Source organism: Hyla sarda, chromosome 5 (genome assembly GCF_029499605.1).
Source record: "Hyla sarda isolate aHylSar1 chromosome 5, aHylSar1.hap1, whole genome shotgun sequence".
Classification (NCBI taxonomy): domain Eukaryota; kingdom Metazoa; phylum Chordata; class Amphibia; order Anura; family Hylidae; genus Hyla; species Hyla sarda.
The window spans coordinates 82787879-83069022 of NC_079193.1; the positions used below are offsets into that span (position 1 = coordinate 82787879).

The 281144-nt window shown below is 42.8% G+C and overlaps 1 protein-coding gene and 1 long non-coding RNA gene across 8 annotated transcripts; one reads left to right on the forward strand and one right to left on the reverse strand.

The window, feature by feature from the left end:
- Positions 1-13482: 13482 nt before the first annotated feature.
- PALS2 (protein associated with LIN7 2, MAGUK p55 family member) lies at positions 13483-205513 on the forward strand. 7 transcript variants are annotated; one of them, XM_056519816.1, is made up of 12 exons: positions 13484-13765; positions 79824-79942; positions 97683-97835; positions 99245-99394; positions 112686-112913; positions 113369-113500; positions 134413-134512; positions 140882-140950; positions 148891-149052; positions 150436-150638; positions 174116-174244; positions 202959-205511. In XM_056519816.1, the coding sequence occupies exons 2-12, from the start codon at positions 79826-79828 to the stop codon at positions 203133-203135; spliced, it is 1620 nt and encodes a 539-aa protein (XP_056375791.1). In that variant the 5' UTR covers positions 13484-13765; positions 79824-79825; the 3' UTR covers positions 203136-205511. The 7 variants fall into 7 exon arrangements, with proteins under 7 accessions (XP_056375797.1, XP_056375791.1, XP_056375794.1 ...); XM_056519819.1 differs by having other exon boundaries at positions 79824-79924; XM_056519815.1 differs by having other exon boundaries at positions 13484-13748.
- LOC130273292 (uncharacterized) lies at positions 31426-110116 on the reverse strand. The gene is made up of 3 exons (XR_008843950.1): positions 109996-110116; positions 70419-70509; positions 31426-31865 (listed from the first exon to the last, which is right to left on the reverse strand). It is a non-coding gene; the product is annotated as an uncharacterized LOC130273292 (long non-coding RNA).
- Positions 205514-281144: the final 75631 nt, after the last annotated feature.

The following is a 281144-nucleotide window of genomic DNA, read 5'->3' on the forward strand; positions in this document are numbered from 1 at the left end:
CCCCCACAATATAGCATGCGGCACCCACCTGTTTCTGGTCCGGAAGAGCTGGAGGGTCTGGGTCCCGACCTCGGGAACGGAAGTTCGTGACGTCACGACTCCGCCCCCGTGTGATGTCCCGCCCCGTCCCCTCAATGCAAGTCTATGGGAGGGGGCGTGACGGTGGAGTACCCCTTTAAGAAAGCAGACATGTTTTTCTAATTCTGTACAACCTATGAAAATATGGCTCATCTCCACTTGTATTATATCTCTGAAAAGAACAATGTTCAAATAAAAGAAAGAATGTTAAGCTGTTGACCAAAATATTTGACAGTATAAGATGCATGAAATTTAGATCTTAAAAAGCCAATCACTGGAAAATAAGACATTCCGAAGAAAGGTAGGGGCTCATCAGTACAGATCTATAGGCATGCCCATCAGCAAGACAGTGTTAATCAATAATCCCATGTTTTCTCCTCTGTTTTCTTCCACAGGGGCCAGACTTCTGTAGCTACTGTGAGAGCCAGAAGCAATGGTGCAGTCTAGAAATGATGACTCTCTTTCTGAAGCAAAGAGAAAAAGTCTGGGCTGATTATTTTGTCAGCTTTATAGCAAAGTTGCTTTATCTGCATGTGCCTGAGGCAGCGGGCTCTATGGGAAAGAGAACGAACAAGGAATCATAGATCACTTATACTTTTTACACCTGCAAAACTATTTCTGGTTTTTTTTATTATCTCCATCAGCAGGGTATATTGGCAAATCATTGCATTCCATTATAATTAGAGAAAATTAATAGCAGCAGGATAAATAGGTGCAGCTATAGCAAGGTTTGTTACCCATTACACCTCCAGCTGCTTTATAACTAAAAGTCCACACTAAGCAGACATAATAGTCTGTATACCAGTTACCAGCTTTGATTCCCTGGTTAACATACGTATTTAAAATTGCATTTGTAACAGATAAAGGTATATATATATATATATATATATATATGTGTGTGTGTGTGGTGTCCCGGTACCGTATGGTATACCGTACCTTGTATGGTGGTCCCCAAAGTCAGAGTTACTGTCACGATGCCGGCTGGCAGGTAGTGGACCCTCTGTGCCAGAGAGGGATTGGCGTGGACCGTGCTAGTGGACCGGTTCTAAGCCACTACTGGTTTTCACCAGAGCCCGCCGCAAAGCGGGATGGTCTTGCTGCGGCGGTAGTGACCAGGTCGTATCCACTAGCAACGGCTCACCTCTCTGGCTGCTGAAGATAGGCGCGGTACAAGGGAGTAGGCAGAAGCAAGGTCGGACGTAGCAGAAGGTCGGGGCAGGCAGCAAGGATCGTAGTCAGGGGCAACGGCAGAAGGTCTGGAAACACAGGCAAGGAACACACAAGGAACGCTTTCACTGGCACTAAGGCAACAAGATCCGGCAAGGGAGTGCAAGGGAAGTGAGGTAATATAGGGAAGTGCACAGGTGAAAACCCTAATTGGAACCACTGCGCCAATCAGCGGCGCAGTGGCCCTTTAAATCGCAGAGACCCGGCGCGCGCGCGCCCTAGGGAGCGGGGCCGCGCGCGCCGGGACAGAACAGACGGGGAGCGAGTCAGGTAGGGGAGCCGGGGTGCGCATCGCGAGCGGGCGCTACCCGCATCGCGAATCGCATCCCGGCTGGCAGCAGGATCGCAGCGCCCCGGGTCAGAGGACGTGACCGGAGCGCTGCAGCGGAGGGAGTGAAGCGAGCGCTCCGGGGAGGAGCGGGGACCCGGAGCGCTCGGCGTAACAGTACCCCCCCCCTTGGGTCTCCCCCTCTTCTTGGAGCCTGAGAACCTGAGGAGCAGACTTTTGTCAAGGATGTTGTCCTCAGGTTCCCAGGATCTCTCTTCAGGACCACAACCCTCCCAGTCTACTAAAAAAAAATTTTTCCCTCTGACCTTTTTGGCAGCCAAAATTTCCTTGACCGAGAAGACGTCCGAGGAGCCGGAAACAGGAGTGGGAGGAACAGATTTGGGAGAAAAACGGTTGAGGATGAGTGGTTTGAGAAGAGAGACGTGAAAGGCATTAGGGATACGAAGAGAAGGAGGAAGAAGAAGTTTATAAGAGACAGGATTAATTTGACACAAAATTTTGAAAGGACCAAGATAGCGTGGTCCCAACTTGTAGCTAGGGACACGGAAGCGGACATATTTAGCGGAGAGCCATACCTTGTCTCCAGGGGAAAAAACGGGGGGAGCTCTTCTTTTCTTATCCGCGAACCTCTTCATGCGTGAAGAAGCCTGTAAGAGAGAATTTTGGGTCTCTCTCCATATAATGGAAAGGTCACGAGAAATTTCATCCACAGCGGGCAGACCAGAGGGCAAGGGGGTAGGGAGGGGGGGAAGAGGGTGACGGCCGTACACCACGAAAAATGGGGATTTGGAGGAAGATTCAGAGACCCTGAAGTTATACGAAAATTCGGCCCATGGAAGGAGATCTGCCCAGTCATCCTGGCGGGAGGAAACAAAATGTCGCAAATAATCACCCAGGATCTGGTTAATTCTTTCTACTTGTCCATTGGACTGGGGATGATATGCAGAGGAAAAATTTAATTTAATCTTGAGTTGTTTACAGAGAGCCCTCCAGAATTTAGACACGAATTGGACCCCTCTATCCGAGACAATCTGCGTAGGCAACCCGTGAAGACGAAAAATGTGTACAAAAAATTGTTTAGCCAACTGAGGCGCAGAAGGAAGACCAGGAAGAGGGATGAAATGTGCCATTTTGGAGAATCGATCAACGACCACCCAAATAACGGTGTTGCCACGGGAAGGGGGTAAATCAGTAATAAAATCCATACCAATCAGAGACCAAGGCTGTTCGGGGACAGGCAGAGGATGAAGAAAACCAGCGGGCTTCTGGCGAGGAGTCTTATCCCGGGCACAGATAGTGCAGGCTCGCACAAAGTCCCCAACATCCGTCTCCAGAGTCGGCCACCAATAGAAGCGGGAGATGAGTTGCACAGATTTCTTGATGCCCGCATGACCTGCGAGATGGGAGGAGTGACCCCATTTGAGGATTCCGAGGCGTTGGCGTGGAGAAACAAAGGTCTTTCCTGGAGGAGTCTGCCTGATGGAGGCAGGAGAAGTGGAGATCAGGCAGTCAGGTGGAATGATGTGTTGCGGAGGGAGATCAACTTCTGAGGCATCCGAGGAACGAGAGAGAGCATCGGCCCTAATGTTCTTATCGGCAGGACGAAAGTGAATCTCAAAATTAAATCGGGCAAAGAACAGAGACCACCGGGCCTGGCGAGGATTCAGCCGTTGGGCCGACTGGAGGTAGGAGAGGTTCTTGTGGTCGGTGTAGATAATAACAGGAAATCTTGATCCCTCCAGCAGATGCCTCCATTCCTCAAGTGCTAATTTAATGGCTAGAAGCTCTCGATCCCCGATGGAGTAGTTCCTCTCCGCTGGAGAGAAGGTCCTAGAGAAAAAACCACAAGTGACAGCATGCCCGGAAGGATTTTTTTGTAGAAGAACAGCTCCAGCTCCTACTGAGGAGGCATCAACCTCCAATAGGAAGGGTTTGGAAGGGTCAGGTCTGGAGAGCACGGGAGCCGAAGAAAAGGCAGACTTGAGTCGTTTAAAGGAGTCTTCTGCTTGAGGAGGCCAGGACTTGGGATCAGCATTTTTCTTGGTTAAAGCCACGATAGGAGCCACAATGGTAGAAAAATGTGGAATAAATTGCCTGTAATAATTGGCGAACCCCAAAAAGCGTTGGATAGCACGGAGTCCGGAGGGGCGTGGCCAATTTAAGACGGCAGAGAGTTTGTCTGGATCCATCTGTAGTCCCTGGCCAGAGACCAAATATCCTAGAAAAGGAAGAGATTGGCATTCAAACAGACATTTCTCAATTTTGGCATAGAGTTGGTTGTCACGAAGTCTCTGAAGAACCATACGGACATGCTGGCGGTGTTCTTCTAGATTGGCAGAAAAAATTAGGATATCGTCCAGATATACCACAACACAGGAGTATAACAGATCACGAAAAATTTCATTGACAAAGTCTTGGAAGACGGCAGGGGCATTGCACAGTCCAAAGGGCATGACCAGATACTCAAAGTGTCCATCTCTGGTGTTAAATGCCGTTTTCCACTCGTCCCCCTCTCTGATGCGGATGAGGTTATAGGCGCCTCTTAAGTCCAATTTAGTGAAGATGTGGGCACCTTGGAGGCGATCAAAGAGTTCAGAGATGAGGGGTAAGGGGTAGCGGTTCTTAACCGTGATTTTATTAAGACCGCGGTAGTCAATGCAAGGACGTAGGGAGCCATCTTTTTTGGACACAAAGAAAAATCCGGCTCCGGCAGGAGAGGAGGATTTACGGATAAAGCCCTTTTTTAGATTCTCCTGGACGTATTCGGACATGGCAAGAGTCTCTGGGGCAGAGAGAGGATAAATTCTGCCCCGGGGTGGAGTAGTACCCGGGAGGAGGTCGATAGGGCAATCATAAGGCCTGTGAGGAGGTAGAGTCTCAGCTTGTTTTTTGCAGAAAACATCCGCGAAGTCCATATAGGCCTTAGGGAGACCGGTTACTGGAGGAACCACAGAGTTACGGCAAGGGTTACTGGGAACCGGTTTTAGACAGTTCTTGGAACAAGAGGACCCCCAACTCTTGATCTCCCCAGTGGACCAATCCAGGGTTGGGGAATGAAGTTGAAGCCAGGGAAGTCCAAGGAGAATCTCCGAGGTGCAATTGGGGAGGACCAAAAGTTCAATCCTCTCATGATGAGATCCGATGCTCATAAGAAGGGGCTCCGTGCGGAAACGTATGGTACAGTCCAATCTTTCATTATTTACACAATTGATGTAGAGGGGTCTGGCGAGACTGGTCACTGGGATGTTGAACCTGTTGACGAGAGAGGCCAAAATAAAATTTCCTGCAGATCCAGAGTCCAAGAAGGCCACTGTAGAGAAGGAGAAGGCAGAGGCAGACATCCGCACAGGCACAGTAAGACGTGGAGAAGCAGAGTAGACATCAAGGACTGTCTCACCTTTGTGCGGAGTCAGCGTACGTCTTTCCAGGCGGGGAGGACGGATAGGACAATCCCTCAGGAAGTGTTCGGTACTAGCACAGTACAGGCAGAGGTTCTCCATACGGCGTCGTGTCCTCTCTTGAGGTGTCAGGCGAGACCGGTCGACCTGCATAGCCTCCACGGCGGGAGGCACAGGAACAGATTGCAGGGGACCAGAGGAGAGAGGAGCCGAGGAGACGAAACGCCTCGTGCGAACAGAGTCCATATCTTGGCGGAGTTCCTGACGCCTTTCAGAAAAACGCATGTCAATGCGAGTGGCTAGGTGAATAAGTTCATGTAGATTAGCAGGAATTTCTCGTGCGGCCAGAACATCTTTAATGTTGCTGGATAGGCCTTTTTTGAAGGTCGCGCAGAGGGCCTCATTATTCCAGGACAATTCTGAAGCAAGTGTACGGAATTGTACGGCGTACTCGCCAACGGAAGAATTACCCTGGACCAGGTTCAACAGGGCAGTCTCAGCAGAAGAGGCTCGGGCAGGTTCCTCAAAGACACTTCGGATTTCCGAGAAGAAGGAGTGTACAGAGGCAGTGACGGGGTCATTGCGGTCCCAGAGCGGTGTGGCCCAAGACAGGGCTTTTCCGGACAGAAGACTGACTACGAAAGCCACCTTAGACCTTTCAGTGGGAAACAGGTCCGACATCATCTCCAGATGCAGGGAACATTGGGAAAGAAAGCCACGGCAAAACTTAGAGTCCCCATCAAATTTATCCGGCAAGGATAAGCGTATCCCAGGAGCGGCCACTCGCTGCGGAGGAGGTGCAGGAGCTGGCGGAGGAGATGACTGCTGAAGCTGTGGTAGCAACTGTTGTAGCATAACGGTCAGTTGAGACAGCTGTTGGCCTTGTTGCGCTATCTGTTGTGACTGCTGGGCGACCACCGTGGTGAGGTCAGCGACAACTGGCAGAGGAACTTCAGCGGGATCCATGGCCGGATCTACTGTCACGATGCCGGCTGGCAGGTAGTGGACCCTCTGTGCCAGAGAGGGATTGGCGTGGACCGTGCTAGTGGACCGGTTCTAAGCCACTACTGGTTTTCACCAGAGCCCGCCGCAAAGCGGGATGGTCTTGCTGCGGCGGTAGTGACCAGGTCGTATCCACTAGCAACGGCTCACCTCTCTGGCTGCTGAAGATAGGCGCGGTACAAGGGAGTAGGCAGAAGCAAGGTCGGACGTAGCAGAAGGTCGGGGCAGGCAGCAAGGATCGTAGTCAGGGGCAACGGCAGAAGGTCTGGAAACACAGGCAAGGAACACACAAGGAACGCTTTCACTGGCACTAAGGCAACAAGATCCGGCAAGGGAGTGCAAGGGAAGTGAGGTAATATAGGGAAGTGCACAGGTGAAAACCCTAATTGGAACCACTGCGCCAATCAGCGGCGCAGTGGCCCTTTAAATCGCAGAGACCCGGCGCGCGCGCGCCCTAGGGAGCGGGGCCGCGCGCGCCGGGACAGAACAGACGGGGAGCGAGTCAGGTAGGGGAGCCGGGGTGCGCATCGCGAGCGGGCGCTACCCGCATCGCGAATCGCATCCCGGCTGGCAGCAGGATCGCAGCGCCCCGGGTCAGAGGACGAGACCGGAGCGCTGCAGCGGAGGGAGTGAAGCGAGCGCTCCGGGGAGGAGCGGGGACCCGGAGCGCTCGGCGTAACAGTTACTTCGTTCCAGTAGCATCCTCCTGATGGGATAGCCCCTAGTCACCTCTTCCTTCTTTAATTTTATGATGTTTACATGTATATGTAATTATATATTTAATGTTGAATATAGTGTCGCAGGACCTTCCTAGGTCACGTGTATGGTCACATGTTTAGACCATAATTCCTTGTAAAGTGAATGACAGATGGTATGGACCAATGAGCTCAAGCCAGCCCCTGCCCATATAAGGGAGCTGCCAGCCAATCCTCACTTTCTTGGGTTCCGGACTAGCAGAGAGTAGAGATCCATGCAACTTTCAAAGACAAGACCAGGCCGAAGCCTGATAATACTAAACTGTGAGTTATAATACAACTCCCTGCTAAAGTCCGCGTGACTGCTGGACCTAAACTTAATCCCCTAAATCCAGCGGAACAGCACATATAAATCTCCTGAGCTTAAAACTCACAAGGTCCCAACCAACTGTCAGGATCCTCATAGACTCTGATTGTACAAAGACAGTTCCTGTTTGTTTCTGCATAAAACCTGCAGTAAAAGTTCTGACAGTTTTCTGAAACCTCCGGTTGTGGACAATCATTTATTATTCCTCCCAATCGCTCTTGGGACGGGTGGCGATAGGACACGAATATACAGAGTAGCCCTCACCCTGGCATCACAACAGTTAAGGGTTAAACCAGCACCCTTTCACCACTGCACAGCTATACCCCATATACCCTACACCCCCACAAGCTATATATCTCAAATAAAATATATCAAATAAAAGCTACACATTTTTCCAGTATACTTTCTGATTCAATTTATTGTGTTTTGTTAAAGGGGCACTGTCAGATATAAAAACTTTTGATATGTTGTAAAGCATGTATAACCAATAGGTTTTGCAGTTGCTTTCTTAAAAAAATTTCAGTATTTAATACTGAAAAAGCCAGTCAAAGAACTGCCCCCACTGCCTCCTGGGATACATACTAGTCCGGCTGTGTCCACGTGTCATCACCTACGTCATGGACACACTTCATGATTGATAGGTCTGCAGGTCACTTTGCAATCACTCCAAGTAAATAAAGTGAATTCTAAAGAGAAATATTGGTCATAGACACATAAAGATTACATGTACATGATCAGGATGAGATACTGAGCAACATATAACAGTTTTTTTTTTAGGGGGGGTGATTTGACAGATACGCTTTAAGATCTGCACCTGCAGTACTTCAGTAGCAAGCTTAATTATTTAGTTCAGCGCAGTGGTCTCCAAACTGTGGCCCTCCAGATGTTGCAAAACTACAACTCCCAGCATGCCTGGACAGCTGTTGGAAGATAATCACTCCCTGAAACCTTTGGTGCGGACTTATCTCCCCAAGATAGGAACAGAGGATGTTCAAACACAACATACCTTACTCTTTTCTTCCTCTTCAAGGGAGAATTGGGAGTCCACCATACACAAGAGATGCTTGGCTGATTTCCTCAGAGTCAGCAGGTTCACATGACTTTAATTTAAAGGGAACCTGTCATCAATTTCATATAATCTCTACCACATGTCATTGGGGTCTTTCCTAATGGCTTTTCCCCACCTCGACAATCTAGATTTGATAGCTCTCTTCCTATTTTGGGTATAAGGAGAGATCAGGGGACCATCCTGATGACTTGTAGTTTAGGCAGCCTGAAAGGGATGACTAGGTGATCATAAAATATGTCGGGCAAGCTTAACCACTTAAGGACCCAGGGCGTACCTGCGTCTAAAGGGTTAATAGCGCGCGGCATCACCCTTTAGACGCAGCGTTCAAAGTTGATCGCCACCTCTAAAGTGAAACTACTCCTGGCTAGCTCAGTGGGCTGTTTGAGCACTGCCGCGGCAAAATTGTGGTGTGTCCTGAACAGCTGGAGAGCAATAAAATGGAGGAAAAAAGCGGAGGTAGCGCTGGGTGCGGTGTAGGTCTTTATCCGGTATAGGTGGGTACCAAGGTGGGGGTAGCATTTTCCTTACCGGTGATGGTAGATTGGTATGCAGGTCAGCAGCGTGAGGACGGAGCCCAGAGGAGAGTCCGTAGAGTAATGTAGAAGTATTGGAGAGAAAAAGCTGCATTGGCGCTCCCAAGGAAGTAACCCAAGTCATGGGCATTGATGCAAAATAATTTATACTTACAGCATAAGAAATCAAAGAAAATAATAAATATAAAGCAAGACGCGTTTCAGGAGTCACAGCTCCCTTTTTCAATTGATACAGCAACCACCTGCAATTGAAAAAGGGAGCTGTGACTCCCGAAACGCGTCTTGCTTTATATTTATTATTTTATTTGATTTCTTATGCTGTAAGAATAAATTATTTTGCATCAATAACCTTGACTTGGGTTACTTCCTTGGGAGCGCCAACGCAGCTTTTTCTCTCCAATACTTCTACTGAACAGCTGGAGAACACAAGGAGGGTCCCTACCTTCTTCCTGTGTGTCCGATCGCCGAATGACTGCTCTGTGCCTGAGATCCAGGCATGAGCAGTCAAGTGGCAGACTCATTGATCTACGCTATCCTATGGGATAACAATGATCAATATAAAAGTTCAGTGTGTGCAGTGTTATAGCCCCCTATGGGGGCTATAACATTGCAAAAAAAAGTGGAAAAAAAAAAGTTAAAGATCATTTAATCCCTCCCCTAATAAAAGTTTGAATCAGTCTGATCAATACAAAAATGGTACCCCTAAAAAATTCAAATCACGGCGCAAAAAATCAGCTCTGATACCGCCCTGTATGCGGAAAAATAAAAAAAATAAAAACTATTTTAAACGTATTAATTTTCCTGCATGAAGTTATGATTTTTTCCAGAAGTACGACAAAATCAAACCTATATAAGTAGGGTATCATTTTAATCGTATGGACCTACAGAATAAAGAGAAGGTGTCATTTTTACCGAAAAATGTACTGTGTAGAAACGGAAGCCTCCAAAATTTACAAAATGGTGTTTTTCTTCAATTTTGTCGCACAAAGATTTTTGTTTCCGTTTCGCTGTAAATGATGTCATTACAAAGTAGAATTGGTGGCACAAAAAATAAGCCATAATATGGATTTTTAGGTGCAAAATTTTAAGAATTATGATTTTTTGGAGGAGGAAAAAATGAAAGTGCAAAAATGGAAAAACCTTGGGTCCTTAAAGGGGTATTCCAGGCAAAACCTTTTTTTAAATAAATCAACTGGCTCTGGAAAGTTAAACAGATTTGTAAATTACTTCTATTAAAAAATCTTAAAGGGGTATTCCAGGAAAAAAACTTTTTTTATATATATATCAACTGGTTCCAGAAAGTTAAACAGATTTGTAAATTACTTCTATTAAAAAAATCTTAATCCTTTCAGTACTTATGAGCTTCTGAAGTTAAGGTTGTTCTTTTCTGTCTAAGTAATCTCTGATGACACGTGTCTCGGGAAACGCCCAGTTTAGAAGCAAATTCCCATAGCAAACCTCTTCTAAACTGGGCGGTTCCCGAGACACGTGTCATCAGAGATTACTTAGACAGAAAAGAACAACCTAAACTTCAGAAGCTCATAAGTACTGAAAGGATTAAGATTTTTTAATAGAAGTAATTTACAAATCTGTTTAACTTTCTGGAGCCAGTTGATATATAAAAAAAAGGTTTTTCCTGGATAACCCCTTTAAGGGGATAATACTAACAATTCCTTAAAGGGGTACTTCACTACTATAAAATGTATCACATATTTCTGAGGCCAGACCACCGCAATTTTTTAGAATGGGGCCTCTACCTGTCCATAGTGCTCCTTGCATTCTTGATGGGGGTGGTAGACATACACAAGCGCAGTACTCAGGTATCTCCAGGGGCTCCCATATACAGTACATGGAGAGTGTGCCAACATGTCGCTCCATGCACTGGAAGAGAAGGGGCCTATTCTGAGCCCCCGCGTCAGACACATCCCCAATTTTGCAGATGGGGATACGTTTTAAAGTAGTGTGCAGTAGTATCCCTTTAAAAATGTATTCCCATCTAGAACATTTATGACATAAATGTCCTCTAGATGCATGCCGGTCCTAACTCTGGGACCTGAACCTAACTTGAGACTGAGCGCTTACAATGCCCTCCAACCTGCTCATGGCTGCTTGAAGTGCTTGGGAAGCCAAAAACAGCCAAGGTGGACGTTTTAGACTTTTTTGGCAGTTGTGTAAACATTGTAGCACTGCAGGATATGGCACTATGATTTCTTCATAGCAGATGCAGGATATAGGGGCAGCAGAAGATGCACTATTGGAATAAGGCACAATTGTGTGGGCAGCAGCAGGCAACATTGTACAGTGATCCCTCACCTTACAATGGCCTCAACATACAATAGGTTCAACATACAATGGTCTTTTCTGGACCTTTGTAACTTGAAACCAGACTCAACATACAATGCTACAGACAGTCCAGATCTGTGAGACATGTCACAACTGGAGGAACTGACCAATCAGAATGGGCATTTTACTGGTAAATCACGTCTATTACTGAAGTACAAACACTGAATCACTGTCTGGTAGCGCCCCCTACAGTACAGGGAGGAACTACAAGTTCTGTACTACTCCTTACCTGTGCCAGGTTTAGCTGCTCCTTTGGACACCAAGTAAGGGCGGCTCCATTTGGGACACTGTGTGTACTGTACAGGACCCTGAAGAAGCTCCTGTCCTCTACATAAACCATTGTTTCACAACCAGGGTGCCTCCAGCTGTTGCAAAACTACAACTCCCAGCATGCCCGGACAGCCGTTGGCTGTCCGGGCATGCTGGGAGTTGTAGTTATGCAACAGCTGGAGGCACCCTGGTTGGGAAACACTGACATAGATAGTGATTTACAGCTCCCAGCAGATCTTTCTTACTTTTATATGTAAGGATTTGCTTTATCTGTATTAGTTATCTACTTATTTTTTCTTTAATACTCACTTTTTCCTATTTTTGGATGACATTTTGGTGGCTTCAGAACCAATTACCAGGTTTCCATAGAGTTCTGGTCTCAACATACAATGGTTTCAACATACAATGGTCGTCCTGGAACCGATTAATATTGTAACTTGAGGGACCACTGTATGGGCAGCAGAGAAAGTTAGGACTATCTGAATAAGTTATAAGCAACAATAACAAAAAATTTTTTTAAATACCCTTTAATTCCTTTAACCCCTTAACGACGCAGGACGTATATTTACGTCCTGCGCCGGCTCCCGCGATATGAAGCGGGATCGCGCCGCGATCCCGCATCATATCGCGTCGGTCCCGACGCTAATCAACGGCCGGGACCCGCGGCTAATACCACACATCGCCGATCGCGGCGATGTGCGGTATTAACCCTTTAGAAGCGGACCGCCGCTTCTAAAGTGAAACTAAAAGTATCCCGGCTGCTCAGTCGGGCTGTTCGGGACCGCCGCGGTGAAATCGCGGCGTCCCGAACAGCTGATCGGACACCGGGAGGGCTCTTACCTGCCTCCTCGGTGTCCGATCGACGAATGACTGCTCCGTGCCTGAGATCCAGGCAGGAGCAGTCAAGCGCCGATAATGCTCATCACAGGCGTGTTAATACACGCCTGTGATCAGGATGAGAGATCAGTGTGTGCAGTGTTATAGGTCCCTATGGGACCTATAACACTGCAAAAAAAAAGTTAAAAAAAAGTGTTAATAAAGGTCATTTAACCCCTTCCCTAATAAAAGTTTGAATCACCCCCCTTTTCCCATAAAAAAATAAAACAGTGTAAAAAAATAAATAAATAAACATATGTGGTATCGCCGCGTGCGTAAATGTCCGAACTATAAAAATATATCATTAATTAAGCTGTGCGGTCAATGACGTACGCGCAAAAAAATTCCAAAGTCCAAAAAAGCGTATTTTGGTCATTTTTTATAACATTAAAAAATGAATAAAAAGTGATCAAAAAGTCCGATCAAAACAAAAATCATACCGATAAAACTTCAGATCACGGCGCAAAAAATGAGTCCTCATACCGCCCCGTACGTGGAAAAATAAAAAAGTTATAGGGGTCAGAAGATGACATTTTTAAACGTATAAATTTTCCTGCATGTAGTTATGATTTTTTCCAGAAGTGCGACAAAATCAAACCTATATAAGTAGGGTATCATTTTAACCGTATGGACCTACAGAATAATGATAAGGTGTAATTTTTACCGAAATATGCACTGCGTAGAAACGGAAGCCCCCAAAAGTTACAAAATGGCGTTTTTTTTCGATTTTGTCGCACAATGATTTTTTTTTCCGTTTCGCCGTGCATTTTTGGGTAAAATGACTAATGTCACTGCAGAGTAGAATTGGCGACGCAAAAAATAAGCCATAATATGGATTTTTAGGTGGAAAATTGAAAGGGTTATGATTTTTAAAAGGTAAGGAGGAAAAAACGAAAGTGCAAAAACGGAAAAACCCTGAGTCCTTAAGGGGTTAAAGGGAGACATTAGGATGCACATTGGTGCCAATTTTACTGAGACTTGTAGTGATCAATTGTGGCCCTGGTGGAAAATTGCTTTGCCCACTGCATTTATTATGACCTGGAACAAGTGACATGAGTGAGAAGTATCCCCTCCTCTCTATGACTGGATTATGGTTATTACATATATTATTCCCATTAACATTTCCCTATCTGTGTGGATAACCTGATACATTCAGCTTATATCTGAGTTTTCCTACAGCGCAGCGCCCCCAGCCGGCGTGCACACACAAGTCCCCGGTAATGAGCTGTCAATCACACGCAGGGAGGCGGGGTGAAGCCGCCTGCTCATTGAATTCTGCACGACGTAGCTTTAGCCGCAGCTTACGGGCTCCCGAACGTGACGTCAGCCGAGCCTCAGGTGCGCGCTCGCGTAGATTGCGCGCCCTCGCGCAGGCTCTTCCCCGCTCGCTCGGAGGCGCGCTGCTGCTCGTTCACGGTTAGCGCTGACGCCGGCTGTGCTCACGGAGAGTTCGTGAGGGAAAAAGAAGGCTCGCGGGTCACATGTGAGCCGGTATTACCTCCTGTCTGCCCGTCATCCAGTGCTCCGGAGCTCTGAACACGGCTCACCCCGGCTCTCCTCGTTATCCACCTCTGTTCTGACAGACAGCGCGCCCGGGAGAGGTGAGTGGCTGTCACCGGTCAGTAGCGCTGTGATTTGTGTCCAGTGAGGAGCGGCTGCATGTCCTCCTCGTGTGCTCAGCGGCCGCCCCGTTACGTTGTGTCAGTGCACTTGTGTGGGGACGGTTGTGCTTCATACGTGACATGTGGCTGTAACGTGTGTCATGTGCACAGTATAGCGCCCCATAGACGTGGTGTAGTATGGAGTGTCAGTGGAGTGTCCTTACCCCGTGACCTGCCTGTGCTGCACTGGCTGAAGTGGCTGCCGGGGAGGCTTTCTCATCAATGGCCCGGCATAAGGACGTGAGGGGGGCTCACTACTGCTGCCCTCTCCATAGTCCTCCAAGGGGGAGGAGGGGGCCGCAGTGTGCTACAAATATCAATGAATTCCTGCATGGACCAATGTTATGGATACATATGAGAAGACTATTTGTGCATTTATAATTGTAAAGATTGTTATATATTGTGTATATATGATTGTAAATATTGTTATATAGTGTGTGTGTGTGTGTATATATATATATATATATATGTGTGTATATATATATATATATATATATATATGTGTGTGTGTATATATATATATGAGTGTGTATGTATATATAATTTTTATTTTTTGTGTGTGTAAAATTTATATATAAATATATATATATATATATATATATATATATATATATATATATATATATATATAATCTATCCCAATTGAAGCAGCACCTCCAAATAACTGCTTTGAGTGGGTGACAGTCCTTAAACCTCGGTGATCTGGTCTGTTTTTCAATAAAGATAAATGTAGGCAGCACATCAGGATTCGTGCAAAATTAAAGTGCTTTTATTCTAAGGAATAAGATGACGTTTTGGTGATCTCACCCCCCCCCCCCCACCCATTTTCAAGTCTTGAAAATGGCGGTGTGAGATCGCTGAAACGTCGTCTTATTCCTTGGAATAAAAGCACTTTAATTTTGCACGAATCCTGGTGTGCTGCCTATATATAATATATAATTACACACACACACACTCGGGTCCATAAATATTGGGACATCAACACAATTCTAACACTTGGCTCTATACACCACCACAATTGATTTTCTTAATGAGACAAACAAGATGTGCTTTAACTGCAGACTGTCAGCTTTAATGTGAGGATATTTACATCCAAATCAGATGAACAATGTAAGAATTGCAACAGTTTGCATATGTGTCTCCCACTTGTTAAGGGACCAAAAGTAATGGGACAATTGGCTTCTCAGCTGTTCCGTGGCCAGGTGTGTATTATTCCCTCATTATCCTACAATGAGCAGATAAAAGGTCCAGAGTTAATTTCAAGTGTGCTATTTGCATTTGGAATCTGTTGCTGTCAACTCTTGATGAGATGCAAAGAGCTGTCACTATCAGTGAAGCAAGCCATCATTAAGCTGAAAAAAAAAAAGAGTGCCAAAACATTAGGTGTGGCCAAAACAACTGTTTGGAACATTCTTAAAAAGAAGGAGCACATCTGAGAGCTCAGCAACACCAAAAGACCCGGAGGATGGCTGAAGAAATCTTTCCCTGGTGAAGAAAACCCCCTTCACAACAGTTGTCCAGATGAAGAACACACTCCAGGAGGTAGGTGTATAAATGTCAAAGTCAACAATCAAGAGAAGACTTCACCAGAGTGAATACAGAGGGTTCCCCACAAGATGGAAACCATTGGTGAGCCTCAAAAACAGGAAGGACAGATTAGAGTTTACAAACGACATCTAAAAAAGCCTTCACAGTTCTGGGACAACATCCTATGGACAGAGGAGACCAAGATCAACTTGTACCAGAGTGATGGGAAGAGAAGAGTATGGAGAGGGAAAGGAACATGATCCTAAGCATGCCACCTCATCAGTGAAGCATGGTGGTGGTAGTGTCATGGCATAGTGGGCATGTATGGTGCCAATGGAACTGGTTGTTTTGTATTCTTTGATGTGACTGCTGACAAAAGCAGCAGGATGAATTCTGAAGTGTTTCGGGCAATATTATCTACTCATATCCAGCAAAATGCTTCAGAACTCATTGGACGGCGCTTCACAGTGCAGATGGACAATGACCCAAAGCATACTGCAAAAACAACCAAAGAGTTTTTTTAAAGGGGCACTCCGCCCCTGGCATCTTATCCCCTATCCAAATGATAGGGGATAAGATGTTAGATCGCCGCGGTCCCGCTGCGGGGGACCCCGGGGATCGCCGCTGCCACACCCCGCCATCATTACTGCACAGAGCGAGTTCGCTCTGTGCGTAATGACGGGTGATACAGGGCCCGTAGCAGCATGACGTCATGGCTCCGCCCCTCATGACATCATGGCCCATCCCCTTAATGCAAGTCTATGACAGGGGGCTTGACGACCGCCACGCCCCCTCCCATAGAATTTCATAAATATATATAATCTATATCTCTCATGAATTTTTACCCTCTGGAGATATAGGCTGGGCACAGCACAGGTTGCTATGTTGGGGGAGTTATCTGATCCTGTATGAAGCAAATACCCCCCCCCTCTTATGGGATACAGTGGGCTGGAGCTGAATACGCCTGGTAACTCCTGGCACATTACTGCTTTGTAGTAATTTGTATTATAAGAAATAGATCACTGTTCTAGAGCAGTGAAGGTTGTCGGGTCATGATGGCAGTCCCAGCTTGATAGCCACAGGTTGGGAAATACTGTTCTAAAGCAATAGTCTTCAACCCAGTGTTTCCCAACCAGGGCACCTCCAGCTGTTGTTAAACTACAACTCCCAGCATGCCCGAACAACCAACAGCTGTCCAGGCATGCTGGAAGTTGTAGTTTTGCAACAGCTGGAGGCACCTTGATTGGGGAAACATTGCTCCAACTAGGGCTGCACGATATATGGCAATCGACTCGCGATTTTTGCGATATAGCGATACGGCCCCCCGGGAAAACATGCGATTATCTGCTCCCGTGGCGGGGCCAGCCAGAGCAGGTAAAAACTAATTCAAATACAAAGTCAGTGTTTCCCAACCAGGGGGCCTCCAGTTGTTGTCAAATGTGACAAGGTGGGGGGGAAGAATGTGACAAGGGGATATGTGAAATAGGCGGTGGGCATAAAATGGGTAGGTGTGAAATGGAGGCGATTGGACATGAAATGGGGGATTTCACCTTTTTTAATTAATTTTTTAGTATATCGCATCGCATATCGAAATCGCAATATTTAGGCACAAAATCGCAATCGCACATTTTCCCCATATCGAGCAGCCCTAGCTCCAACCAATGGCTCTCTAAAAGGCTGCCAGGGCATGATGAGAGTTGTAGTGTCACAGGGTCAGGCAATCTCCTGAAATAGAGATTGCAGAGGCCCCCAGAATGGAGGAGGAGACATGGATGGTGCTTCAATGTAACAAACTGATCTGACAGTGCATCTTTTTCAATCAGAACAGTGTTATAGGGAATCTGTCACCACTTTCATACTGCCCGAACCACAAGTTAAAAAGGTGGTCCCCAGCAGTTTATTCCCATAAGCCATGATTGATCTCTCTTCCTGTTTCCTTACAAGAAGAGCTCTATCAAAAAGGCACCAATGGGACAGGCAGAAATCGCCAGGGACTATCCCAATATCTCGTGATTCAGCAGGATGAAAAATATGACAGGTTCCCTTTAAGAACAATGGCAGCAGAAGGCTGGTGGAAGTGGTAAACTGTAGCCAATACTCCAATGTGCCAGTCTATTAAGTGGGTTTAATAGAAACAGGTGGCCTTTTTAGGAATGAAGTTCAGGAAGGGTAACCCATTTGGGCTCCATGGTAAACGCACTACAGCAATGTTGATATTGTTGATATTGGCAGTCTATTATAAGAAATAGAGCAGTGTTCCCTAACCTGAGCATGGGAGTTGTAGTTTTACAACAGCTGGAGAGCCACAGGTTGAGGATCACTGAAATAGAGAAGCCAGAGCATCCCTCCATTACTGAAGTTAAAGGAGTAGTCCAGTGTAGAGCTACTTATCCCCTATCCTAAGGATAGGGGATAAGTTCTAGATCGCGAGGGGTCTGACCGCTGGGACCCCCGCGATCTCCCGTACAGGGCCCTGGCTCGCTGGCCAGAGAGCACGTGTCGACCAACGCACAAACTGGCAGCCGACACACCCCATCAATACAGCGCTATGGCAGAGCCGGACTGCTGCCTTCGGCAATCTCCAGTTCTGCCACAGCGCTGTATTGAGGGGGGGTGTTGGCACGCGCTCTCTGGCCAGCGGTCGGACCCCCCAGATCTGAATCTTATCCTCTATCCTTCAGAAAGGGAATAAGTTGTTCTACACTGGAGTACTCATTTAACCCCTTAAGAACCGGGGTTTTTTCCGTTTTTGCATTTTCGTTTTTTGCTCCTTGCCTTTAAAAAATCATAACTTTCAATTTTGCAACTAAAAATCCATATGATGGCTTATTTTTTGCGCCATCAATTCTACTTTGTAATGACGTCAGTAATTTTGCCCAAAAATCTACGATGAAACAGAAAAAAATCATTGAGACAAAATTGGAAAAAATAAAACGCAGTTTTGTAAATTTGGGGGCTTCTGTTTCCACACAGTACATTTTTCGGTAAAAATTACACCTTATCATTATTCTGTAGGTCCATACGATTAAAATGATATCCTCCTTATATAGGTTTGATTTTGTCGTACTTCTGGAAAAATCATAACTTAATGCAGGAAAATTAATATGTTTAAAATTGTCATCTTCTGACCCCTATTACTTTTATTTTTCCGTGTATGGGGCGTATGAGGGCTAATTTTTTGCGCTGTGATCTGAAGTTTTTATCGGTACCATTTTTGTATTGATAGGACTTATTGATCGCTTTTTATAAAAAAATTTTCATGACCAAAAATGCGCTATTTTGGACTTTGGAATTTTTTGGCTCGTACGCCATTGACCGTGCGGTTTAACTAACAATATCTTTTTATAATTTGGACATTTCCGCACTTTTTATGGGAAAAGTGGGGTGATTCGAACTTTTAATAGGGGAGGGGATAAATGATCTTTTTTTTTTCCACTTTTTTTTTTATTTTTTTTTTTGCAGTGTTATAGCTCCCATAGGGACCTATAACACTGCACACACTGATCTTTTACATTGATCACTGGTTTCTCATAAGAAACCAGTGATTGATGATTCTGCTGCTTGACTGCTCATGCCTGGATCTCAGGCACTGAGCAGTCAATCGGCGATCGGACAGCGAGGAGGCAGGTAGGGACCCTCCAGCTGTCCTGTAAGCTGTTCGGGATGCCACGATTTCGCCGCGGCTATCCCGAACAGCCCACTGAGCTAACCGGCATGGTTTCACTTTAGACGCGGCGTTCAACTTTGAACGCCGCGTCTAAAGGGTTAATAGCGCGCTGCACCGCGATCAATGCCGTGCGCTATTAGCCACGGGTCCCGACCGTTGTTAGAGGCCGAGCCCGACCCGCTATGACACGGGACCATGCCGTTCCAGTACGTCATGTGTCCTTAAGGGGGTTAAAAGGGTACTTCGGTGGAAAACTTTTTGTGCCAGAAAGTTAAACAGATTTGTAAATTACCTCTATTAAAAAAAAATCTTAATCCTTCCAGTACTTATTAGCTGCTGAATACTACAGAGGAAATTCTTATATTTTTGGAAAACAAAGCTCTCTGGTGACATCACGAGAACAGTGCTCTCTGCTGTCCAGAGTAAGAGAAAATCCCCATAGCAAACATATGCTGCTTTGGTCAGTTCCTAAAATGGACAGAGGTGTCAGTAGAGAGCACTGTGGTCATGATGTCAGCAGAGAGCTCTGTGTTCCAAAGAGAAAATAATTTCCTCTGTAGTATTCAGCAGCTAATAGGTACTGGAAGGATTAAGATTTTTTTAATAGAAGTAATTTACAAATCTGTTTAACTTTCTGTCACCAGTTGATTTAAAAAAAAGTTTTCCACAGGGAGTACGCATTTAAGGGGTGCTGCTGAAATAGCTGTGTGGATGGTGCTCCAGTAGCACAGATCTATGTGACAGCAGATATTATCGGTTTAGGAACATGGGCAGTGGAAGTGACTAAAAGTATCTTTGTATGTAGTAGTGCAGTGCCATTCCATTGAAGTGAATGAAGCGAAGTTGTAATATCGCACACAACCTGAGGACAGGTGTGGTGCTGTTTTTGAAAGACTTTAGCTCTGTTTTTCTGTTCCTTAATGTGGATAACACCTTTAAATTCAGCCTGTTTATTCTCTAATGAGCACTTTGCAGATATCCTATGTATGAAGGTGTTTGTATGGGATTAGGAAACCATGACATTGTTTTCTGTCAAAAGCAGCAATACATCTGTCTACAGGTTTTGTATGTGACTGCAGCTTTGTCCCAGTCACTTTGGTAGCGATTAGTTCCAGTACCAGACACTGGAGCTGGTCGGTATGACCAAATGTGTATCACAGTATTTTTGTAACTTATGGCGGTTCCACAGTATTTCTTTCAACCCCCCACCCCAAATCATGTGACCCGCGACCACTTTTCTGTTACCCGCCAGCGTTGTTCTGCTCCCCACCCCCCCAATTAATTATCAGCCCAGTGGGGTACTACTCACATATGTCACCCGCAAGCACTGCCCTCCTCTTTGTTGGGGGCCGGCGGTGCTGGAACTCGCTGTATGCCAGTGGTCTCAAACCTGCGGACCTCCAGCTGTTGCAAAACTACAACTCCCAGCATGCCCGGACAGCCAACGGCTGTCCGGGCATGCTGGGAGTTGTAGTTTTGCAACAGCTGGAGGTCCGCAGGTTTGAGACCACTGCTGTACACTGTATCACTATGCCCGGGCTGCAAAAGATGAAGAAAATAAACTTTATCTTGCCTACGTCGGCCTTACACTGGGGACTGGAACGTCGGACAGCCGTCAGCCTATCAGGGGCCGGAGCGATGTCCCGCGCCTGCCAGTGATAGGTTAAATGCACTGTCATGTAAGAAGCCGGCTTCTTATGACCGTGGGCTCAGCCTATCATTGGCCGGAGCGGGACACTGGCACTCCTCTAGTGTCTACCCAACCCTTTATGGAAATTGTTCCAGAGGTCTTTATTAAAGCGTTGACTCTCAGCAGTGTCATCAGGGGATGTACAGGATCAGAAAACCATAGTTGCTTTCTATGGCTTTCTGATCCTGTACATCACCTGATGACACTGCTGAGAGTCAACGCTTTAATAAAGACCTCTGGAACAATTTCCATAAAGGGTTTAGTAGACACTAGAGGAGTGCCAGTGTCTTACAGACACCATCTACACATCATTTTTGGTACAACATATGAAAGAACAGCGGCCCCTGATTTCACAGAACACCCATTGTAGAAATAAAGACCAATGCTTTAGTGCTGCCCCCTGGAGGAGTGTCACTTCAGGTGAAACGCTCAATTCATAGATTGGGCACAACACTGTCTGAGAGGATAATAAATCTGCCAGGTAGGATTGTATTAATTCTAAAACATCTAACATTATATATGTCTCTGCATCTTACTGTAAAGATGTCTCCGATTCAGACGTGACCTCGGATCACACCTGTTTAGAGCTTTTACGTTCTCCCTATCTTTGCTTTACATATTCTGGTTTCTCCCACACTCCATAGCACTGATCTGACCATCAGCTTTGTGTGAAATTGGCTGTAATGTGCGTCCTAGTATAGGGGGGCCTGTAAGCTGAAAAGACAATGGGGGAGATTTATCAAGCTGTTCCCGTTTTTATTTTAATTTTTTCTGTAAAAAGGCGCATCGTTGCACAATTTTTGGGATTTGCACATTTTTTTTGCACCTTTTGCTTATATGCCATTTTAACATAAATGACTGCGAGAAGCAGAATTCCATTTTGACTTAGGCCATGGAAGATATTTACTATATGCATCTTTTTTTAACTTAAGCACATCAATTGGCGCATATCATTCAAAAAATGTGCAAATATAGACCAGGGTGGAGGCAATCTTTAGAAAACGTCGGCAGAACCCTTGTACAGTTTAGTCCATTGTTATACTGCTCTAATTACATAAGGTTGTGTTATAACACTGGGTCATGTTTGGGTATGTCCTCTTTCAAATATAGTAAATTATTATTTATTTATTTTTAATTTAACTAAACTTGTTTACTTTTTAGTTTTTTCCTTTTTATTTACCTCTTTCATTTTCAAAAATTATGATGTACTGATGTACATGTTTTAAATGTACATTCTTTTTTCTTTCAAAATATATTTAGGGATAAATGTCCATATTTATTACCAACCGTTATTTATTTACCCCATACTGTATCCATGTTTAAATTATTTAACCAATTTAATGTACCAAATCTCATATCTGTCTAATGTACAATTTCTGCCTTTTTGCTATTGAACAGTTTTTCTTTAATATCTCCACCTGCCCGCAGCTGTTAGAATTGTGTATATTTTGTCATGTATAAAAAAAGGGTTTGTATTTTTTTTTTTTTATTTATTTATTTTATTTCCAAGTTTGCGTTTCTCTTATGTTCTGTAAATAGCACAGTGTGGTTAAATTATTTAACCCTTTGACAATGAAAAATTGCTGTGTTTTTGGTTACTTTAGATTGTGGTGTCTTGTTAAAATAGAAAATTACCAGTATGATTTTGGCTTGTGTCCAAGCCATTTATCCTCAGGTCAAAATTGGCTAAATAACTCTCACCTAGCTGAGTATACTGTTTCATAAGGCAAACTGCTTTTGGTGGCTTCCAGTGTGTTCTAAGGTAATTAAAAAAACGCAATATTTATCAAGTTTGTGTGCCTTTTTGATAAATAAGGCGCACGGCAGTCATAAATAACGCATAAAAAAAACACATAAAAAAATGCTTCTCACAGACAACATTGATACATCTCCCCCTATGTACAGTGCTGTAGAATATATCAGGGCTATAATGGGCACCTGCAGTATTTTATACCATAGTTTATACTTCTGTGCCTTTGTGATAAGCAATGATTTTGTTCCCGTAATCTTTTTAAATGTATAGTCATGTTGTACAGTCATACATAAGTCCGTGGCACTGACAAGAATTTTTACAGCTCTTTATTTTTCTCTCTTTATTTTTCTCTCTCTATTTGATAGTGGTTTTATCTTGCAGCTGCATATGTAGTCTGAATATACACAGTGCTCATTGGGGGTACAGGCAGGTTGAAGCTCCTGGCTGAGTCGAAGTTCCTAATCTATAATAAGTCTGGATGGTCGTTGCTGTTGTCTACATTGGAAGAGTGGCCTGGAGCCTTTAGATCTCTGATTTACATGTGCATAAATTATGTATAGGTGCGTTGGAGCCTTTGTAAATTTCACCTCCTCAATGTATGTTTACCTTGATGCCAGCTACCATGGAAAGCAGCAGGTCCCTGCCAAAAGAGAAGTAATGCCTGTTCTATGGCTGTTACAACATAGATCTTGCCTTATATAAATTTCCTGTGTCTCCTGTTTGTCTACTCTTTCTAAAGTTATTCATTTTAATGTTGTTCAGTAAAGCAGATGTCCTTGGTGTGTGATTGGTCTGTAGGAAAAAGCGCAATACCACTATTACAGTAGGATGATATAGCAGCTGTCACATGTTGATACAGTCTTGCACTTTACTCCATTGTTCTGTCTTATCTTTTACCCTGCAGCAGCCTGTTGACTGAGCTTGTAGAGCTGATTGTGGGTGCTGCTTCTTGGAATCCTCATTGTCTTAGGCCCCTTTCACACTACCGTTGTCCTCCTGTAAAAACCTCCGTCATGAACACCCGTCAGAAAGTCCAGAAAGCGGATTTATTGTTGGGTTTCCCCTTTTTTTGTGTGTTGCAAATAATTGCACATTGGGTGAAAAGTCGCAAAAAAATTGTTCAAGAAAACAAATTAAATGTAGTGTGGCCTGATTGGCTTTTTGCAGTGGTCAGTGATTTTATCGTTTTTAATTTGAAGCAAAATTCAATTTTGTGCAATCTCACAACTGCAGAAATATACACTTTTCATGGTGTGTGTATACACACATACACACACATACACACATACACATACACACACACATACACACACACATACACACACACATACACACACACATACACACACACATACACACACACATACACACACACATACACACACACACATACACACACACACATACACACACACACATACACACACACACATACACACACACACACATACACACACACACACACACACACATACACACACACACACACACACACACATACACACACACACACATACACACACACACACATACACACACATACACACACACACACATACACACACACACACATACACACACACACACATACACACACACACACATACACACACACACATACACACACACTCATTTTTTGTGCCATAATCTGTTTTTTGTATCAGTACCATTTTGATATTGATCTGAATTTTTAATAGCTTTTGAACTTTTATTTTTCTGGGATATTATAAAAATTGCAATTCTGCGTTTTTAATTTAAATTTTTTTTTTTTTTACGTTGCTTACCTTATGGGATACATAGTTATATTTTAATAGTTCGTACAATTGCGCACACACAGTGAAAATTATGATTATGTTTACATGTTTTTATATAGGAAAAGGGGGTGATTTGAACTTTTAACATGGAAGGGGTTAATGTGTGTCTTAAACTTTTGATAAAACTTTTTTTTTTTAATTTACATTTTTCTTACACTTTATTAGACTTTTAGGAGAAAACATTAGATTCCTCATACGAATCAATAGAGTTCTATTGAACTCCATTGATCTGTGCGCTCTGCGATCCATTGATAGAGCCTGGTCCAGCCAGGAAACTACACCCCTCACGGAACGTGACAAGGGGTATAGTGAGCCTTAACTAGGTGTTTGAAGAATTTTCTAGGTGTTTGAAGAATTTTCGATGAAAATTAAAAATCTTTGTTTTTCACTAAAATGCTGGTGTTATCCAAAATTACCCCACAGGTGTTTGATGAATTTTAATTAAAGTTGGATTTGAAAATGAAGACAAATTTTTTTTTCACTAAAATTATGTTGTTACCCTAAATTTTTCATTTTCACAAGGGAAAATAGGAAAAAAGCCCCCCAAAATGTGTAACCCCATTTCTTCTGAGTAAGAAAATACCCCATATGTGGATGTAAAGTGCTCTGCGGGCGAACTACAATGCTCAGAAGAGAAGGAGCGCCATTGGGCTTTTGAAGAGAAAATTTGTCCGGAAATAAAGGCCACGTGTGTTTACAAACCCCCCCCCCCCCCATAGTGTCAGAACAATGGACCCCCCCACATGTGACCCCATTTTGGAAACTACACCCCTCAAGTAATGTAACAAGGAGTACAGTGAGCATTTACAGGTGTCTTACAGATTTTTGGAACAGTGGTCTGTGAAAATGAAACATTTTATTTTTCATTTGCGCAGCCAACTGTTCCAAAGATCTGTCAAACACCAGTGGGGTGTAAATACTCACTGCACCCCTTATTAAATTCTGTTAGGGGTGTAGTTTCCAAAATGGGGTCACATGTGGGGGGGGGGGTCCACTGTTCTGGCACCACGGGGGGGGGGGGGGGGGGCTTTGTAAACACACATGGCTCCTGACTTCCATTCCAAATAAATTCTCTTTTCAAAAGCTCCATGGCGCTCCTCCTCTTCGGAGCATTGTAGTGCGCCAGCAGAGCACTTGACGTCCACACATGGGGTATTTCCATAATAAATGGGGTTACAAGTTTTGGGGGTCATTTTCTCCTATTACCCCTTGTAAAAATGTAAAATTTAGGGGGGGGGGGGAACTGCATTTTAGTGAGAATTTTTTTTTTTTTTTTAATTTACACATCCAACTATAACAAAAAGTTGTCAAACACCTGTGAGGTTTTAAGGCTCGCTGTACCACTTGTTACGTTCCTTAACCTCTTAAGGACCCAGGGCGTATGGATACGCCCTCACACCCTGGGCCTTAAGTACCCAGGGCGTATCCATACGCCCTGGCGTTTTCCGGTCTCTGCCGCGCCGGGCAGAGATCGGAACTGGATGCCTGCTGAAATCCTTCAGCAGGCATCCAGGGCAAACGCCGAGGGGGGCCATGTAGGCCCCCCATGTCAGCGATCGCCGCAAATTGCAAGGGAAATCGCCCTTGCGATCTGCGGCGATACCGGGCTGATCGGGTCTCTGGGACCCGACCGCCCGGTAATTTTGCATGATCCCGGCTGTCACAGACAGCCAGGACCGTGCTAAAGTATAGGAGCGAGGTGGCAAACCGGCCACCTCCTCCTATACCCTGCGATTCTTCGGTTAGTTAACCGACCAATCGCAGGAGGGGGGGGCGGTTACTTCCTCCCGCCCTGCCCGGCCCCTGGAAGTCCGGAGAGGACTGGAGGAAGACCGGAGGACGAGGCGGGGGACAGGAGAGTGCTGGGGCCCGGCGATGAAGACGGCGGCGGCGACAGGTGAGTTGATCTTCAGCCGCGGTCGGGCCCTTTACAGCAATGCACGTCGCCGTAAAGCGACGTGCATTGCTGTAATGGGACCCTGTAAACTACAACTCCCAGCATGCCCAGACAGCCCTTGGCGTCTGGGCATGCTGGGAGTTGCAGTTTTGCAACATATAGAGGTCCACAGTTTGGAGACCACTGTGCCCTTCCAGATGTTGCAAAACTACACATCCTCAGCATGCCCTTACTGTCCAGGCATGCTGGGAGTTGTAGTTCTGTAACATCTGGCCCTTCAGATGTTGCAGAACTACAACTCCCAGCATGCCTGGACAGTTTTGGCATACTGGGAGTTGTAGTTTTGCAACATCTGGAAGGGCACAGATTGGGGACCACTGTATTAGTGGTCTGCAAACTGTAGTCCTCCAGATGTTGCAAAACTACAACTCCAAGCATGCTGGGAATTGTAGTCCGGCAACACCTGGCTCTAAAGATGTTGCCGAACTACTACTCCCAGCAGGCCTGAGAATGTTTGGGAGTTGTGGTTTTGCAACAGCTGGAGGCACACTGGTTGGGAAACATTGTCTGTTTCCTAACTCGGTGTTTCCCAACCCGTGTGCCTCCAGCTGTTGCAAAACTATAACTACCAGCATGCACTGATAGACTGTGCATGCTGGGAGTTGTAGTTTTGCAACAGCTGGAGGTCCCCCCCTGTGAATGTACAGGGTACATTCACATGGGCAGGGGCTTGCAGTGAGTATCAGGCTGCAAGTTTGCGATGCAGCAAATTTTGCGCGGCAGCTCAAACTCGCAGCGGGAAACTCGCTGTAACCCCCCGCCCATGTGACTGTACCCTAAAAACACTACACTAACACAAAATAAAATAAAAAGTAAAAAACACTACATATACACATACCCCTACACAGCCCCCCTCCCCTCCCCAATAAAAATGAAAAACGTCTGGTACGCCACTGTTTTCAAAATGGAGCCTCCAGCTGTTGCAAAACAACACCTCCCAGTATTGCTGGACAGCCGTTGACTGTCCAAGCATGCTAAGAGTTTTGCAACAGCTGGAGGCAGCCTGTTTGGAAATCACTGGCGTAGGATACCCCTATGTCCACCCCTATGCAAATCCCTAATTTAGGCCTCAAATGCGCATGGCACTCTCACTTTGGAGCCCTGTCGTATTTCAAGGCAACAGTTTAGGGTCACACATGGGGTATCGCCGTACTCGGGAGAAATTGCCTAACAAATTTTGGGGGGGCTTTTTCTCCTTTCACCCCTTATGAAAATGTGAAGTTGGGGTCTACACCAGCATGTTAGTGTAAAAAAATAAATTGTTTACACTAACATGCTGGTGTTGCCCTATACTTTTCATTTTGACAAGAGGTAAAAGGGGAAAAAAGCCCCTCAAAATTTGTAATGCAATTTCTCCCGACTACGGAGATACCCCATATGTGGGTGCAAAGTGCTCTTGGGGCGCACAACAAGGCCCAGAAGGGAGAGTGCGCCATGTACATTTGAGTGATTTGCACAGGGGTGGCTGATTGTTACAGCGGTTTTGACAAACGCAAAAAAAAAAAAACACGTGACCCCATTTCGGAAACTACACCCCTCACGGAATGTAATGAGGGGTGCAGTGAGAATTTACCCCCCATTGGTGTCTGACAGATCTTTGGAACAGTGGGCTGTGCAAATTAAAAATGTTGTACAGACCACTGTTCCAAAGATCTGACACACCAGTGGGGGTAAATGCTCACTGTACCCCTTGTTACGTTCCTCAAGGGGTCTAGTTTCCAAAATGGTATGCCATGTGGGGGTTATTTTGCTGTCCTGGCACCATAGGGGCTTCCTAAATGCGACATGCGCCCGAGCAAAATTTGCTCCCAAAAAGCCAAATATGACACCTTCTCTTCTGAGCATTGTAGTTCGCCCGTAGTGCACTTCAGGTCAACTTATGGGGTACCTCCATACTCAGAAGAGATGGGGTTTCAAATTTTGGGGGGTATTTTTTGCTATTAACCCTTTGCAAAAATGTGAAATTTGGGGGGAAACACACATTTTAGTGAATTTTTTATTATATTTTTTTACATATGCAAAAGTCGTGAAACACATGTGGGGTATTAAGGCTCACTTTATTCCTTGTTACGTTCCTCAAGGGGTCTTGTTTCCAAAATGGTATGGCATGTGGCTTTTTTTTTTTTTTTTTTTTTTTTTTTTGCTGTTCTGGCACCATAGGGGCTTCCTAAATGCAACATGCCCCCCAAAAACCATTTCAGAAGAACGTACTCTCCAAAATCCCCTTGTCACTCCTTCGGTTCTGAGCCCTCTACTGCGCCCGCCAAACACTTTACATAGACATATGAGGTTTGTGCTTACTCGAGAGAAATTGGGCTACAAATATAAGTATACATTTTCTCCTTTTACCCCTCGTAAAAATAAAAAAATTGGGTCTACAAGAACATGCGAGTGTAAAAAATTAAGATTGTGAATTTTCTCCTTCACTTTCCTGCTATTCCTGTGAAACACCTAAAGGGTTAAAAGGCTTACCGAATATCATTTTGTATACTTTGGGGGTGCAGTTTTTATAATGGGGTCATTTGTGGGGTATTTCTAAGATGAAGACCCTTCAAATCAACTTTAAACCTGAACTGGTCCCTGAAATTTTGTGAAAAATTGGAAAATTGCTGCTGAACTTTGAAGCCCTCTGGTGTCTTCCAAAAGTAAAAACTTGTCAATTTTATGATGGAAACATAAAGTAGACATATTGTATATGTGAAAAAAAAATTAAAATATTTTGAATATCCATTTCCCTTACAAACAGAGAGGTTCAAAGTTAGAAAAATGCTAAATTTTCAAAATTTTCATAAAATTTTCAAATTTTTCACCAAGAAAGGATGCAAGTTACAATTTTTTTTTTACCACTATGTTAAAGTAGAATATGTCACGAAAAAACAATCTCGGAATCAGAATGATAACTAAAAGCATTCCAGAGTTATTAATGTTTAAAGTGACAGTGGTCAGATGTTAAAAAAAAAAATGGCCGGGTCCTTAGGTGTAAAATGGCTGGGTCCTTAAGAGGTTAAGGCGTGTAGTTTCCAGAATAATATGCCATGTGTTTTTTTTATTTTTTTTGTTTTTTTTTTTATTTTGCTGTTCTGGCACCACAGGTGCTTCCTAAATGTGACATGCCCCCAAAAATCATTTCAGCAAAATTTGCTTTCTAAAAGCCAAATGTGACTCCTTCTCTTCTGAGCATTGTAGTATGCCCACAGAACATTTTACGTCCTAACATGGGGTATTTCCATACTCAGAGATGGGGCTACAAATTTTGCGGGGCATTTTCTCCCATTACCCTTTGTTAAAAATGGTAAATTTGGGGGGGGGGGGGGGGGGAATGCACTATAGTGAAGAAAAAATTTCACTTACACATCTGATTTTTAACGAAAAGCCGTCAAACACCTGTGGGGTGTTAAGGCTCACTGGACCCCTTGTTACGTGCCTTGAGGGGTGTAGTTTCCAAAATGGTATGCCAAGTGTTTTTTTTTTTTTTTTTGCTGTTCTGGCACCATAGGTGCTTCCTAAATGTGACATACCCCCCCCCCCCCCCAAAAAACCATTTCAGAAAAACTCACTCTCCAAAATCCCATTGTCGCTCCTTCCCTTCTGAGCCTTGTAGTGCACCCACAGAGCACTTGACATCCACATATGAGGTATTTCCTTACTCGAGAGAAATTGGGTTACAAATTCCGGGGGGGGGCTTTTTCTCCTATTACCACTTGTAAAAATTCAAAAACTGTCTACAAGAACATGCTAGTGTAAAAAATGAAGACTTTGAATTTGCTCCTTCACTTTGCTGCTATTCCTGTGAAACACCTAAAGGGTTAACACACTTACTGAATGTCCTTTTGGATACTTTGAAGGGTGCAGTTTTTATAATGGGGTCATTTGTGGGGTATTTCTAAAATATGAAGGCCCTTCAAATCCACTTAAAACCTGAACTGGATCGAGAAAAATTTTGTGAAAAATTTGAAAATTGCTGCTGAACTTTGAAGCCCTCTCAAATGCGCTTGTGCAAAGTAAAAACATATACGTTTTTCCCGTATGGAACCTTATACATGTGCGTTTCCCATTGACGTCCATGTTAAAAAAAACAAAACAAAAAAAAACAACTTATGCGGTTGCAGTATGGTTTTTAAACCGTGGTTGACCACGATTTTGTCTCCGGTTTAAAAACCGTACTGCAACCGCATAAGTTTTTTTTTTTTTTTTTTTAACATGGACGTCAATGGGAAACGCACATGTATACGGTTCCATACGGGAAAAACGTATACGTTTTTACTTTGCACATGCGCATTTGAGTCCTAAAGACCCCTCCCATTAAAAATGGACAAAATTTTCATAAAGTATGGTTTTTTTTTTTCCTATAAAAACTGATGGAACTGTATGCACTTTTAAAAACGCATACGGCTTACTTTTTTCCATACTGTTCCATCTGTTTTTTTGCCATACGGTTTTCTTTAGAAAAACTGATTGAAAACAGTATGGCAAAAACGTAGTGTGAACCCAGCCTTATTTATACAGGTTCTTCAGTTCCCATTCGTGCAAACACTCAGTCTTGCAAAAAAGCTTTGGCTGCTTGGGCATGCTGGGAGTTGTAGTTTTGCATCAGCTTAAGCATAGTGATTGGGAAACACTTTTAGGCACAGAAAATTGACATTGCTTACATTTTTTCTTTCTTTTTTTTTTCTTTCTTTTGTGTACAGAACTAAAACGGTTTCCTATTGAAGTCTGTGAGAGCTGGTGTTCATGCTGAAAAGAAATTCAGATTCGGTGCCCAAATTGTCTGGATTCACACGGTGTAAAATTGAAGCCAATTTTCTCAAATTTATTTTTTAATTTTTAGTTTTCTAGCTTGCTCAAATCCTTTTTTAATGTGCATTTGAAGAGTGTAGGTTTTATAGGTAAAAGAAGCATTTTTCCCCCTATTGATTTCAGTAGAAGCATAATACAAAGAATGGCTATGTTGCTGTTTCTTTTTAATTTTTTTTTTTCCTGCTGAAAACGCACCAAATAAAAACGGGAACAATGGTCCTTATTTTCCAGGAGAAATCAATGGTGTATGGTTTGGAGTTTTACACTTTGTAAATCAGGCCTTATTTGTTTTAAAACCTTTAAATGGCCACGCAAACAAAGAATGTCGTCCAGCTCTCGGGATGCGGTTAAAAGAAATATTCTTTATTGAAGGAACATCAGACAAAATTCACTTGCAGAAAGAGAGAAGCGTCTAACGTGTTTCGCACTGAACGTGCTTAATCGTAAACTGGCTTCACAACCTAACACACAAGTTAAAATACATGTAGAAAGGGTCATGTGACCCATTACGGCACTAAATCTGATTAAATACAAGGCAATGTAGAAGAGCTGGAGCATTTTAAAAGTGTGGAGATGATCTCTGTGTCCTGGTGGGTGGCTTCCCCAATAAGAAATCCACATTTTAGTGTTTTCTTTTCCATATATGAATGATCTCCAGTGACTCTTCTCCAAAAGACACAAATAAGATGAAATAGCATTGGCAATGGCAGTTTCCTCATTCTTGACTTCTGTTGGTCTATCTGGATTCTATAACATCTTTGCTTCTTCTGTGTTGCTACGGGTAACCACCCAGGGACTCCAGAGGTCCCCTCCAGCTCTTGAGTACCAGAATGAGGTACTTCCATGATTTAACTAAGAATCCAAGAGATAGACAAAGGCAGGATTAATAAGATTGATATGTACGTATATACACAGGCCAATCAAAATATGTATATTCCATTGTATTGTAAAAATTAAAGATATAAATACATCCCACCTAAAAGTAAAATATAGTAATACGAATGTACAAGTAACAACCACATCTAGTCTTTTGTTAAGTCCCCTAGGCTGTCTAGTATCTAGCAGAAACATCCAATGTGTTTCCCTATTGTATAATTTTCTTCTAAGATCTCCACCTCTGGGACCAAGCCGGACTCTTTCTATCCGTGAAACCTTCAGATGTCGGAGGTCACCCGCATGGATGTCTCTAAAATGCCTGGACAGCATTGATATGCCAACCGTATTGTTCCCCACATCTGACGCATGTTGCCTAAATCTAGTTTTTAACGTGTTACTCGTACAGCCCACGTATTGAATATTGCATGCCACACAGGTAGCCACATACACCACATATTTAGAGTTACAATTTATGTAATCGCTTATTTTGTGGGTGGCACCAGTGTGGCATGAAGTGACCAGTTTGGAGACATCCATATAATGGCCACGGTCAGAATCAAAAACTTTTTATATGTTGTAATTCTTGGAAAAACATTAAAGGAGAACTCCAACCAAAACTTATACCCCATCCACAGGATAGGGGATAAAAAGCTGATCGTGGGGACCTGGCTGTCAGTGAGGAGTGCTTGCTGCAGACAAAATGCGTTCCGTTCAGTTCTGTGGGCGTGCAAAAGAAACAACACTCGGGCATCTCCGGCGACCCAAAAAAAATGAATGGAGCGTGTGGCGTCTACAAGTAGACGACACATGCTCCTCACTGGCAGTCAGGGTCTCGTTCCAGATATCATGGGGGTTCCAACGATCGGACCCGCGCAATCAGCTACTTGTCCCCTATCCTGTGGGTAGGGGATAAGTTTTGGGTGGAGTTCTCATTTACCTTTCTAATATACACTTTATTAAAAAAAAAAATTCTCCTTTTTTATTAAAATAATTGCTTCTAAAAAAAGACCACATGGGGACCCTATACAATCCAGAACATAATCCTGTCCGGCTGCAGCATCATCTCTGTCCCTGCTGAAGCACAGGCATGGACAAAGTCCAGTAATTGAGGGCAGGACTAGCACTCCTCTGTGCTCACTCCTGTCCTGTCTTTGAGACTTATGCCTGAAAACAGAGTAGGGGGTTACAGAGCAGCCAGTTGTGACTGGATGAAGAGACCCAGCATAGCAGACTCAGGGAGGAAATGAATGAATGAATGATGAGTGAGTGCGGGCTCAGTGCTTGCCTCAGACACACTCCTTCCTAAGCAGTGGATGTCAGAATAAGTGAGCAGCAGAACAGAAGGGTTTGTAAGCCAAATACAGAAGCCAGACATGTAAAGCATCTGTATGACCTAGTGAGGAACATACGGAAGCAATTTTTTGTGATATGACATGTACACTTCAAACATGCACCAATCAACGAGAGGCAAACCCATTAAGTGTCTTAAGACTTGTTCACACCGAAGTAAAAATGACTGAAAAACGCCACAAAGAAATACTAAACTGAAAAAGGCGTAAAATAATGCAATACTCTAGAACAAAACAAATAATGAATCTTTAAAAAAAAAAAAAAAAAAAAAAAAAGACAGCTGTTCTGTAATGCTCTGTGAATTCGTAGAACATATGTGAACGGGACCATTTAGGTATGCTTCTTCAAGCCTTGTAATTTCCTGCCAGTAAATAAGCCAAATTGTGCTTTATTTATGCTCCTTTCTGCCTCGTGCCCTGTGATTTTCTAGCATCTCTAAGGGAATTTGGGAAGTTTCCTAAATGTACTTGTGGAGTTATCCAAGTCGAGCATATGAGTTTGGTGATTAAGCGGATTGTTTTGATTGTGTGGTAATTAATACCCTGTAGCTCGAGCAGTATGAATCGCTGGCACGGGTATTAATGGTCATACAGTCTTCAGACGTCGGCTGCTGACTCATTTTTTTTGTTTGAAAAGCAATTATCACAACATATTTGTTTTCACCCGGAGACCACGGTTCCAGCAGGAGCTCTGTTATTAGCTGAAGCTGCAATGTGACCGTCCAACTGGTGGATGCACGTAGATTTCCTTGGGATTGCTGCCATTGTAGTTTATGCTAAAGATCTGTATAAACTGCTTTTGCTCTCAAACTAATTTACGAACAATAATGTAACTTTTATTAAAAAAAGTAAAAAAAAATTATAGTAATTTTATTGATCATGCAAAAGTTTACTGTTGAAAACCACAATATGTGACTAAAATTCTAATTTCTGCCATAACGCTATAAACCACTGTTAAGTGGTTGTCCAGAATTTAGCAAAACGGGGCCACCAAATTCTGAAGCATGTAGTCTGTAAAAAATGACTATCTTTTGTTTATAGAAAACCCTGTCATGATATTGATACATTTTTGAATCCTCCCAGTAGAGCTGGGCGGTATGACCAAAAATGTTTATCACGGTATTTTTGGAAGTTATCGTTGTTTCACGGTATTTAACGGTATTTCACCCCCCCCCCCCCCAATGAGTTATCATCCCAGCGCTGCGCTGTCCCCCTCCTTGGCCGTTGATAGGCTGAGCCCACTGTCATTTAAGGAGCAGGCTGTCTTCTTACATGACCATGCGCTCAGCCTATCACCGACCGAGGCGGGTCATCGCTGCGCCCGGAGACGTTCCCATCTCCAGGACCGCAATGGAGGGACCGTGAGGCCAGTAATGGGGAAGGTGAGTTAAAGTTTATTTTGTTAGTTTTTGCAGCCCAGGCGCAGGATAGTACAGTACAGCGCAGTGGCTAATAATTATTTGCGGGGAGAGAAGGCTGACACCCCATCATGATAAACCACCACCTGCCTTTATTTATTTATTTTTTTTCTATTTGTTTTCTGCCCTGATATTGTGCTTTGTATTATGCTCAGTCTGTCAGCTCCGCAGACTGTGAAGGGGTGTTTCCCAGCAGGCATGACATCATCTGACAACGTCCTCCCTTAGGCTATGTTCACACGGCAGAATTTCTGTGGGGAATTCCGCATTGAAAGTTCTCAGACGCCTATTGATTCGCTTTCTGCTTTTCTGTGCCCGTAAAGTGGTTGTGATGACCTGGAAGGATACCCCCCCTCCCCCGTTGTCTTGTTGGCTGGCTCTGGTCAACAGGTATGTCCCGTTATACCAGACTCTTTATGTGAGTTGTAGGTGTCCAAAGAAATTCAACAAGGTATGGACCCCCTGGCTTCTGCTTGAAATGTCGGCGGACCTTATTGGGGGGGGGGGGGACAGGGTTACCGGGATGCGTGTTTGTGTGTGAGTGTGTTAGTATGTGTTGGGCTTTCTCTGGTTGGGTCTCCGGATATGCTCTTATGTTTTCCTGAGCAATTCCTTGTATGTCCTCTTGTATGGTCTCTGGGTTCTCCGGATTGCATTTGTGTTTTGTTCCACCGTGGGTGGTGATTATTATTTTAATTACAAGATTTAAATATTTAAAGAAAGGGAAAAGGAATTCCGCATTTAAATTTCACACGAAGATTCCGCAGCAGAGTCCCATTGATTTATGGAACAGTCTTCCTCAGGAACTGGTCACAGCAGAAACAGTTGAAAACTTTAAAACCGGGTTAGATGCATTCCTAGAACAAAACATTAACCCCTTAAGGACACAGCCCATTTTTCACCTTAAGGACCAGAGCGTTTTTTGCACATCTGACCACTGTCACTTTAAGCATTAATAACTCTGGGATGCTTTTACTTATGAATTTGATTCCGAGATTATTTTTTCATGACCTATTCTACTTTAACATAGTGGTAAATTTTCATCGATACTTGCATCATTTCTTGGTGAAAAATTCCAAAATTACATGAAAAATTAGAAAATGTTGCATTTTTCTAACTTTGAAGCTCTCTGCTTGTAAGGAAAATAGACATAACAAATTATATATTGATTCACATATACAATATGTCTACTTTGTTTGCATCATAAAGTTGAATTTTTTTTACTTTTGGAAGACATCAGAGGGCTTCAAAGTTCAGAAACAATTTTTCACAAAACTTTCAAAATCCAAATTTTTCAGGGACCAATTCAGTTTTGAAGTGGATTTGAAGGGCTTTCATATTAGAAATACTGCATAAATGACCCCATTATAAAAACTGCATCCCTCAAAGTACCCGTATTTATCGGGGTATACCACACACCGCCCTATAACACGCACCCTCATTTTACCAAGGATATTTGGGTAAAGTTTTTTTTTTTACCCAAGTATCCATGGTAAAATGAGGGTGCATGTGTATACCCTGATACACTGTTTCTGACCCATGAGAAGCCCCCAGGAAAGGCAGGGGGAGAGAGGCCGTTGCTGCCCGCTTCTCTCCAACTGCCTTTCCTGGGGTCTAGAGCCCTGCTGCCGCCGCTTCTCTCCCCCTGGCTATCTGTGCCGCTGCCCCATTGCTGGCACCGATAGCCAGGGGGAGAGAAGCGGCGCCGGCAATGGGGCAGCGGCGCCGATAGCCAGGGGGAGAGAAGAGGAAGCGGCACCCATTGCTGGCGCCGCTGCCCCGTTGCCTCCCCCATCCCCAGTTGTATAATTACCTGTTGCCAGGGTCGGGTCCGCGCTGCTTCTGGCCTCCAGTCGTTGCTATGCGCTGCGCGGTGCAATGACGAGTGATGTCACATGGCATAGCAACGACTCAGGGGACGCCACACCGGAGGCCTGAAGCAGCGTGGTGAGAGAGCACCATGTGCATTTGAGGCCTAAATAAGGGATTTGCATTAGGGATCGACCAATTATCGGTATGGCCGATATTATCGGCCGATAATCACGATTTTGGGCATTATCGGTATCGGCAATTATCTTGCCGATAATGCACCGCCCGCACCGCGACCGCCACCCCCTCGACCCGCCGCACTACACCCCCGACCCACCGCACCGCGTCGCACCCCCCACCGTGATGCTAGGCGGTATACCGGTATGGATTTTTTCCCATACCGCTATACCGGTCGGCCCCTCCCCCCCCACCCTCCGAGTCAATAAAAAAATTAAACTTACCCGTAATGGGGGTGGTCCAGGCCATCCTTCCTTCATGTAATGTCCGGGGGCGTTCCGGGTGGAGAGTGGTCCGGTCCGGGCTGTCCTTCTTCTCCCACGGCCTTCTTCTCCACTCCGGGCAGGCTCCGGCCTAGTACGCTGCATAGACGCCGCTATGCCGTGACGTCACGTGCGTCGCTGCGCACGGGCGTCACTGCGCAGCGACGTCTATGCAGCGTACTAGGCCGGAGCCTGGCCGGAGTGGAGAAGATGACCGCCGGAGAAGGACAGCCCGGACCGGACCACCCTCCACCCGGAACGCCCCCGGACACTACATGAACGATGGATGGATGGCCCGGACCACCCGGACAGGTAGGGGGAGAGAAGCGGGTGGTGGCGGCGGCCTATGGCCCCGCAAAAGCCACTGCAGATCATTGATTTAAAGCGCCCGCTTTAAATCAATGATCTGCAGCGGTGTCGCAGGGGGTTAAATAGCCGATATTTTATACCGGAATATCGGTATAAGTTATCGGCTATCGGCCCTAACCTGCAGCGATTATCGGTATCTGCCCTAAAAAACCGATATCGGTCGATCCCTAATTTGCATAGGGACGGACCCGGATGCAAAAATTAGACTTGCCTCTGATACCAAAAATGCCCTACGGCAGTGTTTCCCAAACAGGGTGCCTCCAGCTGTTGCAAAACTTCCAGCATGCCGGGACAGTCAATGGCTGTCCGGCAATACTGAGAGTTGTTTTGCAACAGCTGGAGGCTCTGTTTTGGAAATAGTGTTATACGAGACATTTTTTTATTTGCCGGGTGGGGGAGGGGGGGTCTATGTAGGGGTATGTGTATATGTAGTGTTTTACTTTTTATTTTGTGTAAGTGTAGTGTTTTTAGGGTACAATCAGTTTCCCGCTGGGAGTTTGAGCTGCAGCGGAAAATTTTCTGCATCTCAAACTTGCAGCGAGAATCTAGTTGTAAACCTCCACCCTGTACATTCAGATGGGGGGGCTGTTGCAAAACTCCTCAGTATAGTGTCAGCTGGTCGGGGGTCAGGCCGCCCGGTAACTCTCATCCATTTTTCCGCAGTTCTGTTTGAGTTTCCCGTGTCCGCTCGGAAGTCGCGTGCCTGCCAGGAGTTGTAGTCCCCTCCCAGCTCCAGAGTCAGTTCAGTGCGGCTCGGACTACACTTCCCAGAGACGCTTTGTGGCCGGATGTTTCTCTACCCCATCATGCATTGGAGTTGGTTGCTATGGAAACTGTATTGCGGGAAAAACACATCGGTATTCGGTATGAACTGGTATACCGCCCAGCACTAATCCCGCCCACTCCTGCTAAAATGTTTGTCCAATCCTGCCCGCTCAGGCTAACATAGGAATGTACATACACTAGAGTGCAATGCTCAGTACATACTCCCCATGTATAGGAATGTACTACACACATCCCTATACATAGGGAGTATGTGCACAGCAGTGCACTCTCTAGTGTATGTACAGATGTGAATAGCAGTGACTGCAGACTCGGAGGCCCTGGGTCTCCGAACGATGCAATGCTCTGCACATACCTGTATGAGGGCTCATTTTTTGCGCCGTGGTCTGTACTTTTTATCGGTACCATTTTGTTTTTTATGGGACTTTTTATTTTTTTTATGGCATATGAAGTGACCAAAAATACGCAATTTTGGACTTGTTTTTTTTTTTTTATGTGTACACCATTGACTGTGCAATTTTATTAGCATTAGGTTTAATATTTCAGACATTCACACATGGCGATACCACATTTTTAAAAATTTTTTATCATTATTTTAGTTAAAAAAAAAATATGAGAAAGGGGGGATTTAAGCTTTTATTATGGAAGGCATAAATGGGAAGGAGTGAAAAAATATATATAAAAAAAAAGAAAAAAATATAAAAATATATATATTAACACCTTTTTAAAAAAAAACTTTTTGTTATAGCTCTCATAGGGTGTGTGCAGACTGCAGAGCATTGCACCCTAGGGTCTGTAGAAGACCCTACGGTGCAATAGTCTGCACAAATATGCACATGGGGGTATGTACTCTTATACAGGTGGGGGGAGTCTGAAGTACAGACTAGGGTTCAATGCTCTGCAAATAACCCCACCTGTATAGGAATTTACACACACACTGCTATACACATGGGAGGGTATGTGCAGACTGCAGAGCATTGCACCATAAGGTATGTAAAAGACACTAGGGTGCAATGCTCTGTCTGCAGTCTTCTCTGCACATACCCCCCTATGTGCAGAGCAGACTGCAGACACAGATGCGAGGATCGCTGACCGCTGAGGCCGCAGCATAGCGCACAGCGAGTGTGTGCTCTAGAAGACTTTCATTTTTATCTATTGAAAGTCACCCGAGCGGGCAGCGGCTGAAGATGGCAGCCCAGGGCAGGCTGAGCGGGGGAAGGGGATGGCGGCACTACGGCGGTGGGAGGAGACAGGAGGAGCAGCAGCCCCCTCCCTGGTGGGTGAGTGGTGAATGTACTCCGAGGGTGGGGCTGTCACTGAGTCTGCTGCTGCGGCCGAGTCTGTGGCTGCTGCGGGATTTGTGGGACCCGCATGCATAGCGCCTGACCGCAGCCTCCTCACCGGTATTGCGGTATATGAAAAATTCTGCTGTGCGGTATTCGGTATGAACCGGTATACCGCCCAGCACTACTTTACAGTGTCCTCCAGACTGCATTTCCTGATTTTGAGCTTCTGCCAGGTCAGCAGGAGTCCAAAGTATGTGCAAAAGATGGGGAGAAATGTGCTCTGGACAAGTAGGGAGACACCTAGGAGCAGCTTTTTTTAAACACAAATAAAACATATAAAACTTTATTTTTTATTTTATTTTTTAAAACAAAGTACTGTACATTAGAAAGATTTTTTAATTTACCATGTCTGCTGCCGTTTACAACTCAAGAGCTATAAAGGTATGGGGGAACGTTCTCCTGTACTTTTTTGCCATCTGTTGCTTATATTTTGTGATGCAAGGAACTTAGATTAGGTCCCCCCACCCCCCCCCCCCCCCCCCCCCCCAAAATGTCAGAAACCTGACATTTACCAGAAAAAAAAAAAAAGTATACTCAAAGCTGAACTACCCAGGGAACTCTAAAAGAAAGGCCAGCATTTTCTTGACGAAAAAAAGTGGTACATTTTCTGGTGCAATAATCACTTTAAAACTGCTAGAAAAAGATTTGGCACAGGGAAAAGTTAAAGGGGTATTCCAGGCCAAAACTTTTTTTTATATATCAACTGGCTCCGGAAAGTTACAGATCTGTAAATTACTTCTATTAAAAAATCTTAATCCTTCCAATAGTTATTAGCTTCTGAAGTTTTCTGTCTAACTGCTCAATGATGATGTCACGTCCCTGGAGCTGTGCAGTTCCTATGGGGATATTCTCCCATCATGCACAGCTCCCGGGACATGACATCATCATTGAGCAGTTAGACGGAAAACTTCAGACTATTGGAAGGATTAAGATTTTTTAATAGAAGTAATTTACAGATCTGTAACTTTCCGGAGCCAGTTGATATATATAAAAAAAAGTTTTTGCCTGGAATACCCCTTTAAGAACGCCAAATTAATGACAGTGTGCACCACTTAAAAAAAAAAAAAAACAACTGTAGGGAATAGAAGAAAGCACAAGCAGACTTTACAAGACTGCTTGTGACATGGGCGGGTTTCCTGTGGATTTTCACAGGAATTTGCTGCAGAAAATCTGCACAGGATTTTGCTTCAATTGACTTTAACTGCAATAGTGGCAGATTTTCTGACATTCTATGGACCTATTGAAGTCAATGATAGCATAATCCACTGCGGAAAAGCTGTAGGAAATCCCTGCCTGTGTGAATGGAACCTTAACATGACAGGACTTTTTGCTGCTATATTTAAGGGAATTCTGGTTACTAAACACTGGTGTGGGTAAACTGGGGGATGGGGAGGGGAGTGGACAGAAAAATAAAATTTGGAAATGTAAGAAAATAAAGCAATATTTCCTGACACCTTGGTAGAAGTTATTCCCAGTTTTTCTCAGCAGAGCACACTGCCACTTGCGTCCTATGCTATTAATGCTTTTCTTAATGTTCTTCTACGATGCTGCCCTCCAAATGCTTCCAAAATAAGTGGCATAACTATAATGTCCTTTTTAAATCATACCATTAGTATTGTGTAGCAGAAGAGAATTAAACCATAAAAATATGGTTACAGGCATAATACACTCAAAACTAATATATTGATACACACAGCGGTAGTGAATATCTAAAGTAAGCACAAATACCAATCGTAGTGCCTTTGAAATAATAGGGGCCGCAAACTTCCAAATGATGGTGTGTTCCAAAATCATAATCATGTAAGGAAAAGTGATAATGTACACAGAAAAATAATGCAGCAAGGAGCTGTTTGAATGAAATGGATCTGTGTATATGTGAATGCAATTGTGATGTATGTAAGAGATTACAATGTTCTAGACATAGGATCGCTTTATTAGGGAATTGAAAGCAGGCTCTAGTACCCTGTAGGGCCACCTGTAGCCTGGATACAAAATGAGTTTTGTCATGGAGGTATACAGGTTCCTAATGGCATCCTGTGGCACATTTTGCAGGATGTCCTGCACATATCCCTGAGCTGTTGTCCCTCCTATCACTAATAGAAGTGACTTACTGTGTTATGCGATGGCTACAGAGATTCTCACCAGCACTTGGGGGCGATGTGGTGTTCCAAAGTAAGGGCAGACGTGAAGTGCTTATCACGAGGCCTTCATGCTAGAACCAGACTGTCCCCAAATCCAAAACAGAATCTGGATTGTTTTTTAACCCCTTAAGGACCCAGCCCATTTTGACCTTAAGGACGCAGTCGTTTTTTTGCAAATCTGACCTTTCACTTTATACATTAATAACTCTGGAATGCTTTAACTTATGAATTTGATTTCAAGATTTTTTTTTTTTTGTGTGTGACATATTCTACTTTATTAGTGGTAAATTTTGGCGATGTGCAGACTGTCAATAGATACTCCTCGGTCTTGGATAGGGATGTCCCGATACCGATACTAGTATCTGTATCGGGGCAGATACTGGCCATTTCCATGGTATCAGGGACTCTTTCAATGTCCCCGAAACCTGCTGCCGCTCCGCTGCCCCTTTCTCCTGTCTGCATCATTGCGTTCTATGGAAGAGCATGTGCCATACACGTCACTCCTCCTCCCCTGCGCCTAGCGTAACGCTACGGAGGAAGCAAAGTGACATGTATGTCACATGCTCCTCCATAGAACGCAATGATGCGGACGGGAGGACGGAGCAGTGAAGCAGCAGCCCCCGACAGGACAGCTGCAGGTGAGCTGTCCACAAGGGTGAGGGCTGTGGTCTACGGGGGAGCCCTGCTGTTGTCTAAAGGGGGGGGAGCCCTGCTGTTGTCTAAAGGGGGGGGAGCCCTGCTGTTGTCTAAAGGGGGGGGAGCCCTGCTGTTGTCTAAAGGGGGGGAGCCCTGCTGTTGTCTAAAGGGGGGGCGCCCTGCTGTTGTCTAAAGGGGGGGCGCCCTGCTGTTGTCTAAAGGGGGGGCGCCCTGCTGTTGTCTAAAGGGGGGGCGCCCTGCTGTTGTCTAAAGGGGGATACTCCCTACTATTATAGGCAATCTTGCAGCAGAGTCACCTGCACTAACTTGAATTTATATGTAGATAGTGCAGGTGACCCGGTTTCTACCGCTGCTCACCATGTGAACGTCAGCGCAATCTCTCCGGAGACATCGATTTTGCCGCCAATGCAAATTCCCTGTTCTGCCCAATGGAGAAGAGAGAAATCATGGCTCATACTACAGCAGCCGCCTCCATTGTACACAACAAGGAATCACATATCAGCACGGTAAACAGCGCCAGAAACCGCATCGGATGCTGTCGGATTCCCTTTAAAATAAAAGTACTCGTACTTGGTATCGGCGAGTACTAGAATTTAAAGTATCGGTACTCGTACTCTCTCTTTAAAAAAAAAAAAAATGGTATCGGGACATTCCTAGTCTTGGACAATGCACAGTCCTGCAGAATGCTTCGGGTTAGCAGGTGCCCGTACACCCTATCCAAGGTGCTCAATCCTTAGGAGTACAACAGCATCCAACAATAGTGAAGAGATGATCAGGAGTCACTTACGCATATGGTGAAACGGGCTTCTTTGTCAGTGCTTGCAGGCAAAACAGTAGCGGGACGCCATCACAGTAACGCACAAGTGTAATGACAATTGTTTCTCGCCCCTTCCAGGCGTTTCTTCAGACTGCTTCCACTTCACAGTCACGGCAGGTAAATGCACCTCCCATTGTGACGTATGGAGTGGAGGGCGTAACTACAAATGAATTAAAAACAAGCACGGTCTGTAGATAAAAAGCAGACATTTCAATGATGTACAAAGACAAGGTAATTACAGGAAAACGCTGAGAGCCAACCTATCGTTCAGGCCCATGTTACCCTGGGCATTAGTTTCCAGGATAATCTTGGCTTCACGTTGTAAGAGTAACTTATGCCTGTCTGTACCCTCCCTGGCATTAACTCTTTCCAGGCCAAGGAAGGATAGACAGCCGGTATCTCCACGATGCTCATCTCTAACATGTGAGATGAGCCTTGGGAAACCCTTGCCAGACTTCACTGAATATGTTCCCTAAATCGCACATTCAGTGCTCGTATGGTACAACCAATATAGAAACGCCTGCATCTACACACTATAGTGTAAACTACATAACTAGTACGACAGCACATTATATCTTTTGAAGCAAAAATGTTTGCCCCCAGTAGATACATATTTATTTAGGCAGATGAAATTACAACAATTGCACGTGTTACATCTAGAATTTCCAGGTGACATGGTCCTATTTAACCAATTGGTGTCCGTCTCCAACCGACGAAACCCAACTCTGTACCAGCTAATCTCTCAAGTTTCTACACTTTCTAAAGGAAATTAGTTTTTTCTTTAACATAGTCTGATAGACTTGTCGCTCTGAACCAGAAACCAATTATCATATATGATTTTTCTAATTTTCTCTGCCATAGGACTGAAGCGAACGTCCTTATAAATCTTTTGCCTGTATCATGAAGTCATCACGCAGTCATAGTAGGGTAAATACCCGGGATGATGCCTTCATGACACAGGCAACGTTTTGCCATTAGGGGTTATCTGGAAAAAGTACTAGACCAAGCCCTAAACAGAGCAATGAAACAGAATAGGTCAACCCTTTTAAGAGGTAGAAGAAACTACAGAAAGGATGAGATTCAATTTAGCCATTAGAGTAAAGATGCTGGCTTTTCATTTTCTTTTTCATTTTTCAAAAATTAGAAAAATCATACATGATGATTGGTTTTTGGTTCAGAGCGACACAAGTCTATCAGACTATGTTAAAGAAAAAAAACAATTTCCTTTTAGAAAATGTAGAAACTTGAGAGATGAGCTGGTACAGAGTTGGGTTTTGTCGCTCGGAGACAGACACCAATTGGTTAAATAGGACCATGTCACCTGGAAATTCTAGATGTAACACCTGCAATTGGTGTAATTTCATCTGCCAAGATAAATATGTATCTACTGGGGGCAAAAATGTTTGCATCAAAGATAAAATGTGCTGTCGTACTAGTTACGTAGTTTACGCTATAGTGTGTACATGCAGGTGTTTCTATATTGGTTGCACCATACGGGCACTAAATGTGCGATTTAGGGAACATATTAATTCAATGAAGTCTGGCAAGGGTTTCCCAAGGCTCATCTCACATGTTACAGAAAGATACCGGCTGTCTGCCCTTCCTTGGCCTGGAAAGAGTTAATGCCAGGGAGGGTACAGACAGGCATAAGTTACTCTTACAACGTGAAGCCAAGATTATCCTGGAAACTAATGCCCAGGGTAACATGGGCCTGAACGATCGGTTGGATCTCAGCGTTTTCCTGTAATTTACCTTGTCTTTGTACATCATTGAAATGTCTGCTTTGGGAGATTTATCAAAACCTGTCCAGAGGAAAAGTGGCCCATAGCAACCAATCAGCTTGCTTCTTTCATTTTTAAAGAGGCCTATGATAGAAACAATCTGGTTGCTGTGGGCAACTGTTCCACTCTTCCTCTGCACAGGTTTTGATAATGTGTTTTTAATTCACTTGTAGTTATGCCCTCCACTCCATAAGTCACAATGGGAGGTGTATTTACCTGCCGTGACACTGGAGTGGAGGCAGTCTGAAGAAACGCCCAGAAGGGGCATGGAACAATTGTCATTTCACCTGTGTGTTACTGTGATGGCATCCCGCTATTGTTTTGCCTGCACGCATTGAAAATAAGGAAGCAATTTCAACAGAAACGTGAGTGCCTCCTGATTTTCTCTTCATAAAAATGTTTGTCGATACTTGCATAATTTCTTGGTGAAAAATTCAAAAATTTCATGAAAAATGTAAAAAGTTTGCATTTTTTCAAACTTTGAAACTCGGTTTCTAAAGGAAAATGGACATATATATTGATTCACATATACAATATGTCTACTTTATGTTGGCATCATAAAGTTGACATGTTTTTACTTTTTGAATCTTCTTTTTGAATTTTCCAAATTTTCACTAAAAATACAAAATTGAAATTTTTCAAGGGCCAGTTCAGTTTTAAGTGGGTTTGAGGGGCCTTTCTGTGAGAAATACCACATAAATGACCCCATTATAGAAACTGCACCCCTCAAAGTATTCAAAATGACATTCGAGAAGTTTAACCCTTTAGTTGTTTCACAGGAATAGCAGCAAAGTAAATTAGAAAACTCAAAATCTCAATTTAAAAGCTCCTCAAAATTTGTAACAATTTCCCTCTAGTAAGGAAATACCTCATATGTGGGTGTAAAGGGCTCAGAAGGGAAGGAGCGACAATGGGCTTTTGGAGAGCAAATTTTGCCGAAATGGTTTTTGGGGGGCATGTCGCATATAGGAAGCCCCCAGGGTGCCAGAACAGCAAAAACCTCCCCACATGGCACACTATTTTGGAAACTACACCCTTTAAGGAATGTAACAAGGGGTACAATGAGCCTTAACACCCCACAGGTGCTTGACGAATTTTCATTAAAGTGGGATGTGAAAATGAAAAATTAGTTTATCATTAAAATGCTGGTGTTACCCCCAATATCATTTTCACAAGGGGTAATAGGAGAAAATGCCCCCCAAAATAATGAGTATATAAATACCCCATATGTGGACATAAAGTGCCCTGCAAGCGCACTACAATGCTTGGAAGAGAAGGAACTAAATTTTGGCTTTTGGAGAGAGAATTTAGCTGAAACGATATTTGGGGGGCATGTCGCATTTAGGAAGCCCCCATGGTGCAAGAACAGCAAAAAAAAAAAAAAAAAACACATGGCACAGTGTTTTGGAAACACCCCACAAGGAACGTTTCAAGAGATAGTGAGCCTTAACACCCCACACATGTTTCACAAATTTTAGTTAAAGCTGGATGTGAAAATGAAAAAATCGATTTTTCTCTAAAATGCTAATGTTACCCCAATTTTTTTTCCACAAGGGGTAATAGGAGAAAGTCTCCCAAAATTTGGAACCCCAATTCAGAGTATGGAAATACCCCATATGTGGACGTAAATAGGGATCGACCGATTATCGGTATGGTCGATATTATCGGCCGATAATCACGATTTTGGGCATTATCGGTATCGGCAATTACCTTGAGAACCAGAGAAGGACAGCCCGGACCGGTTCACCCTCCACCCGGAATGCTGCCGGACACTACAGGAAGGATGGATGGCCCGGACCACCCTGACAGGTAGGGGGAGAGAAGCGGGTGGTGGCGGCAGCGGCCTATGGCACAGCAAAAGCCACTGCAGTGCATTGATTTAAAGCGCCCGCTTTAAATCAATGATCTGCAGCGGTGTCGAGGGGGGATAAATAGCCGATAACTTATACCGGAATATCGCCGATAACTTATACCGGAATATTGGTATAAGTTATCGGCTATCGGCCCTAACCTCCACCGATTATCGGTATCGGCCCTAAAAAACTATATCGGTCGATCCCTAGACGTAAAGTTCTCTGCAAGTGCACTACAGGGCTCAGAACAGAAGTAGCAAAATTTGGCTTTTGGAGAGAGAATTTTGCTGAAATGGTTTTTGGGGGGCATGTCTCATTTAGGAAGCCCCAGTGGTGCCAGAACAGCAAAACCCCACATGGTGCACTATTTGGGAAACTATACCCCCCATGGAATGTAACAAGGGGTGCAGTGAGCCTTAATACCCCACAGGTGTTTGACGAAATTTCATTGGACGTGAAAATGAATTTTTTTTTTTTCACTAAATTACTGGGGTTACCCCAAATTTTTCACTTTCAAAAGTGGTAATAGGAAAAAAGCCCCCCAAAATAGTATGGAAATATCCTATATGTTGACATAAAGTTCTCTGCAGGCGCACTACAGGGCTCATAAGAGAAGGAGCGCAATTGGGCTTTTGGGGAGAGAATTTGGCTGGAATTGAAGTTGGGGGGCCATGTGCGTTTACAAAGCCCCCCATGGTGCAAGAACAGTTGAACACCCCCCCCCCCTACCCGTGATCCCATTTTAGAAACTACACCCCTCACGGAATGTAACAAGGGGTGCAGTGAGCATTTAAACCTTCTGGCGTTTGACAGACTTTTGGAACAGTGGACTGCGCAAATGAAAAATTAAATTTTTCATTTTCATGGACCACTGTTCCAAAAATGTCAGACACCTGTGGGGTGTAAGTGCTTACTGCACCCCTTCTTGCGTTCCTTGAGGGGTGTAGTTTTCCCAATGGGGGTCACATGTATGTGGGTGGTTTTTTAATTTGAGAGTTTATTTTTGAGCCGGTAAGAGATCGCTGACATCTGCTCTCGCCCTCCGTATTAGGGGCGGAGCGGGTGCTGTTAGGACTGCCCAGCAGCTGTCGTGATTCGTTGGCCAGCACCAGTGCCGCCTCATTCCTACTGGGCAAGGGTGTTTGGCGCTGTCTACGGGTGTTTGTGCGCCAAGTATCTCTTAGCAGCGCCGTACATTTACGGTGCTCATCCTTAAGGGGTTAAAACAATACACTTCTTCAAGTCTGTAGACTGGTTTCTCAGGATGGAACGATCCACTGTAGAGGTAGCCGGAGGTGTTACCTCTTGTTCCCTGGTGTCCATGGCTCTGTCATTGATAGCGCCTGGCTGGATCAGGCTTTATCAGTGGAGCGCAGAGCATACAGATAAATGGAGTTCAATAGAACTGCATTGATCTGTGTAAGTAATCCTAATGATTCCTCCTAAAAGTCCCCTAAGGGACTAATAAAATGTAAAAAAAAAAAAAAAAAAAAGTTTTAGTAAAAGTTTTTAAGAGAAACATTAACTCTTTACATATAAGTAGTTCAAATCACCCCCTTTTCCTATATAAAAACATAAACATAATAAAAAATAAACAACCTATTTGGTATTGCCCCAGAATTGCATATATTTTTTTTTAGAACATCGTATACCAAAAAAAAAATGTAAAAAGTGATTAAAAAGTCAGATCAATACCAAAATGGTACCAATACAAACAGAATACGGAGCAATTAATGAGCCATGAAGTCAGAAAATGGCAGTTAAAACAAAAATAATTCTAAAGGTCAGGATTTTTTATTTTATTTAGTAAAACATGACAAACAAACTATACAAATTTGACTGTACAGGACTCCACTGCGCTGAGGCCGCTTCCTGTGTACACCCGGAAGCAGCCCCAGCGCAGTGGAGTCCTGTACAGAGTGGGGAAGAGAGGGAAAGGGGGAGGGAGGGGATGAATATTCATAAGCCGGACAGTGCTGCAGACGAGCGGCCCTGACATCACAATGCCAGAAGGAGGCTTGTAACCCCGCCCATGCCAGTTAGAAGATCACTTGCATATCAAGAATAATTAAGATAATGGACAAATGGTAGGCAGCATATTGATCAGCGTCCCCCACACTACCAGCCAGTACCTCTGGTTAGTGAGCTAGGAGTTTAATGGCAGTTTTCCTTTAAAAAATTTCCACACCCCTGAGACAACAGCCACCTGTCTGGATGGTGGACAAAGAAATTGTGGGAGTTGCTCTTGTTGGATCAAGTCATCAGTCTACTTGTTGTCTGCCTGGGCCGTCTAAAGCCTGTTTGCCTTGTGTGCGCTCTCATGTAACCACCTCTTCCAGTAACTTCCAGCTTGATCAGAACAGTCTAATTGATGGGCACTTCATCAAAACAACCTCACTGCTTTTCTCAGTCCAGTGATGCGATCAGTCTTAGGGTATGTTCACACTGCGGAACTGTAGCTGAATCTCTGCTCACGGAATTCAGCTAGTGGAGATTCAGCCTGGCAGCCGGCGGCGGCTGTAGGACCGTGCGTCACTGCGCCGTCACCATTGACGGCTATGCAGTGCTTGCGGACTTCCGCGCAAAGAATGAACATGTTCTTTCTTTGCGCGGAACAATTTCAGCCGCTGAAATTCCGCAGTGTGAACGGGTCTCGCGGAAGACCCATTCACACAGATGCTAATGTTCACTGTGCGGCATTCTGCAGTGTGAACATACCCTTAATTAGGGATCGACCGATATCGTTTTTTTTAGGGCCGATACCGATAATCGGTGCAGGTTAGGGCCGATAGCCGATAACTTATACCGATATTCCGGTATAAGTTATCGGCTATTTAACCCCCTGCGACACCGCTACAGATCATTGATTTAAAGCGGGCGCTTTAAATCAATCATTTGCAGTGGCTTTTGCGGGGCCATAGGCCGCCGCCGCCACCCGCTTCTCTCCCCCTACCTGTCAGGGTGGTCCGGGCCATCCGTCCTGTAGTGTCCGGGGGCGTTCCGGGTGAAGAGTGAACCGGTCCGGGCTGTCCTTCTTCTCCGGCGGTCATCTTCTCCACTCCGGGCAGGCTCCGGCCTAGTACGCTGCAGTGACGCCCATGCTCAGCGACGCACATGACGTCACGGCGTAGCGGCGTCTATGCAGCGTACTAGGCCGGAGCCTGCCCGGAGTGGAGAAGATGACCGTCGGAGAAGGACAGCCCGGACCGGTTCACTCTTCACCCGGAACGCCCCCGGACACTACAGGAAGGAAGGACCACCCCCATAACAGGTAAGTTTAATTTTTTTATTGACTCAGAGGGTGGGGGAGGGGCCTGACCGGTATAGCGGTATGGGCAAAAATCCATACCGGTATACCGTCCAGCATCACGGTGGGGGGTGCGACGCGGTGGGTCGGGGGTGCGGTGCGGCGGGTCAGGGGGTGGCGGTGCGGGGGGGGGGGGGGGGGGCATTATCGGCTTATCGGCAAGGTAATTGCCGATACCGATAATGCCCAAAATCGTGATTATCGGCCGATAATATCGGCCATACCGATAATCGGTCGATCCCTACCCTTAATGTCTGTCAACTGGGCAAAATGCCTTTAAGTGTATTGTCTAGTAGTGAAAGATATATCACTAAACGGTACACTACCCAAAAGTAGCCTCTGGGAGCCTTTTTTGAGACATGACTACAAGCTGAGTTATGCAGCAATCAAACACTTCTATCTGGGTGATTATTTTATCATATCAATGAGTATTAACCTGATGCTCTTCTGCCTCTGTGGCCTGATGCACACTGTATCACTTAGAAGTAATGTTAGGGCATGTTTATTTAAGAGTTGCTGCTTTATGTGCATGTTCTACATTTGTCGTATGTATTTTGGCACCCTATGCATTCTGGCAAGATGACATTATTGCATCATGCCAGCCTGTGCTTGGCATTGAGAACAGCAGGGCAAAATGCCTAGGATTGCATTTTTTTTTAAGGATTTTGCAACATATTTTTCGAGCATGAGGTGATTAATAATTAACAATAGCCACGCGTTACTGTCTATAGAGGTGCAATATTCGGAATGGCCTTGGTATATTGTACAAGGTTAAGGAGGATGTGACCCACTCAAACATTGGTCCAGGAAACTGAGATGTGATCAGCTGTCTGGCATTATCGCGCATACCGTAATATTTCCCTTTTTAGTTTCTGCACCAACCACATCTAAAGAACAGTTACATTGTGTAACAAACAGCTGTGGAAATTCAACATTGTAAAGATATATCTGATAGCAAAACTGTATGGAGAAATGGGAAATATGACCAGACGGTATAACAGAGCAACGTCCTAGACTGGCAAGCCGGAATTCAGGATTATGCCAGTATGGGTTCATGGACATGGTTATCCTTGTGTGCTACACACTAGGGAGACACAATTATAAAATATTGTCACCATACAATGCTGTCAAACTGCTCACACAATATATGCCACTGTATTGTGTATATAAATAATTCAGCCATAATTTACAAATAATGCTGTCCGGTAGAACACAGATAAAAAAACGTATAATGAAAAGCAGAATGTTGTAAGGAAATTTGCCTTCAGATTATTCCCAATAATTCTAACATAATTTATTATAATGTTTATTCAGAGAGTAATGTACACAATTGTGCCGGTATAAAGGGTATCTTCTAAGTAACCTAGTGTGGTCATGTTCATCACCAAGCTATGGGTTTTGTTTATATAAATAGATCCAAAATGCTGAGCTGATAACTTGCATGGCCCATATTTATCAATCTGTTCGAGACAAACTGATTTCCCACAGAAACCAATCACAGCTCAGCTTTCATATCTTAGGCTGCATTCACATCTCGTTTTGTACATACGGGTGCCGGATCTGGCTGGGGGAGAGGAAATACGGGCGCTCCCGTACCCCAGCCGGATCAGCCCGTAAGTCCTTTTACTTTAATGAGCCACCCGTAGCCGACTGGAGTCAAACAGTGACTCCGGTCGGCTCAGTTTTGACTCGTATGCGGTTTCCTGACCGGACCTCAAACCGTAGTATACTACGGTTTTAGGTCAGGTCCAAAACCGCGTACGGGTCAAAACTGAGCCGACCGGAGTCACTGTTTGACTCTGGTCAGCTCATTAAAGTAAATGGAGTTACGGGCTGATCCAGCACCCGTATGTACAAAACGAGATGTGAATGCAGCCTTAACAAGCTCTGGTTTAAATAAAAAAAAAATTAAAAAAAACAACAAAACAAAAAGCTAAGCTGTGATTTGTTGCTATAGGCAAATCGCTTCAGTTTGTCTCCGAGAGATTGGTAAAGCTGGGGCTATATCTTTAGAAGTGTAAGAAATCTTTAAGTGTCAAACTATAAAATTCTGACTGCAGCTACTACTAGTTCACTGCTTATAGATATTCTTGTCCCTAGGAAAGGCTCCACCAGCGATTGCCCCTGCCCTTATAAATGTATCTTCATTCTTAGGGTATGTTCACACTGAGTAATTAGCCCAGAATTGCGTGTTGGAATTCCGCGGTGTAAACTCCTAACATTAGTGTGAATGGGTCTTCCGCGGACCCGTTCACACTGTGGTATTTCAGCGGTGGACAATTCCACCGCTGAAATTGATCCGTGCAAAGAAAGAACGTGTTCATTCTTTGCGCGGAAGTCAACGAGCACTGCATAGCTGTCAATGGTGTTGGCGCAGTTCCCTGCGGTCCTACCGCCGAAGTACTTCGGCAGCGGCTGCCAGATGGAATTCTGCGAGCGGAGATTCTGTTTACATTACGCAGAACCCTTAGGCTATGTGCACACAAAGTGTGTGTGTTGGGGGGGGGGGGGGGGCGGCTATGACTTCTACGCCAGTTTTCTGCTGTACAAAAGTTGCAACCTTTTGCGCAAGCCTCATTTTGCACAAAAAATGTTGCATCTTGTTACCTTTGTGTGCTGCTGTCATCAATTTGTGTACTTTTTGCTTATTTGCATATGATTTGTGAGGTAAGTTGTACTGTCCATGGCTTCATAAGTACAATGATCAGGCACCCAAGGGTGCTAGAGATGTGTAATCCGGTAAAGGAAATGTAAGAATGCAGGAATGGGCAGAATTAATATAATCAACTTTGAGACCCTAAATCTCAGCTGCATAAAGACTCGTTATAACAGGTCAAAAGTTTTTATCAATCAGGGACTAAGGACACTTATTAAAATTGTCTGTACGATGCCGTTTTTCCTGACAGAATTTGTTGAGCCTATTTTGGCTGTCCTGTATCAAATTTACTATAAAGGTGCATGACCTTAATAAATATAGCAGCTTTTGGTTTTAACCTTCTGATTTCGCTGGCTCCAGCCACAATGAAAAAGTTGCCTCAACATGGAATTAATTTGTGGCTTAAGGACAATGCGTCTTTTTATGCACCCTTTCGCCAAAAGGCGCAAATAATAATTGTCCACCACTTCGGAAAGTTCACACAGCTGGATTTCATAGTCCGTTTAATAAAAAAAAAAAAAAAAAAAGGGCATATATCAAAAAGTCGCATTAACACACTGCGCTCAAAGATGCGTCCTTTTGCCGCCACAAAATCTGCATAAATGCAAAAGTAAATGTCCCCCTTGGTGTTCAAACCTAGATTGATCACTAGAATATACCATGTGGCCGAAACAGACTTACAATGGAAGTCTGTGGGACAGAGTCAGTTGCTGGCACAGAGCGGAGAGAAAAGCACCCAGATGATTCCAAATAATGTAGTTGGGGAGAAGGAATCCTTTATCAGAGTGTTGTGCTGAGTTTTGTGTCAGTGAAGACTTCAGAAGAGGAGGAATGAGAGGTAGTGATCTTTTACAGTCTCAAACAGGGCTTGCCAAGCTTGTCCCCGCTGGTTCTAATGATCGGTGGGGGTCTCGACACCCAGACCCCCACCAAACTTCTGACCTGTCTCTATGTCAAAAGTTTTTGGAACGACGGTTACATTTTAACTGAATAGTTAGGATTTGCTATTTAACATACCGTATGTATCAGTATTGTAATGCTTGGAATGCTGTGAAATGCCTGTGTGTGTACATATATTATGAGGTCCTTGACCAAAGTAGGTTTTGTTCCTTAATACATTTTACAATGATTATTTTTATTTTTTTAATCAGTGTCCAGGAGAGCGAATCCTTTTTGATTTTCTTTATGTGGATTATGTTATAAAATGCTTGAGGATGGATTTGCAGCTGCATTTTATGTGAGGATTATACTGAACCTTTCCAAGATCCTCTTAAAAGGCAGATGCACTGGTCCAGTTGGCATCTTTTCAAGCCTGACACACCTTAGCGTGCTTCATCTATACCTACACATTTTGTATTTTGTGTGTGTAGAGATAATATAGTGCATGTGTGTGTGTGTGTGTGTGTGTGTGTATATATGTGTGTCCCTCTTATTTTTTTTTTTTTTTTTTATTTGACTATGCTACAGGGGCTGTAAAGTTAGTTCATAATATAGTCTGTACCTGGTGTGACGGTTTTCTCACAGTTCTTCTGTGATTTTTCACCCCAATATTTACAACATACAAAATTATTCTGGGATATCCGGTCTCCGGATATCCCAGGTTGCAGTGTTTCGAGACCTGACATCACTATTCAAGTAGTCTGTTTTGCTTCAAAGGGTGGAGCGCAACAACTGGTGACACCCTGATTAGAAAACACTGGTCTTCTGAATGGAATGCAACTCAGTTGTGTTTCAGTGGGTGGGGTGGCTGATGTGTGGGAGGGAGGAAAGTGACCTCACACTTACAAACTATGGGACTTGTAGTTTGAGAACGACGTACAACAGGAAATAGCCAGTTCACAAAAAGATAGCCACAGCCTTATGGTAATCTTAAAACATAGCCATTTAGCCCCAAGACAAGTGCAGATTCTTCCCAAGTATGTCCGTTACTGTCTGGCAGGTACGTACCAAAATCACGTTATGGTGGATAACCCCTTAAAGTATCTATCCCGAAGCATCTCGTATCTTCTATAATCTTTTGGGCATGGCTAAACTTTAGAATTGACTGTTGATTTTATAAAATACGAGTGTTCATAGATAAGTCATGAGGTGTCATATGTATATCTAGTATAATCTAATATTTAGCAATAGCTTTTTACATAATTAGTTCAATAGACTTGTTGCAAAAACAGACACATCTGTAAAAACAGCTACTAAATCCGCACCAGTTGGGGTGCGTGCGTGTGTGTGCATGCGTATACCCCATTAGACTGTTTCTGACCCCGCAGAAGCCCCCAGGAAAGGCAGGGGAAGAGAGGCCGTCGCTGCCCGCTTCTCTCCCCCTGCCTTTCCTGGGGTTTAGAGCCCTGCTGCCGCCGCTTCTTTCCCGCTGGCTATCTGCGCCGCTGCCCGTTCTCTCCCCTGACTATCGGTGCCGGCGCCCCATTGCCGGCGCCGATAGCCAGGGGGAGAGAAGCGGCACAGATAGCCAGCGAGAGAGAAGGTGCAGCAGCACCCATTGCCAGCACCGTTGCCCCGTTGCCTCCCCTATCCCCGGTTGTATAATTACCTGTTGCCGTGGTCGCGTCCGCACTGCTTCAGACCTCCGGTGTGCGTCCCCTGCGTCGTTGCTATGCGCTGCATGGCGCGGCGCAATGACGAGTGACGTCATTGCATCTCTCAGCGCATGGCAACGACGCAGGGGACGCACACCGGAGGCCTGAAGCAGCACGGACCCGACCCCGGCAACAGGTAATTATACAACCGGGGATGGGGGAGGCAACGGGGCAGCGGCGTCGGCAATGGGTGCCGCTGCCGCTTCTCTCCCCGTCTGTCGGTGCCGCCTCTCTCCCCCTGGCTATCGGCGCCGGCAATGGGGCGGCAGCAGCACCAATAGCCAGGGGGAGAGAACAGGCAGCGGCACCAATAGCCAGGGGTAGAGAACCGGTAGCGGCACCGATAGCCAGGGGGAGAGAAGGGGCAGCGGTGCCGGCAATGGGTGCCGCTGCCCCTTCTCTTCCCCTGGCTATCTGCGCCGCTTCCCCATTGCCGGCGCCGCCTCTCTCCCCCTGGCTATCGGTGCCGGCAATGGTGCAGCGATAGCCAGGGGGAGAGAAGCGGCGGCAGCAGGGCTCTAGACCCCAGGACAGGCAGGGGCAGAGAAGCAGGCAGCGACGGCAGGTCTCTGCACCTGCAAAGCCACTGCAGTTCATTGATTTAAAGCGCCCGCTTTAAATCATTGAACTGCAGCGGATTATCGGCATATAACACACAGGTAGACTTTAGGCAAAAAATTTTAGCCTAAAAAGTGCTTGTTATACGCCGATAAATACGCTGCTTCTATAAAAAAAAATCTTAATCCTTCCAGCACTTATTAGTTGACGAATTCTACAGCGGAAATTCTTTTCTTTTTGAAACACAGAGCTGTCTGCTGACATCATGAGCACAGTGCTCTCTGCTGACATCTCTGTCCATTTTAGGAACTGTCCAGAGCAGCATATGTTTGCTATGGGGATTTTCTCCTACTCTGGACAGTTCTAAAAATGGACAGAGATGTCAGCAGAGAGAACTGTGCTCATGATGTCAGCAGAGAGCTATGTGTTTCAAGCGGAAAAGCATTTCCACTGTAGTATTCAGCAGCTAATAAGTATTGGAAGGATTAAGATTTTTTAATTTACAATTCTGTTTAACTTTCTGGCACCAGTTGATTAAAAAAAAAAAAATGTTTGGGGCGTGGTCTGGCCGCTGAACGGAATGGCCGCGTAGAGGAAGAGCTCCTGCTAAGCACCACTGAACTCACAGCTTTTACTGCCGCCAGCGACTAACCAGCCCTACGGGGACCTAGCTGATGACAATGGCTACCTTTGGCAGAAAACGCAACTCCAAAACGGGGCGCTACAAACCGATGCAGCAGTTTTTCCAGGTCGGCTCCAAGAAGATGTCCGAGACCAAAGATGGCGCCGAGGAGCGCACAGTGCGGGAGCCTCACACGCGCGAAGCCTCTAAAAGAACCAACTCGCAGAGAGGCGGCGCTGCATGGAACCCTTCCCGAAATGGCTCTAATGGAGAGGGACAGCCTCGCAGACTACACTATGACCTACCGACTCATGGAGGGGACCTGGGGATGTCTTCCCGCCGCCGATATGGTGAGTCCACTCCTAACGACTCCCGAAGCTCGGCCCCGGGAGAGCCCGCGGCCCCCGCCGGAGCCCTGCCAGGCCCGGTGGATATAGATGTACCCTCTGTGTCCCCTCAAATCAGCCCGCTCAAGCAACGCCCCAGGCTTCAAGCCCCGGAGGGCCTGTTAGTCCCCTCTAACCCAGATGACACCCTTCCACTGCCGGAACCGGACTTATTTAACACTTACCCCACCTCAGACTCAGTGGTCTCGGACACTACCCTGAAGGATATGCTGCTGGCATTCCGCAGCACCCTGCACAAAGACTTTAGCCAACTGCTTAGACCTGTCCAGGCATCTATCCACCAGCTGGACTGCAAAATGGCTCACACTGAAACTAGCCTGACTAACTTTGCGGAAGCACATAATGAGTTGGCTGATTCACATGATGACTTGAAAGACAAAGTGGCAGCCTTACAATCAAAAATAGTGGATGCCGAAGACAGAAATAGGCGCAATAATGTGAAATTTAGGGGCATCCCAGAGGATATAGCGCCATCTCAGCTCATGCCTTATATTCAAGAGCTAGCCCGTACCCTATTGCCTAACATGGAAGCCTACTTCTACAGCATTGACAGAGCTCACAGGGTGCAGAAACCTCGCTCACTACCGGAGGAGGTCCCCAGAGACGTTCTGGCACGTTTTACATTCTTCCAGACCAAAGATAAACTGCTCCAATTTTCTAGGAAGCATTCCAAGCTCCCAGCCCCGTATGATGGACTTAAAATGTATGCGGACTTGTCGGCCGCCACTTTACAGGCCAGAAGAGATTTTAGTCAGCTGACTGGACTTCTCCGTGACCTTGATATGCCATACAGGTGGGGATACCCGACTAAACTACTACTACAACGTCAAGGCCGGACCTTTGTCTTCTCCTCAGTGGATGAGGGAATGGACGCTCTCCATGCCTGGGGCCTCCTCGCAGATGAAGATCCACGTGAGCGTTCCACGCCTTCCGATGACCCGCCAGCTAGAGACTCTGACCTGCCCAGACCTATTGATGCTACTAGCCCTGGTTAACTGAAGGTGCAAGGCAGACCTTTATATGTGATTATTGAATTTCTCCACGCTTCCCCTAGCGCTGGTATTACTGAATGTAACATACCGCCTGGTTCAAGCTTATTGCATGTTTTCTCTTTCTCTCCCTCTCACCTCCCTAGTTCCTCACCTGTTGTGATTTTTGTTTATAATTTCTACTTAGACAGTCTCTGTCGCAGTGTGACATCCCTGTCTAGGTGTCAGAAGACACCAGTCAGGTTTTTAACTAAAACTACAGTAACCTTTCCTACCACATCTTACCTAACCCATTGGTGTACCCTGTTTTAAGCAGACTCTAGATACTTGGTAGAACTGTGTGTAACGTACCATCTGGTGCGAACTGTATTACGCCTTTCCCTACTTCTCTCCCTTTCCTTTCTAGCTTTCCATTTATTATAGTGCCTATTCGGCTGTATATCCGGACAGTATCTGTTGCAGTGTGACATCCCTGTCTAGGTGTCATAGACGCCAGTCAGGTTTTTAAACTCTCCTCCAGCAATCCTTCTTAGCGCAATATATCTAGCTCATAGATACGCCCTACTTTGAGCAAAATTTTCATATCCTGTTTAACCACTAAAGTGTTGTGTGACATCCCTGTCTAGGTGTCAGGAGACACCAGTCAGGTTTTTAATCCCCCTCATACTCCGCAACTCCTCGACAGGAGTGGTGTGTGTGGAGTGGCATAGTACTTAGCACAGTTTCTTATCCCACTGTATTCTGGTGTGGCGCGACACCCTCGCACGGGTACTGGGTGCTCCCGGCCGGAGTACTACAGCACTCTGAGCATACCTTGCCGCAACCCTCCCTGACCCCTCCACAGCCCGGTGCTCCAATATGGGCATCAACATTGTCTCGCTCAATGTTAATGGCCTGAATAGTCCATTTAAAAGGCAACTCCTATGGAGGGAACTAGAACGCAGACATGCGACGGTGGCCTGTATACAGGAGACCCACCTTTCAGCTACTAACACCCCATCCATTCGCCATAGATGTTTCCCCCATGTATTCTACTCCACATATCGGTCCAAAAAGAGGGGCGTCCTGATTGCAGTGAGAGACAATGTTGATTTCCACATCACAGAACAGATTGTTGACCCCAATAGTAGATACCTAATATTACTCTGCTCCATTGATGGGACTGCTTATACGATTGTTAACCTATATGCTCCCAACTCCCACCAGCTTAGATTTTTTGGGAAAGTATGGAAAGTGATCAACAAACACAAACAGGGGAACTTACTGATATGTGGAGATTTTAACACAGTCTCCGACCACAACCTTGACACCTCTCATCCAACAATCAGACGAAGGCCCTCACTGACGGACACTCTGAGAGACCTTGATCTCTTCGACATGTGGAGACTGCACCACACTTCGGAACGCGACTACTCCTACTTTTCCCCCAGATACCACACATACTCCAGAATCGACATGATACTTACCAGCAGATCGCTTATAGATAGAATTGAATCCACAGCTATTGGGGAAATCACTTGGAGCGACCACGCTCCTGTCCTCATGACTATCTCAGACAAACTGCCGACTCATAGCGATTTTGTGTGGCGAGCAAACACACACATTATTGCCCACTCTGACCACTCGCAAATCATCGCCAACACTCTATCTGACTACTTCCAACAAAACTGCACACCAGAAGTGACCGCCCCCATAATTTGGCTCGCCCACAAAGCGGTCATAAGAGGTAAATTCATACAATTAGGGGCGTATCTTAAAAAACAGCGTACTCTACACACTGATGAAGCACTAGCACGAATCGCCACGTTGGAAGCCATCCAAAAATGTAAACCCTCACCGGAGACGGCCTCAGAACTAATGAGAGAAAGGGTACAACTGCGCAGGCTGCTGCTTTATCAGTGTGAGAAGAGCTTTAAAAAAACTAGATTAAAATATTACTCTCAAGACAACAAAACTAGTGCCTTACTGGCGAAAAAAATTGAAACCGGCCTACATTAAACAAAAGATCCCACATCTGGTCCACCCGTTTACTGGTAAAACGGAATTGGCACCTAGAGCTATTGCAAATGCCTTTCGGGACTATTATGATGCCCTGTACAACCTCAATAGAGACCCCGCGGTTCCCCAACCTATGGCTCCTCAAATCTCTACTTTCCTTGCCTCTTTAAACCTACCAAAACTCTCAGACACAGCCCTAGACTCCTTGAACCGACCGATCACATCTCAGGAGATCCTAGATGCGATTTCTTCGCTCCCAAACAACAAAGCGCCAGGCCCAGATGGTCTGCCTAATGAATACTACTCTAAATTTAGCACTATTTTAGTGCCTCACTTACTGAGGGTGTTCGGGGGGGCCATGGAGTCAGGTAGCTTCCCACAAGAAATGTTATCGGCATTGATCACCACTATTCCCAAACCTGGGAAATCGACTAACAATACGGCCCACTTTCGCCCCATATCATTACTAAATAGTGACGTTAAAATATATGCCAAAATACTCTCTACTCGCCTAGGCCCTTTTATGCCCCAACTACTTCATAAAGATCAGGTGGGGTTTACCTACGGAAGGCAGGCCCCTGACAATACCAGGAAGGTAATCTCCTTGCTACAACACTCGGAACACCTTAAAATCCCCACAGCATTCCTTACCTTAGACGCAGAAAAAGCCTTTGACAGGGTGAACTGGCAGTACGCGTTCTCAGCCCTTGAAGCATTTGGCTTCTCTGGACCTATTATTGGGGCGATCAGGGCTCTTTATTCCAACCCTGCTGCTCGTGTCTTTACCAATGGTGTATTATCTGACCAGTTCACCCTGTCGAACGGTACGAGACAGGGCTGCCCTTTCCCCCCCCTTCTTTTTAATCTCTCCATCGAACCCTTAGCTCAAGCTATCCGAATGCACCCAGGCATCAAAGGCATCCAAGTAGGCTCCCACGAACACAAATTAGCGTTATTTGCTGACGATATCCTGCTGTCCCTGACTGAAGTAGAAACGTCCCTACCCAACCTGTTTGATGTGATAGCCAAATTCAGTTCTATCTCCTACTACAAATTGAATACCTCTAAATCCCAACTCCTCCCCTTCCACCTACCTAACAATGTGCTCCTTTCCCTCCAATCCAAATTCCCTTTAGACTGGCAGGATCACGATGTCTCCTATCTAGGTATACAACTTACCAACCCCACTTCCCATCTATTCAAGTCCAACTTCTTACCTATGTCTAGCTTACTTTCCACTTCCATGACTGCATACTCTAAAATCATTCCATCTTGGTTCGGGCGTATAGCTGCATTTAAGATGATGCTTCTCCCGAAGATACTGTATCTTTTTCGCACCATTCCCATAACTATCCCACAGTCATACTTTCGCTCCCTGCAGAGACAAGTGTCCCAATTTGTGTGGGCCTCCAGAAAACCCAGGGTATCTAAACATATAATGACTGCACACAGGTTGGGCGGAGGCCTTGGTCTCCCCCAAATGGAAGACTACTATATTGCAAGCTTACTTGACCAAGCACAACACTGGTGGTCCCTTCACCCAGACAAGTTGTGGATTGACATGGAGACTACCTATTCCTATCCCTGTTCTCTAAAATCCCGCATACTGCTACTTACAAGAAACCTCAGTCCACCTAAATCGCATATCACAGCACTTACGTCTACTGACAGAGCGTGGAAATATGCCCTCAAGACATTCTCTCTAGACTCCACGTGTTCACTCTCGGACCTGCCCCTAGACTATATAGAATTCCTCATCCCTGACTTAGACCTTACACTATGGGGAACACATGGCATTTATTCAGCCAAAGACCTACTCAGCCCTGTGGGCGACGTCAATTTTTCTTATTTAAGAGACACGTACCATCTGCCGCACAAAGAATTCTACAAATCTCTACAACTTAGGAGCTTAGTGACGGATAGTTTTGCAACTGAACACAAAATGCCTACTAGCTGCCGTAGATACTTAAACAGCGACTCACATGCAGACAGAGGTATCACCTTTTTTTACAACCTGTTACATGAAAAAAAAAACATAACTAAACAACACTATATGGAAAAATGGGAAAAAGACATTGGCCGGGAATTCACCATTGACCAATGGACAAGCACCTTCAACTACATGCGTACCCTATTTAGAGCCACTAACCACCAAGAGGCGGTCGCTAAGACCATTTACAGATGGTACTTTACCCCCTCCAGAATACACCTGATGAACCCGACGTGCTCTAATCTGTGTTGGAGATATTGTGGAGAGGTAGGGAGTCTTATCCACTTATTGTGGAGCTGTCCTAAAATTGCACACTTATGGAAGGGGATAGAGCTGTTGGCCCACAGACTGACACTGATCAAACACCCCCTGAAACCTGAAACGGCTCTCTTACTGATTGACCTACATACGTTCTCCCCTGATGTGAGGATGCCCCTTGCTCAACTTTTCATGTCCACTAAACTACTACTCACTAGACAGTGGAAGTCAAACCAAGTACCCCACCTGTGTGAGGTCATTAATTTGGTCAATCTCACCTGTGCCTACGAGAGAGCGTTCGCATTTGCACACAACACCGTCCCCAAGTACCGAAAACAATGGGGAGTTTGGCTATCTAGTCCTCACTGTCCTCTCAGATTTAGTGACGAGGTTACTTGAAAGATTGTTACCTGCTTATTGTACTTTCTCTGAATAAATGTGCCATAGCCCATGTTCCTTAGGGCCACATTCCTCTCTTGTTCTAATGTTCAGAGTGTTTTTATACTGTATTAACGCTTCTATGCTTGTATACATTGTCATTGTAGATTTTATGTTGATCTCTGAAATACTTCAAAATAAAACAATTTTTGAATGAAAAAAAAAAAAAAAAAATGTTTCACTGGAGTACCCGTTTAAGCCCCCGTAGAATGAGCAATTTTGAAAGCGACATCAGGAACCAGAGAAAAGTCATCATAGGCCTAGGATAGACATATGGCAGGTACCCAGTAGGCCTAGGCAATGTTTATACCTCTTGTAGTGTGTAATTTTATGAAGATCTTTGTGTAATATTTTACAAAGAGAAAAACATTTGCTAAACAAGCTTCAAATATACAGTGCAACAATATTCTGATTGCAAGTGACCTGATTGCATGAAAGCTAGGCAGCACTACTCAGTGTCTAGGAGCAGCTGCAAATACAAGTGAGATTTTGGACATACCATCAGTCCCAGTTTTGTATGAACTATTCCGCAAACTGGATCACAAAAGTGATAGAATATACACTTGGCGTTTGCACCTAAGGGCATTCCTGGGGTGCAACTTAGGGTCTTAAATTTGACAATGTAAACATATTTTTTAAGATGATAAATGACGTATTGGTCCCCTGTGAAAGATAACCCCTGTAGAGCAGGGCACTATTATATCCTGTAGAGCAGGGCACTATTATATCCTGTAGAGCAGGGCACTATTATATCCTGTAGAGCAGGGCACTATTATATCCTGTAGAGCAGGGCACTATTATATCCTGTAGAGCAGTGGCACTATTATATCCTGTAGAGCAGGGCACTATTATATCCTGTAGAGCAGGGCACTATTATATCCTGTAGAGCAGGGCCCTATTATATCCTGTAGAGCAGGGCACTATTATATCCTGTAGAGCAGGGCACTATTATATCCTGTAGAGCAGGGCACTATTATATCCTGTAGAGCAGGGCACTATTATATCCTGTAGAGCAGGGCACTATTATATCCTGTAGAGCAGTGGCACTATTATATCCTGTAGAGCAGGGCACTATTATATCCTGTAGAGCAGTGGCACTATTATATCCTGTAGAGCAGGGCACTATTATATCCTGTAGAGCAGTGGCACTATTATATCCTGTAGAGCAGGGCACTATTATATCCTGTAGAGCAGGGCACTATTATATCCTGTAGAGCAGGGCACTATTATATCCTGTAGAGCAGGGCACTATTATATCCTGTAGAGCAGGGCACTATTATATCCTGTAGAGCAGGGCACTATTATATCCTGTAGAGCAGGGCACTATTATATCCTGTAGAGCAGTGGCACTATTATATCCTGTAGAGCAGTGGCACTATTATATCCTGTAGAGCAGTGGCACTATTATATCCTGTAGAGCAGGGCACTATTATATCCTGTAGAGCAGGGCACTATTATATCCTGTAGAGCAGTGGCACCATTATAGATTGCGGCATGTAGAGGGTGAGCCGACAGGTGCTGCACCAATGGGTAACTGAGGCATTTGAAGGCCTAATGAAGACCTTTGTGCCTGCCCAGTAAACTCTACTTATACAGTCTGCATAAGGCAGGGCGCCAATTTTAATGATCAGTAATATGCAATAGCATTGCATTGATCAGCGTAAATTTTTTTTTTATCTGAAGGTTTTCAGCCTGAAAAGAGAGGCTTTGTAACCTGTGTGAGTAACACATTTGTTGTCTTTCTTGTTGGATGGCTGATAGTAAGCCACCCACTTGTATAGAAAGGGAAAAAAATCTGTATAAGTTAGTGCTGGACAAGCAGGGTGTGTGTTTGTATGTATGTATGTATGTGTGATATATATATATATATATATATATATATATATATATATATATATATATATATATATATATATATATATATTAATATATATATTAATATATATATATATATATATATATATATATATATATATATATATTAATATATATATATTAATATATATATATTAATATATATATATTAATATATATATATTAATATATATATATTAATATATATTAATATATATATATATATATATATATATATATATATATATATATATATAATATAATATTTACTAAAAGGAAAAACTGAACAGCGGACACACCTCCCTATTCACACTTTGTTCCACAGCATTTCATGCATCAAGGTATTCACACTTACTTCACCGAGGGGAGTCTTTAACTAATCAGAACTCCCCTCGTGCCTGCAAGCTTATCGTCCCACTCCGAGGCTCCAGCAGTTTCAAGCAGGTGAGTATCTTGGTATATCCTCTGTCCACAGGCTGTGTTGTCTTTACTGCTACCGTGTAACGAATTAAGAAAACTGCAATTTCTCAATAGTTACATATAAGAGATTACATTTATTGGAACAAGACATTTAAAACGTAAAAAGTTTTGACGCGTTGCAGAGGGACTCCTCCTTCCTCAGGGAATACTAAACACATGAGCTCCTCTTCATTATAAAACCCACCCTCCATACATATCAAGTTTACACATAAAAGAGTATATAAAAACACCTAAAAATTATACCCTCTCTATCATTTCATTAAAACCTTTTGGAGACTGTCATCTACGTGCTGGAGTGCCCATGCTGCATCCAGTACGTAGGGAGAACAACACAGCAACTGAAAAAAAGAATGACCTCCCATAGATTTAACATTAGACATCGCTACCCAAAACATAGCGTGTCCCGACATTTTGCTCAGGTACATAATGGGAATCCGGACCTATTAAAAGAAACGCCGATAGAACAGGTTGAATCCGGGCTAAGAAGATTTTCCACATTGTGTAAAAGAGTTTTTACATTTTTAAACTTGATACTTTGTCTCCAAAAGGTTTTAATGAAATGATAGAGAGGGTATAATTTGTGTTTTTATATACTTTATGTGTAAACTTGATATGTATGGAGGGTGGGTTTTATAATGTGATGTAACTTCCGGGTTTGAAGGGGTTAATAGGAAGAGGAGCTCATGTGTTTAGTATCCCTGAGGAAGGAGGAGTCCCTCCACAACGGTTGAAACTTTTTTATGTTTTAAATGTCTTGTTCCAATAAATGTAATCTCTTATATGTAACTATTGAGAAATTGCAGTTTTCTTAATTCATTACACGGAAGCAGTAAAGACAACACAGCCTGTGGACGGAGGATATACCAACTGCTTGAAACTGCTGGAGCCTCGGAGTGGGACGATAAGCTTGCCGGCACGAGGGGAGTTCTGATTAGTTAAAGACTCCCCTCGGTGAAGTAAGTGTGAATACCTTAATGCATGAAATGCTGTGGAACAAAGTGTGAATAGGGAGGTGTGTCTGCTGTTCAGTTTTTCTTTTCTTTTTAGTTCATATTGTCATGTGGAGGTTTTTTGGATTCCCCAGGAGAGAGATAGTGGATACATTCTAACCTCCAGAGAGATACGCCTGATTTTCTTAGTGAGTGGTCAGTGAATGTTGGCCACTCACAAAGTGTAAGTGTTCTCATCTGAAAACGTGTATATATAAAATATGAACATGTCTGTTTTGGATTAGAGACTGCTCCCAAAGTTTTTTTCTTCTTCGTATATATATATTAATAAAATTTTTTTGTTAAAGGACATCTGCAACAAAAAACAAATTAAGGGCTCATTTTTTGCGCCGTGATCTGAAGTTTTTATCGGTACCATTTTTGATTGGACTTTTTGATCGTTTTTTTTTTTAATGGTATAAAAAGTGACCAAAAATACACCATTGACCGTGCGGTTTTAACTATATATTTTTATGGTTCGGACATTTACGCACGCGGCGATGCCACGTATGTATGTTTTAATTTTTATTTACACTTTTTTTTTTTTTTTATGGGGAAAATCACATTAACTTTTATTTTTTTTTTTTTTTTTTACTTTATGCAGTGTTATAGCCCCCTCTTGGGGCTATAATACAGCATACACTGATTGCAGGCACTGTTCAATGCATTGCCATAGGAATTAGGGATCGACCGATATCGTTTTTTAGGGCCGATACCGATAATCGGTGCAGGTTAGGGCCGATAGCCGATAACTTATACCGATATTCCGGTATAAGTTATCGGCTATTTAACCCCCTGCGACACCGCTGCAGATCATTGATTTAAAGCGGGCGCTTTAAATCAATGATTTGCAGTGGCTTTTGCGGGGCCATAGGCCGCCGCCGCCACCCGCTTCTCTCCCCTTACCTGTCAGGGTGGTCCGGGCCATCCATCGTTCCTGTAGTGTCCGGGGGCGTTCCGGGTGGAGGGTGTACCGGTCCGGGCTGTCCTTCTCCGGGGTCCTTTTCTCCACTCCGGGCAGGCTCCGGCCTAGTAGGCTGCATAGACGCCACTGCGCAGTGACGCCCGTGCGCAGCGACTCACCTGACGTCACGGCGTAACGACGTCTCTGCAGCGTACTAGGCCGGAGCCTGCCCGGAGTGGAGAAGAGGACCCCCGGAGAAGGACAGCCCAGACCGGTTCACTCTTCACCCGGAACGCCCCCGGACACTACAGGAAGGATGGATGGCCCGGACCACCCCCATTACGGGTAAGTTTAAATTTTTTATTGACTCGGAGGGTGGGGGAGGGGCCCGACCGGTATAGCGGTATGGGCAAAAATCCATACCGGTATACCGCCCAGCATCACGGTGGGGGGGTGCGACGCGGTGCGGTGGGTCGGGGGTGCGGCGGGTCGGGGGGGTGGCGGTCGCGGTGTGGTGGGGGCGGTGGTGGGGGCGGGGCATTATCGGCTTATCGGCAAGATAATTGCCGATACCGATAATGCCCAAAATTGTGATTATCGGACGATAATATCGGCCATACCGAAAATGGGTCGATCCCTAATAGGAATGTATTGATCAGTGTGTTCTGCGCTTGATTGCTCAAGCCTGGATTTCAGGCTTGGAGCAATCAAACGCTGATCGGACAGCCGAGAAGGTAAGACACTTCCTGCTGTCCTCTCAGCTGTTCAGGATGCTGCGATTTCACTACGGCTGTCCCGAACAGCTCCATTGTGCTAACCGGCAGTGTATTCTCGCGTTTTAGATACTGCGATCAACTTTGATTGCAGCTATAAAGGGTTAATACCGGATATCGGCCTGATCGGCGATGTCTGGTATTAACCGGGACCCCGCAGATACGAAGCGTGCTCAGCTTCTGAGCACGCCTCAAGGATCGGGAGCCAGCCACGGACGTAGATATGTCCGTGGTCGTTAAAGGGTTAACTTTGGCATTTTCGCAGGCTGTTTTTATTCTTTTTTTGGACTTTAGCAATCCAAAAAGACAGAGCTTTTTTTTTTTTTTTTTTTTATTAACATTTCATAGGGTACCATTAAAAAAAATACCATACAGTAGGCATGAGAAAAATTGTATTTAACAATTTATATTTTTTATAACCTTTTTATTCATATTTAAACAAAGATTGATTTGTGGATATGCAGGGAACTAAAAATGTATCTGACAATAATAAAAATGTAGAAAGGGGCCATTTAAATGTAAAAAAAATGTTTTATTAATTTTGTAAAAATTTTTTAGTAATGTAATTTAATAATGCATTTAAAGTGTGTGCATTTTTAACTTTTTTTTTTCTTTAAATTTTATTTTTTAGGTAGTACTACTACTACCAGCATAGAACAGACTTTTCAATGATGGGAGTAGTAGTAGATCGCCCCGGGTGTCACTTCTGACATTGGGATCCTCCTGTATAATGTATAGAAGTGGGCGGCACTGCCACTCTTCTCTGGTCTCCTGCGCGGTGTCTGCGATGTAAAGTTCTTTAAATCACTGATTCATATTTCCCGCAGAGAGCCAATCACAACTGTCTGCGGGAAATTTGAAAAATATAAAAAATAGGTGTGTGTGTGTATGTGTATATATGTATATATATATATATGTATATATATATATATATATATATATATATATATATATATATATATATATATATATATATATAATATTACGCCATATACAGTGCAGGGGAGCAGAGAAGAGCGGTCGTGCCGCCTGCATCTATACATTATACAAGACGATCACAACGGGTGTCAGAAGTGATACCCACTGCGATCTGTCTATTAATGCAGGTACTACAGCTACCAGCATGGAGCAGAGTCTACCTGCAGTTAAGGACAGGTCACAGCAGGTGTCACTCCTGACACGTGCTGAAATCATCCTTCATCCCTGAGATGCGGAGCGGCTTTCTCCTGCACTCGTATCTCTGCACTATACTTCGGCCGGCCAGTGATGTGACTAGAATTCACATCATTTATTCATATTTCCCGCTGAGAGTAGTGATTGGCTGGATGGTGGCAGCCAGCCACCACTCTGGGCGGAAAATATGAATTGGTGATGTGAATTCTATGCAATTTCCACTGCAGATCTACCCCACTGGACCACCAGGGAGTGTTTTTTAATGTCCCTTTTGACACCGTGGTGATCTAAAGGGTTAATAGCCAGCCACGGCAACTGCCAAATGTCTGCTATAAACGGTAGCCCCAAGCTACAGGAATCAGCTGGGGGCTGGCCGGTAAGGTTGCGAGCTTGAATCAGGAGCCCGTGCCATACACTGGTTGCCGTCGGTAACAGTCTAATGGCTATTCGGCTGCTGAAGCAATCGGTGCTGCCAGATAGCCGTTGGGTAGCCGTTTTAGCGATCGCCCAGACATAAACAGCAGTATCGTATGTTGATGCTGCTTTCAACATACAATGGGCTCTGAGAGGTCATCGTATGTGGAAACTATCGTATGTTGGGCCATCGTATGTCGGGGGACCACTGGAGTTAGTTTGTCTGACCACAGTGCTCTCTGACACCTCTGTCCATGTCAGGAACTGTCGGGAGCAGGAGAGGTTTGCTATTAAGATTTGCTCAGTTCCTGACAGACAGAGGTGTCAGTAGAGAGCACTGTGGTCAGACAGAAAGAACAAGTCAACTTCCTCTGTAGTATACAGCAGCTGATAAGTACTGGAAGGATTAAGATTTTTTAATAAAAGTAAATAGGGATAAGATGTCTGATCGTAAAGGGTCCCGCCGCTTGGACCCCTGCAATCTCTGTGCAGCACCCGGCGTTCGTTTAGAACGCGGTGTGTGTCGCCGGGGGCTTGTGACATCACGGCTATGCCCCCTCACGAGACCCCGGCTCCGCACCCAGCATTCTAAACGAACGCCTGGTGCTGCACAGAGATCACAGGGTCCCAGCGGGCCGGACCCCCGTGATCAGAGATAGGGGATAAAATGTCTAGGGGCGGAGTATTCCTTTAAGCTGCTTTGAAGCAAGTGCAGGAGTTGCGCTTGCTTCAGAACAGTGACTGTCGGCTACTATCAGTATCCAGACACTCACTGTTAATGACAGGCAGTGGCGATTCTGCCATAACAACCAATCACAGCTCAGCTTTTACTTTTATCAGGGCTTGTTAGGATATAAAAGCTGTGTTGTGATTGGTTGCTGTGGGAAAATCTCTCCAGCCTTTTTCTCAGTTTTATAAATTTGGGCTATTGGGTATTTTTTATTACTTTTATTATAAAAGCTATTAAATGAAAGCTACGGTTACAAGACACAGGTTTGGTATAGACCCCTCCAGAAGTTGTAAAACTTCAACTTACAGTATGGCCGGATAAAATTCAAATGCTAAGTCAGTGTTTCCCAATCAGGATGCCTCCAGCTTTGCAAAACCACAACTCCCAGCAAGCCCAGACAGCTTTTGGCTGTCCAGGCATGCTGGGAGTTTATAAGTTTTGCAACATGTGGAGGGCCACAGGTATAGACAGACCGCTTGGTACATGAAGGAACTGCAGCTGAGGACTACCAGAGGTAAAACGTGATAAAATGACTACTGGAATTACCGCCAATACATAGAACAGGGACATACCTCGCCTGAACAGCCTCTGGGGTGGCCAAATGTACCTGAACTCTGTATCGGCGAGGGTCCCAGCAGTCACACCTCCATTGATTTTGTCTTACTGTTTAAAAAAACACAAAAAAAAAACAGATTGCAACATTACACTTTCTTTTTATGTCATACACAGTAGCGTAGAGTTGACTACATTTTTGTATATAGCAAAATTTAAAGGGACTGTAACTAAAATCCCTTAGTTCTTATCCCAACCACGAATAGTCTTGAAGCATTCCTGTCATTTAATGAAAGTTTTGACACGTCATAAAGCCCCATAGAGTCTTTACACAATGTTGTTCTTCTGTTACAGTAACTCCAATATCATTATTGACTAAGGCTACTTTCACACTACCGTTGCGCACCATCAAGATTGGCTGTTAATCTGGACGGGGCACCAACGGGTCCCGTTGGATAGCATTATAGTCAATTGGCTCTGTTGGGCGCCATTGTTTTGTAATGGGAGAAAATGATGGCGCTTGTAGTATTTTTTCTCCTGCTATTCTCCCCAGGTTCCCCCGACGCCCGTCACGGTAGTGTGAAAGGGGCCTAGGCTGTGAATATGCCATGAACAGTGGATAGGAATACAGTGGTCCCTCAACATATGATGGTAATCTGTTCCAAATGGACCATCGTTTGCTGAAACCATCGTATGTTGAGGGATCCGTGCAATGTAAAGTATAGGACAGTGGTCTTCAACCTGCAGACCTCCAGATGTTGCAAAACTAGAACACCCAGCATGCCCGGACAGCCAACGGCTGCCCTGGCATGCTGGGAGTTGTAGTTTTGCAACATCTGGAGGTCTGCAGGTTGAAGACTACTAGTATTGGAGGTTATACTCATGTGTCCCCGCCGCACCTGACTGTCACCGCTGCCCTGGATATCTCCTTCCATCGCTGTCGCCGCGTCCCCAGGGTGTCCCCGACGTTCCGGCAAGGCCTCTGCTTCCCCGGCATCCTTGCTCTGCGTCGCCGCCATCACGTCGCTACGCACGCCGCTCCTATTGGATGACGGGACAGTGTGCGCAGCGACGTGATAACGATGATGGAGAGCGCCGACGATGCAGGGGTTCCCAAAGAGGACGCCCCGAGGACAGGTAAGTTATAGTCAGCGGACCACACGGGGCACGGTAAATGGCTATCCGGTGGCAGCTGAAGCAGTCTGTACTGCCGGATAGCCGTTTATGCGATGGCCCCGACATACAAAAGCATCGTATGTTGATGCTGCCTTCAACATGCGATGGCCTCTGAGAGTGATCGTATGCTGAAATGATCGTATGTCGGGGCCATCGTAGGTCGGGGGGTCACTATACTCATTTAACCCCTTCCCTACTTTTGATGCATCATTATGTCATGATGATGGGAAGGTTATAAGGAACAGTCTGACTTTGTACATGGCAGGAGCCGGTTGTGTATTACGGCTGACTCCAATCCCAGCTGTTAATCCTCTAGATGTCACTGGCACTTTACACCCTAGATAAGCTTTCAAACAGCTTTGTTGATGGATAAATAAAAAAGTTATAGCTCTTAGAAAGCAATGAGGTAAAAAGGAACAAAATTGCTGACAACACAAATCACTGCAGCCAGAAGGGGTTAAAGGCATCCAGGACACTTGAGATGCGTTGCACTGGAGTTTTGGTGTTATGTGCGCCTTAGTTTTATTTAAACCATGTGCCATAGACCTGATGTAGTAATGTTATAATGAGGGATAAACAATATCTAGAGGGCAGTATGAAAGCAGCAGGTGATTGACATGCTTAAGCCTTTGAGCGGCTTTCAAATGCTGGACTTATGAGGATAATGTAATTTTAATGCCGTGCATTTGGACTACGTACTTGCGTATTTATAACTGGTGATCATTGACTTTAAACTCTGTCACTTTCCACACACCGCTGCCAGCAACACTGTTAATGCATTCTCTCCATAGTACATACCAGTGCCTTTCTAACACTCTGGATTTAAAGGGGTACTCCGCTCCTAGACATCTTATCCCCTGCCCAAAGGATCTCTCTGCTGCGGCGCCCCAGACATCCGGTGCATGGGGCGAACTTTGCTCCGTACCAGATGACTGGCGATGTGAGGCTGAGGCTCGTGATGTCACGGCCATGCCCCCTCAATGCAAGTCTATGGGACTTGGAGTAATATTTTGTTACTTGTATGGGTTGTGAGGTGACAACCTGGTCTTTGTTCTACTGCCCTATCTCTGCTATGTTTACCAAAGAGTTGTGCTGGAGACGTTTAGTGTAAGTGTATTTGTCTCATTAAAAAAAAAAATCCCATAGACCGTTTGTCTATATTAGCCCCCTCTTCTTCCGACTCGTTCTAGTGATCCATCCAAATTCAGGCACTCTGAACCCGACGAATCAAAACTTTTAATGTCACTACAGCAAGTAAAACGTTTTTTTAAAGTGAGAGTGCCTATTTAAATGAAAGAGAATGGGTCATGGTAGGACAACCTCATTAGTCGATGACATGTCTTTCCATGGCTGGAGTTTTCCTGTGCTCATTGTGACTGAAGGCCAGGTCTGAAGTTTCATTCAAATGGCAAATTCAAAATTTGCATCATGATGTGCCACAAAGTCACATTGCATCGTTTTTCTTTAGTTACATGTCTCTGTGTATTTTTTTTTCCTAGTGAGATCTATGCATAAAAACATTGACAGAGCATTCTACAGTTTAAATAAACATAAAAAAAAAAAAAAAAAACTTGACATTGAGCTTGTTTCCATTATGTTTGTATGTAAAGGTTTGTTTTCACTGCTTAGTTCAGCAAGGAAAAATTCCTAGCTGACTTCTGTGCCCTTTCTGCTCCATGGTAAATGGAGCAGAGATGAGGCTGAATTTATGCTTATTTTCCATTAAATAGTGTGCTTTTACAGCCTAAGGCTGGGTCCACACTACGTTTTGTCCCATACGGGAGCGCATACGGCAGGGGGGAGCTAAAAGCTCGCGCTCCCGTATGTTACCGTATGCGCTCCCGTATGCCATTAATTTCAATGAGCCGACCGGAGTGAAACGTTCGGTCCGGTCGGCTCATTTTTGCGCCGTATGCGCTTTTACAACCGGACCTAAAACTGTGGTCAACCACGGTTTGAGGTCCGGTTGTAAAAGCGCATACGGCGCAAAAATGAGCCGACCGGCCCGAACGTTTCACTCCGGTCGGCTCATTGAAATGAATGGCATACGGGAGCGCATACGGTCACATACGGGAGCGCGAGCTTTTAGCTCCCCCCTGCCGTATGCGCTCCCGTATGGGACAAAACGTAGTGTGGACCCAGCCTTAGTCTGGTAGAGGATTAAAGGGGAACTCCAGTGAAAACAAGTAGAAAACAAATGTTTTCAAATCAACTGGTGCCTGAAAGTTAAACAGATTTGTAAATTATTTCTATTAAAAAATCTTATTCCTTCCAGTACTTATTAGCTGCTGTATAATACAGACATTTGTGAATTTCTTTTCTATCTGACAACAGTGCTCTCTGCTGAAACCCCTGTCCGTGTCAGGAACTGTCCAGATTAGAATCATATCCCCATAGAAAACCTCATGTGCTCAGGATAGTTCCTGACACGGACAGAGGTGTCTGTGGTCAGACTGGAAATAACTTCACAAATGTATCTGTAGTAGGGATGTAAGAAAAAATCGATTTGCGCAATTATTGCGATTTTTTGTTCTGCGATACTGAATCGATTTTAAAATTCGGAGAATCGATTTTTTTTTTATAAATTATTATAATTAACATTTACTGTATTTCACTCACTGAGTCACAGTCCTATTTGTCTGTCTTATTTTTTTTATAACGCTTAAACTCCTGACCACTAGTTGGCAGTGTACCTGTTATCATCAGCTCTGTCCCACTCGCAGGCTGCTACCGCAAGACTACAGACTCAGAACAAACAGGAAGGAGAACGTACGCAGTCTACGCACTCACAGGACAACTCTCGCGGGATCTTGTTCTTTCTCAGCTGCGAGTCGCAGCAGAGAAAGAACAAGATCCCGCGAGAGTTGTCCTGTGAGTGCTTACGTTCTCCTTCCTGTTTGGTCTGAGTCTGTAGTCTCGCGGTGAACGCTGCATCAACATGGCTGGCAATAAAAAAGATATCCGGGATGCTCCGTGGAGTTATAAGGCGGGCATTTGGACTCATTTTGGATTCTACAATAAACCAGGGAGTAAGGAGTATGACAAGAGCCACGCAGTGTGCAAAATATGTCACGCCAGAATCAAATACTGCGGGAATACGACAAACCTATGTGCCCACATGGCACATGCCTTGGTATTTTATTTATGTTATACAGAATTGTATTTATTTGTGAAATCTAGAATCAAACCTCAGCTAAGCTGTCAAAAAGTATTAGGTTTGTTATAAAAAAAAAAAATCCTGCAAGCACAAGAGTTTGTTGCTTAAACACTTGTTTGACGTTGTAAGTCCTCATTGTTCTTAAGAAAAAATAAATGTATATTTAATACAGTACATCTTTGTGTGAATGTAGTATTGATGTGTAGAATAAGTTTTCCCAAGCTTTTAATAGGGAATATCACGATATATCGCCAACTAGACAGTATCGCGATATATCGTGATATATCGAATCGCCACCCTGGTATCGCGATTCGAATCACACCCCTAATCTGTAGTATACAGCAGCTGACAAGTACTAGAAGAGTTAAGATTTTTTTTATAGAAGCAAATTACAAATCTGTTTAACTTTCTTGCACCAGTTGATTTGAAGAGAAATTTTTTTTTATTTCCACTGGAGTTTCCCCTTTAAGTGCCATGTACTACTTTTGGACTGTTTATATAATATTTTACCTGTAAATTGGTGTGTGAACATAGCTTTAGGCAGCAGACACCATGTGTTTTTAGAGAAATTTATTGAAGACATAAAAATAAAACTTAGTTACCCAGAGCGACCAATCACATCTGAATTTAATTTTAAACAAGCTTTTCAAAACCTGTGCAGAGGAGTAAAGTGGAGCAGTTGCCCATAGCAACCAGATAGCTTCTCTAATTAAAAAAGGCTATTGAAGCTGGTTGCGCTGGGCAACTGCTCCATTTTTCCTCTGCACAAGTTTTTATAAGTCCCCTCTATATAAATTAAAAAGCTGTGCTTTGATTGGTTGCTATTGATGCTAGTTCCTTATGTAGATTTTATTTCCCCAGTTCTGCATAGGAAGAGGTCTGGATCTGAGGCATGGCCACTCTGACGTCAGTGCCGCTGGCAGCAGCGCTGCCCAGCTAATCAATATTCCTCCCCTCTTGTCATTACAGAGCGGGGAGAGAGGGAGAGGCGGAGGGAGGGGAGGGATATTGATGAGCTGGGCGGCGCTGCGGCCAGCGGCACTGACGTCAGAGTGGCAGTTAGCACGGCCGGTGCCGAAAATAGAAGATTACGGCCGGACAGCGCGGCGGATCCGGGCACGATAAGGATCAAACTGATCAGCGTCCCCCGTACTATAAGCCAGTACTGCTGGTTAGTGAGGGGGGAGAAAGCTGACAGTTTTCCTTTTAATGTCCCGTGCCGTATTTGGTGCTGTGCATTTTCATACCCATTTAAGTCAATAGCAAATTCAGCTGCAGAAAATACAGAGCAAAATACGGCATGTGTATCAGGTAGGAAAGTACAGTGGGGCAAAAAAGTATTGTCAGCCACCAATTGTGCAAGTTCTCCCACTTAAAAAGGTGAGAGACATAATGAGAGAAAAATCCCAAAAATCACATTGTCTGATTTTTTAAAGAATTTATTTGCAAATTATGGTAGAAAATAAGTATTTGGTCACATACAAGCAAGCAAGTTTTCTGGCTCTCACAGACCTTTAACTTCGAGTCTCCTCTGTCCTCCACTCGTTACCTGTACTAATGGCACCTGTTTGAACTTATGAAAGACCTGTCCACAACCTCAAACAGTCACAGTCCAAACTCCACTATGGCCAAGACTAAAGCTGTCGAAGGACGCCAGAAACAAAATTGTAGACCTGCACCAAGCCGGGAAGACTGAATCTGCAATAGGCAAGCAGCTTGGTATGAAGAAATCAACTGTGGGAACAATTATTGTAAATGGAAGACATACAAGACAACTGATGATCTCCCTTGATATGGGGCTCCACTCAAGATCTCACCCAGTGGTGTCAAAATGATCACAAGAATGGTGAGCAAAAATCCCAGAACCACATGGGGGGGACCTAGTGAAAGACCTGCAGAGAGCTGGGACCAAAGTAACAAAGGCTATCACCAGTAACACACTACGCCACCAGGGACTCAAATCATACAGTGCCAGACATGTCCCCCTGCTTAAACCAATACATGCGTGGGCCCGTCTGAAATTTTCTAGAGAGCATTTGGATGATCCAGAAGAGGATTGGGAGAATGTCTTATGGTCAGATGAAACCAAAAGAGAACTTTTTGGTAAAACTCGTCGTGTTTGGAGGAGAAAGAATGCTGAGTTGCATCCAAAGAACACCATACCTACTGTGAAGCATGGGAGTGGAAACATCATGCTTTGGGGCTATTTTTCAACAAAGGGACCAGGACGACTGATCCGTGTAAAGGAAAGAATGAATGGGGCCATGTATCGTGAGTTTGAGTGAAAACCTCCTTCCATCAGCAAGGGCATTGAAGACGAAATGTGGCTGTGTCTTTTTAGCATGACAATGATCCCAAACACACCTAGCCAGTTTCCAGATCTCAACCCCGTAGAAAACCTTTTTGGAGGGAGGTGAAAGTCCATGTTGCCCAGCGACAGCCCCAAAACATCACTGATCTAGAGGAGATCTGCATGGAGGAATGGGCAACAATACCAGCAACACTGTGTGAAAACCTTGTGAAGACTTACAGAAAACCTTTGACCTCTGTCATTGCCAACATAGGGTATATAACAAAGTATTGAGATTAACTTTTTGTTATTGACCAAATACTTTATTTTCCACCATAATTTGCAAATAAATTATTTGAAAATCAGACAATGTGATTTTATGGATTTTTTTTCTCATTATGTCTTTCATAGTTGAGGTATACCTATGGTGAAAATTACAGGCCTCTCTCATCTAAGTGGGAGAACTTGCACAATTGGTGGCTGACTAAATACTTTTTTTGCCCCCGCTGTATATGGTACATCTGCCACTGGAGTGCAATATTTACTATACAGTGACCCCTCTACCTACCATGGCCCCGACATATGATCATTTCAACATACGATGGCCTCTGAGGCCATCGCATATTGAAGGCAGCATCAACATACGATGCTTTTGTATGTCGGGACCATCGCATAAGCGGCTATCCGGCAGCGCAGACTGCTTCAGCTGCCACCGGATAGCAGTTTACGGTGCCCCGTGTGTGTGGTCTGCCGGCTATCACTTACCTGTCCTCGGGACTCCGGCGCATCCTCTTCGGGATCCCCTCCATCGTCGGCGCTCTCCATCATTGCCATCAAGTCGCTGCGCACGCCATCCCGTCATCCAATAGGAGCAGTGTGCGTAACGACGTGATAGCGGCGACGGAGAGCGAGGATGCTGGGGAAGCAGAGGCCTTGCCGGAGCATCGGGGACACCCCGGGGAGGCGGCGACAGCGATGGAGGGCAACATCCAGGGCAGCGGTGATGGTCCGGAGCGGCGGGGACAGGTGAGTACAACTTCCAATACCTGTGGTCTTCAACTTGCGGACCTCCAGATGTTGCAAAACTACAACTCCCAGCATGCCCAGACAGCCGTTGGCTGTCCGGGCATGCTGGGTGTTGTAGTTTTGCAACATCTGGCGGTCCGCAGGTTGTAGACCACTGTCCTATACTTTACATTGCATGGATCCCTCAACATACGATGGTTTCAACAAATGATGGTCCATTTGGAACGGATTACCATCGTATGTTGAGGGACCACTGTACTACTAAGTATCTCCATGTAAACACTGGCTCTGTACAGAAGGATTTGCTTATATAGAATAGAGGCATAATTCAGTAATTAACTCTTCCACAAAGTTCTTCATTCACATCTATTGACTTTGAATCAAGGCTGTGAAAAACATCTGTGCATCTTTGCATGTGTTATTTGCTTCCCTGGCAGAAAGGTGCGCACTCTGGCAAGTACTACTCTTAACCTTCCCACAAGGGTTGTGGTCATGTACCTTGCAAACAGGCATTTTTTAGGTTACTCACCACACCCTGATATCACTGAAGACCCTCTTTTACTTTCCCTTCTGAAGCGGTTTTGGTGTATCAGCATTGGCTTTAAAACAGTATCTCCCAGCATCCCCTTCTTAAACCTAGGTGCTGATATCCACTGTGTATTACATTGACAAGACCTATAATTTGATCTCAAGGAGGCACTAGTACACTACAGGCAGACCCTTGGCCTCCTTCTTTCCTCGTGTCCATGGAGTGAAACGAAAAAAACACTTGAACCTTGTGCTGCTGCCTCTATCGTGGATGATGAAATCCAACGAACCAAAGATGGTACTTTATAAAAGTTTATTAGACCAAAATAAAACAAAACAAATACAATTAGGCATTTCACGGGTAACCTACCCCTTCTCTCAGGACAGGTTGCCCTGGTTTCCTGTAACCCTCCAGGCTCAGCAGCTACCTCCCATTTCTGTATCCCTTTATGGAATTGGGGTGATAAGCTCTCTTTATCACTCACATCAGGTGAGCGGCCATTTTAGAGATGTCTGTCTCCTTTGGTTGCATCTTTCTGCTTCTCCCTTGTGGTCTTTGTGTCTGTATTTTCTATAGGCTTTTCCTCATGTAGGAATGTATGCCGCTTGTGTTTAGCTTTTGCCTTTTATATATTTTATTCATATGCGCTAGGACATTCTGCCAAGCTGTATTTGAATGTCGACACTGATGGAGGTCATTTATAGAGGATAAAGCAAAGCAGGACGTCTACTAATGCACTCACTAGCAATTCTGCATTGTGCCCATCAACACTGAGTACATATACCGGTGTTTTCCAACCAGGGTGCCTCCAGCTGTTGCAGAACTACAACTCCCAGCATGCCCAGACAGCTGAAGGCTGTCCAGGCGTACTGGGAGTTGTAATTTTGCAACAGCTGGAGGCACCCTGGTTGGAAAACACTGGCATAAATAATGAAAATTCTTTAGTCAGAGATGGTTCCATTTATTATTGTGTACCTGTACCACGCGACAGAGGGTCAGAATAGGGTGTCTGCTTATCGTTCATGAAACAACTATATCAGGAAGGTATCACCCAGAACGGTACAGAGCCCAATGGCAATGTGAACACTGTTTTCACTTCTCTAGTTATGCTAATAAATATCCCCTTTAATTTTGTTACCTTCATGCATAAGAAAACCATACACGACATTACATGTTGTGTAGCAATATGTCCTTATTGTATAAAAGAAAAGGTCATGTAAAATAATTTTTTTTTTCTTCCTTTACAGCAATGCAGCAAGTCTTGGAGAAGCTGACAGATCTACCCTCTTCAACAGGGGCAGAAGAAATCGATATTATATTCTTGAAAGGGATTATGGAAAACCCCATTGTAAGATCTCTTGCTAAGGTATTTTTATGGTTTGGAATGTTATCAAGGTACCAAAAATCTGTCATGTTACTGACACTTGCCAGAGAATGTATTATACATGTGTGACAATACAGGGTAAAGCTGTGCCATAAGAAATTCGGTTCTATAACATTGCATTGGCTAATTTTGTTCATTGATCACAGAAAAAAAAGTTAGAATAGGCAGAGGTGTGGAAATAAAAGAAAGAAAAAAAAAAAAACTACTTGTCCAAGGGACTAAAACAGAGCACAATCTAATTGTCCCTCATGACAATCCACTTGTCCTGGTACATAAAATAACCCAAATAGTCTGTAAATAAGGTCTTTATTAATAGGCAGACCAGTATGTCACCCCATTAGGTGGATAGGGCTCCTGATAAGTCTGCCCCATTAAGTAGGTAGACCCCCCCCCCCCCTCTTCAGGAAGGTATGTCCATTTATCAGGTAGGTACATCCCCTCATCATGTAGTCAGGCAGGTAGGGCTCCCCTATTAAGTAAATAATGCCCCAGATAGATATGTCCCCGCAGTTGATAGGAAGGGTGGGCTCCCCCCAGTAGGCAGACAGAGCCCCGTATAGATATGTCCCCCATTATGTAGAGCTCCCCCATATGTAGACAGGTCCGCAGATAGGTATGACCTCCATCAGGTAGGGCTCCCAAATAGGTAGTAAGACCCCCAGATATATATAACCCCCATTAGGTAGGGCTCCCCAGTAGGTAGACAGGCCCCAGATAGATCTGACTCCCATCAGTGATGGGTGTCCTATCTGGGGGCCAGTCTATCTACTGGGGAGTCCTACCTGATGATTCGGTAGAGCTTCCCAGTAGGTAGAAAGGCCCCTAGATAGAGATGACCGCCGGCAGGTAGGGCTCTCATTTAAACAATTATACCACCTAAGTCAGTGTTCCTCTACCAGGGTGCCTCAAGCTGTTGCAAAACTACAACTCCCAGCATGGGTGTTGTAGTTTTGCAACAGCTGGAGGCAGCATGGTTGGGATGCACTGCCCTAAGTAGATGGGTAAGCCCCTAGTGGTAGGCAGGTCCTCCCTTAAGTAGTAAGTAACCAAGTTTTAGTAGGTAACTCACTTCTACTTACATCTCCCTGTTCCCTGCAGGGACTTCCTGGCGGAGGTGTGCGCGGTGAGTAAAGTCATCGCAAGTGCTGTGCAGGACGTCAGCGTCCCGCGTGGCACATGTCATGACGTCACTCAAACTGTGCACCTCCGCCAGGAAAGCTCGCTATAGGCTGAATCATGCAGCTGGGGTCTACAGCAGTTTAGTGACGGGGCAAGACAGTCTTGCCCAGTCATATGTGAATTCTTCCGGCATTTAGCGCTGCTTGCCCTGAATCAGGGCTAAATGTCTGAAGAATTCAACTGCCCTACGCCCGGAACTTCATGTCCTGGGCATCGGGCAATACAATTCCCAAATCCCTGATAGACCATGGATATTTTGATCAATGGAAGTAAATATCTACTGTACAGATCAGACCTAGTATTCTGACATTGCTTCTTGTAAGGGCAAGCCGCTATACCTATGTAAACAATGAAGGATATGCAGTACTTGTTAACTCAGACTTCTCAAATATTATTTGCCTTTCTTCTTACATGAGAACCTCCCTCTACTTATACTGTTGGGACGTAAGGATATAATTATCCTTTCTTCCCAGTGGAGCATGAATGACCTATAAGTCTCCACATGTCTTTGTGACGCTCTCCTGAAAGAGAAACATAACCTCTTTACTTCCCCAATGGTATGCCACTTGCTAGGCAGCCGGCATCCTGCGCTGTACTGACAAGGGGGGCAATAAGTCTGAAACAGCTGTCTGTAGATGGCTATTCTCTCCTTCTGGAAAGATCTCTGGCATATATTACCAATCCGTTTCTAAGAGTTGGAGTGAAACAGTGGTGTCAGAAAGTTATACAAATTTAAAAATAACTACTATTTAAACATCTAAAGCCTTCCAGTACTTATCAGCAGCTGTATGATCCAGAGGAAGTTGTATAGTTCTTTTCAGTCTGACCACAGTGTTCTCTGCTGACAGCTCTGTCAGTGTCAGCAACTGTCCAGACCAGGAGCAAATCCCTATATAATCCCTAAACTACTTGGAAAAGGTGGTGTGAGCTACTTTTACATATCCTTTCTTCCCAGAATTAAAGATAAAACATTACCCTTTTGCCCCTTTTTATACTATTGGTCACCACAGATCTCCCCTTCCCTTATTAAATCCAGTAGGACCCCATTCACATCTGCAGTCACATTGATCATCCTGTTGGTAAGCTGATGTGTTAACATAATGGTCAAGTTGAGATATGTGTGTATATTTGTGCTATTTATTTTAATCTATGCCCATACCTTCTGCTGGATATAATTGTCTGGTCATTTATGGGAACAAAGCACAAAAAGATATGTACAGTAAAATCTAGTCGCTGATGTTGGATTTGAGTGACTTTGACAAGGGCTGATTATGACTGAATCAGGGCTTGTGGAGTATTCCTGTATGTACTGGTCAGTACCCACCAAAGTGGTCCAAGAAAGGACAACCTCTGAACTGAGAACAGGACTATGAACACTCAAGGCTAATTGAATGCTATGAACACTCAGGCTAGCCAGTATAGTTCGATCCCACAGAAGAGCTTCTGGGTCGCAAACTGCTCTAATAATTAGGGCTCTTAGATTTTATAGATTGGCACAAATTTTAAGGGCCTATTACAGGACTCGAGCAGTATGTAGACAGGGCTGTACAAATCATAGATTGTAGACAGGGCTGTACAAATCATAGATACATTTTGTGCACTCTTTGCTGCCATGAGTTATTGGCCACACATCCCCTTTACAGCTGACGGCCAAGGCTTTTTGATAGATCAAAATGACCCGATCAGCTAATGACAGAGCATTTGGTGATTTGTCATCTGATCGCTGGCCTATTACACAGGGCAATGTATCCTAATATAGTCCAGCATCTGTGGGCTACACCTCAAAACTGGATCTGTTGCTAATGCCATGGTGCCAGATACCACAGGGCACTCTCAGACGTTTTGTGGGGTCTATGCCTGGATGAGACAGGTCAATTTTGACATAAGGGGAATACACAAGGTTTGTCAAGTGGTGTTTATTTTATGGCTGGTTGGTCTGTATACCAGTATGTAAATCTGTGTAGGTTACGTGCACAGGCAATTGCTAAAGCATTCGTATGTATGCCTCATCAATTGGCTATACTAAAGACAGCCCTAGGGTCTTTCAATGGAAAGATGGCCTCATAGGAGAACCCCTGAGATTCTTAAATCACCTCGTTGTTGCAGTCAGGTTTCTCTGTTCTCATCTATCAGGTCCTCAGTTATAAATGGTAACCACTCCTTATTATGTGGGCACAGCGTCTTTATCATTGGGATGCCGCAAGGACTGTTTTGCTGCTGTACAACAACAGGTTACATATGTGTGGCAGCTGGGAGCTTCACAGCATGTGTTTCCATGGCCAAACATGTTTCATGCAAGCCTTACAACACAACATTAGATGGAGTGTGTAAAAGCCAGTGCCACTGGACTGTGAAACAGTGGAAATTTGTTCTATAGAGTAAGGAATCGCGCCTCTCATAGCTCTGAGATCTGTGGGCGGTCCTACCAAGTGCAGTGCATGGTCCTGATGCTGCTTTGTACACCTATAGCACCATTGGAGGAGTGATCATATGTACTGTGCCGGCCTCAGCTCCGTAGCAGATCAGAACAACCAGCAGTGGTTGTAACTGTCCCTGTTCCAACCCTGAACCACACTGTGTTCTACAGTGCACACTGTTATTTTTTGTTTTTAAAGTCTGGCTGTTGGAGCCTTTATTAGGGCTCAGTATCTGTTATATGATCATTAAGTGTGCTCATCCGGACTCTGTTGGTAATGACCACTTCAGGGACAGTGCATTACTACTGGAGCCATCACTACCGATTTATTATATAACCTGGTATAAGATAGCCAGGCAGGGAAAAGGGAAAGCGTGAACCCTGCCCTCTCCTGCTATGTGCAGACGGGGTGATATCACCAGCCCACCAACTCCTTGTAGAGCAAGGCAATGGCCAGTAACTTAGGTGATATCGGTGATATAAAAGGATACAACTTTGATGAAAACATATATTTGCAAACTACATATTGGGGGAGATTTATCAAAAGGTGTCCAGAGGAAAAATTGCTGAGTTGCCCATAGCAACCAACCAGATTGCTTCTTTCATTTTTCAGAGGCCTTTTCAAAAATGAAAATGATCTGATTGGTTGCTATAAGCAAATCGGCAACTTTTCCTCTGGATACATTTTGATAAATCTCCCCCTTTGTACCTGCACTACCAGTTTACATTGGATAAGTGAGCTGTGAATACCCCTTGTGATGCTAGGAGGTTATTTTCCAGGGGTTGGCTTAGACCTCCTAGTTCCCGGGAAGAGAAAAGCTTTCTGGGAGCTGTTTGTGTTGCACCCTTTTGTGTTCCAGCATGACTGTTTTACCAGTGCACAAAGCAAGACCATAAAGACTTGGTTAGGTGAGTTTTGTATGAAAAATGTTGCTGGCCTGTATAGAGCCCTGACCTCAACCCCACCAAACAACTTTCTGATGAACTAGGATGAAGTTTGTGAGCCAGGCCTTCTCACCCATGATCAGTGTCTGACCTCACAAATTCTTTTCCAGATAAGTGGGCAACAATTTCCATAGACTTTCAAAATATTGTAGAATGTCTTCCTGCAAGTTTGGAAAACATGGTATATTTATTTATTTTCTTGAGCTTCGTATTCTGCCAGCAGTCTGGTTTTGAGAGAAGTGCGATTATGACCCTGGATTAATTTGATGTTATAGGATTAAGGATACACAAAAGTGTTTGATTTCATTTTACCGAGCGTCCATTTTCCTGCAAATATAAATGAGCTTTATTCATCTTCTGATTTCACTTGGCAGCAGAAGCAGGTATCGAGCATTACACAGCAATTCATAGGCACTTAAAAAGCGACTTACCTCTATTCACGGTTTATGTGCCCATGGTTGGTTTTATTGCACACCACACCATACTATTACGCTGTTGTTTGCACTTCACTATACCTTGGATAATTACAAACATTGTAGTACAGATATGCTTTCAGAAGCTGCTGCTTGTGCCTCTAAAACCCAATTTACAGACTCCTTTAGATTTTCCTTTAGGAGTAATTCCTACATGTTAGGACATCAAAGTGATTTTATGACTAGTAATTATAGAAGTTACAGAATGTATACATGACATTAGAAGTCTGGATAGAGCAGTTACTTGTCCTTGTGCTATATTAATTGTCGTTACATGAATTCTGTAATGAAATCTGTGTTATTCCGTGGTCATTTTATAAGTAAAACGTCTCATTTAGAGTAAGTTTGCATGTGTTTTGCTGCGGTATAAGGCTGTATTCACATGTACAGTATCCTGCACATTTTTGATGCTGTAAAGTTCAATGTAAATTGAACACCGTTTTAAATTTGCAGCTTTAACCCCTTAAGCGCACAGCCCATTTTGGCCTTAAAGGGGTACTCCACTGGCCAGAGTTAGGAACATTTAGTTACGAATGCCGTGCAAGCGCTGTGGGGGTCAGCCATGTCGCCTTGTGACGTCACACCCCCTCAATGCAAGTCTAAGGGGGAGGTGCAAGAAAACCGCAATTTTGCCAATCTTGGAAGATTTCATTTTCACGCTTTATGGTAAACATGGCATGTTCTGTTTTCTGAGAGTCAATATGATTAAAATGATACCCGTGATTTCATTCTTTTCTATTAATGTACCACTTAAAAAAAAAAATCCAACAAATTTAGTATGTTTGAAATCACTCTATTTTGACGACCTATAACTTTCTAATTTTTCCATATAAGGGGCTGTATAAGGGCTCATTTTTTGCGTTGTGATCTGTAGTTTTTATTGGTACCACTTTTGCTTATATTTAACTTTTTAATCTTTTTTTATTTTTTTGGAATGCAATGTGACAAAAAATCTATTTTGGACTTTAGGCATATCAGTATGATCGGCGATCTTCTTCTCTGGTCTACTCGATGTCAGAAGAATACCCGGGATGACTGGAGCAGGTGAGGTGACCTCTGGCCGCCATGTTGGATGATTGGATCCCAGCAGCGCCGCGGGCAATCCGATCATCCATTTAAATGACTGGGCATCTGAGGGGTTAATGACGGACATCAGCGCTACAGCTAATTCCCGGGACCTGCTGTGCGTGATGTAAGTACCGCTTCGGTGCTTGCGTCATGTACAGGACTTAAATGTACCTCCTGGTGCTTTTAAGTACCAGGACACCAGTACGTACATTCACATTCTGTCATTAAGGGGTTAAATCCTGTGTATTAGGGCTGTACAATTTGCAGAAAAAGTGTGATTATAGAGGTAAATATTGCGATTTCAATATGAAATTGCGGTGTAATGAGGACTTTAGTCCTGCAGGAATGGCGTTTCTTTGCTTTTTCCAGAGGAGGAACGCCGTCCCTGTTACATTAGTCCTGCAGGACCGACCTCTGTTCTTACCCTCCCTCCGTCTCCTCCCCTGGCCCTGACTGCTAGATGCTGGAGATGTAGGACCTTTGATGTCACCATCACATATTGGGGGCGGAGCTTAGCTGTGGAGGAAAAGGAGAGATTGTGGCTAAAGGACCTGTGTGGTGCTGTGGAGGAGGCGAGGCTGAGCTGGAGGAGAGGTCACATGTCGCCCCAGTAAGATAATTACATGGAAGGAGGTTTGTTACAGTGTGTTTATAATAGTAAGGAGATTACATGAGAATGTTTGTTACAGTGTGTTATCATAGTAGTAAGGAGATTACATCTGGAGGGGGGTTGTTACAGTGTGTCACCCCAGTAGTAAGAAGATTACATGAGGAGGTTTCTTACAGTGTGTTATCATAGTAGTAAGGAGATTACATCTGGAGGGGGGTTGTTACAGTGTGTCACCCCAGTAGTAAGAAGATTACATGAGGAGGTTTCTTACAGTGTGTTATCATGATGATAGGAACATAAGGAGGTTTTTGTTATGGTGTAATATCAGAATGAAAACTAAAGACCTGTGCAGAGGAAAAGTGGAGCAGTTGCCCATAGCGAATCAGCAAAGGTAGCCAGTCGTAGCGATGAATATAATTTTATTCGGATCCCATAAAACCGCATGCAAGCGGGATAACATCCAGCAGACAGCTCACAACAGGCATGGACGTGTTTCGGGTATGTACTCTTCGTCTTAGCACATTACATACAGGTGATAACCAGGTATATATGGGAGTTTAACTGAGGAGGGGTGGAGTCAGGACTCAATAGCAACCAATCAGATCAATTTTTTTTCTTTTTTCAGAGGCCTTTTTAACCCCATTTTCATTTTTTCCTCATCACCTTCTAAAAATCATAACTCTTTCAATTTATATTCCATATTATGGCTTGGAATATATGGTTTCTGGGGCAACTGGTCAACTTATCCTCTGCACAGGTTTTAATAAATCTCTCCCATTGGAGGTAAAGCTACGTCTTGGTGCCCTGGTACTTAATGCACCAGGAAGTACACTTACATCCTGAGCAGCAGACCAACTATCAAGTGAGTGCAGGTGCGGTCAGCAGCCACACTTAAGCACCACAATCTCTGTCCCCCTAAAACAATTGGCTACCCCGCAGTATGTATGCGGAGGCCCAATCAGTTTGTTCACCTGTCGGAGTTCCTCTCACCTGTTCCGTGTGGGTCCCAACTCCAATCTGCTAATAGAGCCTGCTAAGCCAGGCTGTACTAGCAGATCACCAATAAGGCTGGGTTCACATCACGTTTTCTCCCATACGGGAGTGTATACGGCAGGGGAGATCACTACATCTGCGGCAATGCACATGTTAAAATAGATGATCGGATCAGATCATCTGTAATGGCGGACGGAGGTCCCCTCACCTGCCTCAGTCTGTCTCCTGGCGTTTCTTGCTCTGGTCTGACTTTGAGCAGACCAGAGCAGAAGATCACCAATAATACTGATCAGTGCTATGCTCTATGCATAGCACTGAACAGTATTAGCAATCAAATGATTGCTATAGATTGTTCCCTATGGGGACATAAAAAGTATTAAAAAAAATAAAATAAAATAAATTGAAAAAAATGTAAAAAGTAAAAAAAAGTGAAAAATACCCTCCCCCAATAAAAAGGAAAATTGTCTGTTTCCCATTTTACCCCCAAAAAGCGTAAAACATTTTTTTTTTTTATAAACATGTTTAGTATCGCCGCATACATAAATGTCCGAACTATCAAAATATAATGTTAATCATCCCTTACGGTGAACGGCGTAAACGTAAAAAATTTACAAAAGCCCAAAAATGCTGCTTTTGTCACATTTTATTCCCCCAAAAATTATAAAAAAATTATCTAAAAGTTCTATACAGTGACCCCCCCCCCCCCCCCCCCCCCCCGACCTACGATGGGCCAGACATACGATCATTTCAATATATGATGGCCTCTCAGAGGCCATCGCATGTTGAAGGCAGCATCAACATACGATGCTTTTGTAGGTCGGGGCCATCGCATAAACGGCTATCCGGCAGCGCAGACTGCTTCAGCTGCCACAGGATAGCAGTTTACGGTGCCCTGTGTGGTCCGCTGGCGATCACTTACCTGTCCTCGGGGCTCCGGTGCATCCTCTTCGGGATCCCCTGCATCGTTGGCGCTCTCAATCATCATCACGTCGCTGTGCACACCATCCCGTCATCCAATAACAACGGCGTGCGTAACGATGTGATGGCAGCGACGGGGAAGCAGAGGCCTTGCCGGAGCGTCGGGGACACCCTGGGGACGCGGCGACAGCGATGGAAGGCGACATCCAGGGCAGCAGTGACGGTCCGGAGCGGGTTTTTTTGGGGGAAGGGAGGTATTTCAGAGGGGAAATGTTGGCCTGGGACTATATGGCTAGCCTGACTTGTAGAAGGCTGCTCATATGATCATCCAGCCACATTGAGGGAGGGAGGACATTCAGGGGAGGCCAATTGACTCTTTCCCCTCATAAATTTTAAACCTGTGGGTGTAACCAGATTTGCTTTCGCATAATTTGTAAACCTTCATGCCAAAATGTGCCTTTTTACTTGGAACATATTGCCTAAAGCCTAGACGTCCCTTGAAAAGAATAGAGATGTTTTTATTCAGGGGTATATATCACACATTTTTCGTTGAAATAATTGACCAGTGGCCGTAGTTTATAAAGCCGGTAAAAGTTGGGATCATCTCTTGGGGGGGGGGGGGGGGCTCAGTGAATTGTCGCAAAAATTGAGTAATATGGCTTTATAACGCTGGCATGGCATCACAACGCGATACAGGGGGGTATTCTAAAGAGCGTTTTCCGACCAGTATGACCTCAGTCAGTTTTTTTTTAAATTTTTAATAATGACCATATTAACCCCTTAAGGACCGAGGTTTTTCCGGTTTTGCATTTTCGTTTTTTCCTCCTTGCCTTTAAAAAAAATCATAACTTTCAATTTTGCACCTAAAAATCCATATGATGGCTTATTTTTTGCGCCACCAATTCTACTTTGTAATGACATCAGTCATTTTGCCCAAAAATCTACGGCGAAATGGAAAACAAAATCATTGTGAGACAAAATTGAAAAAAAAAACCCGCTGTTTTGTAACTTTTGGGGGCTTCCGTTTCTACGTAGTACATTTTTCGGTAAAAATGACACCTTATCTTTATTCTGTAGGTCTATACGATTAAAATGATATCCTACTTATATAGGTTTGATTTTGTCGTACTTCTGGAAAAAATAACTACATGCAGGGAAATTAATACATTTAAAATTGTCATCTTCTGACCCCTATAACTTTTTTTATTTTTCCGTGGAAGGGGCGGTATGAGGGCTTATTTTTTGCGCTGTGATCTGATGTTTTTTGCGGTACCATTTTTGCATTGATAGGACTTTTTGATCGCTTTTTATTAATTTTTTCATGATATAAAAAGTGACCAAAAATGCACTATTTTGGGCTTTGGAATTTTTTTGCGCGTACGCCATTGACCGCGCGGTTTAATTAAGGATATATTTTTATAAATCGGACATTTCCACTCGCGGCGATACCATATATGTTTATTTTTATTTACACTTTTTTTTTTAAGGGTACCTCTCATCAAAAAAACTTTTGATATATTATAGATTAATGTATGCAGAATAACTTTACAATTGCATGTTATTAAAAAATATGCTTCTTTCTATTTCATTTTCCACTTTGAAGAAATGACCACTAGGGGTCTCCCTTCCAGTCCTGGCAGCAAGCATTTCAGACTCATGCTGGAGTCCTAAACACTACGAGCTGCCAGTCTGCTTTGTTCACAAAGGAGAACACTCAGAGCTGCCAGCCTGCTTTGTTCACAGCCTGTTTGGCTGTGAACAAAGCAGGCTGGCAGCTCTGAGTGTTTAGGACTCCTGCATGAGTCAGAAATGCTTGATGACAGGACTCATCGGGAAAAATACAATAGAAAGAAGCATATTTTTCATTAACATGCTATTGGAAAGTTATTCAACATTCATTAATCTAAAATATATCAAAAGTTTATTTGATGAGAGGTACCCTTTAAATGGGAAAAGGAGGGTGATTAAAACTTTTAAAAGGGAAGGGGTTAAATGATCTTTATTCACTTTTTTTTTTTTTGCACTTTATTTTTCCAGTGTTATAGCTCCCATAGGGACCTAGAACACTGCACACACTGATCTATTACATTGATCACTGGTTTCTCACAGGAAACCAGTGATCGATGATTCTGCCGCTTGAATGCTCATGCCTGGATCTCAGGCACTGAGCAGTCATTCGGCGATCGGACAGCGAGGAGGCAGGTAGGGATCCTCCAGCTGTCCTGTAAGCTGTTCGGGATGCCATGATTTCGCCGCGGCTATCCCGAACAGCTCCCTGAGATAACCGGCATGCTTTCACTTTCACTTTAGACGCGGCGTTCAACTTTGGGTTAATAGCGCGCGGCACCGCGATCAATGCAGCGCGCTATTAGCCACAAGTCCCGGCCGTTGTTAGAGGCCGGGCCCGTACTGCTACCACGCCGTGGCCCCGCGTTATAGATCGGGAGCTGACACATGACGTACCGGTATGTCATGTGTCCTTAAGGAGTTAAGGATGAGGCCCCAAAATTTTAAAATCTCTGCCTCATCCACTGGGCACCACACATTCGCTCTAGCATATTGGGAGGTTAGATTGGAATCTATAAATTGCATGGCATTTAGATTTGTTTGCCCAATCATTAAGTAGATCTGCTGACTGAAATTGTTTTTTTAAAAGTCAGCCTCCGTATAACCCTCCCCACTCATATGGATTCCCACATTGGAAGTCTATTCCGGAATCTGGGGTGAATAGGATTCTGTGGGAACCCAGTTACGGACCGCAACGACAGGTGATCTTTCCCTGTGCTGTTCCTCAAACTCCTCATCGCTGCTATTGCTGGAGGACAGAATTACAAACTACTCCCCCTCACTTGCACTCTCCTCCATTCAGAGTATAGCGACTGCCTGCTCCACAGTGTAGCGCCTGCCAAGACATACTTCTGATATGGTATGTAACAACCTTAAACTAATAGATCTTTATTTTTTTATTTTTTTTTGGTACTTTTATTTTTTTATTTTTTATTTTTTTTATTTTTTTTTAGAAACGCTAAAACTAATGCTAAAATCTAGAACCTAGCTTATGCTAAAAGATTGTTCCCTGATGCTAACTAGACCTAACTTTCCACCCCTACACCTAACCTAATGTCCTACGCCTAACCTAGCGCCCTACACCTAATGCTATATACCCCGCTAGCTAACTACACTACTATCTACCTACATTTTTACTTCTTTAACAATAAAAGTAAAAAAAATTATAAAAAAAAAAGGGGGGGGGGGGGGGAGACAGGGAATGAAAGAGAGGGGGTAGTGGTGCTTGATGTACTACTGTGAGTGGGTTAAATGGAGTAAGAGAGGTCTGGAGTATATCTCTCTGGCTTCTCTCTCACACACAGCTCTCTGGCACAGCTTCGATCTCCTTCACTCACGCTGAGACAGTGAAGGAGATCGGAGCTGCAGCAGTAGAGCTGCTTACGTGCGCTGAATAGATCGCTGTCATTGGTCTGATGAGAGGACCAATGACAGCGATCGTGGGGCGAGGACCACTCTGGTCCTTGCCCCGCGACCATTGACCCCCAGCTGTCTGTGACAGCAAGCGTCACCCGATTGTCACCGCTGTTTAGGAGCGGTGACAGTTAGAAGCATGGACGAATATAGACATCCAGGTGCCGGAACGGCCGCCGACCTGGGCGTCTATACTCGTCCATGGTCTCTATCGGGTTAAGGTTAAAATGCTTGACTTTTTTTAATTTGTCTTTTTTTGTTATAAAGCAGTACAATAATAGAAAAGCATGCAAGCATGGGTATCGTTTTAATCATATTGACCCACAGAATAAAGAGGGCATATAATTTTTACCATAAAGTGCACTCCAAATAAACGAAACCCCCCCCCCCCCCCCCCCAAAGTCGCTAAATTGTGTTTTTCTTTTCAATTTCCCTCACAAATCATTATATTTAATTTTTTATTTTTTGGGTAGTAAAATGAGTGATGTCATTACAAAGTACAATTGGTCTTGCAAAAACAAGCCTCTTATGGGTCTGTGGTGAAATGAGGAGGAAAAAAATCAAAATGCAAAAAAAGTTCTTTCTGTGTCTTCAAGGCCAAAATGGGATGTGTCCTTAATTCTATGAAGGGTTTGTTACAGTTTATTAGAAAGGTAATTTTAGTGTGTATTGAGTCACATAGGGCCGTCACCACCACATTAGGAATGCAGCCACCCTCTACCACTTTAACAGGGCAATGGCAGCTGGGAGTAGACGTGCTGAGACAGTCACATCTGTTAGAATACACTGGGCCCTCCGCTGCCTGCCAATGAGTAGCAGAACAGCCACTAATTTGGAGTCGGACTGTGATGGTAACTAACTTCGGTCAGGGCCTACTGACATATAGGGCTATACAGGAGGGCTGGTAATCTCTACAGCGGGGCATTATTGCTGTTTGGGGGACTATAGGTGCTGGAAAAGTGCAGAGCCTAAAATGTTTGTCTTGCAGGTTTTGTCGAGACAAGTTGTGGTAAAGTGTTTCGGGGTGTAGCAACCCATTCTGATTGGTAAAGTGAGTCACTTTACTAATCTGAAGAAGGGGTTGCTACACCCCAAAACCCGTTATTTTATTTAACAAACAAGCTAATTTTAATTCACATCCCTGACTTGGTTGTGAGATTTCCTTGGACACCTGGGTGCCTATTCCGAAGGTAATTTTCTTCACTGTCTATTGAGCTCCCCTAAAGGATTTCCATTGGATGCTTCCTGGGACCTCTGGGCTTGCACAGGATCCACTTGCATTGTACCTCTGCATGAGGTTATATGCATATTTGACATACACTAAAGGTGAGCGGCCATTTTATAGGGTCTCAGACTCTCCCCACTTAACATTGAGGTCCATCTCCCTCTCTCCCCTCCTCCTATTTTAGGGTGATGCACTAGGCGCCTCTTCCGGGCCTTTTTTCTACTTCTACACAGGTTAAACATAGTCAAGGGCTAGTGTCTCTGTCAATTTTCTGCATGTACCGTATTTTTCGTCCTATAGGACGCACCGGCGTATAAGACGTACCCAATTTATAGGTGCAAAATCTAAAAAAATAAAGATTTTGAACCCAATAGTGGTCTTCAATCTGCGGACCTCCAGATGTTGCAAAACTACAACTCCCAGCATGCCCGGACAGCCGTTGGGCGCAGATTGAAGACCACTGCATATGAGGTAATACTCACGTGTCCCCACCGCTCCGGACCCGTCACCGCTGCCCTGGATGTCGCTCTGTCGCCGTGTCCCCGTCGCTCCGGAACGGCTCTGCTGCCGGCCGGGTAACCTTGCTCTCCGTTGCCGCCATCACGTCGTTACGCACGCCAACGCACGTACACGATGACGTCATGATGAGGAAGGAGAGCGCCGGCCATACAGGGGATCCCTGAACGGAGAAGACATCGAGGAGGCAGGTAAGGTCCCTCCCGGTGTCCTGTAAGCACTAACCCGGCTATTCAGTCGGGCTGTTCACCGCGGCGGTCCCGAACAGCCCGACTGAACAGCCGGGTTAGTGTCACTTTCCCTTAAGACGCGGCGATCAGCTTTGATCGCCGCATCTGAAGGATTAATACAGGGCATCACCGCAATCGGTGAATGTCCTGTATTAGCCGCGGGTCCCGGCCGCAGGGACCGCCGCGATAGGGGTGTATTCGCCTTATAAGACGCACCGACTTTTTCCCCCCCAAAGAAAAAGTGCGTCTTATACGGCAAAAAATACTTTATATGTTTACTTAGTGTGACTAAAAAGTGTGGTCTGCTGTACTTTACAGTGCTGCAAAGGAAACACATACATGATGGAAATTGACTAAAAGTCACTAGTTGACTACGTTTAGGCCATTAAAGTGAAATAGACCACTGCCAGTACACAACCGTATGTGTTGGCAACCCTTTTTGTATATTCTAAGCATAAGTTTAAATGGTGAGGTGAACAGCCCCCTAGTAGGATAACACAGAGGGTTAACCTGTTATGAAAATAAATGTGTATACAGTTAAAATCTGTGACTGAGCAATGAGTCTTGCCCTGTTACTAAACTCTTATAAACTGTAGGCAGCTGTACGCCTGCTGCCTATAAGAAGCCTGGTACCGTGCAGAATGTCAGGTTTTAGCTTGGACTTTTCTCTTTTTTTTTTTTTTTTTTTTTTTTTTTTTTTTTTGTGTGCAAACTGGGGGAGCAGGTGGTGTATTATAAATCTTGAGTGAGTTCCCACACTTTTTTTTTTTTTCCTCAGGACTTGACCCCTGGGTAAAATCAAGAAATGGTGAAATCCCCCAATTTCCCAATTTCACATTACTGACATTGGGGTCTACGGAAGACCTACAGGGACTGGGGTTTAGTGACTATTTTTTTTTTGTGTTTTCCCCCTCGCCCCTGTTATTAGCACTGTGTTTCCACATGGAATAAGGGACATGACACGAATACTGGTATATTAGAAATGGGTACTGAAAATTATGCACCTTAGTTCACTGTACTCCCATAAATACAATTAGATGTTTTGCACTTTTTTTGTGTGTGTAATGCAAACCAGCATCCGCACAATATTATGCTGTGTGAACCTGGCCTAAAGATACTAAAGTGCAGAATTATCCATTATCTATCTATCTATCGATCGGTCTCTATCCATCCAAAAAATGGTGCAGCACTCCATACAATAATCCAAGGTGCAAGAAGGTTTATTCACTTCAGATCAGTTGCATAGCAACGTTTCAGATCACACAGGATCCTCTTTCAAGCTTGAAAAAGGATCCTGTGTGATCTGAAACGTTGCTATGCTACTGATATGAAGTGAATAAACCTTTTTGGACCTTGGATTATTGTATGGAGTGCTGCACCATTTTTTGGATGGATTAACTTTTGGACTCTGAGCAAGTTCTCTGGGAGCTGGCACCCGACTGTCTTTTTTTTTTTTAGACGCGAAGTAGTGCTGCAAAAACCTGTTTGTGTGTATGTATGTTGGGACGTTGGGGGGCAGAGCTGCGCATATCGCATGATGATAATGGGGGGGGTGTAAATACCGTGGAACCACCATGTTGTTCAATGTGCATACCGTACCGTAAATAAATAAGCCCTACCCTGAAAACTAGCCCTAGTGTGTTTTTTGTGGCTAAAATGAATAAGACCTGGTCCTATTTTCGGAGAAACACGGGTATATAAAAAATGCCTGTCTGCCTGGTAGTGTGCTCACTACCAGGCAGACGTCACTGATGCCTGCTGGGGGGGCCGACTTCCACCCTTAGTTCATCTACACAGGGTGCCTCCAGCTATTTCACCACTAAAACTCCCAGCTTGCCCTGACATCTATTAGCTGTCAGGGCATGCTGGGAGTTATAGTGGTGAAACAGCTGGAGGCACCCTGTGCAGCCCCCCTTCCCCAGAACAATAAATTTGGACCAAATTCATGTGTGCCGTCAAGCCAGCCTGCAGCCAGCCACTAGGAGGGAGACCCCTAGTGGGCGGTTTTCAATGTTTAACTAATTTAATGGAAAAAAAAATAGATCTATATTAGAGATGTTGTAGTACACGAGTACTACAACATATCAAAAAAAATGTTTGGTAACAGTGCCCATTTAACGGCATAGAACTACAAACATAAAACGCAGCTCGTATAAGTTGAAACATCAATACTTTCATTCCTGAGAGGAATTTCTCTAAAGCTAGACCATTGCACTTTATAGACCACATGCTGCATGTAAACCTTCCTCGTTCAATAAAGTTTTTTATTATCACCGTCCTTAGATGAATAATTTGATACAATTGCAATGGGACACTTAATCATAAATCTGTGCAATGGAAGATGTTCAACATACAAAGTATAAACTGGTAAATACTGTGACTTATGGGTAACTTCAGGTTCACTACTCTCACTAAACTCTCCAAAGGTGAGGGTCATGATACTGCCCTTCATCTCAGTAATACACAACATAAGGACTTTCCAATCTATTACCGTGCATTGTTCTTAAGTTTGTTTCAGTGTGTCTTTAGACCTTTTGAGTGTGTTTCTCCTAGAGATTGGCAATAAGGCTTGTGTGTGTGTGTCTGTGTGTGTCTGTGTGTGTGTGATTTTTTTTTTAAACATTTTTTATATGATAATCTGCAATTATTAAAGGTTGTCCCACAAGCATACTTGGGTAGGTGGTAAATATATGATCACTGGGGGTCTGGCCCTGTGGAGAGGTAATTAATGTTTTTCATGGGATAACCCTTTATGGAATGTGGTACAATAAAATTACAGCCCCTCATGTAATATCCACTCCCCTTATCTGTGCTGTTTCATAGGGGCTGCAGATAATATACACTACTTTTTTTGTAGTCATGTCGTCTATTATGTCTTGTTACATAATATTGCAACTATGGCATGACCTGTACTGAGAGTCCTTATGTGCACAATAAAATCTGTGCCAAAGAAAGACACCCACCATTGCGTACAACAGTACTCTTATGGTGTCTGAACCCTCCCTCAAGAAAAAAAGAAAGCTTTCTACAGGTTTCAGAGTAAACCCCAAAACTAGTAAAGGGCATACAGCCTAAGAGACTTATGACCCTAATGACTTCCCCCTCCACCCAGGGGGGGGGGGGGCTCCGCCTCAGTACAGTGGCTGAAAGGGTAGTTCTAACCAGCACAGAACCTCACAGGAGCCAGGAAGAAGAGGGCCACTGGAGCGAATCAGCTGCTTCAGTAACTCTGCTGGGAGCAGGGCTCAGATCACATACTTCATCAATCTCCTTGCAGCCCAAACTACTTATTTTTTTTTTTTTTTTTTAATTAAATAAATGAATAAAAAACTCCTTTCTCAGAAAAGACCCTTTTAGTGTACAAATGTTCTGCAAAGCAATCAACACAGATATTGGGTTCAGAAAGATATAATAAATATATGTATTATATAGCCCTCGCTGATTCCGGAGTCTAGTGTGTAAGAATATGTATTGTATTGCCACATATTTATATCTATTTATTAATTTTTTTTTAATTTTGCTTGAGAAGCAAAAGGATTAAAATGTTTGTATTTACCATGAATTCTGGTCCAGTATGGTTGGTACATTCTGATACATTCCATTCTCTTATGTCTGGCAATACTCTGTAAACTGTTAGTTTGTCCACATAACTTCTTCTCTTTATTGCAGGCACATGAACGTCTAGAAGACACAAAGCTAGAAGCAGTTAGTGACAATAATCTTGAGCTCTTGCATGAAATTCTTGAAGACATCAGTCCATTAGTCGATCAGGATAAAAATGTTGAAGAACTTGTTGGCATACTAAAAGAACCCCATTTTCAGGTATGTGTGGACAAGAGTCAAACAAAAAATTCATGACATGAAAAAGCTTTCCATTCCTTTTAATTTAGGGTCTAAATATGATTTTGAGCTGCCTCTGTGGAGCTTGTTATAGGTTTATGGAAATGATCGCTGGATTATTTGTGCAGCCGTTTTCTTCCATCATTGTCTGCAGCATATCTCCTGTTTTCACAAGGATATGTGCTACTCACTAAAAATAATCTTCAGGGCTGCACAAGATTGTTTTTCAGATGATGAACAAACTGGGCCTTTCCTATTGTGCTATTTATTTATTAATTTTTTTCACACGATAATTGGCCAATTTCTAATGCTCATAACACTGTACAATCATTTATTATTACTGCAGTCTATCATTCAATAGTAAAACAGTCCTTTCTTCAAATACACATACAATTGGACCGCTTTTGTTACAGCCCAAACGAAAACTGCTAAAAATCCCCAAAAGATACAGCCAAAAATGGTCTCAAAAATAGTAAACATAGACCCAAAGAAACCCACAGCTGTTTCAGTGTTTCAGCTGTTCAAAAAAAAAAAAAAAAAAAAAACTCTAGTAAAATGATGGTAAAAAAAACAAAACATAGCCTTTGCTGATTCGGGAGTCTGAGCACGGAGTTGCCCTGTGGCCTTGTTTCATGAACTCCTAACAGAGGATTGTTCAAAGTGCACATCATGTTTAGGTTGTCAACCATTATAAAGCCTGTAAAATCTGTAGAGATTTACAGGCCGCCATTTTTCATTGTAGGTGTAATTGAAGCATTTTTCTACACCTTTTTATGTGTGCTGGTGATGTGTAGGAGCAACAAATTTATTAAATGGTCGCAGAGTATTTAATTCTGTACAGGTCACATTTTCTGAAATTTTTCTCTTCACATACACCAAAAAGCTGAGCTAAGTCTGGGCTGTTGTCGTTTTAGAGACTTTTTAGTGGCTTTGCGCCTTTTTTGTGCCTTTTCCAAAAAAGTGCAGTTCATAAAACCCTTCCATATCATGTGCATTGCCAAAATCAGTGGATTACAACTGAAAATCAGCAGAAATGTGTAAACCAAAAGGCACAAATAAACCCTGCTTGCGCCTTTTTTGCACCTTTTTTTAGACACAAAAAACTGTCTAAATACAATGATAAATGTCGGCCACCGTATACATATGATCCTGGGCTGGGTCCTGAGCCTACAGTGTAAAAAAGTACAGAACTTTGGATGAAAACAAAGGTGTGGATGTTCTGGAATATGTAGAAGTTTATGTTCCTTATGTTTATGTTAAAATCTACTATTACTCTACTATTGGTGCGTTCAGTGGAAATACTCAAAATCATTAAAATAGTTGTTAATTGTTGAGGCCATACATTGCTGACAAAACATCATTTTTTTTTTTTTTTTTTTTTTTTTTTTTAGAGTCTTCTAGAAGCCCATGATATAGTTGCATCAAAATGCTATGACTCTCCCCCTTCAAGTCCAGAAATAAATAATGCAATGAATAATCAGATTGCGCCAGTTGATGCCATCCGCATGGTTGGCATTCACAAAAGAGCTGGAGAGCCTTTGGTAAGTAGTCTGTTGTTTTTAGACATCCTGCTAGTTTAAATGTAGACAAAATCTAGTACACGTATCATGCATTTGTGATTTGGCTTTGTTTCCTGTTATTTATATTTTTGTCTTCCAAATTTATAGTGAGCATCCAACATGTTATGTTATTATTAGGCCCAACACTCTGTGCTAATTCATTTCCTAAAGCGTACCTGTCATTTATAAAACTTTTTGTATAATGTAGATAATAACATATCTACAATATTTAATAGTGGTTTTAAGAAAAGGGAGGTAATTTGTGGAAAACAAAGATTGAAGGAGGTAGAGATAAAAATACCTAAATACTTTATATTGGACGATTGTTAAACGATCTAAAGGATGACAGTGAAGTAGAGTTACCAGTAATGCCTGTGACTTATGCTTGTTTAGACAATAGCACAATTGTAATAGGAGACCCGTCCAAACCTAGTAAGCAATCCCAGGGCAGCTTCCAAGGACTCCTCAGGCCTATACAACTTCACTATAATGTCGTCTGCTGACAAGGAGATATTATAAACTGATTTCCCAATTGTAGTCCCCTCAATACTAGAATCATGACGGCTTGTCTGCGCCAAGGGCATCAAATGTAAGAATAAAAATTAGGGCAATAGGGGACACCCTTGGCAGTCGCCATATGTAATATTAATGGATTGTAATAAGGCACTATTTTGTCAAAACTTGTGCAGAAGGCACAGCGTATAGTGCCTTAATGACATCCAGAATACGATCCTCGAAGCCCATCTTTTGTAAGGCCGAGAAGGTGTACGAACAGCAAATGCAGTTGAATGCCTTCTAGGGCCATATAGACCGTAGGAATCTAATTCTTCTCAATATGATGCCAGACATTTAGAATCCTTGTCAGAGCCCAGTCTCCCCCCTCACAAACCTTGTCTAATACCCTAATATTAAGTGGGGTAAAATAGAGGCCATAAGGTATGCCAATACTACTAGCGTAGTTTTTTTCAGTTCCTATTAAAGAATGCTGTAAATGCTGGGAACCTCTAGATTCTTGCCAGGTTTTGGAAGAGTAACAATGAACACCTTTTTATTTTCCCCCTGGACAAGCCTCATATAATTACAAATTGGAAAAATTGGGTTAAAACTGGGGTTAAAGGGGGTACTCCAGTGGAAAACAATTCTTTTTTTAAATCCCCTGGTGCCAGAAAGTTAAACAGATTTGTAAATTACTTCTATTAAACAATCTTAATCCTTCCAGTTATCAGCTGTTGTATCCTTCAGAGGAAGTTCTTTTATTTTTGATTTTCTTTTCAGTCTTACCACAGTGCTCTCTGCTGACACCTCTGTCCATGTCAGGAACTGTCCAGAGCAGGCGCAGATCCCCATAGTAAACCTAACCTGCTCTGGACAGTTCCTGAGACAGTCGGAGGTGTCAGCAGAGAGCACTGGGGTCAGACTGAAAAGAAATTCAAAAAGAAAAGAACTTCCTCTGGAGCATACAGCAGCTAAATACTTGAAGGATTAAGTTTTTTTTTTAACTAGAAGTCATTTACAAATCTGTTTATCTTTCTGGCACCAGTTGATTTAAAAAATAAATTGTTTTTTACCGGAGACTTAGGAGAATAAAAAAAAAAAAAATTCATTAGAAGCCCTTCCAGTCAAAAAAAATTTGACTGCAGGCAATGATTTAATAAGAGTTTTTACATTTCAGCTGAGGAACTGGGTGCATTTTAGAGGGATTTATATGTATCTGATTGGGACAGGAGAGTTATTCTCTAGTAAGGCAGCTATACCAATAGGAGTGGGTTAAACAGTGCAATTGTTGGACTGTAAAAGTGACGCATAAAAAGTCTGAAACTTATTGGCTATATCCTTTTGAAATAAGTTTGTCTTTTTATCATGTGTCCAAAGGAAGGGGATCTTAGATTTTAAATTTAACTCTGACACGAGCAATTTCCCAGATTTGTTACTAAATGCATAATACCTGGCTGAGTTTTTGGAGAGTCTGTTCATGGGTGAGAAACAGATTTCCCCTTAATTTATGAGGCAAAACTAACAGATCAGCCGTGACTTCTCCGTTGCTGAGATTTTTTATTTTTTTATGTTTCAGGATCCCTAATTTTTTGGGGAGAAATGTATCCATCTCAACCCATCTAGCTTTTTTGAGCATATGACTCCACTTTATAAAGGTGCCCCAGATATACAATTTGTTCGTGTTCCATAACGTGGTATGATCTCACCATGTCATTTGGTCAATAGAGGAAGACATTGCTGCTGTCAGGGTGTCCCTCTCAACTAAGGACATTTCTATATGTGAGTAGCTATTACAGACATGGGAATTAATGTGCCAGCCAGATATCATACAGGTCAGCAGCATGGAGCAGCTTTTCTAATGCAGAAGATTACCAAATATCGGGGGCAGTTGTTTCCCAGGTATAGTCATAAACTATATTCAAATCCCCACAAATGATCAAACAGCCATGTTTACTTTTGTACACCTTTTTCAGGACATTCCTGATAGACATGCTGGCCCTTATTAGGCGCATAAACACAAGCAGATGCTTATAAGGCATTATTGAATCTACCCACTAGTATTATAAACCGTCCTCTGTGATCCACAATCTGACTGAAGAGCTGGAGAGACACACTATTCCTGACGGCCACAAGAACCCCTCTGAATTCCTTAACATGGTGAGACTAAATTATATGTGGAAGAAAGGGTTTTTAATGCGATGAGAATCTTTTGCCACATTGAGTTTCATGAGCACAGAGAATGTCACATCCCAATTTACATTTTTCCTGCCATAAAAACTAACATTTTTAAGGGCGGTTAAAGGAGAACTCCAGCCATATGAAATTACCTTTTTTTTGTAGCTGCACATACTAAAATTATATAACTTTGTAATGTGCAAGTGTAATTTTTGCTAAGCACATACCGTTTGTCTGCTTTTCCTCCAGAAAGGAAGTTTAGTAGTTCTTACCACACATGACTGTCTTTTACAGTAGACCACACATCACTTTGCAGCGTCACACCCCCTTCTCCTCAACTCTTGAGAACCAAGAGCACTTCAGTGTGTGATGGACTGTGATTGGATGAGGCTGCATACACCTGTCTCATCTACATTCACTGCTTCTCTAACCATGTGACCTGCTCAGGTCTGTGGCAGCTCACACAGGGAACAAGTGCAGGGAGTAAAGGAACAAAGTGTACAGCCGAAGGAGGGGAGGGGAAGGAGGAGGGAGAAAGCAGAGAGGTTATCCAGTAGCGGATATCTCCTTTTTAAGGCCCTTTAAATTTAGTGAAGCTAGCGTGAGCACTATTGTGTGTACAAAAAAAGGGGCAACGTTGAACAGTATCACATCAAAAGTGTTAGTAAGGACTTTCATATAAAAGATCAAATGAAAAATGAGCATTCCACCTAGAACAAAGAACTAACACAAACCAGGATGAAGGATGAAGTTGCAGAATCTCTAAGGATTTGTCCAGGAGTCTCCACTCTGAAAGCAGTTGTAAGCCATTGTCTGACTTTACAGTAGAGGCCATATTGTCGCCTGACGTTGACTCAAACCAGGAAGCCCCAACGGTATCAAATCATTGGCCTGGACCCATTGGCATTCAGCTTCCATTAGTGCCCTACTGTGTACACCATGCCTTGCATATTGTTTGCTTTTTCGCAGGTTGTGGACTTTGCACACTATGGCCCTTATTTACTTAGGTAAAAAAGCAAGATAGACTTACAACCCAATTTTCTGACTGCTTTTTCCCCCTGGTATTTATGTCACATCCTGTTTGTCGCACGTGGGTTTTGTTGGTTTTGGTTTCCAACTCCTCTGAGTTGTCGGGAAAAAATCCACAACAGTTCAACAAATTCGGGTTGGAAACCTTTATAAATACGTGGGAAAGCTCAGAAATGTCGGGTTACGCCCCTTTTTCGGGTTTGGGAGAATCCACATCTGGTCCGTCTGGAAAAAATGTCGCATTGTGTTGCAGACTGGCGCACGATGTCTGCAAAATGTCGCAGACAAAGATGCACCAAAAAAACCTGACAAAACAAGTCTGGTTTAGAATAGTAAATGAGGGCCAATATGGCTATATCTTACTAAAGGATGGATACCATGAGATGTTTCTGTATCATGTTGTTTGTTTGTCTATGCTTTCTTTTTTCTTTGTTTGACCCTCACCGGGTGTACCCGGCTGTCTTTGCATAATGAAACCCAATAAAAATGTATTCTTGGGGAAAAAAACACTGACGTGAATGGGGCTAAAAGCTTTTGTTGTTGGAGATAGATCTTTATGAACGTTTAGAGAATTGAACTTTTCAGGCACTACACACTTCTTCTGGGAAGCTGTCTTGAGGGATTCCTTTACGTGGAAGTAATGGTGATGGGCTAGAACCTCTCTAGAGATCTAGTCTAAAATGTTTAGGGCAGGGAATTTGGTGGGCCCCGCCCATTGTCCTCTCTATAGAAGTGCAGTCTGGAAAGACCACACTAATGTATTCAAACAGGAACAATTTAAGTTCAGAGGCCTAGATGTCCTCAAAAATCCCTCGGAACATACCATTTGGGGTAGATTTATCAAAATATGTCCAGAGGAAAAGTTTCCCAGTTTCCCATAGCAACCAATCGGCTCACTTCTTTCATTTTTAATAAAGCCTCTGCAAAATGAAAGAAGCAATCTGCTTGGTTGCTATGGGCAACTCTTCCTTTGCACATGTTTTGATAAATCTTCCCCATTGTTCTTATGGAAACAGTCCTAGAGGTCTGTGATTTTAATGTGCAATGTATCCCACTGTACCTCAAGCTCATAGGGGGAGTTTTATCAAAACCTGTCCAGAGGAAAAGTTGCTGAGTTGCCCATAGCAACCAGTCAGATTGAGTCTTTCATTTTTCAGAGGCCTTTTCAAAAATGAAAGAAGTGATCTGGTTGCTATGGGCAACTCAAAACTTTTCCTCTAGACAGGTTTGGATAAATCTTTCAAATAGTGCACATCAATTAAGTCATTGTGAGAGGCAACAAAGGAACCCATATTGGATTCCCCATGTTGGATTTTGTCCTCCATTTTCTGTATTGTAGTATTAAAAGGCTACAGCATTTGGGCCATAACTGAGTGCATGGATTGCTTCAGGGTAACCGCCGTCACTTTCAGTGTCAGCTCAGTTACAGGTGCATTAGTATTAGTACAGGGTAGGGAGTCCTTGTAAGCATCCAGTGCAGGAGGTAGTTCGCTGACATAGGTAGACAGTCAGTCACCCCCTCAGTCCTTAGCAGTGTACAGCCACGACTTTTGTCTAACAGGCCTGTGAGAGAGCGGAAAAACAGGAGCAGCTCTCACAGGCCACCGGTCCGGCCTGGTCTGGTCTGGTCACCGGTCCGGCAGCCAAAGAGTTGAATAGAGGTACCAATGAACTCCTCTTGCAGCTCAGTGAGTCCCTTTGCTGTTGTGCTCTGAGATCCTGAGAGCCGGGCGAGTGAGTTCGAAGGCCTGCAGGGACCATCTTACCTTGGGGAGTGATAGAAGTCAGTCAGGTTTTGGACTTTTGCTCCAGCCTTTTACGTGATTTGGGCAACATCTAGGTAATGTCCGCCACTCAGGTAGCTATAATTTTATGCTTTGGACAAAGATCAAAATCCTGAAATCCCATTAATGAAGTCTAGTAGTGGAAAAATGAATTATAATAAAACAAATTACAGGAAGTATTAATTTGTAGGGATAATGAGTAGTGGATGCATGGAATAGCCTTCCTGCAAAAGTGGTCGCTACAAATACAGTGAAGGAGTTTAAGCATGAATAGGATAAGCATAAGGCTATCCTTCATATAAGACAGGGCCAGGGACTATTGATAGGATTCAGATTATTGGACAGACTAGATGGGCCAAATGGTTCTTATCTGCCGACACATTCTATGTTTCTAATATAAAACTATGCCAAGGTGACAGGGTTCTGCAGGCTTTGTTCATAAAACAATGAACTCTAAAAAGGCACAGGGAATCCTGTGAAAATTGACGGGGAGATAAATGCAGAAAGTTATGAGAAAATGCTGGCAGACAATTTGCATTCTTCTGCAAGTTGACAGTCTAGAGGTTACAGCAGAAAAAGGTAAAAGGCACTGGAATGGTTATCAGTCTCCTGACCTTAATATAATCGAGCCACTCTGGGGAGATCTCAAATGTGCGGTTCATTTACAGTGATCTGAATCTCTAACACAGATGAGTTCAATGGAACATTGTATATAAAACATTTCCAAGTTTGGGGCTAAATATAATATTACTCTAGAAACATTTGCCCCTCTAATTTAGAACTGTCCTCTTGTGGTAGTTTTTTTTCTTCTTTTAAATATGCTCTCCTCCTTTACCTTGTTGATTCCCTTTTATTTATTTAAAAGTCTCTATCATATCCCCTCTGTCTCTTCTTTCTTCCAAGCTATACATGTTAAGGTCCTTTTTAACCTTTCCTGGTAAGTTTTATGTTGCAATCCATGTACTAGTTTAGTAGCTCTTCTCTGAACTCTCTCTAGAGTATCTATATCCTTCTGGTGATATGGTCTCCAGTACTGCGCACAATACTCCAAGTGAGGTCACTCCAGTGTTCTGTATTGTATTTAAAGCTTTAACAAAGCCCCCCTCAACATGTTTTGCGGTTCCACCGCATCTTTAGGAGGACAATGAGACAGCGTTTTTGTACCTTGGATGTTTAGTTTAAGAGTAATTTATTTTATTTTTTTATCCAATTGGGACCCCGACCCCCTAGTTGAGAGTGCAGTGATTTATTATTGTGTATATCACTCACTTTAGCTGCAAAGAACAAAAATGAAGCGGCACAGCACATGTAGCCATGTGTCTCTTTGCCTTCATTTTAGTGATTAGTGAGCTCTCCCTGAATTCTCGCCTCAACATGTTACCTTGATGTGTTTAGAAGTTTGTTGAAATGATGGGTACGCTAAAAGTGAAACTTTTGTGAGACAATCCTACTAAAATGGTCTGAAGAGTGAATTCTACTCTAGTGGACCCCACCCATATATGCTTGAAATTTACTTCAGCCCACAGTCACAGTATCTGATTGCTGGGAGTTAGGAAAGAAAAAACAAGGTAGGACACACCATGAAAAGGCTCATGGACTGCAAATGGAAAGACCAGAAGACTGCACTCGCCAACCAATGAAGCACAACAGGCACGGGCGATGAGGCAGAGGCCTTCACCTCACACTGCCATACCCGCCTTTGCTTGTTATGCTTCCGTTTGCATTAAATTTCCCTCATTTTGGACTGTGCACCAACCACCGCTGCCAGTTAGGAAGGTCCGTTTTGATCCCATCCTCTTTTTGACCGCTCCTAGTGTCGTACCTCTCGGACCCGTATCATCTTTTGGTCCTCTGCTCATGGACTACATTTGCTGCAGAAATGTTGTTAAACAGTGTCAGCCTGTTCAGTCAAGTGCACTTTCACTAGCACAGTGTCATAACATAGCAGATGTGATATGCTGAATTTGGCCAGAAAAAGGCAGGAAGTCTGTGTATATGTATTAACTGGAAAACAGTCCAGCTCTGTCCTGTCCTTGGAGAAATAGCAGTGCACCATGGAGGGGACTCTCAGGAGCACTGTAGCAGCAGTTACCACTCTAAATGGTTAATCTAACAAAACAATGCAAGTTTTAAAAACAAAAAGACAACAAGGTACGTTTTAAGGGTTAGTTTCACCAAAGTTTTCTATTTGACATTCTGCATCTGGGATGGTTTAGCTCATACAGTACAAATGTCATCATCTTTCTGCCCTAACACAATGAATGGCCCTTACAGCGCTGATCCTAAAGGGGTATTCCAGGCCAAAACTTTTTTTTATATATATCAACTGGCTCTGGAAAGTTAAACAGATTTGTAAATTACTTCTATTAAAAAAAAATCTTAATCCTTCCAATAGTTATTAGCTTCTGAAGTTGAGTTGTTGTTTTCTGTCTAACTGCTCTCTGACTGGCGTCCCGGGAGCTGTGCAGTTCCTATGGGGATATTCTCCCATCATGCACAGCTCCCGGGACGTGACATCATCATTGAGCAGTTAGACAGAAAACTTCAGAAGCTAATAACTATTGGAAGGATTAAGATTTTTTAATAGAAGTAATTTACAAACCTGTTTAACTTTCCGGAGCCAGTAGATATAGATATAGATAGATAGAGATATATATATACATATATATATATAATATATGGTTTTGCCTGGAATACCCCTTTAAGGGATCGCCCTTTTAAGCTAGAGCTGTGCGTAAGATTTTATGAAAAATGACTTAGGGGGTGTTTGGGGCTTTGAACAATTGCCCCTAATACTCTTTTTATTCATTGAAGCTGACTGCATCTACTCGCATATGCCCCGAGGGAAAAATTAGGCATAATCATCCATATATCTAGTGTATATGTGCAGTTTGTTCAGTATAGCCTTTTAATATATATCTAGCCCTTGTTTTCCCGGTTTCACTATTCATTTATAGAATAATACAGTTAGATTTCGGCAGAAGTAAAATAGTCAGGCTGAAAAGTGTGCAGCTGCGAACATTTTTGATATCTGCATAGTAAGGCTGGGTCCACACTACGTTTTGTCCCATACGGGAGCGCATACGGCAGGAGGGAGCTAAAACCTCGCGCTCCCGTATGTGACCGTATGCGCTCCCGTATGCCATTCACTTCAATGAGCCGACCGGAGTGAAACGTTCGGTCCGGTCGGCTCATTTTTGCGCCGTATGCGCTTTTACAACCGGACCTAAAACCGTGGTCAACCACGGTTTTAGGTCCGGTTGTAAAAGCGCATACGGCACAAAAATGAGCCGACCGGACCGAACGTTTCACTCCGGTCGGCTCATTGAAGTGAATGGCATACGGGAGCGCATACGGTCACATACGGGAGCGCGAGGTTTTAGCTCCCTCCTGCCGTATGCGCTCCCGTATGGGACAAAACGTAGTGTGGACCCAGCCTTACTTAGTAATTTTTATATTTGTTATATAAATGCAATGATAATACAGTTGTTTATAAACCCTGAACTACATCATTGTTCAGAGGTGACACTAGAAAATGTTTATTTGCCTAAGACAATATCTAACAAACTGTTGAGATTTTACAAAATTGTTCTGACAGATTCACACAGAAGGTGAAATTGTGTAAAATGGTGCTTCATTGTGTATAAATTGTGTATTCATTCTTGTATAGCCACATGTCCATTTGTACCCAGATATGATCCTGGACTGTAGTAAAGTGCCTTTTTAAATTGGATATTTGTCGACCGGCTTGATAATTGTCTATACACAGCACAGCTTACAAGCACTTTTCTCCAGGCAATAGATAAACTCAAAAAGTCATTAACAAAAAATAACAGAACTTTGATGGAAAATGTGGTACATCACAAGACTCATGGTAAAATAGGTTGCTTTTCTTTTATGCTTTTTGATATATGTATGGTTTTGTATGGCCAGGACAAAGGGCTATAGTTTGGGTCTCCAGTCACATTTTAGCAGTTTTGCCCTTTCTTTTTTTAATGTTCTATCAAAATTGCATGCATTATTGACTTACAGGGCTTTACTGTGGTATTAGTTTTATAGAAATGTAAAACACAGAGATTATGCACAGGACTATGACACTGACATTTGTTATAACAAATGTAAGTTTTATTGAATCATATATAAAAACATGATAAAATGTAACAGAACACAAAAGATGCAGAAAAAAGGACACAAAGGCACCAGAGTACAGCAAAAAAAAGTGGGTGGTACAAGATCTAACAAAATGGCTGTGTATATGAAAACACAATAGCCAATGTTGGCTAGGGTACATATCTGGAGGATCAAGCAGAAGCTTGAGCCTAAAGCCTACAGTTAAAGGGGTACTCCGGTGAAAACCTTTTTTCTTTTAAATCAACTGGTGGCAGAAAGTTAAACATATTTATAAATTACTTCTATTAAAAAATCTTAATCCTTCCTGTACTTATTAGCTGCTGAATACTACAGAGGAAATTCTTTTCTTCTTGGAATGCTCTCTGATGACATCACGAGCACAGTTCTCTCTGCTGACGTTATTATAATAATAATAACGCTTTATTTATTGTTGGTTAGCATGGTTGCTAAAGTGGGCAGAGAGCACTGTGTTCGTGATGTCATCAGAGAGCATTCCAAAAAGAAAGGAATTTCCTCTGTAGCATTCAGCAGCTAATAAGTACTGGATGGATTAAGATTTTTTAATAGAAGTAATTTACAAATATGTTTAACTTTCTGCCACCAGTTGATTTAAAAGAAAAAAGGTTTTCACCAGAGTACCCCTTTAAAGCTCACATCGCTACCAAAAAAGCATGATATGAAACAAAATGAATAGACCTCAAGATAGTTAAGGATGCCAGACCTTACCCACCAGACCCCAACTATCGTTTCGCTTCTAAAGTGCTTCCTCAGGGGACGTGACTAATAGTCACATCACCAGGCCTTAAATGGGCAAGGACCACCAATGGCAGGACTACCTCAGAGATAGACAGAATGGCCAACCAATAATGAATATATACATCATAATAAACACACCTCTAATACAAAATAGAAGCACCTCCCATGTCCAATCGTATTATATCCCACAGGTGTTAAAGTAAACCTAGGTACCTGATAAAATCATACAAGGCGGCTGTCGATGTTCCGGATTTCGCCGTGGGTACTTCCGACTAACCCCCGGCACTACACGACCTTCCGGTCGCGTGATGACGTGGTGGAATTTCAGCACGCAGACACGCCCGACCTCAGCGGGTCACAAGGCTGGCCAAACTGATCACGTGACTCACCACCACCGGATGCGCAGTAGGTGGCACAAGTGCCGTAGTACAGAAACTGTAGCGCATAATGAAGTGAAACCTAGATAGGAGTGAGTGCAAACCGGAGCATGCAGTGAACTTGTGAATAGAGAGATCACACCGTGCTGGAAAGGGGAAAAAAAAAAAATTTGTTGTTGTTAGAATACATTTCAACTTACTGTATAAGAGAAGTACAGGAATGATTCAACACCATTAATAATGTAGTAAAGCTATATATTTCAAAAGAATACATGTGATTTAAATTGAGTGAATGTGTGTGAACAGGAGCAAATAATGGACATGAAAAAGTGATGAAAATAATGCGAATGTAAATGGTGTGAATGATGGTAAAAATGATTATTTATTATTTATCATTATAATTTTTTATCATTCACACCATTTAAAATTCGCATTATTAAATTCACTTTTTCATCACTTTTTCATGTCCATTATTTATTTGCTCCTGTTCACACACATTCACTCAATTTGCATCACATGTATTCTTTTGAAATATATAGCTTTACTACATTATTAATGGTGTTGAATCATTCCTGTACTTAGTATACATTTCAACTTACTGTATAAGAACAATAATAAATGATTTTTTTTTTTTCCCCTTTTCCAGCACGGTGTGGTTTCACTCTATTCACGGGTTCACTGCATTCTCCACTTTGCACTGTTTTACACTTTGAGTTGCTGCACTCACTCACCTCTAGGTTTCACTTCATTATGCGCTACAGTTTCTGTACTACGGCACTTATGCCACCTACTGCGCATGAGCCCATGCGAGCTGGCATCCTGTGAGCAGGCATCTGGCGGTGGTGAGTCACGTGATCAGCATCGCCGGCCTTGTGACCCGCCGAGGTCGGGCGTGTCTGCGCGCAGACATACCACCGCGTCATCATGCGACCGGAAGGTCGTGAAGTGCCGGGGTTTTCCGGAAGTACCTACGGCTTACTCCGGAACAGGGACAGCCGCCATGTATTATTTTATTGGGTACCTAGGTTTACTTTAACACCTGTGGGACAGAATACGTTTGGGCGTGGGAGTGGCTTCTAGTGCGTATTAGAGGTGTGTTTATTATGATGTAGATATTCATTATTGGTTGGCCATGCTGTCTATCTCTGAGGTAGTCCTGCCATTGGTGGTCCTTGCCCATTTAAGGCCTGGTGATGTGACTATTAGTCACGTCCCCTGAGGAAGCACTTTAGAAGTGAAACGATCGTTGGGGTCTGGTTGGTAAGGTCTGGCACCCTTAACTATCTTGAGGTTTATTAATTTTGTTTCATATCATGCTTTTTTTGGTAGAGATGTGGAGCTTTAACTGTAGGCTTTAGGCTCAAGCTTCTGCTTGATCCTCCAGATATGTATTCTAGCCCACATTGGCTATTGTGTTTTCATATACACAGCCATTTTGTTAGACCTTGTACCCACCCACTTTTTTTTGCTGTACACTGGTGCCTTTTGTTCCCTTTTTTCTGCATCTTTTGTGTTCTGTTACATTTTATCATGTTTTAATATATGATTCATAGTCCTGTGCATAATCTTCTTTCTTGGTGTTTTCAGTTTCTAGTGCACAGTTACTTACCTAGTAGTAAGGTGTTTTTGTTTTTTGTGGTGTTTTATAGTAATGTGTGGAAATTTTTTTTTAATTAACTGGCTCCAGAAAGTTAAACAGATTTGTAAATGACTTCTATTAACAAATCTTAATCCTTCCAGTACTTATCAGCTGTTGTAAGCTCCGAACTATAAAAATATATCGTTAATTAAACCGCACGGTCAATGACGTACGCGTAAAAAATGCCAAAGTCTGATCAAAAGTTTAGATCACGGCACAAAAAATTAGCCCTCATGCATCCTCGTATGAGGAAAAGTGTTATAGGGGTGAGAAGAGGACATTTTTAAACGTGTTAATTTTCATGCACGTAGGTATGACGTAAGACAAAATCAAACCTATATTAGAAGGGTATCATTTTTATTGTATGGTCCTACAGAATAAAGAAGTGTCATTTATACAAAAAAAATGAACTGCTTAGAAACTGAAGCCCCCAAAAGTTACAAAATGGCCTTTTTTTTTTTTTTTTTTTCAATTTTGTCGCATAATTTTGTATTTTTTGGTTTCGCCATAGATTTTTTTGGGGTTAAAATTACTGATGTCATTACAAAGTAGAAGTGGTGGCACAAAAAATAGCGATCATATTTCTGTAGGTGCAAAATTGAAAGGGTTATGATTTTTAAAAGGTGAGGAAAAAACAAAAGTGCAAAAACGGAAAAACTCTTGAGTCCCTAAGGGGTTAAGTTTACATAAGTACGTTGGTCTTTTCTGGACCTAAGCTCGGCAATTTCTAGCAGCTGTTCCCTGCGGTTGACATTGGTAAACAATTGATGTCTAAAAAAGTGTTTTCACATTTTGTATGTACACTAAAGGGCCCCTCAAAAAATGCAAAATTTTGAAAATTTTTGGAACATCCACCATGTTTTTTTTTTTCTGCTTCATTTTCACAGGGTGTAACATTTAAAGTCGAAAATAATAATTTAGTTATTGCTCGAATTCTCCATGGTGGGATGATTGACCGACAAGGTCTTCTCCATGTGGGTGACATCATTAAGGAAGTGAATGGTCATGAAGTTGGAAACAATCCGAAGGAGCTGCAAGAGTTACTGAAGAGTATTAGTGGTAGCGTTACCTTAAAGATACTTCCAAGTTATAAAGATGCAGTAACCCCTCAACAGGTAGGTGTCATCTGCCTACCCACTGGTGTGTTGGATCTGTCTTGGCTGTAAAGAACTTTTTACACGGGACAATTATCGTCTGGAGCAAAAAATACAGTGATCAGCTGACAAGCAAACAATCACTCCTCTTTTGGCTGATTTTTTGGGATCATGGGGCCCGAATACCAACATTGGTTGGGAAATAATCCCCCTGTGTAAACAGTAAATGTGTTGCTGATAATAACTTAGGTTATGGGCTCAATGATTTTGTTTGGCCCTGGCAGCAAAATCATTGAGTTGTATAAAAGGCCCATTAAACAAGCACTGATCTGCTAGATCGGCGCTTGTTTTGGACATGGGTCCTCCTGTCTAAAAAGATCCTAAATCTCTAAACTGTTAACATGTTTTAATTTTTTAAATATCAGTAAAAATATTGTTGATGTAGATTCCATTCTAATGCATGGTTTTCTCCTTAGGTGTATGTAAAGTGTCATTTTGATTACAACCCATTTAATGATAATCTGATTCCCTGCAAAGAAGCCGGATTAAAATTTTCCAAAGGAGAAATTCTGCATATTGTTAACAGGGAGGACCCAAACTGGTGGCAGGTAAGTGCCTTTTTAACATGTGAACCTATAATCCTATAACTTACAGAAAGCTAACATAGACATTCATTTATGTTTCATGTGAAAAGCAGTTTTGTGCTTATAGGGATGGACTAATTCTTAGTCCAGGGTTCCATAAGCTTAATATATAATCATTTGTGTTTCTATCATGCCCGCATGTTCAGTCTGATTGTAGATCTGAAAACCTGAACTGAGAGCATCATACTGTAGGTCAATGGTCCCGAACACCAGTCCTTAAATGGGCACTGTCAGATAGTAAAACTTTTTATATCTTGGCAAAACAATCACATTTTATTATAGAAAACAGTCTTTGAAAATCCCACCACTAGGGGTCCCCATACCTCCTGGGATGCTGACCAGTCCGACGGCACATCAGCTTGTCCATGGTTCATGGACAAGATGGCTAATGGACAAGGCTGCAGAAGGAACACAGCTTGCAGCAGCACTGCTGTAACACAGTTTTACCAAACATGTGCCTCCAGCTGTTGCAAAACTACAATGCCAAGCATGCCTGGACAGTATAAGGATGCCAGGGCATGCTGGTAGTTGTAGTTTTGCAGAAGCTGTAGGCACACAGCTGAAGGCAGCACTGCTGAAAAAAAAAAGTTATCCAAACACTGAACCCTTAACCATCCAAAACTACAAGTCCAAGCATTACAGGACTGCCAAAGGATGACACACATGAATGACATAGTAACATACAGAACTGAAAATGTATGCATAAAACTACTGTACTTTTAGCACAAAACCTTTGCACTTAAAGAGTACCCGTCAGATCCAATAAAACATTTTTTTAAATATATCACTTCGTACCTAATCCTGACCATGGACATCTAATTTTTGAGTCTAGCACCTTTATTTATAGAGATGAGCGAACTTACAGTAAATTCGATTTGTCACAAACTTCTCGGTTCGGCGGTTGCTGACTTTTCCTGCATAAATTAGTTCATCTTTCCGGTGCTCCGGTGGGCTGGAAAAAAAGCTTGGCAACTTTTCCACTGCACAGGTTTCGATAAATCACCCCAATTGTCTTTTGGTGGTAGAGTACAGGCAGTCTACAATAATCATTCCTCCTCTCTGTGTAACATGTACATCATAAAACCAGAGAGGAAAGGGTTACAGAGCAGAGTGCAATGATTGGCTGACTGCCAGGCTTGCTCCCATGACCATTTAGAGCAGAGTGAGGGAGAAAGGAGTCAAACACAGTGCAGGCAAGAGAGGGACAAGACAGTGAGCAGCTTTAATATGCAATTTTCTAGTGAAATATGGGTGATAGAGACATAAAAATAAGTACATGTTCAGGATTAGGTACTGACAACATTTTTTTTTTTTTTTTTTGTGGGATCTGACATATGCTTTAAGGCCCTCCAAAAGTCTGGGTTTCTTCAGTTCTTTCATTGGAATAGAACAGGGAGAAAATCTCGTTCTGGACTATTGGTGGGGCTTAAAGTGTACCTCTCATCAAAAAAAGTTTGATATATTATAGATTAATGTATGCAGAATAACTTCACAATAGCATGTTATTAAAAAATATGCTTCTTTCTATTTAATTTTCCACTTTGAAGAAATGACCACTAGGGGTCTCCCTACCAGTCCTGGCAGCAAGCATTTCGGACTCATGCTCGAGTCCTAAACACTACGAGCTGCCAGTCTGCTTTGTTCACAAAGGAGAACACTCAGAGCTGCCAGCCTGCTTTGTTCACAGCCTGTTTGGCTGTGAACAAAGCAGGCTGGCAGCTCTGAGTGTTTAGGACTCCTGCATGAGTCAGAAATGCTTGCTGACAGGACTGATCGGGAAAAATACAATAGAAACATATTTTTCATTAACATGCTATTGGAAAGTTATTCAACATTCATTAATCTAAAATATATCAAAAGTTTATTTGATGAGAGGTACCCTTTAAGGACTGTGCTTGGGACCTAGGTCCTAGCTCACTGTGATGCTGTTAGTTTGGTTCACTAGACTTGTTATTGGGCCAGGACTTGTATTTTTAATGCTGCCAAAAACGCATATCCATCTTACACATATAGACAGTAAGATAATTCAACAGGTCTCCATCCTTCCAAGCTAGCCTACTGGAGAATTTTTACCAAGGAGCCTCATTTTATCCTGGTGTAATGGCTGTATTACAATGGGCGAATGTATGCCGATATAGCCCTTTGCAGTAGGCTTAATGATCAGTCAACAAATGAGCAAACTCCTGTTACTCACCTTTTTAAGCTGGTTAAAAAAAATTGTCAGGTACACATCTGCTTATGTGAGATGTGCGGCCGCCAACCACACAAGTGAAGGGCTGCACAAACAATCCAGTAATTGTTCATGTGGTTCTTCACACACTGTAGTCAAGCAATGTGATAGGTTTCTTAAATAAGCACCAATCTACTTGACTCACTGCCCGTGCAATACCACCCTAAGATGCTATATTCGCGGACTTTGTGTAGTGTCTTTGTAATGACTTATCCCTTATACCGAGCTCCAAGAAAGGTGGGGGGAACATAGCCAGGTAATTTTTTGTTGTACACAGTCTAAATAAGTGACCGAGCAGCTGGTCTGATCTCTACTTTCCTAGTAAATTCAATGCTAGGTTGTGTTATTAGTAGACATGTTTAGCACAGCTCTAAATTTGAGTGGAGAGGGTTAAGGATTCCTCACATTTCACAGTGGAAGTTTTGCTATAATCTTCTTGTTTCCTTTCATGTGTTCTGCAAAACAGGCCGTGTTTTTTCTTCTATGATCAATACAACAATTACAGCTCTTTTCAAGAAAGATGTTACCTTAGCTCTTCAAGTGGCAGATGTGCTTTTCACTCATCAGCAGTTTCCACCTTCCTGCCTCTTGTCAATACTCTTATATATATATTTTTTTTCTTTTATATATATTTTCGTGTTCTTTTTACATTGCTCCTTCCGGATATGCTTTGTCACTTGTCAAGAAAACACAATGCCCTTTATTAAGTCTCCAGCTATGCCCCAAAAAAACAATCTGCACATTGGAAGCTCAGAATATTCCCATTATTTTCCCTATCATTAACCGCTTTTATTTTAATGAGCCTTTCCAGCAAAATCTGAAATCTCACCTGTGAGTGCAAGTCAGGAGATATGTCAAGTAGGGCTACACGATATGGGGAAAATGTGCGATTGCGATTATGGAGGTAAATATTGCAATTTCGATATACGATTGCGATATGACAAACAAATGGTGAAATCCAGCCTTTTCATATAGCAAATAGCCTCATTTCATAATATGACAAGAGTGGAATGGGTATGAGGGGAATTGGCTATAGGAAATGAGGGGTAACTGCTTTATGAGGTTGAATGCCTTTTTTTTTGTTTAACTCCTTTTTTTTTTTACACAAATATTTGAGGAGAATGTCTATATGAGGGGGGGGACATAGGCTATAGGGAAGAGAATGGCTATATTAGGGGGGACATTGGCTATGTGAGGTGGATTAGCTATATGAAGGGAATGGCTATATGAGGGAAATGTCATTGTGGGGGGGGGGGGTTGCTATATGAGGGGGAACATAGGCTATAGGGGTGAAAATGGCTATATGATGGGGACCCGCTATAAATGGGGAATAGAGACTATATGAGGAGGACCAGCTATATGATTGGGAACATGGGCTAAATGATGGGGAATATAGGCTATAGGAGAGGCACCAGCTATATGAGGGGTACTGCTATATGAAATTCATGTAGACCATGTTTCCCTCTCTTACTGCCCATGTTCCCCTCTCTTACTGCCCATGTTCCCCCCTCATGCAGCCCCTGTCTCTCCCCCCCCCCCCTCATGCAGCCCCTGTCTCCCCTCATGCAGACCATTCCCTTCATACAACTAATCCTCTCCTTTTCATTATTAAATATTTGAATATGAAATGGGGAGGGATAATCTTAATTCTCCCTCCCCATATCATGTACCTGGCCTGCACTCTGTTGCTTCCTCCCACGTGGCTCCTGCTGTACCATAGAGTGCAAAGGGACTTCCTGCCAGCGCAAAGCACTGCTGGGAGAAAGCCACAGCCCGGCGCACTGTACAGGAGCCGGCTTAGCCACCGCAGGGCTGGGAAATGCTGTGCCGAGCCGCCGCCACGTGATGCCTGGCAGAGCCGCCGTGGAAAGCCGGGCCGAGTTGCTGCATAAGCTGAGGACCGTTTAAGTAAGCGCCAGATTTTGCTGAAGGCCAAATTTAAATATTGCAATTCGATTGGGATTGCGATATATCGTGCAGGCCTAATGTGAAGTAAATTTTTTTTTTTTTTTTATGTCTGTTTTCTGTGCAATTACAGTGCCCACAGGGGTTGTCACCTCTGTTTACCAGGTGTCAATCATTGTATATGTAGTTCTGGTTCACCAGTGTACAGAAAATGGAGTTGCCGCAGCTCAGCATGGCATCGCTATTCATGAGACACAATTTTGTCCAAAACGCAAAATTGGGGGGCCCCCTGAACATATGTACATTCATACACTCAATACTGTATTTTGCTGTGATTTGTGCAAAATCGTGGTAAAATCAACATGTTTTTACTGCGATTTAGCGCAAATCGCGGCAAAATACAGTCAGGGCCAGATTTGTCATTTTTCAGGCACCCCTGACTGTCAGCAGCTATGGGACCCATGGCCACACTTACATCCCTATGCTCTACGGCCACAGGCTGGTTTAGACCTGCAGGAGCGCGTTGATGACATCACAGGTCCGACACAGGCAGCCCGATGTTAGCTGTTCATTGCACCCTCTGTGTCGGATCTCGGATGTCACCAGCGTGTTCCCCCTGTCTCATAGACTGCAGGTCTAAACCAGCCTGTGCAGTCTATGGGGAGAAACAAAAGAAGAGAGTAGTGCTGAGGAGAGCCTCCAGAGCAAGAGGGGGGTGACCACTCTTGTCCCTCTGCTGTTTACAAGTTACCCAGTACTATCATCCTGTCAACAAACACAGGCACCGCTGAGGAGGAAGGAAATGTGAGGACTGCCCCCTCCCCCCCACACTGACGAGCTAGAGTGCACCTAGTGACAGTGATGGGTGTAAGTACTTGTCACTGTCTGCCTGTGATTAAATATAAGAAAATTGTCCTTATGGGGAGGGGAGGACACACTGACAGCCCTTCTAGTACTACTACTCCCAGCCGCCTCCTGCATCAGGCTGATTCTATTAGTCCAACATGAGCTACAGTATAGCAGAGCCTTATGTTAATGTTGCTTGCCCGACTGTAAATGTACAATATAAACTACAACTCCCAGCACTGGGAGTTGTAGTTTATATTGTACAGGGTGGGCCATTTATATGGATACACCTTAATAAAATGGTTGGTGATATTAACTTCCTGTTTGTGGCACATTAGTATATGTGAGGGGGGAAACTTTTCAAGATGGGTGGTGACCATGGCCGCCATTTTGAAGTAGGCCATTTTGAATCCAACTTCTGTTTTTTCAATAGGAAGAGGGTCATGTGACACATCAAACTTATTGGGAAATTCACAAGAAAAACTATTATGTGCTTGGTTTTAACGTATCTTTACTCTTTCATGAGTTATTTACAAGTTTCTGACCACTTATAAAATGTGCTCAATGTGCTGCCCATTGTGTTGGATTGTCAATGCAACCCTCTTCTCCCACTCTTCACACACTGATAGCAACACCACAGGAGAAATGCTAGCACAGGCGTCCATTATCTGTAGTTTCAAGTGCTGCAGAATGGGCAAAACAAAAATTGGAACAGGACCCTCAGTTTACGCAGAAGATTTTGTTCAGTGATGAGGCAAACTTTTATGTGAATGGTGAAGTTAACAAACAAAACCGCTATTGGTCTTAAACTAACCCACATTGTATAGATCCCTTCAAGACTGTTGGAACACAAAAATTGATGGTATGGTGTGGTATATGGGGTACAAAGATAGTGGGGCCATTCCTCATCAATGGAAACCTCAAGGCCACTGTTTATGCTACATGATGATGTGTTTCCCTCTTTTCACTGAAGCTGGCACGTTCCCTGAGTTTTTCCAGCAAGATGGTGAAACCACCACATTATGGGTGTCAGGTCCGAGCATTCCTAGATGAACAGTTTCCTGGAAAGTGCATCGGTCGTCGTGGGCCAGCTGAATGGCCCCCAAGGTCTCCCAATCTGACCCCCTTAGACTTTTATCTTTGGGGTCTTCTGAAGGCAATTGTCTGTGCTGTGAAGATACGAGATGTGCAGCACCTGAAACTACGGATACTGGAAGCCTGTGCTAGCATTTCTCCTGCGGTGTTGCTATCAGTGTGTGAAGAGTGGGAGAAGAGGGTTGCATTGACAATCCAACACAATGGGCAGCACATTGAACACATTGTATAAGTGGTCAGAAACTTGTAAATAACTAATGAAAGAATAAAGTTACATTAAAACCAAGCACATCATTGTTTTTCTTGTGAAATTCCCAATATGTTTGATGTTTCATATGACCCTCTTCCTATTGAAAAAGCAAAAGTTGGATTCAAAATGGCCGCCATGGTCACAACCCATCTTAAAGTTTCCCCCCCTCACATATACTAATGTGCCACAAACAGGAAGTTAATATCACCAACCATTCCCATTTTATTAAGGTGTAACCATATAAATGGCCCACCGTGTTTATTTACAGTCTTTCTGTGTGGCCTATGTAATTACTCACCATGTCCCTTTAATGTTGGGGGAGGAGGCACAGACAGGGAGACAACACTGGGAGTTGTAGTCCTATGTTGTATAATAAATTGTACCTCTAGACTAGAGTTCTTTTTAACATGACTATGACGCAGCACTGTGCATGATATTCATTTGTTTAATATGATTTCTTTTAAAATCAGCGCCTAAAAAGCCAAACGGTAAGCTTTAATCCTAGATGTTTTCAGCTGTATATCGCTGTGCCATGTAAGATGTCACCACTGCGTCTCCATAGGACCCCTCTCCAGTGATGAGACCCAGTGCAGTAGAATTACATTATGCTGGTTCTCATCACTGGAGATGGGTCCTATAGAGACACAGTGGTAACCTCTTCTTACACGGCACAGCAATATACAGTTAAAAGCATCCAGGAGAAATCTTACGGTTTGGCTTTTTAGGCACTGATTTTAAAATCCTATTTAGACAAATAAGTATCATGCACAGTGCTGCGTCATATGTGAAAAATAACTCTCTAGAGATAGTTTTAACACTCTGAAATGCCAAGTTAACTTGTGGCTCTACTGCGCTTTAACTTCTGTGGGATTAAAAGCATTAACCACTTGGCTTCTGTGAGAATTAAGTGCATTACCAAGTTAGTGCCAGCTGGCTGACTTTTATGGGTGCTCTCTGGTATAGAGGCTCCCTGGCTGTATTGCATTGTGGAAACTCAGGTTTTGAAGTCATCAATGTGGTATGGGGTGGAGTGAGAAAATGGGAAAAGAAAATAATTCCTGAGGGGGTATTAACACTAACAGTATCCTGCGCATATCTGATCCACAGAATTTGAAGCTGCAGATTTTATGCTGCAGATTTCAATGAAAACTAATTGAACACAGCTTCAAATCTGCATTTTCAAACCCTGTTCATCAAATATGCACAGGATACTGTACATGTGACAAGGGTGTGGAAATTAAAAAAAAAAAAAAAAAAAAACTAACTACTTGTCCAAGGGACTAAAGCGGAACACAATCTACTTGTCCCGCAAGAAAATCAACTCGTCCTGGTAGATAAAATAATTTCATCCAAAATAGTACGATCCACCCCACTAAACCACCAGGGATGGATATAAGATCCTTTTAGACACTGCTGTCAACTTTGACAGCAGTGACCTAAAAGTTTAATAGCGGCCACGGTGATCGCAGCAGGCCGGGATATTATCGGCGGGAGAGCTGTAGCTCCTTTTACACCCAAGGCAAGCCCAGAAAAGTCTAGATGTAACTTTTTGATCACTTTATAAAAAAAAATTCTCATATGAAGTGACCAAAAATGAGCAATTCTGGACTATTTTTTACATTTACACCGTTCACCGTACGATTTAAATACCATTATATTTTAATTGCATGGATATTTCCACATGCAGCGATACCACTTATGTTTATTTTTGTACATTATTTTTATTTAAAGAAAATTAGAAACTTTTATTGGTAAAGGGGCTTATTCACATGTATACGCACTTTTTAAAATATTTTAATCACTATTTTTCAGTCTTCATAGGGATTTATATATGGAGTCTTTTGGTTGAAAAACACTGAACAATGCTGTGTTACTGGGGGGGGGGGGTTCTGCTTCTCCAGTTTATGTGCTGCATTTTATTTACTCTAATTTGTGTCATAAAATGCTGGAAGTTGCATTTAGTTACTAGATAACTACAACTCCCAGAATGCCCTGATACAGCCTATGGTTGTGTGGGTGTTGCAGCATGTTGCACTGTATAGTAGTACAGTTAAGGTTATTTTGTAACATGCTGGGAGTTGTAGTTTTGGTTTGTGTCAGCTGCAGAGCCATAGGATGTGTCAAGGAATACAGGGAATTGCAGTTAGTAACTACAACACCCAGCATGCCCTGATGCAGCCTATGACTCTGCAGCTGACCTGAACAACACTAAAACTCCCAGCATGTTGCACTTTATAGTTCTACAGTTTCGGTTATGGCGCAACATGCTGGAAGATGTAGTTTTGGTTCGGGTGTGTTTGCGTGCATCTGTGGGGCTCTTGGTTGGCGGGTGAGTATGAAGGGGCGGGATTCTGGTGGTGCAATTTAGTGCGAGTGGCCAGAAGCCACTAAAAATAAATAAAATTAGATGGCACAACTGCCGCTGCCCACCCCACATCATACATTACATACACATCACACATACACATCACACATACACTCACACCCTACATATACAACCACCCTTCCTGCCGCCGCTTGCATTCTCTGCCTCCTCACCTGAGCCAGTGGACATCAGAGCTGTAGTCACACCGCCGTGTGAGGTTTCATGGGTTTGAAAATCTCACCTCACACCGGACGGCCTCTCTCCCCTCACCCACTGCTCTGTTTTTTCCCCCGTGCAAACATGCAACCTCCCCGTGGTGGATTAGGTCCTGTGGAGACAGAGCAGGGGGAGGGGGAGGGATAGAGCTGTGTGCGGGGGAGGGTGGAGCTGTTTACCGAGCTGTGTACGTCCTTTCTCTCCCCCTGTCGTCTTGTGTAATGTAGAGCTGCGTCCTCCATCCTCCGGGAGGGGTATATAAGGGGGCGTGGCTTAATTATGTAATGCAAACGTGCGACCTCGGGCTCTGCGATCAGCCGGCGGCCGCCGCCCTCTACATACACCCTGAGCGCCGGTGTGAGGTGCAGACTTGCATCCGCTCCTGTGCCTCACACCGGCATTAAAGAAAAATAAGGGGGAAGTCGGTCTGTCCCTGCTTGCCCGATACAGGGCTAAATCTATTAACAATTCTCCTGCCCAGCGCCCGAAACTACATGTCCCGGGCGTCGGGCGATAGGATTTCCACATCCCTGTGTGAATAGACCCTAACAGAGAAGATTATTCTGCCTCTGAATTTGTCTGATTAGAAATATTCATTTATCCAGTACTGATTGTGGTTACACTCTACAGGCCAACATGTGATCTCTGATATTGATATATTGTATGTGTATCAAGTCTCAGTATGGTGGCAATATTGGTATTCCTATAGTTTTTACCTGAATCAATGAATGGCGTTATTTACTCATAAGAAAAGGAAGAGCGCTCCATAGCGTATTACCGCTGGTATCCGGTTAAGACAGCCAATATAGGAATGACCCTTACCAAAGGCGGTTGTGTGGACTCGCACACAACAATGGTCAGCGTGATGTCAGCAGAGAGCCTTGTCTGCACCCTTCCCAGCCAGGTGAGCAATGCCAAGAGGAAACTTCCAGGATTGGTGGGACTCAGCGGCGCTGACCAGGAGTAGACACGTGTAGTAGGTAAAAGGAGGATTTATTTAAAATAATGCAACGTGTTTCACTGCGCTTGCGCAGCTTCATCAGGCATGACATACAGAGTAGGGGGTGGTCTTTTGTACAGGGAAGGATTAACCCTTAAAGCGTACCAGTCAGATAACTCAAAAAAAACAAAACTGTTATATCTCATCCTTATCATGTACATGTACTTTGTATGTGTCTGTGACCTACATTTCTCTCGGAATTAGCTTTATTTCTGAAATATCTCAATTCTGTCCACCAAAACATGCCAATAGGAGTCATCCCAGGTCTTGGAAGATACATAGTAAGTCTGTGTATGCTGTCTATGGGTTTAACAAACAAAAGAGGAGAGTGAAAGGTAAGGGGGAAAGATAGGGGGTGCCATAGGGAGCAGTGTATAGTTACACCTTAGAAATGTGGAGTGTGGGGTGTGATTTTATATTTTATCACCTCGGGACACAGCCGGGTTTTATTTTTGCATTTTGTTTTTTCCTCCTCTTCTGAGAGTCATAACTCTTATATTTCCATCCACAGTCCCATAAGGGGCTTGTTTTTTTTTTTTTTTTTGCGTGATCAATTGTTCTTTGACATCACTCATTTTATAATAAAGTGTACAGCGAACCCAAAAAATTATAATTTTGTGGGGAAATTTAAAAAGAACAAAACACAATTTTGCAGCTTTTGGGGGGTATAATTTTTTTAAACAGTAAACTTTACCTTAAGTCCATATTTTGTTTATTCTTTAGGTGATTATGATTAAAATGATACCCACGGGTACATGCTTTACTATTATTGTACTGGTTTAAAAAAAAAACTAACTTTAACAAAATCAGTATGTAAAATTGCCCTATTCTGACCCCTCTTATCTGTAGTTTTTATTGGTTTCACTTTTGCGTATATGTGACCTTTTTTGATCACTTTTTATTTTATTTACTGAAAAAAGCAGCAATTTGAGGTTGCCAGTTTCTTTACGTATACACCGTTCACTGTACAGGATCATTAACATTATATAATATTTTAATTGGGCACCAAAAGCCAGAAGATGACCAGGACCGGAGGATGGGACTGCGATATTGGTGGCACCAGGGGAGCGGTGAAAGGTTAAAGTTTATTATCTTTGTTCTGGCAGCCCGGACATAGTGGATACATTTTTTTATTTTTTTACTGAAGTTCTCCTTCAGGGTAAGTTCACACGCTTGTAACTAGCAGACGGTTTCTCACTGCAGAAAGACCTGTTCATTTTAACAGGTCTGCAAACCTGCCACTATTACGGACTGTCCATGTGTCCAAACAAGTGCATGGTAGCATAACTCGCAGTGGACACCTACTGCTAGTTATGAACGTGTGAACATTTTCTTAAACACAGAAAATATTTACAGTAAATCTTAGATTTGGACCCTGATACATTTGTGTTATGGCGTTAGATGCTTTTCCCCTCATTGGGATCTCAGGCCATATTCAGATGGTGCGTGATCAGGAACCTAGTGCTGTGTATTCTGCATCACAAAACAGACGAAACCAGGAAAATGAGATCCCAATGAGGGGAAAAGCTGCGCTCCGATCCTGGGTTAACCTTGCAGAGCAACCCTATTCGGGCAACAGAGGGAGGGAGCTCCCTCTGACACTGATCGGCGCTCTGCAATGTGAAAGCAGAGCGCCGATGGTTGCCATGGCAACTGGAGGACTCACAGTTGCCTCCGTTGTCATGGCAACATGAGTGATTAGTCCCTACCTAAGGTAGGGACTGATCTATCCTATGCCTGTCAGTACTGATAGACATAGGCATAATTCACCGGAGTACAGATGTGTACTCCATTGAATTGTGTATAATAGTTTAAAAAAAAGTGTGAAAAAGTGGAAACAATAAAGTGAAAATAATAAAATAATTTCTTTTATTTTTTATATTTTTTCAAATTTTTCTTTTATTTTTCAAATTTTATTTAAGTGTATAATACACCCCCAAAAAGTCACCACAAATAATGTCCCGCAAAAAGAGTACTCACACAATTGCATCAGTGAAAAAATTTAAAAGTTGCAGCTCACAGAATGCAGCGACTTACAAGTTTTTATGTCATAAATTAACTAAATTATAAAAAAATATATAAATTTGGTATCGCTGTAATCGTATCAACCTACAGTGTAACATTAACATGTCACTTATACGGCATGACGAACTACCTAAAAAATAAAAACCACAGAATCTTTTTTTTTTTTTTTTGTAAACCACCTCATAAATAATAAAATAAAAAGCAATCAGAGTGTCACATGTACCCCAGAATGGTACCAATGAAAGCGTCAACTTGTCTCCCAAAAATATTTATATGATGCCAACAAAATATCCTAAACTAAAAGGATGCCTCCGAATCCAAACAGCACGCCTTCATGTCTGAGGCCTGTGTGAGAGACACGTAGCGCATAAAGGCCACATATGGGATATTTCTAAGTATGTCAGAATTCGGAGAATAAATCTTGAGTTTTATTTCTTTGTCAACGCCTACTGTGTTACAGAAAAAAAGATGGATTAAAATGAAAAATCTACAAAATGTAATTAAAAAATTCTTGCTCCACTTTGCTTTTATTTAGTTAATAAACTTCTTTAATGTCATTCAGACTACTTTAAGGGGTGCAGTTTATAAAATGGGGTGATTTATGGGGGGTATCGAACATAAAGGAACCTCAATTCCACTTCAGAGCTGAACTGATCCCTGAAAAATCTGATTTACCAATTTTCTTGAAAATCTGGAAAATTGCTTATAAACTTATAAACCTTCTAACATTCAAATGTTTATCAAATAATGGGAACATAAAGTAGACATATTGTACATGTGAATTAATCATTAATTTGGTGCGGCATGACTATTTATCATATGAGCTGAAAATATCATATCTAGAAAATGCAAAGTTTTTTTTTACAAAAAACGCTAAATATAGCAATCAAAATTTACCATTAATGTAAATTACAATATGTCACGAAAAAACTCTCAGAATTGCTTTCATAAGTAAAAAGGTTCTACAGTTATTACCAAATAAGTGGACGCATGTCCAGTTTTAAAAAATTTGCCTTGGTCATTAAGGTCAAAACAGGCTATTGAGTAAAGGGGTTAAAGAAAAATCACATAGTACAAAGCAGTCACCCTAAAATGTATGCAAATACAAGATTTTGGCAACAAGGTTCTTAAATACTTGACTGAAAATGTCTGTTATTTAGTATATAGCAATGATTAGAATTTTCTGTCAGTGTTTAAACAGAACAAGGTCCAGAATAGTCTACGTGCCATGCCGACTGGGAGACTGGTCACATGATAACTTGGCAGACTAGGTGAAAAGGTGCAGGAAGATTTGGTGATATTGATATTCTTACCAGACTAGCAGCCCTCTGACCTAAGTTTCAAAAATAATTCTGTGGCTGATCATTGCTCGCCAGGTTGTGAAATTCAGTTAAACATATGAGAACAATGGTTACTATTAAATTTTTGGAGACTACTTGCACCAAACATGAAATTTCTTTCTGGCCTCACACATGTAGTGGTTTGGAGAAATACTCTGTCACTTGGGAGGGAATCAAATTTGCTCTCTGACATCTCTGTCCATTTTAAGAACTGTCCAGAGTAGGAGAAAATCCCCATAGCAAACATATGCTGCTCTGGTCAGTTCTTGAAATGGAGAGAGATGTCAGCAGAGAGCACTGTGCTTGTGATTCAGCAGAGAGAACTGTGTTCCAAAAATAAAATTTCCTCTGTAGTATTCAGCAGCTAATAAAGTACTGGAAAGATTAAGATTTTTTAATAGAAGTAATTTACAAATCTGTTTAACTTTCTGGCACCAGTTGATAAAAAAAAATAAAAATATTATAATTTCCACCGGAGTACGCCTTTAACCTCTTCAGGACACGTCGTACCGGTACGTCATGGGACCATGGTACTTATGGACCCATGACGTACATGTACGGGCGTGGGAATTTAGGTCCCTGCCGCGCAGCGGGCAGGGATCGGACCGGGGTGACTGCTGATATCGATCAGCAGGCACCCCCGCACAAATGCCCAGGCGGGTCATCAGACCCCCCATGTCGGCGATCGCGGCAAATAGCAAGTGAATTCGCACTTGAGATTTGCGCGATTCCGGGTCATTACGGGTCTATGGTGACCCGGAATGTAAAGGGGATCGCGGTTGTCCAAGACACCGACGATCCCCCTGAAGGGATAGGAGTGAGGTGGCAGGGGTGCCACCCCTCCTATCCCTGCTATTGGTCGACGACCAATAGCAGATCGGGGGCGGGGGGGTTACTTTCGGTTTCCCCGTTCTGCCCACCCACAATAGGCGGGGCAGGACGGGGAAACCAACAGGGAGCGGCGCTGAAGGTCACTTACCGATCTGCGGAGGCTGCGGGCGACGGTGATCGACGGGCGGCGATGTCGTGCGGCTGACTCCCTGGATCCTACGGAAGCCGGTTAGTTGCCTAGCAACATCTGGAGGGCTACAGTCTGAGACCACTATACAGTGGTCTCTATACTGTAGCCCTCCAGATGTTGCAAAACTACAAGTACCAGAATGCCCAGACAGCTGCTTGGGCATGCTGGGAGTTAACGTTTTGCAACAGCTGGAGGTCTACAATTTAGAGACCACAGTGATGTAGTTATGCAACAGCTGGAGGTACGCAATTACAACTCCCAGCATGGCCAGACAGCTGTTTGGGCATGCTGGGTTTTGCAGTTTTGCAACATCTGGAGGTCTACAATTTAGAGACCAGTGCACAGTTATCTCCAAACTGTAGCCCTCTAGATCCAGCAGTTTGCTGTCTGTGCATGCTGGGATTTGTAGCTTTGCAACATCTGGAGGGCCACAGTTTGGAGATCACTGTGCACTGGTCTCTAAATTGTAGACCTCCAGATGTTGCAAAACCCAGCATGCCCAAACAGCTGTCTCGCCATGCTGGGAGTTGTAATTGCGTACCTCCAGCTGTTGCATAACTACATCTCCCAGCATGCCCTTCGGCGATCAGTACATGCTGGGAGTTGTAGTTTTGCAACAGCTGGAGACACACTGGTTGGAAAATACTGAGTTAGGTAACAGAACCTAACTGAAGGTTTAACAACCAGTGGGCCTCCAGCTGTTGCAAAAGTACAACTCCCAGCGTGCACGGTCTGTCAGTACATGATGGGAGTTGTAATTTTTAAACAGCTGGAGGTTCCTGCTTCAGGTATGAGCTGCGGCAAAAAAATTGTAAATTTGGGGGGAAAAAACAGCAATTTTTTTTTTCACTTATACATCTGACTTTAACGAAAAGTCGTCAAACACCTGTGGGGTGTTAAGGCTCACTGGAACCCTTGTTCCATGACTTGAGGGGTGTCGTTTCCAAAATGGTATGCCATGTGGAGTGTTTTCTGCTGTTCTGGCACCATAGGGGCTTCCTAAATGTGACATGCTTTCCAAAAACCATTTCAGCAAAATTCACTCTCTAAAATCCCATTGTTGCTCCTTCCGTTATGAGCCCTCTACTGCGCCCGCCGAACACTTGACATGCACATTTGAGGTATTTCCTTACTCGAGAGAAATTGGGTTACAAATTTTGGGGGGCTGTTTCTCCTATTACCCCTTGTAAAAATTCAAAAACTGTGTCTACAAGAACATGCGAGTGTAAAAAATGAAGATTTTGCATTTTCTCCTTCACTTTGCTGCTATTCCTGTGAAACTTCTAAAGGGTTAACACACTTACTGAATGTTATTTTGAATACTTTGAGGGGTGCGGTTTTTATTATGTCGGCGAAGTAGAGGGCACAGAAGGGAAGGAGCGAAGCGATTTTGGAGAGTGAGTTTTTCTGTAATGGTTTTTGGGGGGCATGTCACGTTTAGGAAGCCCCTATGGTGCCAGAACAGCAGAAAACCCCCCACATGGTATACCATTTTGGAAACTACACCCCTCAAGGCACGTAACAAGGGGTCCATTGAGCCTTAATACCCCACAGGTGTTTGACGACTTTTCGTTAAAGTCGGATGTGTAAATGAAGAAAAAATGTTTTTACTAAAGTGCAGTTTTTTCCCCCCCAAATTTGCCATTTTTATAAAGGGTAATGGGAGAAAATGCCCCCCCAAAATGTGTAACCCCATCTCTTCTGAGTATGGAAATACCCCATGTTAGGACGTAAAATCCTCTGCGGGTGAACTACAATGCTCAGAAGAGGAGTCACATTTGGCTTTTGGAAAGTAAATTTTGCTGAAATGGTTTTTAGGGGGCATGTCGCATTTAGGAAGCCCCTATGGTGCCAGAACAGCAAAAATACCCACATGGCATACTATTTTGGAAACTACACCCCTCAAGGAACGTAACAAAGGGGTAAAGTGAGCCTTAACAACTCAAATGTATTTCACGACTTTTTTGTTAAAGTTGGATGTGTAAATGAAGAAAAAAACATTTTTCACAAAAATGCTGGTTTTTCCCCAAATTTTACATTTTTACAAGGGGTAATAGGAGAAAATTACCCCCAAAATTTGTGATCCCATTTCTGAGTATGGAAATACCCCATTTGTGGACGTCAAGTGCTCTGCGGTCGAACTACAATGCTCAGAAGAGGAGGAGCGCCATTGAGCTTTTGAAGAGTCAATTTGTTTGGAATGGAAGTCAGGGGCCATGTCCGTTTACAAACCCCCCCGCCCCGTGGTGCCAGAACAGTGGACCCCCCACATGTGATCCCATTTTCGAAACTACACCCCTCACACAATTTAATAAGGGGTGCAGTGAGCATTTACACCCCACTGGTATTTGACAGATCTTTGGAACAGTGGGCTGAGCAAATGAAAATGAAATTTTTCATTTTCAGAGACCACTGTTCAAAAAATCTGTCAGACACCTGTGGGGCGTAAATGCTCACTGTACCCCTTACTACATTACGTGAGGGGGGTATTTTCCAAAATGGGGTCAGTTGTTGGGGGGTCCAATGTTCTGACACTATGGGGGCTTTGTAAACACACACGGCCTTCAATTCCGGACACATTTTCTCTTCAAAATCCCAATGGCGCTCCTTCTCTTCTGAGCATTGTAGTTCGCCTGCAGAGCACTTTACATCCACATATGGGGTATGTTCTTACTCAGAATAAATGGGGTTACAAATTTTGGGGGGCTTTTTTTCCCTATTTTCCCTGGTGAAAATGAAAAATTAAGGTGTAACACCAGCATTTTAGTGAAAATAAATTATTTTTTTCATTTTCCCATCCAACTTTAACAAAAATTTGTCAAACACCTGAGGGGTATTAAGGCTCATTATACCACTTGTTACATTCCGTGAGGGGTGTAGTTTCCAAAATGGGGTCATATTTTGGTATTAATTTTTTTGCGTTTGTCAGAACCGCTGTAAAATTACCCATCCCTGTGCAAATCACCAATTTAGGCCTCAAATGTACATAGTGCGCTCTCACTCCTGAACCTTGTTATGCGTCCGCAGATCATTTTACGCCCACATATGGGGTATTTCCGTACTCAAGAGAAATTGCGTTACAAATTTTGGGGGTCTTTTTTTTTCTTTTACCACTTGTGAAAATAAAAAGTAAAGGGCAACACCAGCATGTTAGTGCAAACAAATTTTTTTATTTTTATTTTTTATTTTATTTTTTTTACACTAACATGCTGGTGTAGACCCTAACTTTTCCTTTTCATAAGGGGTAAAAGGAGAAAAAGCCTCCCAAAATTTGTAGTATCATTTCTCCCGAGTACTGAAATACCTCATATGTTGCCCTAAACTGTTTCTTTGAAATACGACAGGGCTTTGAAGTGAGAGAGCGCCATGCGCATTTGAGGACTAAATTAGGGATTGCATAGGGGTGGACATAGGGGTATTCTACGCCAGTGATTCCCAAACAGGGTGCCTCCAGCTGTTGCTAAACTCCCAGCATGCCTGGACAGTCAGTGGCTGTCCAGAAATGCTGGGAGTTGTTGTCTTGCAACAGCTGGAGGCTCCGTTTTGGAAACACTGCCATACAATACTTTTTTAATTTTTATTGGGGGGGACAGTGTAAGGGGATGTATATGTAGTGTTTTACCCTTTATTATGTGGTAGTGTAGTGTAGTGTTTTTAGGGTACATTCGCACTGGTCGCCGAAGGGAATGCTGGGAGATGTAATTATGCAACAGCTGGAGGGATCGCAACAACAACTCCCAGCATGCTGGGATTTGCAGTTTTGCAACATCTGGAGAACTACAGTATAGAGACCACTGCAAACTGTGGCCCTCCAGATGTTGCAAAACTACAAATCCCAGCATGCCCAGACAGCAAACAGTTGTGTGGGCATGCTAGGAGTTGTAGTTTTGCAAGATCTGGAGGGATATAGTTCAGAGACTACCGTATAGTGGTCTCAAACTGTAGCCCTCCAGCTGTTGCAAAACTACAAATCCCAGCATGCCCAAACAGCTGTCTGAGCATGCTGGGAGTTGTAGTTTTTCAACATCTGGAGTGCTACAGTATAGAGACCTCTGTATAGTGGTCTGGGACTGTAGCCCTCCAGATGTTGCTAGGCAACTTACCGGCTTCAGTCGGATCCAGGGAGCCTGCTGCAAGTCATCGCCGCCCGCCGATCTCACACAGATCATCGCCCGCAGGGTAAGTGGACTCTGGCGCCGGTCCCCTTCTTTTCCCCATCCTGCCCGGCCTATTGTGGGTGGGCAGAACGGGGAAAATGAAAGTTAACCCCCCCGCCCCCGATCTGCTATTGGTGGTCACGTCTAGACCACCAATAGCAGGGATAGGAGGGGTGGCACCCCTGCCACCTCACTCCTATCCCTTCAGGGGGATCGTGGGTGAATTGGACAACCGTGATCCCCCTTGTTTTCCGGGTCACCATAGACACGTAATGACCCGGTATCGCGCAAATCGCAAGTGTGAATTCACTTGCGATTTGCGCCGATCGCCGACATGGGGGGGTCTGATGAACCCCCTGGACATTTTTGTGGGGTGACTGCTGACCGATATCAGCAGTCACCCCGATCCGGTCCCCGCCCGGCGCGCGGCAGGGACCGAAATTCCCATGGACGTACGCGTACGTCCTTGGTCCTTAACTACCAGGTTGCTTAGACGTACGCATACGTCCATGGTCCTTAAGGGGTTAAAGTCAATTTTACTAAAAAATCTAAAATGAAAATAGCCTCCACTAGCGGTCATCTATCTTTATGCAGACAGGCTTCTCTGTATTTTGCAGCATACTGGATGGATACCAGCCATAAAGTGTGTTGGTATCCAGTATAGGAGATAACTATTGCACCACTACAGCCTACAATTGTTCCTAAACTACAACTCCCATGATGGGAGTTGTAGTTTAGCAACAGCTGGGTGTACAATCTTTGTAAAGCTCTGTGAGCGCTGTGTATTCTCCAGCTGTGTGCCTCCAGCTCTTGCAAAACTTGTAGTTTTGCAACAGCTAAAGGCAACACTGTTCTAACACAGTGCTTTACAAACTTTGCAGCTCCAGCTGTTGCAATGCAAAACTACAACTCCCAGCATGCTTGTACAGCCAAAGCTTTCTCTGACTCCTGAATGACAAATAAGCTGATCAGACATTCACGAGTCCAGGAAAGTTGAATTACACACATGGTAACAGCTATGTTGATTAGCATCCAGCTTTACTAGGAACAGATATAAAATGTATGCATAAAAACTACTGTGCAGTGATTTGCAGACTGCCCAGAGAGGAAAGGGTTACAGAGTGCAGTGATTTGCAGACTGAGTCAGCCACAGTGAGGGAGAGACGGACACACCCCCTCCAGAAGGCAAGAACAAAAAGCAAGTGAGCATCATATAAATGCAATTTGTTAGGGATATAAATGATCGGGATTAGGTACTGAGTAAAATCCCTTTTTTTTTTTTTTTGCACTATGACAGGTATGCTTTAAGTTTCCAGAGCGTATAGGTACGCCCTGGTGCGTCAAGTCCCAGTTGGGATTACAGTTGGTGGAGTTTAGCATAATCTGGACGTGAAAGAAGGTGTGTCTCCCTGCAACACCTGATGTATCACAGTTAGGGTGCATTCACACCACGTTTTTGCAATACAGTTCCGGTATCAGGTTTTTGATGAAAAGCAGATTCCTCAAAATACTAAATTGTAGCCATCAAAAAGTGTGTAGAAATTTTTACCTGTATACGGTTAAAAACCGTATGTTTTGAAAAATGTTCGGTTGCATCAGTTTTTTAAGAAATAACCGTATAGGTTTTTAACTTTTCACTCCATTATAGTTTCCCTTGTCTAATTGAAATTCCAAGAAAAAAAAACTGCAAAGTCAAAAACCGTATGGTGCAAACCGGATGGAACTGTACGCACATACGGTTCTCTACGGTTCCCATTGACTCCCATGTTAAGTAAAAAAAATTAAAAAGTGTGTGTTTTTTTTTCACCCAGACCAAAAACCGTGGTAGGCTACAGTTTTGGGTACTGGAAAAAATGGACAAAACCGTACAAGACTCAAAATGGATGCAACCGGATGCATTGTTTGGCATACAGTTTTCAATGGAGAGTCAATGCATACGGTTTTCAATATGGTTCCATACGGTTTTCAAATTGAAAATGTATACGGGAGCTGTATTGCAAAAATGTGGTGTGAATGCTCCCTTAATGCCTCAGTGGTAGCCTAAATTGTAGCTAACATTGGAGCTAGCATAGAATTGAGAGGCATGGCGCACCTCACCTCACACCCTGCCTCACTGCATGATTAAGAAGCGTGCGCCTCTTACTGTAAATATGCACTTCCTCTTGATAAATTCCTCCCTTTAGTGCTTATTGAGCAGAAAGATTAAGTTTTCTTCTGTTATATTTGTATAGCAGATCTGGTTACATAAATACTTGGTAAGAAGGGAACGCCTGCAATGTTACTTTGTGAACATAAACCTTGTGCTTGTTCTAGAAAATGCCTAACCTTTGTTATTCATTCCTGCCCTCCATAAAGGACAGTGTATTGATTTGGCAGTGTATTGTATGTATTGGACACTTCTTATTGTATAAACCTTTGTATTACAGGCAAGTCATGTAAAAGAAGGCGGCAGCGCAGGGCTTATTCCCAGTCAGTTTCTGGAAGAGAAGCGAAAAGCATTTGTGAGGAGAGACTGGGATGGAACAGGTATCAGTGTACTACTATAATAATGGAATAGGCCACACACTCTTGATTGTAGATACTACTATTATACATGAAATATAATAGCGCTACAAGGTTTATATGTCATCCATTATGAAAATGCCAACCCCTGTCAAGGTCTATAATTTGTAGCTTGTGCCTGCCAGGAGGAAACTCATACTGTGTGTATTTAAATATGAAAGGTCACTCCCTTCTAAAAAAAAAAAAAACTTTCTTCTCCTTTATGATCTGTAAAGTTCATTATTACAGCATTAACTGTGCATTCATTCTCACCCTTTTGCCCCCCATTCAGCTCATGCTGATATTTAAATTACATAGAAGACTGCAGGACCATTGAGCTTTCCTTGTCATACTAGTTAATGAAAGGTCTGCTATTACATGGCTGTTCCTACTCCCGGGTTTTAAGTCTTTTTCAATTGACATGCAACGGGCTGGAGATATGTCAACACAAGCAATCTTAGCACGGCCCGTAGGATGTCATTCAGGCCAGAAAAGGATGGTGCTAAAGCCAGAAGACTTATTTTACATCCAATGCACGCAGTTATAAATTCAGATTCTACATTATGGAGCAATTGGCAGATTATACAGGGACATTATTAGAATACCATTACGTTAAAGTCTAACCACTTTGGGACATGACAGGGTTTTTTTTTTTTTTTCTTTAACTTTTGTAGTCTTTGTTCCTATTCACCTTGAAATGCAACAGGGAGACTACTCGGTGTCAATGATGCATGCCGCTCCCCACAATAAAGTAGAGGGGACAGAGGAGGTTATCACATTCTCTCATGAAGCCTATATTATACAAGCACAGAGTATACCATCTACTGGAGTCCACGCACCGTACTCCCTCCGTATGTTGGTTTACTGGTGGGCATTGCTTTCAATCAGGCCCAGATCATCTGAAAGCTTTCTCCCCTTTTGAATCAACTGGCAGCAAATGGTTTAATAAACTTGTAAATTATTTTGTTTAATATAAATTCAAGCCTTTTAACTTCTTGTCATCTGCTGTATACCCCAAAGGAAGTTGTGTAGTTTTTTCCAAATTTACATAGGGCTTCCTCCTGCCACCTCTGTTCGTGTTGGGAACTGACCAAAGCAGGAGAGAGTTCTGGGGGTTTACTACTGCTCTGATCAGTTCCTAATAAGGACAGAGGTGGCAGCAGAAAGCACTGTTATGCCACTTTTCAGAGCAGTTCTGTATGGAAGCTCATATTGAAATCAATTGAAGCTTGAAATAGAATGCCCTTAAAGTCACATGCATGAAAAGTGCTGAAACCAAAGGCAGTTTTTCTAGGTAGATTTTAAGAAGCTTCTATTAACCGTGTGAACATACTTTAACTTTCTGACACCAGTTAATTTCAAAGCGATACTCCACTGGAAACATCTTATTCCCTATCCAAAAGATAGGGGATAAGATGTCAGATTGCGGGGGTCCCGCAGCTGGGGAACCCCGCGATCTCTGCCGCTCCTTGCACGATGACTGTCGATGAAGCCACCATGCCCCCTCCATTCGTTTCTATGGATGGAGGTGTGATGGCTATGTACTAGCCCTCATGCCACCAACCATAGACATGAATGGAGGGGGCGTGGCGCGACGTCACTAACACTGAAGCTGCAAGCTTCTGCGTTTCGGACGCCTGCAGAAAAAACGAAAAAACGAAAAGAAAAGAAAAAAAAGGGGGGGGGGGGCCCCCCCCTTTTTTTTCTTTTCTTTTTTTTTTCTTTTTTTTCTTTTCTTTCTATATAATGCCCTTTTAAGGGTCTATTCACATGTACAGTATTCTGTGCATATTTGGTACGCAGTATTACGTGTGACTGTTAATTGAATTCCTACATAATTGACTTTAGTGTGCGTGTGTCTGAAGTCGGAAAACTACATTATGAGCCCCATTGGGAGGAAGGACTGATGCTATGTTTTATGCTGCACAATACATTGAGACTTTGCAGTTTCGGTTGCATTGTCTGGGGAAGAGGACAAAACAGTATAATACACTAAATAGTAATCTATATTTACTGCACAAAAGTGTTTTTCTTACCTCCAATTGCCAGTTGGTGATAATCTGTGGGAAAACCTGTAAATGTTCAATTTTCCTGTAGCACCACCCCTGAGAAAATCGTGTAATGCAGGACAGGATAGGTCAGGACTAGAGATGAGTGAATTTTTGAGTAATTCGATTTGGCCGTTTCGCAGAATTTCCCTAAAAAATTTGGTGCGGTCTGAATTTGTTTGTGGCAAATCTGTATTAAAATGGCTATTTCTGGCCTACGGAGAGCTTCAATAGGGGTGTAGAACACTTTGCCTTGCTGTAACACGCATAGGGTATGTGCTGGGTTAGTGAAAGAATACTGTTCAGTATGACATGCAGATTAGAGGCGTCGCTATTAAAATTGCTGTCGCAGAGCGGTACTGATTTTCTAACATATAAAGTGAAGATTTTAAATAGATGAACCTAAACTGTTTTACTTAAAAGAGGTTATCCAGGAAAAAACTTTATATATATATATATATATATATATATATATATATATATATATATAAAATATATATATATCAACTGGCTCCAGAAACTTAAACAGATTTGTAAATTACTTCTATTAAAAAATCTTAATCCTTTCAGTACTTATGAGCTTCTGAAGTTAAGGTTGTTCTTTTCTAAGTGCTCTCTGATGACGCCTGTCTCGGGAAACGGCCAGTTTAGAAGCAAATCCCCATAGCAAACCCCTTCTAAACTGGGCGTTTCCCGAGACAGGTGTCATCAGAGAGCACTTAGACAGAAAAGAACAACCTTAACTTCAGAAGCTCATAAGTACTGAAAGGATTAAGATTTTTTTATAGAAATAATTTACAAATCTGTTTAACTTTCTGGAGCCAGTTAATATATCTAGAAACGTTTTTTCCTGGAATACCCCTTTAATGTGCCAGCAGCATGAGGAGACCACATGGCAGTACAGTGACACAGCCTGGAGGTGGCGGAAGCATGAGGACACCATATAGTGGCTGAATGACACAGCCAGTAGTTGGCAACAGCAAGAACAGACCATATAATGCCTGAATAACCCAGCGTGGAGGTGGCGGCAGCATGAGGAAACCATATAGTTGCAGAATGAGACAGCCTGGATGTGGCATCAGCAGCATCAGGAGACCTGAAAGTGACCCGGTGACATAGTGGGGCGGTGGGTGGCAATACCAGTACCCGGTGACGAAGGTGGGTGAAAAAAGGAGAACTTGGCATCAGGCGGGTGGCAGAATCAGAATAGTAGCTGAGGCAGGTAGGCAGAAGAAAACGGTCTCTTTTGTAAAAGTGTTAGTGTGCACAAGTGTTGAGGATATGCATTACGTAAAACTTAACTTTTAATAATAATCTTAGGATAAAACATATGTACCCAACATTTTTGGGAAATCAAACAAAAGGAAAGGTGTGCAAAAAACACAATGTGCCACCTACACCACCAAGTATTGATGTGATGCAAAGACTCTAAAAGGTGGAAGGGAACAATGTATGGTTCATTGTAACCGGTGGGGGTAAAAACTTCCCTTGTAAGGCCCTCGCATTAATTCCCTTCTTGGCAAATGTTACTCGCCCTAAAAAGGGCGGCCCCACACAGGAAACACTCCCTATTTCCAGCAGCACCTTAAATATGTTTTGCACTATCCATATTTGTGAAGTGTTGGTTTGGCACCATGGTCCATCTACTCATGCATCAAGCATTGGTGGGTGGAAATCCTGGCTAATCCATGCCCGATTCATCTTCACAAAAGTCAGTCTCTCCATATTTTTTTTTATGGACCGACGAGTTCTCCTTGGGGTGACACTGGCCTCCGTTGCACTAAACACCCGCTCTGATGGCACACTACTGGCCAGGCAGGACAGCTTTTCCAGGGCAAACTCTGCTTGTTGCGGCCACAAATGAAGTTTGGCTGCCCAGAAATCCAACGGATCTTCAAGGTGTGTAGTCATGGTCATATCAAGGTATGCCATAACCTGCTGGTTCAGGTCCTGCACCAGGTCTACCTGCTGCTGAGTTGCTTCACTATGCGGGTGAAGAAAGCTACTCATCAGCGATTGTAGACTCAGGCTGCTGCTGATGGAGCTGGTATTGCTCCTGCCACACCACTCCTCCCCAGCAGCCATGGCAGTGGAAGGGTGATTGCAGGGGGCCCCCAGATTCAGACCTTCGAGAGGATGGATGATGGCGCATATAGGCATCTGCCAACAGTCTACGGATGTTTCTTTAGTAGGTCAGTTTGTCCTCCCGCTCAGTGGGTGTAAAAAAGGTCCCCATTTTGTGGCCATAGCGAGGGTCCAATAAGGTGGAGAGCCAGAAGTTATCCCGCTGCCGAATGGTGACAATTCGGAGGTCACTACACAAGCAAGTGAGCATGCATTGTGCAATTTGTGAAAGTGACTCAGAGGGAATCCCTGCCTCCATCTCCACTTCATACTACCATGGTGTGTCTGGTTCCTCGGTCTCTCCTTACTCATAACCCGCTGGCTTCTCCTGCCCCTCCTCTTCTGCCAGATGACTAGAAAAACCGCACATCTCACGAAACCTAAACTGTGCTCCACTGTGCCCCTTCTCCTCCTCCAGTTCAGCCCCCACAGGGCTCATGTGACCATGAGATGTTGGCGCCACGTCTCCAGTGCCCTGATCAGCCATAGTTTCCAACAGGAAATGAAGCAGTGGAATGACATTGTTCATCCCATAATCCTGGCGACTAATAAGGTGGCTTCCTCAAAGGGCCTGAGCAAAAGGCAGGTTTCACTTATCAGCTGCCACTGGTTGAAATTGAAGTTACACAGGGGAGTCCCCCTATCCGCTTGGATCATCAAGAAATCGGTGATGGCTTTTCTCTGTTCGTATAGTCGGTCCAACATATGGAGGGTGGAATTCCAACGTGTGGGAATGTCGCAAATCAGACTGTTATGGGATACCATTCTGACACTGCAGCTCTAGGAGGGTGTGCTTTGCAGTGTACGTGTGGCCAAAGTACATGCAAGGTTTCCTTCCAGTTGTTAGGAACCGCTTGACAACCAGATTGAACACGTGTGCCATGCAGGGCGCATGGCTCAGGCTTCCTTGTCGCAGTGCGGACAAGATGTTCTTTCCGTTGTCGGTCACCATGGTTTCCATTTCCAGTTTTTGTGTAGTAAGCCATGCTCCGATTTCTTTACGAATGGCTTTTAGCAGTTCCTCCCCTGTGTGACTCCGTTCGCCAAGGTAAACCATGTGAAGAACAGCGTGACACCGCCATGCCCTGCACACATGGTATGCTGGAGGGGCACTGAGACTTGTTCGTGCAGTGGAGGCTGAGTACATGATGGAGGATGAAGAAGCAGAGTCGCACACGGTCACAGGACCAATGGCCTGAGTGTGTGGAGGTGGAAGCGGCGTGACCTGTCCAAGTTACTGTTGTGGCTGTGCAGGAACCACATTCACCCAGTGGGCTGTAAAGCACATGTATTGTCCCTGACCGTAGTTACAGCTCCACATGTCGGCGCTGCCGTGCACTTAGGTACACACAGACAGGCTCATCCTTCTCTTCCACAAAATTGTGCAGGGCTGGTACTGCCTTCTACGCAAAGAAATGACTGCTTGGGACTCTACCTTGGCTCGGCACAATCAGTTCTCTGAAAGTTGCAGAGTCCACAACTTGTAAAAGGCTGTTCTAGGCTGGATTTGGGCTGGAGGTGAATCGCTGCTGTTTAAAAAAAAAAGCTTTTGTGTGCAACACACTGCTCTCTGTCCCTTCCTCTTTGCAATAAAACGCTGATGTGACTTGGAGGTGAATCAATGCTGTAATAATGCTTTTCTGTGCAACAAACACTGCTGTCTGTCCGTCTCTCTCTGTAATAGAACGCTGTTGTGACTGGCCTCAAGATGGCTGCAGATTTATATAGATTATATATACATCACAGGGCTGCTTATAGGCTGCATGTGATTAAGGGTTATCCCGTCGACCCTTGTTTCCGCCTTCCCAGGATTCCTTGCCCCATGTTCTCACATGTGGATCCACCATTTGATGCCCCCTGAAGCCTGGACCGCACTAAATGGAGTTTAATTAAACGATTTGCGCAATCGAATTGTGGCGATATTCGCATTCGTTGCGATTTGAATTTTTCCTGAAATTCATAAATTCGAATTCGTCGGATTCGATTCGCCCATCCCTAGTCAGGACCTCTATAGAGAGGTGCTCTATGTAACTACTACCTACTTTGGCCAAGAGATAAGCACTCTGAACTAGGGGGGCCCTTTTCTATTAACTCAGAATTTGATTATCTAGTATATAAAATTGGTTTTCTAAACTGAACAAGCTCTCTTAAGCGGTTTTGTTTTCTTTTTCTTTCACATTAGGTCCATTTTGTGGTACAATCACAAGCAAGAAAAAGAAAAAAATGATGTACCTGACTACTAGAAATGCAGGTAATGTTTTAATACGGTTTTCACAGATTGGGTACAGTGTGCAGTGTGGCTAGGGAATATACATGGAGGTTTAGGGAGAGTGCTTTACTTAAAGGGGTACTGCTGCACGAATTAACTTAATGCTCTACCCACAGGATAGGGGAGAAGTAGCTTATCATGGGGGTTTCTGACCGCTGGCTCTTCCCACGATCTCCTGAACAGGACCCCATTCCGCTCAGTCTGGAGCGCATGTCTTATACCTGTAGACAGCGCGCTCTTCATTCATTTCAGTGGCACGTGTACAGTCTAGACGACCCATGCTCCTGACTGAGCGGGACAGGGTACCGTTAAGATCGCAGGGGGCCCTAGCGGTCTGTTCCCTCCACGGGGATTAGTTAATTCTAGATGCAGTTCCCCTTTAATCCCTAGAGGACCCAGAACTTACCTGCCTGGTACTTGGCACACCAGGACGTACATGCACATCCTGAGTTTAGACCGGACTATAAAGCAAGGGCAGGAGCTGCAACTGCTTCATGGGCAGAGTGTCCCTGCTGCTATCTTGGACATCAGCGATCTTGCTGATGCCCACCTTTAACCCTTCAGATGGTATGATTGATACTGTTCACAGTATCTGAAGTATTACAGGAGACTAATCAGACCACCCATTTTAGTAAATAAGCCCTTCCCCTAACAATAAATTAAATTACTCTCCCATTTTACAAATAAAGTAACTAACTAAAACAAACATATTTGGTATCCTTGTGTGCGGAAACGACCCAATTATTAAAATATGTTAATGATCCCGCACAGTGAACAGTGTAAAGGTAATAAAATACGTCCAAAGGTCCAAAATTGCATATTTTTGTCACAGTTCAGAAAATGAGTAAAGAGTGATGAAAAAGTCTCATATATGCGCAAAAGTACCAATGAAAAAATTAGAAAGGTATAAAGGATTATAAAAGAGCAATTTTAAACATACTGTACTCATTTTGTTACAAAATGTTACCTTATTTTAACCCCTTAAGGACCAAGCCCATTTTAACCTTAAGGACCAGGCCAATTTTATTTTTGCGTTTTTAGTTTTTTCCTCCTCGCCTTCTGAAATCCATAACTCTTTCATATTTCCATCTATAGACCCATATAAGGGCTTGTTTTTTGCATGACCAATTGTACTTTGTAATGAAACCTCTCTTTTTACCATAAAATGTACGGCGAACCCAAAAATATTTTTTTTTTAGGGAGGAAATTTTAATGAAAACCACAATTTTGCACATTTTTGAGGGTTTAGTTTTCACACTGTACACTTTACGGTAGAAATTACGTGCTCTTTATTCTGTGGGTCAATATGATTAAAATGATACCCATGGCTAGATACTTAAATATTTTTGTACCGCTTAAAAAAAAAATCTAAAACTTTTTGTACAAAATTAGTAATCTAAAATTGCCCTATTTTGACCACCTATAACAATTTAATCTTTTCGTATAAAGGGCGCTATGAGGGCTCATTTTTTGCGCCGTAATCTGTACTTTTTATCAATACCACATTTGCATATATAAAACTTTAAGATAATTTTTTAGATTTTTTTTTTACTTTTACGCCGTTCACCGTACGGGATCTTTAACATAAAATGGGAAAAACTGACCATTTTTATTGGGGAAGGGGATTTTTCCCTTTTTTTTTTTTTTTTTCAACTTTTTTTTTAAATTTATTTATTTACACTTTTTATGTCCCCATAGGGGACTATCTATAGCAATCATTTGATTGCTAATACGGTTCAGTGCTATGCATAGAGCATAGCACTGATCAGTATTATCGGTGATCTTCTGCTCGATCTCAGACCAGAGCAGAAGACCCGAGGAGACAGACAGGCAGGTGAAGGGACCTCAGTCCGCCATTACAGATGATCGGATTGCCGCCGCAGTGCTGCAGGTAATCCGATCATCTATTTTAACATGCGCACTGCCGCAGATGCCGTAATCTGTACTGATCACGGCATCTGAGGGGTTAATGGCGGATGTCGGCCATTACCGGAGGGTCCCCAGTACACTGCTGTGTATGACGCGAGCACCGCTCCGATGTTCGTGGTCATACAGAGGACGTAAATGTACATGCATGTAACCGTGGGTACTAATATTAATCGTATTGACTCACAGAATAAAAGGAATATGTCAGATTTATCATAAAATGTACTGCGTAAAAACAAGCTTGCATTTTGCAACTTCAAAATTGCATGGGGATTTTCAATTTCCCACCACAAATGATGATTTTTGCTGCAGCATACATTTTTATGGTAAGATTAAGTCAATGCAAAGTACAATTGGTTGCACAAAAAACAAGCCCTCCTATGTGGTGTATTCTTTTGAATTTTTTTTATTTTGTTCGCATTGTGCTAGATCATATGCGCTGACCCATTGTGTTTTGCACAATATGCTCATTATAGTTTTTGCGGTGATTTTATTGTTCTTGGCAATAATCTTGATTGTGTAGTCATGTAATCCTTCTGTAAGATGAGGCCTTAGGATATCAATCTCCAAAGAAAACACTTATAACCACAATTCCGTTGCCTGCTGAAGAGTTGCAGATTACAATATTAATTTTTTTGTTCTTTTTAACTGTAATTTTGATTTTGGTTTTATTATAGTTTTTATAACAATTGCAAGGAAGAAAAAAGTTTGGGAAAAGAAGCGAAACTGGAAAGGGATAACTCACATACAGCAGCGATGAACAATAAATTGCAAAAAAAAAATTCCTAAATTCCAAGCCTGCTTTCACATTACGTTTGTACCCTTTGGGATGCTGATAAATACCGCATTTATCGGCGTTTAACACGCAGTTTTTAGGCAAAATTCTTTAGCCTAAAGTCTATCTGCGTGTTTATACGCGATAAGCCGCTGCAGTTCAATGATTTAAAGCGGGTGCTTTAAATCAATGAACTGCAGTGGCTTTTGCAGGTGCAGAGACCTGCCGTCGCTGCCGGCTTCTCTGCCCCTGCCTGTCCTGGGGTCCAGGGACTACCGGCGCCGCTGCCTCGTTGCCTCCCCCATCCCCGGTTTTATAATTACCTGTTGCCGGGGTCGGGTCCGCACTGCTTCTGGCCTCCGGTGTGGCGTCCCCTGCTATGCGCTGCACGGCGCGACGCAATGACGAGTGACGTCACGTTGAAGACTACCCTCGTCATTGCGTCTCGCAGCACAGAGCAACGACGCAGGAGACGCCACACCGGAGGCCAGTAGCAGTGCGGACCCCGGCCCCGGCAACAGGTAATTATAAAATCGAGGATGGGGGAGGCAGCGGCATTGCCAATGGGTGCCGCTGCCCCTTCTCTCCCCCTGGCTATCGGCGCTGCTGCCCCATTGCCGGCACCGCTTCTCTCCCCCTCGCTATCGGCGCCAGCAATGGGGCAGTAGTGCCGATAGCCAGGGGGAGAGGAGGGGCAGTGGTGCCGACAGCCAGGAGGAGAGAAGCGGCGGCAGCAGGGCTCTAGACCCGAGGAAAGGCAGAGGGAGAGAAGCGGGCAGCGACGGCCTTTCTCCCCCTGCTTTTCCTGGGGGCTTCTGCAGGGTCAGAAACAGTGTATCGAGGTATATGCATGCATACACACGCACCCTCATTTTACCAAGGATATTTGGGTAAAAAACTTTTTTTTACCCAAATATCCTTGGTAAAATGAGGGTGCGTGTAATAGGCCGCTGCGTGTTATACCCCGATAAATACGGTACGTGCACGGACATTGATGGGGCCTGTTTATTTTGGTGGGCCGAACATAGTCTGCTATTCTACAAATATGCGTTTTTACTGATCGATTGAAAAGTACAGCTCACCACTCATTTTGATGTGTATACAGTCTAAAAACAAACATGCAGGTCATGTAGAATACATATATAGATAACAATATAATTAAACTATTTTAAATGAAGAAGAAAGATGAAAACAGGATCACATAGGGTGGTCAATAACTTCCTAGAGATGATCTTTGGTTACATAGGTGGGATTAGGGTTTCCACCTCTGAGTTCTTTGTGGGGCTATGATTAGGGATGTGGTGATATCAGTGCCAATACTGAACTTTTGCATGAGTGCTTGTACTCTTGCATATGTCTCCAAACCTGCCCTGCCCCCTTTTCCCTTTCTAGCTAATCCTGCAGCCCCCTCTATAGCACAGTGACATTATGTTATGCCCACTGGTGGCAAAGATGACTGTGCCAACTGGTTTATATTATTCAGCAGGGCAAGACAGGAATATATTATATCAAACTAATGGGTATCGGTGAGTACTTGAGAAAAAGGTATCGGTTTTTAAAATAATTTATTTTATCGGGAAATCCCTAGTTATGGGACTACTAGAAGCATGTTAATAAGAGAGAGCAGCCTGGAAGATCCTTAGCCTATTCTTCTAATGGGCACACAGAGTACAACTGTGGGACATTCATCTAAGTAGAGTCCTAAATGGAGCTATACTTTGATGTTTACACAGAATGGTTTGTGTCCCTATGCAGTCCCTGTTGGTGTGAAATCCTGCTATGGAACAGCAACGCCAACAAAAAGGAGACAACCTATAGTTGTTTATGTAGTAATACAATCATAGCAGACCTAGACCCCTGGCTTCCATGACAGTCCAATGGTTGCAACAGTGGGTACTTCCCTTCTGTCTAGCTACCTAAATGCCATGGACACTATTGAGGGAAGGCTATCTAGGGGGGTACACAGCTGGGTTTGGAGTTATATCTTGGACGCTCATGGAGTGAGCATGTATGGCTGATGTTGCTGAGCAGTTCTACAGGTAGAAACCTTCATTAGCCCCTCAAACTGTTTTATAGGGCAAATACTGACTGTCTCCTCTCACCATATATCGGGAACAGTATGAAGAGGTTGAATGTATTCCCAACTTTTTCTGTGTGGATGCAACCAAATTCTTGGAAGGTGGCTTGTAGTTAAGGGATGGAGCAGAAAGGGGTCTAAGTGTTTCCTAAGCCATGGGAGTTTTTGTTGCAGTGGTTTTCAAGGACCCATCTTTCTTGCATTTTTGTAGCAAGGAAATAGTGTATTAAAGTGATGCAAGGTGGAAGCTCTTTCACCCATATCTGTTCCCAGGAATGCACTTGTTTACAACATTTTTACTTGATTTCTATCCTGATGAGGCATCCCAGTACAATAATTCTAGTAGCTTGCAAATTAATCTTTCTTAAAAACCCTATATAGCCTAGTACGGTGGATCAGGGGGTTTGAGGGACTATCTTGGTTTTGCTCCAATTGCTTTGCATTGCATGATCTTAATTGATGCTGGTATCCATGATCAAGACTAAGATGCCGGCAAGAGAACCATCCGCTGTTAAGATGTCTGCATGACCTTTCTGTCCTTATTATTTTAGTGTGTTAGGAGAATGCCCACAATCTTGTTTTCCGCAGAAAGAGAAGGGCTGTTCTTTGTTTTTATACAAAGCTCAGAGGGAGTAGTGTGGGAGCAGAAGGGAGCTCAGTGTCTCACAAAGGAATCTGTGATAGACAAGTTTTCCATTAAATATCCTGCACATAAAGTTGAAATTTTGGTATTTTTAACTTTTTTTTGCCATTTTCTCTTACCTTGTGCAAGGCAGCAATTTTAATAATATGGTTAATTATTAATTAATATGGTAATATAGAATATCATAATGATGATATAATATGATTAATAATTACCTGTGGTAATGTGCTGTTACAGCAACCTCCTAATCCATATTATTACAGCAACCTCCTAATCCATGTATCCATAGCTAAATAGATCTGTTTATAACCAGGGATTTGTTCAATTTAGGTAACTGCTGACCCCTATAACAGTGGGTTCACTTTACGTTTTGACCATACGGTCACCGGATCCGGCTCGTATCTCATTTATTTGAATGAGCAGGTAGTGACTCCAGTCAGCTCATATTTGCCCCGTATCTGGTTTTGTGACCAAACCTAAAACGTGGTATGCCGCGGTTTTAGGTCCGGTCACAAAACCGGATATGGTTGACCGTATTGTCCAAATGTAATGTGACCAGGTCAGGTAGAACTTAAGTTCAGTTTTCATTACCTACGGTATATTCTGAGTATTAAGTGGAGAGAAAATTGGTATGTATTGATGTACAATATGGCTAATCATCTCCACTTTTTTTGGGTAGTTGGTTTATATTATGGAATTACTGTAAATGGGTTTCCCTGTTACATACCCAAAGGTCGTAATTTCAGGTTACAAAAACTTAGTAATGTAAATATATCAGTTAAAGGAGTACTCCGGTGCTTTGACATCTTATCCCCTATGCAAAAGATGGGGATAGGATGCCTGATCGCGGGAGTCCCGACGCTGCGAACCCCCTTGATCTTGCACGCGTAACCCTGTTTGTAATCAGTCCCTGGAGCGTGTTCACTCCGGGTCTGATTACCGGCGACCACAGGGCCGGTGGTGTGTTACATCACGCTCCGCCCTTCAATGCAAGCCTATGGGAGGGGGCGTGACAGCTGGGGGTCAGTTTTTGGTAAGATTAAAGGTGGGGGGGGGGGAGAAATCATTATGCATTTGTATTTCCTCTTTATGTAGTTTTGTATTGGTTTTTGTATGTAAAAATAAAATAAGTCCTCATTTCAGATTGTAATTTTCTACCCAATAATAGGGCACCTATACAAGGTGATGGCTTTTTCACCTATCAACAGATCAGCAAGCTACTAAATGCATACCACTGATTGAATGGATCAGTAGTCAAGTATGTTTACTGCCACTACATTAAAACTCTGAGAATGGTGGCTATATTTGATATTCCTGTCTGTGGAGCTTCACCCCTACTTCATTCAAACAGCAGCACTCAGGACCCCCATTCTTGTGATTGATTGAAGAGAGTCTGACCACTAGGAGCCCAATCAGACATATGCCATCTATCCTGTGAATAGGTGATAAGATGTCTTGGAATAACCCCTTTAAGTTATATAGGTTTTTATCCATCTTTGGCCACATTTGACTGAATGCAGAGATTTGAAAACATCTGATTTTGTTTCTGGCTTCATTGCAACAGTTTAGTGTGGTTGGAAAGCAAATCCTTACATGCAGATAGTGGCTGTTGGCAGACATTTTCTTCACACATAATGATCCTGTTGACTTCATAAATAATAATTTCTGTCAAAACGCGGAGAGTTCCCCAGAGCAAGTTTCAGTTGTTCCGTGTTGTTGCTATTATAATTGTACATAGCCAGTAAGTAGTTGCCTTTGGCAGAACACTGATTCGTACAATAGGTTAATGCAGGTGTTTCCTAAAATGTTAAGTTCAATATTCCTGGAAACCGTATGCTGTCAGCTGAGGGAAACAATATGTGTAAACAAAACTTCTGCCCAAACTCTTATTTTCAGATGGCTGTCAGAATAAATGTGATATAAAGACTTTGATGGCCGACTTCTTATTGAAAGGCGGTGAATTTTTGAGACAACCACAAATATTAGCAAAAAACTGGTTTACATTGGTAATACAGCTCAAGTTCAAAGGATTGGGGAAAACATGTCTGATCGCTGGGGTCCGGCCGCTGGGGACTCTCACTATCTCTGCCATGGCACCCCAGTCATCTGGTGCCTGGAGTGAACTGCACTCCGTGCCGGATGACTGACTAACACAGCTGCCACACCCCTCCATTCATGTCTATGGGAGGAGGCGTGACTGCTAGTACACAGCAGTCATGCCTACTCCCATAGACCTGAATGGAGGGGGTGTGGACGTGACGTTACAATCACGGAAGCCCCAGGTAGGACCCAGCATAATAAGACATCTTATCCCCTAACCATTGGATAGTGGATATCATGTCTAGGGCGGAGTACCCTTTTAAGATAATGCATTATGGCTGAACACTACAATTCAGCTTTTCTTCTCACACCCTTATAGAAACAGTTCTTCTAGTGTGGGTATGTTTACATGTGGCAGTGTTTTCAGTGTTTTAAGTTGTGTGATATTTCCCTCTTTTTAGAATTTGATCGGCATGAGATTCAGATCTATGAAGAGGTAGCACGTATGCCCCCGTTCCAAAGGAAGACTCTTGTTTTAATCGGAGCACAAGGAGTGGGCCGAAGAAGTTTGAAAAACCGATTGATTGTCATGAATCCCACCCACTTTGGAACAACTGTTCCCTGTAAGTTCTCGCACATTGCTTTAACTTAAAGCTGATAATGCCTAAATTGTCAGAGGTCAAAAAAGTTAGGAAAACCATAATTTGCTTGAGCAAATAAGACTGTAACAATATAAACCCGAAGGAACTCAATATTTTGACAGAGGTTCTTGACGGATCTTGTAAATAGGCGAACACAGTGAAAAGACTGGACTCCAGCAGTGATAGTTAAAGGTTAAAGTGCAAGTACAGTTTTATTATACTTTCCATCAGGGTGAGGCTTTGCTTTCACAATTAGAAGAAGTGGAAACTGAAAGGGGTCAGAAAATCCTACCTCTCATCTGTTATGGTACATTCCTGAATAAACACAAAACATATCAAAGAGGGCAATGTACACTCTTTTAAAAGGTAAACACATACGCTCTGGTGGTCCTGTTAAAATATCTAATGTTCACCCACCCACCATAGATTGACTCCGTGTGACCCATTCGCAAAAACCCATATTTCGTAGCTATCTTATGTGCTGCTCACTTTCTCTCTGAAATAGTGAAAAGTATTTGACCAAATTAGCCCACCATTTACCATGTAATCTTTTTGCGGATTAATTGTTTTCTTTTGATATTGATGGTGTCCAATAAGATCCATGACCTGGCCTCTACTTTTAGATAATTTAGTTTACAACTTTGGCTGTATTGCCGCACAACTGAAACTTTTTATGGTGAAGTTGGATAAAGCATTACGTTTCTAGAAGACATGTATCAGATTGCAAAACTGCTTAGGCTATTGTACCCCATTGTTCTATAAACCTCAGTGCCCTATAATCTGCATATAAGAGTACATAAATATGAGGAACCAAGTTGCATTATCCATAATTCAAACGCTTTGAACTTGACTTTTTCCTCCACACTCTTAACATTGGTTTGGAGCCTTACCCTTGCTTTTCCCTACCTTACCACAGGCAGTAACCGCACCTTTGTAGGGATTCCCTTCATCCCTTTCAGAGGTATTTTTTTTTTTTTTTTTTTTTTTTTTAATTGCCTAACATAGAGGAAAAAAAAATCCTGCTTAGTCAGCAGTAATGGCATTACATACGGTGTTCACATGACACTGCAGACTTCCCTGCCCTTGATGGTTATTTGCTGTTCACAAAACTAGAGACTGCTAAGGTCTGATTTGCTACAGCAGGACGTCAAAGATGCAGGTCCAGTAGGAAACACCGAAGTGGTGGCAACACTGGAGCTGTGGGGGGTTTACAGGTGAGTAAACTTCAGAGGGTTTGGGCCCTCGTAAAGACATTCCAAAAATTACCAATTTTCTGGATTTTTCTTGCCTTGTTGTTTTTGGAAGCTCTAACAAACAGAATGAAAATACTATGTTTTTTTTCTTCTGGATATAAATCCTGTACAGTCACTTCACGCAAGCCAAGGGAAGATGAAAAAGATGGACATGCATACAGATTTGTATCAAGATCTGAAATGGAGGCCGATGTGAAAGCTGGCAGATACTTGGAACATGGAGAGTACGAAGGCAATCTATATGGCACAAAGATAGATTCTATTCATGAAGTTGTAATGGCTGGACGGACATGTATATTAGATGTAAATCCTCAGGTATTTTCTTTTCTTTTTTGTTATGAATGTAATAATTCTACCTTAGTTTTAGATGCTGGAACAGATATCCATTAAAAGGGTTATACAATGGGAGTTTTTAAATTTTTTGTTTTTATTCAAGCCTATGTTGTAGTATATAAAGAAAATAAACCTCTATTCCCCTTCAGCATTCCTGCAGTGACTTTAGTGTCCTGCTCTGATCCCCGGTGCGGCCTTCTTTCATATTCTGGGGCCCCACACATTGAGCTACAATTTAGCAATATGACAGATTGGGCCTGGGCACCTGGAAGATGTCCAGGCCCAATCTGTCAGTGCTTCTCATACTATCACTGGCCAATTGGGTCACCGCAAGAAGAAGACTGCATCAGGGACAGGAGCAGGACACCAGTGCACCATGGGAATGCTGGATGGGAGTAGAGGTTTATTTTCTTTTTATACTATACAATGTGCATACTTACAACCCCCTGTCGGTTTACCATCATAGAACTGATTTTAATTACAGGATTAGTGTCTGTGTCGGCCCACTACTTCTGATGGTACTACATCAAGGATTGTGCACTTATATAAAGCTCAGCACATACATTAACCGGCTTGTTTTACGTGTTGTGAAGAGGGTTAAGTTTAGTCACTTTCCTGAACTTGGGAACCATTTTATTTTAAAATGGAGGTTTTTTTTTTAGGCTTTACCGTTTTCCATACATCCTATTTTATTTCCAAGTGGTATCGGGAAATTGACTTGCAGTTAATTGAATTTACTTTACTGCCAAAGGGCCTCATTTAACTTCAAACTGTTCTTCAGAAAAGCAATTAAAGCCAAGGACTTTTATTATTTATGTATATAGCAGTGCACTAGGTAAAAGTGACACGCACCTTCGATTTGATAGTACTATAGTGTACCAATGAATGTGATCTGAATGAAATATTGTTCTGATGCTATTTGTTCTCCCTCTTTTTTTTTTTTTTTTTTTTTAATAGACAGCTCATCCCCTTTACTGTAAATTACTTTTATATTTAAACCTAGTAATGGAATTAGTATGTTTGTATGGGGCTCATACTTGGTGACTGTAGAGTAGTGCTACCAGTGCTTGTGCAAACAAAGATTCCAGTCCTCAGAACTAAAGCACTTGGTCTCAGGTGTGGCGAAGTCTTCAGCTGAGATGAGATATGGGTGGATGGCAGTGGGGGACATAAAAGAGCGTAAAGGGTATTAAATAGTTGCGAGGGGTTGTAAGACAGCGAGGATATAACAGTAGTGAAGTCCTGTTTAGTAAACATAAGTGCAGACTTTAAATGGGCACTGTCATTAAAACAAATTTTTGCTATTGCACTCCTTAAGTTAAATAAAAAAATCTTTCTAAGTACTATGTTTAAAAAAAAAAAAAAGTATTCTATGTTTTCTGTTTAAAAAAGCTGCCACAAGGTGTCTCTCTACTTGTCTAGAGCACATAATTCCCGCCCCCCCCCATCTCTTGCACAGACTTTGGACTCCTGCTGGCCTGGTAGAAGTCCAAAATCAGGAAATGCAGTCTGGAGTGCTGAGGGGTGTGTGTGCAGCTTTAGCCAATCATAGCTCATCTCACACTGTTGTGGGCTGTGTGTAGCAGAGTGAGGAAGGAAGTTCTCTCCTGTATGACTTCAGATGATGTCACTGTCAAGTACAGCCCACATGCCCTGGAGTACGGACACGTCCACACCTCTCTGAAAAGAGTGAACGGACTATAAAAAAAAAAAAAACACAACAAACAGAATGTTAACTCTAATATTCTAACACTAAGCGGCCACCTTGGCACGTTCACTCTCGGCTCCCTTAACCCCTTCCCGCTATTGGACCTTTGCATACGTCCAGGCGAATTACACGTTCGCGTAAATGGACGTATGCATACGTCCAAGCGATCTCCTGCTCTGCCGCGGGCAGCGCAGGAGATCGCAGGTGGGACTCAGCTGTCAATCACAGCCGGAGTCCCACCGCAGCTGCTGGGGCCGCGATCGCGCCGGTCCCGGCAGCATTAACCCCATAGATGCAGTGATCAGTTCTGATCACGGCATCTATGGTGTTTGCAGGGGGAGCGCTCTCCCCCTACCCATCAACGGCGGCTCCGCGATAAAATAAGGGAGATCGAGGGTGTCAAAGACACCCTCGATCCCCCTTGAAGAGATAGGAGTGAGGTGGCAGGGTTGCCACCCCTCCTATCCCTGCTATTGATCGGCCGAGCGACCGACCAATAGCAGACTTGGGGCGGGGGGGTTAAAGTTCGGTTCCCCCCGCTATGCCCACCCATCAGTGTCCGGGCACAGCGGGGGGAACCGTGTAGTAGCGGTGTCGGTCACTTACCCGGCGGCGGAGCTCCAGATGACGGCGGCGGCTGTGATCACGGCGGCGGTGGAGGTGAGTATGGCGCCGCGTGTCCGGGAGTCTGTTGCCTAGCAACATCTGCAGGGCGACAATTTAGAGAGTGGTCTCTAAACTGTCGCCCTCCAGATGTTGCAAAACTACAACTCCCACCATGCCTTGACAGCTGTTTGCTGTGTTGGCATGCTGGGAGTTGTAGTTTTGCAAGATTTAGAGGGGTTCAGGCTAGAGATCACTGACAGTGGTCTCTAAACTGTAGCCCTCCAGATGTTACAAAACTACAACTCCCAGCATGCCCAGACAGCAGTTTGCTGTCTTAGCATGCTGAGATTTGTAGTTTTGCAACATCTGGAGGGCCACAGTTTAGAGACCACTGTCAGTGATCTCCATACTGAACCCCTCTAAATCTTGCAAAACTACAACTCCCAGCATTCAGGAACAGCAAATGGCTGTCTCGGTATGCTGGGAGTTGTACTTGCGTGCCTCCAGCTGTTGCATAACTAAATCTCCCAGCATTCCCTTTGGCAATCAGTACATGCTGAGAGTTGTAGTTCTGCAACAGCTGGAGGCACACTGGTTGGGAAATACCGAGTTAGGTAATAGGTTCTATTACCTAACTCAGTATTTTCCAACCAGTGTGCCTCCAGCTGTTGCAAAACTACAACTCCCAGCATGCACGTTCTGTCAGTGCATGCTGTGAGTTGTAGTTTTGCCCCCCCCCCCCCCCCCCCCCCCTCCCATGTGAATGTACAGGTTACATTCACACTGGCGGCGGATTACAGTGAGTTCCCTGCTTCAAGTTTGAGCTGCAGCAGCCGCAGCTCAAACTCCTAGCGGGAGACTCTGTGTAATCCGCCGTCAGTGTGAATGTAACCTAAAAACACTACACTAACATAAAATAAAGAGTAAAACACTACATATACACACGTACACTACCACCCCTTCCCCCCCCAATAAAAATGAAAAACGTATCCTACAGCAGTGTTTCCAAAACGGAGCCTCCAGCTGTTGCAAAACAAACTCACAGCATTTCCGGACAGCCATTGACTGTCCAAGCATGCTGGGAGTTTAGCAACAGCTGGAGGCACCCTGTTTGAGAATCACTGGTGTAGAATACCCCTATGTCCACCCCTATGCAAATCCCTAATTTAGGCCTCAAATGCACATGGCGCTCTCACTTTGGAGCCCTGTCGTATTTCAAGGCAACAGTTTAGGGCCACATATGGGGTATCGCCGTACTCGGGAGAAATTGCCTAACAAATTTTGGGGGGCTTTTTCTCCTTTTACCCCTTATGAAAAGGTAAAGTTGGGGTCTACACCAGCATGTTAGTGTAAAAAAAAAAAAAACATTTTTGTACACTAACATACTGGTGTTGCCCCATACTTTAAAATTTCACAAGCGGTAAAAGAAAAAAAGCCTCCAAAATGTGTAACGCAATTTCTCCTGAGGACGGAGATACCCCATATGTGGGCGCAAAGTGTTCTGGGGACGCACAACAAGGCTCAGAAGGGAGAGTGCACCATGTAAATTTGAGGTCTAAATTGGTGATTTGCACAGGGGTGGCTGATTTTACAGCGGTTCTGACATAAGTGCAAAACAATAAATTACCACATTTGACCCCATTTTGGAAACGACACCCCTCACGGAATGTAACAAGGGGTACAGTGAGCATTTACACCCCACAGGTGTCTGACAGATCTTTGTAACAGGGGTCTGTGAAAATGAAAAATAAAATTTTTAATTTGCACAGCCCACTGTTCCAAAGATCCGTCAAATGCCAGTGGGGTGTAAATTCTCCCTGCACACCTTATTACCTTCCGTGAGGGGTGTAGTTTTAAAAATGGGGTCACATGTGGGGTCCACTGTTCTGGCACCACGGGGGGGCTTTGGAAATGCACATGGCCAAATTCTCTCTCCAAAAGCTCAATGATGCTCCTTCTCTTCTGAGCATTGTAGTTCGCCCCCAGTGCACTTCATGTCCACTTATTGGGTATTTCCATACTCAGAAGATATGGGGTTACAAATTTTGGGGGGTATTTTCTGCTATTATCCCTTGTAAAAATGTAAAATTTGGGGGAAAACAAGCATTTTAGTGTAAAAAAAAAAATTTTTTTTTTACATATGCAAAAGTCGTGAAACACCTGTGGGGTATTAAGGTTCACTTTACCCCTTGTTACGTTCCCCAAGGGGTCTAGTTTCCAAAATGGTATGCCATGTGTTTTTTTTTTCTGTCCTGGCACCATAGGTGCTTCCTAAATGCGGCATGCCCCCAGAGCAAAATTTGCTTCCAAAAAGCCAAATGTGACTCCTTCTCTTCTGAGACCTGTAGTGCGCCAGCAGAGCACTTTTCATCCCCATATTGGGTGTTTTCTGAATCGGGAGAAATTGGGCTTCAAATTTTGGGGGGTATTTTCTGCTATTACCTTTTTTTAAAAATGTAATATTTTTGCTAAACCAAGCATTTTTGGTAAAAAAAATAAAAAAATTTTTCATATGCAAAAGTCGTGAAACACCTGTGGGGTATTAAGGTTCACTTAACCCCTTGTTACGTTCCCCGAGGGGTCTAGTTTCCAAAATGGTATGCCATGTCATTTTTTTTTTTTTGCTGTCCTGGCACCATAGGGGTTTCCTAAATGCGACATGCCCCCCGAGCAAAATTTGCTCTCAAAAAGCCAAATATGACTCCTTCTCTTCTGAGCATTGTAGTTCGCCCGTAATGCACTTCAGGTCAACTTATGGGGTACCTCCATACTCAGAAGAGATGGGGTTACAAATTTTGGGGGGTATTTTCTGCTATTAACCCTTGCAAAAATGTGAAATTTGGGGGGAAACACACATTTTAGTGAAATTTTTTTTTTTTTTTTTACACCTGTGGGGTATTAAGGCTCACTTAATTCCTTGTTACGTTCCTCAAGGGGTCTAGTTTCCAAAATGGTATGCCATGTTTTTTTTTTTTTTTTTTTTGCTGTTTTGGCACCATAGGGGCTTCCTAAATGCAACATGCCCCCAAAAAACCATTTCAGAAAAACGTACTCTCCAAAATCCCCTTGTCGCTCCTTCGCTTCTGAGCCCTCTACTGCGCCCGCCGAACAATTTACATAGACATATGAGGTATGTGCTTACTCAAGAGAAATTGGGCTACAAATTCAAGTATAAATTTTATCCTTTTACCCCTTGTAAAAATTCAAAAATTGGGTCTACAAGAACATGCAAGTGTAAAAAATGAAGATTTTGAATTTTCTCCTTCACTTTGCTGCTCTTCCTGTGAAACACCTAAAGGGTTAAAACACTTACTGAATGTCATTTTGAATACTTTGGGGGGTGCAGTTTTTGTAATGGGGTCATTTATGGGGTATTTCTAATATGAACACCCTTCAAATCCACTTCAAACCTGAACTGGTCCATGAAAAATAGCGAGTTTGAAAATTTTGTGAAAAATTGTAAAATTGCTGCTGAACTTTGAAGCCCTCTGGTGTCTTCCAAAAGTAAACACTTGTCAATTTTATGATGAAAATATGAAGTAGACATATTGTATATGTGAATCCAAAAATAAAATATTTGGAATATCCATTTTCCTTACAAGCAGAGAGCTTCAAAGTTAGAAAAATGCAAAATTTTCAATTTTTTCATCAAATTTTGGGATTTTTCACCAAGAAAGGATGCAAGTTACCACAAAAATTTACCACTATGTTAAAGTAGAATATGTCACGAAAAAACAATCTCGGAATCAGATTGATAAGTAAAAGCATTCCAGAGTTATTAATGTTTAAAGTGACAGTGGTCAGATGTGCAAAAAAGGGCTGCATCCTAGAGGTGAAAATTTGCTGTCTCCTTAAGGGGTTAAGCACGCTCTGCTCCCTTATGAGCCAGTGACACAACTTAAAGACTCACTGTTTGTAGGTCCCGTGTCTTACCTACACACACGACCTCGGCTGGGAAAGTATAGGGGTACTGTGCTTCCACGCTCACATTCACACACCCCCTACCACAATAGGCCCTACGCACACCTACCACACTAGGTCCTGCACACACCTACCACAATAGGCCCTACACACAATGAGCTACACACCCCAAAACCAGTCCACATGCCTACACACAAATATGCTGCCATCACCTATCAGTAGGCCGATAGAACACCTCCGTTCATACACAGATTCTTACACTCTGCACTTTATGACACCTAAACTTTTGTAACGGCACGAGCCACACTGATAAAACTATAAAAGCTATAAAGTCCAAAGTGTTAGGCACAGCTCACTCGTACGCCCTTTCTGCGTCTCGGACGAGACTGAACCACAACTCGTATGATTATGAAAAATGAAGAGATGTCCAGCGCAGGTTCCAAGCAATACGAAATAATTTATTCAGCAGTAACACGACATGATGACAGGTAGGTGACGCGTTTCAGCCACAATCTGCGGCCTTAGTCATACAACAATACATTGCAAATGAATCTCTTTTATAAGGGAGAGAGGCAGGGTTCTATCCAGCAGGAAGGGTGTGCCCGGTGAGTAAAATCACCCTCAGGGTTAACCCGTTGCTCGAAGTTAACTCGCTCATCCCCCGTACAATTGTGGTATAAAAACGCATGGTTTGTGTGAACACATGCTAAAAATTACAAATATTACAAACAAACCCATATTGAATGGGATTCACAATTATAAAAGGTTCTTGTGTACGGATTGGACAATGGTGTCTGTAAATTAGTCATAAACCAATATTTGATGGTCACTATATAACTTATAAAAATAGCAATTTCATATGAAAATATTTATCAAATGTATATAATGCAATAATTTGCTAAATTTTATACGTCAAACACCATGTCTTAGAAAAATGGGAAGATCAATGTGAAAATACGAAATATTGAAATGGACTCATATGTGTTAGTGTTGCGAATTTATCTGGATTTTCTTCATATGAACAAAATCACATGTTGATGACAATAATTTAATCCTAAATAATTAGATAATATTCATTATATTGCACAGAGGGCATAAAGCGATATAAATTCAATTTAATTATCTGTGTATTTTAAACATTAAATATTTTAACTACTAAATTCGTAATATATATAAAGAGTCATAATTTCAATAATGCAATATCACATCTTGTCTTTGATTCAGGCCTTGGGGGTACCTAGTTTGTAATTTTATAATCCAATAAACTTCCCTATCCAGTAGTTTTTGTTTAATATTTCCACCCCTAATTGTGTGGGCAACTTTTTCTATTCCCTGAAGGCTAAGACCGGAAAAATCCCCCTCATGGTTTTCTGCACAATGTCTGCTGACCATGGATAAATGTCTAGTTTGGAAATGGGGAATATCAGACAGGTGTTTTCTGATCCTCGCCTTCAGGGGATTCGTGGTACACCCAACATATTGAACTTGGCATAGTTCACATGTCATTAGATACACCACGTTATTAGTGTTACAATTTATGTATCCAGACATGTTAAATGTTTCTTTTGTTGTGGTGGAGAAAAAAGTTTTACTGTTTTTCATAATTGTACAACAAATACATTTCAGGTGTCCACATTTATAATTTCCTTTCACTTTTAACCAGGTAGAATTTTTCTTATCTGTAGAACTATAAAGACTGGGAGAAATATATTGCCCAATGGTTTTTGCTTTTTTCGAAATATATTTATATCCATTTTCAAATATTTTTGTATAATGACTATCATTCGCTACCATTGGCAGATATTTTTCCACTATGACAGATTTGTCTAAAATTTTGACTGTAATTAGTAGAAAAAATAAGTGGTTTTTTATGATTCTGTGATGTATGTCGCTTAAGTTTTTTGTTATCTCCATATATTAGCTCGCTTCTATTTCTTTTACTGGCAATATTTTTTGCTCTTTCTAATGACCATTTTTGATATCCTCTCTGGCTTAATCTTTGCGATATATCATCCACTTCACGATCAAAGATCTCTGGAGTGGAACAATTACGTCTGGCCCTTATCATGTCCCCCACTGGGAGACTTTTAATTACGTGGGGGGGATGACAAGACCCTGCCTGTAATATAGAGTTTGCTGAAAGTTCCTTACGGTATGTGGAGGTCTCAATTTTGGCATTTATTACATCACCTCTTAATTTTAAATCCAAAAAATGTATTTCATTTTCGTGACTATGTAATGTAAATTTGAGATTGCAAGGATTATGATTTAGATATTCACCAAAGTGCTGCGTAGTCGGCATAGACGACCTCCCGATAAACAGGAGGTCGTCTATATACCGACCATACCACAAAATATGTTGACTACAACTATTGTTGTGGGAAAACAAAAACTCCTTTTCCCACCAACTCATAAAGATATTTGCTAATGAGGGCGAGAATTTTGCTCCCATGCTCGCTCCGGTGATCTGCAGAAAAAATATTCCATCAAACATAAAGAAGTTGTGTTTTAGTAAATAATCAACCACCAAAATGATAAAATCCTGCAGATCCTCGGAGTATGGAGCATAAGTGGACAAAAACCATTCCAAGGCAGTACATGCCTCCTTGTGTGGAATGACCGAATATAGGGCCGAGACATCAGCTGTTATCCATCTCATCCCGGGTTCCCACTTGATGTTGTCCATAGCAACCAGAACATCTCTGGTATCTTGGAGGAAACCCGGGATGAGAGGGACCAACGGCTGAAGTCTAGAATCTACCCATTCACACAATCTCTCATTGAGTGAACCAATTCCGGCAACTATAGGTCGCATTTGTGGAGGAAATGTATTCTTGTGTATTTCGGCAGTGAATGGAAAATTGACATAATAGGGTTAGACACCTTAATATAGTCACCTTCTTTTGTAGTTAGATGACCATCACTAATGCCTCGATCCACTATATTAAAGGAGTAGTCCAGTGGTGATTCAGTGGTGAGCAACTTATCCCCTATCCTAAGGATAGGGGATAAGTTGCAGATCGCGGGGGGTCCGACCGCTGGGGCCCCCCACGATCTCCTGTACGGAGCCCCGACAGCCCGCGGGAAGGGGGCGTGTCGACCTCCGCACGAGGCGGCGGCCGACACGCCCCCTCAATACAACTCTATGGCAGAGCCGAAGCGCTGCCTTCGGCAATCTCCGGCTCTGCCATAGAGATGTATTGAGGGGGCGTGTCGGCCGCCGCCTCGTGCGGGGGTCGACACCCGCTATCTTGGCAGAGAGCCGGGGCCCCGTACAGAGAGATCGCAGGGGGCCCCAGCGGTCGGACCCCCCGCGATCTCAAACTTATCCCCTATCCTTAGGATAGGGGATACGTTTTTCACCACTGGACTACCCCTTTAAAGAGGAGGTTTTTGAACTGTGGTGTTGGATTGGTCCTCAATATTCGATATGTATTGGTATCGGATAGCATCTCCATATTTAATTGCATATACAGTTTACTATCCAACACCACGATTCCACCTCCCTTATCCGCTTCGCGAATAACAATTTCCTTTGCTGACATGAGTTCTTTGAGTGCTTTTCTCTCATGTGTATTGAGATTGTGTTTAATTGGGGGGATATTTTGGGACAATTTGTAGAGGTCTTTTTTCACCAAGGCTTGAAATTGATCAAGAACCGGGGTACGGGACATAATGGGGTAGAATTAAGAAAATATGAAGAAAATCCAGATAAATTCGCAACACTAACACATATGAGTCCATTTCAATATTTCGTATTTTCACATTGATCTTCCCATTTTTCGAAGACATGGTGTTTGTCGTATAAAATTTAGCAAATTATTACATTATATACATTTGATAAATATTTTCATATGAAATTGCTATTTTTATAAGTTATATAGTGACCATCAAATATTGGTTTATGACTAATTTACAGACACCATTATCCAATCCGTACACAAGAACCTTTTATAATTGTGAATCCCATTCAATATGGGTTTGTTTGTAATATTTGTAATTTTTAGCATGTGTTCACACAAACCATGCGTTTTTATACCACAATTGTACGGGGGATGAGCGAGTTAACTTCGAGCAACGGGTTAACCCTGAGGGTGATTTTACTCACCGGGCACACCCTTCCTGCTGGATAGAACCCTGCCTCTCTCCCTTATAAAAGAGATTCATTTGTAATGTATTGTTGTATGACTAAGGCCGCAGATTGTGGCTGAAACGCATCACCTACCTGTCATCATGTCGTGTTACTGCTGAATAAATTATTTCGTATTGCTTGGAACCTGTGCTGGACATCTCTTCATTTTTTATAAAAGCTATAGGTTTGTTAGAGCACACAAGGCTACGCATTAAAGTTATGGCTTTAATGTACATAAAGGGTACAGTATTTAGTTGCAAAAAGAGTAAAATAAACAGACATACAAAATGTGAAAAACTGTTATATAAAATAAAAAGGAATACAAATCTGAAGAGTTCCATACGTAAAGTGGGTTAGGAAGGGTTTCCAGCTTCTTCTTAGATTAGCCCACAGGGAGGGCACATAATCCCACCTCCCAAATGTCCCAACCTCCAAAATAGCGTATTTGTGGTCACTTTTTATATCATGAAAAAATGTATAAAAATCGATCAAAAGTCCAATCAATATAAAAATCGTACCGCTAAAAACTTCAGATCACTGTGCAAAAAATGAGCCCTCATAATGTAATTTTTACTGAAAAATGTAATGCGTAGAAACGAAATTTACAAAATGGTGTTTTTTCTTAAATTTTGTTGCACAATTATTATTATTTTTTTGTTCTGTCTTAGATTTTTGGGTAAAATGACTGATGTCATTACAAAGTAGAATTGGTGGCGCAAAAAATAAGCAATCATATAGATTTTTAAGTGCAAAATTGAAAGAGTTATGATTTTTTTTTTAAAGGTAAGGAGGAAAAAAAGGAGTTCAAAAACTGAAAAAAAAACCCTGGTCCTTAACCCCTTAAGGACTCAGCCCATTTTGGCCTTAAGGACTCAGACAATTAAATTTTTACGTTTTCATTTTTTCCTCCTCGCCTTCTAAAAATCATAACTCTTTTATATTTTCATCCACAGACTAGTATGAGGGCTTGTTTTTTGCGCGACCAGTTGTCCTTTGTAATGACATCACTCATTATATCATAAAATGTATGGCGCAACCAAAAAACACTATTTTTGTGGGGAAATTAAAACGAAAAACGCAATTTTGCTAATTTTGGAAGGTTTTGTTTTCACGCCGTACAATTTATGGTAAAAATGACATGTGTTCTTTATTCTGAGGGTCAATACGATTAAAATGATACCCATTATTATATACTTTTATATTATTGTTGCGCTTAAAAAAAAATCACAAACGTTTTAACCAAATTAGTACATTTATAATCCCTTTATTTTGATGACCTGTAACTTTTTTATTTTTCCGTATAAGCGGCGGTATGGGGGCTCATTTTTTGCGCCATGATCTGTACTTTTTTTTGATACCACATTTGCATATAAAAAACTTTTAATACATTTTTTATAATTTTTTTTTTTAATAAAATGTATTAAAAAAGTAGGAATTTTGGACTTTTTAAATTTTTTTTCGTTCACGCCGTTCACCATACGGGATCATTAACATTTTATTTTAATAGTTTGGACATTTACGCACGCGGCGATACCAAATATGTGTATAAAAAATGTTTTTTACGCTTTTTGGGGGTAAAATAGGAAAAAATGGACGTTTTACTTTTTTATTGGGGGAGGGGATTTTTCACTTTTTTTTTACTTTAACTTTTACATTTTTTTACATTTTTTTTTACACTTGAATAGTCCCCATAGGGGACTATTCATAGCAATACCATGATTGCTAATACTGATCTGTTCTATGTATAGGACATAGAACAGATCAGTATTATCGGTCATCTCCTGCTCTGGTCTGCTCGATCACAGACCAGAGCAGGAGACGGCGGGAGCCGCACGGAGGAAGGTGAGGGGACCTCCGTGCGGCGTTATGAATGATCGGATCCCCGCAGCAGCGCTGCGGGCGATCCGATCGTTCATTTAAATCGCGAACTGCCGCAGATGCCGGGATCTGTATTGATCCCGGCACCTGAGGGGTTAATGGCGGACGCCCGCGAGATCGCGGGCGTCGGCCATTGCCGGCGGGTCCCTGGCTGCGATCAGCAGCCGGGATCAGCCGCGCATGACACGGGCATCGCTCCGATGCCCGCGGTTATGCTTAGGACGCAAATGTAAGTCCTGGTGCGTTAAGTACCACCTCACCAGGACGTACATTTACGTCCTGCGTCCTTAAGGGGTTAAGGGATTAAAGTGAGATGCGCTTAATAGTATTTCTTGAAGTCTTTGGCATTTTCTTCCAGTGCCGCTCTGCAACCTAGAAGGTTGCCTCAGTTGTTTTGTTAGATCAGTGTGCCGGGGATGTCTATTAATGCGTTGAGTTCCACTGGGAGACAGGCAAGAGTCAAGAACATAGGTAAATGTGCTGTAATAGAACATGGTGGCTGCATCTGCATCATGGGGGGAAAAAATGGTTGAACATAGTTGTTGATGAAGTTACCCATTAGGATACGGAGGATGTCTGATCAGAGGAATTGTAGGAGCCAAGTAGTGGAGTGGTCAATAAAGGGGATTACAGAGCCTGGTGGTTGTAGTTGACTGCCACTTTAGAGTTTGGAGGGGGGGGGGGAGTAGATGTGGACAGTGTGTACCTCAGAAGAAGGGAGGGCGGGAGAGGGAAGGAATGGAGTTGGGGTGAAATACGTGATATTGAGCAAGCTAGTCTGTGACAAAACTGCTACATGATGGGTTGGATTTCCTGAGGGGGCCAAGGATTAGAGAAATGTCACAAGCGGTAAGGAGAAGCAGAGACTGGGATAGCAGGTGTGAGATGGTTGTGGTGATTTGGGAAGGAACGTTTTGAGGTATGGAAAACAAACTGCAGGAAGAGACAGAGAAGAATTGGTAAAGGGTATAAGAGAGAAACAGGTAAATTGGTGTCAGGTGGTCAGAGTTTTAGGTTACAATGATGGGCAAAATAAACATTCTTGAATTGTGTAATGTGAGGGTGACGAAATAGAGAACTATTGGATAACTATTTGGATATGGATCAGTTACCTTCAGTTCCCTTTTTTAATTCTGCTTTTAATTCTGCTCTCTCACATTGACCAGTGACTTTGACAAGAAGATCAATTTATAGTGATTGTTCTAGTTAATCCGTAATGGCAGGTGTGAAACAAGGGTGAGGGAAATATGAAAGCAAGTGGGTAAGGACAGAGGGAAATGTTGGGTTCAGGGATTATTAGAAAAATAGCCAAATCCTATTACCATATCAATTACAAACAGAAGCAAACAGTTGGGAAGATGAGAAAAATAGTGGTAGTTATTTCAAAGTAGCCATATCATCCCTGTGAAAGAGAGAAACATCTGGACAGGAGGTGGGGATATTACATGATAGATGAATGACTAATGCTACATTATGGTTTAATTCTACGGTCTCCCAGCATTATCTTATGTCCTCTTTATTACCGCCCACTGGCCTGCTTGTATGCACCTACCTTGTTTAACTGAATCCACTTGATAAAGAGGACATGGGCTGGACTTACCTGGGCTCTTGCTGTGCCGGGCAACGACCTCCTGGGCTTTTTAGCCACATGTGCAATATAACAAAAAGACTTAAAGGGGTATTCCAGGCAAAAACTTTTTTTATATAGATCAACTGGCTCCGGAAAGTTAAACAGATTTGTAAATTACTTCTATAAAAAAATCTTAATCCTTCCAATTGTTATTAGCTTCTGAAGTTGAGTTGCTGTTTTCTATCTAACTGCTCAATGATGATGTCACGTCCCGGGAGCTGTGCATGATGGGCGAATATCCCCATAGGAACTGCACAGCTCCCGGGACGTGAGTCATCAGAAAGCAGTTAGACAGAAAACAGCAACTCAACTTCAGAAGCTGATAACTATTGGAAGGATTAAGATTTTTTTAATAGAAGTCATTTACAAATCTGTTTAACTTTCCGGAGCCAGTTGATATATAAAAAAAAATTTTTGGCCTGGAATACCCCTTTAAAGGGGTGTGGAAATTGAAATAAAAATTTAAATAAAAAACTACTTGTCCACGGGACTAAAACTGAGCAAAATCTACTTGTCCCTCATGACGATCCACTTGTCCTGGCCAATTTTCGCTTTTACACTCGTTTTTTTCCTCCTCGCCCTATAATAGCTATAACTACCTTCTATAATGATACCTTTTAATTTTTCAATAACATATTCTCTGAAAAAATAATAAATATATAATTGGTGAAGTGATCAATGGCGATCCACCCCACTAGCCGACCAGGGAGCATTCACACGTCCCTTTAGACTCCGCCGTCAGCTTTGACAGCGGCGAGCTAAAGGGTTAATAGCCAGCCACGGCAATCGCCGAATGCTGGCTATTAGTGGCGGCCCCCTGCTACTGAAATCAGCCGGGGGCTGCAGAGTATGAAGCGGGCAGGAGTCGGGAGCCCACGCTATACAGACTGCTGAGCACCTCCGCGCTTGTCAGGTCCAGTCCTGCTTGCCCGAAGCCGGGCTAAGGGCCGGAAAAATTCACCTTCCCGGCGCCCAGAACTGGATGTCCCGGGCGTCGGGCGATAGGAATTCCACATCCCTGACTTATATCTAGGCACTGGATAGGACTTTAGAGATAAAAAAAAATAAAAAAGGTATGCCTGGAATTCTAATGAGAAGCCCTATCTAGCCATGTGTTTATTTAAACCCCTGTTTTCCTACTGACAGCATGCACTAAGGTGCATATCCCTAAAGTTTATTATAAATCTAATTTGTATATATTTTTAAAAGGTTTAAACTTTATTGCTGTATATGGACATCAATAAAATTGGATTACGTACAAACTTTATTGCGCAAACTGTCTGTGGTACAGGGCAAATCTGTTGACCCTCCTTCAACACCATTTAGTAGCTTTAGGTTAGTGTATCAGTCATTGTCTTGTGGTTTCATCCGATACAAGTCTTCTACTGTTAATTTCTTAATTCAAGAACAATCCACCTGTTAATCTAAAGTCATTTCCATGCATCAGGTTATGTATTTTGCTCAACCCCAAGGTTTTTGAATTTCATCAGTTGAGTATAACATAATGTTTTTACTTGGAAAGGGAATACTGTGGTGCTGCTCTTCCATAAGTTATAAAGAGTTAAAAAGTAAACCCAGTAGACCTGCTTTGATTCAACTGCAACACTTGATTGAACTTAAGGCAACACATGCAGCATCCAATATGTACTGTGTGGTATTGGAGGATGGTACATGTCAGAGGAAAAGATAAGTCCACAGAGTGTTTAAAAAAGTTTATTAATTTTGACTGTATGATGAGGTAACCTGGACTTTCGGCTGTGTTCATGCTTCCACCAGAGAGACTTATATTTGATTGGAAGAATTGCACAGCATACAGCAATATTTTTCCAGTTAAAACAAGACTCTGCAGCACAACAAAATGGGCAACATAAGTCAATGAGGTGCATCAGATGGGCACCACCACTGGCCGTCATGTGACTGATCCCACACAGTGTTGCAGCTCTTGTTTATGATTTTACGATGGATGCTACAATGGTAGTGTAAACAAGCCCCCTGACTTGTGCTTTCATGCTTCAGTTCAGGTACTTAAGGAACTGTTCTGTTGTGTTGAGGTATAAATTGTCTAACCTGTATCTACTTTGGTCAGCAGTTACATTAAAATTTAGCAAATATTGTATAGTCCCACTCATGCCACCAAAATAGCTCTGTTCATTGAAGCATGGACTCCACAAGACCTCTTAAGGAGTCATGGGGTTATCTTGCTTGAACTAGCAGCTATTTTAAGTCTTGTAAATTGTAAGGTGCAACCTTCATGAATCAAACATTTTCAACAGCACATCTTACAGATGGCTTGAGATCTGGGGAGTTTAGAGGCCATGTCAACAGCCTTAAATAGTCTTAGGCGGTATGACCAAAAATGTGTATCACGGTATTTTTTAAACTTATGGTTGTTCCACTGTATTTGACAGTATTTTTTTTCCCCACTCATTTCCCCCTAAAGCCAGTGGGCCACGGGCGCTACAGAACTTCTGATCACATCCACTGGCATTCTGCGCTTGAAGGGGTAGGGGACAGCTTCCGTTCTCCGAACAGAAGTCCTGAGCCCGCGGCTCACAACTCATTCATTTCATTGCGGCTCACAGGAGGAGAAGGAGAGCAGCGCCTGCGGGTAACATGATTGGTCCCCCGATGTGGGGACAGCGCTGCGGCTGATAGTTCATTCATTCGAGGGGGGGATAGAGGCCTGACCGGTATTGCAGTATAAGGAAAAATTCATATTATACAGAGAAAACGCACCGGTATTCGGTATACCACCCAGCACTAGCCTGAACTCTTGTGATGTTCCTCAAACCATTCCTGAACAATTTTTGCAGTGTGGTAGGGTGCATTATCCTACTAAAAGTGACCACTGCTGTTTAGGAATACTGGTGTACTGTATGTACTTGGTCTGGAACAATTTTACATGTGTCTAGGTAACATCCACATGAATTCCAGGACCTAAGGTTTTCCAGTTAAACATTGCCCAGAGCATCACACTGCCTCCACTGGCTTGTCTTTTATCAATATTGCATCCTGGGGCTATCTCTTCCACAGGCACACCCAGCTGTTTACATTATTTTAAAGGACATTTAACCTATTAGACACATGGTTCGGTTCTGATGTTCACATGTCCTTCGTAGGTGCTTTCAGCAGTGGACAAGGGGCATCATGGATATTGTGAGCGTTCTGCGTTATTGCAGCCCCATTCAAAGCAAGCTGCAGTGCATTGAGTATTCTGATATCTTTCTATATTTAACAACATTAACATTTAAAGTAGCTCTTCTGTATGATCAGACCACATTGCTCTCCACACCCATCTTTGAGCCTTAAAGGTCCTTGAAGCTGTCGCTACGTTTACCTGTTTGGTAGGTACTAACCACCGCATACAAAGAACACTCCCATAAGAACTGCAATTCTGAAGATGCTCTAACCACGTTGCCTAGCAATAGCAATTTGGCACTAAAGGGGCGCTCCGGTGGAATTTTTTTTTTTTTTAAATCAACTGATGCCAGAAAGGTAAACAGATTTGTAAGTTAAATAACCATAAACCTCTAGGCGAATATCAGATAGACCGATACATGCTGTATATGAATAAGCCGTGCTTCAAATATTTGATGAAAGAACATGATTTATTAAAAATTCATGTAAAGTTAAAATAACAATAATAATAGTAATATTACACCACCTCTCACAGGGCCCTTGTGGGGAGGTAGATGATGACCATTTTATAACAAATACCAGAATGTTAAGTCACACCACTACAGAGATTTTCGCTTCATTTATTCGGAATAGCAGTAACGATCTCACTGTCTGCAATTTAGCAGCCTGGGCATTAAACACACAAGTTTATGTATCAACCACCTAAAGAGATGAATTTATATTTACCAGCCAACACTGTAGTTGTAATGTTGTTCCAAAGGAACACAGGTGCCGACAAGCACCCGTCCAAGCCGAGGTCTGTGTGCACTGTAAGGCAAGCACTGGCCACAGACCCAAAGGATGCCGCGTGATGGTGTGAGAGACAGCTTACAGATCCCCAGTGTCCGGACCTCGTGAAGTTCCTTGGCGTCTGACGTCAGGGACAGTGGGCTGGATAGGTGGAGGCTGCTGTTGTTGGTAACGGTGGATTCCGGACTTCTAATTCGCATAAGGTGAGCATCTCATGCGGCAGTGGTACGTTTAATTCCTGAATCTAGACTCGTTTCAGGGAACTTGTTTATATAAACGACTAGAGATGAGCAAACTTACAATAAATTCGATTCGTCACGAGCTTCTCGGCTCGGCAGTTGCTGACCTGAGCTAAATTAGTTCAGCTTTCAGGTGCTCTGGTGGGCTGGAAAAGGTGGATACAGTCCTAGGAGACTCTTTCTTAGGACTGTATCCACCTTTCCAGCCCACCGGAGCATCTGAAAGCTGAACTAATTTATGCAGGATAAGTCAGCAACTGCCGAGCCGAGAAGTTTGTGACTAATCGAATTTACTGTAAGTTCGCTCATCTCTATTAACGACCCTTTCCTCAGTAGAAATATGTATCAATAGGAGAAATGGTTCCTTTTATACATGTATGGTCACAATTAAAACAGGTGGAAGCAAACGGTCACATCAATAGAGGCAAAAACAGGAATGGATTTATTAGACCAGACTAATGTATCTTAGGTCCTAATACAGATTATCATGTGGATAAAAGATTCTGTGCAAGTAGTCAAATATATCAACAATGACGTGTAAAAAAGTGCTGAATACTAAGATGAAAATATGGAAACCTAGAAGACAAAAAATATGAAACAATAAATGCTATGAATGGTATATAATAAACATGAAAAATATTAATGGAGTCTGAAAAATCTACACAAAAGAAGAATGGAATAAAAATAGAAACAAAAATTAAGATGTAAATAAAAATAAAATTAAAAATAAAACTTAAAAGATTAATATTCGTATCGGATAAGGACATATGAGCATAGAATCAAATGTCGCAGAAGGTTATAAAAATGTGTGCACACGAAGAATGTGTGCAGGAGATGCAGTGTGTCCCAGTGATTGTCCTCTAAATGAAAAGAAAAAACTGGGATGCAGTGGATCCCCTACAGGAATCAAAATAATTCTAAATTAGAGTTCGCATGAGATGCTCACCTATGCGAATTAGAAGTCCGGAATCCACAGTTACCAACAACAGCAGCTTCACTTATCCAGCCCACTGTCCCTGACGTCAGACACCATCATGCGCCATCATTTGGGTCTATGGCAGATAGACCAGCCGCATCAGCGCACGCCAGTGCTTGCCTTACAGCGCACACAGACCTCGGCTTGGACAGGTGCTTGTCGGCACCTGTGTTCCTTTTGGAGCAACTATTACAACTACAGTGTTGGCTGGTAAATATACATTCATCTCTTTAGGTGGTTGATACATAAACTCGGGTATATGATGCCCAGGCCGCTACATTGCAGACTGTGAGATTGTTACTGCTATTCTGAATTAATGAATGCCAGATTAATGAATGAAGCGAAAATCTCTGCAGTGGTGTGACTTTTAACATTTGTATCATTTTACAAGTATTTGTTATACAATTGTCATCATCTACCTCCCCACAAGGGCCCTGTTAGAGGAGGTGTAATATTATTTTAACATTTACATGAAGTTTTAATAAATCCATATTGCAGTATTTCATATGTTTGAAGCACAGTTTATTCATATACATCATGTATCAGTTTATCTGATATTCGCCTAGAGGTTTATGGTTATTTATTTTTCTACATATTCACTTAACACCTAAGGTGTAGGTGTCTAACCATAGTTTACCTCGGCCAATTAATTGTGAGCTGCACTGATCTATTATTTTTTCTCTAGATTTGTAAGTTACTCCTATTAAAAAAATCTTAATCCTTCCAGTATTTATTAGTGGCGGTATATTGCAGTGGAAATTTTTCTTTTTGGATTTCTATTATGTCACAAGCTCTCTGCTGACACCTCTGTCCATGTCAGGAACTGTCCAGAGCAGGAGAAAATCCCGATAGCAAACATGCTGCTCTGGACAGTTCCTAAAATGGACAGAGGTGTCAGCAGAGAGCACTGTGGTCATGACAGAAATGAAATCCTTAAAGAAAAGAACTTCCTCTGTAGTATACAGCTGCTAATAAGTACTGGAAGGATTAACATTTTTTTTTATAGAAGTAATTTACAAATCTGTTTAACTTTCTGGCACCAGTGGATTGGAAAAAAAAATAAAAAAATTTACCACGGGAGTACCCTTTAACCCCTTAAGGACGCAGTGTTTTTTGAAAATCTGACCACTGTCACTTTAAGCATTAATAACTCTGGGATGCTTTAACTTAAATATTTGATTCTGAGAGTTTTTTTGTGACATTCTACTTTGATAGTGGTAAATTTTATTTCAATACTTGCATCATTTCTTGGTGAGAAAATCTAAAAATTGAAAATTTTTGAAGCTCTCCGCTTGTAAGGAAAGTGGACATTCCAAATAAATATGTTGATTCACAATATACAATATGTCTAGTTTGTGTTTGCATCATAAAGTTGACATGTTTTTACTTTTTAAGACATTATAGGGCTTTTTAGTTTAGCAGCAATTTTCAAATTTTTCATGAAAATTTCTAAATCTGAATTTTTCAAGGACCAGTTCAGTTTCAAAGTGAATTTGAGGGTCTTTATGTTAGAAATCCCCTATAATGGACCCCATTATGAAAACTGCACCCCTTAAAGTATTAAAAATTACATTCAGAAAATGTTTCACAGGAATAGCAGCAAAGTGGAGGAGAAAATTCAAAATCTTTATTTTTTACACTAACATGTTCTTGTAAACCTACCGTATTTTTTTTTTTTTTTACAAGGGGTAATGGGTAAAAGTGAATACCTCCATATGTGGATGTAAAGTGCTTTGTGGGTGCACTATAGGGCTCAGAAGGAAAGGAGCAACAATGGGATTTTGGAGAGCGAATTTTGCTGAAATGGTTGGCGGGCATGTCTCATTTAGGAAGCCCCCATGGTGCCATAACAGCAAAAATAAAACACATGGCACACTATTTTGGAAACTACACCCCTCAAGGAACGTAACAAGGGGTTTAGTGAGCCTTAACACCCCACAGGTGATTGACGAATTTTCGCTAAAGTTTGACGTGAGAATGAAAAAAAAAATTTTTCACTAAAATGCTGGTGTTATCTAAAATTTTTCATTTTTACAAGGGGTAATAAGAGAAAAAGCCCTCCAAAATTTGTAACACATTTGTAACAAATTTGTGACCCCATTTTGGAAACTACACCCCTCACAGAATTTAATAAGGGGTGCAGTTAGCATTTACACCCCACTAGCGTTTGACAGAATTTTTTGAACAGTGGGGTGGGCAAATGAAAAATGACATTTTTCATTTTCACGGACCACTGTTCCAAAAATCTGTCAGACACCTGTGGGGTGTAAATGCCGACTGTACCCCTTATTACATTCCGTAAGGGGTGTAGGTTCCAAAATGGGGTCCCATGTGAGGGGGGTTCCGCCGTTCTTGCACCATGGGGGCTTTGTAAACACACATGGCATACAATTCCAGCCAAACTCTCTCTCAAAAAGCCCAATGGCGCTCCTTCTCTTCTGAGCCCTGTAGTGCCCCCGCAGAGCACTTTACATCAACATATGGGGTTTTCCCATACTCAAAAAAAATGGTGTTACAAATTTTGGGGGGCTTTTTCCCATATTACCCCTTGTGAAAATAAAAACTTTGGGGTAAGACCAGCATTTTAGTGAAAAAAAAATCAGATTTTTTATTTTCATGTCCAACTTGAACGAAAATTTGTCGAACACATGTGGGATGTTATGGCTCACTATATCCCTTGTTACACTCCGTGAGGGGTGAAGTTTCCAAAATGGGGTCACATGTGGGGTTTTTTTTTTTTTTGTGTTTGTCAGAAGCGCTGTAACTATCAGCCACCCCTGTGCAAATCACCAATTTAGACCAATATGTACATAGTGCGCTCTCACTTCTGAGCCATGTTGTGCGCCCGCAGTTTTATGAAGAATTTGAAAATCTAGCATTTTTCTAACTTTGAAGTTCTCTGCTTGTAAGGAAAATACATTCCAAATACATTTTATATTGATTCACATATACAATATGTCTACTTTATGTGCGCATCATAAAGTTGACATGTTTTTACTTTTGGACATCGGAGGGTTTCAAAGTTCAGCAGCAATTTTCACATTTTTAATGAAATTTTCAAAATCTGAATTTTTCTGGGACCAGTTCAGTTTTGAAGTGGATTGGAAGGGCCTTCATATTGAAAAAAAAAAAAAAAACCATAAATAACCCCATTTTCATTTTTCCCATCCAACTTTAATGAAAATTTGTCAAACACCTGTGGGGTGTTAAGGCTCACTATACCCCTTGTTACATTCCGTGAGGGGTGTAGTTTCCAAAATGGGGTCACACGTGAGTATTTATTTTTTTACGTTTATGTCAGAACCAGTGTAAAATCGGCCACCCCTGTGCAAATCACCAATTTAGGCCTCCTGGGCCCTGTTCTTGCACAGAGCATTTTACGCCCACATATGGGGGTTTTCTGTACTCAGGAGAAATTACCTTACAAATTTTGGGGGTCTTTTTTTCCTTTTTACCTCTTGTGAAAATAAAAAGTATGGGGCAACACCAGCATGTTAGTGTAAAATGTTTTATTTTTTTACACTAACAGGCTGGTGTAGACATTAAATTTTCCTTTTCATAAGGGGTAAAAGGAGAAAAATCCCCCCCAAAATGTGTAGTGCAATTGCTCCAGAGTACAGAAATACACCATATGTGGCCCTAAACTGGTTCCTTGAAGTACGACAGGGCTCCGAAGTGAGAGAGCGCCATGTGCATTTGAGGACTAAATTAGGGATTGCATAGGGGTGAACGTAGGGGTATTCTATACCGGTGATTCCCAAACAGGGTGCCTCCAGCTGTTGCTAAACTCCCAGCATGCCTGGACAGTCAATGGCTGTCCAGAATTGCTGGGAGTTGTTTTGCAACAGCGGGAGGCTCCGTTTTGGAAACACTGCCGTAAAATACGTTTTTAATTTTTATTGCGTGGGGACTGTTTAAGGGGGTGTATATGTAGTGTTTTACCCTTTATTATGTGTTAGTGTAGGGTAGTGTCTTTAGGGTACATTCACAGACTGCGCTGCGGCTGGTGATTGGATGATTCATCCGATCACCAGCAACCAGGAAGTGGATTGCGGCAGAGACCGGAGTCGGTTACCGGAGGCCCCGGGGGAGCGGAGGAAGGTATGTACATCATTATTTTTTTACTGCCGGCACTATGGGGGACCATTTTTATGGTCTGGAGTTCTCCTTTAAGCTTGCCTATTTTTCTTGCTTTCAAAACATGAACTTTAACAACTTACTGTTCACTTGCTTTCTAATTTACCCCATCCTTTGACAGGAGGCATTGTTTTGAAATGTTTTTTAATGTTAAGGCTGATCATATCTACCAAATGTCACAATGTCTATCTGTTTCTACTACAGGCTACCTGCACTGATTAGAGTTTGGTTTGTTTAATTTTGTGGTCAGTCGTTTGTATTGTAGTGCCATTATCTTTATCTTAATTGCTTTTGTTTTCTTTCAGGCTTTAAAAGTGCTTAGGACATCTGAGTTCATGCCATATGTCGTATTCATTGCTGCTCCAGAGCTAGATACATTACGTGCCATGCATAAAGCGGTTGTAGATGCCGGAATTACAACAAAGCTTCTAACTGTAAGTGATTGTTCACATTTGTACATTGATATTTTGGCTATTAAAAAAAAATATGTAAACATGTTTTCAGAACATAAGTTGATACCATGTCTACATACAGGATACCCCAACCTAAGGATTGAAGACATAGGAAAGAGGGAAAAAGAAAACAGGGGGCGCTCCCTTCATTTACATATACAGACCCTCCACCACACCTAAGTGATATACTCACCAGATCGGATAGCAAGCCTTAGTCCCAGGTTTCCTGGGATCAATACTTGCAGTGGACCGATGGGAGTATGGTTTTAGTAGGTATTGGCTGCTGCACGCTGACCGGGACTGGACCCTTGCGCAGTGTGAGCAACACGTGGAAAATGGAGAAAAACTGTCTGAGGCACTGCACAATACCATTGTTTAGTCATTAAATTGGGCTTTTAAGTTTCCACCTCTTTAAAGGTTCAGTGGCCTCAGCAGTCATATACTTTACAGCAACGCAAGGTATGCCCCTGTACACTTGGTGTCTGCCCCCCTCCCTGCACTTTATATGTATCCACCATATTCTGAAGCCTGAAGACTCATGATCCACAACTGGGCGAGTGCTAGGTCCTTTTTTTCTTCAGTATACAGTGTGGCAAAAAAGTATTGTCAGACGCCAATTGTGCAAGTTCTCCCACTTAAAAAGATGAGAGGCCTGTAATTTTCATCATAAGTATACCTCAACTATGAGAAACCTAATGAGAAAAAAAGAGCAGTGATGTTTTGGGACTGTTGCTGGGCAACATGGACTTTCAACTGCCTCCAAAGGTTTTCTATAGGGTTGAGATCTGGAGACTGGCAAGGCCACTCCAGGACCTTGAAATTCTTCTTACGAAGCCACTCCTTCGTTGCCCGGGTGGTGTGTTTGGGATCATTGTCATGCTGAATTACCCAGCCATGTTTCATCTTCAATGCCCTTGCTGATGGAAGGAGGTTTTCACTCAATCTCACAATACATGGCCCCATTCATTCTTTCCTTTGCCTGGGTCTGTCGTCCTGGTCCCTTAGCAGAAAAACGGCCTCAAAGCATGATGTTTCCAGCCCCCATGCTTCACAGTAGATATGGTGTTCTTTCTCCTCCAAACACGATGAGTTGAGTTTTTACCAAAAAGTTCTACCATGGTTTCATCTGACCATATGACAGTCTCCCAATCCTCTTCTGGATCATTCAAATGCTCTCTAGCAAACTTCAGATGGGCCCAGACATGTACTGGCTTAAGCAGGAGGACACTTCTGGCACTGCATGATTTGAGTCCCTGGTGGTGTAGTGTGTTACTGATGGTAGCCTTTGTTACTTTGGTCCCAGTTCTCTGTAGCATTCACTAGATCCCCCCCCCCCCCCCCCATGTGGTTCTGGGATTTTTGCTCACTGTTCTTGTGTTGATTTTGACACCACGGGGTGAGATCTTGCGTGGAGCCCCAGATCGAGGGAGATTGTCAGTGGTCTTGTATGTCTTCCATTTTCTAATAATTGCTCCCACAGTTGATATCCTCACACAAAGCTGCTTGCCTATTGCAGATTCAGTCTTCCCAGCCTGGTGGAGGTCTACAATTTTGTTTCTGGTGTCCTTCAACAGCTCTTTGGTCTTGATCGTAGTGGAGTTTGGAGTGTGACTGTTTGAGGTTGTGGACAGGTGCCTTTTATACTGATAACAAGTTCAAACAGGTGCCATTAATATAGGTAATGAGTGAAGGACAGAGGAGACTCTTAAAAAAGTATTTACAGGTCTGTGAGAGCCAGAAATCTTGCTTGTTTGTAGGTGATCAGATACTTATTTTCCACCATAATTTGCAAATAAATTCTTATAAAATCAGACTGTGATTTTTTGGATTTTTTTTTCTTTCTGTCTCTCATAGTTGAGGTATACCTATGATGAAAATTACAGACCTCTCTCATCTTTTTAAGTGGGAGAACTTGCACAATTGGTGGCTGACTAAATACTTTTTTGCCCCAATGTAACTGTTGTTAAAAAAAAAAAATTTGGCCTGTCAGTTTTGATCAGTTGGTGTATGGATGCTGAGAGCCCCAGCAATCGCTACGATGAACGGGGAGAAGCGCTCAGTTGATCATTGTCACGCCTTGCTTTCTGTAAAGCTGTTTTCATTTATAAAAGATTTAGGACTCGTGTTGCATACCTGTGGCCTTAGGCCATACTGCTATGTTGCACTATATTATGTGAGGTTTATGTTGCATGCCTTTTATGGTTAGAAGAAGATTCTGTTAAAGATAGCGGTGTAGCAGCCAGTAACTCATGCAACCCAAGAGTTGCATTAAGATGTGGCATGGTGTGACCTCTCTGAGACTCTCAACTTTACAGTAGAACAGGCTGGAAACCAATCCTACTCTGTGGAACCTTCATTAGACTTTGAGTGTCCTATTATATGGCCAGACACTTGGTTCAAATGAGTTCTGATCTTTTAGATTGGTGCTTATTTAAAGAGCCTTTTACAAGGCTTGAGGACTGCATGGGGAAGGCGCACAACAATCACCTGTTATCAGGACAGATTTTTTTCCACTGTAAATAAACAGTGGAAATTCATGTTTAGATGAATTTGATTAGAGATCTTTACCTGTGAACAATTGGTAAAGCATATTGAAAAACATATGAAACTGTAAAAAAACACATACTCAAATTCTGAAACTATTCTACCCCATAAATATTTATAGGCCCTATTTTGAAGAAGATACTGATAAAACCTATTGATCATTATGAATTTTGTGTAACCCGATGGCAGAATCTATTCCCGTATATGAAATACTAGAAACTGACTGAGCCAGACTATTCCATAATTCCCCTTAACAGTAGATGACACTAATGTCCTTACATTCTTCAGCACCATTATGTGCCTGTTACGAGCACAATGACAAGATGTCCGGCTCACTGTCTGTCATTTGTCATAAATTAGGAAAGTGGCACAAGCTATTTATTTTTATTAGAACTAGTTTAAGGTCTTGGCACCATTAGCCGGTCAGTGTGACATTGCAGTTGTTAGTGTGTCTAATGTCCCTGTGATGTAACAGTCAAGTACATATCTTTCCCCTTGTCTTACTGTGCTTATCTTTGTGACAAAGTAATATATTTTTTTAATAAACAAAAGCCCCTATCTGGTCCTGTGTAACTGTGTGATCCCACTATAATTTATCTGAAGATTTAGGGCATAGTTAATGGGCCCCTAAAACTAGAAATTGAAGGGATGGAGGAGGCTCCTGCTGCAGCTAGTTAGAATACTTTTGACAAGAGGATATATAAATTTCATATTACTAGGATGTGAGAGTGAAGACCTTTTTAATATTCATCAGAAGGGCGGGCATAGCGCTGCATGTTGAAGAAGCAGGGGAGCTTGGCAAGAAGACTCCCTGCTTCCATTTCGCACAGCAGCGCTATAGCAGTGCCGCTTCCGGGATGGATAACTGCACAGAATTATGTAAGTAACCTCTCTTTTTAATGCGGTTTGCCTGCACTATAGTTCAGGGTATTTTTTTTTTATTTATTTTTTTTTTTTTTATTCATTTATAATTAGGCAGTAGGAAAAACTTCTACCGGAAGGGACTTGGCGATATTGGTGGACAGTAAACTCAATCAGTGCCAGGCAGCTGCTGCCAAGGCTAACAAAGTCCTGGGATGTATAAAGAGAGACATGGAGGCACGTGTCAAGGACATAGCTTTGCCTCTGTATAAATCATTAGTCAGACAGCATATGGAGTATTGGGCCTAATTTTGTGCACCTGTATATAAGGACATAGCTGAACTAGAGAGGGTGCAGAGGAGGGCGACAAAGATAATTATGGTATGGGAGGATTACAGGACAAAGACAGGTTACAAAGCTTGGGATTATTTAGTTTGGAAAAAAGACATCTTAAGGGCGATTTGATCACAATGTACAAATATATATGAATTGACAGTACAGAGATCTTTATAGTGATCTTTTCATACCTAGGCCAGTAACCATGACAAGGGGGCATCCTCTATGTCTAGAGGAAGGTTTCACCATAATCACTGACAGAGATTCTTTACTGAAATAGCAGAGAGGCTATGGAACTCTGTCACATGATGTTGTGATGTCTAACCCAATAAACAAGTTCAAGGGGGGCCTGGTTGTTTTTCTGAAAAATAAAATTCAATATTACAGGTTATGTATAGTAGATTTATGGGTTATGGACAGGGATTTATTCTGATTGCCATATTAGTCAGGAAGGAATTTTTCCTCTGTCATGGGCAATTGGCATCAGCTTCATGGTTTTTTTTGCCTTCCTATATATCAACACAGTAGGATTTTAGGTTGAACTCGATGGATTCGTGTATTTTTTTTTTTTTAAACCATATAAACTGTTACTATGTTGTTGTTTTTTTTTTTGTTTTTTTAATGTTCGTTTTTAAAATGTCTCACTCAATGTCTCCTTTTGTAAAGGAGTTTTATCACTATAGAGCTACATTGTTAGTTATCGGTCAGTCTGGACCCCACTGATCCCCCAAAATGAGTCCACCTATCTAGTCCTGCCCTCATCTGAGTTGTACCAATGAGATAAATACAGCAGCAGCTGCACAAAACGCTGGCAACTTGCCCCAATGTCTAGCCCTAGTGTCGTTCAGTGGGATTTATTTGCTGTGTTTCCATGCAACATAAGAAAGGTTCCACTTGTCTCTGCTGTAGATTTTATTCACTGGGGCATCTGCAAATCTGTGCCGAAATTTACCATAGCATGTAAACTGGGTGCCAGAAACCCCAATCACGTTCATGGGACGGAGATTGTCATCAGGATTGATGTTCCAGAAATCCATGTCCTAAACATGTAAATTAGCAATTGCTAAACTCCAACAAACTAATAATGGTGGCCATGCATGCAATGTTATTATAAAATCTTAACCACTGTCCATTAGGACTTAAGTACCCACCAGTTTACCACCAGCATAGGCTCTGTTGGACTCTGGATAGCTTCTAGGGCATAATTTGAGTAGCGTGTGCTATTTTTTTCTGGTAGACTATACACCTCTGGGCCCTATATACCTCTAATATAACCGCATACTAAACAGCCATGTGCTTTAATAAGTGCTCATTAACTATGAACCTCTTTAGACACACATACTGCTCATTACTATTTCTCCAGCGCTTGCTCATTCTGACCGAAGATGGCCATTTTGCTGCCTGTTGGGAAGTGGTTAAACATTGTAATTGAGCACAGACACCATAAACCACCCCACAACGTCTAAACAAGCCGTCTGCGATAATTGTTCATTTGCTGCTTATTAACAAGTAGACGCTTAATTAAGATTTCTAATTTAACACAAATTAGGAAGTCTTGCGCGTTACTTTGCCAGCCTGGACACTAGCAGACGATTGACTTTTACAGCTTCACATCATTTTTTATTATGATTGGTTTTTACAGAACACTCATAGTAGAAACGTGGTGGCAGACTTATTAAGGTCCTAAAGGGAAACGGGGTTGAACTACATCATACAGGAGAAAATTGCTCAAAATTTATCACAATGGTGCATGCTGTGTGATACATAAGGGGCGACTTGCTTAACTTCTTAGAAACTTTTCTCTATGCCACCAGGATTTTGCATCAGGTAAACCACACACCCCTTCAGTAAATCTAGCTTTTTATAGCAAGCTGTATTTTCTTGCCCCAGGTAATGGCTAAACTGTTATAGGGCCCATTCACACTACGTAATTTCAAAGTTTAATTCCGCTCCGGAATTCTGTTTGGAAAATCTGGTGCAGCAGCCTCCCATTTTTCTTAATGGGATTCTACTGCACCACTTACACTACGGTATTTCCTGCTCATTCTGTCAGCAGAATCACCTCTGAAATGGTGACGCGTGGTGTATTTGCTAATTTTTCTAAATCAATTTCTGTGTGGAAAATCGGTAGTATTTATAAATTGACCTACGCTGTGGATGTGTAGTATTCACAATCTGCATGTATTGTTCTGCTGTTGCATGTTTTGCTGTAGATATGTCGCACTTTTCCAACTGTGAATTTTAAGTACATCTAAATACACTATCCATGACAAGTGGCGCAGCAGCAGATCAGCACCAAAACACACCGTTTGATATGGAAATGCTGCAGAAAATTCACAGCATTTCTAGTGCACATGACTCTACCCTTCACTTACCTATGGATCAGCAAACACAGGTTTAAAGGGGTTGTCCAGGAATAGAAAAAGAAAACAGCACCACCCCTATCCTCAGGTCCTGGTTGTTTTTATAACTTGGCTACATTCACTTCAACGAACCAACCAGTGTGCCTCAAGCTGTTGCAAAACTACAACTCTCAGCATGCTGGGAATTTTAGTTTTGCAACAGCTGGAGGCACTGTCTGTTAGGCTATGTTTATATGGTGGAATGTCAGTGGCGAAAGGATGCTAGGACCAATTAGAAATGCGCAGTCTCATAGACAGCAATGCATTTCCGTGCGAACATGTCTATTCTTTCTGCAGCCGAATCCCATTAAAATCAATGGGACTGCATATTTTAATACAAAGTCAAGGTAAATCTGCCCCCAAATTTTTACAAAGCGCCACTCTGTTCTCTCTGCTGCAGTCTGTATACGTTGTAAAAAAATAAAAAATATAAAAGTTCTTTTGCATAGATTGATTTTCCTATTCAGCAGCTAAGGCTATACACTGAAGGGGGAAAAAAGGGGGAGATTTATCAAGACCTGTTCAAAAGAATAGTTGCTGAGTTGCGAGTAGCAACCAATCATATCGCTTCTTTCGCTTTTGAAAAGGCCTCTGAAAAAATGAAAATAATCTGGTTGCTATGGGCAACTCAGCAACTTTTCCTTTGGACAGGTCTTAAGGTGCATGCACACCACGTTTTCAGGCTATGGCTGCAGGGTCTGACTGGGGTAGGGGAAAACCGTGCGCTCCCGTACCCCAGCGGGACCGGCGCTGAAATCCATTGACTTTAACCCCTTAAGGACTAAGGGAGTACAGGTACGCCTTTGCTCCCTGGTACTTAAGGACCAAGGGCGTACCTGTACCGGGCCGGGGTGACTGCTGATATCTATCAGCAGGCACCCCGCGCAAATGCCCAAGGGGGTGATTAGATCCCCCCCCCCATGTCGGCGATCGGCGCAAATCGCAAGTGAATTCACACTTGCGATTTGCACCGATTACGGGTCTATGGTGACCCGGTGACCCGGAATAGAAGGGGGATCGCGGATGTCCTAGACACCCACGATCCCCCTGTAGTGATAGGAGTGAGGTGGCAGAGGTGCCACCCCTCCTATCTCTACTATTGGTGGTTTAGACACGACCACCAATAGCAGATCGGGGGCGGAGGGGTTTACTTTCGGTTTCCCCGTTCTGCCCACCCACAATAGGCGGGGCAGGACGGGGAAACCGACAGGGACCGGCGCCGAAGATCCACTTACCCATCGGCGACGGCAGTGGGCGACGATCAGCGGCGGCAGCGGGCAACGATCGGCGGAAGAGGAGGACGGCGACGCAGCTCCCTGGATCCGACGGAAGCCGGTGAGTTACTTAGCAACATCTGGAGGGCTACAGTCTGAGACCACTATAGTGGTCTCTAAACTGTAACCCTCCAGATGTTGCAAAACTACAACTCCCAGCATGCCCAGAGAGCTGTTTAGGCTTGCTGGGAGTTGTAGTTTTGCAACAGCTGGAGGTCTACAGTTTGAGACCACTGCACAGTGATCTCTATACTGTGCACCTCCAGATCTTGCAAAACTACAACTCCCAGCTTGCCCACACAGCAGTTTGCTGTCTGGGCATGCTGGGAGTTGTAGTTTTGCAACATCTGGAGGTCCACAGTTTGGAGACCACTGTGCAGTGGTCTCTAAACTATAGCTCTTCAGATGTTGCAAAACTGCAACTCCCAGCATGCCTAAACAGCAAACAGCTGTCTCTGCATGCTGGGAGTTGTAGTTGCGATCCCTCCAGCTGTTGCATAACTACATCTTCCAGCATGCCTTTCGGCGATCAGTACATTCTGGGAGTTGAAGTTTTGCAACAGCTGGAGGCACACTGGTTGGAAAATACTGAGTTAGGTAACAGAACCTAACTGAAGGTTTTCCAACCAGTGTGCCTCCAGGTGTTGCAAAAGTACAACTCCCAGCTTGCACGGTCTGCCAGTACATGCTGGGAGTTGTAGTTTTGAAACAGCTGGAGGTTTGCCCCCCCATGTGAACGTACAGGGTACATTCACACTGGCGGGTTTACAGTAAGTTTTCTGCTTCAAGTATGAGCTGCGGCAAATTTTTCGCCGCAGCGCAAACTCTTAGCGGTAAATTCACTGTAAACCTCCGCCAGTGTGAACGTACCCTAAAAACACTACACTACACTTACACATAATAAAGGGTAAAACACTACATTTACACCCCCTTACACTGTCCCCCCAATAAAAAATAAAAAAACTTATTGTATGGCAGTGTTTCCAAAACAGAGCCTCCAGCTGTTGCAAAACAACTCACAGCATTTCCGGACAGCCACTGACTGTCCAGGCATGCTGGGAGTTAAGCAACAGCTGGAAGCACCCTGTTTGGAAATCACTGGAGTAGAATACCCCTATGTCCACCCCTGTGCAATCCCTAATTTAGTCCTCAAATGCACATGGCTCTCTCTCACTTCAGAGCCCTGTCGTATTTCAAGGAAACAGTTTAGTTCCACATATGGGTATCTCCGTACTCGGGAGAAATTGCACTACTAATTTTGGGGGCTTTTTTTCCTTTTACCCCTTATGAAAAAGAAAAGTTGGGGTCTACACCAGCCTGTTAGTGTAAAAAAAAAAAAAATTTTTTACACTAACATGCTGGTGTTGTCCTTTACTTTTTATTTTCACGGGAGGTAAAAGGGAAAAAAAGACCCCCAAAATTTGTAACGCAATTTCTCCTGAGTACGGAAATACCCCATATGTGGGTGTAAAATGCTCTGCGGACGCACAAGGCTCAGGAGTGAGAGCGCACCATGTACATTTGAGGCCTAAATTGGTGATTTGCACAGGGGTGGCTGATTTTACAGTGGTTGACATAAACCAAAAAAAATAAATACCCACATGTGACCCCATTTTGGAAACGACACCCCTCACAGAACGTAACAAGGGGTATAGTGAGCCTGAACATCCCACAGGTGTTTGACAAATTTTCATTAAAGTTGGATGGGAAAATGAAGAGAAAAATTTTTTTTCACTAAAATGCTGGTGTCACCCTAAATTTTTCATTTTCACAAGGGAAAATAAAAAAAAGCCCCCCAAAATTTGTAACCCAATTTATTCTGAGTAAGAAAATACCCCATATGTGGATGTAAAGTGCTCTGCCGGCACCCTACAATGCTCAGAAGAGAAGGAGCGCCATTGGGATTTTGAAGAGAAAATTTGTCCGGAATTGAAGGCCACTTGTGTTTACAAAGCCCCCATGGTACCAGAACAATGGACACCCCCCCCCCCCATATGTGACCCCATTTTGGAAACTACACCCCTCATGTAATGTAATAAGGGGTACAGTGAGCATTTACGCCCCACAGGTGTCTGACAGATTTTGGAACAGTGATCTGTGAAAATGAAAAATGTAATTTTCCATTTGCACAGCCCACTGTTCCAAAGATCTGTCAAACGCCAGTGGGGTGTAAATGCTCACTGCACCACTTATTAAATTCTGTGAGGGTTGTAGTTTCCAAAATAGGGTCACGTGGGGGGTCCACTGTTCTGGCACCACGGGGGGCTTTGTAAATGCACATGGCCCCTGACTACCATTCCAAACGAATTCTCTTTCCAAAAGCTCAATGGTGCTCCTCCTCTTCTGAGCATTGTAGTTTGCCCATAGTGCACTTCAGGTAAACTTATGGGGTACCTCCATACTCAGAAGAGATGGGGTTACAAATTTTTGGGGGTATTTTCTGCTATTAACCCTTGCAAAAATGTGAAATTTGGGGGGGAAACACAAATTTCAGTGAAAAAAAAATATATATTTTTTTACATATGCAAAAGTCGTGAAACCCCTGTGGGGTATTAAGGCTCACTTTATTCCTTGTTGCGTTCCCCAAGGGGTCTAGTTTCCAAAATGGTATGCCATGTGTTTTTTTTTTTTTTTTGCTGTTCTGGCACCATAGGGGCTTCCTGAATGCAACATGCCCCCCAAAAACCATTTCTGAAAAACGTACTCTCCAAAATCCCCTTGTCGCTCCTTTGCTTCTGAGCCCTCTACTGCGCCCGCCGAACAATTTACATAGACATATGAGGTATGTCCTTACTCGAGAGAAATTGGGCTACAAATATAAGTATAGATTTTCTCCTTTTACCCCTTGTAAAAATTCAAAAATTGGGTTTACAAGAACATGCGAGTGTAAAAAATGAAGATTGTGAATTTTCTCCTTCACTTTGCTGCTATTCCTGTTAAACACCTAAAGGGTTAAAACACTTACTGATTGTCATTTTGAATACTTTGGGGGGGTGTAGTTTTTATAATGGGGTCATTTGTGGGGTATTTCTAATATGAAGACCCTTCAAATCCACTTCAAACCTGAACTGGTCCCTGAAAAAAAGCGAGGTTAAAAATTTTGTGAAAAATTGGAAAATTGTTGCTGAACTTTGAAGCCCTCTGGTGTCTTCCAAAAGTAAAAACACATCAATTTTATGATGCAAACATAAAGTAGACATATTGGAAATGTGAATAAAAAAATATATATATTTTGAATATCCATTTTCCTTACAAGCAGAAAGCTTCAAAGTTAGAAAAATGCAAAATTTTCAAATTTTTCACCAAGAAAGGATGCAAGTTACCACAAAATTTTACCACTATGTTAAAGTAGAATATGTCACGAAAAAACAGTCTCGGAATCAGAATAACTAAAAGCATTCCAGAGTTATTAATGTTTAAAGTGACAGTGGTCAGATGTGCAAAAAACACTCTGGTCCTAAGGTGTAAAATGGCCTGGTCCTTAAGGGGTTAATGAGCCGACCGGAGTAACAGTTTCTGCCCATATCCGGTTTTGTGACCGGACATAAAACCATAGTATACTACGGTTTTAAGTCCGGTCAGAAAACTGGCTACGGGTCAAAAATGAGCCGACCGGTCGGCTCATTAAAGTCAATGGATATCAGCGCCAGTCTGGCTGGGGTACGGGAGTGCATGGTTTTCCCCTCCCCCATAGGCAGCTGTAGCCTGAAAATGTGGTGTGCATGCAACCTTAATAAATCTCCCCCAAAGTATCTGACAGGATGGAATTATTTTTTTCAGCCGTTGGTACCCCAATTTGTCAGAGTTAAATTGTAGTTTGGGTTTTTATTAGTTTTCCTGTCTTAACATGCAGTCTGACATGTTTTTAAATATGTAGTCTGTTGTGTTTGTTTTTTTTTTGCAACATGTTGTTTTGTTAGTAGTTTTTTATTTTTTTATTTTTTTTATAAATGTTAGAGAGCGGTGAAGCCATTTAACATTATACGTTAATGTTAGGATGGTAAAATATATATCTCATACATATATTTTAAAGGGTGGCTTGCTAGAAAATAGATAGGTGGTCCTGTGGGTACAATTTTACACAAAGTGTAGAAATGAATGTGGGTGGCTGTCTGGAGAAAGGGTTCTCCATATTGGTTGAAATGTTCTCCAATTTTATGTCTAATGTTGAAAGTTTGGTCCAAAGAAAAACCCTGTGGACCTTGTGTACCAATTTGGCGTAATCCTAAATTGGCAGAGTTATATAAACTACAAGATTTTGATGGAGGTGAAAAGTGTGGTATCCAGTTAATTAATAAAGGTCTCTATAAATGCAAATTTAAAGGATTTTCCACAGCTGTCCACTGAATATGCGATAATCCCTAGGATGCTCTTACAATACCTACAACCACGTCATGCTTGGAATGCACAAGTCCAGTTATTAATCATGAAATTTGGAGATTTAATATTTTTATTAGATAAAAAAAAAAAGGAATAGGTCTGGTACCATGTAGCATAAATACCTTTGTATAATGTAGATATCTAGTATCCAGGGTAATAAAAGATAGGGGGAAAGAGATATTGATTTTATTAAAGGGGTACTCCACTTGAAAACATTTTTTCTTTAACCCCTTAAGGACGGCGGGCGTATCCATACGCCCCCGTTTTAAAGTCCTTAAGGACTGAGGGCGTATGGATACGCCCGTGGGAATTCAGGTCCCCGCCGGTCGGGGATCGGACCGGGATGAGTGCTGATATCGTTCAGCAGGCATCCCGGCATATCGACCAGGGGGTCCTGAGGTCCCCCCATATAGGCGATCGAAGCAAATCGCAGGTCAATAAAGACCAGCGATTTATATATATATTTTTTTTCCGATTCCGTTCCCCGACGTTCACCAGGCGGGTATCGGAGCCGGATGCCTGCTGAAATCATTCAGCAGGCATCCCGGAAGTGTGCCGAGGGGAGACGGAGGATCCCTCATATCGGGGATCGCAGCAGATTGGCAGTAAATACTAACCGGCGGTCTGCTGCGGTTCCGGGTCATCTGGAGTCACGTGTGACCCAGTGACCCGGATAATGATGTTGATCGGTGGTGTAATATACACCACCAATCATCATCCATACAGTACTGAGGGGTGGCACTGTTGCCACCCCCAGTACAGCAGTGATTGGGTGGCCGCAGTGACCGCACCAATCACTGCAGTTTGGGGAGGGGGGAGGTGGGTGCAGGAGTTTTTTTTTCAGCGTACTCTCTGTAGGTGTCCATGGGTCCGTAGCACCTTTAGCTGCGTGACCCCGGCCCTACAGAGTCGCTGTGGTCTGCCCCCAGCGTTTTTTGGGGGGGGGCACAGACCTTTTTCCTTTTTTTTTATTTTTTATTTATTTATTTAGCCAAACGTATGGCAGGCCCTCTTAGCTATAAAAGAGTGGTCTGTCACCGTTGGCTAAAGCCCACCCACTGCTGATCAGTCCTGTAGCGTTTTTTTGAGGTGAAGGTGCTTTTTCGGGTTATAGCGTCTTTTTTTTTTAATTAAATTTTTTGCACCTATAGTCGGTCCTTGCCACCAGTAGCAGGCCTGTGCTGTGCGGATGGACCATACCTGTGTGTGCGGCTTGCCCCACCGCTGTCAGAGATTTATCACTGATCAGCGTTTTTTTTTGTTTTTTTTTCGGTCCAGGCGGGTGCTTTTTTTCGGGTTTTAATCATTTTTTTATTTTATTTTTGGCCATTTTTGTGTGGGGGGTCTGTACGTGCCACCAGCCACTGTTCTGGACTGAGTGGCCAGACCCTCCACTGACTTCTGCGCCCCCTGCCGCCACCAAGCGCTAATCAGTGTGCACACCACTACATTGGTGAACACTTTTTTTTTTTTTTTTTTTTTTGGCGCAGGTTTTTTATGCGTTAGAAGTCTTTTTTTTTAAAAGTTTCTTTTTCTTTTTTTAGTTTTATTTTATATTTTTATATTTTTGTTCTTAGGGCGGGTTAGTTAGGTTAGGTTAGGGAGGTAGTATCGCATCACACCGCATACACCAATAAAGTCCCCCCCCCCCCCCCACATTTATACACTTCACCTCCCATTAGATTAGGGGAATGGCCCGCAGGGCACTTTCGGCGGAAGAGGCATATGCCATACTTGCCTCTGACTCTGAAAGCGTCTCAGAAGACGAGGAAGACGTGATGATGATGAGCCACCAAGGCGGCAGAAACTCCGCCAAGCGGGTCCGCAAACCTCCTCTGCTCCTGACCCTGTGCCCCATGCTAGTATGAGTCCCCCTGGCGCTCATACTAGTCAAGCCCCCTGGCCAAGTTCACTGGTGGCCCGTACCGGCAAACTTGTCTGGACTCAGCCAGCGGACCACAAGCCCGTGATTCCTGAGTTTGTTGGCGACTCAGGAATCAAGATTAACATTGTCGGGTTTACTGAAATGGACTATTTCAGTTTTTTTTTCACTGACAACTTTGTCAATCTGATGGTTGACCAGACGAATCTGTATGCCCAACAGTTCGTCGCTGCAAACCTGGGCTCATTTTTAGCTAGACCCAATGAGTGGTACCCAGTCAATGCGGCCAAAATGAGGACCTTTTGGGGCCTCGTGCTGCATATGGGTCTAGTTAAAAAGCCTAGTGTCAGGCAATACTGGAGTGGGGACATCCTTTACCAGACTCCGCTCTACAGTATGGCCATGGCACGTCCCCATTTCAAAGCCATTCGGAAATGTTTGCATTATGCTGATAATACTGCATGTCCCCCCCGAACTGATTCCGCGTATGTATAAAATCAGACTGGTCATCACTTTGGGGCCAAACTTTGGTAGGCCTATGTCCCGGGGCGGGAGGTCGCTATTGATGAGTCTCTCATCAGCTTTAAGAGGAAACTCAGCTTCCGGCAATACATCCCTACCAAGCAAGCGCGGTATGGCGTGAAGATGTATAAACTTTACTAGAGTACCTCAGGGTACACTTGCAAGTTTATGGTGTATGAGGGACGAGATTCCTGTATGTCCCCCCACTCTGGGTGTTAGCGGGAAAATCGTTAGGGGCCTTTTATTAAATATAAAGATTAAAGGTTACCACCTTCACGTGTATAACTTTTATACTAGGATCCCTCTCTTCACATCCCTCGCCGCCAGATCCACAGTCGCTTGTGGGACAGTCCGGAAGAATCAAAGAGGCCTTCCGCCCCATCCCCTGCCCGCTCCTATCCCCCGGGGTGAGTCCCGTGCCTTTTCCCATGAAAACTTGTTGCTGGTCAGGTATGTCCTTATGCTCACCACAATTCATGGGAATGGCAGCACCCCGGTCCCTGTGCGAGGTACCGTGGGACCGGTCCTCAAGCCCAATTTTATTCTGGACTACAATCGGTATATGGGGGGAGTTGATCTTTCTGATAAAGTCCTCAAGCCATATGATGCCATGCGGAAAACGCGGACATGGTACAAAAAAGTTGCGGTCTACATTTTACAGGTTGCCATGTACAACTCTTTTGTACTGTCCCAGTACGCTGGCAACACAGGGACATTCCTGCAGTTTCAAGAGGTAGTTCTAAAGGCCCTCATCTTTGGTGGCCGCCAAGGAGCGGGTCAGAGCACCTCTGGAACTGTGGTCCCCCGGATCGTCCCTGGCCAACACTTTCCAGGTGAGGACCCCCACACTGGAAAGAAGGGACAATCCCAGAAAAAATGCAGTGTGTCACAGGAGGGGGATTCGTAAGGACACCACCACATCCGGGCCTCTGCATTAAAAACTGCTTCAGGGAGTATCACACTTCCATGTGATGCTTTTCCCTAATTTTAATTCCCCAGAATTTGACTTCCAATTAAAATTTGGAAGACCATGTACTCTGGACTGGTACGTCCAGAGTACATGGTCTTCCAAATTTTAAAACCAAAACATCCCCCCCCAAAAAAATCCCAAAACCTTTTTCCCAATACCCTATCTTTTTTTTTTTTCCCCAAAAAAATGGGTCATGGGACACAGAGTCAACAGCATTGGGGGTTTGCAGTTGCCTCAAATGCGCAGCGCACTCTCCCCACCTGAGCAGGGTGCGGATTTGAGGTAACAGGTTAGGGACGGCCACACATCACATTCCTTGAATGACTCAGAGCATAGGGTTTGGGGCGGGCATCATTTTTACTTTCGTCTATACTCTGGGTCATAATTCTAGGAATTGGCATATCAGTATCAAAATTGCAATTGCAATTTAGGGAACACCCATCTGTTACAAATGTCCACTTCACCCCTATACAACTTCCCTAGGGTGTGTACGGTTTGTCATAGGCTCACATGTGGGTGTTCCTTTCTTGCATTTTCCTCTGAATGTATGTAACTGTTAGGTCCATAACAAACATCGGCCTCAAATGCGAAGAGTTCTCGCTCATGAGCTCTGTCGTATTTCCAGGCGACAATTCGGAGTCACATGTTAGTTCCCAAAAAGATGAACCAGATTATAGGTTGAAAATTGCAATTTTCAAAAGCTACCCTTCATCCATTCCTGGAAAATAAATTTATGAAGCACCCATGCGTTCAAAATGTCCTTTTTAGCCGTATACCCATTCCTCAGGGTGGGTACTTTCTGTAATGGTGTCACATGTGGGTGTTTCTTTTTTGTATTTTCCTCTGAATGTATGTAACCGTCAGCTACTGATATGCCAGAGGCCTCAAATGCAAACAGACCTCTAGGACTTCTGAGCCTTGTTGTGCGCCCGCCCAGCATGTTACCCCATATGTGGATGTGTTTCCATAGTGAGGAGAAAAAGCCCTCCAAAATTTGTAACCCAATTTCTCCAATTACCCCTTGTGAAAATGTCAAAAAAAAGGGTAACCCCAGCATTTTAGTGTAAAAAAAAAAAATCTCATTTTATAGCCCGCTGTTCAAAAAACCTTGAGGTGTAAGTACTTACTGTACCCCTTGTTACCTTCCTTGAGGGGTGTAGTTTCAAAATTGTGGTCACTTGCCTGGGTTATTTTTAAAATTTTTTTATGTCAGAACATCAACCATTGCAGTGCAAAGCACCACTTTAGGCCTCAAATCTCATCGGTGCTGTCTCACTCCTAAGCCCTGTTTTTGCACCCACATAGTGTTTTACTTCCATGTATGGGATATATCCTTATTCTGGAGAAATTGGGCTACAAATTTTGTGGCTTTTTTTTTTTTTTTCTCTTACTACTTGTGAAACAAAAAAATTTGGTTAATACCATCAATTTAGTATGAAAAATCTAATTTTTCACTTTTACGGCCCACTGTTCAAAAACCTGTGAGGTGTAAGTACTCACTGTAACCCTTATTACGTTCCTGGAGGGATCTAGTTTCCAAAATGGTGTCACATGTGGGGGGTTTGAAAATGCACATGACCCCCGACTTCAATTTCAGCAAAATTCTCTCTTCAAAAGACCAATAGCGCTCCTTCTGTTCTGAGACCTGTAGTGCTCCAGCAGAGCACTTAACATCCACATATGGGGCATTTTCTTAATTGGGAGAAATTGGGCTTAAAATTCTGTGGTCCATTTTCTCCAATTACCCCTTGTAAAGAAAAATTTGGGGTAACACCATCAATTTAGTGTTAAAAATAAAACTTTCCATTTTCACGTCCAAATTCAACGCAAAACACCTGTGAGGTGTTAAGGCTCACGATACCCCTTGTTATGTTCCTTGAGGGGTGTAGTTTCCAAAATAGTATGCCATGTGGGGTTTTTTGCTGTTCTGACACCCTGGGGACTTTTTAAATGCCCCATATCCCCCAAAAACCATTTCACCAAAATTCTCTTTCAAAAAGCCACATTTTGCTGCTTCTCTTCTGAGCATTGTAGTATGCCAGCAGAGCACTTAATGTCCACATATGGGGCATTTTCTTAAATGGGAGAAATTGGGCTTCAAATTTTGGGGTCCATTTTCTCCTATTATCCCTTGTGAAAAAGAAAAATTTGGGGTAACACCATCATTTGTGTTTAAAAATCTAATTTTCCATTTTCACGTCCAACTTCAACGCAAAGTCGACAAACACCTGTGGGGTGTTACGGCTCACTATACTCCTTGTTACATTCCTTGAGGGGTTTAGTTTCCAAAATAGTATGCCATGTGTGTGTTTTTTTTTTATTTATTTATTTTTTGCTGTTCTGGCACCATGGGCGCAGATTTTGATTTTTCTCCTCCACTTTGCTGCAATTCTTGTGAAACACCTAAACGGTTAACAAACTTTTTGAATGTCATTTTGAAAACTTTGAGGGGTGTAGTTTCTATAATGGGGTCATTTATGGGGTATTTCTCACAGAAAGTCCCCTCAAATGCAGGTCAAACTTAACTGGTCCCTGAAAAATTCAGATTTTGAAATTTTCATGAAAATTGCTGCTATACTTTGAAGCCCTCTAATGTCTTCAAAAAGTAAAATAGGTAAATTTTATGATGCCAACATGAAGTAGACATATTGTATTTGTGAATCAATATAAAATGTATTTGGAATATCCATTTTCCTTACAAGCAGGGAGTTTCAAAGTTAGAAAAATGCTAAATTTTCAAGATTTTTATGAAATTTTGTGATTTTTTTACCAAGAAAGGATGCGAGTAACGACAAAAATTTACTGCTATGTTAAAGTAGAATTTGTCACGAAAAAACTATCTCTGAATCAGTGACAGTGTTCAGAATTGCAAAAAAGGGCTCAGTCCTTTAAGGTGAAAAAGGGTTCAGTCCTTAAGGGGTTAAATCAACTGGTGCCAGAAAGTTAAACAGATTTGTATATTCTATTTAATAATCTTAATCCTTGCAGTATTTATCAGCTGCTGTATGCTCCACAGGCAGTTCTTTACTTTTTGAATCTCCTTTGCCTGTCCACGGTGCTCTCTGCTGACACCACTCACCATTTTAGTAATTTTTCAGAGTAGGAGCAAATCCCCATAGCAAACCTCTCCTACTCTGGACAGTTTCTAAAATGGACAGAGGTGTCAGCAGAGAGCACTGGGGTCAGACAGAAGAGATTAAAAAAAAACTTCCTGTGGAGCAAATAGCAGCTGATTAGTGCTGGAAGGATTACGATTTTTAAATAGAAGTAATTTACAAATCTGTTTAACTTTCTGGCACCAGTTTATTTTAAAAAAAATAATTGTCCAGCGGAGTACCCCTTTAACCTCTTAAGGACCAAGAGTGTACCTGTACGCCCTGATCCCACTCATGAGCTGAGCACACTTCATACCCGGTGGGTCCCAGTTGCTCTCAGCAGCCAGGATCCACAGTTAATGCCAGATATTGCCAATCAGGCCGATGCCCAGCATTAAACCTTTAAACACTGCGATCAAAGTTGATCACCACATTTAACATTGCCGGTTAACTCAGAGCTGGATATCCACGAAGTCCCAATCAGCTGAGTGGAAGGCGCTCCAGGATGCCCTAGCAGGCTAGAGCAGCAGAGTGCCAATAACACTGATCAATGCAGAGCCAAAGTCAGACCATGACATTTTGTATTAATATAGTGGATATCTAATGTATATGGGGTGTCCCCACAATAACAGGCTTACAGGTTAGCCATATATACAGTCAATTAATATTAAATTAAGTTTTTTTATCTGGTGACCTGTGTATGTTTTAGTTCCCGAATCACTCTACACGAATTTCTCCTTTTAGGGTCTATTCACACATACAGTATTCTGCACAGACTTGATGCGCAGGATTTCAAGCTGTGTTCAATCATTCAGTTTACATTAAAATCTGCAGCATAAAATCCTGCGCATCAAATCGGTACAGAATACTGTACGTGTGAATAGACCATTAGTCTGGATTTAATAAAAGTATTTTTTAATGGGTTAGGAATTTGAAGAAAAGGTTTTGTGGGCCCCTTTAGGTCCTTGTGTATGTAGATTTGTATCTACCCTGTTCCCTGACTGGGATACCTTTTTTGTGCTATTATAGAAAAAAAAAATCATCATCATCAAACATTTTTGCTGCACATCTGTTCTTTGTTAGTGTTTGCATGTGACATATATACTGGAGGTGGGGTAATTTTGTCATGTTTCTTCTGAACACTTACCTGTTCTTGGCGGCTCTTTATTATTTGCTATCTTTATATCTGGATTTATTGATGTGCTGCAGGTGATTGCCGATAACAGGTTTTTGTACAGCCTTTTCTTTTGTCAGTTCTGTCTCTTTTGGAGCATTTAAAATTGGAAAGTGTTTTCTCACTCATGGATTTATTTTCACAGTTCTTTTTAAACAGAATCATCGAAGCATGCTGCCACAGTCATTTTCTTTTGTGTACTGCGCCATTCTTTGTGTAAATCCCCTTAATCTTTATGAAGGACAGGTCAGAGAATATAGTTTTTAACCCCTTAACAACGCAGGACGTATATTTACGTCCTGCGCCGGCTCCCGCGATATGAAGCGGGATCGCGCCGCAATCCCGCATCATATTGCGTGGGTCCCGGCGCTAATCAACGGCCGGGACCCGCGGCTAATACCACACATCGCCGATCGCGGCGATGTGCGGTATTAACCCTTTGGAAGCGGCGGTCAAAGCTGACCGCCGCTTCTAAAGTGAAACTGAAAGTATCCCGGCTGCTCAGTCGGGCTGTTCGGGACCGCCGCGGTGAAATCGCGGCATCCCGAACAGCTGATCGGACACCGGGAGGGCTCTTACCTGCCTCCTCGGTGTCCGATCGACGAATGACTGCTCCGTGCCTGAGATCCAGGCAGGAGCAGTCAAGCGTCGATAATGCTGATCACAGGCGTGTTAATACACGCCTGTGATCAGGACGAGAGATCAGTGTGTGCAGTGTTATAGGTCCCTATGGGACCTATAACACTGCAAAAAAAAAAGTTAAAAAAAAGTGTTAATAAAGGTCATTTAACCCCTTCCCTAATAAAAGTTTGAATCACCCCCCTTTTCCCATAAGAAAAATAAAACAGTGTAAAAAAAAATAAAAATAAACATATGTGGTATCGCCGCGTGCGTAAATGTCCGAACTATAAAAATATATCATTAATTAAGCCGTACAGTCAATGGCGTACGCGCAAAAAAATTCCAAAGTCCAAAAAAGCGTATTTTGGTAATCACGGCGCAAAAAATGAGTCCTGATACCGCCCCGTACGTGGAAAAATAAAAAAGTTATAGGGGTCAGGAGATGACATCTTTAAACGTATAAATTTTCCTGCATGTAGTTATGATTTTTTCCAGAAGTGCGACAAAATCAAACCTATATAAGTAGGGTATCATTTTAACCGTATGGACCTACAGAATAATAAGGTGTAATTTTTACCGAAATATGCACTGCGTAGAAACGGAAGCCCCCAAAAATTTACAAAATGGCGTTTTTTTTTCTATTTTGTCGCACAATTATTTTTTTTTCCGTTTGCCCGTGCATTTTTGGGTAAAATGACTGTCACTGCAAAGTAGAATTGGCGACGCAAAAAATAAGCCATAATATGGATTTTTAGGTGGAAAATTGAAAGGGTTATGATTTTTTAAAGGTAAGGAGGAAAAAACGAAAGTGCAAAAACGGAAAAACCCTGAGTCCTTAAGGGGTTAAAATATATACTGTATGAGACTCTATTGGTATCCCCTACTATAAAATGTGTAGCCACAGCCATGACCAGATGCCATTGTGGCAAGCATCATACTTGCTTTTATGTGCTCTGCTCCTATTTGTTTGAACCAAATCCGTGCTGCTCTGAACAGTATTACAGTTTCCTTGATGCCTCTGCCCATTGTTTGTCTGACTTATTGTTACTTGACAGCTTGTCACCTTTTAGAAGCCTTGAATACATTAATTGGTTGAGGGAAAGGCTTTGTAAGACCTTTTTGAGTTTTATTTAGGTTAGGCGCCTTTCACACTCCGTTATAAACTTCCATTAAAAAAAGCCTTATAAACGGATGTTAAACTGACGCTACAAAATCCCATTAAAGTCTACGGGATTTTTTGATCATCCGTTATGACCCGTTGTAGCCCGTCATGAATAACTGACATTATTTGTAACGGAAGAAAAAACGGCACATGCACTAATTTTAACGGCTAAAGTAAATTAATTTCGGGTAAATGAACTGTTATTTTTAACCTTGAAGTCTATGGCAAACGGATAGGCCTTTATGTCATCTGTTTGCACGCTCAGAAGAGGTGACATCAGCAGACTTCTGCAGTGCTGAGGGACTACTACTACTCCCATTATGGAACAGACTTGTTTCCATGATGGGAGGAGTAATTCCCCGGCTGCGGGAGTCTAAAGGTGACTGGGGAGGCTACATTAGTGTTTGTACTACAACCCCTATCATGAAACAGACTGTTCCATGATGGGGGTTGTAGTACAGGGGCTGAGGGATTGATCGCACCGGCTCTCACTTCTGAGACCCGATGCGATTGGAAGTTATTAAAGGGGGGCGGGCTGCATGCTCCACTCCTCTGCAATGTACGATGTATTTTTTTCTTTCATTCTTAAGTTCCCTGCCGGGAGCCCTGAATGGCCGGTACGGATGAGCCATTCAGGGCTCCCGGCGGGGTTTTTTAAACTTCAGTGAGTCCCCACCTGCCTGCTGCCCAGTCATCTTCTCATCTTCTACACAAAGGAATAAAATGGGGGAATGTGATAATACAGTAAGGAACACTGAAGTTTAAAAACTCCGCCGGGAGCCCTGAATGGCTCATCCGTACCGGCCATTCAGGGCTCCTGGCGGGGAATTTAAAAATGAAAGTAAAATACATCGTATATCCCAGGGGAGCCACAGCATGCTGCCCGCTCCCCTGTTTAATAACTTCTAATTGCATCGGGTCTCAGAAGTAAGACCCGGTGCGATCATTCCCTGTTCCATGGTGGGGGTAGTAGTACAAACACTAATGTAGCCTCCTCAGCCACCAGCAGACTCCCACTGCTGGGGAACTACTACTCCCATCATGGAAACAAGTCTGTTCCATGATGGGAGGAGTAGTAGTGCCGGGTGTGGGAGAATGTAGGCAGAGGTGTTAAAAACGGCCGTACGTGACGGATGTTATAACGTGTCTTAACGGATTAATATGCCCGTTATTAATGTGTCCATTTTAGGACGTTGTCAGCCGTAACTCCGTCCTCCATCAGGTGAAACGGCGTCCCGCCTCGGACCAATCGCCGTCAGTCGTCAGCCGCAAATCAGTCCTCTGTCAGGTGAGAGACTATTCTCCCTCAGACGCAACTTCTAGCCGCATAGCAGGGCCGATGCTGCAAAGCATGTATAGGAGAGTCGAAACTGTGAAACTTGCACGTGTCTACTACTGACACTACATGTCCTACAGAGTCGGTATAGCAGAGCCGACATTGACTAGCGTGTACAGCAGAACCCGTATAGCAGAGATCCGACACTGACAGAGGGATGACACTGAGGGGTGTTTCGGATGAGACTTTAGGCTGACAAAGGAGGGAGTTGCGGCTGACACCTGACGGAGATTGGCCCAAGGGAGGAGGCGGGATGCCGCTTCACCTGACGGAGGACGGCGTTACGACTATGTCCTAAAATGGACACCGTACATTATTTTGACGGACGTCATTCACCCGTTAGCACCAGTTATTTCATCCGTTATTTATAAATCTGTTTTTGCACAGAAAACAGACATTTAACTCCTTCCCGCATTATCACTTATATAAACGTCATGATGTGCTGGTAGTTCACGCATCATGACGTTTATAAAAGTCATGCAGTTAACCCAGCCATGCGGTAACAGCGAGGGACAACTTCTGCAAGCCCCAGAAGTGGATGATCCTGGTCAGCGATCACTGTCACTGTGATCGCTGACTGGGAGGTTAAAGTTCAGATCCCCCGTTCTGCCCACCCCTACCGCTGAACATACCTGCCGGTACAGGGGCAAACCTCTAGCTGTTGCAAAATTACAACTCCCAGCATGCCCTTTGGCTGTCCGTGCATGCTGGGAGTTGTAGTTCTGTATCATCTGGTCCTTCAGATTTTGGTGAAATACAAATCCCAGCATGCATGGGCAGTCTGGGCATGCTTGGAGTTAAAGTTTTGCAACAGTTGGAGGCACACGGGTTGGGAAACACTGAGTTAGGAAACAGTGTTTCCCAACCAGTGTGCCTCCAGTCGAAGGGCATGCTGGGAGTTGTAGTTTTTCAACAACTGGAGGAGAACAGTTTGGAGACCGCTAAGTAGTGGTGTCCAAACTGTAGCCCTCCAGATGTTGTAAAACATCATCTCCAAGCATGCCCAGACTGCCCAGGCATGCTGGGAGTGGTAGTTCAGCAACATGTGAAGGGCCAGATGTTACAGAACTACAACTCCCAGCATGCCTGTAAAGTCTAGGCATGTTTGGAGTTGTAGTTTTTCAACATCTGGAAGAGCAGATTGAAGACCACTGCACAGTGGTCCCCAAACTGCGGCCCTCTAGATGTTGCAAAACTACAACTCCCAGCATGCATGGACTGCCAAAGGGCATGCTGGGAGTTGTAGTTTTGCAACAGCTAGAGGTTTACCCTGACCCCGCCCATGTGAATGTACATGATACATTTCACACGGGCGGGTTTACAGCGAGTTTCACGCTGTAAGATGCAGCAAATTTTCCGCTGCAGTTCAAACTCCCAGCAGGAAACTCACTGTGAACCAGACCATGTGAATGTACCCTAAAAACACTACACTACACAAAATAAAAAGTAAAACACTACATATACACCCCTACACAGTCTCCCCCACCCCTCCCCAATAAAAATTAAAAACATCAGGTACGGCAGTGTTTCGAAAACGGAGCCTCCAGCTGTTGCAAAACAACTTCCAGTATTGCCGGACAGCCATTGACTGTCCAGGCATGCTGGGAGTTTGGCAACAGCTGGAGGCACCCTGTTAGGGGTATTCTACGCCAGTGATTCCCAATGTCCATTTCTATGCAAATCCCTAATTTAGTCCTCAAATGCCCATGGCACTCTCACTTTCCTGCCCTGTTGTATTTCAAGGAAACACTTTAGGGCCACATGTGGGGCATTTCTGTACTCAGGAGAAATTGCCTAACAAATTTTGGGGGTCTTTTTCTTCTTTTATCCCTTATGAAAAAGTAAAGTTGGGATCTACTCCAGCATGTTGTTGTAAAAAAATGTAATTTTTTGCAATAACTTGCTGGTGTTGCCCCATGCTTTTTATTTTCACAAAAGGTAAAAGGAAAAAAAAAAAAAAAATTTGTAAGGCACTTTCTTCAGAGTACGGAAATACCCCATATGTGGATGTAAAATGCTCTGCGGACGCACAACAAAGCTCAGGAGTGATAGAGCGCCATGTACATTTGAGGTAATTTGCACAGGGGTGGCTGATCGTTACAGCGGTTCTGACATAAACACAAAAAAAACACCCACATGTGACCCCATTTTGGAAACTACACCCCTTAAGGAACGTAACAAGGGGTATAGTGAGCCTTAACTACCCACAGGTGTTTGAAGAATTTTCGTTGAAAATGAAAAATCTTTGTTTTTCACAAAAATGCTGGTGTTATCCAACATTTTTCACAAGGGGTAATGGAAGATATAGTGTTACAAATTTTGGGGGGATTTTTTTTCCCGAGTATATAAATACCCCACATGTGGATGTAAAGTGCTCTGCGGGCGAACTACAGGGCTCAGCAGATAAGGAGCGTCATTTGGCTTTTGGAGAAAGAATTTGGCTGAAATTGAAGGCCATGTGTGTTTACAAAGCCCCTATGGTGCCAGAATGGTGGAAGCCCCCCCCCCCCCCCCACATGTGACCCCATTTTGGAACTACACCCCTAACATAATGTAATAAGGGGTATAGTGAGCATTTACGCCCCACAGGTGTCTGACAGATTTTTGGAACAGTGGTCCATGGAAATGAAAAATACAATTTTTCATTTGCACAGCCCACTGTTCCAAAACTCCAAACGCCAGTGGGGTGTAAGTGCTCACTGCGCCCCCTTATTAAATTTTGTGAGGGGTGTAGTTACCAAAATGGGGTCACATGTGGGAGGGTCCACTGTTCTGGCACCATGGGGGCTTTGTAAATGCACATGGCACCTGACTTCCATTCCAAACAAATTCCCTCTCCAAAAGCTCCTTCTCTTCTGAGCATTGTAGTGCGCCAGCAGAGCACTTGACCTCCACACATGGAGTATTTCCATACTCAGAAGAAATGGGGTTACAAATTTGGAGGGAGGGGTGGGGGCATTTTCTCCTAGAACTACTTGTAAAAAGTTATTTTTGGGGGGGGGGGACTGCATTTTAGTGAAGAATTTTTTTTTTTTCATTTACACATCCGAATTTAACGAAAAGTTGTCAAACACCTGTGGGGTGTTAAGGCTAACTGTACCCCTTATGTGCCTAGAGGGGTGTAGATTCCAGAATAGTATGCTATGCAATTTTTTTTTACTGTTATGGAACCATAGGAACTTCCTAGATGCAACATGCCCCCCTAAGACCATTTCAACAAAATTCTCTCCAAAATCCCATTGTCGCTCCATCGCTTTTGAGCACTCTAGTGCACCCACAGAGCTCTTTATCTTCACATATGAGGTATTTCCTTACTCAAGAGAAATTGGGTTACACATTTTGGGGGGGCATTTTCTCCTTTTTCTCCTTGTAAAAATTCAAAAACTTGGTCTATAAGAACATGTTAGTGTAAAAAATGAAGATTTTTAATTTTCTCCTTCAATTTGCTGCTATTCCTGTGAAACACCTAAAGGGTTAACAAATGTTCTGAATATCATTTTGTATACTTTGATGGGTGCAGTTTTTATAATGGGGTAATTTATGGGGTATTTCTAATATGAAAAACCCTCAAATCCACTTCAAAACTGAACTGGTCCCTGAAAAATTCCGATTTAGAAAATTTTGTGAAAAATTGGAAAATTGCTGCTGAACTTTGAAGCCCTCTGATGTCTTCCAAAAGTAAAAATGTCAATTTTATGATGCAAACATAAAATAGACACATTGTATATATGAATCAATATATAATTTATTTGGTATGTCCATTTTCTTCACAAGCAGAGAGCTTCAAAGTTAGAAAAATGCAAAATTTTCTAATCTTTCATGAAATTTTGGAATTTTTCACCAAAAAATTATGCAAGTATCGACAAAAAATTTACCACTAACATAAAGTAGGATATGTGACAAAAAACTATCTCTGAATCAAATTCATAAGTAAAATCATCCCAGAGTTATTAATGCTTAAAGTGACAATGGTCAGATGTGCAAAAAATGCTCTGGTCCTTAAAAAATTGACCTCGGTCCTTAAGGGGTTAACCCCTTAACTCAGGGTTTTTCAGTTTTTGCACTTTCGTTTTTTCCTCCTTTTTAAAAATCATAACCCTTTCAATTTTCCACCTAAAAATCCATATTATGGCTTATTTTTGGCGTCGCCAATTGTACTTTGCAGTGACATTAGTCATTTTACCCAAAAATGCACGGCGAAACGGAAAAAAAGTAATTGTGCGACAAAATCGAAGAAAAAATGCCATTTTGTAACTTTTGGGGGCTTCCGTTTCTACGCAGTGCATATTTCGGTAAAAATTACACCTTATCATTATTCTGTAGGTCCATACGGTTAAAATGATACCCTACTTATATAGGATTGATTTTGTCGCACTTCTGGAAAAAATCATAACTACATGCAGGAAAATTTATACGTTTAAAAATGTCATCTTCAGACCCCTATTACTTTTTTATTTTTCCACGTACAGGGCGGTATGAGGACTCATTTTTTGCGCCGTGATCTCAAGTTTTTATCGGTATGATTTTTGTTTTGATCGGACTTTTTGATCACTTTTTATTCATTTTTTAATGGTATAAAAAGTGACCAAAAATGCGCTTTTTTTGACTTTGGAATTTTTTTGCGCGTACGCCATTGACCGTGCGGTTTAATTAATGATATATTTTTATAGTTCGGACATTTACGCACGCGGCGATACCACATATGTTTGTTTTTATTTTTTACACTGTTTTATTTTTTTATGGGAAAAGGGGGGTGATTCAAACTTTTATTAGGGAAGGGGTTAAATGACCTTTATTAACACTTTTTTTTTACTTTTTTTTTTTTGCAGTGTTATAGGTCCCATAGGGACCTTTAACACTGCACACACTGATCTCCTATGCTGATCACTGGTGTGTATTAACACGCCTATGATCAGTGTTATCGGCGCTTGACTGCTCCTGCCTGGATCTCAGGCACGGAGCAGTCATTCGCCGATCGGACACCGAGGAGGCAGGTAAGGGCCCTCCCGGTGTCCTGCAAGCTGTTCGGGACGCCGCGATTTCACCGCGGCGGTCCCGAACAGCCCGACTGAGCAGCCAGGTCACTTTCACTTTAGAAGCGGCGGTCAGCTTTGACCGCCGCTTCTAAAGGGTTAGTACCGCACATCGCCGCGGGTCCCGGCCGTTGATGAGTGCCGGGACTGACGCGATATGATGCCGCGATCCCGCTTCATATCGCGGGAGCCGGCGCAGGACGTAAATATACGTCCGGCGTCATTAAGGGGTTAAAGGGAATCTAAATTTCAAGTAAGAGCTGCAGACACTGTTGAATAGCTGTTGGCATACAAAAGCAAACTGTACCATTCCTGGAGCTAATAGTGGTTGCCAAACATATAAAATTGCATTTTTATTTCTTTCAAGTGTCAAGGAGGTGGAGCCAATCTGTACAAGTGCTGCAACTTGGCACACCTTCTTACTCCAGCTCACCTTCCAGCCTCTCCTAGGTTAAGAAATCAGGGACTTCTGGAAGGACCTGCAGGTTTAAAATATGGCGCTGACAGGATGCCTAATGAAGCCGTATATGCGTGGTGAAACGTATTGCATTGTTGCATTGTTACATTGTTTTAGATTAAATTGTATATCCTACCTGTGGTTGTTCCTGTCAGCGCCATATTTTAAACCTGTAGCTCCTTACAATAGTCCCTGATTTGTTTATCTTTGCACAGCAATAGGGCCGCAGACGGAACCATTCATCCCACTCACTCAATACATTGGGGTGTGTGTTTGTGTTCACACAACCACCTGCGGTAAGCAAACATCTTTCCTGTATATGGTTCTTCCGCTGGTGATATTTTACTATAGAGCACCTCTCTATGCTTCATTTTAAGTTCTCCTAGGTTAACAGACAGGGCTCAGTATTTCAGTCAAGGAGGGCATGGCGGTAAGGGAGAGGGAAATGGCTGCTCTGCCCAGCTTCATTGACACCTAGCTACGAAATAAGAATGACACTCACCATTAGCTCCTTACCATCAGTCATAATATCTTGTCATCAGGATTTAATACAACTTAATAGAAAGATATATAGCTTAAAATGTATAACTTGAGGAAAGTGCCACTTAAAAAGACTTCTGAAATTCCTTTTCACTTTTTCATTTTAGGATACAGATCTGAAAAAGACGGTTGATGAGAGTGCTCGGATTATGAGAGCTTACAACCATTACTTCGACCTAGCTATTGTAAATGATAACTTGGATAAAGCCTTTGAGAAGCTACAAGCAGCCGTTGAGAAGCTGAGAGCGGAGCCACAATGGGTCCCAATTAGTTGGGTTTATTGACTGTTTTCTTAAGTTAAGATTTTATTAACCAATAATAAAGACACTAAACAGAGAGCTCAGAGACGAGACCTCCGACACACGTGTCGTTTGTTTCCTTGTAAGTATTTCAAGGATCGTACACTGTTCTGAATTTTTATATAACACTTTGAAGGGAAAGTGTACTTAAATATGTAATTTATTTTAATTTTTATAACTTTTTAAAGATTATCTTTCTATTCACAATACATGAAGGAAATGCGTTGAAGCATTTTTGTTTGTTTTTTTGTTTAGTTTTTTCATGTGGTACATATGCCTTTTTCATCTAAGAAAGTTTGTCATTAACATCTGGTCTTACATTTTCACTGTGATATAAAGGATACTTGAAATAATTTTGTAAGTCTATGTTGTTTGATACGCAAGTGGATTAAAAACAAATTTCCATGTTAAGAAAACACTTTCTCTGAGAAGAAATGTAACAGCACTGTAACTGAGTCGAAATGTGCCACGTGTGCCGATCACAGATTTTCAATGTGCTGTAGCAAACAAACTGCAATACCTACTACTATTTTATTAAGAAGTAGTTATCTTATGTTGATGCAGGGGAGCAATTTGTATTAGTACAACCCTGCATGGAAGAATGGTATTTTCATCTAGCTACCTATATTGTCATAATAACCCTCCAATATCGTACATGTCATAGTGTGGAGGCAGCCATATTATGAGATGAATGAATGCTTCTAATAGTGGTGTAATGTATTCCCATAAGATGCCGGCATCTTATATAGGTTGTTTTTGGTTTATTGAAAATTAAGGTACTGCATTCTCCAGAATAGTGTTATGTATTAGCAAGGGATATGTCACACTGATGTCTAGTACAAACATGGACTTTGTCTTCTTGACTCATCTTAACTGATAATATTGCAGTACATTAAATTTCTGCGAAACTCATATGGTGGTTGTCTTTACAGCATTACACATAAACAACCCATACATGGAAAGTGTTAATTTCAATAGAAGGGTTTTATATGTTTTCCCCACTGAAACCGAACACTTGAGTTGTCTTTCTTATTGCCAAGATTTTACAGTATAAAGAAACCGTTTTCTATTTAGGTCTATTCATCCTTTTATATTTGCCCATTCAATGTACGACCTGAGACAAGAAAAGCCACCAAGACATTTTTTGTGAAATGGTTGACCACATCCATTATTAAGGAGTATAATAGGTATATAAATTAGTTCAGCCTTTAGGTCCTCCGGTGGACTGGAAAAGGTGGATACATTCCTAGGAAAGGGTCTCCTAGGACTGTATCCACCTTTTCCAGCCCACGGGAGCACCTGAAAGCTGAACTCATTTATGCAGGAAAAGTCGTCAGCTGCCGAGCCGAGAAGTTTGTGACGAATCGAATTTACTGTAAGTTCGCTCATCTCTAGTGTTCACTCATCTGTTGTGAACTGTGGTCCTTCTTCAATACAAGTTGTGAAGCAATAATTGTACTGTTGTCTTGGGGACTTTTTTAAGATCGGCTTTCACTTACTGATAACAGGCAGCTTTGGTGCAGTTGGGACCAAGGTGTTATCCTTTGAGCCACGTCTAGATTTGTAGCAAATAGCATTTTGTTTTCACCATGTACAGGTACGTTCACTCTCATATATTTATAAACTAAAACATTGCTTTAACCTGTTAATTCAGTATTCATTCTCCTGCCTGTGTGAAACAGACCTTGTGATAATTTATTATATTTTTATTTCACTCCTTAAGATTCTACCATTGTAATAAAATGTGCTGTAAAATTCTGTGCTTTGTTTATGGGTGTTGCTTATCCCTCCTGAATAGTACATTATTGTATATTCTCAACATTGATGTCTGCGATATTATAAAATGGGCCATACCCATTGTTTGGGAAGTTTGTTTTTTCATTTCATCTCATAAGGCAGCTACATTATTAAGAACATGCTATGTATATAAGGTATTGCCCAATAAATCCTCATTTACCAGTGTTCATAAAAACAATTTTAAATATACAAGGTTTACAACTAAGTATTACCAAGATATCTGCTGCTGTATCACTTACTTGACTCATTATTTAGCAAGTGAATAATATCCAAATTCTAGTAGCCATACAAACTGATTATCCCTTACCGAAAATAAAACCTAGTTGTCTTGACTCCTGACACCAAAGCAGACAACATGATGCTAATGAATACTTCCTATGAATATTCTCTCCTAAGGAACCGATCACCTGGTTAGGTAAGAGCAAGTGTTGGTAGCTGATAAATAAGTGTGCATTTGAAGTATGGATTAAGATATTTAACATTTGTGATTTTTATTTTTTTTAATTGATAAAAAATTACTCAAAATAAAAATACATTGTATAAAAATAAAACTCTAATTCAGTACTTCAGGCTTCTGAGTTTTTTTTTTTCCTCCCTATACAGATTTAATTGGCTTTATGGAACAAGTTGAAATTTATTCTTGGCTAGAAATCAAAGTGGACATATTTATACCGAAATGTATTGTCCCTGCAGTTCAGAATGTGTACAGAAAAACATCCGCCTTTAATCAGAGCTGCCTTCATAAGAATCTGTGGAAACAGCCAAATGGATTACCACACTCCGGGTTTAAATCAGGGGTTTAACTTCAGGCCAGAGCATATTTTGCCTTTTTAAATGCTTTTCTAATTTAAATATATACATTTTGTAAGAGGTTTTCATTAGGAAAAAAATCATCAAAAATTGGAAAGAAAATTTAGATTTTCCAGATTTTTCCATGTTTTAATACTGTTTACCCATTAAATATTATTGGCCCCAAAATAAATCCACTACTTCTTTCATGCATAGCAATGCTAAATATTTGTATATTGTGCAACATATGATGTCAGTCAGTAACAAAGGGCCCTTTTATAGATTTAAATGCATCACCCTCCCTTAGCTTTTTTGGAAGAAAGGACCAAAATAGGCAACCAGGAGCAATTCATTTATAGAACAATGTACATTCTGTTGCATTATGCAAACTCTCTAAAATAGGGGTGTGTGTGTGTGCCTGGACTATATTTGGGGAATGGGAATTTTTAATTAAATTTTTAACTTATACAATTATTTTTACATTTACTTTAATTATTAGTTTTTTTTCCTTTACCACGGGGGCACACGTTAGCAGGGAACCCATTTTCTATGTGTTGAATATTTTCCCTGTCCCGATGTGATTCGAAATGTTCACATCTAAACTAATCAAAGTTCTTTGTAGAATTCTTTCTTTGTTCAGGTGGAAGTTGGATTTGGCAAGGAGTTATTGGAATGAGTGATCACTAATTTGGACATTTTGTACTCTGGTTTTTGCATCAAGGTATTTAACAATACCTAAAGGTCCTTACTATGTGTTATTTGACCCTTGGGCACATAGTGATATAGTAAGTGGTCCCAGAAACCTCCTGCCTTCTGGAATGCTATGTACCTGAGAGGCATGCATCATTTATGGTGGCTTATGTCTTAATGTAAAGGTCATTGGATTGGTACACATTTACTTCCTCACATGATCAAAAACCCCTTAAAATTCCTAGCATCTCTTATCATCCCATTTACTTTTTTGGTTGTATGGCTAGGTTTCAATTAAATTGGTCCCTGTGAGCTGATTACTCAAAAGCACCCCCTTTACATATCCTGCGGCCCCACCAACCTTGTCACTTTGTGGTGGTGGTCTCTTGTCAGTCTGGGCTGGTTTTGCACATGTGGTCTCTCAGTATCGCTCTCCTTTTTTCTTTTTTCTCCCCCCCCCCATACATCTGTCAGCAGTCTCTATTAACCTTTCTTGACAGCATTGCAAAATAATTTTCTAATGGACTTCACACAGTACTTCCACTTTTGGCCCTGGGAGCAGTCTTCGTTCTACCTTGCTGTAGGGCTGCACGAAATATCACAATTGTATCCCTATTTGTGTATTTTGTGATATGTTGATTTGGCCCCAAGGAAAATTCTGCAGGGGCTTCAGCTCCAGCAGCTCCCATATCCTGTCCCCGGTGGTAAAGGCATCCCAGCTGATTGGCGGCGTGCTCCTCTGAGCGGTGCCTAAAGCTCCTGTGCTCTGCTTGCTGGTATCCAGGCAGAGCACACGGTAAGCGCCCCCTGTGCCTGGGTGTAAGATGGATGGAGGGAGAATTGGGGCCTGCTGGCTGTGCAGTTCCCAGCCCTGTGCTGGGGGACAGCCCCGGCTTCTTCCATGTTGAGGCCTTTGCGGAGTAATCATGCAGCGCCGCCCTGCTGACAGTAACGGCGCCCAGCCTACATTCTGTATTCACTGCTGCAGAGTCCCACTGTAAAGGAGACCCATCAGTCCCAAACTTCCTAGCTTAAAGGGGTAGTCCAATGCTGAAAAACGTATCCCCTATCCTAAGGCTAGGGGATAAGTTTCAGATTGCGGGGGTTCCGACCGCTGGGGCCCCCCGCGATATCCTGTACGGGGCCCCGGCTCGCTGGCCAGATAGCGGGTATCGACCACCGCACAAAGTGGCGTCCGACATGCCCCCTCAATACATCGCTATGGCAGAGCCGGAGATGGCCAAAGGCAGCGCTCCGGCTCTGCCAGAGTTGTATTGTGGGGGCATGTCAGCCGCTGCTTTGTGCGGTGGTCAACACTCCCCCTTCCCGCGGGCTGCTGGGCCCCGTACAGGAGATCCCGGGGGGCCCCAGCAGTCGGACCCCCGTGATCTGAAGCTTATCCCCTATCCTTAGGATGGGGGATAAGTTCTTCAGCACTGGATATCTCCTTTTAAGTACCAAGTGAGTTTTAAGAATATGTAATATAGATGTTGTGTCAGTCATAACTTTGGTGTCTGCGCTGTTTAATCTGCCTTCAGCTTTTGCAAAACAACAACTTCCAGCATGCCCAGATAGCTTTTGGCTGTCTGTGCATGCTGGGAATTGTAGTTTTATAGCAGCTGGAAACATACTGTTTGGGAAAACCCTGCCCTAGATTCTCAGCTGTAGAGAAACATCTGCTGCAGACACAGAGCTGCCTTCATCTGTGGCCACAAGCGATACCTGACCTGTATTTCAGTTGTTGCCATTTAATTTTTTTTTCAGAAACAGTGTATAATTGCCTTGGCAGCAGCTGCTCTACACTGATCACTACAGCTAAATTTACTATTAACTAAGACTCCTTTTCCACGTCAGTCGTCCCAAGTGTGCTCCCATTTAATACATAATCCCAGCCCGGATTTCTCCTCCCATGTGTATAACCTTACCTTTATCAGTGTTGAACCTCATCTGCCACTTCTCAGCCCCAACCTCCAACCTATCCAGCTCCATATGTAACAGTGCACTGTCCTCTATAGTGTTTACCGCTTTACAGAGTTTAGTATCATCTGCAAAGATTACTTTACTATTCAACCCCTCTACAATGTCATTAATAAATATATTAAATAGAACAGGACCCGAGTCTGACCTCTGTGATACCCCACTAGTAACAGTCACCCAATCAGAATAAGTACCATTAATAACCACCCTCTGTCTCCTATCACTGAGCCAGTTACTTACCCACTTGCACACATTTTCCCTCAGTCCAAGCATTCTCACTTTATGCACCAATCTTTTATGTGGCACTGTATCAAATGCTTTGTAAAAATCCAGATATACGACATCCAGAGATTCCCCCTGGTTCGGAGCTCACCTCCTCATAAAAGCTGATCAGGTTAGTTTAACAGGACCGATCCCTCATAAAGCCATGCTGATATGGAGTCATACGTTTATTTTTATCAAAATACTCTAAATTAGCATCCCTTAGAAAACAACGGAGGTTAAACTAACGAGCCTATAATTCCCAGGGTCACCTTTTTGACCCCTTTTTAAATATTGGCACTACATTTGCCATGCACCAGTCCTGGGGAACAGTCCATGTTACTATAGAGTCCCTGAATATTAAAAATAGGGGTCTGTTTATTACATTACTTACTACTTTTAGAACACGGGGGTGACTGCCATCTGGACCTGGCGATTTTGTCTATTTTTTTTATTTATTTTTTTGTAGGCGGCACTGTACTTCTTCCTGGGTTAGACAGGTGGCCTGTACTGGGGAGTTTACCTTATCTCGCTGAATTTCACCTGGCATTTCATTTTCCTCGGTAAATACAGTGAAGAATTTGTTTAATATGTTTGCTTTTTTACGGATCCCCATTTATAACTTCTTCGTTATCGTTTTTAGAGGGCCAACACTTTCATTTTTAACCTTTTTGCTATTTATATAGTTAAAGAAAATTTTGGGGTTAGTTTTACTCTTTGGCAATGAGTCTTTCTGTCTCTATTTTTGCGGCTTTTATCTGTTTTTCAGGGTTTTTCAGTTTTTGCATTTTCGTTTTTTCAGAACACTTTCAATTTTGCACCTACAGACCCATATGAGGGCTTATTTTTTGTGCCACCAATTGTACTTTATAATGACATCAATCATTTCACCGCAAAATTAACACCGAAACCAGAAAAAAAATATTTGTGGGGCAAAATTGAAAAAAAAAGCCATTTTGTAACTCTTGCCTACGGTAGAGCCGGTATCCAACAGTGAAGTCAGCCCAGTTCTCCATGAACCCAATCCCCCTCCTTCTTCACCAGCTTCTGAGCCACTTGTCTACCTCCCTAATCTCCCGCTGCCTCTCTGGTGTGGCTTGTGGTACAGGTAATATTTCAGAAAATATTACCTTGGAGGTCCTTGCCATAAGCTTGCAGCCTAGTTCCCTCAAATCATTTTAAGGACACCTACCACTTACTTTGTCATTGGTGGCAATATGTACTATGACTGCTGGGTCCTCTCCAGGCCCACCCAGCAACCTGTCAACCCGATCCGCGATGTGCTGAACTCGAGCACCAGGTAGACAACACACTGTTCGGGGATTGTGGTCTTTATGACAGATCTCCCTCTCTGTCCACCTAATAATTGAGTCCCCCACTAGTCCCCCGCTAGCTCTGAAATGGCATGGCAAGTTAGACACTTTTCCCTCTAACCTGTTTTCTAACTATAACCCAGCTAGCTGCCTGACTGTCCTGCTCCTCCGTCCCACTATCCTCCCCCACCTCTACCCCAGAAAGTAATTGCTCAGTGAGCAGGAGAATCCTCTCCAAGTTGTCAATGCATCTGTGTTGCCAGTTGCTCCTCTAGATCCAGGATCTTTGCTTCCATATGAACAACTCGCACATGTCAACAATATGCACCCTCTAACTACTGTCCAAGGATTGCATACATTGTGCAAGATGTACACCAGCCTGCCTTTTTCAACATGGAGGCCATACTAGGTTTGGGGATTGCAAAAATTAAAGGAGTAGTCCAATGGTGAAAAATTACATACAGTTAGCAACAGTTTAAAAAGTTATATAACTTTGTAATATACTCCCATAACCCATCTGGAACGGAAAGTACCTTTTTCAGTGATTTCTCTCTAGACAGGAAGCGCTGCATAATCCAGCATCTCCACCTACACTTCTTCTACAGCCTGTGGTCAGTTCGTCATTCCTTTCCTCATAGTTCTCAATATGTGAGTGCTCACCAATCACAGCACTCACACATTGAACCAATCACAGCAGTCCTGCCTGAGCCTGGTCACGTGGGTGCCATTCTGTAAGCCAGGAGAAGTGTGAGGGGGAGAATGAGGACGTACACAGCTCCTCCCCCCCCCCCCCCCCAGCTCTGTTTACACAGGACCTAAGTTATCATGGGTAGGTTTCAAGTTTGCATGGGGGGGAGGGGAGGGAGGACGTGTGTGAGGAGACATATTACACAGGCTGGGGATGTACAGACTGCAGGGGAATAAATATCATACTGGGGATGATTTATATGTGTGAGGGGGGACTCCTGAATGACATGCTGGGAGTTGTAGTCCCTGTTATGTGTGTTTATGCTAGTGTTTCCAAACCAGTGTGCCTCCAGCTGTTGCAAAACTACAACTCCCAGCGTGCCCTGACAGACTTTGGGCATCCTGGGAGTTGTAGATTTGGAACAGCTGGAGGCACACTGGTTGGGAAACACTTTATCTAGCCTATTCAGCATACACATCATGTTACACCAGTGTTTCCCAACCCGGGTGCCTCCAGATGTTGCAAAACTACTACTACCAGCATTCGCCAGTATGATATTTATTCCCTGTAGTCTATACACCACCAGCCTGTGCAGTGTAATGTCTCCTCACATATAGAAATCATCCCCAGTCCCTGCAGTGTAATATGTCTCCTCACATATAGAAATCATCCCCAGCCCGTGCAGTGTAATATGTCTCCTCACATATAGAAATCATCCCCAGCCCCTGCAGTGTAATATGTCTCCTCACACATAGAAATCATCCCCAGCCCATGCAGTGTAATATGTCTCCTCACATATAGAAATCATCCCCAGCCCCTGCAGTGCAGTATGTCTCCTCACATATAGAAATCATCCCCAGCCCCTGCAGTGTAATATGTCTCCTCACATATAGAAATCATCCCCAGCCCCTGCAGTGTAATATGTCTCCTCACATATAGAAATCATCCCCAGCCTGTGCAGTGTAATGTCTCCTCACATATAGAAATCATCCCCAGCCCCTGCAGTGTAATATGTCTCCTCACATATAGAAATCATACCCAGCCCCTGCAGTGTAATATGTCTCCTCACATATAGAAATCATCCCCAGCCTGTGCAGTGTAATGTCTCCTCACATATAGAAATCATCCCCAGCCCGTGCAGTGTAATATGTCTCCTCACATATAGAAATCATCCCCAGCCCGTGCAGTGTAATATGTCTCCTCACATATAGAAATCATCCCCAGCCCGTGCAGTGTAATATGTCTCCTCACATATAGAAATCATCCCCAGCCCCTGCAGTGTAATATGTCTCCTCACATATAGAAATCATCCCCAGCCCCTGCAGTGTAATATGTCTCCTCACATATAGAAATCATCCCCAGCCTGTGCAGTGTAATATGTCTCCTCACATATAGAAATCATCCCCAGCCCCTGCAGTGTAATATGTCTCCTCACATATAGAAATCATCCCCAGCCCGTGCAGTGTAATATGTCTGCTCACATATAGAAATCATCCCCAGCCCGTGCAGTGTAATATGTCTCCTCACATATAGAAATCATCCCCAGCCCCTGCAGTGTAATATGTCTCCTCACATATAGAAATCATCCCCAGCCCCTGCAGTGTAATATGTCTCCTCACATATAGAAATCATCCCCAGCCCCTGCAGTGTAATATGTCTCCTCACATATAGAAATCATCCCCAGCCCCTGCAGTGTAATATGTCTCCTCACATATAGAAATCATCTCCAGCCCCTGCAGTGTAATATGTCTCCTCACATATAGAAATCATCCCCAGCCCCTGCAGTGTAATATGCTTCCTCACATGTAGAAATCATCCCCAGCCCCTGCAGTGTAATATGTCTCCTCACATATAGAAATCATCCCCAGCTCGTGCAGTGTAATGTCTCCTCATATATAGAAATCATCCCCAGCCCCTGCAGTGTAATATGTCTCCTCACATATAGAAATCATCCCCAGCCCCTGCAGTGTAATATGTCTCCTCACATATAGAAGTCATCCCCAGCCCCTGCAGTGTAATATGTCTCCTCACATATAGAAATCATCCCCAGCCCGTGCAGTGCAGTATGTCTCCTCACATATAGAAATCATCCCCAGCCCCTGCAGTGCAGTATGTCTCCTCACATATAGAAATCATCCCCAGCCCGTGCAGTAGGTCTCCTCACATATAGAAATCATCCCCAGCCCCTGCAGTGTAATATGTCTCCTCACATATAGAAATCATCCCCAGCCCGTGCAGTAGGTCTCCTCACATATAGAAATCATCCCCAGCCCCTGCAGTGTAATATGTCTCCTCACATATAGAAATCATCCCCAGCCCCTGCAGTGTAATATGTCTCCTCACATATAGAAATCATCCCCAGCCCCTGCAGTGTAATATGTCTCCTCACATATAGAAATCATCCCCAGCCCCTGCAGTGTAATATGTCTCCTCACATATAGAAATCATCCCCAGCCCCTGCAGTGTAATATGTCTCCTCACATATAGAAATCATCCCCAGCCCCTGCAGTGTAATATGTCTCCTCACATATAGAAATCATCCCCAGCCCGTGCAGTGTAATATGTCTCCTCACATATAGAAATCATCCCCAGCCCGTGCAGTGTAATATGTCTCCTCACATATAGAAATCATCCCCAGCCCCTGCAGTGCAGTATGTCTCCTCACATATAGAAATCATCCCCAGCCCATGCAGTGCAGTATGTCTCCTCACATATAGAAATCATCCCCAGCCCCTGCAGTGTAATATGTCTCCTCACATATAGAAATCATCCCCAGCCCCTGCAGTGTAATATGTCTCCTCACATATAGAAATCATCCCCAGCCTCTGCAGTGCAGTATGTCTCCTCACATATAGAAATCATCCCCAGCCCGTGCAGTGCAGTATGTCTCCTCACATATAGAAATCATCCCCAGCCCCTGCAGTGTAATATGTCTCCTCACATATAGAAATCAGCCCCTGCAGTGTAATATGTCTCCTCACACATTGAAAACATTATGGAGGTGAAGAGCTGTGGACGACCCCTCCTCAGTGCTTTCCCATGCAAACTTGAAACCTCCCCATGATAAATTAGGTCCTGTGTAAACAGAGCAGGGGGAGGGGGAGGAGCTGTGTACGTCCTCATTCAGGCTCAAGCAGGAGTGCTGTGATTGGTGAGCAATAAGAAGGGCAGAGATTTAGCACAGTAGGGCATAATATGGGCAGGCTTGAGAGGAAGTCATTTTTTTCAGAGTGAAGAGGATGATGGGAGCTCAGGCTCCATAACCAGGAAGTGCTGCTATTTTCACAGTGGCATAACATACAAACAGGATGGGGCAGACATATAATGAAAAGTGCGGTGGAGTCAAGGCCTAACCTGTGGCAGGTACTTTATTTTCAGATTTTTCACTATTGGATATCTCCTTTTAACAGTAAAAAAAAATAATCAAATATTTCATTTAACCCCTTAACGACCAAGGACGAATATTTACGTCCTTGGCCGGCTCCCGCAATATAACGCGGGGTCACGCGGTGACCCCACGTCATATCAGGTCGGTCCCAGCATGTATCTGATGCCGGGGCTAATAGCGCACGGCAGCGATCGTGGTGCCGCCCGCTATTAACCCTTTAGATGTGGCGTTCAAAGTTGAATGCCGCTTCTAAACCGAAAGTGAAAGCTGCCCGGCATTTTCACTGTGGTAGTCCCGATCAGCTGGGACACGAGCGGAGGTCCTCTTACCTGCCTCTGGCGTGTCCCCTCGGCGATTGATTGCTCCAAGCTATTGGCAATCAGTGTGTGCAGTGTTGTAGCCCCCTATGGGAGCTATAACACTGCAAAAAAAAGTGTAAAAAAAAAAGTTAATAAATGGGATTTAACCCTTTCCTTAATAAAAGTTCAAATCACCCCCATTTTCCCATTTAAAAAAAACACCATGTAAATAAAAATAAATATAAACATATGTGGTATCGCCGCGTGCGTAAATGTCCGAACTATAAAAATATATAATTAAACCGCACGGTCAATGGCGTACGCGCAAAGAAATTCAAAAGTCCAAAATAACGTATTTTTGGTCGCTTTTTATATCATGAAAAATGAATAAAAAGCGATCAAAAAGTCAGATCAATACAAAAATGGTACCGATAAAAACTTCAGATCACCCTCATACCGACCCATATGTGGAAAAATTAAAAAGTTATAGGGGTCAGAAGATGACAATTTTAAACGTATTAATTTTCCTGCATGTAGTTATGTACAACAAAATCAAACCTATATAAGTAGGGTATCATTTTAACCGTATGGACCTACAGAATAAAGATCAGGTGTAATTTTTACCGAAAAATCTACTGCGTAGAAACGGAAGCCCCCAAAAGTTACAAAATGACCTTTTTTCTTCAATTTCGTCGCACAATGATTTTTTTTTTTCCGTTTCGCCATAGATTTTTGGGTAAAATGACTGATGTCACTGCAAAGAAGAATTGGTGGCGCAAAAAATAAGCTATCATATTGATTTTTAGGTGCAAAATTGAAAGGGTTATGGTTTATAAAAGGTAAGGAGGAAAAGACGAAAGTGCAAAAACGGAAAAACCCGTGGTCCTTAAGGGGTTAAACTCCCTGAATTTAACCCCTTAAGGACATAGCCCACTTTGACTTTAAAGGGGTACTCCGGTGAAAACCTTTTTTCTTTTAAATCAACTGGTGGCAGAAAGTTAAACATATTTGTAAATTACTTCTATTAAAAAATCTTATTCCTTCCTGCACTTATTAGCTGCTGAATACTACAGAGGAAATTATTTTCTTTTTGGAATTCTCTCTGATGACATCACAAGCACATTTCTCTCTGCTGACGTCATTATAATAATAACGCTTTATTTATTGTTGCTGTCCTTAGTGGGATTTGAACCCAAGTTCCCAGCACTGCAAGGCAGCAGTGCTAACCACTGAGCCACCATGCTGCCCTTAGCATGCATCTGCTATGCATGGTTGCTAAAATGGACAGATGTCAGCAGAGAGCACTGTGCTCGTGATGTCATCAGTGTTACAAAATGAAAGGAATTTCCTCTGTAGCATTCAGCAGCTAATAAGTACTGGAAGGATTAAGATTTTTTAATAGAAGTAATTTACAAATATTTTTAACTTTCTGCCACCAGTTGATTTAAAAGAAAAAAGGTTTTCACCGGAGTACCCCTTTAAGGACAGCCATTTTTTGCAAATCTGACCACCTTCACTTTAGTGTAAAAAAAATATATATTTTTTTAAACTAACATACTGATGTAGCCCCAACTTTTTCATTTTCAGAAGTGGTAAAAGGAAAGAAGGCCCCCCAAATTTTGTAACACAATTTCTCCCAACTACAGAAATACCCCATATGTGGCCCTAAACTGTTGCCCTGAAAATCTACAGGGTTCTGGAATGAGAGAGCGTCATGCACAATTGCATTTGGATATGGGCAGCTGAGGCTAGGTTCAGATGGTGGAATGTCTGCGCGGTACATTACATTGACAGCGGAGTGATGGCAGAACATGCCGGCACCAAAAGGGCTGGGAAGTGCACTGTCTCATAGACTGCAAAGCATTTCGGTGTGGACTCCACAGAAAGAATAGACATGTCTATGCTTATTGCAGACTCCAGGATTGGGATTTCCGCCACAGAAATATCTGCAGCAAAAGTTCTGCCGTGTGCACAAGAAAGCATCAGGGCACTGGGTGCATCGGGGTGCTGGGCTGCAAAAGTTTGTTTGAGCCGCCATAAAATTGACGAAGTCCTCTCTGAAAAAAATTTAAAGTTCATTTCAGTGAGGACTGTGGGGTCAATTTGGATTCCTGGGCGGCCAACAAACCCCAAAATCAGTGGCTCATAACCGTCCGAACTAGGGTCCAGGTGGCGTCACCTATATGGGTGCTCATCATCACTGGATGATTGGGGAGGAGGAAGAAATGTGGGGTCTTTCTCCTCTCCCTCATTGGCAGTCTCTGTATTGGAGGTAAGCGCATGGTGTATGCCTCCAACACCGAAACACCTTTTGGGGTATTTATATTTTATGAGGGGTACGTGTGTAAATGTATAGTGTTTTCACTTTATTTCAATGTGTAGGTGTAGTGTTTTTTTTTTTTAAGGTTTACTGTAGACTCTCTTTTTGCGGTGCAGTTTTTCTTTTTTTGCACTTTTTGGGGAGTTTTTGCGGTCTGTGCGACCAGCGACTGTTCTGCGCTGTGTGGCCGGACCGCAAACTCTCCCTCCCCCCAAAAAATGTGCTGATCAGTAATCAGCACAGTCTGCACACGGGGTACGGTACGGCAACACAGCGCAGAACAATCGCTGGTGGCACGGACCGCATATGCCCCCCATAAAGGTGCAAAGTTTGGCCCTCCAGATGTTGCATAACTACAACTCCCAGCATGCCCAGACTGTTGGGGCATACTGGGAGTTTGTTTTGCAACTTCTAGAGGGCGAGGACTCTGCCGGGACTTCAACGCACCCGCCGGGTCCTCCGTGTACCGCCGCACTTCCGCCAATCCGACACACACGCGATCGCTGTGCGGGCTAATCAGGTGGGGTCCTGGGGTGTCGGGCGGAAGTGGTATCCCGCCGGACACACCAGAAGTCAAACTGATTAACCCGCGCAGTGTAGCGGGAGCGTATTTTTAATTGTGGTGGCTGGGTGGTGCAGGTAATAGTGTAGGGTATGTTGGTATTAACTCTATGTTGTCGTGACACCAGGATGTGGTTTCCCCTCGGGTAATGGTCCTACCGCCAACCGTCCCAGAAACGGTAGGGAGAAATAAAGGAATGTCCACAGAAGATATTGATGAAAACCGGAATAAACTTTACTGCATATTTTATGCAACTGCAGGAAACAAAACAGTCTTTGTATAGAGGACCGTAGTTCAGGTTCCTCACAGGTTTGCTGGGACTTCTGAGTGCAATGAGCTTTGATTTGCTAGCCACTGTGCTACTGGTTTGAAGATAATTGAGTTGCAGTAGTCACACATGATTTTTGTAGTTTTGAGCTGAATAACATGGTTTAGTGGCTGGGAAAATAAGGCTTCAGGCCTAGCTTGAATTGATGATTTGTTATGAGATGAGTGCTGCTTGATAGTCCGAAACTAAGAGAGCGAATTAAGTGCCAGCAGCCCCTTATATATTAAGGAGGTGGGACAAAGCTCATTGAATAGCCAAACCTGTCAGTCCTGACCTCTGGAACTCTGGGTATATAACATGACCCAAAGGTGCTTAAACCATAGCATAACAAAAATTACAGGCACGTGACCTCTAAGGTCCTATACAGAGGTATCCTAAATTAATTAATTAAATATATAAATATATACATGAAATATTACCATATTAAGAGGCCACTAGGGGTTAGCCCTTCAGGAGATACCATTAGCATGGAGGGACTCTGGCTGAGGGGAATCCAGACAAAAGGGACAGGACATGTCCTGTACCGGGACACCACATAATGAATGCTGTATATATACAGTGGAATGCACAAAGGTATCGCATCATCCGCTGTATATATATACAGCGTTCTGCGGGAAGGGGTTATAGTCCCCTCACTTTTATACTTACACTCACTTGTATGCTTCACACTCTTGTATACAGACACATAATCACTAGCTCAAACAATCGCTTAGTGTACTTGCTTCGATAGTTACCAGATAATACCTCTCTCTTCCACTGCCTGGAAGTGAATGCCCCCAGGATCTCCATATACCTAATATATGTGTGTCAATAGCCGCTGTTGTAGTATGTCTTGGCTATGGGCACTGCTGGGTGGTGTAGAGCTCCAGATCAGTATGTGGTCCAGTTACTAACACCCTGAGGTAGTCCATCCATTGCCCCTCATATAGTCTGTTGTCCCTTCACATAGCCCATTGCCCCATCTAACTAATCACATAGCCCCTTTCCCCTTTTTTTCATATTATGAAATAAGGGGAATGGCTACATGAAATGGGAGTAATGGTCATGAAATGGATGCAGTTGGGCACGAAAGTTTTTTATTTTTTTATTTTATTTTTTATCATCCTAATTATTTTTTTTTATCCTTTTCCAATCATCTTATATACTAAAAAGTTATTTGAACTGTCCTACTGTTTTTTTTTTTAGTAAGCCTTCATCCTAATGGCATTCTTAGTTTCAATCTGTTGCTCACAAAGTTATGTTTTCTCTGTGTAATCTGCTTTTTTTTTTTATGGAAAAAGTAATGTTGTGTTTACACTTATCTATGATGCATTTAATGTCAGAAATGCACTTTTACGGTGTTAGATCCCAATAAAAGTTTCACGTTTAAAAAGTTTGTGTGCAAGTGGGTGTTACCATGTTCCTACAGCGTCTAATACTATCAGCAAAGATTAGAGTGGGTAAGGATCCTTCACTTTGGCCAGGGTAGGTTGTGTAAGAGGGCTTTTACTCATCATTGTGCCACCTAGCCCTTTATAGCTTAAAAAAAAAAAAAACAGCAGGCTGAGTGTCAGCCCTCTTTATTACATCCATATGTCTTTATTTATAAAAAGTACTATTCTCCATTTTCATTATCCCCCTGTGATCTCCTGTAGGGGGGCCGCGGCAGTCCGCAGGAAGCGCCGTGTTGACCCCATCAGAAAGCCACGGCAGGCACGCTTCCATGTATCTCTATGGGATACATGGGGGGGCATGTCAGCCGCAGCGTGATGCGGGGACGGAACACCCCCTTCCTGCGAACTGTCACAGCCCCGTACAGGAGATCGGGAGGGGGGTTCCAGCAGTCAGACCCGTGCGATCTATAACTACATATATCTATATTCCACTATAGTGTTCCTTTAACCAGTTAAGGACCCAGGGCGTACAGGTACGCCCTGGTACTTAAGGACCTGGTAGGCACCCCGAACAAATGCCCAGGGGGGTCATCAGACTGAATTAACTTAATTCACACCGGCGATTCTGGGTCAAAAGTGTCTCCAGTGACCTGGATAATAAGGGGGATTGTGGTTGTCCAAGACACCCACGATCCCCCTGAAGGGATAGGAGTGAAGAAGCAGGGATGCCACCCCTCCTATCCCTGCTATTGGTTGTTAAGATGCGACGACCAATAGCAGATCGGCGGCGGGGAAGTTAACTTTCGGTTCCCCCATTGTGCCCACCCACAGTAGGCTGGGCAGAACAGGGGGGACCGGCGCCGAAGTCCACTTACCCATCGGCAGAGGCAGCGGGCAGCGATCAACGGTGATTGGCGGCAGCAAAGAACGGCGATGCGGCTCCCTGGATCCTATGAAAGCCGGTGAGTTGCCTAGCAACATCTGGAGTGCTACAGTTTGGAGATCACTATATAGTGGTCTCTAAACTGTAGCCCTCCAGATGTTGCAAAACTACAACTCCCAGCATGCCCAGACAGCTGTTTGGGCATGCTGGGATTAGCAGTTTTGCAACAGCTGGAGGGCTACAGTTTGGAGATCACTGTGCAGTGGTGTCTAAACTGTGGCCCTCTAGATCTTGAAAAACTACAACTCCTAGCATGCCCACACAGCTGTTTGTTGTCTGGGCATGCTGGGATTTGTAGTTTTGCAACATCTGGAGGGCCACAGTTTGAAGATCACTGTGCAGTGGTCTCTAAACTGTAGCCCTCCAGATGTTGCAAAACTGCAAATCCCAGCATGCCCACACACTCGGCATGCTGGGAGTTGTAGTTACGTACCTCCAGCTGTTGCAGAACTACATCTTCCAGCATGCCCTTCAGCGATCAGTACATGCTGGGAGTTGTAGTTTTGCAACAGCTGGAGACACACCGGTTGGAAAATACTGAGTTAGGTAACAAAACCTAACTGAAGGTTTTCCAACCAGTGTGCCTCCAGCTAGAGATGAGCGAACTTACAGTAAATTCGGCTCGGCAGTTGGTGACTTATCCTGCATAAATTAGTTCAGCTTTCAGGTGCTCCGGTGGGCTGGAAAAGGTGGATACAGTCCTAGGAGACTCTTTCCTAGATAAGTTCGCTCATCTCTACCTCCAGCTGTTGCAAAAGTACAACTCACAGCATGCACTGTGTGTCAGTACATGCTGGGAGTTGTAGTTTTGAAATAGCTGGAGGTTTGCCTCCCCCATGTGGATGTTCAGGGTACATTCACACGGGCGGGTTTACAGTAAGTTTCCTGCTTGAAGTTTGAGCTGCGGCAAATTATTCGCCGCAGTGCAAACTCCTATTGGAAAACTCACCGTAAACCCTCCCAGGGTGAATGTACCCTAAAAACACTACACTACACTAACACATAATAAAGGGTAAAACACTACACTGCCCCCCCCCCCCCCTCCCAAAAAAAAATGAAAAACGTATCGTAAGGCAGTTTCCAAAACGGAGCCTCCAGCTGTTGCAAAACAATAACTCCCAGCGTTTCCGGACAGCCACTGACTGTCCAGGCATGCTGGGAGTTTAGCAACAGCTGGAGGCACCCTGTTAGGTGTATTCTATGCCAGTGATTCCCAATGTCCACCCCTATGCAATCCCTAATTTAGTCCTCAAATGCGCATGACGCTCTAACTTCAGAGCCCTGTCGTATTTCAAGGAAACAGTTTAGGGCCACATATGGGGTATTTCCGTACTCGGGAGAAATTGCACTACAAATTTTGGGGGCTTTTTCTCCTTTTACCCCTTATGAAAAGGAAAAGTTGGGGGCTACACTAGCCTGTCAGTGTAAAAAAAAAAATCATACACTAACATGCTGGTGTTGCCCCATACTTTTTCACAAGCGGTATAAGGAAAAAAGTCCCCCAAAATTAGTAACGCAATTTCTCCTGAGTACGGAAATACCCCATATGTGGGCGTAAAATGCTCGGCGGGCACACAACAAGGCTCAGGAGTGAGAGTGCACTATGTACATTTGAGGCCTAAATTGGTGATTTGCACAGGGGTGGCTGATTTTACAGCGGTTCTGACATAAACGCAAAAAAATAAATACCTACATGTGACCCCATTTTGGAAACTACACCCCTCACGGAACTTAACAAGGGGTATAGTGAGCCTTAACACCCCACAGGTGTTTAAAGAATTTTCATTAAAGTTGATTGGGAAAATTAAGAAAAAAAACTTTCACAAAAATGTTGGTGTTACCCAAAATTTTTCATTTTCACAAGAGAAAATAGGAAAAGCCCCCAAAATTTGTAACCCCATTTCTCCTGGGTAAGAACATACCCCATATGTGGATGTAAAGTGCCCTGCGGGCGAACTACAAAGCTTAGAAGAGAAGGAGCGCCATTGGGCTTTTGAAGAGAAAATGTATCCTGAATTGAAGGCCACGTGTGTTTACAAAGCCTCCATAGTGCTAGAACAATGGACACCCCCCCCCCCCCCCCCACACACACACACACACACACACACACACGTGACCCCATTTTGGAAGCTACACCCCTCACATAATGTAAGGGGTACAGTAAGTATTTACGCCCCACAGGTGTCTGACAGATTTTTGGATCAGTGGTCCGTGAAAATAAAAAATGTAATTTTGTCCACTGTTCTGGCACCATGGGGGGCTTTGTTGACGCACATGGCCCCTGACTTCCATGCCAAATAAATTCTCTCTCCAAAAGCTCAATGGCGCTCCTCCTCTTCTGAGCATTGTAGTGTGCCAACAGAGCAATTGACGTCCACACATGGGGTATTTCCATACTCAGGAGAAAATGACTCCCAAATTTTGTAACACCATTTCTTCTATTACCCCTTGTAAAATGTAAAATTTGGGGAAAACTTTTTTTTTCATTTACACATCCAAATTTAACAAAGTTCCTTGAGGGTGTAGTTTCCAAAATAGTATGCCATGTAGTTTTTTTTTTTTGTTTGTTTATTTTTTGCTGTTCTGGCACCATACGGGCTTCCTAAATGCGACATGCCCCCCAAAAACCATTTCAGCAAAATTTACTTTCCAAAAGTCAAATGTGACTCCTCCTCTTCTGATGATTGTAGTGCGCCAGAAGAGCACTTGACGTCCACACATGGGTATTTCCATACTCAGAAGAGATGGGGTTACACATTTTGGGGGTCATTTTCTCCTGTTACCCCTTGTAATAATGTAAAAGATGAGGGAAAACTGCATTTTAGTGAAAAAAAAAACATTTACACATCCAACTTTAACGAAAAGTCGTCAAGCACCTGTGGGTAGTTAAAGCTCAGTGTACCCCTTGTTACATCCCTTGAGGGTTTGGTTTCCAAAATAGTATGCCATTCTTTCTTTCTTTTTTTTTTTTTTTTTTTTGCTGTTCTGGCACCATAGGGGCTTCTTAAATGTGACATGCCTTCCAAAAACCATTTCACAAAAACTCACTCTCCAAAATCCCATTGTCGCTCCTTCACTTCTGAGCCCTCTAGTGCACCCACAGAGCACTTGACATACACATATGAGGTATTTCCCTACTCCAGAGGAATTGGGTTACACATTTTAGGAAGATTTCTCTCCTTTTACCCCTTGTAAAAATTCAAAAACTGGGTCTACAAGAACATGCCAGTGTAAAAAAATGAAGATTTTGAATTTTCTCCTTCAATTTGCTGCTATTTCTGTGAAACACCTAAAAAGTTAACAAACCTTCTGAATGTCATTTTGAATACTTTGAGGAGTGCAGTTTTTATAATGGGGTCATTTATGGGGTATTTCTAATAAGAAGGCCCTTCAAATCCACTTCAAACTGTACTGGTCCCTGAAAAATTTCGATTTTGAAAATGTTGTGGAAAATTGCTGCTATTCTTTGAAGCCCTCTGATGTTTTCCAAAAAGTAAAAACATGTCAACTCTATGATGCCAACATAAAGTAGACATATTGTATATGTGAATCAATATATAATTTATTTGGAATATCCATTTTCCTTTATAAGCAGAGAGCTTCAATGTTAAAAAGAACAAAATTTGATGGAAAAAAAAAATTTCACTAAGAAATGATGCAAGTATCGACAAAATGTTACCACTAACATAAAGTAGAATATGTCACGAAAAAACTGTCTCTGAATCAGAATGAAAAGTAAAAGCATCCCAGAGTTATTAATGCTTAAAGTGACAGTGGTCAGATGTGCAAAAAATGGCCAGGTCCTATGGTGAAAATTGGCTGGGTCCTAAAAGGGTTAAAATAAACCCTCTTCTGTGTTTCCTCCAAGGGTTTTAACATTCCTGAAATATATATTTAAAAGTTACATCTAGTAAGTATCTTGAGAACAATAAGGTTTGTTACGTGGCATTTCTGTTCAGAAGGCTATTACAAGTAGTCATGTGTAAAACTTCAGAGAGACCTTTTCGGGAGTAAAAGGCTGAAATTGCATTCCTGTGCAGAAACACGCTGTGTATAATGGTTGTATTGTAAGGGCATGGAATGTCTCTACAAATGACCACACTGGTTATTTTTAGAGATTTCTATTACAGCTAGTAGAGCTGAAAATTTAGTGACAAGCTTGTTTTTTTTTTTTTTTTTTGTTCCCCTGTGTACGTTTTATATCATGCCTATTCCATTAGAAAACATCACGATTGGCGGGCACAATGCAATTAGGTGTTGATTACTTGTACAATAATTAAAAAAAAAATTATTTTCTTTGTATTAAAGAATGGTTGTTATTTTTTTAGTTTATTTTTTTTTTTTTTTTTTTTAGAGGTAACATATTCAAATTTGTACAGCCTGGGATATTAAAATGTGTTTTTATTCATGACAGGAGTACGAGTTAAGCTTCCTTGAAATCCTGAAGAAAAAACTCCATTTAAAATGACCATGGTAACTGTCGTTTCTGATGACTTCTTAGAATAACCTGTCTTGTGTACATGAGGAATAACACTACTTCTGGCCATTATGACTTCTATCTGCATTTATCAGAAGTTTTCACCTACTGCAGGCTGATAAAACCTCTTCATTCAATTGAATTCACTAGTAAAATCCGTCCAGGGAAGCAGAGATGATCAATGTAGGAGGAGGCAAGGAAGAAAGAAGTCTGAGGAGAGAGGCATTTCTTTCAGCAGTCATATATTACAAAGTTTCTTCCATTAGATTCTACCAGCAACAAAAAGATGGGGTAATTCTGTCCCTGTGGAAAACTTTTTTTTTTTTTTAAATGAACTGGTGCCAGAAAGTTAAACAGATTTGCAGATTACTTCTATTAAAAAATCTTTACCCTTCCAGTACTTTTTAGCAGCTGTATGCTATAGAGGAAATTCTTTATTTGTTTTTTTTGTCTTGTCCACAGTGCTCTCTGCTGACACCTCTGTCCGTGTCAGGAACTGACCAAAGCAGGAGAAAATTCCCATAGCAAACCTATGCTACTCTGGACAGTTCCTGACATGGACAGAGGTGTCAGCAGAGAGCACTGTGGACAAGACAAAAAAGAAATTAAAAAAGAAAAGAATTTCCTCTGTAGCGTACAGCTGCTAAAAAATACTGGAAGGGTAAAGATTTTTTAATAGAAGTAATTTACAAATCTAAGGTTGAAAGAGAGTTTGTTTCAGCTCACCTGATCCCACACGTGCACGGCCAGCCTCTGAAGCAAAGCAGATTTCAGAAGAAGGGTGGAGCCTGCACTGAATAAAAGTATCCTTTATTTAGATCCAAGTTAAAATCCCATGGCAGGTAAACAATGTAACACAAGGACAATAGTGCAGGACTGCATAGCTAGGAGTCCGCAAACGCCAACACGTTTCAGGCCACAAGGCCTTTAGTCATGGCATACATGTGAACACTTCAGCACATACTTTTATACTGAGATAGTCCAGGTGCTCACCTCCCACAAGGGGACACCCGGAACTGATCACCTAGAACAGACAACTTTATTGCCCAATGTGCATTAAATACAAACATATATACAAGTGGGGAACTTATTGCAAAAATTATACAAAAACGATATAGATACAATAATGCATATCTAGTACCAAGAGGTAAGCTAAATTTATCGGGCAATGACGAAAAAACTTTTTTCTATAAATATTATAATATACGTTATGGAAAATGCAGAGAAAACTTTTCCCACATAATCCTACATATTTAATAATGAAGAATTAGGTCAGTTCTCTTGTTAAGCAGTAGAGAGAGTCTCGGCACTCGGGATTTCTTTTCAAAGGTTTATTCAGGTATTTCCAGTGTACTGCTGCACGCGCCTCGGCTCACACCTGAGCCTTTCAAACAGCTAATGAAATCACCGGACATGACATCATTTAAGTCACACAGAGGTAGGCGTAACAAAGGTATGCAAATTACATGAACGTAACATAGATATCACCTCTATTCATAACAAAAAATGTTCGCAAATCTAGCGAGTATATAACTAAATTAAAAAGAAAAAAAAGTAGTGATATATACTTTTAATATAACGACTAACTTCTGACAGAATGTTCACATTCAAACGGCTTTTTGCTATGTCTGTGAAAGAATGAGAAACAAAAGATAATCATGATCTAGAGAGGCTATATGGACTACATTTATAACTGTGGTACTTCATATTCCCGGTTAAGACCCTTTTGGAAAAATGGTATTTAATGTATGGATGCAGTATGCCTCTCGAAGGCGGAGTAATTTCTTAATATCTCCACCTCGTCTCGGATGTCTAATTTGTTCTATTATCTGAAATCGTAGTTGCGCTATATTGTGATTTTTCTCATGAAAATGATGTGGCACAGGAAGTAGTAAATTCTGGCATCTGATCGTAGACTTGTGTTTGCTCAACCTATCCTTCGTGCGTTGTGAAGTCTCTCCTATATATAAAAGCCCACAAGGGCATTTAAGTGCATATACAACATTAGATGTATCGCATGTTTGGTATCCTCTAATTTTGTAGGGGATACCTTTGTGAGGATGGAGAATTTTGTCACCTTTTAGAACGTTGGAACAATGTGTACAATGTGTACAATGTGAGCACGGGTAAGTCCCGTTTTTATGACTAGAGAGAAATTGTTGGTGTGGTTTTTTCACTTGACTCCCTATGTCAGCTTTTACTACTGTATCCCTAATAGTAGGGGCTTTTTTGTTACAGCAAATTGGTACTTGTGTAAACTCTTGTACTCCAGGATGTGCTTCACTTAAAATATGCCAATGTCTACGAATTATGTTATCTATCCTATGATTAAGGGGATGAAATTTGTGCACTAAATACATCCGAGGTTGTTCTACTTGGGGTATTTTCTCAATAAGGGATTCTCTTTCAGCTTTTAACAGTAATTTGTTGGGATATTGTCTATTGATGAATTTTTGTCTCATCTCTTTTATTCGTAATTCACATGTATTTGTATCTGTGACTATGCGTCTAACTCGTTGATACTGAGATTTAGGGATAGCACATTTCGTGCTATGTGCATGACTACTCTGATAATGTAATAAGCTGTTTTTATCCGTACTTTTGGTATACAAATCTGTTATTAATTTACCATCGGAATTAATAATGACCTTTGTGTCTAAAACGTTCACTGTTTCTCTACAAGAAGTATTAATTCCGATGGTAAATTAATAACAGATTTGTATACCAAAAGTACGGATAAAAACAGCTTATTAAATTATTAGAGTAGTCATGCATTCTAGTCGTAAAAACGGGACTTACCCGTGCTTACATTGTACACATTGTTCCAACGTTCTAAAAGGTGACAAAATTCTCCATCCTCACAAAGGTATCCCCTACAAAATTAGAGGATACCATACATGCGATACATCTAATGTTGTATATGCACTTAAATGCCCTTGTGGGCTTTTATATATAGGAGAGACTTCACAACGCACGAAGGATAGGTTGAGCAAACACAAGTCTACGATCAGATGCCAGAATTTACAACTTCCTGTGCCACATCATTTCCATGAGAAAAATCACCATATAGCGCAACTACGATTTCAGATAATAGAACAAATTAGACATCCGAGACGAGGTGGAGATATTAAGAAATTACTCCGCCTTCGAGAGGCATACTGCATCCATACATTAAATACCATTTTTCCAAAGGGTCTTAACCGGGAATATGAAGTACCACAGTTATAAATGTAGTCCATATAGCCTCTCTAGATCATGATTATCTTTTGTTTCTCATTCTTTCACAGACACAGCAAAAAGCCGTTTGAATGTGAACATTCTGTCAGAAGTTAGTCGTTATATTAAAAGTATATATTATTACTTTTTTTCTTTTTCTTTTTAATTTAGTTATATACTCGCTAGATTTGCGAACATTTTTTGTTATGAAGAGAGGTGATATCTATGTTACGTTCATGTAATTTGCATACCTTTGTTACGCTTACCTCTGTGTGACTTCAATGATGTCATGTCTGGTGATTTCACTAGCTGTTTGAAAGGCTCAGGTGTGAGCCGAGGCACGTGCAGCAGTACGTTGGAAATACCTGAATAAACCTTTGAAAAGAAATCCCGAGTGCCGAGACTCTCTCTACTGCATATCTGTTGCTACGTGCACTGGGTGAGAAACCGAAGTGACGACCGTCTTTACTTTACTAGTTCTATTGTTAAGACCATGTGGAAAAATGCTATTAAACAAATAGATCCAAATAGCTTTCCTATTAGGTAAATGTCTAATGTTATCCCCACCTCTTTTGCTGGGCATGATTTTTTCCAGAGCACAAAAACTAAAAGTCGAAGTATCACCATCGTGAACTGAAAAAAAGTGTTTAGATACATTAGACATACCACCACTGAGGGGACCACTGGAATGACAAATATGTTCCTGAATGCGTTATTTCAATGAACGTTTGGTACTACCAATATTGATTAAAGAACAAGCAGAACACACAATTTTGTATATGACTAGTTTAGCATTGCAATTAATAAAACTATCGATTCAATGTTTTTTGTTATCGACTGTGCCCTCAATGGTGGTACATCTAGTGGCATATTTACAAACCACACATCTTGCTTCTGAACATTAAAAAAAAAAAAAACTTTAGTCTTTAGCCAAGTGTTATGACTGTCACGATCAGCAACTGTGCTAGGTGATAATGAGTTAGCTAGTGGGTGCTTTGCAAGTAGAAAACCTATTGCCTTTTTGTAATATGGTGCTTAAACCGGAGTCCAAGTGTAATATGGAGAGATGTTTTGAAATAATGTTCCTGATTTGATTAAACTGGGGACTGTATGTAGTTACAAATATGATGGGATCACTGACCTGATTGCGATTTTTGGTTTTAAGAAGATCTGACCTTTGTAAAGGATCCACACGTCTACGGGCTTTGTCCAAAATCCAATTCGGATAACCACACTGTCTAAAGCGTGTGCATGTAGATTCAGCTTCCTCTTGGTACACAGACTCATCAGAACTGTTCTGTTTGACACGGATCAGTTCCCCAATTGGAACACCTGTGATGGTGTGCTTAGGGTGGCAAGAATCGGCTCTAATCGGGTATTGCCAGAAATGGCTTTACAGGATGGGCGAACCTCAACACTATTGGCATTAGCAACCAAAAGCACATCAAGAATGGGAGTACAAGTTTTCGACCAGGTGTGAGTAAATAATAAATTGCAGTCGTTATCATTAAGATTTTTTTTCCATATTACAATGACGTCATCGACATATCTACCAAACCATGCGATATTGTCTCAATATGGATTGTGATCAGAAAAAATTCTCCCACCAAAACACTAATAAATAAGATGCTCCGTTTTTTGCAAATAAAAAACACCACTAAACAAAAAATTATTGTGTTTCAAAATATAAGCAGGCACATCCAAAATAAATTGTTTTAATTCAAAATCATAATTGGAAAAATTATCCAAAATAAATGTGAGTGCTATATTAGCTAAATGGTGGGGAATACATGAATAAAGAGATGCAATATCGCATGTGAGCCATGAATACTGTTCACGCCATTCAAATGAATCCAGAATTGCCAAGAGGTGCTTTGTGTCTTTAAGGACTCAGCCTATTTTGGCCTTAAGGACAATTTTATTTTTAAGTTTTTGTTTTTTCCTCCTTGCCTTCAAAAAATCATAACTCTTTTATATTTTCATCCACGGACTAGTATGAGGGCTTGTTTTTTGCAAGACCAGTTGTCCGTTGTAATGCCATCACTCTACCATAAAATGTATGGCGCAACCAAAAATACTATTTGTGTGGGGAAATTAAAAAGAAAACCGCAATTTAGCAAATTTTGGAAGGTTTCGTTTTCATGCCGTACAATTTACGGTAAAAATGACATATGTTTTTTATTTTTTGGTCAATATGATTAAAATGATACCCATGATAATATACTTTTCTATTACTGTTGCGCTAAAAAAAAATCGCAAACTGTTTAACCAAATTAGTACGTTTAAAACCCTCCTATTTTGAAGGCCTATAACCTTTTCATTTTTCCATATAAGCGGCAGTATAAGGGCTCATTTTTTGCGCCGTTTTTATTGATACCATATTTGCTTATATAAAACTTTTAATAGGTTTTTTTTATAATTTTTTGGGGGGAATAAAATGTTATAAAAAAGCAGCTATTTTGGACTTTTTTTTTTTTTTACGTTCACGCCGTTCACCATGCGGTATCATTAACATTTTATTTCAATAGTTGGGATATTTATGCATGCGGCGATACCAAATATGTATATAAAATATAGGGAAATAGGGAAAATGGGGCAATTTACGTTGTTATTGTGGGAGGGGGTTTTTCAATTTTTTTTTACTTTTTATTTTTTACTTTTTTTACTTTTATTTTTACACTTTAATAGTCCCCATAGGGGACTATTTATAGCAATCATTCGATTGCTAATACTGTTCAGTGCTATGTATAGGACACAGCACTAATCAGCATTATCGGTCATCGTCTGCTCGATCGCAGACCAGAGCAGAAGACCCCGGGAGACAGCCGTAGCAAAGTGAGGGGACCTCCGGCCGCCATGCTGGAAGACCGGATCACCGCGGCAGCACTGCAGGCGATCCGATCATCCATTTAAAGTACCGCAATGCTGCAGATGCCATGATCTGTATTGATCACGGCATCTGAGGGGTTAATGGCGGACATCCGCGGGATCACAGATGTCCGCCATTATGGGCGGGCCCCTGGCTGCTATCACCTGCCGGGACCTGCCGCGCATGACGCGAGCATCGCTCCGATGCTCGCGGTTATGCATAGGATGTAAATGTATGTCCTGGGGCGTTAAGTACCAGCTCACCAGGACGTACAATTACGTCCTGCGTCGTTAAGGGGTTAATGAAACTAGGACATTTTGGAACTAAAGTTTGTAAGACTGAATCAAGCCATTGACATACATGTTCGTTAAGGAAACCGATTCCCGCAACGATGGGTCTCATCGGCGGCGGGAATTGGTCTTTATGAAGCTTGGGTAAAGCATGAAAAATAGGGATAATTGGTTGCTCTACAAACATGTAGTCAATTTCTTTTTGGCTAAGAATAGTACCCAAAGCACCCCTTAGCAACTCTGACAAAGATTTCTGAAATGAAGCAGTAAGATCAGCTGAAAGGGGTTGGTATGTATTACTATCTAATAATAGATCGTCACATAATTTAATATATAACCCATTGTCCATGCAAACAACTGAACCGCCCTTTTCGGCCGATCCAAAGATTTCAAAATCGGATCTGGTGCGGCCGCACCATGTGAATTCTGTTCTGTTTGATCCGAATTAACAGACTGTTCTTCCGTACTATTATCAGATAGGAAGTGTTTTTTTTTACAGTTAAGAGGCGTACAAATTTATTCACATCGAGGATGGTTTTATAGACGTCAAATTGTATAGTAGGTGACATCGTTGCCTTCAGCCATATTTTGAAACGGAATGGATACAGGGAGCACGAAGTATGGAGGCACATACAAATAAATATGGAGGCACATACAAATAAATCAAAGGTTTAAAGAGAGTTTGTTTCAGCTCACCTGATCCCTCATGTGCACGGCCAGCCTCTGAAGCAAAGCAGAATTCAGAAGAAGGGTGGAGCCAGCACTTCGTGCTCCCTGTATCCATTCCGTTTCAAAATATGGCTGAAGCCAACAATGTGGAGAATATCACAATCACACAAGCATTAAGAGATATGGACGATTGCACTGAACGTGCTCATGCTGCCAAAGATTTGTTTTGTGGTGACAACTTCTCCAAGGACTTTAATATCACTTTTTTAATGCACAGCTTGGAAAAATTGCAAATAAAAGAAACCAAATTGTGGTGGGACGTTACAACCCTAAAAGCTTATATAGAAAAATGCATTGTACCTAGAGGAGTACGTCTAAAAAAGATTCCCACATTGATATTAATTAATTAAGAATTTCAAGAGCGGTGGAATAATATACTTACTAAAAGCTCTATTCTACTCATTGAATTAATAGTAGAATTTAAAGAAACATTATTGCAAGATGTAACCACCGAAAATAAAACAACGCAAGATAACCTCAGACCATTTATTTCTACCCAAGAATTTATGGACTTTGATAAAAAAAAACTCAAAGAAAAAAATTACTAAATTGGAAGATATAATCAAACAAACAAAAAAAATCCAAATTTCAGCGTGATACTCATGATTTTCGTACGAAAACCTCTTTTCAAATCCTAAATCTATTTTGAAAAAAGGCCATAACAAATACTACAAGAAAAGAAGAAATAATAACCATGTCAGTTTTACATCTACTGACCAAAGCTCCTCAGATAATACCACTGATATGCCAGAATTTTCAGATACGTGTGCTGAATCAGAATCTAATGTGAACATCACACAAAGAAATGACCGTAACAAATGGTCAAAAAATGAATCTGGAGGGCGGGGAGAAAACATAAAAACCAGAACATCGGAACGTACCATAACCAAAAAGAAAACATAAATGAAAACTGTCAAGTGGTTAACATTTCATCATATATCATTTCTGATTGCGAATTAAAATTGTCTAAACGTTTGGGATTTTCACTAGAGATGAGCGATCTTACAGTAAATTCGATTCGTCACAAACTTCTCGGCTCGGCAGTTGATGTCTGTAGTCTGCATAAATTAGTCCAGCTTTCAGGTGCTGTCGTGGGCTGGAAAAGGTGGATGCAGTCCTAGAAGACTCTTTCCTAGGACTGTATCCACCTTTTCCAGCCCTCCGGAGCACCTGAAAGCTGAACTAATTTATGCAGGATAAGTCAGCAACTGCCGAGCCGAGAAGTTCGTGACAAATCGAATTTACTGTAAGTTCGCTCAACTCTAATTTTCACCTACTATACAATTTGACGTCTATAAAACCATTCTCGATGTGAATAATTTTGTACGCCTCTTAACCGTAAAAAAACACTTCCTATCGGATAATAGTACTGAAGAACAGTCTATTAATTTGGATCAAACAGAATAGAATTCACATTCACAGATCCGATTTTGAAATCTTTGGAGGAACAAATAGCTTTTCCTGATTTGCACATACTTGAGTCTGACAGCAGGGTTGATTCCATTAACAAATCTTATCAGTTTATAACATCTAACCCAGATTTTTATCCTGTCCATACACGGCCACCGATCTTAGACAGCTTTCAAGATCTGGTCATGAAGGATTTAGTGGCCCTCAAAAGTGAAGATACATCTCACATCAAGGACAATCTGACTAAAGGTGAAGGAAGGGCATTGTCCAATCTTCAAAAAAAATACGGATCCCACAATAAGATCGGCCGATAAGGGCGGTTCAGTCGTTTGCATGGATACTGGGTTATATATTAAATTATGCAAAGATCTATTGTTAGATACAGATTTCAGAAATCTTTATTGGAGTTGCTAAGTGGTGCTTTGGGTACTAAGCCAAAAAGAAGTTGACTACATGTTTGTAGAGCAACCAATTATCCCTATTTTTCATGCTTTACCCAAGCTTCATAAGGACCGATTCCCGCCGCCGATGAGACCCATCGTTGCGGGAATCGGTTCCCTTAACGAACGTGTATGTCAATGGCTTGATTCAGTCTTACAACCTTTAGTTCCAAAATGTCCTAGTTTCATTAAAGACACAAAGCACCTCTTGGCAATTCTGGATTCATTTGAATGGCGTGAACAGTATTTATGGCTCACATGCGATATTGAATCTCTTTATTCATGTATTCCCCACCATTTAGCTAAAATAGCGCCTCACATATATTTTAGATAATTTTTCCAATTATGATTTTGAATTAAATCAATTTATTTTGGATGTGACTGCTTATATTTTGAAACACAATCATTTTTTGTTTAATGGTGTTTTTTATTTGCAAAAAAACGGAGCATCAATGGGTGCAAAATCTTCACCTGCCCTCGCTAATTTATTAGTGTTTTGGTGGGAGAATTTTTTCTGATCACAATCCATATCGAGACAATATCGCATGGTTTGGTAGATACGTCGATGACGTCATTGTAATATGGAAAAATGATGAGAATTTGGTTAAAGAATTTGTTTTATCTTAATGATAACCACTGCAATTTATTATTTACTCACACCTGGTCGAAAACTTGTACTCCCTTTCTTGATGTGCTTTTGGTTGCTAATGCCAATAGTGTTGAGGTTCGCCCATTCCGTAAAGCCATTTCTGGCAATACTTAGAGCCAATTCTTGCCATCCTAAGCACACCATCACAGGTGTTCCAATTGGGGAATTGATCCGTGTCAAACGGAACAGTTCTGATGAGTCTGTGTACCAAGAGGAAGATGAATCTACGTGCACACGCTTTAGACAGCGTGGTTATCCAAATTGGATTTTGGACAAAGCCCGTAGACGTGTGGATCCTTTACAAAGGTCAGATCTTCTTAAAACCAAAACTCGCAATCAGATCAGTGATCCCATCATATTTGTAACTATATTCAGTCATACAGTCCCCAGTTTAATCAAATCAGGAACATGATTTTGAAACATCTCTCCATATTACATTAGGACTCCGGTTTAAGCACCATATTACAAAAAGGCATTAGGTTTTCAACTCGCAAAGCACCCACACTAGCTAACTCATTATCACCCAGCACAGTTGCTGATCGTGACAGTCATAACACTTGGCTAAAGACTAAAGTTTTTTTTTTTTATGTTCAGAAGCAAGATGTGTGGTTTGTAAATATGCCACTAGATGTACCACCATTGAGGGTACAGTCGATAACAAAAAAACATTGAATCGATAGTTTTATTAATTGCAACTCTAAACTAGTCATATACAAAATTGTGTGTTCTGCTTATTCTTTAACCTATATTGGTAGTACCAAACGTTCATTGAAAAAATGCTTTCAGGAACATATTCGTCATTCAAGTGGTCCCTTCAGTGGTGGTATGTCTAATGTATCCGAATCCTTTTTTTCAGTTCACGATGGTGATACTTCGACTTTAGTTTTTGTGCTCTGGAAAAAATCATGCCCAGCAAAAGATGTGGGGATAACATTAGACATTTACCTAATAGGGAAGCTAACTGGATCTATTTGTTCAATAGTATTTTTCCACATGGTCTTAACAATAGAACTGACCTAATTCTTCATTATTAAATATGTTGGATCATGCAGGAAAAGTTTTCTCTGCATTTTCCAGAACGTATAATATTTATAGAAAAAAGTTTTTTCGTCATTGGCTGATAAATTTAGCTTACCTCTTGGTACTAGATATGCATTATTGTATCTATATCGTTTTTGTATTATTTTTGCAATAAGTTCCCCACTTGTATATATGTTTGTATTTAATGCACATTGGGCAATAAAGTTGTCTGTTCTAGGTGATCAGTTCCGGTGTTCCCTTGTGGGAGGTGAGCACCTGGACTGTCTCAGTATAAAAGTATGTGCTGGTGTTCACATGTATGGCATGACTAAAGGCCTTGTGGCCTGAAACACGTCGGCATTTGAGGACTCCTAGCTATGCAGTCCTGCACTATTGTCCTTGTGTTACATTGTTTGCCTGCCATGGGATTTTAACTTGGATCTAAATAAAGGATACTATTATTCAGTGCTGGCTCCACCCTTCTTCTGAAATCTAATTTACAAATCTGTTTAACTTTCTGGCATCAGTTCATTTAAAAAAAAAAAAAAAGTTTTCGACTGGAGTACCCCTCTAACCCCTTAACGATGCAGGACGTAAATGTACGTCCCGGTGAGGTGGTACTTAACGCACCAGGACATATATTTACGTCCTATACATAACCGCGAGCATCGGAGTGATGCTCGGGTCATGCGCGGCAGGTCCTGCAGGTAATGGCTGACATCCGCGATCGCGCAGATGTACGCCATTAACCTCTCAGATGCCGTTCTCAATACAGATCACGACACTTAATGTGATAAAAAATGTATTAAAAGTTTTATACATGCAAATGTGGTATCAAAAAAAATACAGATCTCAGTGCAATAAATTTGCCCTCATACCGCCACTTATACGGAAAAATGAAAAAGTTATATGTCAGCAAAATAGAGGGATTTTAAATGCACTAATTTGATTAAAAAGTTTGAGATTAGTTTTTTAAGCGGTATAATAGAAAAGTGTGTAATCATGGGTATCATTTTATCGTATTGACTCACAGAATAAAGAAAACGAAACCTTAAAAAATTTGCTAAATTGCGGTTTTCTTATCAATTTCCCCTCACAAATAGTATTTTTTTGGTTGCGCCATACATTTAAAATAAGTGATGTCATTACAAAGGACAACTGGTTGTGCAAAAAACAAACCCTCATACTAGTCTGTGGATGAAAATATAAGAGTTACAAAGGTTTTTAGAAGGCAAGGAGGAAAAAACACAAACGTAAAAATAAGGCCCAAATGGGATGAGTCCTTAACCTCTTAAGGACCCAGGACGTACGGGGACGTCCCCGCACCCTGGGCTTTAAGGACCAGGACGTCCCCGTACGTCCTGGCGTTTTCCGGTCCCTGCCGCGTGCCGGGCAGAGATCGGAACCGGATGCCTGCTGAAATGCTTCAGCAGGCATCCAGGGCAAACGCCGAGGGGGGCCATGTAGGCCCCCCAGGTCGGTGATCGCCGCAAATCGCAAGGGAAATCGCCCTTGCGATCTGCGGTGATACCGGGCTGATCGGGTCTCTGGGACCCGACCGCCCGGTAATTTTGCATGATCCCGGCTGTCACAGACAGCCAGGACCATGCTAAAGAATAGGAGCGAGGTGGCAAGTCTGCCACCTCCTCCGATCCCCTGCGATTCTTCGGTTAGGTAACCGACCAATCGCAGGGGGGGGGGGGGGTGGGTTACTTCCTCCCACCCTGCCCGGCCCCTTGAAGTCCGGAGAGGACGGGAGGAAGACCGGAGGACGCAGCGGGGGACGGGAAAGTGCTGGGGCCCGGCCCTGAAGACCCGGATCCCGGCGTGAAGACGGCGGCTACAGGTGAGTAGATCTTCAGCCGCGGTCGGGCCCTTTACAGCAATGCACGTCGCCGTAAAGCGACATGCATTGCTGTATTGGGACCCTGTATACTACAACTCCCAGCATGCCCAGACAGCCCTTGGCGTCTGGGCATGCTGGGAGATGCAGTTTTGCAACTTCTGGAGGTCCACAGTTTTTGGACCACTGTGCCCTTCCAGATGTTGCAAAACTACACATCCTCAGCATGCCCTTTCTGTCCAGGCATGCTGGGAGTTGTAGTTCTGCAACATCTGAAGGGCCAGATGTTACAGAACTACAACTCCCAGCATGCCTGGACAGTTTTGGCATACTGGGAGTTGTAGTTTTGCAACATCTGGAAGGGCACAGATTGGGAACCACTGTATTAGTGGTCTGCAAACTGTAGTACTCCATATGTTGCAAAACTACAACTCCAAGCATGCTGGGAGTTGTAGTTCGGCAACATCTGGCTCTAAAGATGTTGCCGAACTACTACTCCCAGCATGCCTGAGAATGTTTGGGAGTTGTGGTTTTGCAACAGCTTGAGGCACACTGGTTGGGAAACATTGTCTGTTTCCTAACTCAGTGTTTCCCAACCCGTGTGCCTCCAGCTGTTGCAAAACTATAACTACCAGCATGCACTGAGACTGTGCATGCTGGGAGTTGTAGTTTTGCAACAGCTGGAGGTCACCCCCCCCCCCCCTGTGAATGTACAGGGTACATTCACATGGGCAGGGGGCTTACAGTGAGTATCAGGCTGCAAGTTTGCAATGCAGCAAATTTTGCGCGGCAGCTCAAACTCGCAGCGGGAAACTCGCTGTAATCCCCCGCCCTTGTGACTGTACCCTAAAAACACTACACTACACTACCACAAAATAAAATAAAAAGTAAAAAACACTACATATACACATACCCCTACACAGCCCCCCTCCCTATCCAATAAAAATGAAAAACGCCTGGTACGCCACTCTTTCCCAAATGGAGCCTCCAGCTGTTGCAAAACAACAACTCCCAGTATTGCCGGACAGCCGTTGACTGTCCAGGCATGCTGGGAGTTTTGAAATAGCTGGAGGCACCCTGTTAGGGGTATTCTACGCCAGTGATTCCCAATGTCCACCCCTATGCAAATCCCTAATTCAGACCTCAAATGCACATGGCGCTCTCAATTCGGAGCCCTGTTGTATTTCAAGGCAACTGTATAGGGTCACATATGGTGTATCGCCGTACTCGGGAGAACTTATGAAAAGGTGAAGTTGGGGTCTACACCAGCATGTTAGTGTAAAAAAATAAACTTTTTACACTAACATGCTGGTGTTGCCCTATACTTTTCATTTTGATAAGAGGTAAAGGGGAAAAAAGCCCCCCAAAATTTGTAACGCAATTTCTCCCGAGTATGGAGATACCCCATATGTGGGCGCAAAGTGCTCTGGGGGTGCACAACAAGGCCCAGAAGGGAGAGTGCGCCATGTACATTTGAGGTGATTTGCACAGGGGTGGCTGATTGTTACAGCGGTTTTGACAAACGCAAAAAAAACAAAACCCCACATATGACCCCATTTCGGAAACTACACCCCTCACGGAATGTAATGAGGGGTGCAGTGAGAATTTACACCCCACAGGTGTCTGACAGATCTTTGGAACAGTGGGCTGTGCAAATTAAAAATTTTGTACAGCCCACTGTTCCAAAGATATGACAGACACCAGTGGGGGGTAAATGCTCACTTTATGCCTTGTTACGTTCCTCAAGGGGTCTAGTTTCCAAAATGGTATGCCATGTGGGGGTTATTTTGCTGTCCTGGCACCATATGGGCTTCCTAAATGCGACGTGCCCCCCCAAGCAAAATTTGCTCTCAAAAAGCCAAATATGACTCCTTTTCTTCTGAGCATTGTAATTCGCCCGTAGTGCACTTCAGGTCAACTTATGGGGTACCTCCATACTCAGAAGAGATGGGGTTACAAATTTTGGGGGGTATTTTCTGCTCTTAACCCTTGCAAAAATGTGAAATTTGGGGGGGGGGAAACACACCTTTTAGTAAAAAAATTTTTTACGTATGCAAAAGTCGTGAAACCCCTGTGGGGTATAAAGGCTCACTTTATTTCTTGTTACGTTCCACAAGGGGTCTAGTTTCCAAAATGGTATGCCATGTGTTTTTTTTTTTTTTTGCTGTCCTGGCACCATAGGGGCTTCCTAAATGGAACATGCCCCCCAAGCAAAATTTGCTCTCAAAAAGCCAAATATGACTCCTTCTCTTCTGAGCATTGTAGTTCACCCATACTACACTTCAGGCCAATTTATGGGGTACCTTCATACTCAGAAGAGATAAAAGTCGTGAAACCCCTGTGGGATATTAAGGCTCACTTTATTCCTTGTTACGTACCTCAAGGGGTCTAGTTTCCAAAATGGTATGCCATGTGGGGGATTTTCGCTGTTCTGGCACCATAGGGGCTTCCTAAATGCAATATGCCCCCCAAAAACCATTTCAAAAAAACGTACTCTCCAAAATCCCCTTGTCGCTCCTTCGATTCTGAGACCTCTACTGCGCCCGCCGAACACTTTACATAGACATATGAGGTATGTCCTTACTCGAGAGAAATTGGGCCACAAATATAAGTATACATTTTCTCCTTTTATCCCTTGTAAAAATTCAAAAATTGGGTCTACAAGAACATGCGAGTGTAAAAAATGGAGATTGTGAATTTTCTCCTTCACTTTGCTGTTATTCCTGTGAAACACCTAAAGGGTTAAAACGCTGACTGAATGTCATTTTGAATACTTTGGGGGGTGCAGTTTTTATAATGGGGTCATTTGTGGGGTATTTCTAATATGAAGACCCTTCAAATCCACTTCAAACCTGAACTGGTCCCTGAGAAATTGTGAGTTTGGAAATTTTGTGAAAAATTTGAAAATTGCTGCTGAACTTTGAAGCCCTCTGGTGTCTTCCAAAAGTAAAAACACGTACATTTTATGATGCAAACATAAAGTAGACATATTGTATATGTGAATAAAAATAAAAATTATTTGGAATATCCATTTTCCTTACAAGCAGAGAGCTTCAAAGTTAGAAAAATGCAAAATTTTCACATTTTTCATAAAATTTTGGGATTTTTCACCAAGAAAGGATGCAAGATACAACCAAATTTTACCACTTTGTTAAAGTAGAATATGTCACAAAAAAACAATCTCGGAATCAGAATGATAACTAAAAGCATTCCAGAGTTATTAATGTTTAAAGTGACAGTGGTCAGATGTGCAAAAAATGGCCGGGTCCTAAGGTGTAAAATGGCTGGGTCCTTAAGGGGTTAAAGGGGTACTCCGGTGGAAAACTTTTTTCTTTTTATTTTTTTATTTTTTATCAACTGGTACCAGAAAATTAAACAGATTTCTAAATTACTTCTATTAAAAAATCTTAATCCTTCCAGTACTTATTAGCTGCTGAATACTACAGAAGAAATTATTTTCTTTCTGGAACACAGAGCTCTCTGCTTACATCACGAGCACAGTGCTCTCTGCTGACATCTCTGTCCATTTTAAGAACTGTCCAGAGTAGGAGAAAATCCCCATAGCAAACATATGCTGCTCTGGTCAGTTCCTAAAATGGACAGAGATATCAGCAGAGAGCACTGTGCTCGTGATTCAGCATAGAGCACTGTGTTCCAAAAAGAAAATAATTTCCTCTATAGTATTCAGCATCTAATAAGTACTGGAAGGATTAAGATTTTTTTAATAGAAGTAATTTACAAATCTGTTTAACTTTCTGGCACCAGTTGATTAAAAAAAAAGTTTTCCACCGGAGTACCCCTTTAAGGGGTTAAATATAATTAAACAATGTGGCTGGCAGCCCATACAAGTAATTATGTTTTCACTTCACACATTTTTTTTCCAGTATTGATCATGGCACCTGAAGGGTGAATGGCCATAAGCAGTGGGTCACGCACTGCTCGCAGCTCCTGTGCTCCCTTGTTGGAATACACCAAGTACCAGGCAACCTGAGCATACAGGTAAGTCCTGTGTCCTCTAGAGGTTAATGGCACAATTTTGGAATTCTGTAATTTATTAAGGAGGAACTGTCATTTAAACAAACTTTACATCGATCAATAGTACAAGTAAATATAAGAAACTATAGTATTTCTTAGACAAAAATGCTTCTTTCTCCTGTTACCATACTTCCCTCACCCCTTCTCCTTCTGCTTAAATCATCTTCTCTGAAAATCATCTCAGCTTTGTCCTGTGTCTACAAGAGACTATGGAGGGAGGAGGAGGAAGCTCTGCTAACCAGCTCTGGGAGAACTAAAAATTAGAGAAGAATCCAGCAGAAATCTGCTGGAGAATACTACATACAAGTGATATAATGGGCAGAAATAGTGCTGATCCTCTGTGCAGAGAAAAAGTGGTTCAACACTTTTTCATTTTTCTTTTGACAGAGTAGTGTGGGGTATATTTTTGGTAGTTTTTATTGGTACCATATTGGGGTATATAATATTTATCAATTGCTTTCTTTGTTTTTTCATAGACAGATAAAAAAATAGAGCAATCCTAATGTTAATCTTTTTTTACAGCATACATCATGTGTGATATATAATGTATTTTATAGTAATTTTTTATGATATTTTGTTAAACTTTATTTTTCCCCTTTATTAGTCCCACAAGGGGACTTTGACAAGCGATCTAATCGCAGATATAATGCACCACTGACTACTACTGTAGTGCAGCATATAATACTGCATATATCAGAATCATTCTGACAATTCAGCCATGCTGGAGACATGGACAGGTAGGCACACAATCATTGCAGACCTGGGGGCCTTCATTAGACCCATGGCTGCCATGAAAACCCATCAGCACCTTGTAATTGTATCACCTGGGTTTCGATGGGGTGGAAAACTCACAGAGCCTTCTTATGTCACAATTTTACAGTGACTTGTAAGGCTAGGTTCACACTACGGAATCTCCGGGCAGAAAATTTCCACCCGGAGATTCCGAGAGCGGCCAGCGCCGACTGAATCAGATTGCAATATGTTCCGCAAGTATTTCCGCCTGAAGAATGAGCAACGCCATTCTCCAGGCGGAAATTTTTAATCAGATTTTCCGTTCACAAATTCTGAATTGTGAATTTGTGAACGGAAACCCATTCACTATCCTGTACATTTTTAGTAAGCTGAATTTCTGCCTGCAATTTCAAAGCGGAATTGCAGACGGAAATTTCTGTAGTGTGAACCTAGCCTGGGGGTTGAACAATCCAAAGCACAGTGCTCTCAGCTCTTTTTTTTTTTTTTTTTTTAATTGAGCAGGAGCCTGGTTTACCTCTAGCCCCATGCTGGCTTATACTAGCCCCACTGTAAAAACAAGTCTGGCTAGAACGCTAGAACAAGGACCTTAATGACAGCTGTAAAAAGGCATGATGGAGGTTAAAGTTGTTTTGATAAATGTTTTACATATTTTGTCTAAGATTAATTTACATTTTTTGTCTATTAGTGCAATTTTCATTTTATTGCAGTTCTGTGCTGGCTATCAAATGATTTTTACTCTTGTGGCCACCTTCTGTGTACAGTACTTTCACACCCTGGCTATTTTCCAATAAATATAGTAACTTTTCGCTAATGAATAATCTGCTTTATTTTCACATCTTCATTTAAGCCATATTATCTAATAAAATGTAAAGACGGAATGGAGACATAATACTGAATGTATATTACAGATATAAAAAAACGAAATAAAAGAAACAAAACAAGTATGCCCATTTAATGAAATGTACATTTTAATTGTTGCTGAAATGAACATATTATCTTCCCATTGCTCTTAACAACTTTCTTCTGCTTGCCCAAAGCTAATGGCCGAGTACTTGACCTTGTTCTTGTTGTTACAGACAGCAATTTAGTACAGCTTCAATTTTAAAGATTGGAAAACAATGTAAAGTCCTGTCTGGATTAATGCTCGTTTATGTTCATTTAATTAAAATTTGAGAAATAATTATTCATGTATAAAATAAAAGGTGAAAACAATAGTAAAATAGGGACAGATAAGTAAAAATCCTATAAGCCTATAAGTGTTATTGAGCAATTCCACTGAAAATAAAGACTTTAAAATGTAACATTTATAGTTCTTTTTCTTCTTTCTTTTTTTTAAATAGTATATGTTTATTAAATTTTTCATAAGGAAACAACAAGAAAGTACAAGCGTTCACAGTCATAAAGAACTCTAGTAACAAATAGGCTAAATAAAACCGCTGTTAAAATGGTGCAAGGCACCGATATGAAATGTGAGTGTCATTTATATTGCAAAAAGAGCAATATTATGACTTCTTTAGCAAAACTATCAAGGACGATGGATCACATATTAGGAATGAAGGCCAATGAAAGGGGAAAATAAGGGGTGAAAGAGAATAGGGGAGTAACAAGAAAGGAGGGCAGTGGAGACCAATCAAGAGAGAAGGAAGAAGTACATACCTTGGTGGCAAGAGAACACAGGCGGGACCCCAAGAGGCATGCAAGCTGGTATCAGGCAACACACACGAGAAAGGCAAATGAGGGATTAGTGGGGGGATTAAGACACTTTATGGATGGATATGTATTCTGTTGAGCAAAGAAAAGTGGTCCAGGGGCTCCAAATCGTATGGTGTTTTAGCAAATGATGTCTAGAGTCGGCAATAAGTTCCTCCATTCTATGTGTATGCGAGAGTTCTTGGACCCATGAGGAGGAGGTGGATTTCCACAATCTAGGTATTACCGACCTGGCTGCCAGGAGCATAAAACTAATTAGACGGGCATTCCATTTAGGTACTGAGGGGGGGAGGATGGAGAAAAGGAGAGGAGCAGGGGCGAGATCAAGGCGTATTGAAGTGAGTTTGTGTATAGTATCCAGAACCTGTGTCCAGAAGGGGGGCCAAGGAGAGGCAATGAAGCCAAATATGGGACATAGATCCACCCGCCTCACCACACCTCTAACACACATCCGATACACCTGGATAAAGTGGATAAAAACAGGATAGTAAGGTCGGAACCCTGTACCATCTCATCAGAACATTTGTTTCCTGAGCCTTGCACAATATTGATGTCTTATGACACATGAGGATTGCCTTATTCGTGAACTCAATCTAATTCTTTCTCCCAACCATTTCGGAAGGGTAGGGGGTCAGCACAGAGAGAATCAAGAAAGAGAGCATAGATATAACTTATCGGGCGGTTTGTCCCAGAGGCAGAGACACAGAGTTTCTTGAACGAGGAGAGGGGACGTTGTAGATTGAGTGTGGTATTACAAATGTCACAGAAATGTTTGAGTTGGGCATACTGGAAGTGATTAAGAGGGAGGGTGTGTCACAAGGGCATCCAAAGGTCATAGACCCAACTGATCCAAAAAGATCAGAAAAAGAGGCACCATCTGTTCTGGAGCATGTGAGGAAGGCAGATGAGGAGAAGGGAGGAAGGAAAGCTGGATTACTAAAAATAGGGGATAGAGGCCTATCAGAAGAGAAAAGAGGAGTAGTCCGTAGGAAGGAACGGCGGGCCTGTGCTATAGAGGAAGTGACTGGCGGCAAACAAGAGGGATGGCCAGATATCAGTGATCATGTAGGGAGCCATAATAATGTTTTAGGGTCTATGTGTGAGATATGGCGTTCAAGGGTTACCCATTGTTTGGTAATCTGGTCTGCTGGACAATCCAGGACCCTGGTCAATACTGCTGCTAGATAATAATAGAGGCAATCAGGAAGCCCTAAACCTCCATAAATCTTGTGCCTGGTTAGAATGCGGCGGGACACTCTAGGATGTTTGTGGGCCCAGACAAAGTCAAATAGGAGCGAAGAGAGTTTCTGAAAGAAAGGCCTGGAGAGGCTGGTAGGGATACTAGAGAAGAGGTAGAGGAGTCTTGGGAGGACATTCATTTTAACAATATTGATTCTCCCCAGCCATGAGAAATCTTTTTGCTCCCATCTGGCCAAGTCATTTTTGATGGAATGTAATGTTGAGGGGGAGTTGAGGTGGAAGGTGTCATTGGGATTGCTGGATACCTGAATACCCAGATAGGAGAGAGATGTAGGGCACCATTTAAAGGGGTAATTGGCGCGCAATTGCTGAACAATTTTCGGAGAGAGGGATATGTTATGTGCTTCGCTCTTCAAGGAGTTCAATTTATAGTTAGAGTAAGATGCAAAAGTGCGTATGGTAGGTGACCAAAGAGGGGAGAGAAGTAAGAGGGGAAGACAGGAAAAGCAAGAGATCATCAGCAAAAGCTTAGCATTTGTGATGGTACGAGGACACTGGGAGACCTTTGATATCGGGATTCTGTTGAATCGCTACGAGGAGATGTTCCATACATAATACGAACAAAAGGGGTGATAGGGGCACCCCTGTCTCGTACCATTACAGATGCTAAGAGGCGAAGAGAGTTGACCATTATTTCTAATTTGGGCCTAGGGGGTCAGAGTACAGTGCCATAATCTGGGAGAGAGTGACTCTAAGAAAACCCCAGTTCACGCGATCAAAGGTCTTCTCTGCGTCCAGGGAGAGCAGGCATAAAGGAGTATTGGTCAGTCAAGCCTGGTGGGCAACTGAGAAGGTTCGTAGGATGTTATCTCTGGCCTCCCTACCATGGATGAAGCCCACTTGATCAACGTGGATTAGAGCTGTCATATGAGATGCAAGTCGATTAGCAGTCAGTTTGGCGAAAAGTTTGGTGTCCGTATTAAGTAAGGAGATGGGTCGGTAGCTCTGACACAGCGTTGGATCCTTTCCCTCTTTCGTAATCACAGTGATGAAGGCACACAGAAAGGACTGTGGGGGGCATGTTGAGTCAGAAATGGTGTTGAAAGCAGAGAGAAGAGAGGGAGCCAGTTCTTGCCGGAGGAGCTTGTAGAATTTAGCTGTATATCCATCTGGGCCTTGGCTTTTGCCGCGGGCAGTGATGACATGGCCAAGCATAGTTCCTCCAACGAGAACGGTGTCTTCAGGGAGGGCAGGAAGTGCACTAGAAGCAATGTAAGACTGAAGAGAAGGAAGGGATGTATTGAACAAGGAGTTAGCAGTAGGGGTTGGCAAATGGTAGAGGGATGTGTAGTATATGCGAAAAGCCTCAACAATGTCCGGCATAAGGTGAGCAAGGGATTCGGTAGGGTCTCGGATGGTAGGGACAAAAAGGGAAGAGCCTTTCTCCCTGAGTGCCCTCCCCAGCATTCTACCAGACTTATTACCCCATTCATAAAAAAAAATCTACCTGTGATTTGTCTGTAATATCGGTGTTTCGTATTCAGCAGGGCTAGAAGCTCCTGACGAATGTGGATAATGTCCTGAAGGACATGTTCCTGTTGGGACTGCTTATGGAGCGACTCTAAGGAATGTAATTCTAGTTGGAGAGAGGACAGTTTAGCTGACGTTTCCCTCTTCAGCCTGGCCCCGTGTTTTACTAAAACATCACGGAGTACACACTACAGCACCTCCCATTTAACAAGGGGAGTGGAAGTGAGATATAGACTCTTTAAGTTCCTGAATACACAGGGTGTCCAGAAGAAGGGATTTGTTTAACTTCCAGGTGGAATGGGGTTTGGCGAACGAGGGAAGAGTGAAGGTAAACAGGATGGGAGCATGGTCAGAATGGGTAATGGAACCGATGGAGGAGCGTCGGGCTGAAGGTAGGAGGTAATGGGGGGCAGAAAATATAGTCGATTCTCGAATAGGAGTTTCGGGGGTGATAGAAAAAGGTATAGTCTCAGTCGTGGGGATGTAGGGTATGCCAAACATCACTTAGTTGTAGTGTGTAATTTGGAGCGAATGGTACGGAGTTGCTGGTAAGAGAGCAAGGAGTGGCCCGAGCATGTATCTAACAGGAGGGCAAGGGGAGATTGAAGTCTCTGCATAGTAGTATCTGGCCAGTCGCTAAAGAAGACAGGGTTTCCAGGGTTTTAAGTAGGAAGGTGACTTGATTACGATTAGGTGCGTAAATGGAAGCAATTGTTAATCGGCGACCCAGAAGGTCACAATTAGCAAAAACATATCTGGCATTAGGGTCAAGGGTAAGTGTCAAAGATTTATGAAAGGCTAAAGATACTCCCTTTGTTCTCATCTCGGGTTTAGAACAATGGAGCCAGGTCGAGTAATATCTAGTAGGAAGCACGAGGATATGACCTTGCTTTAAGTGGGTTTCTTGTAAGGCTAAAATGTGCTATAGAGTGTAGGGCAAAATAGGGCTACAGCCTAGATGAAAACTAAGGGGACACCCCCAGTCTAGGGCATGCGGGGGTGTTGAAAGGGGGCATGCGGAAGACTAAGGGGACTATGGAAACTAATTTTAACATAGAATGGAAGGCGTGAGGTAAACATGTATTCTGAATGACGGGAGGGTGAGTACAGTGACCCCTTGACCCACGATGGCCCCGACATATGATAATTTCAACATGCGATGGCCTCTCAGAGATACAATGCTTTTTTATGTCGGGGCCATCGCATAAACGGCTATCCGGCAGCGCTGACTGCTTCAGCTGCTGCCGGATAGCTATTTACGGTGCCCCGTGAGCTCTGGTGATGGTCACTCACCTGTCCTCGGGGCTCCAGCACGTCCTCTTCAGGATCCTCTGCATCGTCGGCGCTCTCCATCGACGTCAACACATCGCTGCGCACACTGTCCCGTCATCAAATAGGAGCGACGTGATGGCGGCAACGCAGAGTGCGGTTGCTGGGGAAGCAGAGGCCTTGCCGGAGCGTCGGGACACCTCGGGGACGGGGCAACAGCGATGGACGGCGACATCCCGGGCAGCGGTGACGGTCCGGAGCGGCAGGGACAGGTGAGTACAACTTTCTCTACCAGTGATCTACAACCTGCGGACCTCCAGATGTTGCAAAACTACAACACCCAGCATGCCCGGACAGCCAACGGCTGTACGGGCATGCTGGGTGTTGTAGTTTTGCAACATTTGGAGGTCCGCAGGTTGTAGACCACTGTTCTATACTTTACATTGCACGGATCCCTCAACATACGATGGTTTCAACAAACGATGGTCCATTTGGAACGGATTACCATAGTATGTTGAGGGACCACTGTATACTGACACCTGTAACAAGAAGTTATGGCTCTAGGGGGATTTAAGAGTAAGGAGGAACAATAAGGTTCCTGGTCTATTAAGGTCACAACAGTGAAAGAAATTAACAACATCACAAGACAGTTTCATGTCAGGTGGTGCTGCCTCTTTTTTGGGGTAGAGGAGTCCGAGTCTTCTCTTCCCCGGATCTTCTCAGAGCTGAGCGCACAGAGGTTGAATGATTAGCCGACATGGTTGAGGGGGAGAAGAGCAGTTCCCAGTCAGGCAGAGTCACTGGTGGAAGCTTGAAAGTGGCCAGGAACTCAGGAAGGTCTTCAGGACGGCGTAAGACAGCCATCGTGGATCCATAGCATACGATGAGAGAAAATGGATAGCCCCAGCGGTATAGGATCTTCGCATTCTGGAGGGTAGTGAGAAAGGGTTTTAAAGTGGCAAGGAGGCGAAGTGTACAAAGAGATAAGTCCGGAAAAAGGTGTATCTCAGTCCCTTGGAATTGTATAGACCTTAGAGCGCGAGCCTTTCTCATAATATCTTCTTTCAAAAGATAGTGGTGGACCCAGCAGATAACGTCTCTAGGTTTCATGGGATCTGGGCTCTTTGCTTTGAGGGCCCGATGAGCGTGGTCGAGTTCCACGTGGGAGTCTGGCAGTCTCTTGAGAACGTTGCTGAATATTTTTTGAAGGGTGATGAGTAACTCCTGCAGGACAACAGATTCAGGGCAGCCTTTTATGCAGATGTTATTTTGTCTGTTTCTGTTGTCTGTCATCCATGTGGTCGACAATCAGGGATTGCTGAGTTAGCAGAGAATTAGTGGCGGTCCGCAACGTGTGAACATCTGAAGTGTGGAAAGTCTATAGGTCTGACAACATGGGTTGTTAGTTGAGCAACATCTGCCTGGACCGGTGCTAGGTCTCGGCGCTAGGCTGTTTTAATTTCTGCGGTCATGGAAAGCATGTCCATTTTAGTCGGAAGAAGCACCAATAGAGCTTGCAGCTCGGGTGATTCTTTAATCAGCTCGGAAGAGCAGGTGTTTCACTAAAGCAAGCTGGCTGTGCAGCAGTAGGCTGAGAAGATGGTACAGGAGAGTGGTCAGACACATGGGATTTTGGACCTCTGGTATGGCAGGGGCCATGTGAGTCATCATAAGAAGTGCATAGTGCGGTTGCTCATCATTGAGCAAGCTTTCAATGGTGTTTTAAACAATTTTTTATTTGCTGGGGGGGGGCTATCCCCCCAGTAGTCTGGAACATCACTGTTGTCAGTGGAGTCATCTCCTGAGAGAGACGCTTCAGAGTCCATGTGGTAAGACTGTGCAGTATCATTATGAGCAGAGGGGATAAGAGGTGGACCATAGGTAGCAGGTGCTGGATGCTCAGGTCTGTATGTGCCATTTTCAGTCCTTTGAGAGGGAGATGGAGAGTCTCTCTGGTGGAGAGGAGATTACTCAGCCCCCAAAGGGTTAATATCTGGTGAGGAGACAGAGACAGTTCAATTTAAATTGTGGTTGCCACATTGATGGTGTAGATGAACGGAGGAAGAGCCCTGGGGCGGAGGATGAGAAGTCAGCCTGCGCAGAAGCCGACATGTCTTGTACAGGCAGCGGGAGAGCAGGCTGGTCCCTGAGTGTAATCGCGGCAGGAAGTACTCACTGTGGGCTCTGGTGGGATGTCGGCAGGAGTGAGGGAAGCCGTGCTCCACGGTGTAGATGGGAGCACCTCCGTGTCTTCAGCGTGGTGTGCGCCAGGTGAGTGTAGGCGGCAGCTGATCCCTCCGTGGTGGTCTGAGGTAAGGCGATCTTAGGCCGCAGCTGTAGCAGGGGTGTCACGAAAGTACACCGTAATCGGTTGTTGAGAGTCTTGAGGGGATCCCTCCAGCTTTTTATATATTATATATATTTCTGCCTCCCATGTTGGCAAATTCAGTCCCTTTTGCTTAGGCCCGGGCAAGAGCTCTTACAGGGTGCGACCGGCCGCCAGCGCCTCAAGCCATGCCCCCTTTTTTCTTCTTTTTAGCTCCTCCCACTAGATATCACATAATACTCAAAACAACTCTGCTCACATGTAATGTCTTGGGTTCCATTGATGTTATGGTCTTGTCTGCAAGAATTTTGAACTGTGAAGCCCCAAAATTACATAAGCTTCATTATAACCTTGACAATCCAAATAATAAATCAAAGGGTTCGTTTGTTGTCATTCAGCTCAACACATCGGCCAAACCTTAGCTTATCTAGGAGAAAATTAAGGTAAAAATAGTCCAACTGTCCCACAGTGGTACAGCCAGGAGATGGGGATGGTTCTGGATCCACATGCTCAAGTGATGGTGTTGGAAGCACAGCCAAAATAATTTTAGCATAAAATCTACCATATCAGGATCCATAGAATGGCTAAATGTTAACAGTACTCACATGGTCATTCCCCTGCAAATACAGTGCAGATGCTCCAGCAGTCCAACTGCCATAGGCATAGGCCATATTCGAATTCGCGAATATATGGACGAATATTCGTCATATATTCGCTAAATTCGCATATTCGTAATATTCTCGTTTTATTTTCGCATATGCAAAACTTACATATGCGAAAATTAGCATATACAAAATTAGCCTAAGCGAAAATTTGCATATGTGAAAATTAGCATATACAAATTTCCGCATATGCGAAAATTCGCACGCCAGTCTCACACAGTAGTATTAGAGCCTTCCTTACACCACACAAGCTGGAAGCAGAGAGGGATGATCACTGTGATGTGCACTGTGAAAAAACAAAAACAAAAAACAATATTCGTAATTATGAATATATAGTGTTATATTCGCGAATATTCGATATTCACGAATAAAATTCTCATTGCGAATATTCGCAAGCAACACTAGTCAGTAATAAGGAATGTGATCACAAAATAAATAAAAGGGTACACCAGGCACTGCTCCTCCAAACAAGCCTGTAATATAAGAGTAATAAATCTACTAGAACAGCAGCAGCTTAAATCCTTGGGGGCTTGAACCTAACTCAATAGAAGAAAAGCAGCTTACTTTAAGACATACATTGGGGGAAAAAAGTATTTAGTCAGCCACCAATTGTGCAAGTTCTCCCACTTAAAAAGATGAGAGGCCTGTAATTTTCATCATAGGTACACTTCAACTATGAGAGACTGGGGGAGGAGAAAGAATACAGGAAATCACGTTGTAGGATTTCTAATTAATTAATTGGTAAATTCCTTGGTAAAATTAGTATTTGGTCACCTACAAACATGTTACTTCTTATGTAAGAGTCTCCTTTGTCCTCCACTCGTTACCTGTATTAATGGCACCTGTTTGTACTTATCAGTATAAAATGACACTTGTCCACAACCTCAGTCACATTCCAAACTCCACTATGGCTAAGACCAAAGAGCTGTCGAAGGACACCAGAAACAAAATTGTAGACCTGCACCAGGCTGGGAAGACTAAATCTGCAATAGGCAAGCAGCTTGGTGTGAAGAAATAAACTGTGGGAGCAATTATTAGAAAATGGAAGACATACAAGACCACTGATAATCTCCCTCGATCTGGTGCTCCACGCAAGATCTCACCCCGTAGTGTCAAAATGATCACGAGAACGGTGAGCAAAATTCTCAGAACCACACGGGGGGACCTAGTGAATGACCTGCAGAGAGCTGGGACCAAAGTAACAAAGGCTACCATCAGTAACACACTATGCCGCCAGGGACGCAAATCATGCAGTGCCAGACGTGTCCCCCTGCTCAACTCATCGTGTTTGGAGGAGAAAGAATGCTGAGTTGCATCCAAAGAACACCATACCTACTGTGAAGCATTGGGGATGGAAACATCATGCTTTGGGGTTGTTTTTCAGCAAAGGAACCAGGATGACTGATCCATGTAAAGGAAAGAATGAATGGGGCCATGTATCGTGAGATCACCGGGGGCCCCAGCGTTCGGACCCCCCGCGATCAAACACTTATCCCCTATCTTGAGGATAGGGGATAAGTGTTTGTAACGCTGCAGATGTCCTTTAACAGCCCAATTTAATGTCTAAACCAATGGTAAAATGCAACAAAATGAATCCCCTAGGGGTTTCTGGGCCAATTTAAGTTCCACAAAACCTACTTGGGGAATAAATCCCCTCAGGATTAACCCTGACTAGAAATCCCCTATAAAAATTAACTTTTAATTGTACTCATTAAAATAGTGTCCAAACTAGAAAGTTACACATCTATTGCTTCTAATTAGCAGTGGTGTTTAAAATTGTCAGTACTGTATCCAGTTAATTCCTATAATATCATACAGATGTCTGCCATGCAGACTATTGGTTTATCGTTACTGTCTAGTGTACCACGGTGCCGTGCTGCAGCTTGGGCACTTGGTGTACTAACTAGAAAAGGTATCTGGTACAGTCTGTGATTAAAACATTAGTCCTCTCTTCTAAACGTTTTCGCCATTCTGAATGGCTTTCTCAAAGAAATGAGGCATTTCTTTGAGAAAGCCATTCAGAATGGCGAAAACGTTTAGAAGAGAGGACTAATGTTTTAATCACAGACTGTACCAGATACCTTTTCTAGTTAGTACACCGAGTGCCCAAGCTGCAGCACGGCACCGTGGTACACTAGACAGTAACGATAAACCAATAGTCTGCATGGCAGACATCTGTATGATATTATAGGAATTAACTGGATACAGTACTGACAATTTTAAACACCACTGCTAATTAGAAGCAATAGATGTGTAACTTTCTAGTTTGGACACTATTTTAATGAGTACAATTAAAAGTTAATTTTTATAGGGGATTTCTAGTCAGGGTTAAACCAATGGTATTCCATCCTTAGGTTGGGGTATCCTGTATGATCAATCAGGTCCTCCTACCTTAGGTGCTTGGAGTAAAGCACCTAAATAAAGAATAGTATATTGCCTGACTGATCCCTGCTTCTGTCAGTGTTTGCCACCATTTGTAGAATGGTGCTCTAGAGGCTCAGACATGCCACTGTAACTGAATGCATGTCTATTATTGTTTCATTGTCTTTTGGATGTGTCTGTTAGTGACACATATTGAGCTGATCCTAGTGATTAGAGTATTTCTGTACTTCTGGGGAAGGAGTAGAGGGTGATTGTATGCTGTGGGTGTGTTTGTGTTTTGGGCACTGCAATTTGGAGGGTCCTGTTTGTTTTTTTTGTTTGCTGATATTACTGTTTTCCTTCTGTTGGAACCCTTTCCTTCTCGGACTTGTACTCAATGCTTAACAAACAATCTGCTTCTTTTTTATCTAAATTTGCACTCATAAGAGCACTTTTCTCTGTTGACTGCATTGTTGGTTTTTGTTTGATTCTGTTATGTAATTATTGACAACTACATTATAGTCTGTACAGCTGCCTCGTTTAAAAAAAAAGACTGTAGTTAATTCTGAACAACCTTACACTAACCCTTTTCAACAAGTTTTTTGCTAGGAAATCATATATAAAGACTGCATGGGTCACCTATTTGATCCTTTTTCTGCACTGCTGAGTTGCATAAAAAGCAGTGCATAAGAAGATAGCCTAGCAGCAACTGCCAAGCTTAGAAGCAAATTCCAAGTTGTTATACCTTCCCCCAACTGCCACCTACTGGAAGACAAAAACCAGAAAGAAGGGAACTACCAAGCTCTATGAGCAGCAGACTTAAAGGAGTTCTGCAGTGGTACATAACTATCCTGCGGATAGGGGATAAGTGTATGATTACGGGGGGCGGGGTCTGACCGCTGAGATCCCCGCTATGTCCCATAAGGGGACCCAACACTGCTGCGGCTCTGCGAGGCTAGTGCTTGTGTCGTCAACCTCACTATGGTTGACAAACACGCCCCCTCCATTCAGCTTTATGGGAGGGGGGGGGGGGGGATGCCTGAACACTGCATCTCCACCTCTCCAATAGAGATACATGGAGGGGGGGTGTGGTGTGGGCCACGGCGTCACACTGCTGCCAACATGCCTCCTACATGGGGAGAGCTGCGCCAGAGTCTTGACCCGTACAGGAAATCGCAGGGGATCCCAGCTGTTGGACCCCCCACAATCAAACACTTATCCCCTGTCCTGTGGATAAAGGAAAAGTTATATACCACTGCAGATCTCCTTTAATGCTGCATAGAGCTGTCAGACTATATGGGCCAGAATTATTTCAAACAATTGTACTGTGTGGCGTCCATTTTAATTGTTCAAGCCAAAAACTCCATGTTGTGTAAAGTTGATTCTCGGTGTTAAATTCCAGAATTTCACATGGTGTCTGCAAGTGTGAAACATCCCTTTGTCTGTGTTTATATAAACAATTGTATGGCTCAGATAAGGGCATTCAGGTCACTTTTAGCTCAGGAGTGTGTATGTATATATATGTGTGTGAAAATACTTTTCCTTATATTATTGATAGTAGTTAGATATGCATTATCTATCATCATTATTATTATGATTATTATTAGCAGTTTATGTTATGTGGTCAGTATACCATTTATAATCTATTTAGTTTTCCTGCATCTATCAGTTAGTATGTATGTAATCTGGTCGTCTGATTTCGTCCCATGAATAGGGTCTACAGTTATGTCTTATCTGATAGATTTATAACTGGAGGAATAGACAGAACTGAGAATCTATTCATTAGTTAAATTTGGAAGGGACCATTAATGTCAGATTCAGATTGAAGACTTGGGAAATCTCGAGATGTCTGCTGTGTGTGTATGCTAGATGTCGAAATCTAAACCATCTAACTATATTTATTGCCCATTAGTTGGAGAGATGATTTGACATGATATATCTATATCTTAGGTAATGGCTGCTAATTTTTAAGAAAATATTTTAGCAACTCATGGACAAGAGTGCCCTCTCTGGTCAGTGAAATTGTTACATCTGGGTGAGACAAGGGACCAGCACATTTTTCTTCTAGAGACGTGATTGGTTAGTTTCTTATCTGCTGAAGATAATGGAACCTTGTTTTAAGCTGTAGTGGCAAGAGGGGTGGTTCATCCTTTGTTCCTTCTTTGGATAGCATCCTGGTATTATCTTTCTGTGACTGCTGAGTGAACAGGTTGATCCCATCAAACTTGCTTTAACCACTGGCTCGTCTACTTTGTAATAACTATAAAAGAACTTTAACCCCTTAAGGACCAGGCCATTTTACACCTTAAGGACCGGAGCGTTTTTTGCAATTCTGACCACTGTCACTTTAAACATTAATAACTCTGGAATGCTTTTAGTTATCATTCTGATTCCGAGATTGTTTTTTCGTGACATATTCTACTTTAACTTAGTGGTAAAATTTTATGGTAACTTGCATCCTTTCTTGGTGAAAAATCCCCAAATTTGATGAAAAAAATGAAAATTTTGCATTTTTCTAACTTTGAAGCTCTCTGCTTGTAAGGAAAATGGATATTCAAAATATATTTTTTTTGGGTTCACATATACAATATGTCTACTTTATGTTTGCATCATAAAATTTATGAGTTTTTACTTTTGGAAGACACCAGAGGGCTTCAAAGTTCAGCAGCAATTTTGAAATTTTTCACAAAATTTTCAAACTCACTATTTTTCAGGGACCAGTTCAGTTTTCAAGTGGATTTGAAGGGTCTTCATATTAGAAATACCCCATAAAAGACCCCATTATAAAAACTACACCCCCAAAGTATTCAAAATGACATTCAGTAAGTGTATTAACCCTTTAGGTGTTTCACAGGAATAGCAGCAAAGTGAAGGAGAAAATTCAAAATCTTCATTTTTTACACTCGCATGTTCTTGTAGACCCAAGGGGTAAAAAGGAGAAAATTTTTACTTGTATTTGAAACCCAATTTCTCTCGAGTAAGCACACACCTCATATGTCTATGCTAATTGTTCAGCGGGCGCAGTAGAGGGCTCAGAAGGGAAGGAGCGACAAATGGTTTTTGGGGGGCATGCTGCATTTAGGAAGCCCCTATGGTGCCAGAACAGCAAAAAAAAACACATGGCATACCATTTTGGAAACTAGACCCCTCAGGGAAAGTAACAAGGGGTAAAGTGAACCTTAATGCCCTACAGGTGATTCACTACTTTTGCATATGTAAAAAAAATATATATTTTTTTTACCTAAAATGCTTGTTTTCCCAAAATGTTTACATTTTTAAAAAGGGTAATAGCAGAAAATACCCCCCAAAATTTGAAGCCCAATTTCTCCCGATACAGAAAACACCTCGCATGGGGGTGAAAAGTGCTCTGCTGGCGCACTACAGGTCTCAGAAGAGAAGGAGTCACATTTGGCTTTTTTGAAGGAAATTTTGCTCTGGGGGCATGCCGCATTTAGGAAGCCCCTATGGTGCCAGAACAGCAAAAAAAAAACACATGGCATACCATTTTGGAAACTAGACCCCTCGGGGAACGTAACAAAGGGTAATGTGAACCTTAATACCCTACAGGTGTTTCACGACTTTTGCATATGTAAAAAAATATATATTTTTTTTACCTAAAATGCTTGGTTTCCCAAAATTTTTACAATTTTAAAAAGGGTAATTGCAGAAAATACCCACCAAAATTTGAAGCCCAATTTCTCCCGATTCAGAAAACACCCCATATGGGGGTGAAAAGTGCTCTGCTGGCGCACTACAGGTCTCAGAAGAGAAGGAGTCACATTTGGCTTTTTGAAAGCGAATTTTGCTGTGGGGGCATGCCGCATTTAGGAAGCCCCTATGGTGCTTTTTTTTTTTTTACCTAAAATGCTTGTTTTCCCAAAAATTTTACATTTTTAAAAAGGGTAATAGCAGAAAATACCCCCCCAAATTTGTTAGGAAATTTCTCCCGAGTACGGCGATACCCCATATGTGGCCCTAAACTGTTGCCTTGAATTTTGGAAACAGTGATGTACCAGATGTTTTTCATTTTTATTGGGGAGGGGAGGGGGGTTGTATAGGGGTATGTGTATATGTAGTGTTTTTTACTTTTTATTTTATTTTGTGTTAGTGTAGTGTAGTGTTTTTAGGGTACAGTCACACGGGCGGGGGTTCACAGTAGTTTCTCGCTGGCAGTTTGAGCTGTGGCAGAAAATTTGACGCAGCTCAAACTTGCAGCCGGATACTTACTGTAATCCTCCGCCCATGTGAGTGTACCCTGTACATTCACTTTGGGGGGGGGGGGGGACATCCAGCTGTTGCAAAACTACAACTCCCAGCATGTACGGTCTATCAGTGCATACTGGGAGTTGTAGTTTTGCAACCGCTGGAGGCTCCGTTTTGGAAACAGTGGCGTACCAGACGTTTTTCATTTTTATTGGGGAGGGGGGCTGTGTAGGGGTATGTGTATACGTAGTGTTTTTTACTTTTTATTTTATTGTGTGTTAGTATAGTGTAGTGTTTTTAGGGTACAGTCGCACGGGCGAGGGTTCACAGTAGTTTCTCGCTGGCAGTTTGAGCTGCGGCAGAAATTTTGCCGCACCTCAAACTTGCAGCCGGATAATTACTGTAATCCTCCGCCCATGTGAGTGTACCCTGTACATTCACTTTGGGGGGGTGGGGAACATCCAGCTGTTGCAAAACTACAACTCCCAGCATGTACGGTCTATCAGTGCATGCTGGGAGTTGTAGTTTTGCAACAGCTGGAGGCACACTGGTTGTGAAACACCGAGTTTGGTAACAAACTCAGTGTTTTGCAACCAGTGTGCCTTCAGCTGTTGCAAAAGCTACAACCCCCAGCATGTACGGACAGCGGAAGGGCATGCTGGGTCTTGTAGTTATGCAACAGCTGGAGGCATACTACTTTGGCTGGGGATGCTGGGGATTGTAGTTATGCAACAGCTGGAGACACACTGGTTTGCTACTTAACTCAGTGTGCCTTCAGCTGTTGCAAAACTACAACTCTCAGCAGTCACCGACAGCCAACGGGCATGCTGGGAGTTGTAGTTATGCAACCACCAGATGCACCACTACAACTCCCAGCATGCACTTTAGCTGATTGTGCAAGCTGGGAGTTGTAGTCATACAACAGCTGAAGGTACACTTTTCCATAGAAAGAATGTGCCTCCAGCTGTTGCAAAACTACAAGTCCCAGCATGCCCATAAGGGAATGCTGGGAGTTGGGGTGGTTTGCCTCCTGCTGTTGCATAACTACAGCTCCCAGCATGTCCTTTTTGCATGTTGGGAGCTGTTGCTAAGCAACAGCAGGAGGCTGTCACTCACCTCCAACGATCCTCGCCGCACAGGTCAGTCCCTCGTCGTCGTCGCCGCCGCCGCTGCTCCTGGGGCCCCGATCCCAACAGGGGCGCCGGGGATCGGGGTCCCCAGCACCCGGGGTGCACGTCCCGCACCCGCTCACGTCCTCCGGAAGAGGGGCGGAGCGGGTTGCGGGAGTGACACCCGCAGCAGGCGCCCTGATTGGTCGGCCGGTAATCCGGCCGACGAATCAGCGCGATCGTGAGGTGGCACCAGTGCCACCTCACCCCTGCTGGCTCTGGCTGTTCGGGGCCGTCTCTGACGGCCCCGATCAGCCAATAATTCCGGGTCACCGGGTCACTGGAGACCCGATTGACCCGGAATCCGCCGCAGATCGCTGGACTGAATTGTCCAGCGATCTGCGGCCATCGCCGACATGGGGGGTCATCATGACCCCCCTGGGCGATATGCCCCGATGCCTGCTGAACGATTTCAGCAGGCATCGGGCACCGGCTCCACTCCAGATGGTTGCGGGGGGGCCGGTAAAACACATGACGTTCTCATACGTCATGTGTCCTTAAGGACTCGGAAATGGAGACGTATGAGAACGTCATGTGTCCTTAAGGGGTTAATATTTTTTTTATTATTGTTGGCTATTCTATAGCAGGGAGAGTTTGTACTTATGGCAATTTATATTTTCCTACCCATAACTTGTGGATGAATTTATAGATTTCTGTCCAGGTACAACTTTAGTGTATCTGCAGACACTGACATCTATCTCAACAGAATAATTTTAATTGTACTTGTGATTCATATTTTCCAAAAGAAATAGTCCCAAATTATAGAATTAGTAAGGGATCTTCCCCTCTGCATAGCCATCAATAATTTATATGTTATCATTTATCAAGTTAAAGTTTCATACATAATATCTCTAAGCGGGAAAATCACTGTTGCATGTATTAACATATCTTGTATATAATATACTCATTCTTATGTATACCAACTGCATATATGCTATATATTGTTGATATCTATGCTGCCATCTTGTGGTCAATTTTGAATACCATTGTGAACTAGGGCAGTATACTCCCATCTAGTGGGCAAATTTAGGTATTACTGTGACTTAGTGTGGTATAATGACATCATATTGATCTGCATTTTTATCAGATTTTATATTTCTATATTTTAATTAATACATTTTATATCTATTTTTACATATTTTATTATTTAGGTCTTATTTGTGCAACGATATTCCTATCTTACAAATATTAATGAATAATAGAGGTATTTATTGTGTTGGCCTATGAGGATCTCACTTGTTTAAAAAAAAAATTATCCACGTTCCTCATATTTTTATTTTGGAGTGATAACGTTTATTACTTTATCTTCCTCGCGTATAAATTGTACGACAGAGCTCTGCCTATGCCATAAGGTACAGCACATACTCCACTACCTGTTGAGATGGAGCCATCATTTCGATGCTTTTAATCATGCTATGTAGAATGAGGAGAGAAAAAGTTGTGCTAGAGAATTAACAGCAGAATGAAACCAAATCTGGGGACCGAGGACAAGGGTCTGAGAAGGATAACAGAACAGTGCTCTACAGTGTGCTACATAGTGTTCTTCAACAAGCATACTAAAACTCCCAGTGTGCTCTATAAGTCACTGAAAGGGTAAACAGGGAAGCTGTATGTTAAATACTACTGTAGTATACTGTGCAGATATTGGGGACAATTTATAATATTTTGTCTTAATTTTAGTGTATTTTTTCGCATATTGTGCCGTTTTCATCAAAAATTAATAGTACGTTTTTAACCTCCTTGTTTTTCACATGACTTGGTAGACATTTTTCACTGGTCATACATGCAGTGTTCAGAGATTCATGAAGTGTGAATATTGTGAAAATGTACAAAAAAAAACTACAACCTGACAAGGTGGTGTGATTGAGCTGCTTTGCATGTTCCCTCCCCAGAATGCCCAGTGGAGTGATAATGGCATTTGAAGCTCCACACGCCAGTAATGGTGGTCTCCTTAAGGTGAAAGTTTACCCCCTTAACGGAGTCGACAGGACTATCTCAAGCTAAGCCAGAACATCCTGCTCTGTACTGATGAGCGGAAACATAAACTGAAACAGCGCTGTCTGCAGATGGGTGCTCTTCCCTTATTAAGACATATCCAGTTGGGCATCAAATCCCAATCAGTTTCTATAGCTCTGTAGTTGGAGTAAAAAACTGATGTTTAGGAAAAAGGGAGGTGTGTCCACAAACTTTGTTCATACAATGTGCATAGACTACATTTTTAGGTGTGTGTGTGTGTGTGGGGGGGGGGGGGGGTTGTTTCCTCTACATCTCTTCACAAAGTTTAAGAGCCATACAATAAGTAACTGCTGCTTTAAATGTTTTAACTATTATGCTAGTTCTGAAGTGTATGCAATGATGCATACTTAGCTGACAACCTTTTACGTTATGTAATTGTTAAAAATTTCAATAAAAATCATTTGATTGCAAAAGGTATTTAATATTAAAATTGACACAAATAAATCTTTCTTGGGGCGTGGCCTGATGGCTAGCATCGATGCTCCCGCTGTCCCAGCTCCAACTGATTTTATCTTCCTGACCCGGTCCCAACTTACCTGGGGGCCTCTGTGTATATCCGGAGTCTCTGACGAGTCCTCCGGTGCGGCTTGTGGGTGGCAGAGGTGTCGGGGACTGGAGTGTGATGCCGGAGCTGCGGGAAGCTGCAGGAGGGCAGAGGACTCCGGGACCTGCTTGCTGGAGGCACAGAGGAGATGGAGCAAGGCCGAAGCTGTGAAGGTGGCATCTGGGAGAGCTGGCGTCTGCTGCTGGGGTGGCCATAAGAACTGCTGTGTTGTCCCCTGGGGCTGAGGAGAGGGGGAAGCTGGCCGCCGTTGCAAGGCAGTTCATGGGCGGGGCTTCTGGTTGTCCTGGGAACTCCCGTGCCGGGGAAACACTGAAGTGACTGAAGAGTGCTGTGGAGCTACAGTGAGGGACTGGCACTTGTATTAACTTCTGGGTGCCCTGGAGGTTCAGTAAGGGAACTGGTGCTTGTATTACCTCCTAAGCGCCCTGGAGCTACAGTGAGGGACTGGTGCTTGCATTAACCCGTATCCAGTTGGGCATCAAATCCCAATCAGTTTCTATAGCTCTGTAGTTGGAGTAAAAAACTGATGTTTAGGAAAAAGGGAGGTGTGTCCACAAACTTTGTTCATACAATGTGCATAGACTACATTTTAGGTGTGTGTGTGTGAGTGGGGGGGGGGGGGGGTTGTTTCCTCTACATCTCTTCACAAAGTTTAAGAGCCATACAATAAGTAACTGCTGCTTTAAATGTTTTAACTATTATGCTAGTTCTGAAGTGTATGCAATGATGCATACTTAGCTGACAACCTTTTACGTTATGTAATTGTTAAAAATTTCAATAAAAATCATTTGATTGCAAAAGGTATTTAATATTAAAATTGACACAAATAAATCTTTCTTGGGGCGTGGCCTGATGGCTAGCATCGATGCTCCCGCTGTCCCAGCTCCAACTGATTTTATCTTCCTGACCCGGTCCCAACTTACCTGGGGGCCTCTGTGTATATCCGGAGTCTCTGACGAGTCCTCCGGTGCGGCTTGTGGGTGGCAGAGGTGTCGGGGACTGGAGTGTGATGCCGGAGCTGCGGGAAGCTGCAGGAGGGCAGAGGACTCCGGGACCTGCTTGCTGGAGGCACAGAGGAGATGGAGCAAGGCCGAAGCTGTGAAGGTGGCATCTGGGAGAGCTGGCGTCTGCTGCTGGGGTGGCCATAAGAACTGCTGTGTTGTCCCCTGGGGCTGAGGAGAGGGGGAAGCTGGCCGCCGTTGCAAGGCAGTTCATGGGCGGGGCTTCTGGTTGTCCTGGGAACTCCCGTGCCGGGGAAACACTGAAGTGACTGAAGAGTGCTGTGGAGCTACAGTGAGGGACTGGCACTTGTATTAACTTCTGGGTGCCCTGGAGGTTCAGTAAGGGAACTGGTGCTTGTATTACCTCCTAAGCGCCCTGGAGCTACAGTGAGGGACTGGTGCTTGCATTAACCCGTGTCCACTGGAGCTACAGTGAGGGACTGGTGCTTGTATTAACCCCTGAGTGTCCTGGAGCTACAGTGAAGGACTGGTGCTTGTATTAACCCCTGAGTGCACTGGTGCTACAGTGAGGGACTGGTGCTTGTATTAACCCCTGAGCGCACTGTGAATCTTGCTGGAGTGTTGGTCCTTCTCCTCCCTCTCCCCTGCTCGCCAGTGGAGGTGCTCAAGTGCTGCTGCTGGTGGCTGTGGGAGAAGCTGTGACATCATTGCTTTTCAGCTATTTAACAGTCTCCCCCGCCCCCCGGGTGCTTTGTTCTTGGCTTGCTGGACTTTGTGGTGTTTACTGTGCTGTCAGCTATGGGGGGTCCGAAAGGAGGCAACAAAAAAGTTAAGCCTGCGACTGAAGCTGTGAGACTGCCCAGGCTCTCTTCCCAGACCGCCAGGGCCCTCAGCAAGTTTGCCCGGCCCCAGGAGGCGGTGGTAGCAATGTCTCCTGCACCTTCCCCCCCTATGTTCTCCGGCTCTCCTGGCTCTGAGAGATGTGATTCTCCTCGTCACTTCCTCCTGCCCGGTGGATTCAGTGGATCAGAAGTTTACTCAATTGTTGGCAGCATTCACCTCTTGCCAAACCCTGATGGCTTCCAAAGTTGATGAGCTCTGGCAGGACTTTGTGATACTCCGGCATGAGACTCAGAAGCTCTGCGAACGTACAGGGGAGGTGGAACGTCTGGTGTCCACCATCAAAGATACTTTACAGCCTATTCCTGCGCAGTTGTCATCCATGCAGCGGCAAATCAAGACAGTGTTGGACAGAGCTAACGACCTTGAAAACAGACTTAGGCGCAATAATATCCACCTGGTGGGCCTACCTGAAAAAGTGGAGGGTGCGGATCCTGTGGCCTTTCTGGAGAAATGGCTGAAAGACCTACTGCCACCGGATACCTTCTCAACTTACTTTACAGTGGAGACGTGTGTGTGGGTGTGTGTGGTTCCCCCCCTGGGCTTCGTCCTCAGGTGGTCTCTCCTGCTCTTCTGTACCATTGCTCATCAGGATGGGGAGGTTGAAGGTGGTAATTTGGAATGTCAGGGGGCTCAATTCTAAGTTTAGGAGAGCCCTATGCCTGGACTTTATGAAGCGTCAGTCTCCCCATGTTATCTGTTTGCAAGAGACTCATGTTACGGGTCAAAAAGTCCTTGCCCTTAAACGGGCCTGGATAGCGAGGGGTTACCATGCAGCGTATTCCACCTATGCAAGGGGGGTCTCGGTGTTAATTGCCAATTTACTCTGCGGCCCATAGTTTGTTTTCTCGTATTGATCTGGCGCTGGCTTCTAAGGATCTCCTCCCAGCGGTAGGGGACATCTCCTACACCACCAGGGGGATCTCAGACCACTCTGCAGTATCAGTAGATTTGCACCTTGGCCCTAGTCCCCCTTTCCATGTTTTAGCGCATACATCCAAGATGGCTACAGGCTGAGGCGGTTGGGGAGGTGTTGGGGGCTGCCCATACTGACTATTGGGAACACAATGCTTCTTATCCTGACCCATTAGTACAGTGGGATGCTTATAAAGCCACGATTAGGGGTGCCTTCATAGCGGGAGTTGCGGGTCAGCAGAAGATGACGTCGGCTTTGGAGAGTAAATTGTTGCAGGAGGTGGGTGTCTTGGAGGCTGAGTATGTTCGTCCCCTGAAAATGAAAGGGCATGGGCTAAAGCTCAGAGGTCTCTATTGGTTGTTCAGAAGGATAGGGTTCAGCTGCGGTTGGCGGCCAGGGAGTTTGAATTCGGGGATAAAAATGGTAAACTGCTGGCTTATCTGGCAAAGGATACACGCCCTCCAGCCTCTATTCCCTGTATTAAGGGTAGTGATGGGGTTGTAGTGACAGACTCTGTGTGCTTGTTTTCTGGTTTTCTGTCTGTGTGGGTCTTCTTTCGTGGGTCCCAGAGCTGCTCTTCTGTTACACGGGTACCTATTTTAATGTACTCTCCCTCCTTATTACGATGGTGGTGATGGTCTCTGGGACGTCTCGGGAGTGCTATTGTCTGTGACTGCTCTTTTTTCGCCATGTTGGCGGTGTTTGTTATTAATATTGTAAAACTTAAATAAATACTTTTAAAAAAAATTGACACATATGTAGGTCTACGCCTCGGTTGTCCTACCAAGTCAGGACAGTCCCTAAACTAATGCAGAACTATCATTTAATGTCTCCTCATTTATGTAAGGTGGCATGCATGTTTGGGATCTTTGATCTTTCACTGCCACATAACTTGATTATACTTGAGCTTACAGAGAAATGTCCAGATCCTCTCATAAATAATTTTGTTGTGCCATATAGAATATGTGATTAGTTTCTTCAATAGTTGTTCAGGCCTTAAGGCAAAAAAGAATCCCCATAGATAGCCAGTTGTGAGCTGACACTGCTCCAAGGACACCACAGCTAGAACGCTCCTGGGATTATTAAAGCTGACTAGGATAAAAACTTGAGAGTTCCCAGAATTAATACCATTTAAAAGATGACAAACAGCGAGCTTCCGAGATTATCAAGGTCTCTTCATCAGGCATGATTTTAAAGTCACATATGTATACATAAAGGACATTTAAACAATAAGACAAGTGATGGAAAGTAAAAAAACATCAATATGAGATGAGTAAACAGCTGGGGAAGTAAATATTTGAAGCAGCGTGAAAATGTTGTTGGCCTCTAACTGAGATCTTGTCCATGGTCATGCAGCCTTCACAAGGTCTAAGGGGCACATTTCTCCCTTTGGCAGCTCCATAGACAATGAATGGACCAACATCGTACATTTGTAACTTATAGTACCTTTTTTGAGATTGCACAGGATCCCAGTGGTCCCCGCAGTTTCACACTGGATAGAGGATAAGTAATTTAACCCAGAATAGCCTTTTTAGTAATATAGAAAGACCTAAATTCATGGGACATATCATTCCTGATCTGAGTATGTCAAAGGTTGTAATTAGTTGTTTCAATATCTGTGACCTTGTTGTCAGGGCTACAAAAATTTTGTTCTTTAGGAAGATCTGTCCTTTTCCCCGGTTTTAAGCCTCTGCCCTACTTCACCTACACATTTGGCACATACAAATAAATAGAAAACATTTGGAGTAGTGTAGCTAAAAGTGCCTGGAATTTTGTAGCCCTGAAGTGTGTTGAGAATCTGTATCTTTTTAAGTTTTCAATCTGCATTCAATATCCCCATAATGAGAATGGGAAACTTTAGAATGTTTAGCAAATTTATTCAAAAGGAAAAACTAATTTAACATGAACTTAAGTATTCAGACTCTTTAATACAACACCTGAAATTTAGCTCTGGGGCCTCCCATTTCTCTTGATCATCTTTTAGATGTTTCCACATGTAGTAGTTTAGATCAACCAGGACTCTTCGGAGAGCTGGCCTCCCCACAAACTAAGTAATCAGGGGAGACGTGGCCAGAAAGAAGCTAGTAAGGATAGGCCCACACTGCATTTTGGGATATAACACAGTGTGCACCTAAGACTACATTTTGCCATCATCCCCAAGAAGCTCGGAGGCTGTAGTCGCTGACAAAGGTGCTTTAACTATAGAGTAAAGGGTCTGAATACCTGTTTCAATGCAATATTTATGTTTTTCCTTAACAATAAACTAGCAAAGATTTCTAACATTCTGTATTTACTTATGGGGCATTAAGTGCAGACTGATGGGGGGAAACTGGATTTTTTTAATTTAAGCACAAGGAAGCAACACAATAAAATGGGAAAGAAGTCAAAGATGCATTGTATCGGCTCTTTTATATTTCTGATGGTTGGAAGGAGTATATAATTTTTTGTGCTGGTATGGGTGCCAAAAGGTAAATATTTCACAGCAGTTTTATTTACAAGTAGCTGTTCTCTGTTACATACTTACCAACCCTTAACCTGTAGTCTTCTGAAAAGGGCAGGTCCCCCAGTACACAGGATAAGCATGACTGTCTGCCACAAAGATATGTTAAGATAATTTATAGTAGACTATAACATGGTCCAGAGTTTGTGGGTGATGTATAGATGCACACCAAATATACACACAGTAAATAAACACATCATTATCGGTTCTGTATCCTTATTGTGAAAATTATAAATACATTAATGTTAGTCTGACCAACACTCCAGGCAAAAACTGATACATTGTATTATGCCTGGTGCAGGGCAGAGTACCAAGTATTGTCCGTTCAGGCCCCTTTCACACTATAAAGTTGCTACGTTAAAAGACCTGTTATAAACTTCCATTAGAAAAGCCTTAAAAACGGATGTAAACAGCCATTCCAAAATCCCATTATAGTCTATGGGATTTTTTGATCATCCGTTATGACCCGTTATAGCCCGTCATGAATAATGGATGTTATTTGTGATGGAAGAAAAAACGGCACATGCACAAATTTTTCTTCCGTTCCAAGAAACGGGTAAATTAACGGCCGTTATTTTTAACATTGAAGTCTTTGGCAAACGGATGATCCTTTATGTCATCCGTTTGCACCTGGTTTATAATATCCGTTTTTACTTCTGAGCATGCTCAGAAGATGTGACCTCAGCAGACTCCTGCAGTGCTGAGGGACTACTACTACTCCCATCATGGAACAGACTTGTTTCCATGATGGGAGTAGTAATTTCCGGGCTGCAGGAGTCTGATGGTGGCTGGGACGGCTGCATTAGTGTTTTTACTACAACCCCCATCATGGAACAGATTCTGTTCCATGATGTGGGTTGTAGTACAGGGGGGTTGTAGTACAGGAATTGATCGCACCGGATCTCACTTCTGAGACCCTATGCGATTAGACTTTATTGAACAGTGGAGCGAGCGGCATGCTCGGCTCCCCACGATGTACAGTGTATTTTACTTTCATTTTTAAATTATCCACCCAACCAGCGGGGTTTTCAAATAAAAGCACTGCGGTGGGGAAAGATATATAGAATCGCTGGGGTGGTGGTGGTGGGGGTGTTGTATAGTATGGCCCCCACAGCGCTTCTATATATCTTGCCCCCTGCTGGCTATATAAGTCTTGCCCCCGCAGCGGATATATATATTGGCCCCAGCAACGCACGTATGTATTGTCCCCCGCAGTGCATATATATATATATATATATATATATATATATATATATATATGTATATGCTGAAAGAATACTTTGAATGAAAAGTATGCACTATGAATGAATAGTATTCTATCAGCAGCGCATCTCGCTGGCCGGCTTCCCAGCCAGATGCGCTTCTTCATAGCGCTGCGGCCTTCATAGCGCTGTGGCAGCATATGTACATAGAAGCACTGTGGGGGCCAGACAGATGGATATATGTCTGACCCCCGCAGCGCATCTGTATACAGATGCCGCCGCAGCGCTATGAATGAAAAGTATTCTGTTAGCAGCGCATCAGGCCGGGAAGCCGGCTGGCGCGATGTGCTGCTGAGAGAATACTTGTTATTCATATCGCTACGGCGGCATCTGTATACAGATGCGCTGTGGAGGTCAGACATATATCCATATGTCTGGCCCCACAGCGCTTCTATAATCATATGCCTTCGCAGCGCTGTGAATAATAAGTATTCTAACAGCAGCGCATCTGGCTGGGAAGCCGGCCAGCGAGATGCGCTGCTGATAGAATACTATTCATTCATAGTGCATACTTTTCATTCAAAGTATTCTTTCAGCAGCGCATCAGGCTGGCTGGCTTCCCGGCCAAATGCGCTGCTAATAAAATACTTTTCATTCATAGTGCTGCCGGGGGCTTATGATAGCGCTGCGGGGGGAATATATATATATATATATATATATATATATATATATATATATATATACATATACACACACATGCGCTGTGGGGGACAATATATATATATATATATGCGCAGCAGGGGGCAAGATATATAGAAGCGCTGTGGGAGCCAGAAATGTACCCCATTTCACCCCAAAATTCTTTTTTAACAGCATACAAAATGACTTGTCTCAGATTTTTCCCAGGTTGCAATGCAGCTGGGACCTGACTCACTAGTCAGCTGATGACAGGGAGCCTGCCTGCTTCAATGGGTTGAGGGATCGCTTGGTGGGAGAGAGATCAATCTGCAACTAATGCAACAGCTGTAGGCACCCAGATTGAAAACCACAGGTCTTTTGAATGGATGCAGCTCATTTATGTTTCAATGGGTGGGGTGGCTGTTGTGTGGGAGGGAGAAAATGGAATTATGGGATTTGTAGGCAAAGAAGAAAAATCAAAAAGGAAATACCTGTTCACAAAAAGCTAGCCACATTGTTATGGTAATCTCATGACATAGCCATTTAGCCCCAAGACAAGCGCAGATCCTTCCTAACCATGTCCATTACTGTCTGGCAGGTATGTACTAAAATCACCTTATGGGGGAGAACCCCTTTAATGCTTTCTCTCCTGTAATCTCTGAAGATCTCAAATCCAAACACTGGAAAGCTTTCAGAATATAGAACTGTGAAGAGAACGAACCCACAGTCATCCTTTGCATAACGTTTGTCCTCTTGTTCATGATGATATCTATACTATGTCTGTCCTGTACTAATGTCTCTGGTAGTGGATTTATGCTTTAATATTTACCTCCCCTGATATCACTATTATTCATGTAATAACCGCTTTTTATAAAATCTCCTACAAGTCATAATAAACTGGGCAATGAGTGCAGATTCTTTCCTTTATGACTCCACCGACTGAAGAAGCAGCAGTGATGATGTCAGCGTTGTCCTGAAGCACTGCCTGTGCACCAAGCCTGCTGCGTGAATGAGGAGGATAACAGTCAGACTACAGACCGGGGGTAGGTAAGTATCACACTCACTACCAGCCTGTACCCCACAAGTTAGTGCAGGTGACACTGACAGATTCCCTTTCAAAATGTTTTACAAAACAACTAAAACATTTCTGCTTACGTTTTTTCTTTAAGTAACAGCTTACAGAAACACCTTTTCTTTAAGAGAATTGTTTAACCCTTTAAGGACACATGGTTTTTCCATTTTTGCACTTTAGTTTTTTCCTCATCACCTACTAAAAATCATAAGCTTTCAATTTTGCACATACAGACCCATATGAGGGGTTTTTTTTTTGCACCACCAATTTTACTTTATAATGACATCAATCATTTCACCACAAAATTTACGGCAAAACCAGAAAAAAAATTATTTGTGGGGCAAAATTTGAAAAAAAACCCCGCCATTTTGTAAATTTTAGAGGCTTCCGATTCTATGCAGTGAACTTTTCGGTAAAAATGACACCAAATCTTTATTCTTTAGGTCCATACGGTTACAAGGATACCTAATTTATATAGGTTTTATTTTAGTTTACTACTTTAAAAAAATTATAACTACATGCACCAAAATTAGTATGTGTAAAATTGTCATCTTCTGACCCCTATAACTTTTTTTATTTTTCCATATACAGGGATGTATGAGGGTTAATTTTTTGTGCTGTGATCTGAAGTTTTTATTGGTACCATTTTTGTTTTGCTGGAACCTTTTGATCACTTTTTATAAAAAATTTTAGCGTATACAAAGTGACCAAAAATATGACATTTTGGAGTTTGTAATTTTTTTTATGTGTACGCCATTGACCGTGCGGTTTACTTAACATTATATTTTTATAGTTTGGACATTTACGCACGCGGTGATACCACATATGTTTATTTTTATCATAGAGACAATAGAAGGAAAAAATCCAGCTCCCAGTGGGGTGTAATCCAGTAAAACTTAACTTTTAATAGTGCACATTAAAATATAAAAATATTGCCACAACGGTGGCAAGTGACATGTCACTCTAATATGGGAGTGAAACGCCGACGCGTTTCGAGCTGTCGCTCTTAGTCATGGCCATGACTAAGAGCGACAGCTCGAAACGCGTCACTTGCCACCGTTATGGCAATATATTTATATTTCAATGTGCACTATTAAAAGTTAAGTTTACTGGATTACACCACACCGGGAGCTGGATTTTTTCCTTCTATTGTCTCTATTGCTACGGGGAGTAGCGGCTCCCTGCATCCGTGCTCTTGGACTCTTATCAGATGCTTATATCACATGGACTTACTGGTGAGCTGATTTTCACAAAAAAAAAATTATTATTATGGTTACATATTTTTTATATGGAATTTGGGAAAAGGGGGGTGTTTTAAACTTTTAATATGGAAAGGGTTAATGGATGTTTTTTTTTAAACTTTTTATTCAACTTTTTTTCTTTCCCTTACATGACTTTTAGGAGGAATCATTAGATTCCGCATACAGATCAATGTGGTTCCATAGAACCACATTGATCTGTGTGCTCTGCCCTCGATTGATAAAGCCTGGTCCTGCCAGGCTTTATCATTCACAGCACAGCAGCCAGCACAGGAGAAAAGGTAAGCCCTCCGGCTACCTCAGCAGTGGATCGCCCCCACAATCACGCTGTGGAGGGGCGATCCACCCCACTGGACCACCAGGGATGGTTTAAATGTCCCTTTGACAGCTGCGATCTAAAGGGTTAATAGCCGACCATGGCAATCGCCGCATGTTGCCTATTAACGCCAGCCCCCAACTACAGGAATCAGCTGGGGGCTGGCCAGTATGGCGTGGGCTCGAGTCGGGAGCAGTCTCAGGACAAGCCAACGGTTGCCGTCTCAGGATGAGCCGGTTTGTCCTTAGACAGCAACCGGTTAAATTATGTTTTTTTTTTTTTTTTTTTAATACATTTTATTCCAAAAGTATGCAATATACAATATACAGATCTGGATGACCGGATCCAACATCAAGCAAAATTAGCTGACATGGTATTCTATAGTTGTTACAAAAACCTCTGACATAGGATATAGGCATGCATATCTTCTGGTATTTTACATACATTATAGGAAAGAAATAAGAGGCAGATGTGCAAAAATGTACATAAACCATGGAATAAAAACAACATTAAACAAAAGAAAACCAAATAACCTTCCCATTGCGGTGTGGTCAGAATAATAGAAAAAAAGAAAAAGAAAAAGACTGTTACACTAAGCAAGACCCCGAGTGGCCCATTATATTGCGAGAACTTCTAGCAACCTATTAAACGCCATTGCTCGTTCATCATCTGTCTCCATACCCCTTGGCAAAAAATGGAAACAGAAACAACTATTACCTAAGCTCAAAGAGCTCACACAAAGAGGGTCTTAGGATCAGATTAGTCTGGTAATTTAAGGTTTCCCAAAGAGTTCTTCAAACTTTCCAAGCTATACCAAGAGGTAGATTTAAAATGACCCACTATTCTATAACGTTCCCCAACGTCAGAGAGGTAGTGAAGGTAAGCCCTCCACTTTTGAAAAAAGGATTTGGCATGTAATTCTGAATTACGTATGGCTAACAGCATTTCTTTAGGTAAAACTGAATGGAACTCAGACTTAACAACATCTAAGTGCGGTACCGATGGCACCAACCAGTGACGCAGCAGGCATTGTTTTACAACCAGGAATAACAGATGAATACCTTTAGACAACCCTCCACGGTCAGGGGGGTCCGACTCCCGGACAGGTACATAATGGAACAAATACGGTTCTGGAGATAGTGGCAAAGAGCAGCCCCAGATTTGCAGTAGTAAGTCCCGAACTTCATCCCACAAAACCCCAACCTGAGGGCAGTCCCACAAACAGTGCCATAGATCTGCTCCGAAAAATTGACATTTCGGACAATGGGTAAGATAAGGGGGAGGGGGGTCCCACCATGCCACTTAAATGCATATGTTGCTTTGTGCACTACCCTCCAGTGTATTTCTCTCAACTGTGCATTCGGAGTAGCCCCAGCCACCGCAGTCAAACCGTCTTTCATATGTGCTTGTATGTCTGTGCCATCCAAATGAGTTGACCATTTGATGAGTGCCCTTGCCGCCGCTCCCTTTAACGCTACATCCCTGATGGTTGCGTAGATGAACGAAAGGTTATAGTGTGTCGCCCCGGCACCCATCAGCCTGTCAAAGTCATTTCGTTTTTCCACCACCGCATATCCCCGTACCAAGGCACCAAAATAAGAGCAGAACTGATTGTACAGCCACCGGTGAGAGGACGGTAGGTCATATTTAGTTCTGAAATCTTCCCAGCCTAGGAACATTCCACTGACCTCGTCTAGAAAATCTTTAAAGGACAGAATGTTTTTAGATTTCCACAATCTACCAATTGGGTTTCTGGCACAGTGCTGCAAAGCCGGTGTGTGCCATAACTGGTAAAACTTTGATAAACACCACGGTAATCCGTAGAGTTTGCGGACTGTTTTCCAAGTGGCTAGGGTGTCACTAAACAACACATTGGTACGTATGGCACGGGGCAAATCTTTATACGAGAGATGAAAAAGCGTTTGTAGCGACCCTAATGTACAGAGCTGTAGCTCCAAAGTTGTATTAGAAAAATATGAAGTAGTATGGGCCCAGTCTCTCACATGTCGTAAAAGTGCTGAAAGGTTATAGAATCGCACATTGGGTACCTGCAATCCTCCATCACTCCTACTCAAACACAGTGTGTCATATGCCACTCTAGGTCGTTTTCCGGCCCATATAAATTTAGTGAAGCTGCTGTGAATGCGTTTAACATCTACATGGCGTAAAAGTAAAGGAATCGTTTGCAGGGGATACAATAATTTTGGGAAAGACATCATTTTAATGAGATGGACCCTACCCGATAAAGACAGAGGTAGAGACACCCAACGGTCCAGTTCTTTCTCTAGTTTCGCTATTAAGGGCGGATAATTAAGATTATATAGAGACAAAGGTGTACGCCCTATCTTTATGCCCAAGTAAGTGAGGTATTGTTTAGCTATTTGGACAGAGGGAACTGACAACGGTGTTGGTGAGGGGTGACCCAGATATAACAGCTGACATTTATCTATGTTGACCTTGTAACCTGAGAAAGAGCTAAATAAAGAAAGCACATCAAAGACATTACCAAGCTGTGCAGTGGGATCCTGTAAGTACAATAAAGTGTCGTCAGCAAAGCAGCTTATTTTAATTTCAGATGTGCCCACTTTTATACCCTGATATACAGACATCTGCAGGAAGTACTGGGCCAGGGGTTCTAAAGTAAATTAAATAACAGGGGTGACAAAGGGCAACCCTGCCTAGTCCCCTGATGGAGAGGGAAGGGAGCCGAAAGATATCCCGGTATATGTACTCGGGACAACGGGGCGCTATAGAGAGCTGACAAATACGTTCGGAAGGGTCCCACTATATTCGCCCTTGAAAGGACCACATCCAGCCAGGCCCAGTCAACGTTATCGAAAGCCTTTTCGGCGTCTAAGGCCAAGAGAGCCGGGGCCTGGCCGGAATATGACCCACAGTTGACCGCTCCCTGTACTGCTAGTACTGTTCGGATGTTAGATACCGCCGCCCTACCCCTTATGAAACCAACCTGATGTGGGCCTATCAGGCGGGGCATCAAGGTGGCAAGTCTATCTGCGAATATCTTTGACAATATTTTGACATCAACATTTATCAATGAGATGGGGCGGTAGCCCCCTGGAGAGTTTGGATCTTTACCCTGTTTATGTAATACCTTAATGTGCGCCATGTTACCTGATTGTGGGAGGGATCCTGTTGCTAGAATATTAGTGTATACTGTCTGTAAGGTAGGGCTAAGTTTATCTTTTAGTAATTTGAAAAATTCCCCTGTATATCCATCAGGGCCTGGCGCCTTATTGTTTTTTAGTGAGGTAATAATTCCCATTATCTCTTCAGATGTAATCGGGGCATTAAGAATATCCCTGTCTTCATCAGACAAAGATGGCATAGAAATGGCATCTAGGAATTTCAATCCCGCTTCTCCATCTAAGTGCCTTTTAGCGTAAAGATCCTGATAGAATTGTTTAAAAATATCAACAATTTTCCTGGGATGTTTATGTAGTATCCCCTGCCCGTCTTTCAATGGTCTAATCGGCTCCATCAGTCTTTGTCCCCTCGCCAAATTAGCTAAGAGTCGCCCGGATTTGTTCCCGTGTCTGTAGAACTCCGCCAGGAATCTGTCCTTATGGTAAGTGTCCACCGCCGCCTGAGCTGTCTCAAAAGTACGCTGAGCCTCCACCCAAGCCCTTTTAGTTTCGTCAGATGGAGAAGTTAGGAAAGTAGTATACGCTCTTCTCAGGTCAGATGTTAGGGTGTCATATTTTTCCTTGGCCTTCTTTTTATGATATGAGACATGAGCTATTATGTTACCCCGGAGCACCGCTTTCCCCGCTTCCCAGAAGAGGAAGGGGTCAGAGACATGATCTGAATTATTCAATGAGTATTCCTCCCACCAATGTCCTAACAGTTGCGTGAAAGATTCGTCTTTCGACAAATAAGTAGGGAATCTCCACACTATATCCGAACCCGGGGGTAATGTCGGTGCTAGTTCCACTCCTACCGGTGCGTGGTCAGAAATAACCAAATCATAGATGTGGTCTCGTGTCACCTTCGAGAGTAAAGAGTGCGATAACAAGAAATAATCTAACCTGGACCACGACCGATGGGAATGGGAGTAGTGTGTGTATTCTCGTTCCGTCGGGTTATGGTGTCTCCAGGAGTCATACATCCCCGTCACGTCAAGAAAAGATTGTAGGTAAGTCTCATCCTGTATTGAGGTAATAAGGTTAGTACGTTTTCGATCCTCCTGTGTATGTAATACAGTATTGAAGTCTCCCCCTATAATGATATTAGGTTCTAAATCCCCCTGAACGCGTGTGGCAAGGGCATCAAAATAAGAGGATTTGTGCACCTGAGGGCCATACACATTATACACACTAAATTTTGTCTCCCCCTCCCCCAATAACAAGTGTTGCAACATGCCCTCCCCATCTTCCCAGTGTGACAGTATGGATTGGGCTTTGTTTCTATGTACCAAAATTACCACACCTCCCTTTCTACCTACTGCCGGTGATCCCAAGACCGCCCCCACCCACCTCTTTTTAAGTCTAAAAAAATCTTCCTTTAATAAGTGGGTTTCTTGCAACAAGGCCACATCTGCTTTCAGTTTCTGTAAATGTCTGAGCACTAAGGAGCGTTTCCCTGGAGACCTCAAACCCTTCACATTCCACGTAACAAATTTCATGTCACGATAACAATGGTCACATGGATGTACATGCAAGTCCAAAAAAGCATATTCAGCATTAGAGTGAGCATAAGAGAACTCAGAACCTGGAAAAGTGACACAGTAGGAATGAACACCACCGCATGGGAAGTAAACCATAGAAATACTAGCATAAACAACTGAGAAAAACCCCCCAAAACCCCCTCCCCCTCTAAACAAGTGGGAATCCCACTCCCCAGCAGGTAACAGGTAATCAAGACTTCACTTTTTTCGCGGATGTCCACTGGGATCCCGCTTTCCCAGTGTGCACTACCATCATAGCCGGACATCCGTACCCAGTGTGCAACCAACCTTCCCCCGACCATTTGAGTAAGATGAGACCAGCATTAGGTAGAAAGTGGTTATAGAAACAAGGAATCAGATTTTAGTTAGTAAACAGAGAGACAAGAAAGGATGAGAAAAAGGCAGCCAAATTACGGAAACATGAGGAAAACATGGGAGATCCCCCACGATAAACCCCAGAGAAGGAGTACAGTAAAAGAAAGATGAAAAAGAAAGACGTGGGAAGAAGAACTAGGAGATATAAAATATAATAGGAACAGAGTTCGTTTTCCCTGTTTTACGCATGATAACAGTCCTACATATCAGACATCACACTAGTGCGGAGTCCCCACACGTCACCACAAAAAGTCCTCCAGGGGTAGTCTGCTCGGCACAATCTGAGGCCAAAAGAAAAAGAAGAGAAAAAAAAAAAAAAAAATCCAACTGTCAGACTCCATGCAGTCCAGGAAAATATCAAGTGCCACAGTCCTCCTTCGTGAGAGAACAAAAAAGGTGTGAATCACTGGATGTGAGGGGCTGAAGAATCTTTAAAATCTATGACCCATCATGGAGGAGAAACAATAGACCATCTCACTCCATCATAGTGACCGGCTGTGGCGGGCTTGTGTGACGTCGTCTCTTGTTATGTTCCGTGGCAGTATTAGCCTCCACCGCCGCTCTCAAAGCCAGCACCGCTTGAGCCTCCTCAGGTGTGCGGTAGGTGTCAGTAGAGCCATCTGGTTTGAAAATGCGCAATGTGGCTGGGTACTGTAAGACAAATTTTCGTTGCTGAGCAATCAGCTGGGAACAGATGGGTGCAAAAGCCTTTCTTCGCTTAGCCACCTCGGCCGAGAAATCATTGAAGAGGAGGACACGGTGCCCCCTTATGAGCAGCGATGAGGTCATCTTCTTGTATGTAGACAAAATGAGTGCTTTGTCCGCATAGTTGAGATACTTGGCAATAGCTTGTCTCGGCCGGCCAGCATCAGAGGAGGACGCAGCAACGCCCTGCGATTTCTGTGGCCCCAATCTATGTGCTCTTTCAACAACATACTTTGTGTTCAGTCCCAGCGTCCGAGGTAACTCCTCAGCATAGATAGATAGCAGCTGGTGTGCTGGGATTGTTTCAGGCAAGCCCACCAATCTCAGATTGCTCCTTCTGGAATGATTCTCTAGGTCATCTGTCTTTTCTTGTAGGGCTTTAGTGAGTTTCAATGACTGTTGGAGCTGCTGTTTAGTGGACATTATTTCCTCCTCTGCTACACTCAGTCGTTCCTCCAACTCTGCTATCTGCCCAGTATGGAGCGCCACCTCCCCCTGGACAGTGGAGAGCGCTGCAGCGATGGTGCCTTCCAGCTGCTGTTTTATGTCAGGTAATATAATCTTCGCTACCTCTGCAGCCATTAACGTGGCCAGTGTTTTAAAAGACATAGGCAGTCCAGGTATGAGCAGTTCATCTGTACCTGAGTCTGTAAAAGGCGTCATCTCTCCTGTCTGCTGTGCGGCCTCGCCTGCGGCGCGAACCGCCGCCATCTTACAGACACTCGTCTCCCCTTGCTGCTGCGATGTGTTATCTGCACGCTGGCCGCGTCCGTCCCCGCTCCGGTGTAAAAACTTGTCCATCCGGACCTCTGGGCGTTCCGGAATCTGTTGAGTACGGGTAAGGACCCGAGAATGCTGATAATAGCAGCGGGGGACGGCTGAACATTCGCGGTCGGTACGGAGCTCAGTCGCTTTGCTCCCTACATCCGCGCGCCGGAACCGGAAGTCCTAAATTATGTTTTAATGTTATCTGGAACAGTTTAGGCAAGATGGCAGCCCCAATTATAATGCACCAAAAAATCAGAAAATAGAAACAGATTAGAAAAAAAGAACATTAGTGTGGCTGTTCTGTATGAAAAAAAAGGAAGATCATCATTGTATGCTTTTCTTACTACTAAGTTGGTAAAAGGATCCTCCAACCAATATTGCCTTCCCTTGTAAACAGCTCAAAAAGGGACCTCTGGGAACACTACATCCTAGTCTACTATTAAAGAGCCCAATAATGCTAACCGCGAGGCTGAGAACAGATGAGAAGACTAGATTTGGCTGGATCAGTGATCTACAAGGTAAGCTAAGTAAATGCTATTTGATCATTGCCTTTCGAAAACAAATTGATTGCTCTCCTGTATCCATCATTTGTCCTGTTGCTCAGTAGTTTACCAAGACATGTCCAAAAAAAATGAACAGTGAAAACTTATTAATGAAATACTATATAGAATGACACTGCTACAATGTAAAGTAGAGAGTGCACAGCCTGTATAAGTGTTTTATGTTGTGTCCCCACAATATAACTCAACACACAGATATTATTGTCCAAACCTTGGTAACAAAAGTGAGTTCACACCTAAGTGGAAATGTCCAAATTGGGCCAAAAGTGTTAATATTTTGTGTGGCCACCATTATTTTCCAGCACTGCCTTACAGCACATGGACATGAAGTTCACTAGAGCTTCACAGGTTGCCTCTGGAGTCCTCTTGTTCATGATGATATCACTGAGTTGGTAGATTTTAGAGACCTTGCTCTCCCCCACCTTCCATTTTAGGATGCCCTTACAGATGCTCAATAGGGTTGAGGTCTAGAGACATGCTTGCTAGTTCATCACCTTTACCCTTAACATCTTATCCCTTATCAAAGTAGATTGCAGAGGTCCCTGTGTTCTCGGTGCAGCCCCCGGCATTCTGTGTCGGGCGCTGCTTCCGAGATGTGACGTCATGACCACGCCCCTTCCATTTATGTCTATGGGAGGGGGCATGACGGCTGTGTTTGGGGTCATTATGAAATTGGAATACTGCCCTGCGGCCCAGTCTCAGAAGGGAGGGGATTATCTCTGCTTCAGTATGTCACAGTACATGTTGACAATCATGGTTCCCTTAATAAACTGTAGTTCCCCTGTGACAGCAGAATTACTGCAGCCCAAGACCATGACACTCCCACCCCCATGCTTTACTGTAGACATAACCAACTTGTCTTTGAACTCCTGACTGGTTGAGGCCACTCCCGTTTGACACCATCTGAATCAAATAAGTTTATCTTGGTCTCATTAAACAACATGACATGGTTCCAATAATAAGTCTGCTTGTCTTCAGTAAACTGCAGACTTATTGTGCACCATCTTTACATGGCTTCCTTCTGGGATGACAGTGATGCAGACCTATTTGATGCAGTGTGCAACATTTAGGGGGGAATTTATCATTGTTGTCTGCGATACGTCAGCACAGTCAATTTTAAGTGGCTGTGATAAGTGATGCATTTTGCTGTATTGTGTTGTTGACCCTCTGCTGACCCCCTCTAACTTCCTTATTTTTCCTATACATGGGGATGTATGAGGGCAAATTGTTTGCACCATGATCTGTAGTCTTTAGCGGTATCACTTTTGCCTACATGTGAAGTTTTGGTCACTTTTTTTGCCATGATTTTGGGATATGATGTGACCAGAAAAACTGCAATTTTGTACTTTGGTATTTTTTTTTACGTTTACGCCATTTACTGCATGGGATCATTAATATTTTACTTTAATAGTTTGGACATTTAGTTTGGACATTTAGTTTGGACATATTTTCACCAAATATGTTTATATATTTAATTGGGGCTTATTCACATTTATTAAAACTCAGGGAGTGCTGGGAGTTGTAGTTGTGTACCATATAGAGAGACAAGTTAGGGCAGAAATCCCCAACCTATGACTCTCCAGCTGTTGCAAAACTACAACTTTAAAGCATGTCCTCACTGACATACAATCTGGGAGTTGTAGTGTTGTAGTTGTGTAGTCTTTGGTGGACTACATCATTGACCACATTTTTGTTTTGTTAAATGTTAATAAAATGGTTAATGAGGGCTTGGAATAAAAGTTTTTAAAACGTGTTTTTTTATTTCACTGGACTTAGTAGTGGAAGCAGTTATAGATGGAGTCCATTACCAAGCTGGGGCTTAGCGTTAACCCCAAAAACCGCTAGCGCTAACCCCCACCAAAGCCACAGGTACCGGAGCATAATGCTGGCCGATATACCATTTCATACTGAATACCGGTGTCTTTTTTCTGTACAGTATGAATTTTTCCCTATACCTATGAATTATCAGCCGCAGTGCGCTTGGGAACTAATCATATATGACCTGCGGGCGCTGTCCTGCTTTTTCTTCCCCCCACCAAATGAATGAACTATCAGCCGCAGCGCTGTCCCCACATAGGGGGACTAATCATGTTACCCACAGGCGCTGATCTCCTTCTCCTGTGAGCCGCGGCGCTGAAAATGAACGAGTTGTGAGTCGCGGACGCAAGACGGAGAACAGAAGCTGTCACCTCATAAAATGAGAATGAACGGCCTGGGGGAGAATGTGTGTAAGTGGGTAAGTAACTGGCTCAGTGATAGGAAACAGAGGGTGGTTATTAATGGATTCTGATTGGGTGACTGTTACTGGTGGGGTACCACAGGGGTCAGTCTTGGGTCCGGTTCTATTTAATATATTTATTAATGACCTTGTAGAGTGGTTGAATAGTAAAGTAGCAATCTTTGCAGATGATATTTAAATTGTGTAAAGCGGTAAATACAATAGAGAACAGTGCACTGTTACAAATGGATCTGGATAGGTTGGAGGTTTGGGCTGAGAAGTGGCAGATGAGGTTCAACACTGATAAATGTAAGGTAATGCACATGAGGAGGAAAAATCTGGGAAGGGGTTATATAATAAATGGGAGCACACTTGGGATGACTGACTTGGAAAAGGACTTAGGAGTCTTAGTTTATAGTAAATTTAGCTGTAGTGACCAGTGTCAGGCAGCTGCTGCCAAGGCAAATAAAATCATGGGGTGCATCAATAGGGGCATAGATGCCCACGACAAGGAAATAATTCTACCGCTGTACAAATCACTAGTCAGACCACACATAGAATACTGTGTACAGTACTGGGCACCAGTGTACAAGAAAGATATAGTGGAGCTGTAGAGGGTTCAAAGACAGGCAAACAGAGTAATACGGGGAATGGGAGGACTACAGTACCCAGAAAGATTATCAGAATTAGTGTTATTTAGTTTAGAAAAAAGAAGGCTTAGGGGCGACCTAATAACTATGTATAAATATATCAGGGGACCGTACAGAGATCTCTACCATGATCTATTTATACCCAGGACTGTATCTATAACAAGGGGCATCCTCTACATTTAGATGAAAGAAGGTTTCTACACCACCACAGACTGGGGTTCTTTACTGTAAGAGCAGTGAGACTGTGGAATTCTCTCCCGGAGGAGGTGGTCATGGTGAACTCTGTAAAAGAGTTCAAAAGGGGTCTGGATGCTTTTTTGGAGAATAATAACATCGCTGGTTATGTATACTAGATATTTAGGGAAAGCAAGTTGATCCAAAGATTTATTCTGCCTGCCATATTTGGAGTCGGGAAGGAATTTTTACCTCTAGTATGAGGTTTTTTTTGCCTTCCCCTGGATCAACTCAGTAGGGACTCATTAGGGATATGGGTTGAACTAGATGGACTCTGGTCTTTTTTCAACCTTACGAACTATGTTACCTCCCCCTGCAAGCGCTGAAAGCCAGTGGGCTGCGGCAGAACTTCTGAGTTCTGATTAGTTCCCCAGCATACTGCGGCTGATAATTCATTCACTTAGGCTGGGGAGGGCCAGTAACAAATTTGTCCTCGCCCACCCTGGTAATGTCAAGCTTTTGCTGCTTGGTTGGTATTTGGCTGAGAATGAAAATACGGGGAACCTCACACATTTTTTGGCATAA

Bases quoted from the DNA above. Each gene is read 5' to 3' on its own strand.
- PALS2 (XM_056519816.1), top strand. From the start codon at position 79,826: ATGCAGCAAGTCTTGGAGAAGCTGACAGATCTACCCTCTTCAACAGGG. The intron at 134,513-140,881 runs GTATCAGTGTAC...CTTTCACATTAG, and splicing joins GAGAGACTGGGATGGAACAG to GTCCATTTTGTGGTACAATC. The intron at 174,245-202,958 runs GTAAGTGATTGT...TTTTCATTTTAG, and splicing joins TTACAACAAAGCTTCTAACT to GATACAGATCTGAAAAAGAC.